The sequence below is a fragment of the Mobula birostris genome, chromosome 30 (assembly GCF_030028105.1).
Source record: "Mobula birostris isolate sMobBir1 chromosome 30, sMobBir1.hap1, whole genome shotgun sequence".
Classification (NCBI taxonomy): domain Eukaryota; kingdom Metazoa; phylum Chordata; class Chondrichthyes; order Myliobatiformes; family Myliobatidae; genus Mobula; species Mobula birostris.
In genome coordinates, this window is record NC_092399.1 from 6,588,592 (window position 1) to 6,876,949 (window position 288,358).

Consider the following 288,358-nt stretch of genomic DNA (forward strand, 5'->3'; position numbering starts at 1 on the left):
TGGAAAGAGACAATTCAAGGAAATATAGATAGCCTAACTATATATCCATAAAGAAATTGACACATAATATAATGTAGAAAATTGTGAAATCATACATTTCTATAGAAAAAAAAATAGTAATTGTTTTTTAAACAGTGAGAGATTGAGAATTGTTCTGTGGGATCTCAATGTCCTTGCACACAAATTACTAAAAATTAACATGCAGGTTCAGAAAGCAATTAGGAAGGCAAATGATATAATGGCCTTTATTACTAGGGAATCTGTCTGCGATTTTATACTCAAAGCCCACACTGCCACCAGGCATTTTATTATCAGCAGACTATAAATACAATTGTCCATTCCACATCATTAAAAATGCAAATACTGCAGAAACTGGAAATCAGAAATAAAATCATAAAGTTCTTATAATCTACATCATATCAGGCAGCATCTGGAAAAAAAAACGTAGTGTTTTGGATATCCTCATTTGAAAGCCTGTGGGAAGACCAATCTCAGGGTTGTATACGCATATTTACTTTGATAATAAATGTACTTTGAAACTTTGAAATACCTGGTCTACGCATTGGTGAACGGCATTAACCATCAATATGTAGACGGATATGTGCTTATCCTTCTCATTCAATTTTGTGCTTCATATTTTTTACTCGTTTTTCTGCCATTTGTGAGACTTAAATTTTTTTGTGCGTTGGTGGTGGGGGTTGATATTTTTCTTAGAACGGGATCCGCAGTTTTCTTTGTTTCGTGGCTGTCTGTGGGGAAGACAAATCTCAGGGTTGTATACCGCATGCAAACTTTGATAATAAGTGTACTTTTGAGTCTTTGAAACACCTGGTCTACACATCGGTGAACTGATTGAATTCGATCACACGACTGCTGTTTATGCAACAAAGACAGGAGATACCCATTCTTGCAAGGCTGCACCTGATAAATGTTGGTGGTTTTAAAAAGACATTCCTGGTATTCTGTGTATTTATCATTATACATCCCAATGGTCTGTTGACTGACAACAGTGTTGTGGGTGACACAGAGCTGCATCTTATTAACCTGCTGCCTGACAGCTCCAGTGATTCTGTTGTCCTGTTTATTCTGCTTGTGACTGCACCGTTATCCCTGCCTGTCTGTAGTTCCTCCGGCATCCCAAACACGTGGGTTAGCAGATTCTTTGGCTGCTGTAAGTTACCCCCCCAGTCTATACATGACTGAGGTGTGTGCGTTGCCCAGGGAGGGGTAGCAGCTCTGGTAAAGGGGCTTGTCCTGTCCGTTCTGGGGCAGCTCACTCACCGTTGGTCCCCACCGGACACCCGGCTCTCACCGGTGGCTGCAAGTAGCTGTTTGCATGTGACAGCGGCCACACCCCACAACACCGCCTCAACAGGACGGCTAAAGCGGGTGAGGGTAGCCGGTGGGATAGGGACATGCCTGTCCTAGTGTGCAAATTCAGCTCCAGTGGACTGCGCGGATGAGAACTGCAGTAAGATCCAACTGCCAGGAAGATGGTACGGCAACGCTCCGTGGAGAACGAAGGCACAGAAGATGTCGTGGTCATCCACTGCAAACAAGGAAGACCCCAGTTTGTGATGCTTGTTTGTACCTCTGGACTCGGACTTTTGAGGTCAAAAGTGGAGCTCCCCCAGTGCAATGGTTTTCCACTTTAAAAACTCTCCTGCACAGATTTCCTGTCATCATCAGACATGATGGACAACCACCATACCAGACTGAAGGAAACACACACAGAACGCTGGAGGTACTCAGCAGGCCAGGCAGCATCCATGGAAAAGAGTAAACAGTCGACATTTCAGGACGAGACCCTTCATCAGGGCTGGTGTAGGGACTTGGCCCGAAACGTCGTCTGTTCACTCCTTTCCCTAAGTGCTGCCTGGCCTGCTGAGTTCCTCCAGTGCGTTGCTTGGATCTCCAGCATCTGCAGATTTTCTCTTGTTTGTGACTAAAGGAATCTGAGTGGAATTGATAGGAATGTGGGCAGAATCGTTTACAAGGAAATGGGAAATTGGGATCGCTCTGTGAACCAGCTCATAGTGAGTCACAGTAGCCTGCTGATTGTTTTGGCCACCCATCCATTAAAATCCCTTGATTATTCTCCTCTGCACTCCAGGTTAGCACACATCACTTCCTGCTGTCAAATCTTATCATGACTTTAATCTTACTCAGCCATTTCCTGTCATTGATTAACTTCATTTAACTCATTTCCATTCAGAGTAGCACAGTGGCCTCACAGTTCCAAGTCTCAATTCAAGAATGTTTCATCAGCACACAAGTGTAAAGGCAAATGAAATGAGGGTTACTATCAGGGGTAGCAGGGCTGCAAAATGCAAATTAAAATAAAATGGCAGGTGCTGAAAATCTGAAGTAAAAAGAGAAACTGGTGGAAACACTCATTAGGTTGGGCAGCATCTGTGGAGAGACAAGTCCAACTAGTGAATGAAGGCAGGCTCTGGTCCTGGTGCTGGATGACGGGGTGGAGATACGTCTCTACCAAAGGAGGTGTACTTCCCTCTGCCAGCCTGCAGCTCACCCTTGGGCAAGGTGTAGCACCTGCTTAGCCCCGGATCAGGGTCATGACAAGCCATGGGAGCAGGTGGTGGATGGTCCTATCAGCAGCTGGTGCACATCACAAATCCTGTTTATGCGATGAGTGACACTACACAGACAATCTTTGAAGAAATACTGGCTAAGGTAATCCGTTCTGTAAAGACACTGCCCAGAAAAAAAGCCACGGCAAACCACTTCTATAGAAAAATTTGCCAAGAACCATCATGGTCAAACACCATGATCGCCCACGCCATACAACACGGCGCACAACGAACGAACTTGTCCGCAGCCTCGCTCTTTCCGTCTCTCAGTTAGATGTTGACTTTCCCCTTCGGCTGAGGGATCAGCTATGGATTCTTCCCGCTTCCAATGGAACCCCAAATAAACTTTCAGCTGAGCATTAAAGCAGAACGAACTACGCGCTAAATCGACGAAGGACGTGCCTTCCGCTTAACCACTGAAGGTCAACGCTCTCTGCTCTCTCTCCATTCCCCTCTCTGACCGTTCCTTTCACTTGCCGTGCTCAATGTTTTCTCGATGTCTACTTTCGCCCTTCTTCCACCTTTCTTGGTGGTTGTCACAAACAACCCTCTCTTCCTTCTTCCTCCTCCCCCTCCCCCCTCTCTCCTCCCCCCTCCCCCCTCTCTCCTCCCCCTCCCCCCTCCCTCCTCCCCCCTCCCCCCTCCCTCCTCCCCCCTCTCTCCTCCCCCCTCTCTCCTCCCCCCTCCCCTCTCTCTCCGGATCTCGAGGGCACACCTTAACTCCAAGATTGACAGCGCAACCCGTCAATGAGAGAGGCGCTGCCGCCTACCTGTGGGTGACGACGCAGGCGGAAGCGGCTGAAGTTTGGTGAAAGTTGCCGTGAGTTTGGGCGCGCCGGAGGTTGTCGTTCCTGTACCAGCTCCAGATTCGGGAGATGGAGCCTGTCAACACCTGGAGTCCGCGCAGAGTTGCGCTATGGCTACAAGGTGAGATCGGGGTCTGCAGAGAGGGAGTGAGGAACAAATGGTAAAGTGGGCGAGTTTTCTTTCACCAAATAGTCCCCACCCCCAAAGGAACCCGACCTGTAGCATTTCTTTATCCGTCCCGATCCGCTTCGGGTGTCGGTGCCTCCTCAGAAAGAACGGTAAAGTAGCTCACAGTGGTTAGCTTGTAATCCCCTTCTCGCAGGTCTGTAACCTGAGTTTTTTATTTTGCAAACCTGCAAGGTTAGAGTATCCGTGTTGTTTATTGCTACATTTGCACATGTTTATGATAATAGAACATTCAAGGCAACAACCTCAATGTCAACAAAACGAAGGGGCTGGTTCTGGGCGGAGTACGTGCCTCTCTCTGTATCAGCGGTGTGATGCTGATGGTGGAGAGCTTCAGACTCCTGATATAAATGTCACCAATCATTTGCCCTGAAGAAGAGCCACGACCCGAAACTGATCTGACAGTCCTGAAGAAGGGTCTCGGCCCGAAACGTGGACTGTTTATTCATTTCTATAGACGCCGCCTAGCCTGCTGAGTTCCTCCGGCATTTTGTGTGTGTTGCTCTGTTTTTCCAGTATCTGCAGAACCTCATGTTAATAATTTGACCTTCTGCATAAGGCTAAGGGATGGCCTTGATGATTGGTTGCAATTTTTAACAGATGCTCCAAAGAAAATCATCCTGTCTGGATGCATCACTGCATGCAGCAACTGCTGTGCCCAAGAACAGCGAGGAACTCTGGAGAGTTGTGAACCTGGCCCAGCCCAACTTCATCTCCACTGACTCTGGCTATACCTCCTGTTGTCTTGGGAAATTAGGCAACATTAATCAAGGATCTCCTCCAATCCTGTCAGAAAATTCAAAAGCACATACCACCAGACTCAACCTACTTACCGACTGCCTATTACGCAGAGGGTGTTTAGGGCAGCAACGAAGGTCCTCCATCTCTCCTTGGCCATCTTCTCTATTGTGCCCTGGGTGTGGTTCAGGGTCCTCACTTCTGTCTGCATGGTACGGCACCAAGTTGTCCTTGGTCTCCCACATTTCCACCAGACTCAGGGAGAGCTTCTAGCCTGCTTTTGTCGCATTTCTGAATGCGCCTCTCAGAAGTTAGAGATGAACTCTTGATCCAGTGCACTTTATTTGTTCCCCTGCACTGCTCTTTCTCTGTAGCCGCAGCACCTTGTCCTGTGTTGGGTAATTTTGTACTACCTCAGTGTATTTCAGTTCGGCTTGTTCCGCCTGGATGACACACAACATAAGATTTTTGCTCTGCCTTCATTCATTTGACAGTGAACATCATTCCATCCAGGGGAAAAAAAAAGTTGTTCACCTTGGCCAGGACTGAAATTTCCATCTTCTAGTGACATTTCAGCCAGCACCTTGGGTTTCACTGGTGCAATCAAACCAGTGTTAAAAAGCAAGGCACTTGCGGGCCTTCGACCCTCACCATTAATGAGGGGGTCTGTGGACCCCAGATTGGGAATCCCTGCCTTAGACCATATGAGATGTTTAAAGTTGTGCTCACCATCGGAGTTGGATTAAAATTAAAATTTGAAGAAGAGCTGAACGTTTACAATGCCAATATTCCAACCATACTCATTGACAAACCTTTGTCTCCATTCGTGGACCCGTCATTAATGGTAAGGGTCCATGGCATAAAACAAAAGGCATGGTTCCTTTGTAACCAGGTAGCCACAAATATATTTTGGAAGTTGATGGGTAGGCTTCGTCTTTTTGGAGGTGATCTTTGCCTGGAACCTACTGAATCTTAGTTCGTGCCTGAATGTTGTATGTTTGGATAACGTACCCTGGTCTATTGTACTTCCTTCACCCAACACTACACAAGCTTCATCATCAGAAAGCCCGGATCAGAATTCTGTAGGACCCTGCCCCCCCCCCAGTGCTGTATGCAGAGCCAAGACCTCAAATGAGCCAAATGTTGCTCTCTCTTCCCGGCTTGACTTGAGTATTGTTAATGGCACTCTCTCCACAGTTAAACTTAGTTCCACACTTCGAAATCTGGAGTTAGCTTTGTTGAATAAAGAAGTGAAAGTTTTAGGGGACACGAACAAAGAAGCATGTAAAAAATGTGAATTGCATATCAGCGTGGTTTATTGTATTTATTTATTTAGAGCTACAGTGTGGAAGAGGCCCCGCAGGCCCTTCTGGTGATGCTGCCCAGCAGCCCCTGACAGCCTCAATTTAACCCCAAACCAATCACGGGACACTTTACTGTGACCGGATAACCTTTGGACTGTGGCTGGAAACCAGAGCACCCGGGGAAAACCCACACATTCCATGGGAAGGACGCAGAGAGACTCCTTACAGAATGCTGCCAGGGTTGAACAACAAACTCTGGAACCCCTCAAACTGTAGCAGCTGCTCTAAAGGCTGTGCTACGGTGGTGATGGTGGTAATGGCTTTGAACCTAAGGTGGTGTGTGTTTCTATAACTCTGGTGCTCAGAACCTGAAGTCGGTGACCCTAGGTAACGTAGGTTTGAAGGATGATTTAGCTGGGCAACTGCATTGAAAGTCTAAAAGTGAATGATGTAATGGAGGAAGAAACCAATTTAACCAATCACAACCATCTAATCGATCGTGAGCATAGAGGCTGCAGCCACATACAGTAATAAACTTCTCATTTTTGATTTGCTGGAGATCCTATTGATTGGCTTCATCCAAATATCCTCAACAGACCTGAGTTCCGGAAGTGAGGGGAAAGTGGTTGATAGACAACAATGTTAAGTCAGAATTTGGCCTTGTGATATCAAGGAGCTTTAATAGAATTTAAGTCGAGGGAAATAAAAGTGTAACTCCACTGACAACATAGCGTGGCTGAAGGTAGGTGTGGCTGGAGGCCAATCACTTTATCTGCTGGATTAACCACTTCTAGCAGTTACAAAACATAGGCTTTTCTTCATCATGAGAAACCTAAAGAGTGGATATTTATTAACTCCCCATCTGATTGCACTCTGTGGGTATCTTCGACAGAGTATTGAGTACAGGAAATGGGGTGTTATGTTAAAGTGGGATAAGACATCGGTGAGGCCTAATTTGGAGTACTGTGTGCAGTTTTGGTCACCTACCTACAGGAAAAATGTAAATAACTTTGAAAGAGTACAGAAAAAGCTTACAAGGATGTTGCTGGGTTTGGAGGATCTGAGTTACATGGAAAGATTGAATAGGTTAGAACTTTAGTCCTTGGAACGTAGAAGATTGAGGGAATTTCCAGTCTTGTGGAAGAGTTTTGGCCTGAAATGTTGACTGTACTCTCTTCCATAGATGCTGCCTGGCCTGCTGAGTTCCTCCAGCATTTTGTGTGTGTTGTTCAGAATTATGAGGGGCATCGACAGGGTAAATGCAAGCAGGCTTTTTCCACTGAAGCTGGGTGGGACTACAACTAGAGGTCATGGGTTAAGGGTGAAAGGTGAAAAGTTTAAGGGAAACACAAGGGAAATTTTTTCACTCAGAGGGTCATAAGAGTGTGGAATGAGCTGCCAGCTTAATTTCAATATTTAAGAGAAGTTTGGATAAATACATGTATGGTAGGGGTATGGAGGGTATGGTCCCAGTGCAGGTCAGTGGAAGCAGACCATTTAATTGGTTTGGCACTGGCTAGATGGGCTGAAGGGCCTGTTTCTGTGCTGTACTTTTCTATGACTCTATGTCAGTATATTATGCCATATACCAATAGTTTGATGCAAGGTTTACTAAACTCATTACCTCAACTACATGGAGTAATCAAATCCACCTACTTTAAATATATATCTAACCTCACAGAAAGAACTTCAGGGCAGGGCAGCCATATGATTGATGTCTAATCTGTCTGAACGTTCATACTTTCCACCAACTATGTCTATAAAATGCATTGTGGCAACAAGTCAAGGCTGCCTCTAGTACTTCACAAACCTCCTGCCCTCTGAACGGCAAAGGCAGCCGTCTGCTCCTGTGTGTTCTTCAAGTCTCACCCCAGCTGGACTTGGACATGTTCTTGTCTTTTTATTACTTGAGTCAAAATTCTTGAGCTCCATCCAATAGCATCATGGAAGTATCTTCTTCGCAATGGCCGTAACGTTCCTTTGTTATTACCTGCTCCGAGTGTTAGCTTGCCTGCCTATCCTTGGTGTGTGAATGTACAATAAATGAAGAAGGGCTTGTGGACTGAAAACAGGATAGAATTTGTATGTAAAAAAAGCAAGATAGAATTTACATGTAGTGGTTTGGAAAGCTTTCATTATGTAGAGTTTTGAAGCCTGAGTGCGTTCACTGGAATTTAAGATCCTAAAAGAGGAATTGGCATAGACGAACGTAATTTAACTACTGGGAAAGCATTTATTTGATTGTGCATAAGAGATTTGTCGGCAATTCTGTGCAAGAAGCTTTCCATAATCTCTGAGTGAAATGTGGCCTTGTAAATTCATTACATTGTCCAAGACAGTTATTCATCAGAGCCAAAAGAATAATCTTTTGGAGCGGATGCATGTCAGGAGTCTGTCAGTTCATCGCAACATTCTTTTATAAATCTCTACTTTCTCAAATCCTAAGTGCTGACCTTCTGATCCTTTGAGATAATTAAATATCTTTTCTTTCCAGTCTCATGTTTGCTTGATTTTCTTTGGAACAGCATTGTCAAACAGTTGCGTAGCTACAAACACCAGAGATTCTGCAGATGCTGGAAATCTAAAGCAATATGGGTAGCACGGTAGCGTAGTAGTTAGCACAACGCCTTACAGTACAGACGCCCCGGGTTCAATTCCCGCCGCAGCCTGTAAGGCGTTTGTTCATTCGTTGGTTAATTGGTCATTGTAAATCAGCGGTCCCCAACCACCAGGCCGCGGACCGGTACCAGGCCACAAAGCATGTGCTACTGGGCCACAAGGAAACGATATGAGTCAGCTGCACCTTTCCTCATTCCCTGTCACGCACTGTTGAACTTAGGGTTGCCAACTGTCCTGTATTGCCAGGACGTCCTGTATATCGGGCTAAATTGGCTTGTCCCATACGGGACCGCCCTTGTCCCGTATTTTCCCCGCTAAGGTAGAGCGTTCCTATGAAACCTTTCGTGCTGAAATGGCGTGTAGCGAAGAAGCAATTACCATTAATTTATACGGGAAAAATTTTTGAGCGTTCCCAGACCCAAAAAATAACCTAACAAATCATACCAAATGACACATAAAACCTAAAATAACACTAACATATAGTAAAAGCAGGAATGATATGATAAATACACAGCCTATATAAAGTAGAAATTATGTATGTACAGTATAGTCGGAAAGATTAAGTCAAAACCGATTTGTGGAAAAAAATTGGCACATACGCGTATGCGCACGCAGGTGCCCGCGCAAGGCTTCATGGTCATGGTAGTCTTTCCTGGGGTAAAATGTCCCGGGCTTTGACTGCTACTTCTGTCCCTCATTTGGGAGTGAGAAAGTTGGCAACCCTAACTGTAAAAGACATGTTGTGGTGAGTTTAACCCTACTTGAACACCCCCCGCCCCCCACCACCGGTCGGCCAGTCCACAAGAATATTGACAATGTTAAACTGGTCCACAGTGCAAAAAAGGTTGGGAACCCCTGTTGTAAATGGTCCCATGATTAGGCTTGGAGTAAATCGGGATTGCAGGTCAAAGTTCAAAATGTGCAGCTCGAAGGGCTGGATGGTCCTATTCTGCATTGTATCTGAATAAATAAACACACACAAAATGCTGGAGGAACTCAGCAGTTGTGAAGTTAGCAAGATGAGATGTTAGCTGAGGAAGGATGTTGCTGCTTCATGGTAAAACCCTCCTGACTTAGAATTCCCTAACGAGAAGCAGCAGTCGATCTGAGGAACTTATCAGAGCTACAGTATGCAAGCCAAATCCTTGAGGTAATCTGTCATGTTAACATTGTTTCTTATGTGGTTCAGAGAAAAAATGTTCCATTGTGAACGCTAGAAATTCTGCCGATGCTGGAAATCCAAAGCAATGCACACAAACTGCTGGAGGAATGCAGCATCTGTGGGAATGAACAAACAGCCAATGTTTCAGGCCAAGACTCTTCTTTGGGACTAGAAAGGAAAGGGGAAGAAGACAGAATAAAAAGGTGGGGTACGGGGAAGGAGGCTAGCTACAAGGTGATAGGTGAAGCCAGGTGGGTGGGAAAGGTAAGAGAAGGAATTTGATAGGAGAGGAGAGAGGACCAAAGGAGAAAGGGAAGGGGGGGGGGGACCTTGGGGAGGTGATAGGCAGGTGAGAAGAGGTAAGGGACCAGAGTGGGGAATAGAGGAAGACAGGAGGGGGTGGGAATTTTTTTATTGGGAGAAAGCAATATCATGCCAACAGGCTGCCCAGACGGAATATAAAGTGTTGCTCCTCCACCCTGAGAGTGGCCTCATCATGACACAAGAGGTGGCCGTGGACTGACACCTCAACCTACAATATAATGAGGATTATGGCTGTTCAGTCAGGAGCACCACCTATAATCTAAATGACTCATTCTACCGAATAATCATTATGGCCCATGGCTGTTGCAGGCAAGTGCAATGTTTTACTATCTATTCCTGAATGTCTTTGAGAAGGTAATAGTCCCTTTGTTGAAACAATATTGCCTTTATGAACAAAAGAATGCAGATTGCTGGAAATCAAAGCAATCCACACAAAAATGCTGGAGAACTCAGCAGGCCAGGCAGCGTCTATGGAAAAGAGTGAACAGCCAACGTTTCAGGCCGAGAACTTCATCAGGACTGGATAAAAGAGATTAGGAGTCAGATTAAGAAGGTGGGGGAAGGAGACGAAGAGGTACGAGGTAGTAGGAGATAGGTCAAATCGGGAGAGGGTGGGGGCTGAAGTAAAGAGCTGGGAAGTCGAATGGTGAAAGAGTTAAAGGCTGGAGAAGGGGAAATCTGATAGGAGAGAACAGAAGGCCATGAGAGAAAGGGATGGTAGGGGAGCACCAAGGGGAGGTGATGGACAAGTAAGGAGATAAGGTGAGAGAGGGAAATGGGAATGGTGAAGGAAAAGAGCAGGTAGAAGGGAGTGCAATTACCGGAAGTTTGAGAAATCAATGTTGATGCTATCAGGTTAGAGGCTGCCCAGATGGAATATAAGGTATTGCTACTCCAACCTGAGTGTGGACTAATCCTGGCAATGGATGACATGTCAGAATGGGAATGGGAAGTAGAATTGAAATGGGTGCCACTGGGAGATCCCGTTTTTTCTGGCGAGTGGAACGTAGGTGCTTGACGGAGCAGTCTCCCAATCTACCTCAGGTCTCACCAATGTACTGGAGACCATACTGGGAGCACTGAATACAGTAGATGGCCCCGACAGGCTCACAGATAAAGTGTCGCTTCACCTGGAAGGACCGTTTGGGGCCCTGAGTGGTAGTGAGGGAGGAGGTGTAGGGGCAGGTATGGTACTTGTTTTGCTTGCAAGGATAACTGCTGGGGGGAGATCAGTGGGGAGGGACGAATGGACAAGGGAGTTGGGTAGGGAGTGATACCTGCAGAAAGTGGAGTGTGGGAGAGAGGGAAGGATATGCTTGGTGGTGGAATCCCGTTGGAGATGGCAGAGTACCTTTATGATACCGATGCTTCCACAGGTCTGAGTGTTTTAGTACTATGACGATGTGATTCCCGTTAGGGTGGTGTTTAAATTGAAACTTGCAAGGTTACAGAAGTTTTGAGTTTAGAAGGTTCAAAGGCACCTGTTGAGTGGATGATATCCACTGGTACTACAGTGCAGTTTTGTGAAGGGTCCTTGACCTGCAGCATTAGATGGTATCCCTTTCCACAGAAAGAGGGCGGCACGGTTACGCAGCACGATTACAACACCAGCGACCCAGGTTCAGTTCCTGCAGCTGTCTGCGAGGAGTCTGTACGTTCTCCCCGTCACTGCGTGGGTTTCCTTCGGGTATTCCAGCTGCCCCTCGCCTTCCAAAGGCGTAGGGGTTAGTAGGTTAATTGGGCTCATGGGCCAGAAGGGCCTCTTACTGTGATGTATCTCTGAGTAGATAATGCTTGACTGGCTGAGATCTTCCAGCAGTTCAGTCTTTGTTTCAGGTTCCAGTACTTGCAGTTTCATTGGTGGTCCTCAGTGCAATAGTGATGGAGTGAGATGACCTTGAGAGTGATGTGCAAGGTTTCTTCGTCTCCTGGGCTCCATCCAAGAAGTGAGCAATATTCTAGTATCTTAGTGTGTCTTTAGATAATAGAATAACATAGGGAAGTCAACCCATGAACACCGCCTCACTATTTCTTTTCTCTTTTTGCACTTGATACAATTAAATTTTATATATACTGTTACATACCTCATGGATATCTTGTGACCGTTTTATGACCATGATGTAATTGAGTAGCTAATAAGGATTATGTAATGGTCTTTTGGAGGTCACCTGATGTAATTTTCCCACTGATGTGAGGTCACGTGATGACATGTTCACATCGGGTATAAAAGGAGGCCCCTGGGGTGATGCAGTTAGTTTTCCAGTTAGAACGTCAGCCAGAAACTCCGCTCCGCTGCGTATTTGCTTTATGACGCAGTTTTGATCTAAACCGGAGTTTTACGTTCTGTTGTAAGGTACAAAAGTGCTGGACTGGCAGTTTAATCAATCGCTGCCAGGTTTGTTGATGTATCTTTTCAGTAATATTGTAGAGTGAAAACAGAAACCTGAAGGAATTGTTCGACAGTTGAAAAGGATCAACTATTATTGAATTCGTTCAAGAAAGAGTGATCTGCATGAGATAGCCTCTGCTAAAAGTGGCAGAAAAGGCTGTGCAGGATCTAGAATCCAGACAGGGAAGGTCAGTGTCTTTAAACCGTTTTATTTCCGTCGTCGTGAATCCTGCGGACAAGTCAGAATCCGGCTGGGACTGGCGTGACGTCGTGTCTTCGAGGAATTCTTTACTTCAGGAAAGTCTCTCCTAATTGACTGTATAAATCTCTTGGACTTTTGAATTTACCATTTTAAGAACTGTGTTTGAATTTACCGCTTTAAGAACTACTACTGAGTGGCGGTTTGTTAAATGACCGCATAGCAGTTTACTTCCGGTTAAGATTTTCGTTTGTTTATTTTTTATATTGAGCAGAGTTTAATAAATGTTTGATTGTTTTATAAAACCTGACTCAATTTAATTCTATATTCATTGTTGCCGGTCATGTGACAATACAGTGGATTCCACTTAATTTGGCCATTGGTTAATCGGGGCAGCCGCTTATTTGGGGCAACTCTTAAAAAACAAAAACTAATCAGGAAAATAGCCAGCATTCCCTTCGTTTATTTGGGATACCATGCTGCTTAACTGGGGTAGGGACCTTTGCTGAACTGTTTCTATCTAGCGTCAGCCGAGTGCACTTGTGTGGCCGTTATCTGCAGTAGGAGTCTGTGCCGATTCTGAGTTGCATCTATACTGTTTCAAGCATCCAGGCTTGGAGATGCCAGATACAGCAGGGAATGAAATTGAAATGATTTCACAACGTAAGCAAGTCAGGAACTATGAAGAATTTGGAGGTATTGACAGTCATCTTGAATGTTACAATGAAAATGAAGATTTGGAGGATGCAACCATCAAAAGGATTGTATGAAGGCAGTCCAGTATCTACACTAGGTGTCTGTGCTGATTTTTGTTCATTTACAGTCAATCAAAAGAACACGGCAGCGTACACTGGATGAATTTCTCTGTCAATAACTATTAGGAACAAAAACACAGTTTTATAGTACTGTAGTAGTATTGTAGCATTCTAATTTGTTCTTATTTTATTTAAATACATAATTTGTTACTCAGTTAAATGGTAGTTTTTTTATATACCTTTTTAACTATTTCAGTGAAACTTCAGCTAATTGGGGCAGCTGTTTAAGTGGGTCAAAATGTACCAGTGCTGCTTTTTGAACACAGACGTGCAAGTGGCACTACTTAAAAACTGTTCACACTGAGTACAGTGTAGAGTCTAAAGGCCACACAATGTGCATGAGACTGATGCTACTTAGAAAGTGTTTGGCAACAGTCTCCTGCCCCAGTTAAGCAGCATACTGTCCCAAATAAACAAAGGGAATCCCAGTTATTTTCTCAATTAGTCTTTGTTCTTTAGGAGTTGCCCCAATTAACCGGAATCCACTGTATGTCCGAGTCCTGATGATGCTGAACTTGGACTGGAAGTAGCACACGGCCACAGTTAGAAGTCTCATCCTTCTGGGTGGCAAAGGTTGCAGGTTTGGAGAGCCTCGATAAGTTGCTGTACTGCACTTTGCAGATGATACACTGATCAATTACACTACATTGATTAGTTTTTGTTCCTTAGGAGATGGCTCAAATTAAGTGGCTGCCCCAATTAACCAATGGCCCAATTAACTGGAATCCACTGTAATAGAATATAGTCATAGCCATACTTTATTGATCCCGAGGGAAATTGGTTTTCGTTACAGTTGCACCATAAATAAATAGTAATAAAACCATTACTATTAATATGTCATTAAGTGCATAATACAATAGCTGTAGTAGCAACAGTATAATTGAATGCAACACTTGAGTGTAATGCTATTTCTCTTAAAGTTTCCTAATGGTTGCCAAAACATATATTGCATCATTAGCAAGTTAGGGAGAAACAGGAAGTTTGTTAGAAACTGTTGGAAGGCAATGAGAGATCCTTTCTCATAGTTTTGTGCAGGTATTTCTGGTAGCCCTTGAGGTAGTTTAGTCAATGTACCATTGAAGGTGATTTCACACATGGTCATTCCCCATCCTAACTCGCACCCCACTCCATTTCTTCAGAAGACACTGATTTATCAACTTGGCTGATGCAAACAAAACATTAAGGTGTAAATGTTCATGCTGTCTGTTGTGTTTTCAACTTTCAAAACTTTTAAATCAATTCAAAAGACACGCGAGTTCAAAAAGTGAGTGTAACCTCCTCTTTAAGCGAGGTGCCCGCATATTACATGGTAGTATAATGTCGTATGCAGCTAATGCATTAATATGACTTGTAATGAATTGTTTGAAGGACAAGAATGCTTAACCAACCAATATGTAGTCAAGATTACTCAAATATAACTGAAATATTAAATGCGCAAGTGTTAATCGGAAAAACTTTTACATTTCAAAGTCAATTTATTATCAAAATTCATTTGTTACCATATGTTGTGTTTTTATATTTTAGTAATATTTGAGTAATCGTGTGTGTGTGTATATATGTGTGTGTGTGTGTGTGTGTATATATATATATATATATATATATATATTTGATTATGCATTCATGTACAAACGTTTGTATGTTTAAATAATTCACTACAGGTTATATGTATAAATATATGAATGGTATATGTCATCGCACTACCACATGATACGTGCGTGCCTCAGTTAAAATAAACTCGAAGTTACACCCACATTTCTGACTCCCATATCATCCTTTAAATTAGTTTACTGTTTTGAAGTTACAAAACATAACACCATGTGTTGGCTTGAGGTTCATTCTCTTGTTCACATTTAGAAGGAAAAGAGAAATACAATAGATTTTTTTTAAAAAAAACTACATAAACAGACAAAGATTTGGCGAGGATTCCGGCATGGAATGCTTATTTACTGAATCCGAATCACATTTATTTTCACTGACTGATGAGACATGAAATGTGTTGCTCTGTGATATCAGTATAGTGAAAAAACATGAAATTACAGAAACAAATTGAGCAAACAAAAGGATCAACGAGATGGTGTTTGTGAACCAGTGAATGTGACGGCAGAAGGGAAAAAGCGTTTCCTAAATTGCTGAGTGTGAGTCTTCTCCTCCCTGATGGTTGTGACGAGAAGGGGACATGGACATATCCTGGATGTTGAGGGTCCTTACCGAAAGATGGGACCTTCTTGAGGCACTGCCTGTTGAAGATGTCCGCAGTGGTACTGAAGGTTGTTCACTGATGGAGTTGGCTGAGTGTTATCATCTGTGAATTTATAGATGGTGCTTGTGCTGTCCTTGGCCACGCAGTCAGGAGTATAGAGAGAGTAGAGCAAAGGGCTAAACACACATCCTTGAGGTGTTCCTGCATGGTCGTGGTGAGAAGGAAGTTTTATTACTGTTCTACACTAACTCTGATCTCCTGATAAGGAAAGTGAGAATCCCGTCTTGGGGGGAGGGAGTATAGAGGCCTAGGTTTTGAAGTTTGGTGATTAATATTGAGGAGATGATGGTGTCGAACTCCGAGATGTAATCAGTAATCGGCACCCTGACGTATGTCTTGCAGTTGTCTAATTGCTCCAACGCAGAGCAGAGTGTATTACAAAGCTGCTACTAATAACAAAGCATGCTTCCAATCACAGCCTAATATCGTTACTGAACAATACAAACCAACTTTCTGTTATTCAGTATAATAACTTCCTGGAATTTAGAAGAGCGAGGGGTGACCTCGTTGAAACTTATCGAATGTTGAAAGACCTCGATAGAGTGGATGTGGAGAGGATGTTTTCTATGGTGGTGGAATCTAAAACCGGAGGACATAGCCTCAAAATAGAGGGATATTCATTTAGAATGGAGGTGAGGAGGAATTTCTTTAACTGGAGAGTGGTGAATCTGTGCAATTTGTTGCCATAGGCAGCTGTGGAAGCCAAGTCATTAAGACAGAGGTTGATAGATTCTTGATTTGTCAGAGCATGAAGGGATACGGGGAGAAGGCAGGAGATTGTGCTGAGAGGGAGAATAGATCAGCCTCGATGAAATGGCGGAGCAGACTCGATGGGCCAAATGGCCTAATTCTGCTCCTATATCTTATGATCTTATGGTTGTGAGTTGGGATTTTTTTTTGTGTTGGTGATCAGTTTTTGTGGACTGTCACTACAACTTGAAACAGGGTTTCATAGCTAAGACAGTGAGAACTATGAGATAAATTACAACAGCAGGCAACTGAATGTTAAAGTTCAGGTGCAGAGAGCTGGCATGTGGAAAATATTCACTGCTGGGCAGGTTTGTACAAGTTAGACCGCAAATCTTATACAATGTATTCATCATTTGGAATGATTCAGAAACAGCAGTCACTAAGCCAAGATGCTTTAAAGGTGAACTTTAAATGAGTCCAGTTGTTTGAATGTATCCCAGTGTGTCTTTAAAATGACATTGACCTTGGTGTTCTATAGGGATTACTTTGATACTTGTTGAATCTCTGAGCTTTAAGTGACTTGCTTTAGCTATTTTTTGGAATTCCTTCTGCTGAAGTCATACAGTCATCCTAAGCTGGAGTTTATGTTATTGCTTTTTTCTCTGCATGATTGTGGATTCATTCTCACTGAGATCTAGGCCCCCCTATTCTGAAGGAAGCAGAATTAATAGCTCGCGAACGCTTGTTCCACAGAATGTCAAGTCCAGATTAGTGAAACTGCCATCTATTCCCATTGGCTTCAGAATAGCAGTTCTACACCAGATCCCACAATTCAGAAACCTTTCCAGTCCTGAAGAAGGGTCTCGTCCCGAAACGTCGACTGTTTATCCATTTCCATTGATGCTGCCTGACCTGCTGAGTTGCTCCAGCACTTTGTGTGTCTTGCTCTGGATTTCCAGCGTCTGCAGTCTTTCTCGTGTTTATGTTTTTCCAAATCATTATGTCATTTTCAGTTAGTCTATAATTTACTTACTTCCTGTAATACCCATCAGGGTGCCACGGTAGAGTAACGGTTAGTGCCATACTATTACAGCTCGGGGCGTTTCGGAGTTCAATCCTGGCGCCGCTCTGTCGGGAGTCTCTGTAGGCCCTCCCTGTGGAATGCGTGAGTTTCCTCCGGGTGCTCAGGTTTCCTCCCACTGTCCAAAGGCGTACTGGGTAGGTTAATTGGTCATCATAAACTGTCCCGTGATTGGGTCGGGGTTAAATCACGGCTGTCAGGGGTTGCTGGGCAACAGCTCAAAGGGCCGGATGGGCCTATTTCGCATTGTATCGCTGAATAAATAAATAAGATCTGCAAACTCATCTCTGAAGGGTTACCAATAAAAGTAATACATCAGCCACTTACAGGGGTGTTAACTGTTTGAATGTTAATCTCTAAAGTTTATAGCAAATAAGACATGCAGCATTTTATTGATATAATGTAAATTTTCTAGAATTGTATAACGTACAATGGGGAATCTGAATGTCCGGCCTCAAATGCCTCCCCAAAGTAAGGTGGCTGACTGCCGAAATGACGAAGCTGCTAGGCTGCACGTCAGTGCGTGGTGAAAGAGCCAACACAAGAATATCGACGTGACCTCATTCTCACTGATCTGGAGCCTAGAGAGACTGCAGATGCTGGAATCCGGAGCCACAAAATACCTGCTGGAAAAACTCAGCACGTTGAACGATATCTGTGGGCGGAAAGGGTCATCACTTCCTTCATCACCCTCCCTGCCCCACAGATGCCGCTTGACTGACTGAAAACTTGTTGAAGTTTTTCTCACCAATCTGACTGTGCCTGCTCCTGACGGTATTGTAAGATGCGACTGACGTATAGTTCTCAAGATCAAATCCTTTCTTCTCTTTGAAGGCAATCTTCTTTCACCACTACCTAAGATCAAACAGATCTAGTGCTTTAAACTGGCATCAGAAACTACCATCAGAATTATATTCCGTATGCAGTCATAGGTATGTATTCCTGTGGACCAGCATTTCCCTCTCTTTGCCATCACCATCAAGCTGGAGAACCAGTTTAAACAAAGAGCTGATTATATGTGAATTCTAACTAGCAGCATTACCACATTGTAAATAGAGCAAAGCAATCTGATGACTAATAATCAAATTGAAGCTCTGTTGTTTTGGCTTTTGACACTGTAATTCATAGTGGACAATTAAGTAGATAAGTGAAGGGAGGAATATTCTACGGACGTCACATCCCTAACAATCACAGAATTCCATCTGAATGCAGAATAAAGCTTAGGGTTGGCATGTTCAGCCAGAAGCTGAAATTCAGTAATTCACCCCAGAATCTTCTTGAGATCCCCACGATCCACAAAAGCCGGTTTTTCAAACCATGTGATGGGGACAGAATGGCAGCTGAGCGTACTGGTTATAACATTATGTAACTGGATAGAGCGTTGATGATATGCGCGATCACTAGCTGCTGTGCTAGCCATGTTGTTCCAGCACAGCTAAACCCTTAATTTTATTTGATTATGTTGAAGATTGTCCAGATGTGTCTTGTCAACAAGAGCAGAGCAAATACAGTCTGGCAAATTGCTGCCTCCCTAGCATATTCCAAATTGCAAACAAAGCAGTGATAACATGTTCAATAATTCTTGGTGGAAAAGAAAATTCGACATTAATAATCTATGCGGTGACGGCTGGTTCTTCGCTTGCGAAGATCAGATGGGAAGAAGACTCCTCAGGAGCAGCGGCACGATCGCTGGTCACTGTAGACGCCAATTCAACCTACAGACTCTGGAGCTGTGGGGACACAGGAACAGCTGGGACGTGAGCACCAGGGTAGTGGGACCCTTCCTGCATCTCCTCTTCTCTTCAGCAGTCGCTGTTCTGGATTCCTCAAGATCCTTGGCTACTCTGTAGGTCAGCGTTCTCCAGCAGCCCCTGTCTCAAGCCAGCTGCTGCCATTTGCTGACCTCAATATTTTCCTGAGAGAGCTGCTCCTTAAGTTGGTCTTTGTACCTCTTTCGCGGGGCACCGTGATCCCTCTTGCCCTGAGGGAGTTCTCTGTACAGGACTGTTTTCAGTAACCTGGAGTTACCCGTGCAAGGCATGTGGCCTGGCCAGTAGAGATGCCTGAACAGCAAAGTGGCTTCAATGCTTGGAAGTTGAGCACCTCCAGGACCTCGCTGTTGGAGACACGGTCCTGCCAGCTGATACCCACGGTGGAGCGGGGGCAGCGCTGATGGAGGTGCTTGAGCAGTTGGATTTGCTTGTGGTACAAGGCCCAGGCTTCGAAGCCGTATAGCAGTGTTGTGACAATGGCAGCCCTGTGGACAGATGCAGTTGGTGGTTCTTCCGCACACGTACCTGGAGGTGCCCGAGGGCACTGCTGGCTCTGGCAAGTCAGTTGTCAACGTCCCTTACTACCGTAGTGTCATTGGAGATGACGCTGCCCAGGTAGGTGAACTGCTCACGGTGGTCATCAGTGGTGATCTGAGATGGGTTGTAAACTCCATGAGAGGGCTTCTGACTGAGGATCGTTTTTTTCTTCAGGCTGACTGTTACCCCAAAAGCCCTTACAGCCTTGGCGAACTGAGTGACTGCAGCCTGCAGTGCATCCTCTGTGTGCGTGAGAAGAGCACAGTTGTCCATATACAGAAGCTCGAGAACGGGCTCTTGCATGGTCTTTGTTTGGGCGAGAAGGTGGTAGAGGCTGAAGGTATTTCCGTCGGTGTGGAACTGAATCTATGCGCTCTCCGAGGTGGGCTCCTTCGCTAGCATGCAGAAAAAGATGGCAAAGAGCATTGGTGCCAAAACACAGCCTTGTTTCACGCTGCTACTGATGGGGAATGGGTCAAACAGGTCACTGTTGAGCTTAACCTGACCGTTTTGGCCTTCATGGAGCTGATGCAGGATGGTGAGGAATTTCGGGGACAGCTGAGCTTCGACAGAATCTTCCAGAGACCATCGCGGCTGACTGTTTCAAAGGCCCTGATGGGGTCGATGAACGCCACGTATTGTCCAATGTTCTGTTCACAACACCTCTCCTGTATCTGGCGCAGGGCAAAGGTCATTAATAATCTAAGTAACAGGATATAAAAAGCATTGTCCTCTCAGGGCTTGTCCATTTTATAAAAGACCTGTCAAAAATAAGATCAGAATAGTGAATTGTCTGGAGGTAATTGTGCAATATTCCATTCGTAACTCCTTGGATAATGGTCTAGTCCATGGCTTCTTCATGCAGCAAGATTCACCATGGGGTAGAAAGTAACGAATAACATTCTAGTTCAAGTTCAAATTTATTGTCATCTGACTGTACAAACAAACAAAACAATGTTCCTCCGGACCATGGTACACCCTCACTACATAAGTCACACACGACACAAACCAAAGTATTATACTGTAAGTTAATGAAACGTAATTCAAAAATGAATGTAGTAAAGCACAGCACAGTCAAACAGTACAGTAAGCTGCTCGCCATCCTAGTGATGAGACCTCGGTGGTGGCAGGGTCTCACAGTCTGAGGGAAGAAGCTGAGATCCAGCCTGGCAGTCCTCGTCCGGATGCTCCTGTGCCTCCTTCCTGACGGTAGTGGGTCAAAAGGATTGTGGGATGGGTGGTAGGGATCCTGTACAATGCTCCGGGCTGTTCGTCTGCAACGCACCCAGGGACTCCCAGTCATTTTTATGCTCTGGACTTGGACCACAAACTGAGAGGTCTGTGGGCCCCAGGCTGGGAACCCCTGGCTTTTAGGCGGTTTTTACTGTTAAAGCAATAAAAAACCAGATTGTGCTCTTCCTCAGTAGGAGAGAGAGGATCTGACCTCACATTAACATTTAATGGTAGGCTCATTGCTGAATTCAATGCCATCGCTGACCTGATCAAAAAAAATAGGACTGGATCAGTCTCATAAAAGCAGTGCCAGGAAGACCAAGTCAAAAGCTGGTGTTCTGCAAAGTATAATATGCCCCCTGAATCTCTAGAACTTTTAGATCTATATCTCTAATTGGGGAAAAAACATAAAATCATTCATTTAGGGCAAAACCCTCCCGGGAAGGGAGAGAAGATGGCAGCGCGACGACAGCACGCGCGGCCACTTCGGTGATGATTATCTGTCAAGTAGGGGACTGTGCACAATTCTGATTTGATGGAGACAGATGTGAGAGCACAGCGGAACATCTGGAAAGCTTCTGAAATGCCTGCTTTGCTGCCGCTGCTGCTGTGTGGTAACCGGAATCTCCGGAGCAGAAAGCCCTGAATCCTCGGCTTTGCTTGTTTCAGCGGCCGGGGAGAGGTCGAAGGCGTTTGGCAGAAGATGGCGCTTGGGAGGCTGTATCAGAGAGGCTGGTTGGAAGCTCGGAGTTTTCGGACGGATGGACTCAGTGTCGGCTGTGGTCGGCTGCTTCCAAGGTATCGGCAAGTTGTCAGTGCCTGGAGGTTTATGGCAGGGAGTTTCTCCCTTTTGCCGCCTGCTATCGGGGACTTGGGAGCCAATTGACTTAGAACTTTGAGACTTTTTTTTTACTGTGCCCATGGTCTGTTCTTTATCAAATTGTGGTATTGCTTTGCACTGCTGTAACTATATGTTATAATTATGTGGTTCTGTCAGTGTTAGTCTTTGGTCTGTCTTGTTTTCTGTGATATCACTCTGGAGGAACATTGTATCATTTCTTAATGCATGTCTGCATTTCTAAATGACAATAAAAGAGGACTGAGTGTTCTCATAATCTATCTAAAAAAAAATCAGAGTACTGTGGAATGCCTTGTACTTGCCTGGGTGCTTTGAGCTTCAGTAATATTACGGAACCCTCCTGATTGGCACCCTGTGCACTGCACTAAAAATTCATTTACACCTCTTTAACCCCCCCCCCCCCACCACAATGTGGTGTACTTGATCAGTGTACCATCTGCAAAGTGCAGTAGAGCAACTTATTAAGGCTGCCCAAACCTGCAACCTTTGCCACCCAGAAGGACAAGACTGCTAACTGCTGCCACGTGCTACTTCCGACCCAAGCTCAGCATCATCCAACCTTGGGCATGCAGTGGATTCTGGTTAATTGGGCCGTCAGTTAACCCAGGCAGCTGCTTATATGGGGCAACTCTCAAGGAACAAAAACTGATCGAGGAAAATGGCCGGGATTCTCTTCGTTTGTTTGGGACATGATACCGCTCGATTGGGGCAGGAGACTTGCTGAACAGTTTCTAACTAGCACCAGTCACATGAGGGTCATGTGGCCGTTAGACAGACCACTGTCTGCACTGATTCTCTTTAGTTAAGTTCAGAGTAAATTTTATTACTGAAGTACGTGTATGTCACCATATACAACCCTGAGGTCCATTTTCCTGCAGGCAATCAAAAGAACATGTACTGCATGAAGTCTTCTGTCAATAACTATTAAGAACTGATACATGGTCTTATTGGTAGTGTCCTAATTTGTTCTGTGTTTCATTAGTTACTGAGTTAAATGGTTCTAAATCTCGTCAGTTGTGGACGCTTGCATAGCCGTTAGGCCATGCTTACAGCGAGCATTTTTTAAATAGTGTTAGTTACGTATGCTTTTTTTTGTCTAAAGAGCAATGTTTTTTTTTGTCACTGATAAGTAGGTGAGAAGTAAGCAGTAAGACAATTCAGAACTGATTTGCTCACTGCGGTTTCAAGCACTTAGGCTTCGATATGCCAGAAACAGCAGGGAGTGGAAGTGAAATGATTTCACTACTTCAACAGGGTGGGAGCTGCGAGGAATTTAAAGATGTAGACAATCACTTTGAATGTTACAATAAAAATGAAGACCTGGAAGATGCAATTATCAATAGTATTGTACAAACGCAGTCCATTATCCGCTCCAGGTGTCTGCTGATTTTGTTCATTGTGTACGCTGGATAAATTACTCCTGTCGATAACTATTAGGAACTAATACACAAGTTTCATAGTACTGTAGTAGTATTGGTAGTGTTCAAATTTGTTCTGTACTTCATTTACATGTATAATTTGCTTGTCTTCTTTTTATGCCTTTTTAACTATTTCCATGAAACTTTGCCTAATTGGGGCAGCAGCTTAATTGGGCTAAAATGTACTGGTCCCCACGTGTCCCAATTAACCAAAATCCACTATATTTTGTCGTCCCGCCAACACTGCAACAGATCATGAACACTTACCAGCATTGTGAGGATACTACCTCCAGAAGGCTACATTAATTGAAGTTAGGAATACATATTCATTGCTGCCCTTGCTGGTGGCTTCCACATCCAATGACTGATCAAAACATATATCTACTCCCAGCACCACCTGAACACTAAGCTGGTTGAGCGTCATTTAGATGAACACCTTTTTGTACTCCCAGTTTAAAAGTAATTAAACAACATGTTTTAGCCTTTCTGCATGCACGGGGCACGTGATTCAGATACATAAAGGTGTGTCTTCTGCATGCCAGTTCCTTACCATTACCGAATATTCATGGGGTTTTGGAAAATTGCCCTGATAATGTCGAAGCATATGTTTCATTTTACAGCTTTGTTATCATTTTTAAAGGCACATATGAAAATCAACTGCACAGTCAATCAAATCAGCTCCACTTTGTCAGTTTTGTTTTAACACTGCCAGAGCTCACACGGACAAATAATGATAATAATAAAGCCGCCGTTTATCTGAAACAGAAGGCTGGCTCCAGAGGGTGGGGGAAAAATTGCTCAATCTCTTCGATAGAATTTAAGAACAGGAGCCATTGCTACTTGAAACAAAAACTAATTTAGCACCATACACTATGCAGGACTCTAGAGAGATAAATCATTGAACACAAAAAAGTAACAAGTGAAAAATTGAACATAACTTGCACGAAGCTGAGAGCAAATACCTTTTCTGACCCAGCGTAGTGACTCATTGCTGGGAAACGATCCTCCTTTCTTGCATGATTTCATGCTGGTGAGAATAGAGTTTCCCTGCTTAACTCAATTTTTGTTCTAACCTCTGTTGTTTTTTCTCCCCTGTGCCAACAATATTACATTTCTGAATGTAAATCACCTGACTTTGTACCAAATTGTTAAGTTCACTCCTGGTATAAGAAACACAGGGAATCAGTTCAATCCATGAGTAATTTTGCCAGACTAGGAAAATTGCTTGCTCCGGAGTCTTGTGTATAAGTATTTATATGTCAGCTTGGCTCAGATGGTATTTATTCAAAGATTCAAAGTACATTTATTATCAAAATATGTCTGCAGTATACAACCCTGCCATTTGTCTTCACACAGGCAGCTACGAAACAAAGCGCCATGGAACCCGTTCACAGAAAATATCAAACACCTAACGCACACGAGAAAAAACACGTTTTGTGCAAATGGCAAAAAACGGGTGAATTACACACAGGATATTGAACGTCAAACCACAGAGTCCTTGAAACTGTCTAGGAGTGTTCGGTTCAGTTCCAGTGAGCCAACAATCAACACAGTCCAGTGCAATGGGATTGCTAAGGACCCACCAGTGAAGATAAGGAATTGCAAGTTATTTCCAGTAAAGAATTACCTAGGGCTTGGAACAGAATGTGAAAGTGGTGGTGCATCAGTGCTCGATGTCTTTTGTGGTAAAGGCTTGACCCAAACACAGAGCGGCACAGACTATTTAGCGATGAGTGAAAACTACAAAAACTAACTCCAAAATACCAAGCCACGAGGGAGCCACAAAACAAGAGAGAGCAGATACTTAACACGGAAAGCCAACAAGATAACTGAAGGTTAGGGGCAACAGGTTGAGGCTATCTGGTTTGCATGAGTGAACAAGGACTGTGGATGAGAGATGGGTTTAAATAGGCTGCAGGGGATGAGTTGGAAGCAGGCGGCAGGTCAGGCTGCCTCCTGTTAGCTGGGTGGAGCCTGCATGTGCATTGGACAACCTTACCGCAATAAAGGATCTTACTGTTATTGTAATTACACTCATCCAGGCTAGTGGAGAATATTGTTCTCCTGATACACTTTACAACTGGAGCAAGGTCTTTGCGGTGTTGTGAAGTTATTCACCTGATGTACTGTAGATATCCAACAGCTGACTTTCTCTGGTACCCACAGTATTCGTGGAACTGGCCTAGTTGATGGTGAGGTTCTTGTCGATCAAGGGGTCCCAACCTTTTTTATCCCATGGACTCCTCGCCATTAAGAGGTTGGGAGCCCCTGTGGCAGATGGTCAGGACATTAAACAAAGCCATATGGGTAGGCCTGCTCTTTTTGGTGGTGGTCACTGCCTGGAGCCAAATGAATGTTACTTGGACCTTAGTTCATGCCTGAACGTTGTACGTATGGATAATGTGCTCTGGTCTATTGTATTTCCTTCACCCAACACTACACAAGTTTCATCATCAGAAAGCCCAGATTAGAATTCTGCAGGACCGCCCAGCGCTGAATGCGGTCAAGATCACAGGTGAACCAAATGTTGCCCTCCATTCCTGGCTTGACTTGAGTATTACGTTAATGGCACTTTCTTAAGAGTTTAAGTTTAATTCCATTCCATACTTCTAACTCTAAATCTGGAGTGAGCTTCCTCAAATAAAAAGTGAAAGTTTTGGGGACGTGTAAAAGCGGTGAATTGCATATCAGTACAGTCTGTACCAAAGGGGATTTTAAACGTAACCTCATCACGGGACACTTACCAATGACCAGTTGACCTAGCCGGTTTGTCTTTACACAGTGGGAGGAAACTGGAGCGCCCGGAGAAAACCCTCGCATTCCACAGCGAGCACTGCAGGGACTCCTTGCAGAGGACTCTGGAATTGAACTCCAGCCTCCGACGCCCTGAGCTGTAATAGTGTTGCACTAACCACTACGCTAGCGGAAACCAAAAGGGGAATCTGGAAAGGCCTATCCATGGTTTCCCCTCTACCGTACTTGGCAGAACGTTCAGCTGCATCTCATCCATATTCTGCACATCTGTCTTCACAACATTTTCACCCCACCCACAGCGAGGATAGAGTTCCACTCATCGTAATATTATACACCTGCAATATTATCTCAGCATTTCTCTCTCCACAAACACTCCCTGATGAGCTGGGATTGTTGGCGATTTGTTCTTTTCAAATCTTTTTATTATTATTATCCAAAATTAACACGAGTACATCGAAGTAAGCAACACTTACAATGTCTCAAGAAAAAAATGTTATTTTAAAGATTGAAAAATTTTGGTGATTTTTTTTAAAAAAAGAGAGATTAAAACCCCTACTAAGCAAGAAAAAGTGAGAAAAGAAACCCATTAGGTGTTGGCGATTTGTTTTCACATTTCAGTTCCCTTTAACAGCTCTGACCTGCATTCTCCAGTTTCTACCTATCCCTTTTGTTTCTCTCCGTAGCTGTTTTCGTTAATTATTAACCAGGAGGCTCCGTAAAAAGTGAAATCCTGGCCTCGCCCTGTCAAAAATGTTCCTCCTGAAAGTCAAAGAGTCAAAGTGCATTTATTATCAAAAGTTGGTATACAACCTTGAGATTCATCTTGCAGGCAGCCACAAAAGGAACACAATAGAATCCACAAAAAAAAACCACCATAAAGATTGACAAATATCCAATGTGCGAAAAAAGAAATCGTACAAACAATAAAAGTTTTTATATTTTTAATTTTTGAGATACAACATGGAATTGGCCCTATTGGACCTTCGAGCCACACCGCCCAGAAATCCCCTGATTCAACCCTAGTGAGATCACGGGACACTTTACAATGACCAATTAACCTACCAACCAGTATGTCTTTGGATGGTGGGAGGAAACCGGAGCACCCGGAGGAAACCAACACGGGCACTGGGAGAACGTTCGAACACCTTGCAGGCAGCAGCGGGAATGGAACCCGGGTCGTTGGTACTGTAAAGCGTTGCGCTAACCACTCCGATAACACCCACAGTACGTGAACCGCAGAGTCATTGGGAGTGAGGCCACAGCCTCAGAGATGAGGCGAGTGAAGTGTCACAGAATAGTGAGACTTCGTCCTTCACCCTTAGCCTTAATCTGTCCTAAAAATTGGGAAATATCCAGTTGAGCCCTTGATTGGCCAAGGCGAGGAAGGCTCCCAAGCAAGTGTTGGTAAATGAAATGGGTAGAGATAGATACTCGATGTTCGACATGAGCACAGTGGACCAGAGAGTGCAGTATGACCACACGGTGGATTCCGTGCAGACAAACTGGGGTTAAGGCCAGGCCCTTTTACAAGTTCTGCTGGATGTTTTATTGCTTTGCGTTAATATGGCTGCCTCCAGTGGATGGCCTGCAGGTGATGTTCCGCCTGGTCTGCTACGGTAACACTGTGCCATCAGCCTTGGTGACCTGCAGAGCAGCTCATGATGCACGGGGTAAATCAGATCACACTGACTGCCATTAAAGGAGCAATGCTGGCAAGTTTCAGCTGCTAATTATAAACAGAACAGATTCTGCAAACGCGAGAAACCTGCAGCAACACACACTGAAGAACAGCAGGGGAAGGGGGGGGGGATCTCATTGAAGCCTATTGAATATAGAAAGGCCTAGATAGAGTGGATGTAGAGAGGATGTTTTGTTTTGTGTGGGCAAGTCTAAGCCCAGCCTCAAAATAGAGAGATGTTCCTTGAGAACAGAGATGAGGAGGAACAACTTTGGCCAGAGAGTGGTTGATCTGTGCAATATGTTGCCATAGACACCTGTGGAGGCCAAGCCATTGAGTATGTTTAAAGCAGAGGTTGATAGGTTCTTGATTGTTCAGGGATCAAAGGTTACGGGAAGAAGGCAGGAGAATGGAGTTGAAAAGGAGTGTGGGAGGAGAAGATGGCGGCGTGATGCAGCTCTCCGGTGAAATGATATCGTGGATAGTGGACAATTCTGATTTGATGGAGACAGACATGAAAGCACAGAGGAACATCTGGAGTAATTTCTGAAATGCCCGGTTCGCTGCCACTGCTACTGTGCGATCGAGAATCTTCCGGAGGGAAGGCCCCAAAATCCCTGGCTTTGCCTGCTGCTGGCGACCGAGGCTGGGGTCGAAGCGTTCGGCAGAGATGGTGCTTGGTGCTCGGTGTCGGAGGGCTGGTCGGAGGCTCGAAGTTTTTGGACGACTCAGAGTCGGACTGTGGTCGGGTATGGCAGGGAGAGTTTTCTTCCTTCTCCTGTCTGCGTGAGATATGGGACTTTCGAGAGACTTTGAACTTTTTTACCGTGCTCATGGCCTGTTCTTCATCAAGTTACGGTATTGCTTGCACTGTTGTAACTATATTTTATAATTATGTGGTTTTTGTCAGTTTTTTCAGTCTTGGTCTGTCCTGTGTTTCTGTGATATCACACCGGAGGAATATTGTATCATTTCTTAATGCATGCATTACTAAATGACAATAAAAGAGGACTGTGTGTCCTCATAATCAAATCTAATATAAAATCAACCATGATGGAATGGCAGACTCAATGGGCCAAATGGCCTAATTCTGCTCCTACATTTTATGGTCTAAAATACTGGAGGAACTCAGCAAGTCAGACAGCATTTATGAAGGGGAATACACAGTCAACTGTTTAGTTTCTCCAGTTTTTCATGTTTGTTGCTTGAGTAACAACTGCGGCTTGCTTATTGCTGTGTTTGCGAATGCTTATTTCTAGAGTAAATAACGGAGGAAGAACACAGCAGTATAGAGACGGTGGAGTACGTAAGCAACCTGGAGTGCATTCAGCATGAGCTCCTGTGCACTGGGTGCTCGTTGTGGGGATGTGCTTTGCTCTGTACTCTGAGGAGCAGCTCCCATGGACAACGTGGTCGGCAACCACGTGTGAAAGGCAAAATGACACAGATGCTGAAATAAAATCAGAAAGTGTGGCAGTAGACACTTGAAGGTCTTCTGTTCTCAATCTCCTGTCAATTTTTATCTTGACAACTGGAGATTGGCTTGAAATTAAACTGCCAAGTTCTGCACTAAACTGGCTTCACTCTCCTCAGTGATGAACCGGTTCCCATGGCTGTGGCCTGTAGCACTGGACTCCCAGACCAGCTGCAACGCTGAGCTGAAGCCGGGGCTGTGGACTCATTTTCAGGGACTCTACAGTTCCTGTTCTGCGTGTTATTTGTTTACATTTCTGTTGTTTGCTCAATTTTTTTTCTTTTTGTACATTGTGTGTTTGATGATCTTTGTTGTGCGGGTATTTTTAATGGGTTCTGTTGTGTTTCTTTATCTTATGGCTGCCTGCAAGATGAATATCAAAGTTATACATCATCATTATCATTATGTGTTGTGTTGTATGACATCATCAATATGTGCTGTGTTGTATGACATCATCATTATGTGCTGTATCATATGACATGGGTGATCATGGTCTTGACAATGATATTGTTCTTGGCAAATTTTTCTATAGAAATGATTTGCTATTGCCTTCTGGGCAGTGTCTTTACAAGATGGGTAACCCCAGCCATTGTCAATACTCTTCAGAGATCATCTGCATGGTGTCAGTGATCACATAACCAGGACTTGTGATCTGCACCAGCAGCTCATACAACCATCCACCACCTGCTCCCATGGCTTCATGTGACCCTGATCAGGGGTTAAGTTGGTGCTACTCCTTGCCCAAGGGTGACCTGCAGGCTAGCGGAGGGAAGGAACACCTTACACCTCCTTTGGCGGAAACGTATCTCCACCCTGCCACCCTATGATAATAAATCTACTTTGAAGTTCAGTCCTTTCCCTTGTGTATTTGGGGAAGCAGATTGCCTGTTATTGATATCACTGATTCTTGGGAATTTGGATAAAACAGGTTTTAATTTTGAAAAGAAAAAATGTTAAATGTTAAGAAATCTAAACTTATATGTTTATAGAACAAGGTCTCAGCAATCAAGCAATATTTCAGTACAACCTCCTGATTCTGTAATTTTTTCATAAAATATGTGTTTTTCCTGTCATTACTTAGTTTTTGTCAACAGAGTCAGACACAATAAAAAGCTAATTATTCCTATTTATTTCTTCTTATATATATTTAGAGCTTTTAAATCATTGTGTCTACACCACAGGTACACATATATGCTGTTAAATGTTGAATATTCACTTTTGTTCGTTTTTTGTACTATTTCACGTGTACGCCTTTAAAAACTCTTACATCATGCAACTTTTATCATTAGCATTAAATATACAAAATAAAAATTTTGGACATAAAAAAACACATTTTTAATTTTAAAGAGACAATTTAATAGATCAACTGTTTTGGAGGAACAGATTGTAAGCACATTAATTAAAAACAAAGAAAGCTCCATCTGACGGTGGTGACTGAGACCTGACGGTGGTGACAGTGGCCTAATTACAACAAACAATTCCAACCTTTTCACCACTCCAGTCAATGCTTCCTTGCTTAACAACTTTATTTAACAACTTGGTATGACAAATAATAATTTGTCATGTACATTTTATCCTTCTGTAAATATTAACAACGGTAAACAGCAACATAAAAACTTAGTACAACTGCAATGTTTAAGCATAAACACCAGAAAACACACCAGGAACTAAAAAAAAATTCCATCCATCTCTGGGCTTGAAAGTCTTTGAAAACGTTCGGTCAGCTTTATCAGGAAGTAGATGATTTGATGTGCTCCTCCTCTATGAAATCCATGACTTCAGCAGACAGGTGGTAGATCTCCCTCGTCCTGCTTACATGACCCGGTGATGATGGCTCCATCAGTTTGACCAGAATATCTTCAACTGGTACAAAGCACATATCCTTTCCACCTGGTTTTGGATAGAAGTGTGTGTTGGGCCCATGAGGGTGGAAAAACTCCACTTGAACATCTTGATAATGAGCATCCACAGTGACAGCCTTTGCTAACCACCAACTTCGGTCATATCTGTCGTAGTCCCGTCAGAACCACTCTGGGGTTCCTGCTCCATTTCCTCCATCAGCATTGTCAAAGGCCCTCTGTTCTTTCCCACTGTGGTAGGGCCATCATTCTCCTCAGCCTGTACCCTAGCATGTGTATTTTCAGTCAACTGAAATGTTGTTGGGCTGAAACACTGGCACATCTGTGACTCACTGCAGAAACATGACAATGATCTGCAATGGATGCTGTTTCTGTAAGGTATGACCTGATGGATTTTCCTCGTTGCTGGTACAGGTTTTAGTGGTTGAGAAAGGAGTGCATCATATGTCTGCACGTCACCTTCAGCAATATGATAGAGCTTAGTACTGCAAAGGCTTCTCCCAACCATCTCATGGCAGATCTTGCCATCCACAATGTCATTCCCCCATAGTACAAGGCTGTCTGCAGTCCTTTTCACAGTTCTCCCAATGCCATTTGGAGCTCCCTTCCCATGTGAAGTGGCGAAGAAGTTCCAGGTTGTTCTCTGGAAAGCTAGTGTTGGAGGGACATTGCAGAGGAGAGAGAAGTTCTTCTTGTTTTTGTACTGCCTGCTGAGGCCATCTGACCAAAATTGAATGGTATCAACTTTTTGAAATTTTAAATGAATATCTCTGAGGACTGGTTCCATGTGAGTCCAAATGGCAGAAGCATCCTGTCGCTTGGATTCTGATATTGTACAAAATCTTGCTTTCTCTTCTTTTGTGTAGTACATGCCAGTGTGCAGATTGAGCTGTGGGAGGTTCTGACCAAAAATGGCATGACTGTACCTCAGAACTATATTTGCATTCCCATGCCTCAGAGAAGTCCACATGCACAATTACGGTGCTTTCATTGCAGTTCTGTATCGTGCTTCTGTATTCCCTGGACTGGTTCTGAACCAAGCACACACGTGTTGTTGTTTCACTCTTTAGTTTGCCTTCATACAGTTTGATGAGCTCTGCCAGTGTGCCATTGCGCTTCACAAGTCTTGTGTTGCAGTGAATTTCATCTGCTGTTTGGTCCTGAACTCGTTCCCATTGCTGCCACTCAACATTGGTCAACTCTTGCTGTGGGGTGGGAAGTGTGTGCTTGTGGAGACACCAGGTGCAGGAGCACAGGAGACAGGCCTCGCTTGTCTGAGAACAACACACAAGTTCAAAACTATCCTCCAATTTGCTAGACTTGATAATACTGTGTGCTCTTGGGACCTGAAACATCAGCTTTGCATTTTCATGGTATTGGCAGTGGCATGTCTTTCGATCTGATGGTTTTGGTGCTGTGACATAGAATGGACATAAAGCACAGAAGGATGAATAACTGAGTTTTACAGTTGGCTCCTTTTTGATGAATTCCCTGTGGAGGTTGAATGTTGTGTCAGTCAGAATCATTCTCTGATGCTTTATTTTCTTCCATGTTATCGTGTCCTGTTTGTCAGTTGTCATTCATGCAACATTATGGTAGAAATCCTGAGCCATCTGGGTTATTGTTTGAATGTAAGTGGGTGTTTTGTCAGTAGTCCTTCTCTTTCGCAATGTGTTGTATGTCAGCCCGAAGTCCTTTGTCTGGTGTATTAGGCAATATTTCTTTAGAACCCTGCCTGACAGAGTCAAGTTCTTTGATTTATGAACAGACTGTAAATTATTTTTGTTTTGATTAAATTCTTGAATGAGACAGTTGTGGAAGAGCAAGGTTTTCTTGATGGAGGGGTTTTTGAGTTTGCTTCCCTGTAGCATCGGCTCTGTTTTTTTTCTTGGTGATTCTTGTGTTTTTTTTATTTCTAGTTTGCTCTCGTGGCCAACACTTTTTCAGTTTGTTCCTATCTTTTATTAGCTCTTGAAGTTTATTTTTCAAAGCTTTCAACTCTCTCAAGTATCTTGCTCTTATTTTCTTTCTTTCCCGTTCCCCTGCTATAGACTGCCTACTGCGAGCTGGCTCCTGTATACTCTGATCCAATGGACTATCTGGGGGAGTTTCTGGGTGTTCTGGGCCCTTTCTCTTACGCTTTCTTGACTCTTGCTGTCTACATTTCCATGCCTTTCTCTTGCTCCTCTTTTCCCTTTCATTCAAATCACTGATAGTTTTTAACTTCCCATCCTCTATGTTTTCCTTTCTCAGGCATTCCTCCTTTAACTCTGGCTCACTATATATTTTCTCTCTCCGCTTTTTTTGGTATTCCCTGTTTCTTCTCCTTCGCTCCTCCACTGATAGCTGCTGCCTAGCCATAACTTCCTAAAATACATAAAAGGAAGGTCAGAATTTAATGGAATTACTATGAAATTGTGCAAAATTACTATGAATTTAATTATGTTTAATTTGGTGAAATTTTACAAAATGGTTATGAAATGATGCAACTAAATTCATTCAACACACATCAAAGTTGCTGGTGAATACAGCAGGCCAGGCAGCATCTGTAGGAAGAGGTGCAGTCGACGTTTCAGGCCGAGACCCTTCGTCAGGACTAACTGAAGGAAGAGTGAGTAAGGGATTTGAAAGTTGGAGAGAGAGGGGGAGATCCAAAATGATAGGAGAAGACAGGAGGGGGAGGGATGGAGCCAAGAGCTGGACAGGTGATAGGCAAAAGGGATACGAGAGGATCATGGGACAGGAGGCCTAGGGAGAAAGACAAGGAGGGTGGGGGGGGGGACCCAGAGGATGGGCAAGGGGTATATTCAGAGGGACAGAGGGAGAAAAAGGAGAGTGAAAGAAAGAATGTGTGTATAAAAATAAGTAACAGATGGAGTACGAGGGGGAGGTGGGGCATTAGTGGAAGTTAGAGAAGTCAATGTTCATGCCATCAGGTTGGAGGCTACCCAGACGGAATATAAGGTGTTGTTCCTCCAACCTGAGTGTGGCTTCATCTTTACAGTAGAGGAGGCCGTGGATAGACATGTCAGAATGGGAATGGGATGTGGAATTAAAATGTGTGGCCACTGGGAGATCCTGCTTTCTCTGGCGGACAGAGCGTAGGTGTTCAGCAAAGCGGTCTCCCAGTCTGCGTCGGGTCTCACCAATATATAAAAGGCCACATCGGGAGCACCGGACGCAGTATATCACCCCCGTCGACTCACAGGTGAAGTGTTGCCTCACCTGGAAGGACTGTTTGGGGCCCTGAATGGTGGTAAGGGAGGAAGTATAAGGGCATGTGTAGCACTTGTTCCGCTTACACGGATAAGTGCCAGGAGGGAGATCAGTGGGGAGGGATGGGGGAGACGAATGGACAAGGGAGTCGCGTAGGGAGCGATCCCTGCGGAATACAGAGAGAGGGGGGGAGGGAAAGATGTGCTTAATGGTGGGATCCCGTTGGAGGTGGCGGAAGTTACGGAGAATAATATGTTGGACCCGGAGGCTGGTGGGTCGGTAGGTGAGGACCAGGAGAACCCTATTCCTAGTGGGGTGGCGGGAGGATGGAGTGAGAGCAGATGTATGTGAAATGGGGGAGATGCGTTTAAGAGCAGAGTTGATAGTGGAGGAAGGGAAGCCCCTTTCTTTAAAAAAGGAAGACATCTCCCTCGTCCTAGAATGAAAACTAAATTCATTTATGGTTTAGACATTGGGGATACATATAGTAAGGAAATATTGTAGGCCTGTGTGTGGAAGAAATAAAGAGGAAATTATGTATATTATAAATAAAGAGGTTAATGAAACATTACAAGCCATATTACTATTTAGTGCGATCATAAATTATATTCAAGCCTCCACTGAGGATGATTTGGATGTTTTGTCAACACTGTCAAACTATGTGTCTCCGTCGTCGTGGCTATCCCTTGAGGTCGAGGATGATGGTCTTTGTTCTGTTGATCTATTTATGGGCTCTCAAGTGGTTTATGAGTCCAATCTTGGCTTTGAAAGTTCTTCCGCATTCAGGACAGGTAGTTCCAGATGGCAGATCGGGCTTTGGTTGTTGCTGCCTCTCTTTCCATTTTCTTCTCCTTTCTTCTAACTCTGCACATCTATTGGCTTCGAAAGTTGCTGTTCTTTCTCGGATGATGGCTTGCCAGAGTTTCCTGTCCTTGGCATTGGTTTCCCAATGGTTGATGTCGATGTTACATTTCTTCATGTTGGCTTTTAAGATGTCTTTGAATCTCTTCTGTTGTTCGCCTCTTTTACGTTTGCCTTCTTTAAGCTGGGAGTAGAAGATTTGTTTCAGCAGACATTCGTCTTTCATCTGAACAACATGACCGCTCCATCTTAGTTGGTTCTTGATGACTTAGGCTTCAATGCTTGTTGTTTTTGCTTCATTTAGCACGCTGACATTGGATCTTCTATCTTCCCAGCTGATATTTAAGATGTTTCGAAGACAGCATTGATGGAACTTTTCAAGTGCCTTTAGATATCGTCAGACAGAAAACCTGATGGTGTTGACGTCTGACGGTGGTGACAAAAACACAACTTTTTTACATGACATGCATGAGTTGTATACAGGGGCCATCTTGTTTCCCCTCTGTTGCTAGCTGCCTCTGGCCTCTACTTAAAATGCATAAATTTATGTCTTAATTTAAAATAATTCTTTTTATACAAAAGAGACAGTGTTGACAGAAGGTTGAGGGGGGACGATAGAGGTATTTAAAATTATGAGGGGGATAGAGTTGACGTGGATAGGCTTTTTCCATTGAGAGTGGGGGAGATTCAAACAAGAGGACATGAGTTGAGAGTTAAAAGGCAAAAGTTTAGGGGTAACATGAGGGGGAACTTCTTTACTCAGAGAGTGGTAGCTGTGTGGAACGAGCGTCCAGTAGAAGTGGTTGAGGCAGGTTCGATGTTGTCATTTAAAGTTAAACTGGATAGATATATGGACAGTAAGGGAATGGAGGGTTACGGGCTGAGTGCAGGTCGGTGGGACTAGGTGAGAGTAAGAGTTCGGCATGGACTAGAAGGGCCGAGATGGCCTGTTTCCATGCTGTAATTGTTATATGGTTATATGGACATGTCATGGTTGTGACAGAAGCAACATCAATAAATATGTAAAAATTATTGAAAAAATAGCAAACTTACAGGAGCTTATTTGACCTTGTTGCATTTGGTAGATGTGGAGGATGCAAAGGGGGTCCTCAGGAATATAGTTGACCATGTGGTTGTCTGATTTTATTGCTTTTTTTTTAATAGAAATATCTGACGGTGTTGACAAAAACTTGGGGTACGTTTTGAGCAACCACAAAATAAGAGTAAATACCTGTATTGTTGAAAATTCACTGCTTTTAGTTTAAAAGTGGTTTTTCACTCTACTCTTTCATCTGGCATGTATATTATACATCTTAAATGATTTTTTCACATTTTTTTATCAAATTGAAATGATAATCTCTTGTCTGAGGACAACTGATTTTGTGGGTACTGGATTATCACATAATCATATAATTTATAAAATTAAAAACAAACATATAAAAAAATGTTGCATTTGTGTAAAAGACCCTCAGATGATCAACCCTGATTATTTTAAATAAGAAAACGTTATTCATTTTCAACGGAATTAGCACTTTTCTTAGTGGGACATGTTTTCGCTGAAGTCTCAAGAACCAGTGAAACGTGAAATGAGGGCTTGTGGGCTGCCCTGTTTTAAACTCCGCCTGTTGTTGTGTTCCCTAGGCCTTGACAGTAATGTGCAGAAATATCCATTTGACCAGTGGCAAGTGAACGGCCAGCAGCTTCTGCGATTATCGCCGCAGAGCCTGGAGGAGCTGGGCGTAAAGCAAATTGGACACCAGGAGCTGATTCTGGAAGCAGTGGAGCTGCTCTGTGCGCTGGTGAGTAAAGCTCGTTACTCTGTGTGCCGTGTGGAAACTCTCTGAACCTTTTCTCAAACATAAGATCCTGCCAAAGCTGAAAAGCTCGAGCAGCACAGTACCGCAACACTGTTGTGCTAACTACTGCCGTAAATTGTTGACCGGCGCGGTAGTGTAGTGGTTAGCACAACGCTTTACAGTGCCAGTGACCCGGGTTCAGTTCCTGCTGCTGCCTGTAAGGTGTTCGTCCTTTCTCCCCGTGACCGAGTGGGCTTCCTTCGGGTCCTCCGGTTTTCTCGCTCATTCCAGAGACGTGCCGGATTGTAGGTTGGCGGGATGTTGTAAATTGTTCTGTGATTAGGCTCAGATTAAATCAGGGGAATTGCTGGGTGGCGTGACGCGAAGGGGTAAGGGCCTATTCCGTGCTGTATCTCAGCAAATGAATAAACTCTGATGGTACGTGTAAAGAGTTTGTACGTTGTCCCTTGTTGTTGTTGTTCGTCCTTCGTAGTCGAAGATGACCATGGCTTCAAAGTCAAATGGGAGATTGGTGGCTGTGGGTCCGGAGGTGACTGATGAGGCCAATCCGGGCCCTGAAGGCTCGCCCACATGTGGGACACAAGTGGGTGGGTGCTGTCGTGGCAGTGGATGCTGCTCGGGCCTTGCGCACAGCACGCTTTCGTTGAGCCTCGATGATGCGCCTGATTTCAGCTGCACGGGCTCCTGTGGTGATCTTGCTGCGCCAAGCTGGACGGTCGAGGGCAAGCGTCTCCCACGTGTTGATGTCGACACCCAGGCCTTTGAGGGACTCTTTGAGGCAGTCTTTGTAACGTTTCTTCTGCCCCCCCGAATGAGCGCTTGCCCTGACACAGTTCTCCGTACAGCAGCTGCTTAGGCAATCGGCTGTCTGGCATTCTGACCACATGTCCAGCCCACCTGGCTTGGGCTTTCAGCAGGAGGGTGTAGACACTGCAGAGCCCAGCTCATTCCAGGATTTCCATGTCGGGGACTTTGTCCTGCCACCTGATGTGGAGGAGTCTGCGGAAACAGCTCAGGTGAAAGTGGTTGAGCTGTTTGGCGTGTCTGCTGTAGACAGTCCAGGTCTCGCTGGCATAAAGGAGGGTGGTAAGGACCACTGCACAGTAGACCTTCAGCTTGTTGGTAAGGCTGAGTCCTCTCCGCTCCCAGACGTTCTCACAGAGTCTCCCAAAGGCGGCGCTGGCTTTGGCAATCCTGTTGTTGACTTCAGCGTCTATGTTCACTGTGCGAGAGAGTATGCTGCCCAGGTAGGTGAAGTTGTCAACTGCCTGGAGGTTCTGGCCCTTCACCGTGATGCGCGGCTCCTGGTATGGCTTTCCTGGGGCAGGCTGGTACATAACTTCGGTCTTTTTGGTGCTGATAGTGAGACTGAAGTTGTCACAGGCTTGTGAGAAGCAGTCCATTTCACGCTGCATCTCCTGCTCTGTGCTGGCGTTGAGTGCGCAGTCATCAGCAAACAACAAGTCTCTGATGACAGTCTCTCGCACCTTTGTAACTGCCTGCAGGCGCCTAAGGTTGAACAACCTGCCATCAGTCCTGTATCTGATGTGGATTCCTTCTTCGTAGTTATGGAAGGCATCTGTCAGCATGGCAGAGAATACCATACTGAACAGAGTCGGGGCAAGAACGCAGCCTTGTTTGATGCCATTTGTCACTGGGAAGGCCTCCGACTCGTCGCCGTCATCCAGAACTTTCACCATCATACCGTCGTGGAACTGCGGGACGATTGTGATGAACTTGCTGGGGCAGCCAAACTTCTCCATGATCTTCCACAAGCCTTCTCTGCTGACCGTATCAAAAGCCTTGGTTAGATTGACAAAGGTCACGAAGAGGTCGCTGCGTTGCTCCTGGCATTTTTCCTGGAGTTGTCCCTAGGAGAACGCAAACCACCGGGTGCTCTGGGTTCCTCCCTCATTCCAGAGACGTACGGGTTGGTAGGTTAATTGGTCACAGGGGTGTGATTGGGTGGTGCGGACAAGTTCAGCCAGGAGGACCTGTTACTATGCTGTATCTCTAAATGAATAAACACACACAAATGCTGCGGGAACACAACAAGTCAGGCAATTTAAATTGTCCTGTGATTAGCCTAGTGCAGGGGTTCAAACCTTTTTTATGCCATAGACCAACAACATTAAGCAAGGGGTCTGTGGGTCCCAGGTTGGGAACCTCTGGCCTCATGTTAAATAGATGGCTTACTGTGCGATGTTGAGGCATATTCTGGAGTCATTTTCAGATCTGAATGTGGATTGTGGATTGAATTTAAAATGTAGCTCGGAACAATGGTGTTCCTGGAGCTGCAGACTGGGGTCGACTGCAAAGCAGGAAACACCCTGCTGAGCTCAGAGACAACAGTGATCAGCAACACACATCAAAGTTGCTGGTGAACGCAGCAGGCCAGGCAGCATCTCTAGGAAGAGGTACAGTCGACGTTTCGGGCCGAGACCCTTCGTCAGGACTAACTGAAGGAAGAGTTAGTAAGAGATTTGAGAGGGGGAGGGGGAGATCCAAAATGATAGGAGAAGACAGGAGAGGGAGGGATGGAGCCAAGAGCTGGACAGGTGATAGGCAAAAGGGATATGAGAGGATATATGGCTATGATAGCAAGTCTGAGTCAAAATATATGGCTGCCATATATCCTCTCATATCCCTTTTGCCTATCACCTGTCCAGCTCTTGGCTCCATCCCTCCCTCTCCTGTCTTCTATCATTTTGGATCTCCCCCTCCCCCTCCCACTTTCAAATCTCTTACTAGCTCTTCCTTCAGTTAGTCCTGACGAAGGGTCTCGGCCCGAAATGTCGACTGTAACTCTTCCTAGAGATGCTGCCTGGCCTGCTGCGTTCACCAGCAACTTTGATGTGTGTTGCTTGAATTTCCAGCATCTGCAGATTTCCTTGTGTTTGCAACAGTGATTAGCATTCATTTTGGGGTGCCTTGAGTGTTGGTGTGGAGATCTAGGTGTTTGAGTCAAAGGAAGCAGTACGAATGCATTGTAGCTACAGAATTGTCCTATTGTTACATTTGATCTCTGATAAACATGTGATGTAAAGTTGGATCAGGAGCCCCCTCCGAAAGCATCTCCCACGTGGATCCAGCTTCTTGTGCTGAATGAAGACTTCGACATCACCAGCTTCAGAGTGTCTCTGGTGACTTCGATCACAGTCACGACAGGCGGCGCGATTCATTGGGCCGCCACCGCCTGCTTCGTGCTACATCTCCAAATAAATAAACAGTTAGTTGTTTTGGGCCGAGATCTTTCATCAGGACGGTCTGCTTCCCTCCACTGATGGATCCTGACATCCTGAGTTCCTGTGGCATTTTGTGTGCGTGTGGCTCTAAGCCTGTTAATTTCCTTGCCTGGGATTCTGACTTGAATTAGGAATGTTACATACTCATTTATTAAATCCTTCAAACTGCTAGTGGCTGATTGACAAATCTCCCTGAATATTCTGGCATATATGGTGTGATGATGTGAACAGTAAATAGGCTGATCCTTTAATAATAAGGTTTACCGCATTGTATAGAGGAACTATTTAGTGTAAAGAATTCTTTTGTTGTAGGATTTAGTCTGCACCCACCACTTTTTCTGACGTTGATAGCACTGTAAAGCTGGGTCTGTCTGCGAGGCTGAGAATCCGGGAGCAGGGATCGGAGGCTGCGAAGCGGCCTGCCCGGGGTTGAAGGCCTGAGTGAGTGGGTAGCTTTTGCTGATGCTGCCCGTGTCGCTCCGTGGGCCACTACGGGCATGTTGCATTGGCGTTGAAATGTGAGGCGATACTCGTGGGTTGCCCCCCCCCCCCAGCACAGCCTTTGGGTGGGCTGGTCGTTAGAGCAAGCGACCCATTTCACTGCACCTTTCAATGTCCACGGGGTAGGTAAATCGGGATCTGGAGTGGACAGGAGTTTTGGTCTGGAAGAGTCGAGGTGAGGGAGCCTTCATAGAGAGAAGGGGGAAGGGGTCGGGGGACCACCAATAGGTGAATCCAAGGAAGGAGAGAATTGACTGGCAGATGAACTCAGGTAGGAGAGCGAAGGGTGGGGCATCCAAATGCTGCAGGTGATGGAAGCTGATGAGATAGGAAGCTGAAGAGTGGAACTAAGTAGGGGAGCTATCATGGGCAGATGGGAACAGTGAAGAAGGCGGACCCAATGCGAGGAGTATAAAGCTGATGAACAGATGGAGTAAATGGGGACAAGACAGAAACTTGATAGGGGATGAGGGTGTATGGGGAGAGGGGAGAGAGAGGAGGAGGAGGAGGATGATGATGATGATGGTGGAAAATGTGTGCATGTAGGAGGACCGGGGGAGAGGGGATAAGAGTTATGGGAAGATTTGGAAACAGGTGTGAGCGGGAGCACCTGGGTGGATGGTGAGAGGGGATGAGGGTGCATGGGGGGAGGAGGAGGAGGAGGGTTGGAAAATGCATGCATATAGGAGGACCTAGTGGATGGGTGAGAGGGACTGAGGGTGAATGTGGGGTGGAGGAGGAGGAGGAGGAGGAGGGTTGGAAACCAGGTGCGTAGATCAGAAGAGGAGAGAGGGGACAGATAAGGAGCAGGTTGCCTGAAACTGGAGGATTCAATGCACATGCTGTCAGGGTGTAGTCCACCCAGCTCGAATATGAGATATCCTTCCTCTAGTTTGCTTTTGACCTCACCCTGGCAGGAAGGTCAGTGTGAGACTGTCTCTCTTTGTGTAGCTCTTCATTGATTCTATTGCATATCTTTGTTCTACTCCAAATGCCCACATGTAAAGGGTAGTATAAGATGCCATATCCATGTAAATTTACTTTGAATTTTGAACTTGTGTACGGGGTTTCACTCGTGCAAAGGAGGCCACATCAAGAACATCGAATGCAAAAGAGAAGGTTGGAGAATTTGGATGTGAATCATTACCTCACCCAGAAGAGATGGTGGTGATGGAGGAGGTATAGTGACAGTTCTCGCGACTCCGTTTCACAGCACCAGACATGATTTGACTCCTCTGACCTATCCAGTTAATGTTCTGTCCCGGTTTCATATCATCAGCAGACTTGGGAAACTTTATAATTATTGAGGAAAACATGCAGAATCCTGAAGGAACTCAACATGTCGTATAGCATCTATGGAGGGAAATGAACAGCCAAGGTTTTATCGAGACCCTTCTTCACTCCTCCGTTGATGCTGCCTGACCTGCTGAGTTCATCTTGCATTTTATGCGTGTTCCTCAAGATTGCCAGCATTTGCAGAATATGTTTATTAATATTACTGATTTTTCCCCTCATTTAAAATTAATTATTAATATACATCAAACAGTCCCCAAATTAATAGCTCATAGTAACAATTAATCACTTCTTTCATGGTGTAACAGTTTGTTCATTCATTGTGTGTCACACAGCATGACATGGGTGATATTGGTCTATCCATGATCTTGATTGCTCATGGCAAATTTTTCTACAGAAGTGGTCTGCCGTTGCCTTCTTCTGGGCGATGTCTTTACAAGACGGGTGACCCCAGTCATTATCAATACTCTTCAGAGATTGTTTGCCTGGTGTCAGTGGTCACATAACCAGGACTTGTGATATTCACCGGCTGCTCATACGGACATCCACCACCTGCTCCCATGGCTTCACGTGACCTTGATCAAGGGGCTAAGCAGGTACTACACCTTGCCCAAGGGTGACCTGCAGGCTAGCGGAGGGAAGGAGTGCTTTACACCCCCTTCGGTAGAGAATTATCTACACCCGCCACCCAAGGTATAACAGTAACTACCAGGAATTCTGCATCCACTGATGTATCTCCATAACTAACCACCTCCTGCATCGAGAATACCTTGACATGTACGTACATTTTAAAACACTAATTGTATTTGTTGATAGTAACTGCTTCAATCATTCATTAAAATCACATCCTAATTGTTTGTGGCTCCAGTGTTATCCCTGCCACTCCATCCTTACCTTGGTGTTGAAGGAATCAGAGGTTAGATAAGCGCATGCCCTCGCTGTGGTAATTTACAAGCACTGTTTTGTTTTCAAAACAAGTTCCCTCACTCAGCCAGTTCATTGTTCACCTCAAATATCCTCCTACTGTTAAGGGCTTTTCAAGTGTTTCGCTGTAATCTTCTGCCTACAACTATTAGTGCTCTTGTTGAGATCCAGCTTGTAAAATCTTTATCAGCTAAATCATGATACTTTACAGCTGTTCAAAGATCAAAGTTCTAGCTAACTTGCAAAATAAAGTCATAAACAGGCGAAAATCTGCACTTGCTGGAAATCCAGAGCAACACACACACAAAACGCTGGAGGACCTCAGCAGGTCAGACAGCATCCATGGGAAGGGATAAACAGTCGACTTTGTGGACTGAGATCCTTCTTCAGGATCAGGAAGGAAGGGGGACGATGCCAGAATAATATACTCAACCCCTTGTACTACATTGCTGATTTTAAATTATGTTTTTCCTACTACTTCACTCTTGCAAGATATTTCCAAAGTTACTTTGTGCTTAAAATGTTGATTCCATTTTGCCTGGGTTTTACTCTACTAGAGATGAAAGGGATCCTCCCCACGCAAACTTGTAACCAGCATAAAGAACGCAAACTAATTGCGTAGACGGCACTGAAATTGAAAGGGCTGGTTGAAACACTAACAGTAACTCAAAGCCAGCCTGGAGAAACCAGACATAGTTTGCTTCACAAACAGGAGAAAATCTGCAGATGCTGGAAATCCGAGCAACACACACAAAATGCTGGAGGAACTCAGCAGGCCGGGCAGCATCTATGGGGAAAAAAGTACCATCGACGTTTCGGGCCGAGACCCTTCGGCAGGACAATTTGCTTCAGTTCGGTAGCTTGGGAGTTAAACTGCCATCAGATTAGTAACCTTGCTGATTTGATACTTCAGTGTCCAATAGTGGGTGTGTCCTAATGAGATGTTAATCCTTGCCTACCCAAAGAGAAAAGTTATTATTTGTCCTAAGGTTAAGCAAACCATTACCATTTCGACTTGATTACCTGAATCTGCACCAACTAATAAAGTATTGGAATTAAACACCAACACTGATACTATTGTCAGTGGTTTAGAAAACCATTATCAAATAAGGGCTGAATGTAGATTTGTTGATTTCTTTTGAATGGACATTTTTCTCCACCAGAGGCAGAGGGAATATATATTGCATCATCCCAAACTCCAATGAACTTCCAAAGTTCAAAGTAAATTTATTATCAAAGTGTGTGTGTGTGTGTGTGTGTGTGTGTGTGTGTGTGTATATCTCACCACATCCAACTCTGTGTTTCATTTTCTTGCGGGCATACTCAGTAAATCTCTAGACTAGTAACTATAACAGGATCAATGAAAGACCACCCAACCGGGGTGTTCAACCTGAGGAACAGGAGGAAACAAACTGTGCAAGTAGAAGAAGAGAAAATACTAATAATAAATAAGCAATAAATATCAAGAACTTGAGATGAAGAGTTAGCATATTATCCAGATTTATGTTCCCAGTTTACCTGCTAACCAGGTTAACTGTACCGAAGCAGTATATTGTTAATGGCAAACCCTTAACAGTATTGATGTGTAGAGAGATCTTGGGCTCCAAGCCCATAGTTTCCTGAAAGTGGCTACATTGGTCACTAGAATTGTAAAGAAGCTATTTGGCCTGCTTGCCTCCATTAGTCAAGCTACTGACTTCAAGAGTCAGAAAATTATGTTGCAGTTTTACAAATGCCCGACGCAGGCCTCTTATGGTCTGAGTTGATGTTCCCTCCCCTTTATAAAACTCTAGTTAGATCGCATCTGGTGTATTGCATTTAGTTCTGGTTGCCCTATCATAGGAAGGATGTTGAGGCTTTGGAGAGTGTGCAGAAGATGTTCGTCAGGATGCTGCTGGGATTGGAGGGCATTAGATTAGATTATGAGAACACTCAGTCCTCTTTTATTGTCGTTTAGAAATGCATATGTGCATTAAGAAATGATACAATGTTTCTCTGGAGTGATATCACAGAAAACAGGACAGACTAAAGACTAACACTGACAGAACTACATAATTATAACATATAGTTACAGCAGTGCAAAGCAATACCATAATTTGATAAAGAACAGACCATGGGCACAGTAAAAAAAAGTCTCAAAGTCCCCGAGTTGATCGACTCCCGAGTCCCCGATAGCGGTGGCAAAAGGGAGAAACTCCCTGCCATAAACCTCCAGGCACCGTCAACTTGCCGATGCCTTGGAAGCAGCCGACCACAGCTGACACTGAGTCCATCCATCCGAAAACTTCGAGCTTCTGACCAGCCTCTCCAATACAGCCTCCTGAGAACCATCCTCTGCCGAGCGCCTTCGACCTCTACCCAGCCGCTGAAACACGCAAAGCCGAGGATTTCGAGGCCTTCAGCTCCGGAGATTCCGGTTACCACACAGCAGCAGCGGCAGCAAAGCAGGCATTTCAGAAGTTTTCCAGATGTTCCGCTGTACTCTCACATCTGTTTCCATCAAATCAGAATTGTGCACGGTCCCCTACTTGACAGATAACAGATATTCATCAGTGAAGTGGCTGCGCACGCTGTCGTTGCGCCGCCATCTTCTCCCCCCTTAATGTGCTTTAAGTCGAGGTTGGACAGACGTGGTTTGTTTTCTCTGGAGTGGCCGAGGATGAGGGGAGATTTAGATGATGAGAGGCGTATATAGAATAGACGGACAGTGCCGTTGCCGGCAAGGAGTTTGCATGTACGTCCTCCCCGTGACTGCGCAAGTTTCCTCCCACAAAGGCGAACTGGTTGGCAGGTTAGTTGGTGATTGTAAATTGTCCCGCGATTAGGCTAGGGTTAAATGGGTGGGTTGCTGGGTGGGGTGGCTCGAAGGGACACGAGGGCCTGCTCAATAAATATAGTTTTCCCAAGGTTGAAATGTCTAATGGCAAAGGACATACATCTAAGTTCAAAGAGGCACATGTAGGGCAAGTTATTTTACACGGAAAGTGGTGGACGCCGGGAGTGTGGTGTCTGTGGTGGTGTGGATACAAATATGATAGAGGCATTCAAGAGGATCTTCGGTAGACCATGACTTTGCAGGAGGTGAAGGGATGTGGACATTGCGTAGGCAGAAAGGACTAATTCAGATGGGGATTTGATTACTAATGTAAATAGTTCAGCACAGTATTGTGGGCCGATGGGCAGTTCCTGTGCTAAAGTACATATATGTTACATTATACCACTTTGAGATTAGTTTACTTGCAGGCATTTACAGGAAAATTTAAAAAATACAGTAAAATTTATGAAAATCTATACATAAACCAAGTCTGACACACAGCTAGTGTGCGAAAGACGATAAACTGTGCAAATATAGAAATACAGAGAACGTAAGTTGTAAGGGCTTCGAATGTCGGTCTGTAGGTGGGGATTCAGTTCGGTGTTGTGGTGATTGAAGTTATCCAAGCCAGTTCAAGAACCTGATAGTTGTCGGGCAATAACTGATCCTGAACCTGGAGGTGTTGACCTAAAGCTTCTGTACCTCCTTCCCGATGACAGCAGCGAGGAGCGTATGGCCTGGTTGGTGGGTGCCCTTGACGGTGGACATAGCTTTCTTGTGGCAGTGACAGATATAAACATGCTCAATAGGCAGTATCCACTGCTTTCTGGAGACTTTTCTGTTTTGACCATTGGGTTTTCCAGACCAGGCTGTGATACAACCAGTTGCAATGCTCTTCACCGCACATCTGTAAAGATTTGTCAGTTTTTGGTGACGTGTCGAATCTACACAAACTTCTAAGGAAGTAGAATTGCTGTTTTGCCGCCTTTGTGATGGTATTTATCCTCTGATATAATAACAGCAAGGAATTTAAAGTCGTTGACCCTCTCCACCTCTGATCTCCCGAAGAGGACCGGCTCGTGGACCGGTTTCTTCCTCCTGAAGTCAGTAATCAGCTCTTAGGTTTTGCTGATGCTGAGTGAGAGGCGGCTGTTCTGACACCATTCAATCTCCCTTCTTCCGTATGTCAATTCGTCATGACTTTTGATTCGGCCAACAACAGCAGTGTTGTCAACAAACTTAAATATGGCATTGGTGCTATACTGAGTATCAGAGTCATGGGTAGAAAGCAAGTAGAGTTAGGGGGCTATGCACACAGTCCTGTGGTGCACCTGTGCTGGTGGCGAGTGTGGAGGAGATGCTGTTGCCAATCCGAACTGACTGGTGTCTGCAAGTGAGGAAAGTGAGGATCCATTTGCACTGACAGATAGTGAGGCTTGGGTCTTGGTGCTTAGTGGTGAGGTCTGAAGGGATGATGGTGTTGAATGCTGAGCGTGAACGAAGAGGTGACGTTTACATCCTCACTGGCCAGCTACTCCAGAGCTGAGTGAAGGGCTAATGAAATTGCATCTGTTGTTGTGATGGTAGGAAAATTGTTGCAGAAATAGGTAACTCCTCAGACAGGAGTTGATGTGCTTCATGACCAACATCTCAAAGCACTTCATCAAAGTGGATGTAAGTGCTACATTGAGGCAGGTCACCACGTTCTTCTTGGGCACTGGTATGATTGAAGCCTGCTTAAAGCAGGTGGGTATCTCAGACTGCCGAAGCAAAATGTTGAAAATATCCATGAACAATCCAGCGAGTTGATTAGCACAGCTGTTCGGTACCTGACCAGGTACGCTGTCTGGGCCAGAAGCTTGCCGTGGGCTCCCCCTTTGCAAGATGCTCTCCCACCAGCCTCAGAAATTGAGATCGCAGGGTTGCTGGTGCTTCTGTGTTCTGACGGGCAAAGCGAGCTAGAAGGCATTGAGCTCATCTGGGAGTGAAACCTTGCGGTCATTCACATTACTTGGTTTTGCTTCATAGGAGGTGATGGCATTGAAGCCCTGCCACAGCTGTCGAGCATCCCTCTGTGTTTCGAGTTTAGTGCAGGATTGCTGCTTTGCATGGGAGATGGCTTTCTGGAGGTTGTACCTGGACCTCTTGTACTTCCCAGGTTGCCAGTCTTGAATGCCACTGATCTCGCCCATGGCAGATTGTGAATCTCTGGGTTCATCCAGGGATTCTGGTTGGGGAAGAATCTAATGATTTGCTGGGGCCACACTCGCCCATGAGTGTCTTTACAAAGTCTATGACAACTATCATGTATTCATTTAGGTCTTCTGATAATTTCTTCCACATGGCCCAGTCCACTGAGCTGAAGCAGTCCGGTAGCTGCACCTCTACCTCCCGACCCCACTTCTTTGTTGTCCCTGCCTCTGGAGCCTTGCTCTTTAATCTCTGCCTGTGTGCAGGTAGGAGGAGGGCAGTCAGATAGTCAGACTTCCTGAAGTATGGATGAGGGATGGAACAGCAGGCATTCTCAATGGTAGTGTAGCAGTTGGTGAATGTATTGGGTCAATAGACAATAGGTGCAGGAGTAGGCCATTTGGCCCTTTGAGCCAGCACCACCATTCACTGTGATCATGGCTGATCATCCACGATCAGTACCCCGTTCCTGCCTTCTCCCCAGGACCTCTGGTGCTGCAAAAGATATGCTGATTGTAGTTGGGCAGAGATTTCTTCAAGCTAGCCTGAATGAAGTCCCCATCAAGGATGTGAAAGGCATCAGGGTGGGCTGTTTCTTGTTTGTTAATCATCGCACTCAATGCACCAAATACTTGTTGGGCATCTACCTTTTGGTGGTATGTAAATTGCAGTCAGATGGAGAACTCTCTCAGTAAGTATAATGATTGGCACTTAATGATGAGATGTTCCAGATTAAATGTTCCATCTTTGGTCTAACCACTTATGCAGCATTAATGAGCAGGAGCCACGATCCTGACTTTTTGTTCATCACCTCAGTGAATTATGATCCAACAATTTGTAAGGGAACAAGGTTATTGTGTGGTTAGTAGTTTCTGAAGTGAATTGGGGTTTGTAAATGGCTGTCTTCCCAGTGAGTTTCTTTTTGAATAATTTTGCCTTCACTTACAGACCTATGACCTCGAGACAGAGAACCTGAAGGTTCTAATGGAGAAGCTGAGAGCCGTCTCTGGAACCCTTCAATCCTTTATTATCAGTCGGAGGAAAGTCACCCCCGGTCCACAGAGAACGTCTGGAGACCTCCTCAGTTCCGTTATTGACCTTCTTCAAATCACCAAAGCTATTTTTTCCTGGCTGAACAGGTATTCAAAATCAGAATCATATTTAATACCAGTGACATATACTCTGAAATTTGTCCTTTTGAGGCAGCGTTACAGTGCAATACATCAAAAGCATGACTATAAGAAATATGTATAAAAATAAATTCAATAATTAGTGCAAAAGAAAGCAAAATTAGTGAAGTAGTGCTCATGGGCTGGTTTGCTGTCCACTCAGAAATCTGATGGTAGATGGGAAGAAGCTATTCCTAAAGCATTGAGTGTGTGTCTTCAGGCTCCCGTACCTCTTCTCTGATGATAGTAATGAGAAGAGGCCATGCCCTGGGTGATGGGGGTCCTCAATGATGGATGCCAGCTTTTTGAGGCATCATCTTTTTGACGAAGCTGACTAGTTTTCAACTTTCTGCAGCATTGTCCGATCGTGTGCAGTGGCCCCTCCATACCAGACGATGATGCAACCAGTTAGAATGTTCTCCATGGTACATCTGTAGAAATTTGTTGAAATCTTTGATATACCAAATCTCTTCGAGCTCCCAATGAAGTTTAGCCACTGCTCTGCTTTCCTTGAAAATGCGTCAATATGTTGGGCCCAGAATAGATCATCAGAGATGTTGACACCCAGGAACTTGAAATTTCTCATGTTAATTAATACTTTTGATTATTTCTTTAGCCAACAAAATGAAGTACTTGTCTTTCATCTCATTTTTTTCCTTCTATTGTGTGGTAACTGTCAAACATTAAATGCTTTATTGGTATAAAGGAGGAAATAATTATTTGCACCAGTTTAGATTTCTTGCAGTAAATGAAAATCAAAACAACTACGGATGCTGGAAATAGTCATAGAAAAGTACAGCACAGAAACAGGTCTTTCAACCCATATAGTAGTACCAAACCATTTAAACTGCCTACTCCCATCGACCCGCACTGGGACCATAGCCCTCCACACACCTACCATCCGTGTACCTATCCAAACTTACCCTGAGCGTTGAAATGGAGCTCGCATGTACCATTCGCGCTGGCAGCTCGTTCCACACTCTCACCACCCTCTGAGTGAAGAAGTTTCCTCTCATGTTCCCCTTAAGCTTTTCTCCTTTCACCTTTAATCCATGACCTCAGTGAAAAAAGCCTGCTTGCATTTACCTCATCTATGTCCCTCGTAATTTTGTAAACCTCTGTCAAATCTCCCCTGTTTTCTACGTTCCAAGGAATAATGTCCTAGACTATTCAATCTTTCCTTATAACTCAGGTCCTTCAACATAACATCCCATCTCCTGTACTCAGTGCTTTGGTTTATGAAGGCCAATGCGCCAAAAGCTTCCTTTGTAACCCTACCTACCTGTGAAGCCACTTTTAATAAATTATGGACCTGTATTCCCAGATCCCGTTGTCCACCGCTCTCCTCAGTGCCCCACTGTTCACTGTGAAAGACCTATACTGGTTGGTCCGACTGACGTGCAACACCTCACACACGTCCGCTTAAATTCCATCAACCATTTTTCTGCCCATTTTCAAAATAAAAACAGTAAATGCTGCTGCCACAAAAAAAAATTGTATCGCGTAAGACAGTAACAACCAATCTGATTCAGTCAGAAGGTTCGGCTACATCTGTAAGAAGAGCAACAGATCTCGTGTTTTGGAATAAAGACTCAATTTGTTTCTCTTTGCATAGATGTAGCCTTACCTGCTGATTATTTCTAGCAGTTAATGTTTTTATATAAATTAATCTGGGAAGCAGAGAAGGTTGGGGCTTGCAGTGCAGCTGCAAAAACTCAATTTGTTATTACATTGGCAATACAGATTGAAATACACTCTTATTGAAATAATGGGCAGCTGAGGAAAGATTAAGGTCCTTGTCGATGTAACTGGGTGCCAGAGTGGACATGTGTCCCTACCACAGGAGGTGTAAGGCACTCCTTCCCTCCGCAAGCCCTGCAGGTCACCCTCGGGCAGCTGCTGAGCCGCCCGATCAGGGTCACGTGAATCCATGGGAGCAGGTGGTGGATGGTCGTATGAGCAACTGGTGCATAGCACAAGTCCTGGTTATAAAACCACAGACATAAGGTAGACAATCTCTGAAGAGTATTGATAATGGCTGGGGTCACCCGTATTGTAAAGACACTGCCCAGAAGAAGGCGATGGCAAACCGCTTCCGTAGAAAAATTTTCCAAGGACAATCATGATCGAAGACCGTGATCACCCATGTCACAGTTACGGCATGTAATGGTCATACAACACGGCGCATAATGATGATGGCATCTATGCAAAGTATTGTTAAATTTGCATAATCTATGTAATGACAAGCTGAAAGTTTTTCCAGCTTTTATTGTTTTTATTTTGGATTTGTTTGTTTTTTTTTCACTCAGGCACATCACTGTGTAGTTAACAGGACACTGAACAAACATTCAACACATAAATTGCACTTACATCAGGTGTTTTAATGGGAAAAGATTTTCTGAAGGAAAGCATAAAGCAATTGCTGAGCCAATGACAGAAGTAGAAGGTTTACATAGAAGGATTACATGCAGAGAAGGAAATGTAAAACTGAAGAGGTTTGCATTAACAAGGAAGAGCAACCCCATCGTGTGAGTTTTGGTTGACATAGAAGATATTAAAGTCTCCTTCTGGTAAAAATATTTCCCCCCCCTTCCCTTTTTCCCCTAATCCCCACTCTGACCTTTTACCTCTACTCACCTGCCTATCACCTCCCCTGGGTCTCCCCTCCTTCCCTTTCTCCTGTGGTCCACTCTCCTCTCCTATCAAATTCCTTCCTCTCCAGTCCTTTACCTTTCCCACCCACCTGGCTTCACCTATCACCTTACTATCCTCCTTCCCCTCTCCCCGCACCTTTTTATTCTGGTGTCTTACCCCCACTTCCTTCTCAGTTTTGCAGAAGGGACTCGGCCTGAGATGTGGACTGTTTATTCATTTCCATAGGTGCAGCCTAACCTCCTGAGTTCCTCCAGCACTTTGTGTGTGTGTGCGTGTTATCAGAAAACCATGATGTGAGTGTAGTTTGAAACTGGTTGGGTGCAAGTGTGGAATAGTTGATGCACGTGGAGGTATGGAGCAGAATCAAAGGGCATTGGTGGTGGTGGGAGTTCGCCAGTTGTGGAGAATTTCTAACCATACTTCTGCTCTGCCCAAATAGGTACCCATTTATATGCATCATAAATTACACTGAAATGAAGAAGGAGATCATCAGGCTATGTGTGGAGCTGACAAAAACTATCCATAAGGTTTGTCCATCTCACCACCGTCTGTAAACAGTTTGTACTTTTTCCCCGTGACTGCACGGGTTTCCTCCGGGTGCTCTGGTTTCCTCCCACAGTCTAAAGTCGTACTAGTCGATAGGTTAATTGGTCATTTTAAATTGTCCCACCATTTCAGCAACTTCCATGGTCTTTCTGTATTTCATGGCTATCTGGAAAAGACGAATATCAGAGTTCTGTTGTACAGGCATACTTTGACAATAAAATGAACCTTTTGAATCTTTGATTGGGCTAAATGGGAGATTGCTCGGCAGCATGGCTGGAAGGGAATATTCCCACACCATATCTCAATAAATATTACGCAGTGTCATAGAACTGCAGATAAGCTTACATCTCGGAAACAGGCCATACAGCTCTAACAGGTTTACTTTAGTTTCCGAAAGGCCTGTGTTAATACACTGTTTCTAGCTTCATCTCACCCTGTCAGCATGGTTTTCTGTTCCTTCCCCATATACTTAGCAAGCCTCCCCTTAAATGTACCCGTGTGAGACGTTGACAAACAAGTGCTATGAAATCTGAAGATTTCTTTTTAGCACTTGTGTGGTTTTTCACCTTTTCTCATTTGAACACACCAGCCCTTCAGGAGAGAATTGCATATTGATAATGTAAGCAGAGTGTGATTTATTTATATATGGTTCAGTGAAAATCAGACACCGCCCTAGAGTGTGACGTTATGAAGCTGATGAATTCCCAAGACAGGGTTTGCAGTAACTTTAATGCTTTGTTTATTTATACTCCTTCTCATCCAGAAATGGCTCACAATTTTATATGGACAAAAATCCTCGTAAATCTTGATGTTGTCTCCATGTGGTATTGTCAAAACTTGTTGAAATCCAAATAGACTACATCAAACCTTCATCAACCCTCCTTGTAATCACCTCAACAGAAGTGCACGTGTCTTAATAATTTGATGCAGACCGTCCTGATGAAACTGTAGCTTTCTAATTCTGGGGTTCCCAAACTTTTTACTGTTAACCGAGGGGGCCGTGGACGCAGGTTGGAAACCCCTGTTCTAAATTAATATCTATGTGGTTTAATGAAATTATCCCTAATAACCTGTATACAACTGAAATTAAAGCAATTAGCTTGTAAATTATTGGTTTATCTCTTCCTCCCTTTTTAAATAAAGGTAAATTTGCATTCCTCCAAACCTCTGGTACACTCCTTTAGTCAAGGAAGATTGCAAGATTATCGACAAACCATTGCAATTTCCTCCTTTTATTTCTTTTTATAATCTGCTTATGGTACATCCAGGCCTGATAATTCATTTATCTGCTTTTAAAGACACTCAAACCCTTGATAGTTCCTAATTTACTATGGTTATTCGAGCTAATATTTCATATACCTCCTCCTTAACTACAAGTGTCAATCCTTTCCCTCATAAGCTCGTCTGCAAAGTATTAAAATAGGATTTGTATTTGTATCCCCTGCCACTGCGCAGTTTATCTTCAATTGGCTTTACAATTTCTTTAGTTATCTTCCTGCTCTTTATAAAACATCTTTGAGATTTTCTTCGAAGATGGCGGAAGTTGGAGAGAATGATGTGCTGGATGTGGAGGCTCGTGGGTGGTAGGTGAGGACAGGAAGAACTCTATCACTGTTAAGACAGTGGGAATATGGGGTGAAGTCAGGTGTCCGGGAAATCGAGGAGATGTGGGTGAGGCAGCATCAGTGATGGAGGAGGGGAAACCCTGTCCTTTGAAAAAGGAGGACATCTCTGATGTCCTGGAAGGGAAAGCCTCGTCCAGGAGGTAGATGCAGTGGAGACAAAGAGACTGGAAAAAATGCATTTTCACAAGAAACGGGGTGGGTAGAGGTATAGTCAGGATAGCCGCAGGAATCGGTCGGTTTATAAAAGATGTCAGTAGACAGTTTGTCTCCAGAGATGGAGACAGAGAGATCCAGAAAGGGGAGAGAGGCGTCAGAAATGGACCAAGTGAATTTAAGGGCAGGGTGGAAGTCAGAAGAATGTTGTTGAGATTGATGAGCTCAACATGGGTGCGTGAAACAGCACCGATGCAGTCTTCAGCGTGTCACAGAGAGCATTGGGGATTTGATGATCATTCTCGATGAACTTGTTATCTTTTGTTATTATTTCATCCCCTCTTTCTCATGTGAAAAACCTCTTAGGAGCATTAAACTGGCATTCCTGTCCCCTTTTTTAAAGTCACAATTCCATAATAGTTATAAAAATACTTCCACAAGTCAGACAGAACCTTCAGACCACCTGCCCTGTATGCCCTTTGTGTTTTCATTATTTATTCCCCTGCTTCCTACCCCATCACAAACTATTGCTCAGCCATTACTTCACAGTTCTTGGACGCTTTCTCGTCTTTACCTGAGTGGCTATCCTTCATGCATGTGTGAGTGTTCCATTGTGGAAAGCACCACACCTGAACTACGAGCTGCCCAAAGTCCGGAAAGCTACACGTGCCAGGAGAATCCACTGAGGATCAGTAGCAATCCCCCTCCCTAATCCTAGAGACAGTGGCAATATTTCTAATGCTGTGTTCTCTCCACAGCTTAAATCATACCCTTATCACACACTGACATGCAACATATTAATACCCTCTGAGGAATCTATTATATTTTATAAGTCCCAGATGTATGCTTCGCTTAACAGATTGACACTTTGCCAAGTTAATATCTTAGTTATAGCATGATTACCAAGCCCCTATTAGCTGAATTATTATATAAATGTCATTAAAATCCTTAAACTTGATATCTATTGTTTAGGAATACTGCCAGACAGAGAAAGAAAACTGGATACTTAGCATTGTAAGTATGAACCAATTATCTCTTTCTTACCACTCTATCATGAAACCGAGTACCATCTGAATGCCCTTGAGTCAGAGGGTTGCAGGAGCTATGCACTTGTTCTCTATCTGCATTGTGTTCTGTGTTGCGTGTTTATTTGGGTAGTTAGTCGGGTGGGTGGGTGGCGTGGTAAAAGTGAAGGGAATAAGTTGCGTATTCGTGCTTTGTTCTGGGCAGTTTCGTTCTGGGGACCGCCGGGCGATATATATCTTCTGTTGACCGCATAATTGCGCTTAATTGCATCACTTCACGATTGTTTGTTTTGCTAGTTGCTGATAAAGGATTGAATACAGTTCTTCAGTTTTGTGGAACACCATTATTGGATTGATCAGAGGGCACATCAAACAAAGATAACAAGCCGTGCTAGGTTGCCAGCAGCGGCATTAGCTTGTAAGAGTTTGAAGGTTTAGATTGATATCTCAGATGATTTGGTGAACCCATGTCCCATTTGTGCCTTGGGATGGTAAAAGAACAAGAGCATTATTTGAAAAAGGCTACAGCACGTCAAAACTGCTTAATTAATATTGCAGGTCTAGCTCCCATTCTAGAAACTACCTCAGACCAATAGCAAGCACAAGAACAGTTTCTACGTTGAGAATACTAAATACCAACATTAACGTACTGTTATTATTATCTAATTGTTTATTCTAAATATTTAATCTAAATAAACATTTAGATAATAATAATTACATCTGACTCTCATAACTACCTCGACTATACCTCTTCCCACCCCACCACATGCAAAAATGCCATTCCCTATTCCCAGTTCCTGCGTCTCCGCCGCATCTGCTCCCAGGATGAGGCTTTCCATTCCAGGACATCTCGAATGTCCTCTTTCTTTAAGGATCATGGTTTCCCTTCTACCGTCATCAATGATGCCCTCACCTGCATCTCCTCCATTTCCCGCACTTCGGCCCTCACCCCATCCTTCCACCACCACAACAGGGACAGAGTTCCCCTTGTCCTCACCTACCACCCCACCAGCCTCCGGATCCAGCACATTGTCCTCCGCAACTTCCGCCACCTTCAACAGGACCCCACCACTAAGCACATCTTTCCCTCTCCACCCCTCTCCGCTTTCCGCAGGGATTGGTCCCTCTGCGACTTCCTTATCTGCACGTCCATCCCCACTGATCTCCCACCGGGCACTTATCCCTGTAAGTGTGAGTGCTACACCTGTCTCTACACCTCATCTCTTGCAACCATTCAGGGCCCCAAACAGTCCTTCCAGGTGAGACAACATTTCACTTGTGAGTCTGTTGGGGTCATCTATTGCATCCGGTGCTCCCGTTGCAGCCTCCTCTACATCGGTGAAACCCGACGCAGATTGGGGGAACCGCTTCGTCGAGCCCCTCCGCTCCGTCCGCCACAACAGACAGGATCTCCCAGTAGCCACCCACTTCAACTCTGCTTCCCACTCCCATTCAGATATGTCCATACATGGCCTCCTCTACTGCCATGACAAGGCTAAACTCAGGTTGGAGGAGCAACACCTCATATACCGTCTAGGTAGTCTTCAGCCCCTCGGTATGAACAGAATTTTCCAACTTCTGGTAATTCCCTCCCCCTCCCTTCCTCTATCCCTATTTCACTCTACCCCCTCCCCCAGCTCCCTCATGGTTCTGCCTCCTTCTTCTACTACCCATTGTTTTCAGGGCTATGACGTCAATGCTTCCCCTCCCCCACCCCTTTGTCTTTCAAATTACTGGTCTTTCAACTGAAGCTACAAGCATTCTTCAAATCCTTCCCCATCTTTCATTCTTCAGTCCTGACGAAGGGTTCCGGCCCGAAACGTCAACTCATCGTTTCTAACTGATGCTGCCCGACCTGCTGAGTTCATCCAGCGTACTGAAAGTGTTGCTTTGATCACAGCATCTACAGATTATTTTGTGTTTAACATTAACATACAGTGTTCTGTGGCTGATAATTGAGTCCCACTCAGGAGCAATTTGAAATATGCCTTGAGGAGATTTGGCTGTAGAAAACACTTCCATTCTGTTTGTCCCCTGCCCACTAGTATCAGGATGCTGGAAGATGTTCTCACCCTCCATGCTAATTGTCGTTTGTAGAGCTTGTTCAAGAAGTACACAACTACAGCATTGTACCTTTTCAGGAGTTGTTTGCGGTAGTTGGCAGGACAAGATGTGCAGTAAGGAGTTCAGTGGAACTGCAGTTGTGAGTCAGAGTACCAATGCCCTCGAACAGAAAAGCACAGAAAATAGTGGATACGGCCCAGTCCGTCACAGGTAAAGTCCTCCCCACCACTGAGCACACCTACACAGAAGCAGCATCCATCGTCACGGACCCCCACCATCCAGGCCGTGTTCTCTTCTCACTGCTGCTACCAGGGAGGAGGTACAGGAGCCTCAAGACTCACACCCCCAGGTTCAGGAACAATTATTACCCCTCAACAACCAGGACAAAAGGGGATAACCTCACTCACCCCAACACTGAACTGTTCACATAACCTATGGACTCAGTTGCAAGGACTCTTCATCTCACGTTCTTGATATTTATTGCTTATCTATTTAATATTATTATTTGGGTTTTCAAAATCTTTGTATTTGCAGTCTGATATCTTTCTCACATTGTTTGTTTGGCCTTACTGTAGTGTGAGGTGTTCCATTGATTCTATTGCGTTTCTTTGTATTGACTGTGAATGCCCTCAAGAAAAGGAATCTCAGGGGAGTAAGTGGTGACATGAATGTACTCTGATAGTAATTTTCCTGCTGTAGCTGACTAAGGGTCAGTTCTAGGCGATGCTGTTGCAGGGAGGGTAATGTTGCTGTGTAATTGGCTCTGTTTGGTCCTATATCATCCAAACTCCTTTCTGATTTAGTGCAGAGAGCTTTCAAGTTTCTGTGAACGGATGGTCATGGAAAGTCCTGAGGAGCTGGTGAACCAGCGGGCCTGCTTGGAGACTATTCACTTGCTTACCACTTCGCCAGGACAGAGTTTGGTGAGTTTGCATCCTCTCCTGAGGATACTGGAGATCGAGGATGCAATACAAATCATGGACATTATTTCTAGATGAAATTGGGCTGTAGAGAGTCTAGAAAATCTCCAGTTTTGTTTTTTCTTAATGTTTTTTCAAAGGCACATTTACAGTACTGTGCAAAAGTCTTAGTCACATATATAGCTGGAGTGCCTAAGTGTTTTGCAGAGTACTAAAGTGCTAAAGGGTTACAGCTGCAGTAAAGATTGAGTATGTGCTTTGGGCTGACATTATAGGGCAGTAATTTGGGGAGCTCCATAATTAGAGACACCCTTCAACTGAAATTTGTCAACGTGGAGCGGAAAGCAAGGTTGTAAATCTGGTGGGAGCAAAGGATGTTGGCAATGGTAAGGGTGGAGTGCTGTGGGAGGGGTGTGGAACAAGGGGCAGAGAGGGAGTGTCGGGGGCGGTGTGTGGTGTGGGTGCAGACACACCCAGCCCTGAGACACCAGTCAAGGCCATTTGATTCCAAACAATTGGTTTATTGATCATTACAGAATGTCTCTCTGGTGCTTCCCACTCCCTTCCCCATCTCCCAACCATGATTCCCCTCTCCCCTTCCCTTTCCCACTCTCAGTTCAAAATTCAGACCAATATCCAAACCAAGTTTATCATCACTCACATATATAAAATTACAGTATTTCTGCACAGTACTGTATTTATATCTCACGGACCAAGGGTGTTTATCACTTCTCTTGAATGACGGTATGTTTTATACACCCCGTAATATCTTAATGTGCGGTGACACTAAATAGTTAGGCTGTGCTGGCAAGGTATCACCCTTGCTTATAGTGCTAAAGGGTTACAGCTCCACTGAGGATTAAGTATGTGCTTTAGGCTGACATTATAGGCCAGTAATATGGGGAGCTCCATAATTAGAGACATCCTTCAACTGAAATATTACGTTGATGACCTGCCTTTCTCTTTGGTTCAAGTAATTGCTTAATTATATTCTCCTATTAATTCAGCCACTTTTTTTTTTGCTCCACAAGTACATTTCACCCTTTGTTTTATTGGTCTAGAAAGCCCATTAAATCGGTAAAATGAATTATCCAAGCTGTCTTATCAACCCTCTTTTCATCTATCATTCTGCAAGTCAAACTGACAAGCCACTGTCTTGTTTATGATCTGTAGCTGCTCAGCAGTGGTCCCCAGGGCTTCAGCAGTCAAAGGCGACCGCCTGTGAACGTTTTTATGTACTAGTGGGGGCACAGAGCACCTATAACACCCTTCACTGGAGTTTTATTGTGCATGCACGTCGAGTCTGTGTATAATGCAACATGATTGTCTCAATTGTGAAGCGAGGTTCTTGTGTTTATGGTTGGGGGATATTTTCTCTCCTTCCTGCCTCAGGGGACCATTGCCTCTGATCTGAGCCACACTTCATAATGGCTCAATACACCGAGTTTTTTTAAAATTGAGATACAGTGTGGAATCGGCCCTTCCAGCCCTTCGAGCCACGCCACCCAGCAGTCCCCCGATTTAACCCCAGCCTAATCATGGGACACTCTACAATGACAATTAACCTACCAACCGGTAGGGCTTTGGACTGTGGGAGGAAACCAGAGCACCCGGAGGAAACCCATGCGGTCACGGGGAGAGTGTACAAACTCCTTACAGGCAGAGGCAGGAATCGAACCCTGGGCGCTGGTACTGTAAAGGTTCGTGCTAATCACTACACTACCATGCCACCCTGGTTGACCTTCAAAACTACTCGTCCATGTCCATTGTTAGGCGTACCCACATACACTGTCACTGTCACTTCATGTTTCTACCAGACTGCCTACGTCCTCCTGCTACCAACACACTTCTACACACTGTATAACGTTCTTCCACATTCTCCAACAGCCACTTCCTGCTTCAAAACATATGTCATGTCACCTCATTTTTTCCTACCTATTGCTACGAGTCTACATGTGAGCTCACCAGCTTTGAGAAATCAGACTGAAGGACAACACTCCAGCTTTGTGCTCGGACCTTGAAATGCGGGACCTTCTGGCCTTCCTCAGTCCGTAATCTCTAGATTTCCTCAAGTTGTTTAATCCGCTCTTCACTGTGCTGAGGCCGTGCCTGTGAGCCTGCTCCTGCTCCTGCTCCTGCTGCTCTGGGCTCCGTGACCGGGGGCTCCACAACACTTACCCCGCCTCTGGATGGAAATATAGATGGGACAGTGAGTAAGTTTGCCTGTGATACCAAGATTGGCAGAGTTGTGCACAGTGTAGAAGACTGGCAACGAATACAATGCCATAGAGAGCAGTTCTAGATATGGGCAGATGGAGTTTGACCCAGATCAATGTGAGGGGTTGCACCTTGGTGGGGCAAATGCAAAGAGACAGTAGGCTGCAAACACGAGAAGATCTGCAAGGCAAAGTACACAAAGTGCCGGAGGAACCCGGCAGGTCGGGCAGTATCTGTGGAAATGAATAGACAGTCGACGTTTTGGGCCTTCGGCAAAATGCGAAGTCAGAGCAAGAAGGGAGGGGGAGGCGAGGTAGAGAGACAGTACACTGTTAAAGGCAAGGTCCTCAAGAGTGTAGCTGAGCAGAGAGAGACCTCGGGACAGCTCTTTGGAAGTGGTTACACAGGTCAGTAAGGTAGTTCAGAAGGCTTATGGAATGCTTGTGTTTATCAGTCAACGTATTGAGTTAAAAAGTCAAGAGGATATGTTGCAACTTTATGAAACTCTTGTCAGGCCACATCTGGACTATTTTGTACAGTTCTGGTCACCCCACTATAGCAAGGATGATGAGGCTTTGGAGAAGGTGCAGAAGAGGTTTAGCAGGATGTTAACACGAGGAAATCTGCAGATGCTGGAATTTCAAGCAACACACTTAAAAGTCACTGGTGAACACAACAGGCCAGGCATCATCTCTAGAAAGAGGTACAGTCGACGTTTCGGGCCCAGACCCTTCGTCCTGACGAAGGGTCTGGGCCCGAAACGTCGACTGTACCTCTTCCTAGAGATGCTGCCTGGCCTTAGCAGGATACTGCCTGGTTTAGAGGACATGTGCTATCACGAGAGGCTGGACAAACTTGGGTTGTTTTCTCTGGAGTGATGGAGTCTGAGGGGAGATCTGACAGAGGTTTGTAAAATTATGAGAGGCATTGATAGAGTGGACCGAAAGCATCTGTTTCCCAGGGTAGAAATGTCTAATACCAGAGGGCATGCATTGAAGATGCGAGGGGGTAGGTTCGAGGGGTAAATTTTTTACTCAGAGAGTCATGGCTGCCTGGTATGGTGGTAGAGGCAAATGCATTAGAGGCTTTTAAGAGACATTTGGATAGGCACAGAGATGGAGGGATATGGACATTGTATAGGCAGGAGGGATTGGTGTCAGGAATTTTTTGATTTGCTTTTTAGTTGTTGGGGCACAACAGTGTGGGCCGAATGGCCTGCTCCTGTACTGTACTGGTCCGTGTTCTGTGTTCTCTGTACCATGTTCTCTGTGCCATGTTCCCTGTGCTATACTGTTCTAAGGTCTATGTTCTCTATGCTGAACTGAGGCTGTGGAGATGCTCTGGGATTCGTGACTGAGGACTCACTTTCGTTCTCAGTGCTCTTGTATCGTTTGCTGATTTGTTTTTTCTCTCTCTCTGCTCATTGGGTGTTTGTCAGTTTTGTTAATGGGTTCTTTTGGGGTTTCTTGTTTTGTGGCTCCCTGTAAGGAAACAAATCTCATGGTGTATACTGCATACATACTTCGATAATAAATATACTTTGAACTTCTGAGGAAAGAAATGACCTGCACTTGTAAAGGACTTCTCATGGCTTCAGGATCTCAAAGTATTTTATAACCAATGAATTATATTTTGGAGTGTAACTATTCTGTACATGGAAATACAGTACACAATTTGTTGATTCAAGCTGCAGAAGTGTGGAGACGGAGTGGGAGAGGGGAAACAGTTGAAGGGACTCAGTAATTTGATTGTTTATATCTGAGAGGTTATCTGTGAAGATAGGACGGTAGGTATTGTCTATATGGACTTCAGTAGACATTTAACAAGATCTTGCATGGTCAGCTGGCCCAGAAGATTAAGCCATATCAGACCCAAGTTAAGCTGACCAACTGGACCCAAAATTGGCCAGGGGACAAGGGGCAATGCTAGCCGTGTGCAAGGATGTTCTTCTGATGGAGGTCTGTGACCACTTGTGAACGCCAAGGATTTGTACTGAAACCCAGTTGTTTGCTTTATGGATATTAATGACTTGGGGATGTTAATGTAGGAGATGTGATTAGTCTGCAAATACCACTTGTGATGTTGTGAGGAAGGTTGTCCAAGGCTGCTCCAGGACGTAGATCACATGGAAAGCTGGGTGGAGGGTTGGCAGATGGAATTTAACTCTGACAAGAGTGAGGTAATGTATTTTGGGAAGTCAAGAGGGATAGGACATAAGCAATAAATGGTAGAATGCAAAAGATAGTTGAACTGAGGGATCTTCGGCTTCAGTATATTAGATTAGATTAGATTAGATTCAACTTCATTGTCATTGTGCCGAGTACAGATACAAAGCCGATGAAATGCATTTGGCATCCGACCAGAAATGCAAAGAATAGTGTTATTTACAAAATAACTGTGAATAAAAGAAGTGCTACAGCAATTTTTTCCTGAAAGCAGCAGCACTGGTGAAGAGGGTGGTGAAAAGGCTTTGGGCATGCTTGTCTTTGATAGGCTGGAGCATAGAATATAAAGTTGGTGTTATGTTTTGTAACTCCAAAACATGAAACTATTTCAAAGGAAAACGAAAGAGCTGAGAGACGTGAGTCTTAGCACGTGTTTTACTTTAAGCGAGGCGCAGACATATCCTGTGGTTGTGTCTCGGTGTATGCAATTCATGTGTTTTTACATTTAACCTGGAGTGAATTATTTAAACAAGAATGCTTAATCAAGCAATATATTTACAATATTACTCAAACATTAGCAGGAGTGGTTGTCTGTCGTGTCCGACGATGACAGGAGAGCAGTGCGGGAGAGTTCTTAAAGTGGAGAAACCATTGTACTGGGCAGTTCCACTCTCTCGACCTCGTAAGTCTGGGTCCAGTGGTGCAAACACGCATCACAAACTGGGGTCTTCCCCGGTTGCAATGGATGACCATGACTTCTGTGCCCTGTCATGCCCTCTGCTCTCCACAGAGCGTTGCAGAACCACCTTCCTGGCCGTTGGATCTCACTGGAGATCTCATCCACCCAGTCTTCTCATGCTAGGACAGGCATGTCCCTGTCTCCCTGGGGTACCTGGCCCACTGGCTACCCTCACCTGGTTTAGCCCTCCAGTAGAAGCGGTGTACCAGGGTTCAAAGGTCCAAACGTACAACTTAATGTCAGAGAAATGTATACAATATACATCCTGAAATGCCTTTTCTTCGCAACCATCCACGCAAACAGAGGAGTACCCCAAAGCATGAACGGCAGTTAAATGTTAGAACCACAAAGTTACCCCCCCCCAGCTCCCCCCCCGGCGCATAAGCAGCAGAAAGTAATAATCCCCCCTCCCCCCACCGACAAGCATTGGCACGCCGCCGAGCACGCAAGCGGGAGCAAGGCAATAGCAAAGACACAGACTTGCAGTTACCCAAAGACTTCGCCTTTCACCTGATATTCGACATATCACAGGTTTTCTCTCTCCCTAATAAGAGGTGTCCCAATTTTCCCAGCGAGCGGGGAGACATAACAAACAACTCGCTGGCTTACGGTGTTAAAAGTCCGTTATGTTGCTTTTTTGAGCTCTGTGCCCGAAGATCGCAAAGGTCCCGGGTCTCCAGGCACACAGCAGCTATCCCAACTTCCCCGACGACACGCGGGCCTCCTGTCATGACACCGACCCTATATCCGCCCGTCTCCAGCGCCCCAAGACCCAAGGCTTCCGAATTCGAGCTGGTCTCTTAGGCCGAGCCTTTGACGTGCCGAACAACGGCCAGTTATGGAACCCCGAGGGTGGGTCCCATTCCCGCAAAGAACCGTAGTCAGTGTGTAACTCCAGGTCAGGGTCTTCAAAAGAACCCTGAAAGGGAAAAATAGAGATATTTAGATGTGCGGCTGTTGTCACATGCAGACAGTTATTTGGAGCCACAGGTAAAGCAGAGTGTCTAGTGGGGACCAACGGTGAGTGAGCTGACCCACAATGGACATGATAAACCCCCTTCACCAGAGGTCCTACCCCTCCCTGGGCACCCATACCCACCACTCAAATATTACTGAGATATTGAATACACAATGTTGGAATGTTAGGTTACAACTTTCTAAAATACACCACACTTGTATATCGTTCTGGTTTCCACATTAAAGAAAGGATGTGGTCCTTCCTGCGGAGAATGCAGAGATTCATCAGGATGTTGTAGGTGGGAGGATTGGAGGATTTAATAATGGGTAACAATTAGGTGGATTTGTATTCCCTTCCAATCCCTTTAAAATGTTTATTTCCTGTAATTTGGGCCATAATTTATCAGTTGAATTTCTCAATTATATATTAACATTTTTAGTTGGTGTAATCTAATTTCATTCCAATTTCTTGTTTTTAGAGAAGTGGGTTTACTTTTTACATCATCATCATCATCATCATCATCAGGTGCTGTGCCCAGTTTGAGCTTTGACTGTCATGGCCCACACACTCCTGTTTCGGGTCAAGAGGATCAATTCATTGGTATTCGTTTCCAATTCTCTGGCTGCTGTCTCCATCATCATTTGTCTTTGTCTTCCTCTTGCTTTCTTCCTTTCAATCTTTCCCAGAATTACCGTACATTCTAACTCCTCTTTCCTAATCACATGTCCAATGAAGTTACGTTGCCTTTTCATGATCTCATACATTATTTCTCTTTTTGTGTTTGCTCTGTTCATGACATCCTCGTTAGATATTCGTTTCATCCATGATATTCTTTGCATCCTCCTCAAAAACCACATCTCTGCTGCTTCAATTCATTTCCTCATGTTACTAGATATTGTCCAACATTCTGAGCCATATAACATAACTGGATAAATATAACATTTCAGTACTCTGAGGTGGGTTGTCATGCCTAGTTTAGTATTGGTCAGTATACTCTTCATTCTCGTAAAGGTGTCTTTTGCCATCCCTATTCTTCTTTTGATGTCCAAATCGCACCTGCCATCTGATGTCACCCAGCTTCCTAAGTAGCAAAAGTTCTGTACTTGTTTTATGTCTTTCCCGTTTATTTTCAGCCGGCAGATAGGATTCTCCTTCTTTTTGGATATCACCATACATTCTGTCTTTTTGCAACTGATTGATAGACCCATTTCTGCACTTTTTTCAACAACTATATCAATTAAGTTTTGTAGTTCTTCCTCCGTACTTGCAATTAACACTGTGTCATCTGCATATCTGAAATTTTTGATGTTTTCACCGCCAACTTTGATTCCCAAGATGTCTCTTTTTTTTTTGTAATATTGTTTCACAGTACACGTTAACTAAATCAGGGGAGAAAACACACCTTTGTCTAACGCCTCTCTTGATTTTCGTAAACGGACTCACTTCTCCATCTATTCTTACAGCGGCAGTTTGTTCCCAGTACAGATTTCTGATTAGGCGGAGGTCTTTCGAATCTAGATCTAGAGTTTCCTGTAATACTTCAAATAACTTATTGTGCTTCACTTTATCAAGTGCAGTCAAAAGTAGTCAATAAAACAAACAAATCTTTTTGCACATGAATAGCTTGTTCTGATAGTATCCTTAACATCAATATCGCGTTTCTTGTACCTTTGTCTTTCACAAAACCACATTGTTCTTTGCCTATTTGAGCTTGGATCTTACTTTTAGCTCTTGTCATCAAAATTCTTAGAAGTACCTTGGTGACATAACTCATTAAACTTATGGTCCTATGTAATTCACATTATATTGCTCCAGGTTTCTTAGGAAGAGTGATAAATACTGATTTTTTCATCTCTTCTGGTATTAATCCAGTCTCATAAATGTCGTTGATTTAAATCGGTAAGTTTTTCAATTCCATAATCTTCAAGGGTGATAATTTGTTCTATTACTAATTCATCAGGACCTGCTGCCTTTCCTTTCTTCATCTTATTTATTGCATTACGAACTTCAGATTTTAAAATACTTGGACCTTCAACGTTCTTCTTAATTTTTGTTTTTTTGCCTCGATCGTCTTCAAACAATTCCTGAATATACTCAGTCCATCTGTTCATAATCTCATCTTTTTCCGTGATAATGGTACCATCCTTTGCTTTCAAACATCCACCTGAAGAACAGAGGAGCTTTTTACCAGCGATATTCTTGATTTGTTGATGTAACCTTTTTGGATCAGTAATAGGGATTCTTTCTATTTGCCCACATTCCTGGTTTAACCATCCTTCTTTTTACAGAGTTTAAAAGGCTCTTAATCAACCACTTGAGATGCGTTCATTTTTTCTTCCTAGAAGTTTGAGACTCTAAATGCAATTATCACTCGTGATTTAATTTCAGGACTTTTTGAACCTCATCCGGTTTTATTTAGCTAAGTGTTTAAAACAGTTTGTTGTTGATTAACAACTCTCTGCATGCTTCCTTTATGTGAAGCGTTTACCATTTCAGAGGTGAATTTTGATTCAAATCATTGGCATCACCAAAGACACTTTTCCTGTCCTGTCCTGTCCTGTCCTGTCTTGCTGCCACTGTTCCAGAGGCTTGATGGTCCTTTGGAACTACATCCATCGTTTACCCTGTGTACCCCAGAGGATGAGAGTAGATAGGCTCTTCAACATTGGAGGTGCTCAGTTCTATGATCACCTGACAACCACACGTAACCACACGTAACCACGTTCCTTTTATAATAAATAAAGGCATCCGTTAGTCTTGCGAGACCATGGATCTGTGCCTGGAAAGTCTTCACTCTCCAGGGCGCAGGCCTGGGCAAGGTTGTACGGAAGACCAGCAGTTGCCCATGCTGCAAGTCTCCCCTCTCCACGCCACCGATGTTGTCCAAGGGAAGGGCATTAGGACCCATACAGCTTGGCACCAGTGTCATCGCAGAGCAATGTGTGATTAAGTGCCTTGCTCAAGGACACAACACGTTCCCTCGGCTGGGGCTTGAACTCACGACCTTCAGGTAGCTAGTCCAATGCCTTAACCACTTGGCCACGTGCCCTTTTATGCCATTATTAAACTTAGAAATGTTCACACTACTCTTCTGGTTGCCACGTCATTCACCATCGCTCCGTTGGTTGGGGTCTCCCATGGATTTTGTGTCCTACATGATATACAAGCCAGGACAGTATGATATGGAGAGCAGGTTGTTGCCCATGTGGGGTCAAGTGTGCTCTTACTTTCCGATCTATATATATCTCCTGCTTTTTATTTAACGTTCATTTCAAGAGGACAAGAATATAAAAGCAAGACAGCGAAGGTTTGAGATCAGAGATTTCCTTCTCCATGCACTTTCCCCTCCTGCTTTGCCGCTCTGCCATTTCCATTTCTCCCTCTTCTCTCAACTCAGAACTGGAATAGAAGTGTCAACCCCCTGAGAGATATTGATAGTCCAGGGGAAGCACAAAGGCAGCAGAGCAGTTCAAATGTTCAATAAACAACATCAAGGTCAAATTCAAGTTCATTGCCATTCAGCCCTATACAAGTATACCGGCAAATGAAAAATCCAGTGCACATCACTCACACGCGTAGCACGTAAAGTGATATTACCACAAATAGCAAGCTGCATTTATGACACAAGTTAAAAAGTAAACAGTATAACGCGATGAGACCTGGGTGGCGACGGAGTTCAGCAGTCTCACAGCCTGGGGGAAGAAGCTGTTCCCCATCCTAACAGTTCTTGTCCTAATGCTGAGGTACCTCCTGTCTGTTGGTGGTGGGAGGAGGGGTTCAGATAGATTGTTGGATGAATGGGGGAGGTCATTGACAGTGCTAAGGGCCCTGCATATGTTTTAAGTTAAATATTTTAAGTTGTTCAAATTTAATGGGTGGAGTGGATAATTTTTCAATTTTGTACATTACCTGTTGAGAAGTGGCCACTTGCTGATCTTGAAACCTTTGCAGAAACATACAGCAGATTTTAAGCAAGTTCCTGAACCTCCATCCACTGTGATTAAGTGGAACCACTCTCTCGCTAAAGAAATCCCTCCTCATCTCCATTCTAAAAGGACATCCCTCTATTCTGAAGCTGTGTCCTCTGATCTTAGACTGTCCCACCACAGGAAACATCCTCTCTACGTACACTCTTGTCAAGACCTTTCAACATTTAATAGGTTTCAATAAGGTCACCCCCTCATTCTTCTGAATTCCAGTGATTAGAAGCCCAGAGCCATCAAACACTCCTCATATGACAAGCCTTTCAATCTCGTAATCATTTTTGTAAACCTCCTTTTAGCCCTCTCCAATGTCAGCACATCCTTTCTTAGATAAGATGGCCTAAGCTGCTCACAATTCCCCAAGCGAGGCCTCACCGCTGCTTTATAAAGCCTCAACATAACATCCTTGCTTTTATATCCAAGTCCTCTCAAAATGAATGCGAACATTGCATTTGCCTCCCTCACCACCAACTCAACCTGCAAAGCAACCTTTAAGGAATCCCGCACAAGGACTCCCAAGTCCCTCTGCCCCTCAGACTTCTGAACATTCACTCTGTGTAGAGCGGTAATTTGGTTCTAAAGTAAAATCTCATGTCAAACTGTTTTTACAAAAGTGATCTGTGATTCACTGTGAGCCTGGCTGACAGCTGTGGCTATCGCTCACATGGGCAATGGAGACTGATAATGTTTCAGGTGGTTGAGATGTTAAACCTCAGAAGCGTTTTAATAAATGGCACGAACTGCTCCAGATTCATCACATCAAAGTTGACAAACTCCATATCCCTAAGCAAATGGTCACACCTTTATCTACTATGGCTGTATTTTGGATTAAAAGCTATTTCCTTATGTTTGTCAGGGAATTGAAATCAAGTCGAATAATGGGCTGCATTTTATCACGGGGACTGCACTAAATGTAAGTGTCAATTATTCACCTCTGTCTAACTGCCTGTCTTGGAATGTGCATGCAAATGGTTACCCTACTGCATCTGTGTGTCTTACTCAGTCTGCTGTGCTTGTTTTTATTTTTCTTTCATCCCTTCACCATTTTCTTTTTTTATCCTCTCTCTGTCTCTCTCGCTCTGTAAATTCCAGATTCCAACAACCTTCTAGCTGATTTGGTTCTTCCTGATGAAGAGTTTCAGTCCAAAACGTTGTGGTTTACTCCTCTCCATAGACCATGCCAGACCTGCTGAGTTCCTCCAGCATTTTGAGTGGATTGCTCAGGATTTCCAGCACCGGCAGAACCTATTGTGTTTAAAGTTCTTACCCCTCACCCTAAAGCTTTAACCTATGCCCTTTAGTTTGTGACATGTCAAAAGTTGTTCTTGAGCTGCCTTCTCCCTTGTGCACCTTTCTCTCGATTGTTATATTTCTGTGGAGCGTGTGTGCGTGGGCGCGCAAATGAGTGTATTATCTGTTTCTAAGCTATTCTGTGTCTTGCTCTATACCTGCTTCCTGTTCTGACTCCTTCCTGCACTGAATGGCCTTTTGACTTCCCATGGGCTGGAGTGTGTCAGAGTTGTTGAACATTCTTTCCTATAAGCATTGTCGTTTGAAAAATTGTATCACCTCAAAGAGACTTTCACCATGAGTGCAAGTGATCTTAGAACAAACAATAAGGGTCCCCATTTGCCGATATCTCCCATGGGATATATAAGTAAATAAATAAATATTTAGAGTTACAAAATACACGTGGACTAAGATGTTAACTGTCCTGTGCTATCACCAGTGGGATCATCAGTTGATCTGCCACCTGTCTTCAGGAGTTTCGGCCCGCTTATGATCAAGGCTCCCTCGAGGTGGTGGGCCAGCAGTGCTAAAGCACCACCTCTCACTGGTGAGCTTAAAAACTTGGCATCTGCCTCCATCAGAGTTGTTGGTCGCTTCCATCCAACAGATAGTCTGCTCTTCAGGTGTCTATGCAACTACTGAAGGGTTTGCAAGATATGTATACACTGTCTGACTATCTGCCCCTCTGGACAGACTTGATCCACTCCCGTTTTATTTATCTAGGTATCTGTTTGTTTGTTGATACAGCACAGTTATGGGCCCTTTTGGCCCAACGAGCCGGTGCCTGATTACACCCATGTGATCAATTAACGGACTAAGCCATACACCTTTGGACTGTGGAGCACCCGGAGGAAACCTACGCGGTCACGGAGAGAATTTACAAACTCCTGACAGGCAGCAGTGCAAATTGAACCCAGGTTGTTGGCACTGTAATTGTGTTATGCTTACCACTACACCACCAAGCCAACTGCTCTTTGTACTAAGTGCTTACTAAGAGTTTGTAGGTTTGTCTTTCACTGACCCACATCTTCCCTGCTTGCCCAACATGATATCATTTTGCAGTGCTGTGCTGGTGGAAATGTACATAGCTGCTGTGAGCCCAGTCGTTCTGGAAATCAGACATGCAAGCCATTGAGAGCTTTTCAGCGTGGAATCTGAATTTTCTGTCCCTATTTTTCTGCCAACCACCAAATATCTATTCGTACTAATCCCATTGACTGGCCCTTGGTCTAACGCCTACGTTGCTGGGAGGACCCGTGTCATAAGGAAAGATTGAATAGGTTTCTTGGAATGTAGAAGATAGAGAGGAGATTTGATAGAGGTATACAAAATTGTGAGGGATATAGATCGGGTAAACACAAGCAGGTTTTTTCCACTGAAGTTGGATGGGACTACAACCAGAGGTCATGGGTTAGGGTGAAAAGGGAACATGAGGGGAAACTTCTTCACTCAGAGGGTGGTGAGAGTGCGGAACGAGCTGCCAGCACAAGGGGTGCATGCAAGCTTGATTTCAATGTTTAAGAGGAGTTTGAATAGGTAGGGGTATGGAGGGCTATGGTGCCTGTGCAGGTCGATGAGAGTAGGCAGTTTAAATGGTTTTGGCATGGACTAGATGGGCTGAAGGGCCTTTTATGCACTGTACTTCTCTGTGACTCTTCCCTGTGGCAATTCCAATGCTTGTCCAGATGCTCTGGGAGCTGCCGCCTCCATCTCATCCACAGCAGCTTGTTCCAGATTTCAAGCAGCACTCAAGGTGAATACGTTCTTCCTCAAAGGATCCTTATCAGGCTGACAGACTGTGAGTAGCGGGATGCCACAAGGATCAATGCTTGGATTCCAGATCTTCATAACCTATCTCATTGATTTAACTGAAGCCACCAATGATGAATTCTCTAGTTTGCTGACGTTCCAAAATGAAGTGGGATTGTGAGTAGGGATGAGGATGAAAAGAAGATTTAGGAGAATGTAGTGAATGGGGAAGCGTAATAAACTGAAAAGCAGCATATTTTTGTAAATGATGAGATATTTGGTAAAGTTGATGCCCAAAAGGACCAAAATGGCATGAAAACCAACGTGTAGGCGCACCATAATTGGAAAGGCAACAATATGTTGGCAGTATGTATTACAAGAAGATTTCATTTGAGAAATAAAGATATCTTATCTGCAATTATCTAGGGCCTTGGTAAGACTGCAGCTGAAGATTTGTGGACAGCTTTAGCCTCCTTACCTATAAAGGGTGGGAGGGTGGAGATACGTCTCTACCAAAGGAGGTGTGAGGCTCTCCTTCCCTCTGCTAGACTGCAGGCCACACTTGGGCACCTGCTTAGCCCCCCGATTAGGGTCACAGGAAGCCATGGGAGCAGGTGGTGGATGGTCATATGAGCAGCCGGTGCAGATCACAAGTCCTGGTTATGTGACCGCTGATGCCAGGCAGACAATCTATAAAGAGTATTAATAATGACTGGGGCCACCCATTTTGTAAGGACACTGCCCAGAAGAAGGCAATGGCAAACCACTTCCATAGAAAAATTTGCCAAGAACATGGAAAGACTATGATTGTCCTCGTCATACGACACATAACGATCGGACAACCCTGTAAAAGCACCATCTCTGCTGAGTGCTTCGACCCCAGCCCCGGCAACAGGCAATAGGCAAGGTCAAGGACTTGTAGCCTTCCCCTCCGGAGATTCTCGATCGCACAGTAGCAGCGGCAGCGAAACAGGCATTTCAGAACTTTCTCCAGACGTTCCCCTGTGCTTCTTCACGTCAGTCTCCATCAAATCAGGATTGTGCACGGTGTCCTACTTCACAGATACGATATCATTCGGAACGGCCGCGCACGCTGTGTCGCGCTGCCATCTTCTCCTTAATCTCTTTTCGGATTGAAGGGTCTGTTTCTATGCTGGTCAGCTCTTTGATTCCATGTGGACAGAGGGAGAATGTTTCACTAAGATCAGGAGCTGGGAACCAAGGGTCACAGTATCCAAATAAAGGGTAATTAGTTCTGAGCTGATGAGCAGGTTTTCCATACAGAGGATAATGAAACTTTGAAATTTCCCTCTCTACCACCCCCTCTCTACCATCCCCTGTCTTCTACCCCCTCTCTACCCACTCTCTACCCCCCACCCCCCATCTCTACCCCCCTACCCCCTACACCCTCTACCCCCCTCTCCCCCTCCCTCCCCTTCTCTCCCTCCCCCTCTCTCCCGCCCCCCCCCCCGTAATTAAGAACAGATCAATATCAAGGGTGATACTAGAACTAGGGGACATTGCCTCAAGATTCAGGGGAGAAAATTTAGGACGGAGATGAGGAGAGTGGTGAATCTGCGGAATTCTCTGCCCAGGGAAGCAGTTGAGGCTTCGTCACTAAATATATTTAAGATACAGTTAGATAGATATTTACATAGTAAGGGAATTAAGGGTTATTGGGAAAAGGCAGGTAGATGGAGCTGAGTTTACAGACAGATCAGCCATGATCTTATTGAATGGTGGGGCAGGCTCGATGGGCCGGATGGCCTACTCCTGCTCCTACTTCTTATGTTTTTATGAACTGAGCAATATTTAGGAAAATTTTAGGGAAGTGCAGAAAAATATCATTAAAGTAGACAGAACAGGTGCGGGGGATCATGTGGTCTGCTCCAGCTTCTGTTATGTTCTTGCACTCAGTCATGTCTACCCAAGTGGCAAATGGAAATGCTGACCCACTGAATGCAGGTACGTCAAATACGAGGTAATCTGCACTTGCTGGAAATCCAGAGCCACTCACACGAAACGTGTGAGGAACTCGGCAGCATCTATGGAAATGAATAAGCAGTCAACGTTTTGGGCCAAAACCCTAGTCTCAGTCCAAAACGTCAACTGTTTACTCTTTCCCATAGGTGCTGCCTAGCCTGCTGAGTTCCTCCAGCAGTTTGTGTGTGTTGAACACACACACTTCCTTATTTTGAAAAGAGAAGTGATTTCTAACTTAAAATTCTATGTAAGTGGAGATGTGGTTCTGGTTTAGCTAAGGTATGATTCACTCTGAGGACTCAATATTTTTTATATTTTAATATATTTTAATATTTTCTTTTAGTGACTTGAAACGGCTGTAAAAGAAATCAGAGAGAGAACTGCTCAAGCCCAAACTATAACTTGTGCTCATTTATGAGAATTTGTGTTGCTCAATTATTCTGATTTATAATTTGAGATCGCTGCTCAGCTTCCCCAGTGCCAGTAGTGCATATTCGTCGGGCGAATGATCCATACTTGAAGCTGTTACGAGCTTACTGTTATCTGCTCCTCTTCAGTCACCAGCTCAACGTTCGCAGAAGATTCGGCCAGGAGATGAGGTGGTCCAGGTGAATGACATGGTCGTGGTAAGTACAGGCTGAAAGAGGCTTTCGTTAAGGCACGGTCCCGTTGTTGGTATTTGTCAGGGTGAGTGAACAGATAAATGCTATGGTGGGAGTTTTCTAACGCAAACTGAGAGATACAGATGAGAAATTGTGGAAAGTACAAAAGCTGTCAGAAACAGATGATTTTTCAGTAATTTCATCTAATTATTTTTCTGGAAGTGTTACATAGAAACGTAGAAATCTACAGCACATTACCAGCCCTTTGGCTCACAGTGTTGTGCTGACCATGTAACCTATTCTAGAAACTGCTTAGAATTTCCCTACTGCACAGCCCTCTATTTTTCTAAGCTCCATGTACCTATCTAAGAGTCTCTTAAAAAACCCTATTGTATCCGCCTCTACCACCTTCGCTAGCAGTGCATTGCACACACTCACCAATCTCTGTGTGGAAAACTTGCCTCTGACATCCCCCTTGTACCTACTTGCAAGCACCATAAAGCTATGCCCCCTCGTGTTAGCCATTTCATCCCTGGGAAAAAGCCTCTGACTATCCACACGATCAATGCCTCTCATCATCTTCTACACCTCTATCAGGTCACCTCTCATCCTCTGTCGCTCCAAGGAGAAAAGGCCAAGTTCACTCATCCTATTCTCAGAAGGCATACACTCCAATCTATGCAACATCCTTGTTAATCTCCTCTACACTCTCTCGATTGTATCTTTTAATTACATACAGTACCATGCAAAAGTCTTAAGCACATATATATAACTAGGGTGCCTAAGATTTTTGCACAATACTGTATTTGTCAACGTGGAGTGGAGTGTGAGTTTGTAAATCTGGCGAGAGCAAAGGATGTTGGGAATGGCGAGGGTGGAGCCCCGCAGGAGGGGTATGGGACAGGTGGCAGAGGAGTAGTGTGAGTAACAGGGGGTTGGCGCAGGTGCAGACACACCCAGCTCTGAGACACCAGGCAATTCCATTTGATTCCAAACAATTGGTTTATTGATCATTACAGAATGTCTCGCTGGTGCTTCCCTCTCCCTTCCCCTTTTCCCAACCATGATTCCTCTTTCCCTGCCCCCTTCCCACCCTCAGTCCACAATAGAGACCTATATCAGAAACAGGTTTATCATCACTCACGTATGCCATAATTTTTTTTTTTGCAGAAGTACAGTGAAATACAGTAGTACATAAAATTACTACAGCACTGACAAAAGTCTTAGGCACCTATCTATATCTCGGGTGCCTAAGCCTTTTGGACAGTACTATATCTTTTAAAACCATTGGTAGCTTTGAAAGGTATAGAAGAACCCCAGTCACAGAATCACCAATTTTTTTGTTCAAGATCTGCAAACATCTAGTGAGAGTCTCACAATAATTGATTTTCATGAACCTTAATATTCAACTGGGAATCTTTCCAAACACATTCCTGTTATCTTACTCAGGATTTTCTCAGAACATTCAATTATTGCCTTATGCAGCTCCAAGCTGACTAGCTCAGATTATTTAAAAATGATAAGTTTACTTTTTGAATTTAGCGGAGGTAAGATTACCCACCAATGATTTCGTGACTCAGTTCTTTCCCCTTTTTTGATTCTGTGTGGCCGTTTCCAGAGTCATAGAGAGGAACAGCACAGAAACAGGCCCTTTGGCCCATCTAGTCCGTGCTGAACCACTTAAACTGCCTACTCCCATCGACTCGTACCGGAACCATAGCCCTCCATACCCCTACCATCCATGTATCTATTCAAGCTTCTCTCAAGCGTTGAAATCGAGTTCGCGTGCACCACTTGTGCTGGCCGCTCGTTCCACACTCTGGTCTTTTGCCACAATGTGCATTCCTCAGAATTTCTGGGTAACTCTGCTCCATTTTTTCCCCTCCTTTCCTGACTTCCTTCACCGAGGCCCTGATTCCCTGGGGTAATGCCAGAAGGAACTTTCTACTTGTATCCTAAACTTCTTATTGGAATTCTCAGGAACAGGGGAATGTGGTTCCTTAGAGTCTGATCTAAAGTTCAATGAGATTATGTCAGAATCAGGTTTAATACCACCGGCATATGTTGTGAAATGTGTTAACTTTGCAGCATCAGTACAATGCAATACATGATAAATATAGAAATAAAATTGAAATACAGTAAACATATACAGTGTATATATATTAAATAGTTGGGTTAAAATAAGTGGTGCAAAAACAGAAAGAAATAAAATGAGTAGTGAGGTAGTGTTCATGGGTTCAATGTTCATTCAGAAACCGGATGAGAGAGGGGAAGAAGCTGTTCCTGCATTGTTGAGTGTGTGGCTTCAGGCTCCTGTACCTCCTTCCTGTTGGTAACAATGAGAAGAGGGCACGTTCTGTGAGGTGGGGATCCTTTATAATGAAAGCTGCCTTTCTGAGGTATTGCTCCTTGAAGAAGTCCAGATCGGAGACTGAACTCGATCTCTATTATCATTTACAGTGGAGACAGAGTTAGGCCACAGATCTGCCATCAAGCAACAACCAATATCTTACTTAAGATAAACATCGATCTAGCAGCAATGAATATCCATAACTTCTGCCATGCATTTCACTTAGAAAAGTCCTGATTTTTGGATACTGGGTCCCTTCTTTGATTACTCAATTTTATTAGTTGAAAGGAAAATACTATCATCTTTTTTCCAAAGTGGTAATGGAGTCAACATTAATTTCTGAATGGAGTTTCCTTGACAGGTCAATTTCAATGGTTCAATGGTTCCATTTAATTTCAGAGAATATATACTACCTGAAATTCTCACTCTCTGCAGACATTCACAAAACAGAAGAAAAACCCCAAAGACTGGATGACAGGAAAATGTTAGAACTCCAAAGCCCCCTCCCCCACTTGTTCCAGCAGGAAGCATCAGCCACCCCCACCAACCCACCGTGCAGGCGATAGTAAAGCCCCCAAAGAGCCCATGATCTAGGTCCATCAAAAAGTGCAGTCCATAGCCTAGCACTTCGAGTGCCAGAGGCTGTCTCTCTCACTAACCAGGGAGAGTGAGGGATCCTTCCTTCCATAGCAAGAGGGGAGACAAACAGCTCGCAGTTTCGATGTTACAGTCTGCAGCGTCCCTTTATTTCTCTGAGTTGAGAATCGGCAGCAAACTTATGGTTGTACTGAGCAGAAAAGAGATGGAATGTTAATATATATCCAACATTTAAGAATGATTTTATATTTGCTTGTACTGTTAACGATGTTGTTAACGATGCTGTTCTCATACTTCCGTTTAAGGCTATTAGTTTTGCCCTTCCATCTTTTTTTTTCAGCAATTATGAATTTTCATTATCTATAATTGTCCAGATACATTTTCCATGCCCTGAAATACTTTGCTAAATTTCTCATCCAAAGTAACGGGTGGGAAACAATAGGCATTGGCTAATCCTATTTCTGAATCAGTGTATCCTTGCTACTATCGGATGTCTCAGGAGAAGGGGCAAAGGCAGGTTACTGGCAACTTAAAACCGATTGCTCGAGGCAGATGGGTCTCATCAGCTGTAGTTGACTTCTCAGCTAGGAGAAGGAAAACTCTGATCTCAAACCTCTGCTGCTTTGCAGCTGTACCCATTCATGGAGAAGGTTTTGGGAGTAAACCCCAGGGAAATATCCGGGGCTGGAGTCCCTAAAGCAGTCCTACGTTAAGCTCAATGCTGACTGGCAACTCCAGCGACACTGCTGGTGCCAAAAATGATGATGCTCATATGACAAGCCACTCAGTCCTGGAATCATTTTCATGAACCTCCTTTGAACCCTCTCCAATGTCAGCCTGTTCTTTCTTAGATAAGGGGTCCAAAACTACTCACAATACTCCAAGTGGGGCCTCACCAGTGCTTCATAAGGCCTCAGCATCACATCCTTCCTTTGAAATCATTAGTTTATTTTTATCAGCATACAGTGAGAAGTTTGCCTTGCACACTGTTCAACGTGTTTCCTCTGCTGCTAGGTTGGATGGACTTTGAAGAACCTGGTTGCCAAACTGCGAGAGAATCCGAGCCAAGTGGTTCTTGTCATGAAAAAGCTGCCCCTTGAAATCTTACCATCTGTTTGTGCTTCCGAGATTATGTCTCCACACACACCCCAGCAATCACAGGTGAGAACAATTATATTCAATAAAATGAACAGCTGTATATTCACTTACTTAGCAATGCAGCATGGAATATGCCCTTCCAGCCCAGTGTCCCGCAACAACCCTGATTTAACCCTAACTTAATCAAAATATCCTCTGGTGTTGACCTTTCACCCTTAAACCATGACCTCTGGTTGTAGTCCCACCCGAACTCAGTGGAAAAAGTCTGTTTGCATTTACCCTATCTATACCCCTCGTAATTTTGTGCACCTCTATCAAATCTCTCCTCAATCTTCTACATGCTAAGGAATACAATCCTAACCTAGTCACTCTTTCCTTATGACTTAGGTCCTCCAGATCAAGCAACATCCTTGTAAATATTCTCTGTACTCTTTACATCTTCCCTGTAGGTAGGAGACGAAAACTGCACTCAGTACTCCAGATGAGACCTCACCAATGTCTTATACAACTTCAACATAACATGTCATCTCCTGTACTCAATACTTTGATTTATGAAGGCCAATGTGCCAAAAACTTGCTTTACAACGCTATCCACCTGCGACGCCACTTTCAATGAATTATGGACCTGTATTCCCAGATCTTTTTGTTCTACCACACTCCTCAGTGCCCTACCACTCACTGTGTAAGACCTACCCTGGTTGGACCTACCAAAGTGCAACACCTCGCACCTGTCTGCATTAAATTCCACCTGTCAATCTTCATTCCATTTTTCCAGCTGGTCCAGATCCCACTGCAAACCATGATGGTCTTCCTCTCTGTCCGCTGCACCCCCAATCTTGATGTCATCTGAAAATTTGCTGATCCAGTTAGCCACATTATCATCCAGATCATTGATATCAAAGACAAACAACAACAGACCCAGTATCGATCACTGCGACACACCACTAGTCACAGACCTCCAGTCACGCTGGCAATGTTTATATTTGTGGCAATGGCTGAGTTGGCAAAAGTAGGATCTGATTTTAAAAAATGAAGGCCTTGGGTTTGGATTATCCCTGTATCAGGATGTGTTTTAATTTTTATACCTGAGCAGGTACCTGGGCAGGATGAGCAGGGCCTGTGCTCAGGTCACGGTGGGTTGGGTAGCAAGCTGGTGTGTTAGGGATGCGTCGTTGCGGCTGAGGATTTGGGCAGCAGAGTGTGCTTGAGTTTAGAGGGTTGGGAGGATTGGATTAGAGTGAAAGACAAACATTCAAGGACATCAGGGTCATCTACTTAAGGGTTGGGTCCAAAAGTACGTAAGGGATTTAGCAGATGTTTGTCTATTTGTTCGTTGTATGCTGTGTCATATGACGTGGGTGATCATGGTCTTTCCGTGACCGTGATTGTTCTTGGCAAATATTTCTACAGAAATGGTTTGCCATTGCCTTCTTCTGGGCAGTGTCTTTACAAGATGGGTGACCCCAGCTATTATCAGTATTCTTCAGAGATTGTCTACCTGGTGTTACATAACCAGGACTTGTGATATGCACCAGCTGCTCATATGACCATCCACCACCTGCTCCCATGACTTCACATGATGCTGATCGGGGGGCTAAGCAGGTGCTACTCCTTGCCCAAGGGTGACCTGCAGGCTAGCAGAGGGAAGGAGCACTTTACCCAGGTATCTCTACCCAAGATAGACAGGTTCCAGTTCAGCATTGTGTCGTGAAGACCAGGTTGACCTGGGAATGACCAGCGATGGTCATTATTAGAACAACTCAGAATAAATTCACCGATAGTTCTCCAGAAGATGCTTTAGTGAGGGGTTAATATAATTCAGACCACACAAGTGCAAAGAGGATTCATGGCAGGAAGTGCCCAGTTATTTTTGGAGCTATGACAAATGATCTCAAACTGCTATCAGGTTTCACTTCAGAAACAAATGGGTTTTGATTACATAAAAGGAATGTTAGGTGATTGGATTTCAAAATCAGGATCTTTTTGCTCCTGGGCTAAATCGGCCAAAACAAGACAGAGTAGCAGTGGTAATGGAGCCAATGTTTCATGTCATAGGATCTCACATATCACATATTGGTTGCCCAGAGGTGGAGTTGGAATAACTATAAATTCAAGATGTTCTTTCATAATGGAAAAGTGCTATTGCAAGTCAGCACAAGAATAGATCTTGGAGGTACAGTGAAATCTTCAATCTCAGTATCTGATGGTAGTCTAAAGGTAGTGTTCTACTGAGTTGGTGCTAGGGTCTTTACAATGCACAGGTTGGTCCTATCTGAAGCAGAGCCTACAAATTCTTCTATATCTTGCAGTCGGATAATATCATTGGTGATGACCTTTGCTTTCCCCGCACCCCTGTAATGTCACGCAGTAAGGATGTGGCAGCATTGGAAGGGTTTATAGGAGATAAACAATAGATTCCAAATTTATAAAACTTTTATTAAAAAGAACAATCAGTGCAATCCAGAATGAAAATGGTAAATAAAGAAGAACTTTAGATCAGACACCTGAAGGAACATCTTCCCATACAGGCTGAGAGATGTTTTTCTAATCCAGCAGACAGCAAGCAGGAAACTAGGGCCATGAATTCCAAAAAAAAATTGTCTTCCTACCATCCTTGGCGGGTGTGAACATGAAAGTGGGGCAGGCGCCTCTTGTTTCTTTGATTTATTGCGTAAATTAAGTTTGCATGTTGTCTCCAGATGCTCCGGTTTCCTCCCTCAGTCCAAAGACGCACCACTTGATGGGTTAATTGGTCATCCCAGTTGGTTATGGTAGGTTAATTAGGCTCGGGTTAAATCGGGGGATTACTGGGTGGCACGGCTCGGGGTGCTAGAAGGGCCTATTCTGTGCTGCATCTCGATTTAGAAACCCATTAAAGACCTCTCTGATGCTTGCTTCCACTACTTTTTGGTTATTACCTTTCACAATGACTGGAGAAGAAGGTTGTCCAAGACGTCAAAAGAATCCAGATGAATTGAGAAGTAAGCAATGGGATGGAAGACGGAATTTAACTCAGACAAGTGTAAAGTGATGCATTTAGGAACTAAAATCAGAGCAGGATATACACAGTTAATAACCTTTAAGCAGAGAGATCCAGGGGTAAAGGTACAGTCCTGTGTAAAAGCCTTAGGCAAATATATATGGCTAGGATACCTAACACTTGTGCACAGTACTGTAGTAATTTTATATATGGCACTGTACTGCTGCAAAAAAAAAAATCATGGCATGTGTGAGTGATGATAAATCTGATTCTGATATGGGTCTCTATTATGGACGGAGAGTGGGAAGGGGGCAGGGAGCGGGAAATCATGGTTGGAAAAAGGGAAAGGGAGAGGAGAGGGAGCAGGAAGCACTAAAGAGACATTTTGTAATGACCAATAAGCTAATTGTTAGTGACCACGTGACCTTGTCTGGCATCTCTGGGCTGGGTGTGTCTGCACCCATGCCACACTCTGCCACCTGTCCCACACCCCTCCCGTGGCACTCCACCCTCACCATTCCCAACCTCCTTTGCTCCCGCCAGATTTATAAGTTTACTCTGCACTCCACACGTTGACAAATACAGTCCTGTGCAAAAGTCTTGGACACCCTGGCTATATATATGTACCTAAGACCTTTGCACAGTACTGTACATTGTTCCATGAAGTGGCTGTGTACTGACAGGGATGTGAAGAAGGCTTCTTCAGCCAACACACTGAGTGCAAGAATCAGAACGGTATGTTACACTTGTACAAATTACTATTTAGGTCACACTTGGAATATTGTGTGCAGTCAGTGTTGGTCACCAGATATGAAATTGAGCTAAAGAGAGTGCAGAAAAGATTCATCAAACGTTGCCTGGGTTGGTGGGCTTGAGTTTTAAATAATGAGAGATTGGATAGGCTGGGCCTGTATTCCCTGGTACAAAGGGAGGGTCCAAGGTTCCGTGATGGATTATGAGAGGCATGAGTAGGGCCGATAGCCAGATTCTCTTTCCCATGCGAGGAATGTCCCTTCGTAGGGTCCAATGTGAAAAGGCAGAGGTTTAAAATGGATCTGAGGGGTAAATTTTTCATACAAAGATCTGATAATATCTGGAATGAGCTGGTAGTGGTGGAGGCAGGAACAGGAGTAACATTTAAGAGGCATCTGTTCGAGTATTTGAATGAGCAAGGCATTGAGAGAGATGGAATTAAGTTCAGCAATTGGGATTATCATAGATGTGATGGGCTGAAGGGTCTGCTTCTTAACTGTACCACACTGTCAATATTGTAAAAGGAGTTACATCCAAAGTCAACATCACAACTACCCCTTTGGCTTTTTTAATAACTTTCATTTCTAAATCATATGTGTACGTAGAGTTGATGTGGAAGGAAGTGAAGTAAAATTCATTTGGTTTGCCTATATCTGTTCTTCCTTCTAGTTACCAGAAAGTCTATTAGAGGAAGAAGCACCATGTCCAGATCCCAGTGTACTCCCTGATAAATGTGTGCAGTGAGTATCATTTACTTTTCTTTGGGATTGAGATGTGATGGGTAAGGTTTACCGCACTGGTTTCCTGCAAAAGTGAACTTTGTTCAGATTTCAAATTCCAGGCTGCTAAGATTGATTAGGACTGACTGTAGTTGTCGGGTTCAATACTAAGGCGACTGACAAATTTACAACTGGCCAGTCTAAGTAGTATTGAGTATCATTCAATACAAAGGACGTTTAGAGCTGACTAGATGGGCCATTGTGGTCTTTTACAATCCTGTGTGATGCTTAGTTGGTTGCCTTTGAATGAGTTACATTAGATCTTGTCTCTGCTCTGAAGCACCTTAATGTCAATAACCAGCTCTCCATCTATTACTCTGGACAACAAAGATTTTGCTTCCTGAATACTTCTGGGTGTACCCTATGGACCTTGGGCTGCTGATCACGAAAATCTCTGTGAAATTTCTCTAACACGCACCATTATTTGAAATTGCCTGTATTTGTTATTTCAATTCATAATTCAAGTCAGAATAACTGATGCCAAGATGAGGGAAGGCATTTTTGTTGGTCCACAAATCAAACAGTTCATCAGTGACAGGTAATTCGAAGAACTTCTAGTGGGACCAGAGAAAATCACATGGAAGGCATTCAGGGATGTTGTTGAAAATTTTCTTGGTAACTCCAGAGACCAAACCATGTACAGCTGGTGGACAACATGCTTCGAGCACACAAATCCATGTAGTGCAACATGTCACTAAGGATTCATTCCCATTTAGACTTCTTCCCTGCACGTCTTGGCTCTGTCAGTGACGAGCATGGTGAAAGGTTTCACCAGGACATTGCCGTCATTGGAGAAGCAGTGTCAGGGCAAGTGGAATCTATCAATGCTGGCTGATTATTGTTGGACACTTAAAGCGAGAAGCCTCAGACACTGATTACAACTAAAATCATCAATAAAACACTTTTAGCTTAGTTGAACTATTGCAAAGCATCAACACCATTACGTGATTAAACGTATCATATTCAATAAAACTTAATTTGTCTCTCCAAATTCCTGCATGACACTAGCAATCTGAAATTATATTTGTATTTAGCTTCAAGCAGTCTATCATAAACAAAAAAAATTCTGTGGAAGCAACACTTTCGAAAAAATTTGTTGTCCAGTGTAATAGGAAAATAAAATATTCTTAACAAGTGTAGTTTTGTGGGGGGGAGGGGTGGCCCAAGACTGCAATTGATCTTTCACTTAGTTGTTTGAAGTGGGATTTTACATGATCAATATGAATATATAGAAATGCAGAATCAGACACAGACAATGTTTATGGTGCAGCATCTTTGATTGACCCGCAAGCAAGACACCAACTGGTATCGCGTCCATCCACCACATGTAGCTGTTGACTACTATCTACCAAATGTTGAAAGGCCTTGATAGAGCGTATCTGGAGAAGATGTTTCCTATGGTGAGAGAGTCTAAAACCAGACTCAGAATAGAGTGACACAGATTTAGAATGGAGATGAGGAAGAATGTCTTTAGTCAGTGGTTGGTGACTCTGTGGAATTTGTTGCCACAGGCAGCCGTGGAGGCCAAGTCATTGAGTGTAAGACAGAGGTTGATTGATTCTTGATTGGTCAGGGAATGAAGGGATACGGGGAGAAAACAGGAGACGGGCTGAGGGGGAAAATGGATCAGCCATGATGAAATGATGGAGCAGACTAGATGGGCCAAATGGCCTAATTCTGCTTGTGTATCTAATGGTCTTATTGTGTTCTGGCGGGCCATTTCAATCCTAGTCCTGGGTGCATTAATATCCAAGTGAAGGCTCTCATCCAAGCTCAAGCTTATGTTCAAACCTAATTATCATTCAACCATACATGAATACCGCCAAACGAAACAGCATTCCTCCGAGGCCAAGGTGCAAAACACAATACCAACAGTCATACACGGCACAAAGCACACGTAGCACATATAAGACGGCAGTCAACATACAGTCATGCAAAATATAACCCAAGTCCATGGATCTGTGGCTGTTGTCAGCAAGGAAAGGCCTGCAGCAGTCTGCAGTCGAACGCAATCTGTCCCGCCTTCCACCGAGCGAACATTGGAAGGCAGCACTGAATGGGAGAGGCCAGCCCCAGCGCGGTATGGACGCTGCGCCACACTTCCCCCAGCGTTCCTTCTCTGAACCAGCTGCGACAGGCAACACCACCTAGTCTGCGCTACAATGGAGGCTGCACGGCTCCCCCGCCATCAGTCTCACCAAAAAACCAGTGAACCGGACTTGCAGTATTCTGCATTACCAACTCCAGTTTATCTTAAAACACAGTGAAAGGCCCAATGAGCACCTCGGAGCTTCCTTGCTGTTGATTGCATGATCTCATATTCAGTGTCGGCAGTCTTCCAACTAAATGTTTTCTCCCAGTGAGATCAAAAAGCCCAAGTTGCTTCATGTTCCTTAAAATAACTGCGGAGAGCATGGCCATACAGAAGGTAACTATCCAAAATTACAGCAGAGGCAGCAAAAACAATTTTCTTTTTTTTTTCAATTCCAGTTATTCTCAGAGAGAGGATAAGATGAGGGTCCAGCAGGTTGCACAGGATGACTTCAGTGCTTCTGAAACCAACACACTCCACATGAATGAGTTTCAGTCTGTGCAGACTGACTCTGGCCCCAAAACTGAGTCTGTGATTGAAGCTGGAGAAGGAGATTGCTTGCAGCCAGAAATGACCCACAACGAGGGTAAGGATGAGTTCTTGTACAGTACTGGGCAAAAGTCCTAGGCACATACAGTATGTATAGCTGGTGTCTAAGACTTTTGCACAGCACTGTAGTAATTTTATGTATTGCACTGTACTGCTGCAAAAAAAAAAACAGATTTCATGACACATGTGCGTGATGATAAATCTGATTCTGATATGGGTCTCTATTGTGGACTGAGGGTGGGAAGGGGGCAGGGAGGGGAGAATCATGATTGGGAAAAGGGGAAGGGAGCAGGAAGCACCAGGGAGACATTCTGTAATGATCAATAAACCAGTTGTTTGGAATCAAATCACCTTGCCTGGTGTCTTAGGGCTGGGTGTGTCTGCACCCATGTCACCCCCACCCCGCCCTGGCACTCCTCTGCCTTCTGTCCCACACCCGTCCCCCAATGCTCCACCCTCAACATTCCCAAGATCCCTTTCTCCTACTGGATTTATAAATTTGTTTTCTGCTCCGTGTTGACAAATACAGTACTGTGCCAAAGTCTTAGATACCCTAGGTGTATGTGTGTATATATATAAAATACCCAAGACTTCTGCGCAATACTTTATATAATTGAGAGGCATTAATAAGGTGGAGAGCCAGACTCTCTTTTGCATGGTAGGGATGTCCCATGGTAGGGAAGGAAGAGGTTTAAAATGGATCTGAAGGGTAAGACTCTTGCACAGTACCATACATCTACACACAGATGCATACACACAATGAGAGGAGACGTCCAGCCTTTAGAGTGACCTGCGGGCGTGTTTGCAGCATGCTGTAAAATTAGATTCTGAACTGCAAAGCATGCGAGGCCTACAGCCAGCTGACTACACTGGCAATGAGTGCAAAAGTGGCAGAGACAAACTTCTGCACAGTCTGAGCAACTGAAATTTTGTTAGCTGAAAAAATTGTGGTTTGGGTCGCTTAGAAACGGTGAGTCATACAGTTAATGCATTCTTTAAAAGAAACTTCTGTATATCGATATCATAATTTGAATACATAAACTCCATTCTTGTTACCATGGTAATTAATGGAAAGCAATGGAATAAACGTTACTTTTTGTTCATTCATGAGATATGGCATCAATGGCAAGGGCAGCATTAATTATCCGTCTCCAATTACCCTTGAGAAGTTGTTGGTGAAGTAGTTGCTGATAAAATTATTGATATAACTGAGTGCCTTGCTTGACCTTCTCCGGTGACAGTCCTGAATGGTCCAAGCTACTGAGACAACAACTTTCCTACAGGCAGTGGTAAACCAGATTAGTTTTGTTGCGACAACCTGGTAGTACATGAAAACATTTTTTTTTCTAGATTTATCTCTGGATCATGAATCCAGGAAATTACATTCTATTTTGTTGCCTCGTTACACTGCTTATAAAGATTTTATAATTACGGTTGCTACATGGTAATTAATTTAATGCGATACTTCCAGTATAATCTGGCCATTGACTTTTTCAGAGAATTTAGACACAATGTCTGCAATGTTCATTTGACCTCAGTGTTACTTATACTTTATACTTTATTGTCGCCAGACAGTTGGTACTAGAACGTACAATCGTCACAGCGATATTTGATTCTGCGCTTCACACTCCCTGGATTACAAATATTAAATATTAAAAATTTAAATTATAAATCATAAATAGAAAATAGAAAAATGGAAAGTAAGGTAGTGCAAAAAAACCGAGAGGCAGGTCCGGATATTTGGAGGGTACGGCCCAGATCCGGGTCAGGATCCGTTCAGCAGTCCTATCACAGTTGGAAAAAAGCTGTTCCCAAATCTGGCCGTACGAGTCTTCAAACTCCTGAACCTTCTCCCAGAGGGAAGAAGGACGAAAAGTGTGTTGGCTGGGTGGGTCGTGTCCTTGATGATCGTGGCAGCACTGCTCCGACAGCGTGCAGTGTAAAGTGAGCCCACGGATGGAAGATTGGTTTGTGTGATGTGCTTTTGAGATACAGAACGTAAGAACAGGCCGTTTGGCACACAATATTGTGCCAAACTTACTCACCAGTAATTAAACACCTAACTAAACTAACCTCTTCTGCCTGCTCAATGTCCATACCCCTCCATTCTGTGCACTTTCAAGAGCCTACATAAGAGAATTTTAAATACCTCTATCGTATTTGCCTCCACTACCACCCTTGGCCGTCCATTCAAGGCAGACACCACTCTCTGTGTTAGAAAGCACAGACATCTCCTTTGAGCTTAGCCCCCTCTTGGCTTAATGCATGCTCTCTAGTACTGGACATTTCAACCCTGGAAAAATATACCAACTGTCCACTCTATAATCTTATGAACTTCTGTAGGGACTCCATTCATCCTCTTCCACTCCAAAGGAAACCATCAAATTCTGTCCAATCTCTCCTTGTAGCACATGCCCTCTAATCCATGTGGCATCTTGGTAAACCTCTAATGAACCTTCTTGCTATATAAATAAATAACTTGGATACAAATGTGGGTAGTAATTTCGCAGACAATATGAGAGTTGGTGGTGCTGTTGATAGTCTAGACCAGGGGTTCCTAACCTTTTTTATGCCATGGACTCCTACTGTTAACTGAAGGGTCCATTGATGCCAAATTGAGAACTCCGGTCTAGAAAATTGCCAAGGAATATAGCAGGATATAGATCAGATCTCATTAAATTCCCTCCAAAGCCTCCACATCTTTACTATAACGGGTCGACCAGAATCAAATGCAATATTCCAGGTGTGGCCTAACCAGTGTTTTCTAATGCTGCATCATAATTATTGTGGATACTTGGGTAGCTCTTTTGATAGATGGAGTCTTGTATTTCAGATCTTGTAGCATGGTTTTTCTCATAGCAAAGTGTTGATTTTGCTCTTGACCACATATCTTGTAAGGCAGTACTCTGCATCAGAGAGAGTTTTAAAAGATCTCAGAACAACAGAGATCTGAGGAAAGTTTTAAACACAGTGATCACTATTTGGAACTGATGGAGTTCGATACAGATTTGAGCAGAATAGGTGGATTTGAGCAGAATAGGTTTGAACAGAATAGATTTGAGCAGAATAGGTGGATTTGAGCAGAATAGGTTCATTGAAAGATAAGAGATCGATTATAAGAGTCAAATGTGGTCTAGAACAAAGGTTTGTTCCCTAAGGACTGGGGTGAGGAAAAATTCCTTCCTTCAGAGGGTTGGGAACCTGTGGAACTCTCGGCCATAAAAGACACTGAATATATTTTAGTAAAGATTTCAAGGTACAAATGACATCATTGGGTATGAGGAAAGAGTGTAGACATGGTATTGCAATACTCCAGATGCAGCTAAACCAGATTTTTATAAAGCTCCAACATATACTCATTGGCCACTTTATTAGGTACACCTGCCTGTTAATGTAAATATCTAATCAGCCAATCGTCAGGCAGTAATTCAATGTATAAAAGCATGCAGACATGGTCGAGCGGTTCAGTTGTTCAGACCGAGCATCAGAATGGAGAAGAAATGTGATCTAAGGGATTTTGACTGTGGAGTGATTATTGGTGCCAGATGGGGTGGTTTGAGTATCTCAGAACATGCATAACAATCTCTAGAGTTTAGGCAGAATGGTTCAAGAAACAAAACACATCCGGTAAGTGACAGTTCGATGGGCGAAAATGTCTTGTTAGTGAGAGGGGTTAGAGGAGAATGGCCAGACTGGTTCAAGCTGACAGGAAGGTGACAGTAACTCAAATAAATAGTGTGGGAGCTAAGGCTCCTGTACCTCCTTCCCGATGCAGCAGCATGTCCTAAGTGGTGGATGCTGTTTCTTTGTGACAGCGTTCCTTGTAGATGTGTTCAGCGGAGGGGAAGGCTTTTTCTGTGATGGGTTGGGCTATATCTACTACTTTTTGTAGGCAGTTTCACTCTTGGCGTTTCCATACCACTGCTGTGATCTCTTTGAAATGGCACCTATGTGCTGGTCCTCGGACAGGTCCTCTGATAGGATAACGCAAAGGAATTTAAAGTTTCTTACTCTCTCCAGCTCTGATCCACTAATGAGGACTAGCTTATGGACCTCCCGATTTCATCCCTCTGTAGTCAGTAACCAGCTCCTTAGTTCTTTATTCTCATAGCTATTTTAATACTTAAGGAGTTGTGAGAATGGTACTTGTGGACTCTGACAGGTATCTGTTGCTCGTTAGGCTGAGTAGAATATTATCTAGCTTTTGCGGCGAGCTTGAGGAGGCTGCTTTCCGGTTGTCAATGGGAGTGTTGAACTGTGTGCAGGTAGCACATCAGTCCTGGCCTTGTGATGAAAGGGAAAGCCCTCAAAAGGCAGATGAAGTTAGGTGGGCCAAAGACTCTGACAGTCAATGATTCATAAAAGGGTTTTGTACGGAGGTAATTTAATCTATCATGCCTTTGATGGTTCTTTACAATTACTCCCACTCCTCTGCCCTTTCTCGTAGCCCTGCACATTTCAGCTTTTCAAGTATATAATGGAATTACTTTTTGCAGAATTGTACTAAATCTGTGTCTACTGCTCTTTCAGGGTATGTATACTCAGTCATCTGTTACAAGTCGCCTTAAATCCAGCCTGTCTTTATTGACGATTGAAAATCTGCAGATGCTGGAGATCAAAGTAACACACACAAAATGCTGGAGGAGCTCAGCAGGCCAGGCAGCCTCTATGAAAAGAGTAAGCACTCGACATTCCGGGCCAAGACCTATCATTAGGATTAAGAGATGAGAAGTCAGAGTAAGAAGGTGGGGGAGGGGAGGAAAAAGTACAAGGTAGTAGGTGATAGGTGAAACCGGGAGAGGGATGAAGTAAAGAACTTCACTTTCTCCCTCACTGTTCCCCCTCTCCCCCTCTCCCCCTTCCCCTCTCCCCCTTCCCCTCTCCCCCTTCCTCTCTCCCCCTTCCCCTCTCCCCCTCCCCCTCTCCCCCTCCCCCTCTCCCCCTCCCCTCTCCCCCCTCTCCCCCCCTTTCCCCCTCCACTCCCTCCTCCCTCTCCCCCCCTCCCTCACCTTATCACCTTATCATCTTACCTGCCCATCACCTCCTTCTGGCGCTCTTCCCTCTTCCCTTTTCTCCATGGCCCTCTATCCTCTCCTATCAGATTCCCCCTCCTCCAACTCTTTATCTCTTGCACCAATCGACTTCCCAGCTCTTCAGTTCACCCCTCCTGCTCTCCCAACTTCACCTTTCACCCACTACCTCGTACTTCTTCCTCCCCTCCTGCTGCCTCCTTACTCTCACAACAGAGAAAACTATTTCCATTTGGTCCAGGAGTCAAGGACTTGTGGCTGTAACTTAAAAATTAGAGCGATATTTTTTCAGGGGTCCTGTTATTACAAAGCCTCCAAATACAAACACTGGCTTCTCCGAAAGACAACTGAGGCTAGGCTGATTATGAATATTCAGTCCTTCCTGAGGAAAGGTCTCAGCCTGAAACGTCGACTGTTTGTTCATTTCCATAGTTGGTGCTTGATCTGCTGAGTTCCTCCTGCATTTTGTGTGTGTTGTTTTGGATTTCTAGCATTTGCAGAATTTCTCGTGTTTTCAATCAAACTATGTTAGTTTTTGTTAACCAAAATTATTAAAAAGCACACAACATAAAGCATAGGGCTTTTCAATGTTAGTTTTAAGCCCAATCCTTTGACTGTCATGTTTGGTATTGTTGAGGATAGTGCTACGAAACTGAAGCCATCTAATTTGCAGATATTGGCCTTTATGCCTCTTATGGCCAGGAGGGCGATCTTGCTGAAGTGAAAGGAGGCCGTCCCGACCACTCATGTTCAATGGCTATCTGATGTTATGTTGTGCCTTGATCTAGAGAAGATTCATTGTTCGATTTCTGATTCTAAACATGATTTTCTAATGTTATGGGGACCCTTTCTGAGTTATTTTCATAATCATTGAACTGTTATTAAAGTATGGATCTGAGCCATTATTATTATAATATTATATGGTCAGGTATTTTTTTTCTCCTTTTATTTTTAGCAACCAGCTCATTTTGGTAGTGGAGGTATATTTTCTTTAAATAAATTACTATTATTTTATTTTATTTTATTTCATAATTTAATTTTTTTTCTACATGATTGATTTGGAATATGGGATACTGTGATCATATTACTGTGATTTAAATGTAATGTAATTCATATTACTTGTATCCTTATGAATTTTGTATTTGTATTTATGCAATTTATACAATATTAATAAAAATATTGAAAGAGAAAAGCATAGGGCAAGGAGAAATTTGTTCATAGACCATCTATGATCACATTGAATGGCAGACCAGTTTCACGCATTAAATCACTGTCTCCATGTTTTTACATGAAAGCCACCTTTTTTTTAATCTCCTTTGTTTATTTGTTCCTTAAAAGTATTATTTCACTCTGTTCTTTTGTGCATGTCACTCTTACAAAAGGCCTCACATGCCGAAGCAACCTTCGCTAAGGAGCTGAGGCCTGCTTCAACAATTGTTTTATTCATTTATTTATTCATTTTATTTAGAGATAACAGCACAGACAAGGGCCGTCCAGTCCAACGAGCCCAGGAGCCCAGCAGCCCACCTACTTAACCCTAGCCCAATTTACAATGACCAATTAACCTACTAACTGGTACATGGTTGGGCTGTGGGAAGAAACTGGTGCTCTCAGAGAGAACCCACATATTCCACAGGGTGGAGGTACACCCTCCTCTCAGAGGACAGTGGAATTGAACCGTGAACTCTGGGATGTCGCGAGCTGTAATAGCATCGCGCTAACCACTATGCTACCATGAAGCCCGCTAAAGATGCTTGATCTCACCTGGTTTGTTGTCAGGAAGTCAAAGACGCTGACTGTTTATCAAGTATTTGTCTTTGTGTTTCCCTCCGCCAAGTCCTTAGCCACCCCGCCAAGTCCTTAGCCACCTCACCAAGCCCCTTCCCCAATCCTTTCTCTGAAGGGAAGAACTAACAGATGAAAGGCATTTTTGGGCAATGATTAGGCACCATTCACTAATTTGGCGCGAGTCCACCAAATAGCACTTCTCAAAAGCACCTTTATCAGGCAGAGTACAGTTTCTAATCCTTTCTCCCTTGACATGCTGGGGCTTGCTGAGATATAAAGGTCCTGTGTTTAAAGTGTATTAACTATATGCACAATGTCAAAGTGCACTGTAAAATATATCATATCATTGACAATCTTGGATCTGATGTGCATGCACAGTTTTTCTTTAATTGCTCATATTTCCAAAGTGTTTGTCACGCTTGATTGATTCACTTTATTTGCTAACCTTGTAGATTTGCTGAAGTGCAGGAATATATAACAAAAACCCTGCAAAGCCACACAAGACTAATTAAACCCTTTCAAAGCTACCTTTCAAGAGACAACAGTTGTAGGAAATGAGCATAATTCGGTGAAACAACTTCCTCTTTATATTTGTTGTTTTTGTTCACATCTGAACAAATTGAATAATACTTTCCGGACGTCAATAAGCGCTGAAGTGACCTGTAGATATAGGATATTAAAATGTAGTGTTAGGTAAATAAATATTGCTAGCTGAGGTCTTTCATATGGACCTGTTATCTTTTCCGGAAGATTACTTGACTGTTTTTGTTTGCTTCATTCACCCTTCCGTGTACAATGCATCAATACAGGCGATCATCTTTCTCGGAGCACCCACTCTGTACGTGGTCTCTGTGACCACTGTGTGTGAGTAGACTTTCACCTTCCCCTAATTGCCAAAAGTGAAAATATTACCACACGTAGATATATTTCAATTAATGTACAATCTTTACAATTCTGATATTAATGTGCCAAAGTTGTAAAAGGAAAACACAAACACGAGGAATCTGCAGATGCTGGAATTTCAAGCAACACACATCAAAGTTGCTGGTGAACGCAGCAGGCCAGGCAGCATCTGTAGGAAGAGGTACAGTCGATGTTTCAGGCCGAGGCCCTTCGTCAGGACTAACTGAAGGAAGAGCTAATAAGAGATTTGAAAGTGGGAGGGGGAGATCCGAAATGATAGGGGAAGACAGGAGGGGGAGGGATGGAGCCAAGAGCTGGAAAGTTGATTGATAAAAGGGATATGAGAGGATCATGGGACAGGAGGCCCAGGGAGAAAGACAAGGGGGAGGGGGGAAGCCCAGAGGATGGGCAAGGGGTATAGTGAGAGGGACAGAGGGAGAAAAAGGAGAGAGAAAAAAAATTAATAATAAAAAATAAATAAATAACAGATGGGAATGAATCAACTTTTGCCAATCAACTGTCCAGCTCTTGGCTCCGTCCCTTCCCCTCTTGTCTTCTCCTATCATTTTGGATCTCCCCCTCCCCCTCCCACTTTCAAATCTCTTACTAGCTCTTCTTTCAGTTAGTCCTGACGAAGGGTCTCGGCCTGAAACGTCGACTGTACCTCTTCCTAGAGATGCTGCCTGGCCTGCTGCGTTCACCAGCAACTTTTGTGTGTTGCTTGTAAAAGGAAAAGCTTATTTTATTCTCTGACCTTGAGACTGTCCTGCATATGTACCTGAAATATTGAAGCTACTCCTTCAACTATAATTACTATCAAATGAATCCTTGTTTCCCAGTAAAGGCAGCATTAGACAGGTTTTAAAAATGGTACCCTTCGCTCATAATTTGCTGTGCCGTATGACGTGGGCAATCATGGTCTTTAACCATGATTGTTCTTGGCAAATTTTTCTACAGAAGTGGTTTGCCATTGCCACCTTTTGGGCAGTGTCTCAAGAGGGGTGACCTCAGCCATTATCAATACCCTTCAGCGATTGTCTGCCTGGCGTCAGTGGTCGCATAACCAGGACTTGTGTTGTGCACCAGCTGCTCATACAACTGGCTCTCTTGGCTTCACGTGGCCCTGATCAGTGGGGATGGGGTGAGGCGGGGGGCTAAGCAAGTGCCGCACCTTGCTCAAAAGGTGACCTGCAGGCCAGTGGAGGGAAGGAGATTCTCACACCTCCTTTGGTAGAGACGTGTCTCCAATCCACCTCCCAGACGAAGACATAGCAATGTTGTACACATCATGCAGGGATGTCATTGCCATCAGTATTATGTACAAGAGGTGCTGCCTCAGGAAGGCAACATCCATCATCAAAAGTCATCCATTCAGGTAGCTCCCATCAGGCAGGACGTACAGAAGCCTGAAGTCCCACACCACCAGGTTCAATAACTGCTCCTTCCCTTCAGCCTTTCCGTTTATGAACCAATTACCACAATCCTAATCACTAGAGCTTAGCAAAACTATAACAGCTTTGCAATAAAATATATTTTTTGTTCTAATTGTGTACTTTGTCATAAAAAATGTGCATAATATATATTTCTTGTGCTGCTGTGAGTATCTTATTGCACCTCCCTGTACGTGAACTTCTTCATTTGATAATAAATTTAACTTTGGCTCTTTAACGACTTGGCCCTAATAAGTATTGCAGAATGGCATTGCAGAGCATATCTCTCCCGTTCCATACAACCTCTTCCGTGAGAACTTCAGTAATTTATGTAATGGAGTATGTATTTGCTCATGTAGTGCAGCAGGTCTGAGCGTGCTTTCTCTGTTATTTACACTGTGTTTTGGTTTTGCAGATGAGCACATGGAGGTAGCAAGTCAAATATCTGATGAAAAAGAGCAGTTTGTTTCTGATGATCCACCAGCTTCCCCATCTCCAGGGATGACAGATCCTCATAAAGTTGAGGATAGAATGAAATACGATCGCAAGCAAGAAGCAACGGCAACATCACCATTAGCAGATGATGCAAGATCAGTGAGTACCAGCTTCTCTTGAGGCATCAGGGCCATGAAGGGATACGGGGAGAAGGCAGGAGATTAGGGCTGACGGGGAAAATGGATCGGCCATGGTGAAATGGTGGAGCAGACTCGATGGGCCGACTGGTTCTATATCTTATGGTCTTATTATTTAGAGAGCACAGGCCCTTCAGCCCACAATCTCCATGCCAACCATCTTATCCACCAGCTAGTCCCAGTTTCTTACATTTATCCTGTGTCCCTCTAGTCCCCTCCCCTCCAAGTACCTACCCAAATGTTTCTCAAATGTTACTATCGTATCTGCTTTGTCAGATCGTTCCAAATTCTCACCATCCTCTGCGTGAAAAAGTTGCTTTCTCAGGTTCCTTTCAAATTTTTCTTCTCTCACCCTAAATCTATGCCTGTTAGTTCTGGACTCCTCTACCCTGGAGAAAAGACTGTTACTGTCCATCTTATCTTGGCCTCTTGTGATTTTAAACACTTGTGTGTGGTTGTCCCTCATTCCAAGGAATAAATATCTATCCTGGCCAATCTCTCCCTATAATTCAAGTCATCTAGTCCTGGTAACATCCTCATAAATCATTTCTGCACTCTTTCCAAGTTAACCATGCCTTTCCTACAATAGTGTGACCAAGTCTGTACCTCTAGTGCAGTGTGCTATAACCAGTAACGTGTACATCAGCATTTAAATGCTCCAACTCCAATACTTGGTCGAAAGGTTCAATTATTATCAAAGTATATATGCAGTATACAACGCTGGGATTCTCCTTCTCCAGATAACTACGAAACCAAGAAAAAACGTGGAAGTCAGTCCAGAGAGAAACAGCAAACTAATCCCCCCCACCGCACCAAAAGTAACAGTAACGCGATCATCAGCCCCCAAACCCCACCTCCCCCGCATGAAACACAAAAACATCACCCTCTAACTCCTCCTTCTCGCACGAAAAAATCATGAAAGAATGAGCGAAAACATAGAATTTTTTTTATAAACTATAAGACTGAAAAACAGACAATTTCCATAGTCCATATCCATATCTATCAATGCAGAAAACCTTGGTAACATCCTGTGGGCACAGTCACAGGCCACACAGACTCCCCTCTCCGGCAGCAGAGCGATCCTGCCCTGACTAATGAAGACCAATCTTCTAAGCACCTTTTCCACTACCCTGTCTACCTGCGATGTTGTCTTCAATGATTTTTGCACTTGTGCTCCTAAGTCTCGCTGTTCCATTGCACTCCCTATTGCCCTACGATTCAAGAAATAAATCCTGCTCTGGTTTGACTTGCCCAGTACTGTGAGATTTTGGGTAGAAACTTGGGTAGGTCAACCAAAATGGAACTTGCCTTATGGAAAATTATGAAAAAGCTCAACATTGGGGTATTACCCAATGCCAACATCAAGAATTCCTAGAAATGGCGATGTTTTACGATTGTTCCACTTGCAGTTCATTGCAAAAAGCGGTTCATGTCTAAATGCAGCAGGACCTGGAAAAGATCCAGGACTGAACTGAAATGTAATGCAGCACCAATAACACAAAAGCTGAATTATTCCGGTGTAATTGTAGCCACAGTATCTTGTTGTTTGATGAAGTGAACTTTTAAGGGGATGAATGCAATGTCAAACAAATAGACCATTTTGTTTTGGATAATACAAATCATTCTGAATGAGAATGGAGATGTGCTCACCCACTCTTCTAAAGTACAGTTCATCGTACTTTTATCTAGAGGAAAAACTTTATGGAGTTTGAGATTTGAATCACTCTTTCCTGAATACTTCTGATTTATATAGTACTGTAACCCCCTCAAATTTGTAGGTAGTCCAGCCACTTACCTCCCACCTTCCTTTCTATTAATGACTTCCACAGGTTTACGAGAGTGATTCCAGAAAAGAAAGGTTTACACACGAGGAGCTTTTGGCGGCTCTGGGCCTCCATTGCTGGAGTTTAGAAGAATGAGGGGGTGTGGGGAGGTGGAATCCTCTCATTGGTGCATATCAAATATTGAAAGGCCTGGATAGAGTGGACGTGGAGAGGATGTTTCCAGCAGGGGAGACTGTAGAATAGAAGGGCGTCTCTGCAGAACAGAGATGAGGGGAAATTTCTTAAGTCAGAGGCTGATGGATCTGTGGAAATGATTGTCACAGACTGCTGTGGAGGCTGGGTATATTTTTTTTAGATTATGAGGACATGCAGTCCTCTTTTATTGTCATTTAGTAATGCATGCATTAAGAAATGATACAATATTCCTCTGGTGTGATATCACAGAAACACAGGACAGACCAAGACTGAAAAACTAACAAAACCACATAATTATAACATATAGTTACAACAGTGCAACAATACCATAACTTGATGAAGAACAGGCCATGGGCACAGTAAAAAAAGTTCAAAGTCTCTCGAAAGTCCCACATCTCACGCAGACGGGAGAAGGAAGAAAACTCTCCATGCCATGCCCAACCCAGTCCGACTCTGAGTCATCCGAAAACTTCGAGCTCTGATCAGCCCTCCGACACCGAGTACCGAGCACCATCTCTGCCAAACGCTTCAACCTCAGCCTCGGTCGCCAGCAGCAGGCAAAGCCGGGGATGTTGGGGCCTTTCCTCCGTAGATTCTCGATCGCACAGTAGCAGCAGCAGTGAACCGGGCATTTCAGAAATTTCTCCAGATGTTCCTCTGCTTCTCACGTCTGTCTCCATCAAATCAGGATTGTGCATGGCGTCCTACTTACAAATATGATATCATTTCATCGGAGAGGCTACGTGCGCTGTGTTGCGCCGCCATCTTCTCCTCTGCTTATAAAGCAGAGCTTGATAAGTTCTTGATTTGTAAGGGCGTTGAAGTTACGGGGAGACAGCAGGAGAATGGGTTTGAGAGGGAAAATAAATGGGTCCTGATCGAACAGTGGAGCAGGCTCAAGGGGCTGAATGAACTAAATGCTGCTCCTATGAGCCCACTAGGGGAAAGGCAGTTCTGGACTGGGTGCTGTGTGTGTAATGAACCGGTTTTGATTAGGCAGCTGAAGGTAAGTGATCTTAACTTAAGAACAAGTACAGGTTTTCCCCGCCACTTGAAGGTAGAGCGTTCCACTGAAATGGTTCGTAAGCCGAAATGTCGTAAAGTGAAGAAGCAATTACCATTTATTAATATGGGAAAAATTTTTGAGCGTTCGCAGACCCAAAAAATAACCTACCAAATCATGCCAAATAACACATAAAACCTAAAATAACAGTAACATATAGTAAAAGCAGGAATGATATGATAAATACACAGCCTATATAAAGTAGAAATACTTTTTGCAATCATTGAAGTACTGTCCAGCGCGGCAAAAGTCTCACGCATGCACTCTTGGCAGAAGCACTTTCTCCAACAACCTTTAAGCAATGAGGCTGCCAAATCGTACCAAATAACAAATCATACTAAATAACACAAAAATACACAGCCCATATAAAGTAACAATTTTTTTTGCAATCATTGAAGCACAGTCTAGCGCAGCGAAGATCTCACGCATGCGCACTCGGCGGAAGGCACTGTCAATGCAGGCGCTGTCAGCAGAAGTGCTCTCTCCAGTAACCTTTAAGCTATGAGGCTGCCAAATCAAACCAAATAACAAATCATACTAAACACAAAAATACACAACCTATATAAAGTAGAAATAATGTATGTACACTGAGGTTTCACTTACGGGAATCGGGATGGTGTGTTAGGCTGAGTCGTGGGAAATTGGGATAGTGGGAGGTAGAGGAGACTGGGGTGTCATCTCATTGTAGTCTATTTCCAATAGGGCAGCCAAGTCATCTTCTTCTATGTCTGCCTGCCTCGATGTCGAAGTTCGAGGTTCGTCATCTGCTATGGCTGATGTGCAAGGCTTGAAAAACGACAGTATACTTGACTGCTGAGCCTCGCGCATTTTTAGATCATACAGTTCTTTGTAAGCACTCAAAACATACTGCAACCTGCCCTAAACCTACTTGCCCTTTCAAAATTAAAGTCATACTTTTCTGCAATCATTGCAGCGCTGTCAATCACAGCGAAAATCTCACGCAACTGCTTCACGTTCAGTCCCTGGATGACTTCATTTTCGCTACTGCGTTCGGTTTCGATTGTTATCCTTTCCTCTTGCAATTGCATCAGCTCTTCATCTGTCAATTCTTGGTCATGGGATGCCAAAACCTCTTCAACATCATCTTCGTCAACTTCCACAAACCCAGCCTCCTTAGCCAAATTCACTATTGTCGTATTTATTGTTGATGGTTCGAAGCCTTTAAAGTCGTTCACTGCTTCGGGACATACTTTCCTCCAAACGCCATTTCTCAGCGAGACTGTTAGCCTATCGAGAGCATCTCCAATGTTGGCGATTGCCAGTTTAATATTGTAATCTTTCCAGATCTCTCGCAAAGATGCTTCGGAGTTGCCCTCTCTGTCAATAGCACTTACAATAAAACGCATCACATTTTGTGTATAGTAAGCCTTAATTGTGGCTTTTAGGCCTTGGTCACACGGTTGCAGCAACGATGTCGTATTCGGCGGTAAGAACGCAAGGCAAATGTTACCGCCATACTCAGTAATGCCAGGTGGATGAGCAGCACAATTATCGACAATCACAAGACACCTATTATCGAGGTTATTTTCTCTACAGTATTTTTCAACAAAAGGACTAAAGTATCTGCTCATGTACTCAGAAAAAAGCACTTGGGTGTTCCAACTGCTTGGATGTGAACAGAACACAACGGGAAGTGTTTTCTTATCAACACCTTTAAGTGTCCTCGGATTTTCTGAATGGTACACTAGTAGAGACTTAGTGGCGTTAATAATAGGCATTAGGGTAAACCTGTCCTTCGATGCCTTGTGTCCCTTAGCCTGCTTTTCTTCCTTCAAAATAAATGTCTTACTCAGCATTTTTTCCAATAAATTGCAGTTTCGTCACAGTTAAACACTTGCTTATGCGAATAACCACCTGCTGTAAATATTTTCTTTAGTTCTGCTGGGAAACCTTCAGCATCAGCCGAAGCACTCTCTCCAGTAAACGTTAAACTATGAAGCTGCCCTTGCCTCAGAAACCAATCAAACCACCCGTGACTACCTTTAAATTCCACTTTCGGCCAGTGCTTTCTGTTTCAGATTAAAAAAAACTGACTGATTTCTCCTTAAGTGTAAGATAACTTAAAGGAACACCACGTTTTGTACACCCATCAATCCACTCAAGCAGTAGACTTTCCATTTTATCCATTACTGGATGCCGACGAAGAGAGACCACTTTGCTACGAGCAGAACCAACAGTATCATCGGCAGCTTGCAAGATTTTTTCTCTCTGCGTATAAATAGTGCGAATGGTGGACACAGGCAAGTTCAACGCGCGGACAATGTCCTTACTTCGTTCACCACGATCAAAATGTTAATTATGTCTAGTTTTATGCTAAGTGTAACACCCTTACGAGCTCTTTTATGCTTTTCCGATACCTTCAAACTCATCTTGCTAATGGATGCACAAAATAAATCGAGATAAAGCACATGTTTAAGCAATGGCGGCTAGAATGCAGTTCTGGGGGAGGAGCTTGGCTGTTCAGGGTGCGCGCTACTTTTTCCCCGCACGTCGCCATTTTTCACGCGCTTTTTTCGTAACAGTGAAAAAACCTTCTGTTAGCGAAAACGGTACTAATGTAGGTCTTTCATGACAGTGAGGTTTTGTAAAGCGAACGTTCGAAAAGCGGGGGACACCTGTAATCATAATAGAATTCACACTGCAGTTTGAGAGGGGGAAGCTAAAATCTGATATTACAGTGGAATAACATAGAAAACATAGAAACATAGAAAATAGGCGCAGGAGTAGGCCATTCGGCCCTTCGAGCCTGCACCGCCATTTATTATGATCATGGCTGATCATCCAACTCAACCCTGCACCAGCCTTCCCTCCATACCCCCTGATCCCCGTAGCCACAAGGGCCATATCTAACTCCCTCTTAAATATAGCCAATGAACTGGCCTCAACTGTTTCCTGTGGCAGAGAATTCCACAGATTCACCACTCTCTGTGTGAAGAAGTTTTTTCTAATCTCAGTCCTAAAAGGCTTCCCCTTTATACTAAAACTGTGACCCCTCGTTCTGGACTTCCCCAACATCGGGAACAATCTTCCTGCATCTAGCCTGTCCAATCCCTTTAGAATTTAGAATTTAGGGGAACTACAGAGGCATGAGAGAGGAGCTGGCCAAAGTTGATTGGAAGGGGACACTAGTAGGGATGATGGCAGAACAGCAATGACTGGAGTTCCTGGGTGCAATCCAAAAGATGCAGGATAGATGCATCCCAAAGATGAAGAAGTATTCTAAAGGAAGGATAAAACAACCGTGGCTGACAAGGGAAGTCAAAGACGGCATAAAAGCAAAAGAGAGGACATATAATAGAGCAAAAAATAATGGGAAGTTAGTGGATTAGGAAGCTTTTAAAAACCAGCAGATGGCAACTAAAAAAGCCAGAAGGGGAGAAAAGATTAAATATGAAGGTAAGTTAGCCAGTAATATCAAAGGGGGTACCAAAAGTTTTTTTTTCAGATATACAAAGAGTAAAAGAGAGGCAAAAATAGATATCAAACTGCTGGGAAATGACACTGGAGAGGTAGCAATGGGAGACAAAGAAATGGCAGAAGAATTTAAAGAGTATTTTGCATCAGTCTTCACTATGGAAGACACTAGCAGTATGCTAGAAATGCAAGAGTGTCAGGGGACTGAAGTTGAGTGTCGTTGCTATTACTAAGGAGAAGGTGTTTCGGAAGCTGAAAGGTCTGAAAGTTGATAAGTCACCTGGGCCAGATGGAATGCACCCCCGGGTTCTGAAAGAGGTGGCTGAAAAGATTGTGGAGGCTTTAGTAATGATTTTTCAGGAATGGCTAGTTCTGGGATGGCTCCAGAGGACTGGAAAATTGCAAATGTCACCACACTCTTTCAAAATGGAGGGAGGCAGAAGGAAGGAAATTATAGGCCAGTTAGCATGACTTCAGTGGTTGGAAAGATGTTAGAGTCTATTACTAAGGATGAGGTCTCAGGGTACTTGGAGGCACATGATAAGATGGGGCAAAGTCTGCATGGTTTCCTTAAGGGGAAATCTTGCCTTTCAAATCTGTTGGAATTGTTTGAAGAAATAACCAGCAGAATAGACCAAGGAGTCAGTGGATGTTGTTTCCTTGGATTTTCAGAAGGCCTTTGACTAGGTGCTGCACATGAGGCTGCTTAACAAAATAGGAGCCCACTGTATTACAGGAAAGATGGGATAGAAGATTGGTTGACTGGTAGGAGGCAAACAGTGGGACTAAAGGGGGCCTATTCTGGTTGGCTGCCGGTGACTAGCGGTGAGCTGCAGCGGCCAGTATTGGGATCACTTCTTCTCAAATGTCAATAACTTGTGTGGCAGAATTAATGTCTTCCTGGCCAAGTTTGCAGATGATATGAGATAGGTGGAGGGGCAGGTAGTGCTGAGGAAGTAGAGAGTCTGCAGAAGGACTTGGACAGATTAGGAGAATGGGCAATGAAGTGGCAGAAGGAATATAGTGTAGGGAAGTGTGTGGTCATGCACTTTGGGAGAAGGAATAAAGGCGTAGCCTACTTTTCAATCAGGGAGAAAATTCAAACATCAGAGGTGCAAGGGACTTGGGAGTCCTCATGTAGGATTCCTTAAAGGTTAACTTGCAGGTTGACTCAGTGGTAAGGAAGGCCAATGGAATGTTATCATTCATTTCGAGAGGACTAGGATGCAAAATAAGCATGTAATACTGAGGTTTTATAAAGCATTGGTCGGAGCACACCTGAAGTATTGTGAGCAGATTTATCTAAGAAAAGATTTGCTGACCTTGAAGAGGATCGAAGGAGGTTCTCAAGAATGATTCCAGGAATGAAAGGGATAATGTATGGGGGGGGGGGGCCTGTACTCGTTGGAATTTAAAAGAATGAGCCTATTGAAAATGGAAAGGCCTAGATAGAGTGGAAGTGGAGAGGATGTTTCATATAGTGAGTGAGTCTAGACCAGAGGACACAGCCTCAGAGTAGAAGGTCATCCCTTTAGAATGGAGATGAGGTGGAATTTCTTTAGCCAGAGGGTGGTGAATCTGGGGAGTTCATCGCCACGGACTGCTGTGGAGCCTAAGTATTTGGTTATATTTAAAGCAGAGGTTGATTAGGTTCTTGATGTATAAGGGTGTTAAAGGTTATGGGGAGAAGACAGGAGAGTGAAATTGAGAAAGGAAAATAGATCAGCCATCATCAAGTGGCGGAGCAGACTCGATGGACTGGGTGACTTGAATTCTTCTCCCATGTCTTGTGATCTTATTATGGGTCATGCTGTTAATGTCCTGTCTGACTGAGCCCTCTGCAGATCTGCTCAGTGCTGCCCTCCCTGGGATTGACTGGCTATTGTAGCTTCTGCACCACATTACTGTATACACCTGAAACTGAGGCAAGGGGTAAAAAAATCCATCAGCTGTACAACTGGGAATGCTAGTGACCCGGTGCAGGACTTTCGAGTTGATATATCACAATCAAGGCTGTTGCAACCGTTTTCATAAATTTAATTTGTTTCAGGTCCAATTACGCAACAGAAGGAAGAAAAAGGGTGAGTAAAAGTTATTTTTTTCCTTCTGAAGCTCTTAACTCCTAGAACTTTAACCCATGTCACTAATTCAGGAAAAAGAGCCCATGAGCCCAGCCACCCTTGACAACACTGTACTTAATTGTAAGGAAACCCAAAATGGTGGATGATGGACTCCCTCTTGTGGTGTTGGCTGTACTGCCTAACCATGCTACAGGCCGTCTCCAGGTAACTACTAGTTCCATTTCTACAGACATCCATAAATCAAAAAATACCCAAAAATTTCTCAATATGGTAACCTCACCTGCACAGTATTGCAACGAATGGCGTCAATAGCACATAAAAATGATAAGAAAGAACAATTACCTGAGACGGAAGGAGAGAGAGGAAAATAGATCCTCCATTGTAGGAATAAATGTTAAATGTGCAAAAGCCTGCAGATACTGGAAATCTGGAGCAACACACACAAAATGCTGGAGGAACTCAGCAGGTCACACAGCGTCTAGGGAAAAGAGTAAGCAGTCAATGTTTCAGGCTGAGACCCTCCAACAGGACTGAGAGGATAGGGGGTCGGGGGAAGATGCCTGAATTAAATGGTGTGGCGAAGGGAAGGAGGACAGGCTGGAAGGTGAGAGGTGAAGCCAGGTGGGTGGGAAAGGTCAAGGGCTGGAGAAGAAAGAGTCTGATAGAAGAGGAGAGTGGACCATAGGAGAAAAGGAGGGAAAAGGGGACTCGGGGAGGTGATAGGCAGGTGAGAAGACGTAAAAGGCCAGAGTGGGGAATAGAGCAAGATTCTTTCTTGTCCACCCCTTGACCTTTCCCACACACCTGGCTTCACCTATCAGCTTCCAGGTAGCCTCCTTCCCCTCCCCCCCACGGTTTAATTCAGGCATCTTCCCCCTTCCTTTCTAGTCCTGATGGAGGGTCTTGGCCCGACACATCGACTGTTCACTCTTTCCCATTGATGCTGCCTGACCTGCTGAGCTCCTCCAGCATTTGATGTGTGTTGCTCGGGAAGAAGCGTATAATTGGGACTTTTGACTTTATTAATACCATGGGAGCTGATTCATTTCTAAAGGTGTCCATGAGTTGGATATTGTTAACCAGGAACAGACAGTACAGCACCGCACACGTCATTGAGAAGACGCAAATTGTGCAGGTTGAGTCAGTGGTAAAGAAAGCAAGTGCAATGTTAGCATTCATTTAGTATATACCTTGGAGAGCATTCAGACAGGCGGGGTGAGAGGCTACTGCACTGGACCAAAAGAAGCTGCAGAGGGTTGTAAATCTAGTCAGCTCCATCTTGGCCACTAGCCTACAAAGTACCCAGGACATCTTCAGGGAGCAGTGTCTCAGAAAGGCAGCTTCCATTGTTAAGGACCCCCAGCACCCAGAACATGCCCTTTTCTCACTGTTACCATCAGGTAGGAGGTACAGAAGCCTGAAGGCACACACTCAGCGATTCAGGAACAGCTTCTTCCCCTCTGCCATCCGATTCCTAAATGGACATTGAACCCGTGAACACTACCTCACTTTATATTAAAAAAGTCTGTTCTTGCACGATTTTTAATCTATTCAATATACATGTATTGTAATTGATTTATTTATCTCTCTTCTATATTATATATCGCATGAACTGCTGCTGCTGGGTTAACAAATTTCACGGCACATGCCGCTGATGATAAACCTGATTCCGACTCTGATCGTGGTACTGATTGAGTAGACTGACATTTCCCATTGTGAACTTGGATGCTGAGGGAAGGAAGATTAGAGAGAGAGCATGGGGGTAGGTTCTGGAGACAGTTATTACGAGAAGCCGACTCTGACTTCAGAAGCATGTAAGACTCTCAGGTGAAATGTAAGAAGGAGACTTCCTGATAATCACTTGCTGATTAATCTCTTTCAACTGATGGATCATTATCGTCCATGCTAAATACAGTTGTAAGGTATATTGAAGGTTGTCAGGGCAAAGATAAGTACATGGATGGCAGAGATGTGGATAGCTGTGGTCCAGGTCGATGGGAGTAGGCAGTTTAAATGGTTCGGCATTGAGTAGATGTTTCTGTGCTGTACTTTTCTATGACTCTAAAAGTGTCCTGGGTGCGAACCCTCAATATCATTGATGAATGGAACCTCAAAAGCATCCTTACAAATGGACTAGTGGAATTCTGGGATGTTGGTGCTAGACCAGGTTTGCAATTGATGGAAAAGGAACACAGAGACAAACCCCTGTTCTTGTCCTCACCAGTTTATCTTCCACGGATTCACCCGTCCTTTATTGTGCCAATAGGAGTGGCTGTCATTCCAGTTCTGGCGGGGTCAGAATTCAGTATGTTGTGTCAGTCTTCTAACAGGAACGTCTCTGATTTTTTTTCTCTCTCTCTATGATCACAGGGGTAGCAACTGCACTGAGCCGTAGACGGATCTCTTGCAGGGACCTTGGTCTGGGCGAATGCTATGGCTGGCTTTGGAAAAAGAAGGAGTACACGAGGTTCATGAGCCAGAAGTGGAAGCGCTGCTGGTTTATCCTGAAGGGCCACACCCTGTACTGGTACAACAGTGAAAACGTGAGTGCCTGAGAGATCAGTTGCTTCTGCAGAACAGACTCCAGTGCTGATTTATGGGTGGCCAAATTTTCTATCTTAAACCAGAACAAACAGTGCCTGATTACAACAGCCAGACATCTGCCTTGCCACATATATGGCCCTTTTACCCAAAGGAAAAAGAACCCTTTATTTAGAAGACACTTCATGGACCTCAGGATATCGCAGAATGTTTAACAGTCAACTGAATCCTTTTGGAAAGTATTTTCAATTTAGATTTTAGATTTAGACATATAGCACTTCTGCTAGATGAGCCAGTGACGCTCAGTTACACCCATGTGACTAATTAGCCTACTAACCCATACATCCTCGGAATGTGGGAGGAAACCAGAGCACCCAGAGGAAACCCACACGGTCTCGGGGAGAGCGTACAAACCCCTTACAGACAGTGGCGGGAATTGAACCCGGGTGGTTAGCACTGTAAAGTGTTGTGCTAACCACGATGCTGTCATTCTGCAGTTGTAAGCAATGAGGCAACCAACTTGCATAAAGTAATATCCTTAAACAGTAACGTAACAATGTCTCAATAAGTTATTCTCATAACAGTGATTGAGTAATAAATACTGGCCCTATTTTTCTTTGAAGCGTTTCTCTTGCCAAACAAAATGCTTCAAAAATAACATCAAAATCAGCCTGAAGAAATTCAGCAGTACATCTTAAAAATCGGAATCTGCTACCTGAGAACGAACTTCGCCATGCCGCAGAGAACAAGCGACAGCTGCAGAAGTTCAAAATTCAAAACATAAATTTATTATGAAAGTACATATATGTCACCATATACAAACCTGAAATTCATTTTCTTGTGGGCATACTCAATAAATCCATAATAGAGTAATAAAATCAATGAAAGTCTGACAACCAGCACGTAAAAGACAACAGGTTGTGCAAGTATAAAAGAAAGAAAAAAAAATAATAAATAAACAATAAATATCAAGAATGTGAGATGAGTCTTTTAAAGTAAGTCCCTAGGCTGTGGGAACAATTCGGTGATGGGGCAAGTGAAGTTGAGTTTGGTTCAAGAGCCTGATGTTTGAAGGGTGGTAACTGTTCCTAAATGGGTGGAGTGAGTGCTGATGCTCCTGCGCTTTCTTCCTGATGGCCGCAGAGAGAAGAGAGCATGTCCTGGCTGGTGGAGTCCCTGATTATTGAGGCCACTTTCCTGCGAGAACACTCCTTGTAGATGTGCTCAATGGTGGGAAGGGCTTTACCTGTGATGGACTGGGCCGTATCCACTACTTTTTGTAGGATTTTCTATTCAAGGGCATCGGTATTTCCATACCAGGCTGTGATGCTGCCAGTCAATATACTCCCCACTACACATTTATAGAAGTTTGTCAAGGTTTTAGATGTCGTGCCGAATCTTCGCAAACTCCCAGGGAAGTAGAGGCGCTGCTTCGTAATTGCACTGACATTCTTGGCCCCGGGCGGATCCTCTATAATGATGACACCAAGGAGTTCAAAGGTGCTGACCTTCTTCACCCAAAGTGTGAAGAAAAGGAGAGACTGAAGAACCAAAGGCCCCAACCACCAACCACACTCTCCACTTACTCGCCCACGCTGCAGCGGAGTATGTGGAACCTGGACCAGCCTCTACAGCCACCTGAGGACCTGCCAATAGACAACTCCTTACCTATTTGTTACCGACATTTTTATGCCATGGACCAAGGGGTCCATGCATCCCAGGCTGGGAACCCTTGCCTTAGGAGGACATCATGCTCAACTCAAGTGATCGTGCTACTGCCACTACTACTGAGGATAATTTTCCTGTTCCTCTTCTTGGGAAATAATGCTGTGGAATCTTTTACATGAACCCGAGGCCCTCTAGTTAATGCTTAATCCAGAAGATATCACTTCAAACAAAAATAACCTTTTTGTAAAGCCTGGCCTAGATGATTTGTGTTTAGATCTCAAAGTCAGCCAACAGTTAAAATCAATTTTCAGTTGCCAGTTCAAGTATAGCATGTGACTCATTCAGGAACTACAATCTGTGCAGAACTTGGACTTCCAACCTCCCACGCATTAATTTCTGCCGAACTTTAAGTGGTTTATTTCTAAGAAAAAAACAGATTGAGTCTGTGCTGCCTAAGTTCAGTATTTATTTCCATATAATTTGACTTGTTATTAAATCCGCATTGCCACAGGGACTCTCTGAGTTGGGGTTTTCAAGTCTAAAGATGTGAATGAAGCTGAATCTTTGAGCCAAGGAGGGCCCTGGGTGAAACTGTATTTACATACAGGGAAGACGATCATCTTTCAGATTATCTCTTGAGCACTGCTTTATAAGTAAGCAAACCTTGTGTAAGAATAAGAAACTGAATCAACAAACTTCAATGAGAAAGCGCAGCAGGCAGAGGCTAAAGGGCAAAGCTCCGGAGATTAGGGCAACAAAGAGCTGGTCACAGGAGGCGGAGGAGCGGCCAGGGGATTGCTCTGAGTCCGTGGACTGGGCCATGTTGAAGGACTCCCCTGGACAGCTGAATGAATGCACCGTGGTCATAGTGGGCTTTATTAAAACAGCTGTACATGAGTGTGTCCACCACAATATCATTCACAGTCTTCTCCAGCCAGAACCCCTGGATGAACCATGAGATCCGCAGACCGCTGAGGGCCAGATCAGGGGCATTCACGTCCAATGACCAAGAAAGTTATAAGAGGTCCAGGTACGATCTCCAGAAAGCCATCTCAGGGATAAAGTGGCAATTCTGGACTAAACTTGAATCAACAAAAAATGCTTGACAGTCCTGTCAAGGCTCGAATACTATCACCTCTTATAAAGTTTAGTCAGGCGACATAGGCTTCACTTCCAGATGAGCTCAATACCTTCTATGCTTGGTTTGACCATCAAAACATGGAGAGACATTGCTCATTTTGCCCCCACAGAACCGTTGGCTCTTTTATACATGTTGAATGGGAATATCCAGGGGTTTTTGTTTTGTGGGGGAAGGTTATCAGTACTCTTACAGAACTAACAGGGGTACAATTACCAATGGTCCCCGCTGTACATCTTCTAAATGATGACTCCCACCTTTCCCTTACGGAAAAAACACGCAAAGTCTGGCTGGCAGGCCTGACTGCAGCTAAGAAGATTGTAGTGCAGCGTTGGAAACCTCCCCATGATATTCCAAATACTCAGTGGCTTCGGAGCTTTCTGGGCATTTCTTACCTGGAACTACCATCAGCAAGAGTAAATGATGCACGACCAAACACAATCATAATGTGGACAAATTTGATACCTAACTTAAAAGATCTTCTGTTAAAATAGGAATTCTCTGTCTGTGTATGCACTACTATTCAGTTGGTTGGCGGAGGGGAGATGGGTGGGGGGAGAGAGGGGTGGAGGAGGGAGGGGTGGGGATGAGGAAGAGGATGAGGGGTGGAGGGGGTATGGTGATGAAGGTTGAGGGGTGGCTGAGTTAAACAGTCAAAATGTAATCGGCAACTGGTTGTATTGAATGTAATTTGTTGGTGTTGCAATAAAAAATTAGTGATTTAAAAAAAAACACATGGAGAGACCATCACAAGGTCCCACAGCCCCCGATGATCCTGTGATTTCAGTCTCTGAGGCCAATGTGTGAGCAACCTTCCGCTGGGTGAACCCACGAAAAGCATCTGGCCCAGTCTGGGTCCCTGGGCAAGGCTTAAGGACCTATGCTGACCACCTGGCTGGCGTGTTCACTGAGATCTTTAACCTCTCACCTCGGCAGTCTGAGGTAGCCACCTGATTCAAGCAGGCTTCAATTATACCGGTGCCTAAGAAGAACGTGGAAACCTGCCTTAGTAGCACTTACATCCACAGTGATGAAGTGCTTTGAGAGGTTGGTGATGAAACACATCAACTTCTGCCTGAGATGCAACTTGGATCCGCTCCAATTTCCCTACCGGAGCGACAGGTCCACAGCAGATGCCATCTCACTGGCTCTTCATACAACCCTGGTACATCTGGACAGCAAGGATGCATACATCAGGATGCTCTTCATTGACTACTGCTCAGCATTCAATACCAACATTTCCTTAAAACTGATCAATAACCTCCAAGACCTGGGCCTCAATACCTCCTTGTGCAATTGGATCCTCACATTCCTCACTTGCAGACCCCGGTCAGTTCAGATTGGCAACAACGTCTCCTCCACAATCTCCATCAGCACAGGCGCACCACAAGGCTGTGTGCTTAGCCCCCTGCTCTGCTGGCGTTACACTTGTGACTGTGAGGCTAAGCGCAGTTCCAATGTCATATTCAAGTTTGTTGAATACACCACTATCGTAGGCCAAATCAAATGTGGTGGTGAATCAGCGTATAGGAGGGAGATTGAAAGTTTGGTTGAGTGGTGCCACAACAACAACCTCTCACTCAGTGTCAGCAAGACCAGGGAGCTGATTATTGACTTCAGGAGGAGGAAACCAGAGGTCTATGAGCTAGTCCTCACTGGAGAATCAGTGGTGGGGAGAATCAGCAACTTTAAATTCCTCGATGTTATTATTTCAGAGGAACTGTTCTGGCCCAGCACGTAAGTGCAATTATGAAGAAAGCACGGCAGCGCCTCCACTTCTTCACAAGTGTGCAAAGATTTGGTATGACATCTAAAACATTGACAAACTTCTATAGATATGTGGTGGAGAGTATATTGACTGGCTGCATCAAAGCCTGGTATGGAAACACTAATGCCCTTGAACAGAAAATCTTACAAAAGGTTGTGGTTGTGGATATGGCCCAGTCCGTCACAAGTAAAGCCCTCCCCACCATTCCACTCATCTACATGAAACACTGTTGTGGGAAAGGAATATCCACCATCAGGGACGCCCCACCACCTGGGACATGCTCTCTTCTCACTGCTGCCATCAGGAAGAAGGTACAGGAGTTTCACGAACAGTTACTACCCCTCAACCATCAGGCTCTTCAACCAAATTCACTCAATTTCACTTGCCTCATCATTGAAATGTTCCCAAAACTAATGGATTTACTTTCATGATCTCCTCACCTCAAATTCTTGATATTTATTGCTTATATATTTATTATTATTTCTTTCTTTTTGTATTTGCACAGTGTATTGTCTTTTGCACGCTGGTTGAACACCCAAGCTGGTGTGGTCTTTCATTGATTCTATTATGGTTATTATTCTATTATGGATTTATTGAGTATGCCCACAAGAAAATGAATTTCAGGGTTGTATATGGTGTCATATATGTACTCTGATAATACATTCATTTCAACTTTGAACTTTTGGACTTTGAATAACTTGACAAATGCAGCTCCCTTATAAATCTGATAATGATCATTGTATTCCTAGAGCCAGGAAAATGGATGGGTAGGAGTGTATGGGCTTGCATGCCCCAAAATTCAAAGTTCAAAAAAATACATATGTCACCATATACCACCCTGAGATTCATTTTCTTGTGGGCATTCGCAGTAAATATCAATGAAAAACTGCACACAGCTAAGATGGACAAACATCTCCATTGTGCAAAAGACAACAAATTGTGCAAATACAAAAAGAAAAAAAAAACAAATGAACAAATAAAATAAATAATATCAAGAACTTAAGTTGTAGAGTCCCATGAAAGTGAGTCCATAGGGTGTGGGATCATTTCAGTGTGGTGGTGAGTGAAGTTATCCATACTGGTTCAGGAGCCTGATGGTTGAGGGTTAATAACTGTTCCTGAACCTGATGGTGCGGGTCCTGAGGCTCCTGTACCTTTCTCCTGATGGCTGCAGGGAGAAGAGAGCATGGCCTGGGTGGTCAGGGTCTTTGATGATGGATGCTGCTTTTCCATGATAGCGCTCCATGTAGATGTGCTCAGTGGTGGAGAGGGCTTTACTGGTGATGGACTGGGCCATGTTCACTGCTTTTCCTTTCAAGGGTACTGGTGTTTCCATACCAGGCCATAATACTCCCAGACCAGTCAGTATACTCTCCACCCCACATCAATAGATGTTTGTCAAAGTTTTAGATGACATGCCAAATCCTTGCAAAGTTCTCAGAAAGTAAGAGTTTTCTGTGCTTTCTTCATAATGGAACTTGCATGCTGGGCCCAGGAAAGAGCCTCTGAAATTATAACACGCAGTAATTTAAAGTTACTGACATTCTCCACCTCTGATTCCCAATGACAACTGGCTAATGGACCTCCAATTTCCTCCTCCTGAAGTCAATAATCACCTCCTTGGTCTAGCTGACATTGAGTGAGAGGTTGTTGTGGCACCACTCAGCCAGATTTTTTGATCTCCCTCCTATATGCTGATTCATCACCACCTTTGATTCAGCCAGTGACAGTGTCAGCAAATTTAAATATGACATTGAAGCTGTACTTGGCCTCCCAGTCATGAGTATAAAGCGATTTAGAGCGGAGAACAAAGCATACAGCCTTATGGTGCACCTGTGCTGATGGCGATTGGGGAGGAGATGTTGTCAATCTGAACTGACAGGGCTCAGCAAGTGAGGAAATCGAGGATCCTGTTGCACAAGGAGGTATTGAAGCCAAGATGTTGTGGCCTATTGATTAATTTTGAGGGGATGATTGTATTGAACCTGGTCCTTTTCCTGCTTTTCAGCTAAGCTGTGTTTTTCACAACATCATTAGATTAATGAGGTCACTTCAGACACTGGCCACACCTAAAGCGAGAACTGCCTCGTACCCTGCTGCTGTTAGTGGCTTGGTGTGTAGTGCCACAGACCTTATTATTACCATATGAGGTTATGTTACTGTTTAAATTTTCCCCTTTATTCATTAACACTTGGTGCATTTGGCTTGGCAGGGGTAAGTGATCAGTCTGACTGTGTCTGTCTTGCAACAAGGTTGAAAAAGTATTCTATGTGGATTAGGAAATGCTTTTTGTTTTGGGAATATGGGAAATGAAAATTTGTGGAGATGTATGTTAAAAGGGAAAGGGGGGGGCTGCTGCCTCAACCTTGGGACTGAAAATGAAGATGATAAACAGAGGTCCCTAAATTTGTGCCTGTATGAATCACTTTATGAATTACTTACTGTTTGTAGGATGAGAAAGCTGAAGGATTGATCAAATTGTCGTCATACTCTGTGGAGGCAGCTGGAGAACACAAGAGGAAATTGTGAGTGTGAACCCCTTTTCCCACAAAATAATTGTTACTCCAAATCCTATTCAGCACAACAAAACACAGATAAAGAACACAACAATAATAATTAAACACAATAAATATAAATATGCAAGTATATGCAAGTACAGTGAGTTGTGGTTTGATGTGCATATTATAAAAATATATTTAAAGTGCTGTGCAGTTTTCAGATCATGTGTGTAAAAAAAAATTCCTGCTCAGAGCAATGGTTGATCTGCATAGCTGTTTAAAGAAAAACAAAATAGGGAACATTGATTGTAAGCTATGGGAAGTCATGCCCAATGGATGAAAACGACACAACTGCAGGGATACTACTTCCCCAGAACGGTTGCAAGCTTGGATCAGCTCTGGGAGGATATTGTTAGTTTGTATTAGTCAGAGCTTATGGAGGACAGGAGAAAGGCAACAAAATCCCCACCAGACATCTCTGAAAAAGACCAAAGGAACAAAACAAAGTCTTCTTCTAAAGTACTAAATTATTCACAATAGTTTGTGCTGAAGTAATCCATTCCCGCTGAGGGATAAGCCCCAGGAAGCTTAGGTGCTGGGCATTCTTCCTTGTTGTTAGCCTGGGATCAATCTAGAGAAGAATTCACCAAATCTGGATAACATCATTAGCACAGACATAGGATGTCTGAATTTTCCTGAAATTGTATGGATTGTAGGATTTGGGTGGAGTTTCTTCCTTGTCTGACTCGTCAAATACTTTGCCCCTGCACACTATAGAAAATAATTTTCAAACTGATAAACAAGTTCTAAGTGTGACATTGAACTGTAAGTCACAGCCAGGTTCAGAGCTCAACATCTGGCTTGTGTTGACTTGGCTGAGCTCAGCTGGCAAGGCAGCTTGGTGTCCAGCTGTGCCTGTTTGCTTTCCAGTTACTCCCTCTTCAACTCCTCTTCATTGTCCTACAAATTAATCCATGAATATAATATAATCAATTTCCTTTTTAATGTCACTATTCACTGCATAAAGAATTTTTCATTACCTCCACTACAATTATATCAAATGTGTCATTAGATCACCTGGGAAGTTTTCCCCATTCTCTCAAGCAAACCCTCATTATTTCAACTCCACTATTAAATCCTACTACTCTACTTGCCTGCAATCCCACCCCAATCCTTGCTGAAGGGTCTCAGCAAGTCGGGCAGCATCTACAGAGGGGAATAAGCAATCGATGTTTCGGCTGAGACTGTGTACCCTTCCAAAGATGCTGCCTGACTTGCTGAGTTCCTCCAGCGTTTTGTGTGTGTTGCTCAAGACTTCCCGCATCTGTAAGATCTCTTGTGTTTATGGTTTGCCACCCCATTCCTCAGCCTTTTCTGCTCTGGGAAGAAATATCCGAGATGAGAAAATTTGCAGATGCTGTAAGTCCAAAGCAACTCGCACAAAATGCTGGTGGAACTCAGCAGGCCAGGCAGCACCTATGGGAAAAAGTAAACAGTCGTCATTTCGAGCTGAGGCTCTTCAAAATCTTGGAAAACTTTTTCTAGTGTGATTTATTTTTGTGTTGAAGTACATTTATTATCAAAGTATGTATACTATATACAACCTTGAGATTCAACTCCTTACAGGCATCCACAAAACAAACCCAAAAGAACCCATTTAAAAACTGTCAAACACCCAATGTGCAGAAAAGAAAACAAATCATGCAAAAATATAAGAAAGCAAATAACATTCTGAAGTGAAATTTATAAGAGTATATAGTATAATCTCTCAGCCTCTCTCAGGTCCGTTATATCTGGATAGGGCATGCTGATAATTATTCAGATATTCTGTGACTACTAAACACAGAAAGCTGCGTCATTTTGCTGAAATGCGCACGAATATCTGGTACCTGTGATAATAAAAGAAGAAATGGACAGTCTGATTTTTCTCGCTAACCATGCCGAATTCTCCTGACCCTCTTTAGCGTGTTCCAGCTTTATCACAGGAAGTTCAAGTCCTTCGTGTTTTCAGCGGAGAACGTAGTTGAAATGAGCAAGTAAGTTATTGCTTGGATATACATCTCACTACAGGCTGTATATGGGTTATTTTACTAAGGTTCTCATGCAATTAGAGTGGTATTACTGTAAGTATTTATGTGCAAAGTTCAAAGTAAATTTTATTATCAAAGTACATATACGTCACCATATACAACCCCAAGATTCATTTTCTTGTAGGCATACTGGGCAAATCTATAGAATGGCAACTATTATAGGATCAATAAAAGATTTTTAAAAATGCTTTCAACACATCGAAAAATAAACCTTCTTCAGTTCTGTCCCAAAAAGTGGTTGAAGCTGTTAGTTACATCCGTTGTGTGTGCAGACTGCCTGGGGGAGCTTTTGTCCCATGATGGGAAGCTGGAGTTATCTCCTCTCAGTCTCTGTATTCCGGGACTTAATGCTGCTGTTATTGCTAATAGACCATAATTTGCGCATGACACATCCACCACTGCCCTTTGTGGTTGAGTGCCAGGCTCCGAAGTTGTTTTTGTTTCTGTAGGTGGATTAACAGCCTCATCGGCGCAATACAAAAATACAAAACCGAGAAGAATCTTGAAAACAAAGAGGAAGGTAAGAGAGCTTCAACTCTACGTAAACACAAAAGTTTACAGGAAGCAAGAGTAAGCCTTTCTTGCACACCCCTCAGGGAAGCATTAGGTACTCCTTCATCTGGAGACACATAAAGATGACAGCCATTGTTCAAAGGACTCATATACATGGATTATTACGTGTCAAGTACTGAAAATATTTTTAAAAGGCTACCGTCTACCGTTGTTTTAAAAATATTTAGAGGTCTAAAATCAGAATTGGATTTATTATCACTGATTTATGATGCAGTACAGAGCAAAGACATAAATTATAATCTATAAATTATATAAAACATTCCATAGCAAGATACTGTTCATGGGTTCATGGACTATTCAGAAATCTGATGGCAGGGTGGAAAAAGCTGTTTGTAAATTGTTGAGTGGGTCTTCAGGCTCCCTGATGGTTGTAACAAGGAGAGAGTATGTCCCGGATGCTGAAGGCCCTTCACGATGGAGGCAGCACCTCTCGAAGGTGGCCTCGGCAGTGGAGAGGGGTGTGCCTGTGACAGACTTGAATTAAGTTGAATTGAATTGACTTTATTTCTTAAATCCTTCACATACATGAGGAGAAAAAATCTTTACGTCTCTATCTAAATGAGCAATGTGCAATCATAGTAACTTATAATAGACATTCAGTGTAATATAGAGTACATTCAAGTCAGCGTGAGTTCATCAGTCTGATGGCCTGGTGGAAGAAGCTGTCCTGGAGCCTGTTGTTCCTGGCTTTTATGCTGTGGTACTGCTTCCCGGATGGAATAGATTGTGGTTGGGATGACTTGGACCCCCAATGATCCTACAGGCCCTTTCTACACAGCTGTCCTTGTAAACGTCCTGAATCCTGGGAAGTTCACAACTACAGATGCGCTGGGCTGTCCGCACCACTCTCTGTAGAGTCCTGTGATTAAGGGAGGTACAGTTCCCATGCCAGGCAGTGATGCAGCCAGTCAGGATGCTCTCAATTGTGCCCCTGTAAAAAGTTCTTAGGATTTGGGGGCCCATAACAAACTTCCTCAACCGTCTGAGGTGAAAGAGGCGCTGATGTGCCTTTTTCACCACACAGCTGGTGTGTACAGACCACGTGAGGTCCTCAGTGATGTGGATGCCGAGGAACTTGAAGCTGTTTACCCTCTCAACCCCAGAACCATTGATGTCAATAGGGGTTAGCCTGTCTCCGTTCCTCCTGTAGTCCAGAACCAGTTCCTTTGTTTTTGCAACATTGAGGGAGGGGTTGTTTTCTTGACACCACTGTGTCAGAGAGATGACTTCTCCCCTGTAGGCCACCTTGTTATTGTTTGAGATTAGGCCAATCAATGTAGTGTCGTCGGCAAATTTAATTAGCAGATTAGAGCTGTGGGTGGCAATACAGTCATGGGTATACAGGGAGTATAGGAGGGGACACAGTACGCAGCTCTGAGGTGCTCCTGTATTGAGAGTCAGAGGGGTGGAGGTGAGGGAGCCCACTCTTACAACCTGCTGGTGATCTGACAGGGAGTCCAGGATCCAGCTGGACTGAGTCTATAATCCTCTACAGTCTATTGCAATCCTGTACATTAGAGGCGCTGTACCAGGCTGTAATGTAATCATCCTGAATCCTCTGCACTATACTTATTGAAATTTAAAAGGGTTTTTGGTGACAAACCAAATCTCCTCAAACTCCTAATGAAGTAGAGCCACTAGCTTACCTTCTTCATGATTGCATGAGTATGTTGGACCCAGGATTGATCCTCTGAGATGTAGCTGCCCAGGAACCTGAAGCTGCTCGCCATTTCCACCACGGACATCCTCAACAAGGACGCGAGTGTGTTCCCCTGAAGCCCACAGTCAGCTCCTTGGTCTTGCTGACTTTGCCGTGACACCAGTCACCCAGCTGATCTCTCTCATTTCTGTCAGCTTCCTCATTGCCGTCTGAGATTCTATCGACAACAATGGTATCATTGGCAAACTTTTGGTTGGTGTTTGAACCCTACTTAACCACATGGTCATGAGTGGTGCTAGAGTGGAGCAGTTGGCTAAGCATGCATCCTTGAGGTGCCTATGCTGATCGTCAGAAAGGAGGAGATGATATTCCTGATCCTCAATAAAGAAACTGAGGAAAGTACAAAGGCCCAAGTATTGAAGCTTGGTTTTTACTACTAAGGGAATTACAGTGTTAAACATTGAGCTGTAATTGCTGAACTGTATGCTAGCCTATGTCTTGTGGTTGTCCAGTCGCCAGTGAGATTTTGTCTGCTATAGACTTGTCGTAGCAGCAGGTTCAGGTCCTTGCTTAAACAGGAGTTAATCCTAGCCATAACTAATCTCTCAAAGCACTGGTATGTGCTACTGGGCAATGGTCATTGAGGCAGCTCACCCTCCTGTTGTTGGGCACCGGAATGATTCCTACCCTGTTGAAGCAGTTGGGAACCTCAGACTGCAAAATTGAGATGTCCTTGAACACTCCAGTCAGTTGGTCAGCACAGGTTTTCGGCACCAAGCACACCTGATACCTTGCGAGGGTCACCTCTTAAAGGATGTTCTGACATTGGCCTCTGAGACAAAGTTCACCTGGTTGTCAGATGCTGTAGGGATTCATACAAGAGTAGTGTTGTTCTCCCTACAAAGCATTCATGAAATGCATTGAGCTCGTTGGGGTGTGAAGCATCACGGCTATTGATGCTATCAGGTTTCGCCTCATCAGAAGCAATGACAAGCAAACCCTGCCACAGCTGTTGGGCATCCAATTCTATCTCAAACTTCCCTCAGAGTTATCTTTCATTCTCACAATGGCCTTCCATAGCTTATACCTGGGTGACTTGTAGGATTGTGGATCATTGGCTGTGAATGCCACAGGTCTAGCCCGCAGCAGACTACAAATCTAGTTCATCCAGGGCTTCTATTTTGGGAATCTTCTTGAAGGTACTCACTCACCCACACATATTAGTGATGGTCAAAGGGTCAAGGCACTGCTGCCGCTATATGAAGACTGGGTTGGACGTTACCTACTCTGGGCACCTTTGGCCTCCAAACCTTAGTAAGGCTGTATCAGTCGTAGAAGGTGTGATCATTCGTTTGTTATGTGCCGTGTCGTATTGTGTGGACGATCATGGTCTTTCTGTGTTCTCGTATGAACTTTTACGTTCATATACACTAGCTGAATCAAAATAAAGTTCGTGTCATCGTCATAATCATCTGTGTCATGTCGTATGACATCATTGTGTGTAGTGCCGTATGATGTGGCCGATTGTGATCTTGACCGTGATTGTTTTTGGCAAATTTTTCTACCAAAGTGTTTTGTTATTACCTTCTGCTGGTCAGTGTCTTCACAAGAAGGGTGAACCCAGCCATTATCGACACTCTTCAGAGATTGTCTGCCTGGTGTCAGTGGTCGCATAACCAGGACCTGTGATACGCACCGGCTGCTCGTACGGCCATCCACCACCGGCTCCCGTGGCTTCACCTGACCCTGACCTGTTGGGGGGGTGGAGGGTGCTAAATAGGTGCTACAAGGGTGACCTGCAGGGTTAGCATAGCGAAGAAGCGCCCTACACCTCCTTTGCTAGAGACATATCTCCACCCGACCACGCTGAATGTGAATATGTTACCTGAACTCCCAAGACTTAAATTTAAGATCAAGATTACTTAAACTTGGTGAAGCATCTCAGCCTGAAGAGTCAACTGTTCACTCTTTTCCATTGATGCTGCCTGGCCTGCTGGGTTCCTCCAGCATTTTGTGTGTGTTGCCTTCCTTAAACTTGTGTTATAGTCCCTGGAATATATCAGGTTTACTGGGTGATTTGATTGAAGTTTTCAAACTATTAAGGAAGAAATGCATACTGGCCAAAAACTGGTTGGGGACCTAAAAGAAAAGCACCAACCCTTTCAAGAATGAAGTTAGCAAACTGTTCTGCATACAAGTGCAAGTAGAAATTTGGAACTCTGTGCCAAAAATAACATGATACAAGGTCATTCATTGATTTTAGATTTGAGGTGAATAAGGTTAAAGATATGAGAGGTTATGGGACGAAGGAGTTCTTGTGAGAAGAATGAAGAGCTGAATGGCATAATCATTTTTCTATGTTCCCATGAATTTATATAGCACCTGTAATACAACAAGTCATAAAGTACAATTGCTTTGTGTTGATGATAGCAGGTCAGTAGAAATATAACCAGCACACAAACAGTGGTGTATATTTTAGAGTGCTTCTCAAAGGGTAGCCAAGGTCTCAATTTATTTTATCATCTAAGGGATTATACCTTTGTCAGTGTGATACTCCTTTAGCTTTATTTGTATGTATTATTTATTTATTTAGTGGTACAATGCAGAGTTCGGCTCTTCGAGCTGTGCTGCCCCTGCGACCATCAACAACCCTGATTTAACCCGAGCCTAACCACACGACAAGTTACAATGACCAGTTATCCTGCCCGGTATGTCTTTGGACTGTGGGAGGAAACCAGACCACCCAGGGGAAACCCACACATTCCACAGGAAGGGCGTACGGTGACTCCGGATTTGAACTCCGAACTCCGATGTCCCGAGCTGTAATTGTGTTGCGCTATCCGCGACGCCCCCATGGCGCCCCAACTGGAGAGGCAGCCTAACCGAATTGCACTTCGAGTTTAACCTCATGATTTTCTATTCTGAAAGTGAGATTTCTTCCACTCTACACCATCTTTGATTGCTGCACTTAAGCAGTGTTATTTATTTATTGGGATACTGTGCAGAATAGGCTCTTCCACCCAGCAACCCCCAATTTAATCCTATCCTAATCATAGGACAATTTAGAATGACCTAATAACCTACCAACTAGTATGTCTTTGGACTGTGGGAGGAAACCAGAGCACCCGGAGGAAACCTGTATGGTTGTGGGTGAACGTACAAACTCCTAATAGGCAGCAGCGGGAATATCTAATGCCATCCACATACACGGATTATTTCCTCATGAAAAATCATTAAATTATCATTTAATTATGAGCGCAAACTCAAGGAAATCTGCAGATGCTGGAAATTCAAGCAACACACACAAAAATGCTGGTGAACGCAGCGGGCCAGGCAGTATCTGTAGAAGAGGTACAGTCAACGTTTTGGGCCAAGACCCTTCATCAGAATCTCAGCCCGAAACGTCGACTGTACCTCTTCCTATAGATGCTGCCTGGCCTGCTGCGTTCACCAGCATTTTTTGTGTGTGTTGATTTAATTATGAGCCTCTCTTTCTGCAATTAGAATGGTTTCCCTTTTCTTGCTGCTATACATGTAGCTGCCACTGGAGAGAGATGTAATACCATTGATACTACGTGCATAGATACTTTGCACCCCATTTTTAATTTTAAAACAATGACGTGCTGCTGTTTAATTTTTGTCTGTTTCTGTTGAACCAAATGCTGTTCCACAATAGACTGCTGGAGTGAGACAGAGACCGAAGAAAGTGATGACTCTCCAGAAGTGCCTTCTGCTTCCAGATTGAAACCCTACGCTGTGAGTATTAACAGAGCTGAATGAAAAGGCTAACACCAAAGGGAAAAGTCAATAAGATTTTCATCTCAAAAATAAAATGAAGAGATTGTATAAGTAGATGTGGTAATACGGCAGTAATTGGTCTGGATGTTGTTCCTCTTCACGACTCGTGGCACATCGGGCAGCAATCTTGCCGTTTCTTTAGCATTTTGTCTGTTTTTTTACGATGTCAGGTTGCTAGCTCGACACTCAATCCAGCGCGGGTGGAAAGCATGTAAGAAACTGGCCAGATTTGAACTCTGGACCACTTGCTTTGACGTCCAGTACTGATACCACCACACCACTAGCCGGCTTTAATTGATGTAGGATGAATGTAAAAGGTGTTGGAAAAAGAGAGCCAGAGAGCTGCAGGTCAGAATATCTGGAGAACTACTAACTTAAGACAATATCAAAGATTCGAGGTACATTTATTATCTGCTGAGGCAGCAGAGAAAGGATCAGCATGGGTGTGGACCAAGTACATCCAGAGGGGCAGATAGTCAGACAGTGTATACATATCTTGCAAACCCTTCAGTAGTTGCATAGACACCTGAAGAGCAGACTATCTGTTGGATGGAAGTGACCAACAACTCTGATAGAGGCAGATGCCGAGTTTTTAAGCTCACCAGTGGGAGGTGGTGCTTTAGCACAGCTGGCCCACCACCTCGAGGGAGTCTTGATCATAAGCGGGCCGAAACTCCTGAAGACAGGTGGCAGATCAACTGATGATCCCACTGGACAGTTGAAATCTTAGTCCACGTGTATTTTTAACTCAAAGTATGTACATATGCAGTTACAACCCTGAGATTCATCTTTCCCACAGACAGCCACGAAACAAAGAAAACCATGGAGCCTGTTCAAAGAAAATCATCAACCCCGCCCCATGCGCAAAAAACAACAAATCACATAAACAGCAACAAAAAAATGAGCAAACGTCACATAATATAAAACACAAAGTCGAAAGAGTCCAGGTGTCACACACAAAATGCTGGAGGAACTCTGCAGGGCCAGGCAGCATCTATGGAAAAAAGTACAGTTGATATTTTGGGCCGAGACCCTTCGGCAGTGTCCTGCTGAAGGGTCTCGGCCCGAAACATCAACTGGACTTTCTTTCCACAGATGCTGCCTGGCCCTGCAGAGTTCCTCCAGCATTTTGTGTGTGTTGCTTGGATTTCCAGCATCTGCAGACTTTCCCTTGTTTGTGATTAGAGTCGAGGCATATTCAGTTCAGCTCAGCGTTTGTTATCTGCAGGCCGCCCCGATTCAAAAGTACAGAGAATTTACTCCTAAATTTCCTTTTCCCATTTAACTTCATCCCTCCTCTCCCGTATTGAGCTTATACGTTTTAGGGGTACTACTCTCAGATACCGACACGCCTTCAAGAGCTCACTGATGTAGCTATGTGACTCTAGATATGCTCAGCCACAGTCTGAACAACCTGACCTTGCCTAATTTCTCCCTCGAGGAATAATTTCATCCTTAGTCACTGGGTGCTAATCTGGAACAGGATCACAACCAAACTGCCCCCCCCCCCTTTGCTTCGGAGATATTTGTTGAAAGATTCAGTAATAAGTTTCTTCAGTCATCTACACCTCATTCACAATAGTAGATCTAAATGACAATTGAGCTTTACTGCACAAGGGTTTGTAGAAATGATGCTCCAATTTTAAGCAAGGATTTCACAGCCAGGGAAGGGGAGAGCCCAAAACTCACCTTGGCTGGGGTTTGCACTGAAACTCCATTACATCGATAAGATGCCTCAGCACCCTGGTAATCATAAAACCGTAAGACACAAAACTGTTGCGAAAGTCTTAGGCACATACTATATATGCTGTATATAGGTAAGGTGTCTGAGACTTTTATGCAGTACTGTACGTGTCAATGTGGAGCAGAGAGCAAGTTTTTAAATCTGGCAGGACCAAAAGATGCTGGGAATGGTGAGGGTGGAACGCCCCAAGAGGGGTGGGGGGATAAGTGGCAGAGAAGGAGTGACAGGACGGGGGAAAGGGTGGTGCGGGTGCCGACACACCCAGCTCTGAGACACCGGGCAAGGCCGTTTGATTCCAAACAATTGGTTTATTGATCACTACAGAATATCTCTCTGGTGTTTCCCTCTCCCCGCCCCTTCCCATTCTCGGTCCACAATAGAGACCCATATCAGAATCAGGTTTATCATCACTCACATATGTCTTGAAATTTGTTTTTTTTTTTGCAGCAGCATTCTGGTGCAATATATAAAATTACTACAGTACTGTGCAAATGTTTTAGGCACCCTAGCTATATATACGTACCTAAGACTTTTGCACAGGACTGTAGGAGCAAAACTAGGTTATTTGGCCTACTAAGTCTGCTCCACCATTCTAACACAGAGTTTTTGAATGTGCTGGGACTTCCTCGAAGCAAGAACTGCTCACTTTGCCCACTCATTTGTAAAGCAAATAGTTTTTGGACAGAGATGAGGAAGGTAGGGTGGTGAGGGAATCCAGGAAGAAAAGGGGGAGGGTGAAAGGAAGGATTTTGTTAAAAATGTTTGACTTGTCAGCAGTAGCATCCACTGCAGACCTGTTCTGCCACAGAAGTACATGATCAGATTGTGATTATGTCCAGTGTGAACCTGACTCCCTGTCCTTTCCAGCAGGCTCAGAGGACCAGAGACATCTCTCCTACACCGCGACGGTCAGCGGGTAACAATGGGCAAAGTGGACGTGGCGGAGATCCTGGCAGTGGGCCATCCAGCCCCAGCAAGGAGAGAGTACGGATTTCAGGTGGGAGCTGTCGTAAAATCTTAACATGATGCTGGCCCTTCAGAAAAATCTTGTCTTCTTAAGATAATCAGCGTAAAATTGTATTAACACTTTCCCCTGCACCTGAGAGATAAGGCTGCTCCTCTCCTGGGTCAGTCTTTGTGCTCTCCTTTCCAAACTGCTGTTGCTAGAAACAAATTTATTTCTATTTCCCATCAATCAGTTCCTTACTGCACACCTTTGTGAAGCTGCTCACGGCAGAAGTCCTGGCCTCTGATTTCCTTTTGTAACAACTTGTTCCAATGTCTGATCAGCAGTGATCCTAAAATATTGGTTGCAGACATTCAATAATGCAATGCGATTGCATTTGAAAGGTAGGTGACCCCCTTGCGCTCTCCCCCACCTCGTGTGCTCCCTTCCCTCGCTCCCCTGCAACCGTAAATGGCCACGTTATCCGAGCAGATACAAATGGAAGTGAACACTGCAATCGTACACAAAAATCCACACATTAAATGAACTCGGTGGTGGGTGGAAGGTTATTGATGAAGTCGCTGAAGCTAGTTTAACTCCTGGCTTTGTTCTGATGTTCTTGGGTGGAGGTAACTAACCTGATACCACACCGATGTACTCTACCAATGGAAAGTGGACGCATCGAGGTCATCATTTATTGCAAAGCCCCCGATTTGTATCAGTAAAATGAAAATAGTTAGTACTTTAGAATCAGAAGCATGAGCACACCACAGGGTTCCTCGAGCCAGGATTACTGTTCAATAACATTGACGAAACTCCACCTCATCCACCACTTGATCTTAGACACTATATTCAAGGCTGAGTATCCAGAGTCCTCTGAACAGAATAACAAAGTTTCATAATGCTTTGTGATTAACTTCCTCATTCATAAATTGCTCTCGGCTGCCACCATTTTCTGCTTTTGATCTGCACGTAGATCTGCTGTTCTCTCCATGCCACTTTATCTGGTCACAATCCATTCACACAGGACTCACTGCCTCCTGCTGTCAGCTCGAACTGACTCCCACTGTTCTCTTCTCACTGTCTACCAGTCTGTAAAGGCACTTTAATGTTCTACTGCAATTTAACCTATTAGTCCACTGTTACTTTTCGCTGTATCCATTACTGCACTTCCACAGCTGCTCTCACACAGGTAAAACTCTGCAGCTCCACACTATTCTCACAGCTTCCCATCCCTCACTGCTTCATTGTTAGTTTCCACGGATGCTGCCCGACCTGCTGAGTTCCTCCAGCGTGTTGTGAGTGTTGCTTTCTCCTCTGCTTTATCCCTGTGTCTACACTTACTCTTCTGCTTTCCCACCATATTCTTTTGTTTTTTTTTTCTCGGCTTAAGCTGGTAAAACCTAAAATACAGACATAGCCAAGCACATTCATTTCACAATTGCTAGGAACTTTCGGACTACTCTGGTGGCGTTTAGTATTGTGGCTTTCTGGAGATTTACATAAATATTGCTGTGTAGGTCTAATTGTTTAAAGCTATTGTGCAGTGACTTTGAGATGATACCAGTTGTCGATATTACAATTGGGATAATGTATACCCAGTTAATGTTCCATAGCCGATATTACAATTGCGACAATGAATACCCAGTTATTGTTCCATAGTCTTTCAATTTGCTCTTTTAATTCAGCATATTTCTGATGCTTTTCACTTATTGATTTCTGTATGTTATGTGCGTTTGGAATGGCGATACCTATTAAATAAGTTTGTTCTTGCGGTTATTATAGATTGACCTATCTGTAATAACGGATTGGAAATGATACAATTTGTAGGACCCTGACTCTAAAACTGGATCGGGCTTGTATTTATAGAAAGGTATAGAGCCTTTTAAGAATTTGTATTTTAAAGCAAGATTTTGGTGAATGATGTTTGCCACTTGATTGTGCCTGCATAAGTAATCAGATTGAGTTAATCTGCTGCAGGATCCTGTAATGTGTTGGATAGTTTCTGGTTTCCCCTGGCATTTTCTGCATGTATTCTCTTGAATTTGTTAGTCTTTTATTATGTATTTTGATAATAATAATTATTACTATTATTTTAGAGATACAGTGTGGAGTAGGTCTTTCGAGTCACGCCACCCAGCAACCCCCGATTTCACCCTAGCCTAATCGCAGGACAACTTACAATGACCAATTAATCTACCAACTGGTACACCTTTGGACTGTGGGAGTACCCAGAAGAAACCTATCCTGTCACAGGGAGAACGTACAAACCCCTCATTGACAGTGGCAGGAATTGAACCTGAGTTGCCTGTACGGCAAAACGTTGTGCTAATCACTGTTACCGTGACGCTGTATCCACAACTCTCCAATCTCTGTTCTTGCTGCCTTTGCTGTTTTAATCTGTTAACCACCTGCAGTTCATTCAACATCATTGCTCAGTTTACTCGCTCTCGCTGTCTCTTTCCTAGCACTGTATTTGTCTGCCCTGTTCTTGATCCTTGCCACTGCTTCCCTTTTTGCTCCGCACTCTCTCCTGATCTGCATACTTTCCCCTCTATTTCCCTCCCATTGACTGTTTATTTTTTTTTCTCTCTGCATCTCCATTTCTGCTTTTCATATGAACTTTTTTGTCCCTATACTCTTGCTGAATCAAAACAAAAGTTCATATCATCATCAACATCATCGGCCGTGCCGTATGACGTGGGTGATCATAGTCTTTCCATGTCCATGATTGTTCTTGACAAATTTTTCTACAGAATTGGTTTGCCGTTGCCTTCTTCTGGGCAGTGTCTTTACAAGACGAGTGACCCCAGTCATTATCAATACTCTTCAGAGATTGTCTGCCTGGTGTCAGTGGTCGCATAATCAGGACTTGTGATGTGCACTGGCTGCTCATACGACCATCCACCACCTGCTTCACGTGACCCTAATCTTGTGGGGGTGGGGGGAAGTAGGTGCTACACCTTGCCCAAGGGTAGCAGCAGGCTAGCAGAGGGAAGGAAGCTCCTTACACCTCCTTTGGTATCTCCAGCCCGCCTCTCAGGGTGATGATGATACTCTTGCTGAATCTCTGCTACTTTGTACCCGGGTCTCCAGTTTCTCCTGTTTCCTCCAGCATTCCAAAGATGCAGGCTAGGGTTACTAAGTTGTGGGCATGCTTTGTTGGTGCCAGGAGCACGATGACACTTCCGGGCTGCCCCAGCGTATCCTCGGACTGTGTTGGTTGCTGACGCCGACACAGTCTGACGTGTTTCAATGTACATGTGATAAGTAAAGGTAATCTAATCCTGTGGGTTTTCATATGGCAAGTGAGGCCAGTTTGTGCTCCAGATTCTATCACAGATGGGAAAAGAAGTACTTGACAGGGTAGGTGAGTAAAGAAAAGGTGAAGTGCTCTCTCTGCTGTTTATGCTACACTCATGAAGCACCAGTCGTGTTATATCGTTTACTTTTTAACTTGTGTTGCAAATGTACCTTAGCATTTGTTAATTTACTAGTGGTGATATTACTTTGTATTAGTTGTGTGAGTTACATGTACTGTGTTGTGCACCTTGGACCAGGGAACATTGTCTCATTTGGCAGTGTACGTGTGTATGGTTGAATGACAATACACTTGAGTTTGAACTTCTGTACGCTCCCAATTAAGAGACTTGACTCAGGCCCTCAATGAAATCCCAAGCACTTCCTTTTGAGCAATACCCAGTTAAAGCTAGGTGGCAGTATGGGCTGTGAGAAGGATGCATGGAAGCTTGGAAGATGTAGATAAACTCAATGGATTGGTACATTTGTGTAGATAAAATATAATGTTCTTTGTTTGTTCATTTGATATGTACCATGTTGTATAAAGTAGGCGATCATGCTCTTTCCATGACCTTTGCTCTTGGCAAATTTTTCTACAGAAGAAGTTTGCCATTGCCACCTTCTGGGCCGTGTCTTTACAAGACGGGTGACTCCAGCCATTATCAATACTCTTCAAAGGTTGTCTGCCTGGCATCAGTGGTCGCATAACCAGGACGTGATATGCACTAGCTGGTCATATGACCATCCACCATCTGCTCCCATGGCTCTGCATGTCCCTGATCGGGGGGGGGCAAAGCGGGTGCTACACCTTGCCCAAAGATGACCTGCAGGCTAGCAGAAGGAAGGAGTGCCTTACACCTCCTTTGGTAGAGACGTATCTCCACTCTGCCACCCAATGTAATTATTTCTAAAATAGTGAAAGATTGACAGAGGTTAGTGTTTATAGGGTTCTGGTATCATTGCCTACAAACCGTTAATGATTAAAGTGCAGTGGGGAGGAAGAACAACTTGCGGCCTCCTCTACATTGGTGAGATCCGTCATAAATTGGGGGACTGCCTCGTCGAGCACCTCTGCTCCATCTGCCAAAAGCAGAACTTCCCGGTGGCCAAACATTTTAATTCCCATTCCCGTTCCAACACGTCAGTCCGTGGCATTTTCTTGGGCCAGGCTGAAGCCACCCTTGGGGAAGAGGAGCAACATCTTATATTCCGTTTGGGTCACCTCCAACCTGATGGCATGAATATCGATTTCTCTCCACCTCTTCTATTTCCCACTCTGGTCTTTTACCTCTTCTCACATGCCTATCACTTCCCCCTGGGTCCCCTTCTCCTTCCCTTTCTCCTCTGGTCCACTTCCCTCTCCTATCAGATTCTTTTCTTTCCAGCCCTTTATGCTTCCCAGTTACTTGGGCTCACCTAGCACTTTCTAGCTATCCTCCTTCCCCTCCCATCATCTTTTTATTCTGGCGTCTTCCTCCTTCCTTCATCCTGAAGAAGGATCTTGGCCCAAAACGTTGAACGTTTATTCATTTCCATAGATGCTGCCTGACCTGCTGAGTTCCTCCAACATTTTGTGTGTGTGTGTTGCTTTGGACTTCCAGCATCTTCGTAATTTCCTGTGCTTAAAAGAAGAATATGATTGTGATGGAGGGAGTGCAGCAAAAGGCTCACCAGATTTATTACTGGAATGATGAGCTTGGCATATGAGATAAGTAGGTTGGGCCTATGCTCACTAGCGATAAGAATAAGTAATGATCTAATTGAAATGAGTGATCAGAACCAGGGGTTGTATGCTGAGTGAACGAGTTGATTAATAAGCTTGGCTTCCATCTTTGTGCATATGCAAGCATTGTCCATGTTCTGAAACTTGATAACTAAAGTTGGAAGTGATCTTGCTTCTGCAGTGAAGGCAATGCAGGTTAAACAGATGATGTGCAGCTTTACTTTCACTCACCTCCAGTGTTTTGTGGACTAGTTGTGGTTGCAGTTTGCATGCCATCATGTAGCAGATGGAGACTAATTTCTCTGATCAATCAAAGTTCAGAAAGATACTCCATTCTTCCTTTGGATTTGAGCTATCAACACTGGTTCATGCTGCCTGCATATCTCTTGGAGTCAACAATGGTGATCAGGTGTTTGTGGAAAGGGATAGCCCTTGTGCCCTAGGGAGAAGGCAATGATTTCCCCTGTGACAGACAGCAGGAAGTTACTTCTAATTAATTGTATACTCTTTAGAAGAGGATTACAGTTACAGAAACTCTGAAGCCTCCTAGCATGTCCTGCTCTTCCAGAGTTGGGAAATGAGGTTGTAGCTTCATCCCTGAAACTCCTCTCCACTGAACTTTAGAACTTCAGTATGCTCCTTATTTGTTTAACCATCTAGCTCTGTGATCTCCTACACCTCCTCCGTGTTTACCCTTACATTCTCACTCCTGCATTACCTCCATTTTGAATTGCTGCTACCCCACGCTCTATGACTGCAGAATCACACAGCTCCACACCCCCCCCCCATTTCACTGTTGTATACCAGCATTTGTGGTTAACCACTCTCTCATAATGTATCTGTAAAGTGGCCACTGTTTTCCATTCCCTCTCAGCGCTCTTTTTTCATGGTAGCCAAATGTTAGCTCTCATCATCTGTCAATCTCCAGCTCACCGCCACTACTGTACTCTTACCTCCCATTTTACACCTGTTGACTTGCTCTCAATTCTTAAAACCAAAGTTGAATTGCAACTATAATTTGTATTTTGAATGGAAACCAATTCCGGACAAAATTAAAAAGAGAAGTCTCCCACCGTATTTGTATCATTCAGTCTATAACTTTAGAAAGACATAGGGTCAGAAAAAAACTACAGTACAGACACAGGCCCTTCAAACCATCTAGTCCATGCCGAACCATTTAAACTACCGAGTCCCATCGACCTGCACCCAGACCACAGCTGTCCAAACTTCTCTTTAACATTGAAATGAAAATTGCATGCACCACTTTCACTGGCAGCTCATTCCACACTTTCACCACCCTCTGAGTGAAAAAGTTTCCCCTCATGTTACCCTTAAACATTTCACCTTTCACCCATGACCTTTAGTCCCACCCACCCTCAGTGGGAAAAGCCCGCTTGCATTTACCCTAACTATACCTCTCTTAATTTTGTATACTTGTATCAAATCTCCTCTCAATACTCTACATTTTAGAGAATAAATTAAGTCTGTTCAATCTTTCCTTATAACTCAGATCCTCCAGCCCCAACAACATCCTTGTAAATTTTCTCTTTACTCTTTCAACCTTATTTACATCTTTCCTGTAGGTTGGTGACCAAAACTGCACATTATACTCCAAATTAGGACCCGCCAACATCTTCTACAACTTCAACATAACATCCCAACTCCTATACTCAGTACTTTAATCTATGAAAACTAAAGTGCCAAGAACTTTCTTTATGACCCTATCTACCTGTGACACCACTTTCAACGAATTATGGACCTGTATTCCCAGATCCCATTGTTCTACCACACTCCTCAGTGCCCTACCACTCACTTTGTAAGACCTACCCAGAGCTATTTTGATCCAAGTTATCCTATATAAAACAAAGGTTTAATTTTACTGAGAATCTCTGATCAACATTAGTATAAAATTAATTTGAGTGAGCAGTAGTGTGAAATAACTATGTAAAATAAACTGGTTACTGACATAAGACCATAAGACAAAGGAGCAGAAGTAGGCCATTCGGCCCATCGAGTCTGCTCCGCCATTTTATCATGAGCTGATCCATTTTATCCTATTTAGTCCCACTGCCCCGCCTTCTCACCATAACCTTTGATGCCCTGGCTACTCAGATACCTATCAATCTCTGCCTTAAATACACCCAATGACTTGGCCTCCACTGCTGCCCGTGGCAACAAATTCCATAGATTAACCACCCTCTGACCAAAAAAAATTTTTTCCCATTTCTGTTCTGAAAGGGCGCCCTTCAATCCTTAAGTCATGCCCTCTCGTACTAGACTCCCCCATCATGGGAAACAACTTTGCCACATCCACTCTGTCCATGCCTTTTAACATTCGAAATGTTTCTATGAGGTCTCCCCTCATTCTTCTAAACTCCAAGGAATACAGTCCAAGAGCGGACAAACGTGTAAGGGACAGCACAAAATAAGACTATGTCAGCTAAACTCATCATCAGTTTATATTTGACATTAAAAAACATCTCCCCTTCCTGGTGCACTACGCTTGAGGGATAGGATATGTTCAAAATTTATTATACACAACTCACTTATATTTCTGTCCATTTATTCAGAACCTGTACAAAGTTCTAGTGATGAACTGGAAGTGTTAATGAAAGTCTTGGAGCAGGGTGGAGTCTCATTACTTGGTAAAGAACAATCTTTTCGAAAAGATTATCATCAGTCATTCGTCAGACGAAACAAAAATCCAGTGATCAACGAGAAAGTGCACAATCTGCGAGCACTCAAGAGCACGCTAAAGGCAAGTAATTAAGTCAATCTCATTGCATGAATCACCTGTTTTTTTTTTGTTTGAGTTTTGCTGTGGTGGTTACTAACTATTATGTGAACAATTTTAGGCCAAAATTGTAGATTTGCAATCCATCAACAAGATCTTGGATGATCCTAATTTGACAGCAGCAAAATTCCGACACTGGAAAGAAGAAAACCAGGAGCTGCTTGCAGACATCCAGAAGGTTCCACGCCTTGCCAAGAAAGGACCAAAAGCAAAAAGTGAAGATCTTTCAACTCCTGAAACAGACCTACAACTGGGACCCACAGAGAACCCTTTATCTTGGTTTGATACAGGTCAGATATTAGCAGAAACTTCAGCTTCCATTTCACAAGAAGAACTGGAAAACAAAAGAGACATCTGTTCAGATAGAACTGTGCAATTAGGATCTGGAGATGCCTGCGAGAAAGAATTAGATTCCCCGCAGGACTTGGACATTGACAGGATCCAAAGATGTCTGTAATCATTCTGAAACTCTGCATTCAAGCCACTGATTGAATCTTCACCTTGAGTTGGGAACTGTTGATCCAGAAGACATTGTCTCCAAATAGTAAATCTGTTAAACTCAAGATTCTACCCGTGACCGTGGACAAGAAATATAAACTGTTTTTAATAATAATTCCTGCAACACAATTAATCAAACTGGTTAAACAGTAATACTACCAAGTGTTTCTGTCACATAATTGTTGCAAAGAATCGAGACATTTTAGGGACTTACGATAGTATGACATCAGACATGTGGACAATTATTCTTTTAATCCTTGCACGTAAACCAAGATTCATCACTCTGTCATTGTTTTTTTTTCAAACATCTTTTCCTACTTAGTGATTTTATATGTGCTGAATAGTTGTGTCCTGAACAGACTAGAAGAATACTGCCCTTGTGTACACATGACTGCTCCAGAGTATCAAGTGTAATTGTTGACCTGCATTCAAATGGTGTCACATCCCTCATGAACTTTTCTCTCTGCCTTTTACCCCATTCTATAGGTGTTCTGTACTGAATCAGAAATCAAAATTCAACCTTCCCATGTGCTTCAGTTCTGGAATGTCTCAACCCCATCACCATTCTCTTTCTCTGACAATACGAGATGAGCTTAGGTGGTAAACAGTTCAGTCACTGTGTGCCAGTAGTGGGGCAGCAAGTGCTGGGGTGGTGCATGAGATGCTTATGTAGCCAGCTGCTTTGTCCTTGATGGAATCGAGCTGAAGCTGAACTCATTCAAGCAAATGGAGAACATTCCACTCACTCCTTCCTTGCACCTTGTAGATGGTGGAAAGACCTTAACTGAGTCACTTGCCTCAGGATACTTAGCCTCTGACCTACTCATTTGGCATCTATATTCATCCAGCTGGACCAGATGAGTTCCTGGTCATTGACAATTAGGACGTTAATGGTGAAGAACTTGGCAATGGTTATGCCACAGCATGTCAAGACTAGATGTTTAATCTTTCTCTGTTGGAGATGATCATTGGCTGATTCTTCTGTGACATGATTTTTGCATGCGTGTGCTTGAATATCGTTCAGGTCTTGCTGCCTGTGGGCATGGGCTGCTTCATTGGTTGAGATGTGAAGGGAAATGAAACATTGTGCACTCACTCATGAACATCACAATTTCAGACCTTACAGTGCAAGGAAGGCCATTGATGAAGCAGGTCCAGGGTACTGCCCTGAGGAACGATGTTGATGCCTGACTCCAACCTGATCTGTCCATCCCTGTTCCAATAATGTGTGCTTGACAAACAAAGACATTATAAGTTATTGTTTAAGCCTTGCCGTTACTTAGACCCTTAAGCAGAATGCCAGAGGAGACAATATCTTGGAAACATGGAATGGAATTACAATCAAGTTCAGAGGGAGGAAATTTTCTTACTCCTTCCCTTAAAATTATGAATTTATGTTATCAACAGAGTAGCCATTTTGAGAGGAGATGTGCAACCCCTGGGGAAGGTCCAGAAGAGTTTCACAGGAATAATCCTATGAGGAATGTTTGCTGTCTTTGTGTTGATAGGATTCAGAAGGATGAGAGGGGGAACCAAGCAGATACTGAAAGGCTGGATTGAGTGGACATGGAAGGGATATTTCCATCAGTTGGAGAGTCTAGCATCTGAGGGCACAACTTTAGAATAAGGGGGCATCCCTTAAAACTGAGATAAGCAGGAAATTCCTCAGCCAGAGGGAAAAAATCTGTAGAATTCATTGCCATAGAGGGCTGTGGAGACCAAGTCATTGGATGTATTTAAGGCAGAGATCAATAAGTTCTTGATTGGTGAGGGCATTAAAGGTTACAGGGAGAGGGCAGGAGAATGAGGTAAAAAAAAAAGTCAGTCAGGATTGAATGGTGGAGCCCACTCAATGGGCTGAATAGCCTAACTCTTATTGCCTTGAGATCTTCTGGCATTTTCCTTATCTCCTTAGCAGTTGTCTTCACAGAGCTTTATTTTTCATCTAGATTTTAAAATAATATGATTGATATTGACTGAGTTTGGGGCATTCCTTTTATACCTATTGGCAACTAAATATTTGCTCATGCAGCTTACCTGTGTAGTATATCCAAATTAAATGTTTATAGGTTTTACAGTAATCAAATGCCATTTTCCTAACACATACTGCTGAAGAGTCTAAGATGGGCAACAGCTCAAAACTTTAAAAACTTTTGTTCACCAATCTCAGAAAAAATATTGCTAACTTTTTTCCTCTTTTGTTAAGACTGCTGAAGCTTCAGATCAGACATAAGCAATTCTATTATAAGATAAATTAGATCAGCTGTAAAACCCCCAATTGATTTGTGTTTTGGAAAAATTGATTTGTATTTCAGAATTGGTATTTGATGTTTTTATCTCTGGATGCCTCAGAGTTTAAGAGAAATTGTTTCTGAATGTTCCTATAAGTGTCAAGCTTTCAAACACTGAGGTTTCTTCCCTCCTTGATGCAAGGTTATGACTATGTAACTAAGCCATTACCTTTGAATATTCACTACAATGACCAGCCTGCACATGTCATTTGAATACAACAGAGACAACAGAGAAAATAGTAACCAAACCTGTTCCTATATTTACTGGGACTTCCGGGACAGATTTGAATTGTAATTACAGGCAGAACTGCACTGTTTTCCTCCCTCAATCCAAGGTTGCCAAAACCAACAAAAACATTGGAATTGTGTAAGTGGGGGAGAGTTGCACAGCGTCAGCCTCACTCTCTCTTCCCAATTCCCATCTGGATCCAGTGGCAAGTCAGAGTCAAGATGGCTGGAGATGGGACTAGGCACAGTGGATGACCAGGACGTCTTCTGTGTCTTGTCGTGCTCTACACGTTCCACAACGTTTGCAGAGACCGCCTTCTTGACTGTTGGACCTTCCAATGGTCTCGTCTGCTCAATCTGCTGGAATCTGTCTTCACATGCTGGGAGAGACAACTCCCTATCTCACTGAGGGTCTGAGACCCGTCGGCTACCCTGACCTGGTTTAGTCGGCTTGTCGAATCCATTGCCCAGGGTGTGGCCACTGTCGCATGCAAACATTGGAATACTGCAGTAGCTGAGACTAACAGCTCAGTTTGGAGATCAAACCCAGATTGTTCTTCATCTACATGACTCTGAGATGGAGATCACTTCTCAGCTGCTCCTGATTTCTTTAGCCTTAGTAATAGCTGTACTTGATTTCCAGATCTTAAAACATGGAAAAAAGAAATTTTTTAGTATAACATCCTTATAACAACCATAAGGGGAAAAGTTTGCTTAATTTGTTACTCAGGTAACTGCTATCAGGTTGCAAAAGAATCGAATTGAAGGCAAAGTAAAAGAAGTTTAAGGAATTTATAATTTGATCACTTGTCTCGCACCAAGTAGGAAAATATCAAACAGTAGAAGGCCATCACAGTTTTGATGGAGAAATAAAGAGCTGTGTGGTGGGAGCAGAAGTTCTAAAACAGGGTAAGGCATAGAATTTGTATTTGAAAATGATAATATGAAAAGGCTGAATTGATATCGTATAGTGATTTGAAGAGGAGAGAATGATTTCTCGTGTACATCACAGAGAGGATTAAGGTGCAAGGGACACAGAGTTTGCAGTTAGCTGAGACTTGAGAAAAGTAGTGGAGAGAATATATGTAGGGAGTTAAATATTGAAGATGAATTGTTACTTCCAAGTGACATGGTGTTAAATGGGTATGTGTAGGAGTCAGAAAATGACTTGTAATGTACTGGAAGTACAGATTTCAGCTCAGGATCAGACAGGACAATAAAATTCTGAGTCATACACGAGGCAGGCAGGAAAACAGATGGAGTTAAAGAATGTAGGATCTATCAATGAACCCAAAGCTTATTTGTAAGAAATAAGTACACAGTATTGTTTGAAAAAAATGATGGGGAGATTCATTTGGCTCTGACTCAGACAGCTGTCAGTAAATATTAGACACTATTATTCTGGATCCACTTAATAGCGTTCATATTCTCATAGAGGTTTACTCTGAACATATCCACTATCCTTAAGGAAACATGAAGTGCTGATATACCTGTACATCTTGCTCTTGCTGCCACTGTACAATTTAAAGTTGGTGTGATTTGTAAGCTTTTTGTGTGGTAAGTGGGAGGGTTGGGGTTTGATGTTCTCACAGTTCACCAGTTTGTTTTTCTGCATGCAGAGTTTGGGGGTGGAGTTGATGCTCTTGTTGTCATTGCAATTTAAATTTGGGGCGATTTGTAAGTTTTTTTTGGTGCAGGGGAGGGGTTTGAATGACTTCCATGTTTCTTGGTTTTGTGACTATCTAGAGAAGGCGAATCCGAGTTGTATACTGCATACATACTTTGATAATAAATGAACCTTGGAACCTTTTTTTTTGAACTTTGATCTTTACTGGTTCATTACTACCTCATGAGAGTCTGGTTTGTGTACCTAAATGGAGTATTCATAATGAGATGGGAGAATCTAAGCAAGTTTGCTTCTCATCTGATAGATTCAAAGTTCCAAGTACATTTATTATCAAAGCACGAATGCAGTATACAACCCTGAAATTCGTCTTCCCCACAGACACTTATGAAACAAGGAAGCATGCAAACTACCCGATCAAATATCAAATCCTCCCAATCCCCCACACACAAAAAAATCACGCAAACGGCAACAAAATAAAAGTTTGAAAACAGAATATAAAACACAAAAGGCATACCTCAGTGCAGTTCAGTTCAATTCAGCTCAGCTCAGTGTTCATTATCTGCAGGCTGCCCAATTCAAAATTTGCTCAAAAGTAGTAACAAAAAAAAGAGCAACCAGAACCCAATGATAAAACCCTGAGAACACCAGACATAATGGTACAAGCTATTTCTGGATATTCTCTAGTTGTAACAGGATAGACAAAAATGCAGTATTACCCAACTAGACGGTGGAGGAGCATTGGAGGAGGACATTGCAGCCATTAGCTTTAGATAATCAAAGGACAAGTAAGGAGATATTTTACCATTTTCAATATCACACAATAATGTTTGCTAAGATCCCTTTCCAACAGTAGAAATAAGATTGGACGGTCTGCTTCAACAAGAAAGGACTATAGCTTGTAAGAAAGGTCAGATCATATTTTATTAACTCAATAAAGGAGATAAAAACAAAAAATATCAGATAACATGAAAAATGGGAAAGGAAGTTGCATCCTCAGCATTTCAGTGGGAATATTGTTTAGGAAATGAGTTTCTGAGGGTATGAAGGTAGAAGGAAAAACTAAAGGAAGATGTGTTTGGGGAAGAGCTCAAGGAACCTTTGAATTTTGATTGAATGGTCTAGGAGAGCAAGGGGAAGGGAACACCGGTTGATTTGAATCTTAAGTGTTTATGATGCTCCTGAGAGTGAAGGATATATGGGAGAGGATGTTATGAAGACTGTTTGCAGTGGAATAAAGAAGATGGGGTTTTTCAGTCTCTTGGTCTGCTGGTCAGTTCTGGCAGATGAGAGCAGGGCATATAAAGATGACACGGTAGGCACTTTTTAGCTGATTCTAATAGAGCTATTTATGTGAAACATAATTGTTTTGATTTGAATGGTGCTACAAGTTAATGATAAAATTGTCATTTGCAAACATTGCATCCTCTTCAGAAACTGACACCCCTGCTGATTCAATATAATGCTGCTGGGCCAGGAGCTGTGACTTCTTCAGCTAATTGTTCCATGTGAACTCAATCAATACTGGTGTTTGGATGAGAGGTGTGACCACTCGGTATTAAGATGTTGGGTTCAAGACTGCAGTCTGGCTGCAACTATTGATGAGCCATTGTTGGGTAGTGGCAACAACCGGCCCATTTATTCACAGATTTCTTGAAATCTATGATCTCCCTCAAAACCTCCAGTTAAATGTGACAGAATTTACTGTCTCCTCCTTTTTTAGTCCTTGGCAGCATGGTCCTTCCCAACTGGGAAATTTCTCTATGGTAACAAGCAAATGGAGAGAGAGAGAAGGACAGGTAACTCAAAACAACAGCAAGTATGTTGAATTGAAATAATTTAAAATACCAAGAATGAAAAAAATTGCTTAATGAAGAGGCTGGGAAAAATATTTATGGTATATGTTTGGCCAAAAGAGAAAAGTAATAATTTCTTTGGTATTTATTCTCTAGGTGTTGTTCTTGTTTAATTTTAGAGTATTAAAAAAGAAATAACGCTGAAGATTGACATCTTGGAGTTGGAGAATGTTACTTGACTCAGCGTGTAAAATTCAACCATGGAATCAGACTATGGCTTGAAATGAAGAACCAATTATTTATTTCCATCCACAGCTGACTATCAAGACTATATGATTCCTTTCCTGCTTCTGCACTTTAGACCTGTTCAGTTATAAAATAACCTTCCCCTGAGACAACTGCGGATCATGATGAAGATTATTAAAGGAACTGATCTAAAGTGCAGAAGCAGGAAAGGAATCACATGGTCTTGATAGTCAGAGGAATCCAGGAATTAAAATCTAACTCAGAAAAGATCACCTCATCAAATAGAACATAGAACAGTACAGCACAGAAACAGGCCCTTTGGTCGACAGTGTTGCTGAACCAAATAAATTAGTAATCAAATGACTAACTAATCTCTTCTGCCAACACAATGTCCATATCCTTCCCTTCCTGGTTTAAGATGGCACTACCGAAGATTTGTGACAGGTTACTGGTAAATCATAAGGCAAGAGATTCGACCAAAGACGTTAGTTGTAGCATCTTTCGTGATGCAAATTATGGTGAACTATCGCTGCAGACAGTGAGGAGGCAGGCAGAGGCGAGGCTGGTTCAGGGGATGAGCTGTGCTGGGGCATTGTGAAGCGCAACGTGTTCCGAGCCGCAGACAGAGGTGGAGTTTGTATCGCTGCCGGAGATGGAGTGAGCGATTTAGAGAAGAGTTGATGCGGAAGAGTTTCGATGCCCATCCATCTAACCCAGGTGCAAGGTTGGATCGCTCCAAACACTGAGCCGATTTGATGAGATTGAGAACGACTTCAGGTGGGGCGGCCCAGGTGTATCAGGGCACCTGGGCCTGGGCCCTGGAACATGGCATAAGTTAAACACCAGCACAGATAGACTGGAAGCTCGAGTGCTGGGTACGGAGGTGAGGGTCGGGCTGATTTCGCTCACTCTCCCACAAATGTTCATTCCTTTCTCCGCAGCGCTGAGCTGTGAACTGATCGGTTGCTGTAAGGTGCTGCCCCGCTGTTGTGAAAACTCGCGACCGGGGTTTGGCTTGGGCCTACTCCAGCTGCTTCAGGAACAGATCTGGGACTCAGTCTGGTTCAGGATACTGTTGCTTTGCTTCTATCGTTTGCACAACGTGTGATTCCCCCCCCCCCCCCCCTTTCTCTGCTCAGTGGTTTCTAGTTATGCGAGTTTCTAGTTTTGGGGCTGCCCATAAGCAGACAAATTTCAAGGTGTATATACATTCTTTGATAATAAATGTGCTTTGAATCTTTTCCTCACATCTATGTGCCTATCTAAATGTCTCTGAAAAGTCTGTCATGTATCTGCCCTACAACAACCCCAGGCAGTGCATTCCAGGCACCTACCACTCTCTGTGTGATTAAAAAAAACTTCCTCCTCACATGTCCTTTGAAATTACCCCCTCTCACCTCAAATCCATGCCCTCTGGTATTAGATATTTCAACCCTTGAGAAAAGATATTGTCCATCTACTCTATCTATGCCTCTCATAACCTTATAGATCTCTATCAGGTCTCCCTTCTGCCTCTGCCACTCCAGAGAAAACAACCCAAGTTTGCCTAACCTCCTGTTATAGCACATACCCCCTGTATCCAGGCAACATCCTGGTAAACTTCTTCTGCACCCTCTCCAAAGCCTTCACATCCTTCCTATAATAGGGTGACCAAAATTGTATGCAATACTCCAGATGTGGCCTAACTATTTTATAAAGCGGCCACATATGACCTGACTTGGTCCAACCAAGCAGACTCCGCTGCCAAGAAGGCCTACCAGCACCTTTACTTCCTGAGAAAACTAAAGAAATTTGGCCTGTCCACTAAAACCCTCACTAATTTTTATAGATGCACCGTAGAAAGCATTCTTCTAGGGTGCATCACAACCTGGTGTGGAAGTTGTCCTGTCCAAGACCAGAAGAAGCTGCAGAAGATCGTGAACACGGCGCAGCACATCACACAAACCAATCTTCCGTCCTTGGATTCACTTTACACCACACGCTGTCGGAGCAGTGCTGCCAGGATAATCAAGGACACGATCCACCCAGCCAACACACTTTTCGTCCCTCTTCCCTCCGGGAGAAGGCTCAGGAGCTTGAAGACTCGTACGGCCAGATTTGGGAACAGCTTCTTTCCAACTGTGATAAGAGTGCTGAACGAATCCTGACCCGGATCTGGGCCATACCCTCCAAATATCCGGACCCGCATCTCGGTTTTTTTGCACTACCTTACTTTCCATTTTTCTATTTTCTATTTATGATTTACAATTTAAATTTTTAATACTTGCTATCGATTTGTAATCAAGGGAGCAGGAAGCGCAGAATCAAATATCGCTGTGATGATTGTTCATTCTAGTATCAATTGTTTGGCGACAATAAAGTATAAAGTATATCTTGCTAACTTCCTGATCACTTAAAACTTTCAGCAGTGAGGAGTTTTGAAGTACAGAGTGCAAATAAAAATAGAAAATTCCCAGTATGCCTGTGGGGAGAGAAATAGTCGTGTCAGCATCAGATCTTTAGAACGGAATTTATTTATTTCGTATTTTCTCATGGCTTAGGAGGCTATTTGGCCCATCAAGTCTATATTGACTTTCAGAATAATCCCATCTCCCTCCCACTTATTTCCCTGTAACTTCTCAACTTATTTCTCACTCTGTGCCCATCAACTCCCCACTAATTTTCCTGCCATCATCCTCTGATAGGTGTTAATGATATAGGTGGAAACTGGAGGACACAGGAGAAACCTATATGTTTTAAAGACATGCATCAGCGGTCACAGTATCAAAGCCATAAGGCAGTTCCGCCAAATGCATCCTGATGTCAGAGGAATGTTGTGTTAAGAAACCCATTTTGAACAGTGTTGCTATTTTTGAAAAGAGCAGGATGTAAAGCAAAGAACAATTAAGATGACAAGCTGGACAAGGGGAATGATGAAGATGAATAGGTGGTTGTCCCCGTGAAAGAATCAAATTTCTGCTCCAAACTAATCATTGCCTCAGCTGAGAAACTGCAAAAGAAGGACAATTTTAGCAGTAAGCTCATGAGCTAAAGGGCTCAGTTGACTGTAAAATCAAAATTGAAGATATCAGAGATATCAGCAAGCAGAAGTGCTAGTGGAGTAAAAACCCAAGTTATAAGGAAAGATAGAGTAGGTTAGAAATTTATTCTCTAGAATGTAGAAGATTGAGGAAGATTTGACGTATACAAAATTATGAGGGGTATAGATCGGGTAAATGGAAGCAGGCTTTTCCCACAGAAGTTGGGTGGGGCTAGAGGTCATGGGTTAAGGGTGAAAGGTTTAAGGGGAACATGAGAGGAAACTTCTTCACTCAGAGGGTGGTGAGAGTGTGGAATGAGCTACCAATGTAAATGGTAATGCAATTTTGATTTCAACATTCAAGAGAAATTTGGACAGGTACATGGATGGAGGGCTATGATCCCAGTGCAGGTCATTGGGACAAGGCAGTTTAAGTGATTTGGCATAGATTGGATGGGCCAAAGGGTTTGTTTCTGTGCCATAGTTTTCTATAACTCTATGAGTCTAAATATGCTTACATAGCTTCAGAAGAACCGAAAGCCTTCGAGAAGTTTTGGATTTGAAGGCAACCCAAAAATGGGAAAAGAATCACAGCAGTAAGCAATAACTTCAAATGTTCTATTAAGATTGAATTCTGCTCATGCATATACTTCATCAAATAAGTCAGTTTTCCCCAAAGCAAATGAGATAGCAGAACATGGGTGGTAGGTTTTGCACAAGTATCTATAAAAATACAGCCTTTTTTTTTAAGCCAGCAGATCTTAAGACCAGAAAGAAAGGAAGTTGAAGTAGAAAGGCCTAAAGTTATTTACAGGACACGCCTCAGTAAGAAATGCTTCTGCCAAAGATCCATCATCTCCAAGTCACACATGATTCGACCTGAGCTACTAGCTATTCCTTCATCATCAGAGGGCCAAGATCCTGGAAATGGCTAATTAACAACATTAAGTTCTGTACGGGGAAAAAAGCTATAGGTCAAAAATCCAACCTACCCATCATCTCAAGGAACACTCGACAGAGGGCACCAGCAGCATTGGTTTAATGAAATACAATGCTAACTATTTATTTCTAAGTTACTGGCAACTGGCCAATATTTAAAACCTTAACTGTGTAAAAATTTGTGCCACTTTTTCCAATTATACTGTTTTTAAATAGAACAATAATTGTTACCTCTACTCCCAAGAACCATTATATGGTGCAGTACTAGACTGATAAACTAATGAAACTGCATGAGCCTTTACAGATGCAAAACAAGTTGGTTCCACTCATAGACTGCTTCTACCTTTATCACTGGGTGCCAGACTGCAGTAATTTTGATGGAGATAGTAAAAAACCTTTTGAAAGTGGGTGAAATAACTTCTTTTGTGCTGATGGTGGCTCGCAACTATCAGGAGGGTGCATTACTGTCACCTACTGCAATGGAGTATGACGGAAGCCACAATGGGGATCAGATACTGCCTCCCAAACCTTTTTTAATCAAAAAGTTCACCAAGGCCCTATATGACTTAACTGTCCTTGCCGCAGGCACCAGAATATCCTGCAAACTACGTACCCCAGGTCTATCCAAAAATTGCCTAAACAGCTTAATACATTTACAACGAATATCTGTGGCATTTGTTGTAAATCACACCCCAGTTCTCATGTTTACCAACAGTGGAGTGCAAACCTGTATATCCAAACCTCAATCTCGCCAACCACGCCTCCTCCCTCCTCTTCCTTCCCAAAAGGCAGCTCTCCTGAACTGCTGGAAACAAATTGTAATACCACCTCATTATCCCACAATTCCTGCCATTTTCAAATACCAGCCAACCTAATACAAGAATTGTCTTCGTGCTTTCCCATATTGACTATAATGTTTACCCCACTCTCTAGAATATATAAAGGATGAAATAACAAGGGACACGGTCCCCTTTATCCCCAGCTTCCCACCAAAAAGGCCCCGGTTTAACAGTCGCGAAAAAGCACGGCTTGTGTGGAGCATGCGACTGCTGGCGTCACAGGCGAGCGGTGTGACGTCACAAGCGAGCGGGACCGATCGCGCAAGCGCATGGCGAGCGTGGAGCGTGCGATGCTGGCGTCACAGGCGGGCTGTGTGACGTCACAAGGAGGGAAAGGGAACGATCGCGGGGTCCCGGCGGCGGGAGCAAGGGATGTCAGGGCTCGGGCCGTGAACAACCACTCGGCGGGACAATGAACCTGGCCGGGCTGAGGGACGTTAAGAAATACTCTGCTATTGTGAGTGTGGCAGCCTTTGATTTTTGTGCTTTATAATCACACCCTGCCATCCCAGGTGGTGTTGAAGGAGTGATCGGCGTCCCTGCTGGTTAGAAACCGGGTGCTGTCCCGGTGCTAACTCCACTTTAAATTAGGCTAGACATAATTGTTCGCCTCATACATTAGGAGCTGTGCGCGTATTAGTCACGGTATTTAAATATTTATAATCCTTCCTGATTCAATATCCAAAAGTTGTAGTCATTCACTTTCTGTAGCTGTTTCAAAAGTGCCGTAAGAACTTGCTCATGAGGTAGTTGACACTCTTATAGATTCAAATGAAAGTGCAACTTCTCCCTGAAAAAATGCTCCTAAAATTGCTTAATATTTCTCCAGATCCCAAATGAGTTGATCAACATTAGTTTACCAACTGTTTCAAATGGTGTAAAAGTATCATATTCAATAAGATGGTTTTATTTTAAAATATATGTAACTGATCAATTGCTTTTTCTAGTAGACTAAATAAATCAGATCAAATATATCTATATGTTCACGTGACTTTTAATTAGCCGAATGTTACAGTTGCCCTATCTTTTGACAAGTTTCAAAAATTCCTGATTGGTATAGCACACAAATCCACAGTATGCTGGTGATACTCGACAGGTCAGGCAGTATCTATGGAAAGAGACACAGGATTAACAATTCAGGTCAAAGACCCTTCATCAAAACTCATTCATCATCATCATCATCATCATCATCGGGTGCCGTGCCCAGTTTGAGCTTTGACTGTCATGACCCTCACTCTCCTGTTTTGGGTCAAATGGATCAATTCATTGGTATTCATTTCCAGTTCTCTGGCTGCTGTCTCCATCATCATTTGTCTTTGTCTTCCTCTTGCTTTCTTCCCTTCAATCTTTCCCATAATTACCGTGCATTCTAACGCCTCTTTCCTAATCACATGTCCAATGAAGTTGCGTTGCCTTTTCATGATCTCATACATTATTTCTCCTTTTGTGTTTGCGCTGTTCGTGACATCTTCGTTAGATATTCATTTCATCCATGATATTCCTTGCATCCTCCTCAAAAACCACATCTCTGCTGCTTCAATTCGTTTCCTCATGTTACTAGATATTGTCCAACATTCTGAGCCATATAACATAACTGGATAAACATAACATTTCAGTACTCTGAGGCGGGTTGTCATGCCTAGTTTAGTATTGGTCAGTATACTCTTCATTCTCGTAAAGGTGTCTTTCGCCATCCCTATTCTTCTTTTGATGTCCATGGCACATCTGCCCAGCTTCCTAAGTAGCAAAAGTACAGTAATTGTTTTATGTCTTCCCTGTTTATTCTCAGCCTGCAGATAGGATTCTCCTTCTTTTTGGATATCACCATACATTCTGTCTTTTTGCAATTGATTGATAGACCCATTTTTGCACTTTCTTCAACAACTATATCAATTAAGTTTTGTAGTTCTTCCTCCATACTTGCAATTACCCAGTGTAATCTGCATATCTAAAATTATTGATGTTTTCACCGCCAACTTTGATTCCCAAGACGTCTCTTATTTTTTGTAATATTGTTTACTGTACGCATTAAATAAATAAGGGGAGAAAACACACACTTGTCTAATGCCTCATTAACTTAGTTAATATGCTGAGTACCTATGGTGACATTGCAAAGAATATCTTGATACCAAACAATATGATACATGCAGTATAGAAAAGGTCTTCATTAGGAAATTTAAGATGTAAAATCAGAATGGATGGAGCTATGAAATAAGATAATGTTAGGAATAATTTACTGCACCTTTTCATAGTATCTATACTATCAGTCATTTTAAATAATGAAGTTAGAAGTCCCTTCCCCCTCCTTGTTTACTTAAAACAGATCCCATGTGGACTTCCCCTACCCCAAGCCCTTAAATCTGGTCATAGTTCCCTCTGCCATTCACCTCTCATCAATGGTGGCCATTATCACATCCATTACTTACCAGATTACAGCACCTCTACCCTGTAGTGTCCCTTCTTTCGTCCTCCAGCAGCTGTCCCCAACCTTCATTCTCCCTTCATCCCTCTGTGCACTGCCTGACACTCATTTTCCCCCTCTCTTTGTTCAAAGTTAATTTTATTGTCAAAATACATATATGTCACCATATACAACCCTGAGATTCACTTGCTTGTGGGCATACTCAGTAAATCTATTGGGTAGGAATCAGGATCAATGAAAGATCAATCAAAGTGCAGAAGACAATAAACTGCAAATGCAAATATAAATAAATAGCAATAAGTAACAAGAACATGGCGTAAAGAGGCCTTGAAAGTGAAATCTTTGGTTGTGGTAACATTGCAATGATGGGGCAAGTGAGTGTTATCTCCTTTTATTCAAGAGTCTGATGGTTGAGGGGTAAGAACTGTTCTTGAACCTGGCGGTGCGAGTCCTAAGACTCTTGTACCTTCTACCTGATGGCAGCAGCGAAAAGAGGGCATAACCTGGATGGTGGCAATCTTTGATGATAGATGCTGTTTTCCTGCAACAGTGTTTCATGTAGGTGTGCTCAGTGGTTGGGAGGGCTTGACCTGTGATTTACTGGGCTGAATACTTTTTCTATCACCCACCTGCCACTGTTTTCCAATTCCAACTGCACTTCCACTGCTTGGCATAACCGGCCTGTCATCTCTCACCCCCTCCTCAGTCATCAAGGGCTCCTGTTTCACCACTCCCCCTCTTCCCTATATACTAGACATCTCACCTCTCCACTGTCAGTCCTGCTGCAGGGTTTCAACTTAAAACGTGGACGATATCTTTCCCACTCACAGATGCTGCTAGACACCGATTTCTTCCAGCAGAACATTTTTGTTTATTTCTCCAAGCTTTAGCATCTGCAGTCTCTTGTGTTTGAAAATTGCTGGGAGTTGTCAAAGAATGTAGCAGGACGTGGATCAGTTGGAAATTTGGGCAGAGAAACTGCAGGTGGAGTTTAATCCACACGTGTATGAGGTGCTATATTTTGGGAGGTCAAATGCAAGAAAAAAGGATGAAGAAAATACCGGCATTCTCAGGAATATCGATGTACAGAGGGATGTTGGGGTGATGAAAGTGCCAGTGCATCTTGCTTGCTTTCACTACCAAGGCACTGAGCCTAAAACTCATTTATACGCTCAGCTGGGAAGTTGTATAAAACTTTGGCTTGGCCACTTTTGGAGACCTGTAAACTGTAGAATTGTGAAGGAGAGTTAATTTCATTCAGACAAAGGGCAGGAATTGGCTGAATGCTCGTTCGAGCAATTCTGGCTGCAACATTATTAGAAAAATGTGGAGGCTTTGAGGAGGGTATAGAAGAGATTTACTAGAATGTTGCTTGGATTGGAGTGTATTAGCTATGAAGAGAGGCTGGGCTAGCTTGGATTGTTTTCTTTGGAACATAGGAGACTGGGGGCTGACCTGATAGAAGTATATAAAATTATGGGAGACAGGTAGGATAGATAATTATTTTCCTAGAGTTGGTGTCAACCATATGGAGGACATAGGTTTAAAGTGAGGAGGGGGTAAATTTAAGGGAGATTTGTAAAGTTTTTTTTTAACATGGAGAGTATTAGTTGCCTTGAATGCATTGCCAGGGGAGTGGTGGAATCAGATATAATAGCAGCATTTAACAGGGGTTTAGACACTTAAACAGGCAGGGTCAAGAGGAATACAGACCATGTGCAGACAAATGGAATTAGTTTAACTTGGCTTCATGGTTTGTGATTGGTGAGCTAAAGAGCCAGTCCCTGTGCTATACTTTTCTATAAATCTTAGAAAATTAGTGACTAGACTAGGAAGCAATTAGGAAATGGAAGCAAATGGTGTGCAGGAGATTAGAGTAAGGAAGCCGTTCCATAATTGTCCAGGACTTTGATCTAAAAGCAGCTGGAGCTAACTACAAGCTGCATGTTGGTCTCTGTACCCAAGGAAGGAAACACAAGAAAATCCGCAGATGCTGGAAATCCAAACAACACACACTAAATGCTGGAGGAACTCAACAGTCCTTCGGAAGGGCCTCGGCCTGAAATGTCGACTGTACTTTTTTCCATCGATGCTGCCTGGCCTGCTGAGTTCCTCCAGCATTTTGTGTGACCGTACACTTCCCTGCACTGCTTTCCATCTGCCACTTCTTTGCCAATTTCTTCTAATCTGCAGACTACCTGCTCCCACAACACTGCCTGCCTCTCCACCAATCTCTAATCGCTTCAGTCTATTAAATTGCAATTTTTAAAAGTATTTGATGAGCTTATAGGCTTTGAATATAATATTAGGATCTTTTAAATTGTTTCATTGATTTTTACATTTTTTTAATATGTTAGGAACATTCACAAATTTAATACTCATATCTTCAATGGATTTAATACCATGCCTGCGGTATGGGCAGTTAGATGCCAGAGTGCTGACAAGGTTTGTTCTGAGCTGGTCACAAGATGGCATGAGATGCAAGGAAGGTCCTGAAGTTACTTTGAATAGGTATGACTTTAGGCAACAGGGCAGCACCAGTGGTTCTAGTAACGGCCAGTGTGTACTTACTGCATTGCTCAGTGGCAAGTGTACCTGACTCAATGCTGGCTGCAACATCTGACACATAGAGACCTTGGGAATATTAAGGTTTAGATTAGGGGATCTGCCATTCTGAGATAACAGAAAGCTTCTTCACTCAGACGGTTGCAAATGTTTTCTAGGTGATCAGTGTTCAATTTCATCATTATGCATCAGCACACTTCACTAATTTCTGCATGTTACTCAGTAATTAAATCTATTACTAATCTTTTCATGCACTCCGGAGATGTGAGTCAGACGCAGAGTTTGAAATTATCCAAAATACCCATATCCTAGTCATGAATATCCATCAAAAAAGGGCAGCAACATGAAGGTGCTGAAACAGGGTTTCAACTTGACACGTCAACATTTCCTTTCCTCCACAGATGCTGCTCAATTCTCTAGCAGATTGTTTGTTCAATGGAAAGGGGTATTGTTTCTGAAGCATAATCTCTGAAATTGAATACTGAAGATATATTATGGGAGGAAGTATAGTGAGAGGAAATAAGAAATATTACAGTTTTACAGTGGGTTCAGAAGCAGCAGTCTAAGAATGTTGGTACACAATTCTTTGTAAGTTTCTCTGCAAATCGATAACTCCACAAATACTATTTATTAAGAATATTTGGTTTACAAAACGGAGTTCATTTGGCACAAAATTTGTACCCCTTATGTACTTCTGGACAGATTATGTGACATTAATCATCGTAACGTCATGGCAGTGATCAGACAGGTCAGACTGAAGGTCTATATGGGTGGAATTGAGGAATTAGAAAGGGATGACCATGTTAATCAATTATATTATAGACTTAACAGTAGTCAGCAGGATTTAGAGGGGCATATTTGTAGAGAGATAGCGGACAGTTAAATAAGAAAAATAGGGCGTGATAGGAGGTGATTTTAATTTTGCACATATTAAATGCAATTCCCATGCCGTGAAAAGGCTGCAAGGGATAGAATTTGTCAAATGTATTCAGGAAAATTTCATTAGATCTTTTATTAAAAATAAATAGAGGTCCCATCTAGAGAGAACACTATAACTGGATCTCCTATTAGGGAATGAAACAGGGCAGGTGATGGAAACTGTAGGGGACACTTTGGATCTAGCGATCATAATTCCATGAGTTTCACGGTAAGTATGAAAGATGATAGGGTGGATCATTGGTTTGAGATTCTAAATGGGAAGAAGGTAATTTTGATGGCATCAAAGAAGGTGTGGATTAGGAAAAGTTAGGTTTCTGGCAAAGGGATGTTTGGTAGGTGGGAGGTTTTCAAAAATGAAATATTGAAGGTACACAGTTTATATGTTCTTGTTAGAATAAAAGGCAATGCTAACACCAAGGATTATTGAGGCCCTTATTAAGAAGAAGAAGGAAGTGTGTGGAAGGTATAGGCAGCAAGGTACAAGTGAGTTGCTTGAAGATTTTAAGAAATGCAAGAAGGAAATCAGGAGGGGTAAAAGAAAGCATGAATCAGAATCAGGTTTATTAGCACCAGCATGGGACGTGAAATTTGTTAACTTAGCAGCAGCAGTTCAATGCAATACATAATCTAGCAGAGAAAATAATAATAATAAGTAAACAAGTAAATCACTTACAGCATACATATATTGAATAGATTTTTAAAAACATCCAAAAACAGAAATACTGTATATTTTTTAAAAAGTGAGGTAGTGTCCAAAGATTCAATGTCCATTTAGGAATCGGATGGCAGAGGGGAAGAAGCTGTTCCTGAATCACTGAGTTTGTGCCTTTAGGCTTCTGTACCTCCTACCTGATGGTAACAGTGAGAAAAGGGCATGCCCTGGGTGCTGGAAGTCCTTAATAATGGACACTGCCTTTCTGAGACACTGCTCCCTGAAGATGTCCTGGGTACATTGTAGGCTAGTACCCAAGATGGAGCTGACTAGATTTACAACCTTCTGCAGCTTCTTTCGGTCCTGTGCAGTAGCCCCTCCATACCAGACAGTGATGCAGCCTGTCAGAATGCTCTCCACGGTACAACTACGGAAGTTTTTGAGTGTATTTGTTGACATGCCAAATCCCTTCAAACTCTTAATAAAGTATAGCTGCTGTCTTGCCTTCTTTATAGCTGCATCAATATATTGGGGCCAGGTTAGATCCTCAGGATCTTGACACCCAGAAACTTGAAACTGCTCACTGTCTCCACTTCTGATTCCTCTATAAGAGTTTGTATGTGTTCTTTCGTCTTATCCTTCCTGAAGTCCACAATTAGCTCTTTCGTCTTACTGGCAATGAGTGCCAGGTTGTTGCTGTGGCACCACTCCACTGGTTGGCATATCTCACTTCTGTACGCCCTCTCGTCACCATCTGAGATTCTACCAACAATGGTTGTATTGTCAGCAAATTTATATTTGAGCTATGCCTAGCCACACAGTCATGTGTATATAGAGAGTAGAGCAGTGGGCTAAGCACACATCCCTGAGGTGCGCCAGTGTTGATTGTCAGCGAGGAGGATATGTACTGGAGGATATGTATCTGCACAGATTGTGGTCTTCTGGTTAGGAAGTCAAGGATCCAATTGCAGAGGGAGGTACAGAGGCCCAGGTTCTGCAACTTCTCAATCAGGATTGTGGGAATGATGATATTAAATGCTGAGCTATAGTTGATGAACAGCATCCTGACGTAGGTGTTTGTGTTCTCCAGGTGGTCTAAAGCTGTGTGGAGAGCCATTGAGATTGCATCTGCCATTGACCTATTGTGGTGATAGGCAAATTGCAATGGGTCTAGGTTTTTGCTGAGGCAGGAGTTCAGTCTAGCCATGACCAACCTCTCAAAGCATTTCATCACTGTCGATGTGAGTGCTACCAGGTGATAGTCATTAAGGCAGCCCACATTATTCCTCTTAGGAACTGGTAGGATTGTTGCCTTTTTGAAGCAAATGGGAATTTCCGCCCGTAGCACTGAGGAGTTGAAAACGTCCTTGAATACTCCCACTAGTTGGTTAGCACAGGTTTTCAGAGCCTTTCCAGGTACTTCATTGGGACCTTCCGCCTTGCAAGGGTTCACTCTCTTGAAAGACAGCCTAATATCAGCCTCTGAGACAGAGATCAGGTGCAGCAGGGATCTTCACAGCTGTAGTTGTGTTCTCCCTTTCAAAGCGCAAGACTGCTCTGGGTGACAAGGTGAAAGGGAATCCTAAGGGCTTTAGTTTCAGATTTATTTATCAAATGTGCATCAAAACATACAGTGAAACATGCCATTTACGTTAACATCCAACACACCCAAGGATGTGGTGAGTGCAGCCCACAAGTATTGCCACACATTCTAGCGCCAGTATAACATGATTGGCAAAACAACACAGAACACACCAAAAGGGAACACAAGTGACAAAGCAACAACAACAAAACAAGCCCCATTCCTCCCATGATTCTCAAAACCATTCGTTTTGATCATTTCTAATGACAGAAGATTTGGTAGCCATGGGAACATTTTAAGGTAATTGACAAAAGAATCTGAAATGACACGAAGAAACATTTTTGCACACGGTTGCAATGATCTCGAATGCACTCTGAAAGAATAGTGTAAACAGATTCAATAATGGCATTTATAACACAACGAATGAACAGTTGAAAGGGAAAATAATTGCAGAAATGAAGGTCCAGAGATTGAAATATAATTGAATTGTGTAATAATGTACTAACACAGACGTGAATGTACCAACACGAATTCATCTGCCTGCAGTCCTATTTGTCTTTTGAAATAGGATGTGTTATAGTGCACTGAATGTTTCAGTGCAGATATTTTACTTTTAGACTGTTTAGATGTGGGAGTGTTTTGGCGACATAATGCAGCTGGAATACTGAACTTCAGTAATCTGAAACTTGTCACCAGAGGTTTAACAGCTTTCCATTAGTTCTGAAGACTAGTTGTACTCCCACTGGAAGTTTGAACATGAGATGTAGCAAAAGAGATTTGGAAAAGCAGCAGGGCAATGGAACAGGCCTGTTTGCTAATAACCTTTAGAGAGAATGGTTCTTTTGTGGACCTATTGGCTAATATTACATCTTCCAGCCAAGGTAAAATTGGAACAATTTCTGTGCAAGTTCATTTTTCAAGGGAGCTACACAGACCTTCCTGGTTAATCAAGTTAAAGAGTTTGGTGAGGTCAAAATAGACCTTGTGTAGTGATAGTTGCAGCTTAGTTTTCTGGAATGAAAATCATGTCTGGAAAAAAATCCACTGTAATTTGAGAAGTTATTTGGCCATAGGAAGAGGCAGTTGAATGGGACCATTTTATGACTTTCCCCATGGAGAAGAGCAGGGAGCCCCCTCTGTTGTTGCCAATGTTGGACTTTTCTGCTTTCTTGAGTATGGTCATGACTGCTATAAAGATAAACATAAGCTTTATTTGTCACATATACATCGAAACATTCTGTACAGTGAAATGTGTTGTTTGCATCAAATCAAATCAGCAAGGGTTGTGCGGGGCATCCCGCAAGTGTCGCCAAGCTTCCAGTGCCAACATAGCACGTCCACAACTCATTAACCCTCATCAAAATATTGTAACCCTAACATTGTAGGTATATCGTCCTCATCCCAGATGTGGTTGATGAAACTTCGGAATTGCTATTGAAGCACTTTGTGGTCTTGTTCCTTTTTTTAATTGGGTTAATGAATTCTTGACTTTTTGGTCAGGGGTGCTGGCAAAAATGGTATGGAAAAGCACCTGTGGGATGGATCTAGCTGGTTCTTGTCAAGGATAGATTTGAGGAAGTCTCCAAAATGTTCCTGTCAGTGGATGTTCAGTCAGTTGGCAGTATCTACTCAAAGAAACCTCTTTCATGGCTTTCAGTCAGTGGGACATTGAAAATTGGGATGTAGATGACCTTTATAGCACTTTGAAACCCACACGTCACTGCTGTTAGTCCACTCTCTATTCAATATCTGTTGTTTACTTCCCGAGTTTTCTGCTAGGGCTCTGATTTTATGTGTCTATAAAATTAAGGTGAACCTTTCAAGCCAGGAATAAATATCTGGATTTCTAAGACAAATCTTGATAAACAAAGAGTGAAATATTGCTGGACATGTCAGTGGGCCAGTGGTATATCAGAATCAGAATCAGGTTTAATATCACCAGCATATGTCAAGAAATTTGTTAACTTTACAGTAACAGTACAATGCGGTACAGTACATGATAAATATAGGAAAAAACTAAATTACAGTAACTACATATGTATATTGAATAGTTAAATTAAAATGTGTTGGCACGTGGCCAAGTGCTTATGGCGTCGGTCTAGTGATCTGAAGGTCACTAGTTTGAGCCTCAGCTGAGGCAGCACATTGTGTCCTTGAGCAAGGCACTTAACCACACATTGCTCTGCGATGACACCGGTTGCAAATGGTATCGGCCCTAGTGCCCTTCCCTTGGACAACATCGGGGGCGTGGAGAGGGAAGATCATGGGCAGCTGCCGGTCTTCCATACAACCTTGCCCAGACCTGCGCCCTGGAAACCTTCACGAGACTAATGGATGCCTATTTAAAAAATTAAAATAACTAGTGCCAAAACAGAAATTTTTTAAAAAGTTGTGAGGTAGTGTTCATGGGTTCATTTTCCATTCAGAAATCTGATGGCAGAGCTGTTCCTGAATCACTGAATGTGTGCCTTCCAGCTTCTGTACTACCTCCCTGATGATAACAATGAGAAGAGGGCATGTCCTGGGTGGTGGGAGTCCTTAATGATGGATGTCTCCTTTGTGAGGCACTGCTCCTTAAAGATGTCTTGGATAATACAGCAGCTAGTACCCATAATGGAGCTGATTAAGTTTAGAATTCTCTTCAGCCTACTTCAATCCCATGCAGTAGACTCCGCCCCCCCCCCATACCAGACAGTGATGCAACCAGTCAGAATGCTCTCCACAGTACATCTGTAGAAGTTTATGAGTATTTTGGATGACAAATCAAATCTCCTCAAGTTCCTAATGAAATATGGCTGCTCAGTTCATTATGTCCGTAGCTCCTGTGTTTTATTTTGTGATGTAAGAATATGAAAAGACCATTTATAGCCCCAGAGCCTATATCGGTATTCTTCAGTTATATGATATTCCTTTGATCTGCTCAGTGTGGTGAATATCAATGTTCTCTCCAACTTTTGCTGTCTTATATCCTTTACATCAAAAGGAGCCTTCTGATGTAAAAAAAAATTAGTTTGTACCATTTTCCTGCATTAGAAGTGTCAGCAATGTATCTAACAATGTTTCAAAGAGATTTTTAAAACAAAAAAAAACAAACTTTGTTGGCATCCATTCCAAAGCCCTGTTAATTAGCTCCCTTATGTAACTGTACAGTTTTGAGAATGGTGCACATCGGGAATTGAATCTCTTTAGTAGCCCTTTTCCTTTTAGCTATTCAGGAATTAGCCCTTGGCGGATCATGCCACTATCCAATCAGCACTTTCAAATTTGAAGAATATTGAAGAATCAATCTATGGTATTGTTATGAGAGGAGATGTGGACTCTTAAGGGTCGAAGAAGCCTTTACAGAATTTCAATGTGCATAGAAAGCAACCACCCTGTGCCAAAAAAATTCACATTTATCTAACATGGAAGTTTTCCAATTTGCTATTGAGCTTTTCTTTTAACTACATGGAGCACAAGAATGCCATGTGTGACACCTCTTAGCAGATACAGCCCGTGAGACAAGGTTTATTAGGGAGAGAGGTTCATTCTGGTTTAGAGAGTGGTGCAGACACTGATTTTGCTCCGTTTGGTTTACCTAGTAGCAAATCCATACCGCTGCACCAACAAGTATTAAATTACGCAGAAACAAGTGCAAAACTGATTAATTCACATTTATATGAATTTTGACTGTATGGTGTCAGTTTTGGATATTGTGCAAAATGATTTCTGGCCCTGTGGGTTTAAAAAGATTGCCCTTTGGAAACTGAGATAACGTAATTACACCTAACTTTCATTTTACAAACATTAATATTTTCAAATGTGGGCTATTGAGCTCAGAAATGAATCACCACATTTGAAACAACCTACAACAGTGATGTCATCAGAGTTATCATTTTTTTCAGGGGAAGAATTGTAACAGGTAGCTTTTATCTTGGAAAAGCAAATATAGACATAACTTGATTGTCAGCATGGGCTGATTTTAAAACAATGGAGTAGCCAATCCATTTCACAGCAATATCTTTTTTTCTACCTCCAGTTTGTAAATTAGCTTGGCAAGTGGGCAGAGGAGTGCTGCCTTTTTGGACCCTAATTTTACCCCATGGTAAATTGTGAAATTGACTTTAGTAACCTGATAATACTTACACTGATATCAATGAAATATAACCATGAAAGGTTTTCTATTGTCTTGCTGTACTCCAAGTTCAAATTTAATTGTCATTCAACCATACATGAATATCTATGGATATAGCCAAAATGAAGCAGCTTTTCTCTGGGGCCAAGATGCAACACTCAATACCAACAGTCATGCTTAGCACCAGGCACACATAAAACAGCATTAAGCATACAGTCAGCCAAAGAATAAAATATATAGCCCAAATCCTGAGTGTCACATCCTATAGATTGATGGTGTATGGATGTTGTTGACACTAATCAGTAAACTCCAAGACCTGGCCTCAATACCCCCTTGTGTAATTGGATCCTGGATCTCTTCACTTGTAGACCCCTGTCAGTTCAGATGGGCAAAAAACATCTCCTCCACAGTCTCTATCAGCACAGGAGCACTTTTTGGTTCCTAATTTTACCCCATAGTAAATTGTGGAATTGACTTTCGTATTCTGATAATATTTACACTGACGTCAATGTAAATCATCAATCAGGGGATTGAGGTTAGGAGCTGAGAGGTAATGTTGCAGCTATATAGGACCCTGGTCAGACCCCACTTGGAGTACTGTGCTCAGTTCTGGTCACCTCACTACAGGAAGCATGTGGAAACCATAGAAAGGGTACAGAGGAGATTTACAAGGATGTTGCCTGGATTGAGGAGCATGCCTTATTGGTTGAGTGAACTCGGCCTTTTTTCCTCGGAGTGACGGAGGATGAGAGATGACCTGATAGAGGTGTATAAGCCGATGAGAGGCATTGATCGTGTGGATAGTCAGAGGCTTTTTCCCAGGGCTGAAATGGCTAGCACGAGAGGCCACGGTTTTAAGGTACTTGGAAGTAGGTACAGAGGAGATGTCAGGGGTAAGTTTTTTTACACAGAGAGTGGTGAGTGTATGGAATGGGCAGCCGGCAGTGGTAGTGGAGCCAGATACGATAGGATCTTTTAAGAGACTCCTGGACAAGTACATGGAGCTCAGAAAAATAGAGGACTATGGGTAGTTTAACTCTAGGTAATTTCTAAGGTAAGGACATGTTCGGCACAGCTTTGTGGGCCAAATGGCCTATATTGTGCTGTAGGTTTTCTATGTTTCTATCAATGAAATATAACCATGAAAGGTTATATACAGTCACATAGACTCTGACACCTATGACTGTGTGGCCAAGTACAGCTCCAACACCATATACGAGTTTGCTGATGACACCGTTGTCGTGGGCTGTATCTAAGATGGTGATGAATCAGCATACAGGAGGGAGATTGAAAATTTGTAATAACAACAACCTCTCACTCAAGACCAGGGAACCGATTGTAGACTTCAGAAGAGGGAAATCAAAAGTCCAAGACCCAGTAATCAGCAGAGGATCAGAGCTGGAGAGGCTCAGTAACTTTAAATTCCTGGACGTCACAATCTCAGAGGGCCTGTCCTGGACATCATATAATTATAATCGCGAAGAAAGCACGACAGTGCCTCTACTTCCTCAGGAGTCTGTGGAGATTCGCATGTCATCAAAAACCATGGCAAACTTCTTTAGATATCTGATGGAAAGTGTTATATTACAGCCTGGTCTGGGAACACCAATGCCTTTGAGTAGAAGAAGAAAAAGAATAGCCCTTAACTCGGCAGTGGAGTTATCGGGGCACCGTCTTTTGACGGTGTTTCCGTAGCAAGCTATTCTTGTTTTTACGAGGCCGAGTTGCTAGGTGGACGCTCAACCCGACTTGGATTCGAACTCAGGAACCTTCGCTCGGAGTCCGGCGCTGATATTATTGTGCCACCAAGCAGGACACCTTTGAGTAGAAAATCCTACGAAAGGTAGTACATCACCTGCCCATCATTTGCTGTGAGTTTTCAAAAACTGAACATGCAGAGACCATTTATAAACTAAGTGCAGTTTTGCTAAATAATAAATGGATTTTGTTAGGCTTATTTTAATTTTTAAGCAATAGGGTAAATCCTGTTTGACTGGTGTGATGGGTTGTCAATAATATGTCTTTCCAGTTTATTTAGTGAGATTCTGTGAGTTAGCCTGTATCCCTGCAGGACCAAATGCAGTAACCTAAACACATCCATCTCTTTCTCCATTGTTTACAGAATGCAGAACTTTACACAATAAATTTTCTGCTTTCTTGGACTTGGTGACAACTGAACTTTTTCACACCCTGTCAAGATCATAGGTCGTGCAGTTCAATGATATGAAACACGTTTTTGTGCACTGTGTTTGAATTGAGATATAAACTTGTTTGTAAAATGTGATCAGGCTTAGCATAGCCATTTCATATCACAATTTTTAATCATATGCATCCAGGAATCATGTTCTCGCCTACAGCTGGCCAGAGAGCATTGCATCTGAATGCTAATATTTTCTAATTTAGTACTTAAAGATGTCTGTTAAGCTATACATCTACCATATGGCCTGATTACTCTGTTGTAGGGATAAAGATTATGGTCATCCTGAACTTGTGATACTCTGAATCATCTTGTACAGCCAAACCTGATAGATTGCCATAATTCCCAGTTAGTGGCTCCATATTTCTAAGTTGCTCCAATGACACTGAACATGGGCCTCTGCTCAAATATGCTGAAAACAAAGGAATATGCTGCATTGCCGTCCCTTGAACAATCCTGATCTAATGCCTGGAGTGTGTGTCATTTCCCACTGTATGGTGGTAGCTTGCAAGAGCTTCCCATCATAAGGGAGCATTGATCTCTTATAAATAGAAGGACCTTGGTATTTAGCATAGGCAGGGTTGCTTCCAAGTTTCTCAGTTCTTCTTGCGGAATTGTATTTTTCCCTTTTCTAAGAGTTTATTCATTCATATGATTGGAGCTACTTTCAGTAGTACCACCGTTTTCTTGCCAGAAGTCCTGCTGCAGATTGGGCAAGGCCACCCTGATGACCCATCTTCGGGCTGCACCACAGATAGCCATGAGGAAAATATTAAAATGGCAGTTTAAAAAATCCCAAAACTGCTAAAAAACAACTCAGCGGATCAAGTGGCATCCATGGAGTCAAAGAGATAGTTGGCAGTTCGGCTCAAGGCCTTGCATCAGTACAGTCCAATACACCATTAGTATTATATATATTAATTAGCAGATGTAACAAATTTAAAAGTAATAAATGTTTCTAATATATTGTCTTTTAATAGTTAGCCAAATTCCTTTATTTTCCTGTTCCAGGGATCGAAAATCAACATCAAAGAATTGAAGGTAGACTACAATGATATCATAGAGGAAAAGGTATGTTAGCAAGCTAATGTGCACTGAACTTAATAACACACGGTCTAACACGGTCTACTGTATCATGGTACCAACTATGGAGATGAATTCTATTTCAAAATGGCACTGTGATGATCAGTAAAAGATTCATGAAACCATTTAATTTGCCATTAAGTAGAAACATTAACCTGTTTCTTACAGAGTTAAAATTTAGTATACTGATTATTGCACTGTGTAATTCCAATCCCAAGAAGTGTTATTTTCCGAAGATCAAAAGCACAGAAGGAGGACACAAAGCTAAGTGGATCAGTTGTACTTTTTCTAATAACAATCTATAGATAATTTTATTTCCTACTGAAAATCTGTAGCACTGGGTGTTCCTGAGCTTCAATTATTTATCCAGCATTTCATTAAAAGCTGAATTCTCTAGAATTCAGACGTTCTTTTTATCTAACAAAGGTCTACATAAAGAAATCTCTCTTAATCTCTTCCTCAGTTATTAAGGTTCAAAGGTTCATTTATTATCAAAATATACAACTCTGAAGTTATTCTTCTCTGAGCAGCCATGAAACCAAGAAAGAAAGGCAGCATGGTCATCGACCACCAAAATGCCGCCTCCCCACACAGTAAAAATAAAAATGGAACTGGCACATCAACCTCCAAATCCCTCCTCCCACACAAAAAATGAACAAAACAGAGCAGGCACATTGACTACCCCCCTCCCCCCGCACAAAAAAAATGAGAAAGATCGGGTGAAAAACATAGAATATAAAAAAATTAAATACTGGAAAAAGTCTATAGTCCAAATCCACGTCCAAAATGCAGAAAACCTGAACAGTACAGTGGCAGGCCCTCCACTCTCCAGTTGTGTAGCAAAGTGATCCTCAGCAATCAAAAGACAGGCAACCAGATTGTACCCTCAGCACTGACCTCGATTATTATTAAATTAGTGATTATCTTAACTGTCATAGACAGTTCAGTGCGAGGGAATGTCTTTTCCATATTCAATTTTTCCATACTTTGTACTATAAAACAAACACTATTAAACTTCAACTTGGCCTCTCTTTTCAGCTGAAAATAGTCTTGAGATCCTGAGTGCCCTCATCACTTAACCTATTTTTAACCTATCCTGCATTCTATTGGCTTGATGTCCCTTCAAAATCAGATCATGTAAAGCTACATTAATTATCTCTATGACTTAATTAACTTTAACTTGTCACGGCCAGTATTGTGAATGTATTCATTTGTGTTCCTTTTTTTTTGCTGTATTTCTTTATGAAAAGAACAAATCCTTTGCTACTTGTCAATACTTTATTTATCTGCACCTTAGCTTCAGATTTTTTATATTTAAGTAATAACATTTGGTGCTGTGAAGCACTCCAAAATCCTTTGCAAGAGCATAGTCAGGCAAAAACTGGCGCAACATCACAGGGGATAACAGAACAGGTGACGAAAAGCTGTAGGCTGTAAAGAGCCCTTCTCCTGAGCTCTTTATGGGTACTTCACCAATCTGCCTAAGGCTGCAACTTCAGCCACTCGGTAGAGACAGTCAGGATAACAGTGGCAGTGAATTTCTGCACCAGTAGGTTTATGCAGTCTGCAGCTGAAGGCATCATTGATATTTTGCAGTACACCACTACAAATAAGGGAATTGCTGAAGACTATCTATTCAAATGAAGACAGCTCCATCGTCATTTTCTTGTGAAAAGAGCTGTTGGTAGCACATGAACTTGGATTTTCATAGTCAATTGAAACATGATTTGACTTACTGTATTGCCCCGTGAATACAAAAGTGCACTGTTTTGTGCACTTTTTGCAGTCCTGGATAGGTCTGTACTCTAGTGTAGTTTTTGTGTTTTTTCTTACATAGTTCAGTGTGGTTTTTGTATTGTTTCATGTAGCACCATGGTCCTAGAAAACGTTGTCTCATTTTTACTATGTTCTGTACCAGCAGTTATGGTTGAAATGACAATAAAAAGTGATCTGACTTGACTTGAAAAGAGATTATGCCTACTTTGAGCCTTGCCCCTTTCCAGGCTTGAATGCTCATATCTTCTAATTCCTTTTGTGCACAAAACTATAGCCTTTGAATGTAACAACTGAGCAACCACAGCTCTCAACTCTTAAGGCTTTTCAACTTAACTCTCAGCTGCCCAGTGGCCAAAGTAGCCAGTGACTAGAGGCACGACAGGGTGATGTGGCCATATATAAGAATTACAAGTATTACAAGTAATTTCACATTGATTGAATGGCTGATGCCATGGACCGCCCGTAACTCATTTATTCTGTGACTGTACTATCAGTTTTCTTTTTGAGTTGTGGCCACAGATCAAAGAGCTGTTTGGGGCATCAAAGCAAAACTCCCTGCATAAGATGAAAATAACCTTCTACAAAATCTGTCTTGCTACCCAGAACATCACATTTTTAAGGTCACACAATACGTCAGTCTCTTTGATGCTGGACTGATCCTTTTGATTTTGATTTAAGAATATAGAACTCAGCACAATTCAGGCCCTTCGGCCCATGATGTTGCACTGACCTTCTAACATACTCATTCTAACCCTTCCTTCTTAGGTAACCCTCCTGTCTCTTCCTTTTGTCTTATCCATCTCTCACCTTCTCTGCAACTTAAAGCTAATTATTTTTCTCCATCCCAATTCTGATGAACGGTCTTTGATCTGAAGTGTTAGTTCTGCTGCTCTTTTTACAATCACTGCCCATCCTGCTGAGTGTTTCTAGTATTTTCTGTTTTTATTTCTAATTTCAAGCATTGGCTGCTTTTTTTAAAATTCTGGTTATGTGTTGAAGCTGCCCTGTTCTTTACACCAGTGTTGTGATGAAGAATGTTCTAATTGGACCCCTGATGATCAAATAAACTGAAACTCAATCGGTACTGATGGAGGGGAGAACTTGCATGCAATAATTTGAAGAGTGAAATTGTTGTCCTGCTGAGTTGTTTTCTCTGAAGCAATTTCTCTGAGTCAATTTAAATTTCATTTATTCATTTGGTTTTTGGGGATATTCCTGTTCCTAAATTGGCTTCTTGTTACCTACATAGCTGCTTGAGATGTCCTGTTACATAAAAGGGGCTATATCGAAGGAACTGCTGTCATAACATTTTACATTTTCCAAATCTACAGTCAATGGCCTGTTTATTAGGTACACCTGTACACCTGCTTGTTAATGCAAATATCTAATCGCCAAATGTGGCAGCAAAGCATGCAGATGTGGTCAAGAGGTTCAGTTGTTGTTCAGACAAAACATCAGAACGGGGAAGAAATGTGATCTAGGTGATTTTTGACTGTGGAATGATAGTTGGTGCCAGAGGGGTGGTTTGAGTATCTCAGAAACTGCCGATCTCCTAGGATTTTCACGCACAATAGTCTCTAGAGTTAGAGAATGATGTGAGAAACAAACAGAAACATATAATGAACAGCAGTTCTGTGGGCAAAAATGCCATGTTAATGAGGGAGATCGGAGGTGAATGGCCAAACTGATTCAAGCTGACAGGAAGGCGACAATAACTCATAGCCATGCATTACAACAGTGGTGGGCAGAAGAGCATTTCTAAAAACACTTCGAACCTTGAAGTGGTTGGGCTGCAGCACCAGAAGACACGAACATACATTCAGTGCCCACTTTATTAGGTACTGGAGGTACTTACTAAAGTGGCCACTGAGTGTACATTTTTCAAAATGTTGTCAGGGCTGCTCAATTTGATTGCATTTCACTAGTAGCTCATCTGCAGTCGATATTCAAAGCTTGAATCACAAAATATATCAAAGCTTGTAGTGTGGGTATTTGAAGCAATCCCTACCTAAGGGTGTAAAAGTTGCTGATAATTAATTTCCTTTTCTTTCACTTCTAGGATCAATGGAGTGTGGAAGACGTAATATCTCAATGTATTTTACGCAATTTACTAGACCATATCCTGCTGAGGTCTTTTATTGTTGCATTGCTTGTTGGAAGCTTCATTTCAATCAGTTGTCAGACTGAGCCTACCATTTCAGAGGTAAGGAACTGACATTGTATTAGTACAGTGATAGCAATGAAAACCATGGGGCAAATAATTCAAATGCAAGGATGTAATGTTGAGATTTTATAAAGCACTGGTGAGGCCTCATGGAGTATTGTGAGCAGGTTTGGGCCCCTTACCTTACAAAGGATATGCTGAAACTGGAGAGGGTTCAAAGGAGATTTACAAAAATGATTCCAGGATTGAATGGCTTGTCGTATGAAGAGTGTTTGATGACTCTGGGCCTATATGACACTAGAATTCAGAAGAATGAGGGGTAACCTCATTGAAACCTTTCGAATGGTGAAAGGCCTTGGAGAGGATGTTTCCTATGGTGGGAGAGTCTTAAACCAGAGGACACAGCCTCAGAACAGAGATGTGTCTTTGTAGAATGGAGATGAGGAGGAATTTCTTTAGCCAGAGAGTGGTGAATCTGTGAAATCCTTTGCCACGTGCAGCTGTGAGGCTAAGTATTTATGTATATTTAAGGCAGAGGTTGATAGATTCTTGATTGGTCAGTGCATGAAGGGATATGGCAATATTCTCAAAATATCTCTTCTTCCCTTCCATTATGATAATTGTATGAGTTTGTAGATCAAAGCCATTGTAATGTGAGGTCTGGCAAACGTACATGAATAACCAAGAGAGAGAAATATTGAGCTTAAAAATCAGTACACTTGATGGGAGGGATGTTGCTGGGCAGTTAAATTGTTAAGCCCTTGGGAACATGAGCAAGGTTGGAAGATTCAATATAATGCAGGGAGCTCTCCTTCTTCATTGTCCATTCACTTTCGTAATGGGTGGGAGGCTGCTGCCAACAGTAGTAGTGTTGTTGGAGACAACAAGAAACTGCAGGTGCTGGAACCTGGAGCAAAAATTAAACTGCTGGAGTAACTCATCGGGTCAAGCATCATCTGTGGAAGCAAAAGGGATATGTCAGTGTTTTGGGTTGAGACCCTGCATCAGGACTGGGAGGGAATGAAGGGAGTGAAAGATTGATATGGAAGTGGGGGAGAGCAGTGGGATAGGAGTTGGTAGATGAGACTAGATGAGGAGGGTGATAATGGGCAGATGGAGCCAGGTGAGGTAAGGTGGGTGGAAAAGAAAATGTGAACCAAGTGAGGGAGAACCTGGATGGACTGATGGAAGATGGGAAAAAGACACGGGGGTATGGGTTACCTGAAAATGGAAAGTTCATTGTTTATCCCATTGGGTTGTAAGCTATTCAAACAGAATATGAGGTTTTTTCTAAAATGGTGAGTCCTGTCATAAATTGGGGAACCACTTCCTTGGGCACCTCTGCTCCATCTGTCAAAAGCAGAACTTCCCAATGGCCAAACATTTTAATTCCGATTCCCATTCTTGTTCCAACATTGTCGGGCCATGGTCACCTCTTTTGCCAAGATGAGGCCACCCTCAGGGTGGAGGAGCAACACCTTATATTCCCTCTGTGTAACCTCCAACCTGACGGTATGAATATCAATTTCTCCTTCCAGTAAAAAAAATTCCCTCCCCCTCCCCACTACTTCTGTTCCTCTCTCTGGTATTTAACTCTGTCCACCCACCTATCACCTCCGCCTGGGTCCCCTCCTCCTTCCCTTTCTCCTATGGTCCACTCTCCTCTCCTATCAGATTCCTTTCTCTCTGGCCCTTTATCTTTCCTACCTACATGGCCTCACCTATCACCTTCTAACTAGTTCTCTTTCCCCTCCCCCCCCCAACTTTTTATTCTGCCATCTTCCCCCTTCCATTCCAGAGCCGAAGAAGGGTCTTGGCCTGAAACGTCAACCGTTTATTCATTTCCATGGATGCTGAGTTCCTGCAGCATTTTGTGTGTGTTGCTTTGTTCTTCTAGTTTGCTTTTGGTTGCACTGTGGCAAGTGGAGATAGCAGAAGTCATACAGGTTGGTTTGGGAATGGGAAGGCAGAGAAGGGATGAAATGATAAGCATCCAAAAGCTCGAGAGTGGGAAAGTTGTCACTGGTAGAAAGATTCTGTTTGAGCTGGAGGAAATCGCTTTTAATGAAGAGGCTTGTCAGATGCAAGGTGAGGACTAAGATTACTCTTATTTCAGTTCTGTCTGGGGATGGTGGACAGGGGGAAGCACAGGGGACAGCAGATATTTGGAAAATAAAGCAAGTCCTTTCATAAACATAGCTTCCCCACAGATATAGTTGATGGAGCCCTTATATGTTTTTCCTCTATTTCCTGACATCTTTTCTCACTCTTCCCTAACAGAACAGAGATACAGTTTCCTTTGGTACTTGCCTCCCCCTTCCCCCATCCTTCATCCATCTCCTCATCCAGTATGTCAACCTTCACCATTTCTACCAGTCATATTTCCTTTCTTTCACCACAACAACCCCTCCCCCCGCCAATTAACCATTTTTTAATGTTTCCCACAGCAACAAATCTCTTCATTAGCTCAACCTTTCCCACTGCCCTGTTCTTTGGCATTTTCTCCTATATCCTTAGGAAATGCAACATCTGCCCCGACACCACCTCTCTCACAACTAAACAGTAACCTAAGTATTCCTGGTGAGGAGGAGATTTAGGTGCAACCCCTTCTACTTGGTTTTTTGCATTCAGTACTTACGATGTGGCCTCCTTTATATCAGCAAACTCAATCATAGATTAAGTAAGACCATAAGGCATAGAAGCAGATTTATGCTTTTGGCCCCTTGGGTCTGTTCCACCATTCCATTATGGCTGATCTATTATCCCTCTGGGGATAATAGGGGTTATCCCAATGGGGTTCCATTGTCCTGTTCTGCGCCCCCCCGTAACCTTTGATCCCCAATAATCAAGAACCTATTGACCTCTACTTTGAATATACCCAACGACTTGCCCTCCACTGCCGTCTGTGGCAATGAATTCCACTGATTCACCACCCTCTGGCTGAAGAAATTCCTTTTCATCTCTGTTCTAAAGGGAAATTCTTTTATTCTGAGGCTATGCCCTGTGGTCGTGGGCTCACCCACTGTAGGAGACATCCTCTCCACATCCACTCTGTCTAGATCTTTCAATATTCAATAGGCTTCAGTGAGATTCCCCCCTTATTCTTTTAAGTTCCAGCAAGTACAGGCCCAGAGCCATCAAATGCTCCTCATACATTAACCCTTTCATTCCAGGGATCATCCTGGTGAGCCTCCTCTCGATCCCCTCAAACGCCAGCACATTCTTTTTGAGATAATAGGCCCAAAACTGCTCACAGTACTCCCAGTGTGGTTTGAACAATGCCTTATAAAGCCGTAGCATTACATCCTTGCTTTTATATTCTAGTCCTCTCAAAATGAATGCCTTCCTTACCACCAACTCAACCTGTAGGCCATCTTTTTAGGGAATCCTGCATGAGGACTCTCAAGTCCCTTTGCACCTCGGGTCTCTGAGTTTTCTTCTCATTTAGAAAATAGTCTATGCTTTTGTTCTTTGTACCAAAGTTCATGACCGGCATACACTTCCCTACATTATATACACATGCACTTCTTTGCCCATTTTCCTAATCTTCTGTGTCCCTCTGCAGGCTCAGTGTTTCTTCAACACAATATGCCCCTCCACCTATCTTTGTATCGTTTGCAAACTTGGTCACGAAGCCATCAGTTCCATCATCCAAATCATTGACATATAACATGAAAACAAGAGTTCCCAACATCAACCCCCTACAGAACACTAGTCACCCACAGCCAATCAGAATAGGGCCCCTTCAGTCCCACTCTTTGCTTCCTGTCAGGTGACTTGTTTACCTTCAAACTTTCAGCTTCCCAAACACCTCCTTCTTAGTAATAGCAGCTACACTCGCTTCTACCACCTAACAATTGAATTTCTGGCATACCTGAAGTGGTGGCAGAAGCAGATGCAATAGCAATGTTTAAGTGGTTTAGACAGATAGATAAAATCCATGGAGACCGGCATTTGTTAATTTGTTATCATGGTCGGTTTAGGCATTGTTGGCCAAAGACTTTATTCCTGTGAAGTACTGTTCTGTGTTATAGATTATGTACTGTATTCTTGTTTGTGTAATTGCTGACACTTCAGAATCATGTAGTGTATCAAAGAGCATTGTGTCATTGGGGAGAAAATGTTGCAAGATTTTCTGACTCTGCAATAGATTTCTCATTGAAGGAATTAAGGAAATCCATATTTTAATGACTTAACTCTGATCTAAGTTACTGCTGGTCTTAACTGATGTATACCTGAGGTGGAATTGCATATATAAAGCATCAAAGGGTATTGTTAGTTGGTGTGTCTTGTATCACTGGTGCTCCTTTGGGCTCATTCCTCTTTAATATTTTCCCTACACAGAAGTACTCCACGATCTTTGTGACATTTGAACAGGTAGTGGTGACGATTTTTCTCTGGGAGATGTTGCTGAAATGGTATTATGGCTTCTGGATATACTGGAAGGTAAGTGTTGCTTGTGCTGATGTAAAGTTAGGTACTTACAAAAGCAACAAACAAACTAGATCTGAATGTGATCGTTGGTTAGTTAGCATGACGCTGTCATGACACCAAAACTATTCAATTAAATGTGTCAGTTAAATTGCTGTTTACTTGTGTGAGTTACTGAAAATGTCAAGGTTGCAAATATTGTCTTCAATTCTTTTATATGGGTAAATTAATTTTGTAAATTAAGCATACTCCTAAATTCAAATTAAGGTTTTGGAGAAGGGAGATTCTTGGAACTGAACATATTTCCATTTGACTGAGTAGATTCCTTTGCAGAATAGAAGAATGCAGGAGTATGTCTCATAAATATTCTAGAACTCCCCATAAGTATCTTTTCATTGCCAGGTGCTATTTTGCAGAAATCTTTCAACAAAGATAGTTCAGATCTTTTCTTTTTGTAAAGATATAGCACGGAATAGGCCCTTCAAGCCGTGCTGCCCAGCAATCCCCAGATTTAATCCTGGCTTAATCACAGGACATTTTACAATGACTAATTAACTTACCAACCAGTATGTCTTTGGACTGTGCGAGGAAACCAGAACACGCCGGGGAGGCCCACATGGTCACGGGGAGAATGTACAGACTCCTTACAGGCAGTGGTGGGAAATGAATAAGCAATCAAAGCGTTGTGATAACCACTGCGCTACCTTGCTGGGATGAATCTCTGGAAGAAAAGAGTTTTCACTGGCAGAGTAACTGCCACTAAACTATCATCTGGAGCTGCTGCCTCACTGCTGCAGGTAACTGGATTCAAGTCTGACCACTGGTGTTGTGTGTGTAGGGAGTTTGCACATTTTGTCATCACATGAGTGTTCTTTGGGTGCTCCGTTTTCCTACCTCATCTCAAAACCTGGATTTGCACATGAATTGGCCACTGTAAACTGCTCCTAGTATGAAAGAAATAAGTAGAATCTGGAAACCATTGACTCATAACATGAGGTAAAGTGGTCTTAACAACAACCCCTGCAGCACACCACTTGTCACCGGCAGCCAACCAGAAAAAACCCTCTTTATTCCCACTCTTTGCCTCCTGCCAATCAGTCAATCCTCTATCCAAGCTAGTTTCCTTTCTGTAATATCATGGCTTTTGTTAAGCACCTCATGTGCAGCACCTTGTCAAAGGCTTTCTGAAAATCCAAGTATATAACATCCACCAATTCTCCTTTGTCTGTTCTGCTTGTTATTTCCTCAAAGAATTCCAACAGATTTGTTAGGCAAGATTTTCCCTTAAGGAAACCATGCTGACTGCGGCCTATCTTATCTTGTGCCTCCAAGTACCCTGAAACTTCAGCCTTAACAATCGATTTTGACATCTTCCCAACCACTGAGATCAGGCTAACTGGCCTATAACTTCCTCTCTTCAGCTTCTTGCCCTTCTTGAAGAGTGGAGTGATATTTCCAATTCTCCAGTCCTCCAGAATTATGCCAGAACCTAGTGATTCTTAAACGATCATTACTAAAGCCTCCACAATCTCTCCAGCTACCTCTTTCAGAACCCTGTGGTGTAGTTCAGCTGGTCCAGGTGGCTTAATACCTTAAGATCCTTCAGCTTCCCAAGTACCTTCTCCCTTGTAATAGCAACTGCACTCACTTCTACTCCCTAATATTCTCAAACTTCCAGCATACTGCTAATGTCTTCCATAGTGAAGACTGATGCAAAATATTTATCCAGTTCCTTGTCCCAAATTACTACCTCTCCAGCATCCTTTTTCAGCAGTCTGATATCCACTCTCAACTCTCTTTTACATTTTATGTATCTGAAGAAACTTTCGGTATCCTCTTTAATGTTACTGGCTAGCTTACTTATATATTCCATCTTTACCTTCTTAATGACTTTTTTATTTGCCTTCTGTTGGTTTTTAAAAGCTTTCCAATCTTCTAACTTCCCACTAATTTTTGCTCTATTATATGCCTTCCTTTTTTGCATTTATATTGTCTTTGACTTCCCTTGTCAGCCACAGTTGTGTTATCCTGTTTGTAGGATTTCTTCTTTGAGGTGTGTATATCTTGTGGCCTTCTGAATTGCTCTCAGAAACTATAACCATTGCTGTTCTGCTGTCTTTCCTGCTAGTGTCCCCTTCCAATCAACTTTTGCCTGCTCCTGACTCATGCATCTATAATTCCCTTTACCCACTGTAAAGCTGATACTCCTGACTTTAGTTTCTCCATTTCAAATTGCAGGGTGAAGTCTATCATATTATGATCACTGCCTCCTAAGGGTTCCCTTACCTTAAGATCCGTAATCAAAGCCGGTTCATTTCACAACACCCAATCCAAAATAGCTGATCCCCTAGTGGGCTCAACCATAAGCTGTTCTAAAAAGCAATCTCATATGCATTATACAAATTCTCTTGGGATCCAGCACCAATCTGATTTTCCAAATTGGCCTGCAAATTGAAATCCCTCATGACTATTGTAGCATTGCCCTTTTGACCTGCCTTTTCTCTTTCTTTCTTTTTCAATCTTTTTATTAATTTCATAGAATGAAAACATAACATAACAATAATACAAATAGTAGGAGATACATTGTTACACTCAAAATAAGTAATTGTAAGAGCAAATAGTATAAATTGACAAAGCTCCCAATCATGTAGGATAACAATGAATAATACAAAGCAAAAAAAAACTGAAGAAAAATCATGAAAAAGAAAAAAATAGAAAAAAAAACAAACCCCATCCCAAAAAAAAACTAAACTAAACAGAATTAGTCAACTAAACTAAAAGACTTGGGCAATTCTAACAACTTAAAAATGGGAAAGAAGAAAGCCTTAGTGTCGACAACTCCATTCCTCTCAACCAACATTACAGAGAAATAAAATAAGTTTGGAAATGGTCAAATTACATCAAATGAAAATGCTGAATGAATAGCCTCCAAGTTTTTTCAAATTTAATGGAAGGGTCATAGACCGCACTTCTAATTTTTTCCAAATTCAAACACACCATAGTTTGTGAAAACCAGTGAAATACAGTAGGAGGGTTAATCTCTTTGCAATTCAGCAAAATGGATCTTCTAGCCATTAAAGGTAGTTTCTAGCCAGAAACTAGCTTGGAAAAAATTTTAGATTTAAATCTTTCTCAGAAAAGTGTTGTAGCAATTATATATAATATAATTATGAATTTATGTCCTGATGTCTCTAATAAAATTAAAGCTGATTGGGAAAGAGAATTTAAGATTATTATACCGATTGAAAAATGGGAAAAAAATTCTTCAGTTGGTTAATTTATCCTCTATATGTGCTAAACATGTGTTGATACAGTTTAAAGTAGTGCACAGGGCTCATATGTCCAAAGATAAACTATCTCGTTATTATTCTTATATTAATCCAATATGTGATAGATGTCATTTTGAGATAGCTTCTTTAACTCACATGTTTTGGTCATGTCCTTTGTTGGAAAAATGTTGGAAAGATATTTTTGACATTATTTCAATGGTTTTGAATATAGATCTTCAACCTCATCCCATTACTGCTATCTTTGGATTACCAATGATAGATTCAAATTATTTAACCTCTTCAGCATGTAGGATGACCTGCCTTTTCTATTTCCTGTTATAATTTGTAGCCCACATTGGAGACCTGTGTATATATCTCCCATCAGTCTTTCTACCCTTGCAGATTCTTAACTCTACCCACAAGTATTCTGCATCTTCCAATCCTGTGTCTCCTCTTTCTAATAATTTGATTTCATCTTCTACCAACAGAGCCACCCCAACCCCTCTGCCTACATGCCTGTCCTTTCTATACAATGTGTATCCTTGGATGTTAAGCTCCCAACTATAATCTTCTTTCAGCCACGACTCAGTGATGCCCATAGTGTCATACTTGCCAATCTCTTAACTGCGCTGCCTTATTGCGTATACACTGTGCAGTCCCATATCGTCACCCTTTACAAATTAGTCCCCATGTTATACTGCAACTCATCCCACTGTCTACAGTTTTGCCCTATAATCTGCCTGTCCTTCCTGAAGGTCCCGCTACACAGCATCTATTTATATACCAGCTGCTCCATCCTCAGCCCTATCACTCTGGTTTCCATCCCCTTGCCAAATTAGTTTAAGCCCTCCCCAACAGCTCTAGCAAATCTGCCCACAAGGATATTGGTCACCCTCAGGTTCAGGTGTAGCCCGTCCCTTTTGTACAGGTAACACACATCAAAGTTGCTGGTGAACACAGCAGGCCAGGCAGCATCTCTAGGAAGAGGAACAGTCGATGTTTCGGGCCGAGACCCTTCGTCAGGACTAACTGAAAGAAGAGCTAGTAAGAGATTTTACTTACTCTTACTCGCTCTTCTTTCAGTTAGTCCTGACAAAGGGTCTCGGCCTGAAACGTCGACTGTACCTCTTCCTAGAGATGCTGCCTGGCCTGCTGCGTTCACCAGCAACTTTGATGTGTGTTGCTTGAATTTCCAGCATCTGCAGAATTCCTCGTGTTTGCCTTTTGTACAGGTCATACCTTCCCCAGAGGAGATCTCAATAATCCAGAAATCTGAAGCCATGCCCTCTGCACCAGTTCCTCAGCTACACAATTCTTACCCTCACTAGCATGTGGCACAGGCAACAATCCAGACATTACTACCCTGAAATTAAATTGTCAAGTCTCTGATTGTAATTTGTGTGAATTTGGTGTGCTCCAACTGGCAATGCATTTCCCACTATACAATGTACACTGTAAATTAAAAATACATTTGTGGTTATGAAGGTTATTTTGAGGTTGTGAAAACTGCTTGCTATATTTTTGTGTTTTATTCTGTCAATTTTCTAGGATGTCTGGAATATTGCTGATTTCATCATCACATTCACCTTATTTGTGGGCTCCACATTGTCGAACAACAGTGGGTTTTTCTATGTGTTGAGGTAGGATGATACTGTTCGGGGAATAGTCGAGGATCATTTAAAATGTAATTAATACTAAGTTATTAGGTTCATACACAGGTTCCCAATACCTTAAAAGTAGAATGAAGAGGAGTTAAAGTTTAGTGACCAGCTGGATGTAACTTTCCAGTATCACAAGATCATAAGACAAAGGAGCAGAAGTAGGCCATTCGGCCCATCGAGTCTTCTCCGCTACTCCACCATGACCTAAACTATTCTCCATCTAGTTCCAATTTCCAGCTTTTTCCCCATATCCCTTGATACCCTGACTAATTAGATACCTATCAATCTCCTCCTTAAACACCCTCGATGATCGGGCCTCCACAGCTGTATGTGGCAACGAATTCCATAAATCCACAACCCTCTGGCTAAAAAAATTTCTCCTCATCTCTGTTTTAAATGGGTACCCTCTAATTCTAAGACTGTGGCCTCTTGTCCTGGACTCACCCACCAAGGGAAATAGCCTTTCCACATCTACTCTGTCCAACCCTTTCAACATTCGAAATTCAGCCTCGTCCTTGAGGATCGACTCCAATAACTTTCCTATGAGATCCCTTCTCATTCTTCTATACTCTAATGAATACAGTCCAAGAGCCAACAAACGCTCCTCATATGTTAGCCCCTGCATTCCAGGAATCATCCTCATAAATCTTCTCTGAACTCTCTGCAACATCAGTACATCACTTCTAAGATAGGGGGCCCAAAACTGCACACAGTATTCCAAATGAGGTCTCATCAGTGCCCCGTAGAGCCTCATCAACTCCTCTTTATTTTACACTATTCCTCTTGAAATGAATGCCAACATAACATTCGCTTTCCTTACTGCTGATCCAGCCTGGTGGTTAACCTTTAGGGTATCCTGCATGAGGACACCAAGTCCCTTTCACCTCCGATTTTTGAATTTTCTCCCCATCTAAATAATAATCTGCCCGATTATTTCTTCTTCCAAAACGTACAACCATACATTTCTCAACATTGTATCTTATCGGCCATTTCTTTGCCCACTCTCCTAAACTGACCAAGTCTCTCTGCAACCTTTCTGTTTCTTCAACACTTCCTGCTCCTCCACCTATCTTGGTGTCATCTGTAAACTTAGCCACAAAACCATTTAATCCATAATCTAAATCATGGATGTACATTGTAAAAAGAAGCGGCCCCAATACCGACCCCTGCGGAACACCACTAGTAACCACCAATCAGAATAGGATCCCTTTATTCCCACCCTTTGCTTTCTGCCTATCAGCCAATGCTCCACCCATTCCAATATCTTTCCTGTAATTCCATGGGTTCTCATCTTATTAAGCAGCCTCATATGCGGCACCTTATCGAAGGCCTTTTGAAAATCCAAATACACAACATCCACAGCCTCTCCCTTGTCAATCTTATTTGAGATTACCTCAAAAAAATTCCAATAGGTTGGTGAGGCAGGATCTTCCCTTCATGAAACCATGCTGGCTTGGGCCTATCTTGTCATGCACCTGGAGGTATTTCATAACCTCGTCCTTGAGGTTCGCCTCCAATAACTTTCCAACTACCGATGTCAGACTAATAGGTCTGTAATTTTCTTTTTGCTGCCTCCCTCCTTCCTTAAACAGCGGAACTACATTTGCGACCTTCCAGTCCTCCGGAACCATGCCAGAGTCTATTGATTCATGGAAGATCATTTCCAATGCCTCCACAATCTCCAAAGCCACCTCCTTCAGAACCCGTGGGTGCACCTCATCCAGTCCGGGAGACTTATCTATTCTTAGTCCATTTAGCTTCCAAAGTTTTTGACTGTACCTAATTCTATTCTCTGAGACCTCCGGCTATCAGGTATGTTGCTAATGTTTTCCACTGTGAAGACTGATGCAAAATACTCATTTAGTTCCTCTGCCATCTCTTTGTTACCCATTATAATTTCTCCAGCATCATTTTCAATCGGTCCTATATCTACCCATGTCACTCTTTTACTCTTCATAGATTTAAAAAAACTCTTTAAAAGTCGTCCGGTCCTCAGTTTTCTCACTTATTTTTGCTTCCTTGTACGCCTTCTCTTTTGCTTTTATTTTAGCCTTAACCTCTCTCGTTAGCCACATTTGTGCCATTTTTCCATTCATGATTTTCTTTTTTCTTGGAATATATTTTTCCTGCACTTTCCTTATTTCTTGTAGGAATTTCATCCAATTCTGCTCTACTGTCCCTCCATCTAGCTTACTTTTCCAATCGACTTGGGCCAGTATGTTTTATTTTTATTTTTAGGATTTGTAGTATTTTTTCCTTTCCACCTTTTTCTGTCTTCTAATTGCTCTATTTTATCTACTCATGTTTATTTCAAAGTTCTAGGCAAATTTATTATCAAAGTATGTATATCTTACCATATCATAACCTTGGAGACATTTACAGGAAAAAAAAGGAAATACAATATAATTTACAAAAAACTATTCCCAAACAGACTAACAAGCAACCAATGTGTAAAAGACAACAAATGGTGCAAATAAAAAATAATATTGAGAACTTGAGTTGTAAAGTGTCCTTGAGGGTGAGTCCGTAGGTCATAGAATCGGTTCAGAGTAGTGGTGATTGAAGTTATCCACACCGGTTCAGGAACCTGATGGTTGTAGGGCAAGGGTTCCCAACCATTTTTTATACCATGGACCCCCTACCATTAACCAAGGGCTCCATGGACCCCAGGTTGGGAACTCCTGTTGTATAGTAATATCTGTTCCTGAACCTGCTGGTGTGGGACCCAAGGTTTCTCTACCTCCTGCAGGATGATAATAGCTTGAAGAAGGCATGGCCTAGATGGTAGGGGTCTTTGATGATGGATGTTGCTTGCTTGTGTCAGTATTTGATCCATGTAAATGTATTCAGTGGAGGGGACTGTGTTGCCTGTGATGGTCTGTGTGGTGTCCATCACCTTCTGTAGCCTTTCCGTTCTTGGGCCTTTCCTTTCTCTTATGACACCATGCCATAATGCAACCAGTTAGAATACTCTCCACTGTGCACCTTTAGAAGTTTGTCGTAGTTTTTGGTGACATGCTGAACCTACACAAAATTCTAAGAAAGTAGATGCACTGTTGTGCCTTCTTTCTGATGACACTTCAGTGTTGGTCCCAGGACAGATCCTCCGATAATGTTAACATCAAAGAATTTAAAGATGCTGACCTTCTGCACCTCCAGTCACCTCAGGGGGACTGACTCATGAACCGCTGGCTTCTTTCTCCTGTAGTCAATAATCAACTCTTTGGTTTTGCTGACATTGAGTGAGAGGTGGTTGTTGTGCCACCCACTCAAGCAAATTTTCACTCTCCCTCCTATATGCTAATAGCATTGGCACTGTACGTAGCCATACAATCATAATATAGTGAGCAGACCAGAGAGCTAAACACACAGCCTTGTGTGGTGCACTTGTGAGTGTGGAGGAGATATGGCTAATCCTCACCAACTAGGGTCTGCCAGTGAGGAACTAGAGGATCCAGTTGCACAGGAAGATACCCAGGCCCAGGTCTTGATGCTTACTGATGAGTTTTGTGGGAATGATGGTGATGAATGATGTCAATGAAGTTTCTTAAGGTTGTAATAGCTGGGGTGGTAATGGGGATAAGCTTCCACTACCTATTAAATGCTCCCAATGCTGTGCGCCTCATATGGCATCTTCCAACCAAGTCCAGCTCCTGGCCTTCACGTGTGGTTTGGCTACTAAGCCTGGTGGAACTGACAGGAGAAGGAGTAAAGGCAAGTTACTGGTGCCTTAAAACCAGTTGCTTTGGGTAGATGGGGCTCATCGGCTGTGGTAGGAAGCTCATCTAGCAGAAGGAAAACTGATCTCAGACCGCCGCTGCCTTGCAGCCTCACCCACTCAAGGGGAAGGCTTTTGGAATAAACCCCAAGGGAAAAGTCTGGAGCTGGAGTCCCTAAGGCAATCCAATGTTGAGTTCAATGCCGACTGGCAACTCTTGCAATGTTGCTGGTGTCAGACTATATCAGTCTGTGCTGTCCCTTTGGGTTCATCAGATGTGTGGAGAGGGGCAACTTGCTGCATGGGCAACAGCCTGTTCTCTATATTATACTGCCCTAGACAATTAGGACACAATATCCCTGGTCGACCTAAATGACAGAGGCCTCTGAGCCAATGAAGTGCATCCTGACATACAGTATGTATCTTCATTGTCATTGACTTGATGTGCATTATTAGTAAATGACATATTTATGCAAAATATAGTCTGAAACATAAATATTTGGTAAATATTTATTATAACATGATGCTTGCAACCGCATTGGAGATATAGTAGGTACAATTTGCTCATTAACTCCTGATTTGCTAATTAAGTTTTCCTTTTGAATAAGTGAAGTTTCAAAATGGTCTGAACAGGTGACTTAATTGTTTATTATACACCCTCCATCTCTACAATAAGACAGGCTGACACTCTTGCATTCACTTGTACTTCCTTTTGTTTCTAATTAAAGCAATGTCTTCTCAGTCCCTCTGTGCAGAACCTGTTGTTTGAAGCTCTATGAGGTATTGAAAAAGGATCTAGTGCTTTCCAAGCATCTATGACAAATAAACTCCACCCAGGCTTCCAACCAGGTACAGGTAATAATTATAACGGATGTTTCGATGACAACTCTGCCAATTTCATCATGAAGATGTCGAATTTTGTCATCGAAACGTCCGTTATAATTAATACCTGTACCCAGCTGGAAGCCCGAGAAGAGTCTATTCACCTGTGAGAAATTGTTAGATTCCTAATTGCCACTTAGCAGTTGCAAAATGTTTGCAATAAGAAATCTGAGAATATCTCACAGTGCTTCAAGTTCATTTGATTTTTCCCCAAATCACAGATACCTGTCTGATGCACAGAGTGAAATTTGTGTCATTTCACTTAAAACCATTGTTCACCATTTAGGTAATTTTAAAGAAAATACTTGGAGACACAAGGGACTGTAGATAGTGGTATCAGAAGCAAAAAATGAGCTGCTGGTGAAACTCAGTGAATCAGGCAGATAAACAGTCTCAATCCTTTTATCTGCCTGACTCACTCAATATCAGCTGCCCATTTACCTGTACAGACGCTTGACCTACTGAATTCCTCCAGCTCCCCATCAAGAAGGCCCCAGGGCATTCCATTTCTTTCTGGATAGCAGACCCAACTAATTCCTTTCAATCACCTGCTGTTTCTCCATCTAGCAGAACCTGTGCCAACATCAACTATTTCAGCTTCTCCCAAACCAAAGATGTAGCAATGGCCACATAAGCTCCAATTTTCATTGGCTTTGTGAAGCAGTCTGTGTTCCAAACCTAGATTAGCAACACTCCCCAACTTCTTCCCCACTACGCTGGTGATTGATTGCATTGGTGACGTTTCCTGCATCTGTGTGCAGCTTGTCAATCTCATCAACTTCATAAGCAACATCCCACCCCAAAATTCAATTGATGGTCCATCTTCAATACCTCCTTCCCCTTTCTTGATCTCTCTGTCTCCATTTCAGGAGACAGGTTACTGGCTGACATCTTCTACAAACCCAGATTCACACAATTATCTCCACGACACCTCTTCCCACACTGCCACTTGCAAGAATGCCATTCAGTTCTCTCAGTTCCTCCGCCACATCTATTCTCATGAGCCCTTGTACTCCTGAACATCCAAGATTTCCTTCGTTTTCACGAAATGGATTCCTGCCCCCAACCCCACTGCTGTCAGTGGAGCCCTAGTTCCACTCCTCAACCACCCCCCCCAAGACAGGATCCCACCAACAAGTATGTCTTTTCCTCTCCAATTTCCGCAGGGATTGCTTTCTCCATAACTCCATTAAATTCTCATTCCTCCCCACCATTGCTGTTCCAGGCACTTATCCTTGCAATCGTGCTAAGTGTTGCACCTGCTCCTGCACCACCTCTCTCACCACCATCAGGACCCTGATGAGGCAATCGCTCAGATGTGAATCTATCTTCGTCACTTGTTGCATCTGGTGTTACCAGTGCGGCGGCCTGTTCATTGACGAGATTCGATGCAGATTGGGGGATTGCTTAGTTGAGCAATTTCACTTCCCATTCCTACACTGATATATCTGTCCACAGCCTTCTCCGCTGCCAGATCGAGGCTAGACGTAGATTAGAGAAGTAGTGACTTATATTTTGCTTTGGTTGTTTTCAGCATGACGGCATGAACTTTAAATTTTGGTAATTGCTCCCTTCTCCCCCTTTTTACCCCCTTCACCCCTGATAAGACTGACCCCCATTACCCTATCTCTTTTCCCTCTCCCACCCTCTCCATCTGCCCATCACCCACAAATTCATCCCACTGATTCTGCTTCCTCCTCTTTACTCCACGTTCCACTGTCCTAACAGATTTCATCTTCTTTAGCCCTTTCATCTCTGACCTCCCAGCTTCTTCCATTATACCCACTCTCCTGCCTTCTCATTAGCCCAACGTTGCTCTCAGCTGGATCCAGCATGCACCTGCTAGTTCTTGCACCGCACCTCGACCCCAACCCATCTTCTTGTTGGCTCTGTACCTCCAATGCAGACAGAGTGCCTCAATCAAAAATGTCCCAGATCGGAGAGTGAGGAACAAGCCAACGTTTGGCCGATGGAAGCACCAGGCCAATTTGAAAAGGTCGGGGTGTCAGGGTCAGTGTTCAGTTCACTGTTTGACGTGGTTTACTGGTCTCTGTACCGACCTGAGGCTGTGGCCTGCAACTAACAGGCTTCTGGACCGGCTGCAGTGATGATTGGCTTTGTGGCCGTGAGCTCACCTTCGTGAACTTTACTCTTTATTGTTTGCACAATTTGTTCTTCTGTTGCTGCACATTGGGTGTTCAGCAGTATTTTTAATGGGTTCTATTAGGTTTCTTTGTTTGTGACAGTGTAAGGAGACGGATCTCAGGATTGAATATTATTCTAAGATGGTGCCAGTGAACCACAACAACAATAGGCAAGAAAGACCACCAGGTTCAGGAACAATTATTACCCCTCAGCCATTAAGCTCTTGAACCAAAGGGGATAACTTCTCTTGTCCCATCACTGAACTATTTCCACAATATATGGACTCCCTTTTAAGGATTCTTTATCTCATGTCCTCTATATTTATCACCTATTTATTTATTATTATTATTTTTTCTTTTGGTATTTGCACAGTTTGTTGTCTTCTGCTTTCTGGCTGAACGCCCTAATTGGATGGTCTTTCATTGATTATATTATGGTTATTATTCTGTTGTGGATTTATTGAATATGCCTGCAAGATAACAAATCTCGGAGTTGTATATGGTGACATATTTGTACTTTGATTATAAATTTACTTTGAACTTTGAGTATACATACTTTGATAATAAATATACTTTGAACTTTGGTTGTCCTATATAGATGCTAACTTCCTCCACCTCCTTTGTGTGTTTTTCTTGAGTTCCTGCAGCTATTTGTTTTTAGCTTAACAAAATATTTGTCACTTACACAAGTTTAATTGTTAGTTAAAATGTATGAAGACAGGATTGTCACACATTAATCATTGTCAGCTATTTTGATTAAAGTACTGTATTCATTAATTAAATTAATTTGCACCATCCAGAATTAAATTACTATTTTCTTTGATGGGAATAAAGTTTTGAAAAAATACTGGACTACCTTTTAAGGAAGAAAATGCTGCTTTTTTATTGGTTATTTTCTCCACATGAACAGAAGGACGTTAATTATTTTCAGCATATCCAATGTATATATTATGCTGAACTGAAAGTGAAATATTGGTAGCTTTATTGCTATTTGCTTTAGAAAATCGTAGTTGTCAAATGACCAGGAAGGTAGTTCACTAGCAAGACTATTTTATTTTTGAATTTGTGTTGGCTGCCGTGGAGACTTATGACTGTGGCTGAAAACAGCTCCAGTGCCATATTCAAGTTTGATGATGACACACCACTGTCACAGGCCGAGTCAAAGGTGCTGATGAAAGTAGGGAAGTTGAAAATCTGGTTAGTAGTGCCATCACAACAACCTCTCACTCAATGCCAACAAGATCAAGGAGCTGGAAACCAGGGGTCCGTGAGCAAGTTCTTATTGGGGGATCAGAGGCAGAGAACATTAGTAACTTCAAATTCCTAGGTGTTATCATTTGGGAGTTGCTGTCCCGGGCCCAGCATGTAAGGGTAATTATGAAGAAAGCACGGCAGCACATTGGGAGTTTGCAGAAAAGTTTGAAAAGAATCTCAGGGTTGTATGTGGTGACATATATTTACTCTGATAATAAATGTTTATTTTGTACTTTGAGATTTGGCATGACATCTAAAACTTTGGCAAGCTCCCATAGATGTCCAGTGGAGAGTATATTGACTGGCTGCTTCACAGCCTGGTATAGAAACACCAATGCCATCATCTTGTTCTCTTCTCACTGCTGCCATCAAGAAGAAGGTACAAGATCCTCAGGACTCACACAGCAGGCTCGGGAACAGTTATTACCCCCTCAACCATCAGGCTCGTGAACCAAAGGGGATAACTTCACTCAACTTCACTTCATCATTGAAATGTTCCCACAGCCAATGGACTCACCTTCGAGGACTCTTCATCTTGTGTTCTTGATATTTATTGTTTTGTTTTTCTTTTTTTCTTTTTGTATTTGTGAAGTTTGCTGTCTTCTGCACTCTGGTTGAATGCCCTAATTGGGTGGGGCTTTCATTGATTCTGTTATGGTTATAATTCTGTAGATTTATTGAGTATGCCCACAATAAAATGAATTTCAGGATTGTACATGATGACATATATGTATTTTGATAATAAAATGTGCTTTGAACTTTGAACTTCAGAGTGCTGAGGGCACTGAGAATCGTAAGGAATCTGGCTGCTATCCAGGGCCTGGCCATTATAGTGCAGGTGATTTTCCGGTCAATTTCCGACATGGCCAACGTTATGTTCCTGCTCATCCTGATCATATTGGTGAGTACAAGTAAGTAATGATTGTTTCTGTACTGATGCTACTCGAATCATAAATTGCCCATGGTTTCTCCTGGTGTTCATTAGATGTATGAGAATTGAACAATGTTGGAGGTGGTCAGCAGGGCAGGAAACATCTCAGGCTGAGTTAACATCTCAGGTCCCTGAACTTCCATTCAAAACTAGGAAGATTAAGGATAAGGGATATTTTAAGATGGAATGGAAAATGAGTGGCAGGTGGGGCGAGGAGCAAATCACGAGGGACCAATTTTCAAGTCATGGTTGACTATGAAGAAAAACTTTCCAGGTACTTTGGAAATTGCATGACTCCTCCAGTTCAGCTTGCCTGCCACATTTCAGGATGCCGCTACTCCAACAGATTAATAATGAGACATAAGTACCTTTGCCTCCTCACTTGCCTTTTAATCATGCACACTTAAGTCTTTGCGATTTACCACAATTTAAGGAACAGGAGAGCACAACTCATACCCGAGGAACTCAGAACATCAGTAGGAATCAAGGGAGGAAAAGAAACAAGGATGATGATGTTCCAACAAAGCTGCAGGAACAGCAGCATCAGGCATAACAGGTGCCATCAAAAGCAGGTGGTATCAGGTGCTGTTGAAAAGCTGACCTCTGACTATTCTTTACAGTATATCAAATGGTCCATAAATTTTCATTATAGCACTCCTGGTTTCCACAGCAGCCATGTGCATCTGTCAGTACGAGACAAAGTCATAACTTTAATAATCACTCCTAAACATTCTGATCTCTGAAGTGTCCATGGCAGATCAGTTCCTCTTTAACTCATTTGTACCACACAATCAGAAGCTGCTAAAACCCAGCATTAACACAACCACAGTTGTCTACAAGCTGGAGCAGAAGTATTCATGTGCACTGAACCATTGTTCAACATACATAAGAGATATAAGTGCATACTCAGATCTTTCATTTCAAGATCAGAATTGTTCAGTGATTCAAAGTGTCTTTCTAAACTACCTTCTACAAATGTACAATAAATCATGTCAGTTTGATGCATGAAACCTGCACCTAAGCAGTGGATGTTTTACTATAAGTTAACGAAGATTCCAATAAAATATGAAAGCATTTAAGGCAGGAGGGCTCAAAAAATCTGTTTGATCTATTAGTGTCCTGAGGCAAGTGATGAAAAACAGGATGCATCATGAATTTATGAAATCTTTATCAGACTTGGTACTCATTTCTAACCATTACAGCACATGGTCTGTGATTGACTTGCTAATTGAACAATATCGATATTGATTTATTCTGCGTGGGTTAATTCACCAGGATTCTAAAAAAATATTCCTTCCATCTGAAAGCTGTTTTTTGGACAGCTGCAGGTAGAATGCTGACAAGGCTACAAAGTGGAATAATGTGGGAGGAAGAATATCGTAACTTTATTTTCACAGTGACAAAATTGAATACACGCTATTTCAGTAGCTGGCAGATCTGGAGTGCATGGATGAGTTAAATGGCAAATTTCAGATATCCAAGGACTTTAAAACTGGATGAAGATATAAGAAAAAGTCATCAGCCAACCAATCAATATTAGTATCATTCTCTCTCCATTAAATGTTTTCTGCTATGTAGTGACTTGGGCAGATGGATACCTGACGATCATGCTAGTGCCACACAAGGACGACAGAAGGACGACTGATGCAACTTCAGTACATTCCTTAATCTACACACATGCAGTCAAGGCAACTCAATTAGCTATCAATATCCATCAAGGTTCCTGAGTTGAGGTTTGTTTTATTTATTTATTTACTTACTTACTTACTTACTTATTTAGATACTGTCCGGCCCTGTAACCATCGATTAAACTCCAGCCTAATCATATCACAATTTACAACAACCAATTAACCTACCAACTGGTACATCCTTAGACTGTGAGAGGAAACCGAAGCACCCGGAGGAACCCACACAGCCACGGGGAGATTGTACAAGCTCCTCACAGACAGCGGTGGGAATTGAACCCGGGTCGCTGGTACTGTAAAGTGTTGTGCTAACCACTGCTCTACCGTGCCACCCTATCATGAGTTCTAAGAATTATATTAATTCCCTTACAAGTGATCACTCAATATACAGAGTGCATATTACTCCCTTCAAAAAGCTGGAATATACCTTTGATTATTACATTGGGAACTATTATTGGATCCTTATCACTTAAGTAGTTAAACAGAAAGATTTCAGCACACACGTACTGTATGTATATTTTGAACCAAGAAAATATATTACAATACATGGCTGTTTTGGGGTACATGCTGATGCTTCTGCATATTGCATGCCTCGTAATCCAAATATATCCCACTCTACCAATCCCTTTTGTTGTACTTGCTGCCATTGCCAAGCTAATGGAAAGCTACTCCCTTTTCCTGAGTATAGACAATGGACGCCCACTATTAACTTTTGCCTTGGAGGGACTGACATCTGACTACTTGGTGAGTGGATGCTGGTAGTCAGATGTGGATGCCTGAGTGGATACAGTTCAGGTGACTAATGAGGATCTTGCTTGTGTATCAGAGATAAAGATGAAAAGATCCCCTGAAGGTAAAACATTTCCACACACACACACTACATTGATACTGGGATTCTCACAAGACCAGGCATACATCTATTCTTTGGGCAGCATCTTTCTGATCTCTTGATAGCAGTATTCCTGGACAGTGGCAAGCTGAGTTTGATTAAATCAGCTTGTTTCCACAGGGAGTCAGACTTTGAATGAGCTTTTCCTTTGCCCTTGAGAAAGATGGAGCCTGATCCAATAATCCCCACAATGTAGAAGTGTCAGCAGTTGCTGATACAGATGTGCATATTATCTTCAGAATGGATGTATTGGTCTGTTAGCTCTGTGTGACTTTCTGTGCAAGGTTGGAAACTCACTGCATATAATCATTCTGGGTATCCTTTCTGACTGACTGGACAACATGCCAATGTTTTCACTGCACATCTGTACTGTCATTCTCCCTAAAGTTTGCCCTAAGTAGACTGGAATAGAGGGTTGAGGTTATAATTAGATCAGTAATGATCTTTTTGAATGATGGAGTCAGTTTGAGGGGGATGAACGGCCGACTTCTGTTCTGAATTTGTGTGGAGTTTCCTTGTCCTGGTCCTATTTGAATTCTCCAGAAAAATACTAATGTATTGATTCTTCCTCATGCAACACATGCCTGCCCCCCACCCAGATTCTCCCTCACAGTGCCAGTGTCAGAGCTGGTGTTTGCAGGATAGTGATACAGGATGATTTTTCTCCATGTTCTCTGCTTTGCTGTCTCCGCCTTTATTTTTGGTGGTTGAAGTCTTTCTGTTAAGCAACAACAGGTGGACACAAAAGCATGGAAATGATAATACTGTTTGCATTGACCTTTTAATGGAATATAACCAACATACACTGCAGGTGTTTAAAGACCAAATGATCATTTCAATATGGGAAGAAGAGGTGAGATAATATATGATACTTATCATAATTTCTCTGGTAATTTTTTAAAATTGCGTCATCTTTTGTCAGCAACACTGGAGGAACTCAGCAGATCAGACAGCATCTGTGCAGTTCCTCCAGCATTTTGTGTGTGTTGCTTCAGATTTCCCGCATCTCCAGCAAAGTTCCCTCTAATTTTTTTTTATAGTTGCGTGGACCAACCATTGCTCTGAGCATCAAGTTTTTACACAGCTCTTTAATAAAACATATATAAAAGAAAATTCCAGCTGCAAGGCGACAAAGGCTGTGTGTGAGGGAGCATTTCAGTTACTGCGCGGCTGCACACCAGTACAGCTTAGAGGGGACAGTGAGTCTTTCTGTTGTATCCTCTTTGTCAACTATTTTTGTCACAGATGAGCCAAAAACACTAAGAAGTTCCATGTCTTCAGTGTAACCAATTGTAAGGTGTCTACTAAGTTATAAAGAGAATTGGTGTTGGAGAGGACTGAAGAGAGGATCAAAGTTGACATAGAATGATACCAGTTTCGGAAATTGGAGGACCAGTAACTGAGAATCTGCGCTGGAGAATGGAAGTTGGAGATCTGATGTCTATGAGTTTAAGAGTCCAGGGCCAAGGCCTGGGGTTGGAAGCCTATATGTGTGAGAGGGTGGGAGAGTGGGAAAGGAGCTTGTTTTGCTGTTGTCATGTTTTGTTGTATTGTTGTTGCTGCTGCTGCTTGTGCTGTCCTGTCCTGTATTATGTGTTGTGTTGAACATTGTGGGCATGCCGTGTTGGCAACAAAATTGTTCAACAACAACTGCAGGCTGCCCCCAGTATATCCATGTTGATTGTTAATACAAATGACTCATTTCACTGAACAGCAATGTGCAAAAGTCTTAGGAATCTGTATATAGCTCGGGTGCTTAAGACTTTTGCACAGTGCTGCATATTTTGATGTACGTGTGATAAATAAATCTGAGTTTGATGCACCTTTATAGCTTTTAAGACTTAAATTTGAATTCATTAACTTAAATTAATTAGTATCTTACGTTTCCAGTATTTTTTTCTCTCACTTTGTCTCCTGGTATCTTGGTGATATTTGCCAGTACTGTTTAGAGCAACTCCAGTTGAGCCTTACTATCCTCGTGTGTATCATTCAATCTTTCCTGGTCTGCACCCTATCGTAGCCCTTTTCTTCTGTTCTTTCTGCAGTTTCATTCATAACGACTTCCAGATCTGCTGTCTGGCTATCAGCATTAAATCTACAAATCTATTAGGAGATTGTTAAATGCTGAGAAAGTGATTCTACTCATGGAAGAGTTCAGAAACTGAGGGCATAGTCGAGCCTGTACACCTATGACAGAGATGAGGAAGAATTTCTCTTCTGAAGGACATAAACCTTTAGATTCCTTGCCACAGAGAGCTGTGAGGACACTGCCGCTTGAACTGTCATTCAAGGCTAGGATAAATAGATGCCTGATCAGTAAGAGAATCAGGGATAATGGGGAAATGTCAGAAAAAAAGGATCTGAAGAATGTTGGATCAGACCTGATTCTACTGAATGGTAGAGCAAGATCAAGGGGCTGAATGGCCTATTCCTGTTCTGTTTATTTATGGTTATAACACCATAGACCGTGAGACATAGGAGCAGAATTAGGCCATTTGACCTATCAAGTCTGCTCCACCATTCCTCATGGCTGATTTATTATCCCTATCAACCCCATTCTCCTGCTTTGTCCCCATAACCTTTGATGCCCTGACTAATCAAGAACCTATCAACCTCCACTTTAAATGTACTCAGTGATTTGGCCTCCACAGCTGCCAATAGCAATAATTCCAAAGATTTACCACCCTTTAGCGAAAGGAATTCCTCCTCATCTGTTTCAAATGGATGTTCTTCAATTCTGAGGCTGTGACCTCTGGGTTCTAGACTCGCCCACTATAGGACATAGCCTCTCCACATCCATTCTATCTAGGCCTTTCAATATTAGAAAGGTTTTAATGAGATCCACACCTCACCTTGGTCTTTTAAACTACAGGGACTACATGTCCAGGGCCATCAAATGCTCCTCATATGTTAATTCTTTTATTTCTGGAATCGTTCTTGTGAACCTCCTCTAGACCCTCTCCAATGCCAGAACATCCTTTCTGAAATAAAAAAGGCCAAAAACTGCTCATAATACTCAAAGTGCAGTCTGACCAATGCCTTATAAAGCCTCAGCATTACGTTCTTGCTTTTATATTCTAGTACTCGCAAAATGAATGCTAACATTGCATTTGCTTTCCTTACCACCAACTCCACCTGCAGTTAATCTTTAGGGAATCCTGCACAAGGTCTCCCAAGTCCCTTTGTACCTCTGATTTCTGAATTTTCTCCCTGTTTAAAACATAGTCTACACCTTTATATCTTCTGGCAAAGTGCATGACCATACACTTTCCTACACTATATTCCATCGGCCAGCTCTTCGCCCATTCTCCCAATCTAAGTCCTTCTGCAGACTCTCTGCTTCCTCAACACTACTTGCCCCTCCACCTGTCTTCCTATCATCTTCAAACTTGACCACAAAACCATCAATTCTGACATCCAAATTGTTGACATGTAATGTGAAAATACCAACTCCTGTGGAGCAGCACTAATCACCAGCAGCCAACTAGAATAGGTCCCTTTTATTCCCATTCTTCTGCTTTCTACAGATACTGTCTGGTGTTAGGAACTAATACACAGTTTTATAGTACTGCAGCAGTATTGGTTCTGTATTTCATTTAAATACATAATTTGTTACTCAATTAAATGGTTGTATTTTTATACCTTTTTAACTATTTCCATGAAACTTCAGCAAATCGGGGAAGCTGCTTAATTGGGCTAAAATGTACTGGTCCCAATGTGCTATTTAACTGGACTCCTCTGTATTTAAAGAAAAATGCATCAGTGGACAATTAATCCAACCACAGCTGATTTACACACCCGTTCAATGTGCTTGTATTGCAGTGTAAAGTTTGCGGTTATTTCTTTTTTCACTTAGCTTTCTCAATCTAAAGGATGGGTACTTATCCTTCAGTTATCTCATTCAAGCTGCAGAAAATTATGTTTCTTTTTGCAGGTTTTTGCTGTGTTTGGGGTGATCATCTTCGGTGCTCATGTTCCAGATGCATTTGGAAGTTTGGAAAAAGCTATGTATTCATTGTTTGTCTGCGTCACGCTAGATGGATGGGTGCAAATTTATTCAGAGTTCAAGTAAGTCCCATGTTATATCTGACATATTTCTGTACATGTGTTTAATTGTGTGTATAACCTAACTTTAAAAAATTGTTGGCATTCCAGTATAAGGGAATAAAAGAATTGAAAGACTAAAGTTGAGTCTATTGCCATAAGCATAAGTACTTGTATACACAGGTGCACTGAAAAACCTATAGACAGCATTCAGAAAAAATGTATACATTATAGACAATTTTTACAAGAAAACACAATTAGAACAAAAGAAGTTGGTTTTAGTGCCAAATTCTCCAAATGGTAAGAGTGTTGCTAAACTACAGTGGTTAAGGTTTAGCCATTTGGTTCAAGAACTGAGTGTTGAAAGAAAATAGTTAGTCTTGAACCTGGTAGTGTGGGACTTCAGGCTTCTGCACCTCCCCCCGCCCCCCACCCCGGCTTGGTGGTAGCTGTGAAGTATAAATGGATTTTTAAAGAATTATAGAAGCTAGAAATGGGAAATGGAATGAAATAATAACAGAATGCTGGTAACATTCAGCAGGTCTGTGGGAAAAGAAACAGTGAACATCTTGTGTCAGAACTGAGAAAGGGAGAAAAACAAGTTAAAGCTGCAGAGAAGCTGAGAAGTGTGTAGAAAGGACAAAGAGAATAACTGTGAGCCGGTGGTTACGTACTGCTAAGTGGTGATTAGTGGGTTAATAACAGCAGTTGGTGTTAATATTGACAAAGGAGTGAGAGTATTGGGAAATGCAGGGCTATTGGGCATGCACTAAAGGAAAGAGCAAAATTGAAAGAGTATCACAGGTGAATGACTTGCAGTTGCAGTTCAAGCTACCTGAGGTTGTAGAATTCAGTATTGATTTTGGAAGCCTGTAAACATCCTCAGACAAAAGATGAGGTACCATTCCTTAAGCTTGCTTAAGGCCTCTCTGTAACAGTACAGGAGGCTGCATTCAGGACAGCAAAGGAATAGGATAGAGAATTCAAATGTAGATAGGAAGCTCGGGGTCATTTTTGTGGACTGAATGTAACTATTCACTCAGGCTTTGGTTTCTGTGTTGTGGAGGAGAGCACATTATGAACACTAAATACAGAACACTAGATTGGAAGAAGTGCAAGTGAATCACTGCCCTACCTGGGGCTGTTTGGGTCAAAAAATCAAACTTGATGGAGGAGCTCTGGACCGACATACACAAAATGCTAAAGGAACTCAACAGGTCAGTCAACATCTATGGAGGGAAATGGACAGTTAACATTTCAGGTCTTCATCAGGACAGGAAAGAAAGAGGGCTGAGGCCAGTATAAAAGGGTGTAAGCTGGTGCGTGATAGGTGAATCCAGTTAAGGGGAGGGAAGGTAGGTAGGTAGGTGGGAAAGAGTTGGAGAGTTGCGGGAAGAGAATGATGTGAGAAGCTAAGAGGTGCAAGATGGAAGAGGCAAGGGGATGAAGATGGAATATGATAGGAGATGACAGTGGATTATGGAGTAAAGAGAAGAAGATGGGGAACCAGAGGGATGAAGGTGTGGGCGATGGGCAGGTCGTGTGGGGGGGGTGGGAGGATGAAGATATAGGTTAAGGGCCAGAGGGATAAGGGAAAACAAGAGGGGGGGTGTGACAGAGCAGAATGGTTACCAGAAGTTAGAAAAAATTATGTTGATGTCTTCAGGTTGGAAAATAACCAGGATGGAATATGAGGTGTTTTCCTAATCTGTGTGTAGCTTCAGCTTGATAGTAGAGGAGGCCTTTGACAAATATGTCATTGTGGGAATGGAAAGTGGAATTGAAATGGTTGGCCACCAGGAAAGCAGAGAGGGGAGGGGAAGATGTGCCTGGTGCTAGGATGACGTGGAGATGGTAGAAATTGCAAAGAATAGTACGTTAGATGAAGAGCTTGTCAACATCAACAACTTTGCAAACAACATCCACCCCGCTCTCAAATTCATTGGTCCATCTGCAACAGCTTGCTCCATTTTCTTTATCTATCTGTCTCCCTCTCCAGTGTTTAATCTAAGCCTCCTCACACTTGTCAGAATATCCTGCAAGACTAAAGGAAAACTGAATATTAGTGTATTGTCAGAAGGTAGCAATCAGAGCTGAAGAACATAAGAAGTAGGTGTAAGTTTAGGCTTTGTCATTCAATGTGTTAATGGCTGACCTTGTCCTTGGCTGTACTCCAATTTCCTGCCCGTAAGCATTTATATTTTGTACGTGTATTTAAGCATATTAGGTGAACTTTTCTGAGAAGAAGTCAGAATCAGGTTTAATATTACCAGCATATGTCATGAAATTTCAAGACTCAAGATTTAAAGTACAGTTATTATTGAAGTATGTATGCAGTACGTAGCTATGAAACGAAGAAAACCATGGAAGCCATTCAACACCCCCCATGCGCAAAAAAAAACAAATCGTGCAAACAGCAACAAGAACATCAAACCCCTTCCCCCCGCCCACTCACACACAAAAGAACAAATTGTGGAAATGGCAACAAGAATATCAAACCACGTACCTCAACCACTCACACAAAAGAACAAATCGCACAAACAGCAAGAAAGAAATTTGTTAAAATTCCTGCTAATCTCAGTATTAATTTGTTTACTGCTGTTCCTAAGATCCTGCCCCTTAATTCTAGACTTCCATAGTAGGGGAAAATACCAAGAATATGATCTTCAAGAGGCATTTACTTTCTGCTCAAGGTGACTTCCTGGCATTCTTGACAATAATCAAATGAGGATATTGTGGTCAGCATCTGAACATCTAGTGACCTGCTCTCTCCTTACCTGAAAATTACTAACAGTCACAAGACTGCAAAACTCCAGAAGAACTTCCAGCTATAATGTGTTTTAATAGATGGTTCTTTTAAGAACTTGATCTTTTGCATAGTTTCATATTGGGTCAGTCCCATAGATACAAAGTATTGTTTTACTAGTAAGTGCTTACATTGCAGTCATTGAAAAACAATATATTGAAATCATAAGCATCCTACTGCAGAGAGTGTGATTGAGATATCAGAGTATAAACAGGCATGTGTTATATGAACAACACACACAAAATGCTGGAGGAACTCAGCAGGCCAGGCAGCATCTATCAAAAAAAGAAAAAGTTCTCTTTCCCCTCCCCCCACCTTTTAAATCTACCCCTCAGCTTTTTTTCCTCAGCCCTGCCAAAGGGTCTCGGCCCAAAACATCAACTGTACTCTTTTCCATAGATGCTGTCTGGCCTACTCAGTTCCTCCAGCATTTTGTGTGTATTGCCCGGATTTCCAGCATCTGCAGATTTTCTCTTGTTTGTGATTATATGAGCAATGCAGTATACCACAAATGAAGGACAAATAAAATTATAGCCCTGTATCTTTTAACCTGCATTATGACAATCGGATAGCATCAGCATTTTCATGACTGGCAAAGCAGCTGTCTTTTCCAGTTTGAGAGGCAGTTTTCTACCAGTGATGCTGTCAAATGTGAGCTGTCCCAACTAAATGGAATACTTTGAGGAAACAACAGCATAGACAAAGGAGAGTCAGTGTATGTTGTTTACTTGGATTTTTAGAAGGCCTTTGACAATGGGCCACACATGAAGCTACTAAACAAGGTAAGAGCTCATAGTATTACAGGAAAGCATTGATAGAAAATTGGCTGACTGACAAGAGGCAAAAAGTGGGAATATGGGGGGTGGTGTCTTTTCTGGTTGGCTGCCAGTGACTAGCGGTAGTGTTCCACAGGGGTCGGCATTGATGCTGCTTCTTTTCAGATTATATGTCAATGATTTGGATGATGGAATTGATGGCTTTGTGGCCAAGTTTGCAGACAATACAAATGTAGTTGGAGGGGCAGGCGGACTTAAAGAAGTAGGGAGTCTGCAGAACATTGACAGATTGGGAGAATGGGCAGAGAAATGACAGATGGAATACACTGTCGAGAAGTATATAGTCATGTATTTTGGCAGAAGAAATAAAGGTGTAGATTGTCTTCTAAATGGGGGAGAAAATTCAAAAATTGGAAGTGCAAAGCACTTGAGAGTCCTGGTGCAAGGTTCCCTAAAGGTTAGCTTGCAGATTGAGTCGGTAGTAAGGAAGTCAAATGCAATGTTAGGATTCATTTCCAGAGGGCTAGGATATAAAAACAAGGATATGATGCTGAAGATTTATAAGGCATTGGTCAGGCCACACTTGGAGTATTGTGAGCAGTTTTGTGCCCGTTAGCTAAGAAGGATGTGCTGGCATTGGACAAAATCCAAAAGAGATTCACAAGAATGATCCTGGATATGAGGAGCATTTGATGGCTTTGGGCAGATAGTCCCTGGAATTTAGAGGGTTGGGAGGGGTGGGTGCTCATTGAAACTTACTGAAAATTGAACGGGCTAGATAGAGTGGACTTTGAGGGGATGCTTCCAGTGGCGGTGGAGTCTAGGACAAGAGGGCACAGTATCAGAATAAAGGGCGTCCCTAAAGAATGGACTTGAGTTGGGATTTCTTTAGCCAGAGGATGGTGAATCTCTGGAATTGATTATCACAGATAAATGTGGAGGCTAAGTCATTGGGTATATTTAGCAGAGGTTAATCGGTTATTAATTCGTGAGGAGTCAAAGATTACAGGGAGAAGGAGGAGAATGGGGTTGAGAAGGATAATAAAGATTTCATAATTGAATGGCAAAGCAGACTCAATGGACCAAATAGTGTAATTTGCTCCTGTGTCTTATTGTGTTAAACAGGACATAAATATACTATAGGGTACATCTTCTCTTATTATATAGCATGTTTTAAAATTGTTAGAAGTCACTGCAGGGTCTTTCCATAGGATTTGCTGATAGAATTGTCAAATCCTGGATGTTTGGCCCTTTCACTTAAAATTATTTTCCAAACCTTAGACATTCACTAAACTCTCTTTCTTCTAGGAAAACTAATGGAGTGATGATGTATTGGGGTGGAGCGTACCTCTTCCTGTTCCTCATTGGAGGATCTTTTATCCTTGCAAACATAATGGTTGCTGCAGTAACTTCAAATCTGGAGCAAGCCATGTTGAAGGAAGAGAAGAAGAGGCACACACTGACTGGTGCGTCCCATCTGACGACCAAGGTATGATGTGAGCAAAATAACAACTTAAGTAACTGTGAAGTAGAATATTCCTTACACCTCCTCCCTCAGTACCATTCAGCACCCCGAACAGCCCTTCCAAGTGAGGTGACACTTCACCTGTGAGTCTGTTGGGATCATCTGTTGTATCTGGTACTCTCGCTGTGGCCTCCTGTATACCAGTGAGACCCGACATAGACTGAAAGACTGGTCACCGAGCACCTTTGCTCCATCCAACACTAAAAGCAGGATCTCCCTATGGCCACCTATTTTAATTCTACTTCCCATTCCCATTCCGACATGTCAGTCTATGGCCTCCTCTACTGTCAGGATGTGGCCACACCCAGGATGGAGGCGCAACACCTTATATTCCATCCAAGTAGCCTCCAACCTGATGGCATGAACATCGATTTCTTGAGCTTCCAGCAATGGCCCACTCTCTCCTCCTCTCCTTCACTATTCCCCATTCTTGTTTCCCTCTCTCACCTATCTCCTTACCTGTCCATCCCCTCCCTCTGGTGTTCCTCCCCTTTCCATGGTTTGCTGTCCTCTGCTATCAGATTCCCCCTTCATCAGCCCTTTATCTCTTTCACTGATCAACTTCCCAGCTCTTTACTTCACCCCTCCCCCTCCCAGTTTCATCTATCATCTGCCACCTTGTACTTCTTACTCCCCTCCATTCACCTTCTTTCTCTGGCTTCCCCACTTCCTTTCCAGTCCTGAAGAAGGTTCTCGGCTTGACACGTCAACTGTTACTCTTTTCCACAGATGCTGCCTGACCTCCTGAGTTCCTCCAGCATTTTGTGTGTGTTGCTGTGGAATTCCAGTATCTGCAGATTTTCTCGTGTTTGTGATCCTTTTAGAGTGCATCACTGGCCCATGTTTAGAGGATAGAAATCTTGTTCCATGAAATTTCTGTGTTAAATGAATCTATTTTGAAGGAACAAGTGAGTAAAAAATGCTCCCTAATTTGGCACTAGGCTGACCAAATTGCTGATGTAAGCAATAGGTTGGCAAGTTTAGGAAGTGCAGAAATGTCTCATTTGCAGTGTACAAGATACTTCAAGACACTTATATATTTGGGAGCCAATAAGTGTTCTTTGCTTTGGTGATCTTAAGGGTTTATTGCAGACATTAAATATATTACAATTCCCCGATGGAATGAGCTGATTTGTTGATACATTGTATTGATAGATACAGATTTATACCACATAACAATAAGAAAGTATTACTTATGAATCCTCTCTTGACCTGGCTACTGGGAGGGAAGTTGGTCTTGACAAAGGCAATACACACAAAATGCTGGAGGAACTCCACAAGTCGGGCAGCATCTGTGGAAAAGAGTTACAGTTGCCATTTCAGGCCGAGAAAAGAAAGGGGGATTGCAGGTGATGGGTGAAACCGAGAGAGGGGAAGGGTTGAAGTAAAGAGCTGGGAGGTTGATTCGTGAAAGGAATAAAGGGCTGGAGAAGGGGGAAGCTGATAGGAGAGGACAGAAGACCATGGGAGAAAGGGAAGGGGAAGGAGCACCAGAGAGAGGACATGGGCAGCTAAGGAGATCAGGTGAAAGAGGGAAACAGGAATGGGGAATGGTGAAGGAGAGAAGGGGAGGCATTATCAGAAGTTCAAGAAATTGATGCTCATGCCATCAGGGTGGAGGCTACTCAGACAGAAGATAAGGCATTGCCCCTCTAACCTGAGTGTTATCTCATCCTGGCAGTAGAGGAGTCTATGAACTAACATATAGAAATGGGAAGTAGAATTAAACTGGGCGACCAGGAGATCCTGCTTTTTGTGTCGGATGGAATGAATGTGCTCGGCAAAGTGATTTACCAATCAATGTTGGGTCTCACCGATGTACAGGAGGCCACAGTAGGAGCATCAGATACAGTAGATGATCCCAACAGGAATCATTGCCTCGCTTGGAAGGACTGTTTGGGGCCCTAAATGGTAATGAGGGAGGGGCGTAGGGGCAGGTGTGATGTGTTTTACTCTGGAAAAGATTGTATTGATTGTAATCCCAAAATTTTAGTTCTAGGTCTCCAGTTTGAAACTTTACAAGCATTATCTTGCTGATGAACACTTCCCAAACAAATAATTTTGGGGGCAGGGTGGTGAAATAAGTGCCAAATAGAATTGAGGTAGGTGTATTTTATAAACAATCACAAGACCATAATTATCATATTAGTGTAAAATGCATCTGAAATCACGCTCCCCTGAATCTTTCTGGCATCCAGTTATGTGATCTTCTCAGGCATGTCCTTATAAAGATGACATATGTCTTTTTTTGCAACAGCTTTCTAAAACCACCGTGATGTGATTTAAGCAGGTTTGTTTTTTGTGTGTTGGAAGAGAGGCTGTGATCATTAGCTTGGCTGCATTCAGAGTTGATTAAGTGGTTCCAATGACCTAATTACTCTAAGTGTTCTGAAAGATCGGGTGTTAACTGCAAAACAGGAAACTGTACACTGTCAGCAACATGCTGCCTCTGATTGGGAACCTGTTATAGAAACTGAAAACATTAGTTAGCAACAAACAGAAAGAAAAAAACTAACTATGAAGGTAAGCTAGCCCATAATATCAAAAAGGATATCAATAGCTTTTTCAGATATATAAAGAGTAAATGAGAAATGGGAGTAAATATTATTACTATTACTACTATGTCGACTCAGGTCTAGGGGGCCAGCATCGAGCACGATGACGGACTCTCCATTTCTCCCTCTCCCTCATCAGTGTGTTCAGTTCATCTACATTAGCCGCGCCTCTCCATTTCTTCCTCTCCCTTATCAGTGTGTTCAGTTCATCTACATTAGTCTTCTAGGAGCATGTTGATCATAGTCTTGGGAGGGCACCCAGGGTTCATCCTCCCATACTTGGGCTGCCATACGATGACTAGGCTGGCAGGTAGCTTGGAGTGGCGTAGACAGTGCCCCGCTACTTGCAGTCTTCTTGCTTCGATTTTAGTGGTGAGCATCGGTAGGTCGTCATAGAGTAAATATTGGCCACTGGAAAATGCCTTTGGATAGGTAGTAACAGAGGACAAAGAAAATGGCGGACTAACACAACAAGCATTTTGCATCAGTCTTCATGGTGGAAGACACAAGCAGTATGCTAGAAATTTGAGTGACAAAGGGCAGAAGTGAGTGTAGTTGCTATTACTAAGAAGAAGGGTCTGGGAAGCTGAAAGGTCCAAAGGTAGATAAGTCACCTAGACCAGATGATCTACAGCCCAGGGTTCTGAAAGAGGTGGTTGAAGAAATTGTTGAGACATCAGTAATGATCTTTCAAGAATCACTAGATTCTAAAATGGTTCCAGAGGACTGGAAAATTGCAAATGTCACTCCACTCTTTAAGAAGGGAGGAAGGCAGGAAAGAGGAAATTATAGACCAGTTAGCCTAACTTCAGTGGTTGGGAAGATGTTGGAGTCATATAATGAATTGGGCCAAAGTTAACATGGTTTCCTTCAGGGGAAATCTTGCCTGACAAAACTATTGGAATTTTTTTGAGGAAATAACAGGTTGGATAGACGAAGGAACATCAGTGGATGTTCTGTACCTTGACAAGGTGCCACCCATGAGGCTGCTTAACAAGGTAATAGCCCTTGCTATTCCAGGATAGATTCTAGCATGGATAGACAATTGGCTGACTGGCAGCAGGCAAAGAGTGGGACTAAAAGGCGCCTTTCCTGGTTGGCTGCCATGTTCCGCAGGGGTCAGTATTGGAACTGTTTCATTTCAAATTATATGTCATTGATTTGGATGATGGAGTTCATGGATTTGTGACCAGGTTTGCAGATGATATGAAGATAGGTGGAAGGGCGGGTAGTATTGAGGAAGCAGAATCGGAGATGCAAGGGAACTGGGGGCCCTTGTGCAGGATTCCCTAAAGGTTAATTTGTAGGTTGAGTCGGTGGTAAAGAAGGCAAATCCAATGTTAACATTCATTTCAAGAGAACTAGAATTTAAGAACAAGGATGTGATGCTGAGGCTTTATAAGACATTGGTCAGACCACATGAAGTATTGTGAGCTCCTTATCAAAGAAAGCTGTGCTGGCATTGAGCAGGGTCCAGAGGAGGTTTACAAGAATGATCCCAGGAATGAAAAGGTTAACAAATAAGGAGCATTTGATGTCTCTAGACCTGTATTCACTTGAATTTAGAAGAACAAAGGGGAATCTCACTGAAACCTATCGAATATTGAAAGGCCTAGATAGAGTGTATATGGAGAGAATGTTTCCTACAGTGGGTAAGTCTAGGACCAGAGGGCACAGCCTCAGTATAGAGGGACATACATTTAGAACAGAGATGAGGAGGAATATCTTTGACCAGAGGGTAGGAAATCGGTAGAGTTCATTGACATAGACGGCTTTGGAGGCCAAGTCATTGGGTATGTATAAAGCTGTTTGATTAGTCAGGGTGTCAAAGGTTTCAAGTAGAAAGCAGGGGAATTGGGGAGAGGGTTAAAAAAATCAGCCATAAAGGAATGGCAAAGCAGAATCGATGGACAAATGGGAGCAGAATTAGGCCATATCTTATGGTCTTGAAGTTTTCTATTTTCTATTTCTCAGCTATCAAATGTGCTTGTCTCATTTTCTTGACTACCAATTATATACAGACACTGGGGGAGAAATACTATGCATCTGTTGCTTAGTAAAGAGGTTCCCAGCTGATCGCAACTTGCTAGTGTATCTGGTGGAAGTAGTGATCAAGATACTGTTGATAGAGAGAATCAGGAAAGTGTTACTTTTATTGGTTTGTAGCAAGAACTTTTGAGTTTAATGAACCAATATTTTTTCTACTGCTTTATTTGTCATTGATGATTTATATTATGTGATATGAAGATATCTCTATTCTCCAATAATTAAAGACTCGACTGGTGTCATTTCCAGTGAGTACGTTTCATTACAAGATCTTTAAGGGTCGACTCTGGTTCACAGGGAACAATGGGTCAGTAAAGGGAATATTTATTTGATGTATACAACAAGAAGTCTACCATCAGGGTTGAAGTAGCTCCCCACCAAAGCCACATGTTCCTCAGAACACTCCAGACCACTGATCTGCTCCCTGCAAACCTCCACATCTTCCACACCATTCTGCTGCTTCCATGCCTTCACCACATGTGCATGCTGCAGGACCACCCTCCTACAGCATGTCTCCCTGATCTCACCTTTACCTTCCCCAACCCAAATATTATTTCTCTCCACTACACCTTACTATATCCAGGCTGATCTTCCACTCCAGCTCTTCGTAAGATTTTCTGATCATACTGGCGAGCCCCTTGTCATTAGAAGAAATCTATACTGCAGTGATCCCAATGTTAATTACCTTAAATCTGTGGTCTCCAGTTACTGATCTGCCTTCTGCTATTATCCTGGTAATATCCAGCATACCTCCCTCTGGGGAAACAGCCATGCACCAGAACTCTCTGCTTTTTATCACTTACTATATTCACACCAAAACTGCCCCTTTCAGCCTGCACGTTGGTAATATAGAATTATATAATTGTATATTGCCAATGGGCACCACAGTAGCTTAGCAGTTAGCATGACACTATTACCGCTCGGGGTGTCGGCGTTCAGATTTCAGTCCCAGCGTCCTCTCTAAAGAGTTTGTACATTCTCCCTGTGGAATGTGTGGGTTTTCCCCAGGTGCTCTTGTTTCCTTACACAGTCCAAATATGTACCAATTAGAAGTTTAATTCGTCATCGTAAAGTGTCCAGTGATTAAGTTAGGGTTAAGTCAGGGGATACTATCTCTAGATAAATAATTATCGGCTGTTGTTATTGTCTATTACTGGTGCAGCAGTGAATGGTTCAGTTGTCAATGTTTAGTGTAAATTTTGTTTCTTAGTTTACTGTTTTATGTCTCTTGATCTATTCCTCTAATTAACCTTCCCCTTAATTCCTTTTTGTCAGTTAAAAGATGACACCATGACTAGCCCAGAGATGGACCTGGTACATATGAAAGATTGTATCAAGCAAATAATCCTAGCTCAAAAACAGCAACCGTTGAAATATAGCTCCCTGGAGAATCTCAGCATCTCCACTTACGAGGAATTTTGCCTGGTGCTGGAAGCCATCCAGAGGAACATTGAGGAATATAAGCGGATTCGTGCCGAACTCAATAGGTGGGGGTCATTGCTGATATTCCCTAATATGCAATAGGAGATATTGTCATTTTGATATTGTTACTCACATCCACACTGTGAATTTTGTCTTTCTTATACCTATTAGCACTCCCCATATCCAAATATGAGTTACTGTTACTCTAAACCATTTACAGTATCACCCCAACCCCTTTACAGACACTGTTAGTTCTCACCACCATTACCTCTTCTTCTCAAACATTCCTTTAAGGTTGAGAATAATTAACATCCACTCCAGTTGTAAGATTCTGATGCAGATAAAGAATCCTAGATGTGATCTGCAGACTCTGCCACAGGTGGGACAGGTTGTTGGTTGGGTCAACATGTGCTGTTCCAATGGTTGTGGCCTCTGCATGTCTACACCATAGCGATTTGGGATATTTTATGCCTGTCCAAATGTTCCCCTTCCAGCTTGAGCAGCCACAGGTAAGGGATTCCCATGAGCTAGCAGGAATAGTTGCACTCTTTCGACAAGACTTTAGAAACAGTCATGAAATTGGTTTTCTATCATCCTGGAAATGCTTTGCTGGTGGAACATGGAGTAGAGTGCTTGTTTAGGAAACATAGTTGCAGGTATTCAGGTAATGCTTCTTGCCTTCTGGAGCTGGTTTGATTATGATTAGAGCTAGATGCTGGATTGGGATCGTTTATGTGTAATAGTTTGCCATCATGCCAGTGGTTTGAATGATTTTGCTGAGTACTTTCATGCTTTGAGGTGTCTGCTGTAGGTTGTCCATATCTCAGGAGCATAAAGGAGGCAGGTTTCCCTACTGTTTTGGTTCTAGGAATAGTGGATTTGTGGTCTTGATAATTCCGCATTATTTTCCTCGCTTAACTGGCAAACTGGAGTTGGTGCAAAGTTAGCCACTAATGCTGGCCTTTACTGAGAGGTGACATCTGTGAATATGGTTATGGATCCACCATAGGTCCTGATTGTTGGGACTGCTTTTGTGTGATGGAGACAGATTGGTGGAGGATTTTTGTCTTTTGAACGTCTAATATAAGGCCCATATGCTTATGTTTCTACAGTAACTTGAATTTAATTTCAAAATTTGTAAAAATTGACTGCATTCAATGATTTATCCACTGAGGTTAAAGTGATCTTGGTTCTGGAATGTAGGTGAAGCAGGCTGAACAGGTTCCCCTCCATACGAGTCATATAGAGCAGAAATGGGCCTTTTGCCCCATCAGGTCCAACAACCACTTTTTTACACTAATCTTGTATTCATTCCATTTTTTATTATCCCCACAATCTCTTCAGCATCTCCCAGATTCTAATACACACCCACACACTAGGAACAATTTATGATGACCATTTAAAACGTCAAATGCACATATCTTTGGGATGTGGGAGGAAACCAGAGCACCTAGAGTAGGGGTTCCCAACTTGAGGTCCACAGACCCCTCAGTCCATGGCATTAAGTAAAGGTTGGAACCACCTTGACTTAGAGGATCAGGCAACACACATCAAAGTTGCTGGTGAACGCAGCAGGCCAGGCAGCATCTCTAGGAAGAGGTACAGTCGACGTTTCAGGCCGAGACCCTTCGTCAGGACTAACTGAAGGAAGAGCTAGTAAGAGATTTGAAAGTGGGAAGGGGAGGGGGAGATCCAAAATGATAGGAGAAGACAGGAGGGGGAGGGATGGAGCCAAGAGCTGGACAGATGATTGGCAAAGGGGATATGAGAGGATCATGGGACAGGAGGCCCAGGGAGAAGGAAAAGGGGAGGGGGTGGGGGGGGATACTTAGTGGTGACTTAGAGGATACCCACATAGTCAGAAGAAAAATGTGGAAACTCCATGTAGAAAGCACCCTGAAGTTTGAAGTTGTCGATTTTGGAAAAGTACTTCCTAAATTATAAAAGCCTAGAGGCAGTAGGTGTCTATGTTGACTTGGAAGTTCATGTAGAGCAGGGGTTCCCAACCTGGGGTCCACAAACCCTTTGATTAATGGTAGGGTTCCAAAGAATAAAATAGGTTGGGAACCCCTGACATGTAGGGACTGTTAACATGGTACAGACACGTAGAGAAGGGGCTGATGTCTTTATGTAGAGATCTGGGGTTTCAGTACGTGAATGTAAAGACTTGTTAAGCCACATTTGGGATGCTGTGTTTAGTTCTGGGTACCACTTCTGAGAAGGAATGTGATGGTCTTGCATGGTGAGCCTTGTGGATGTGTAACACTAATATCATTAAACAAAATATAGTTATTTTCCCAGGAATAAATTAAGATATAGCAGCAGACCAAAAGATATAGCAGCAGAATGAGGCCATTTAGCCCGTCGAGTCTGTTCTGCCATTTCATCATGGTTGATGCAGTTTTGTTCTCAGCCCCAGTCTCCTGCCTTCTACCTGTATCCCTTCAAGACCTGACCAATCAATAACCTATCAACCCCTGGCCTCCTGAGCTGCCTGTGGCAAAGAATTACACAGATTCACCACTCTCTGACTAAAGGATTCATACTCATCTCCATTCTAAAAGGACACCCCTCTATTCTGAGGCTGTGTCTTCTTGTCTTAGACTCCCACCATAGGAAATATTCTCTCCACATCCATTTTATCAAGGCCTTTCACCATCCGATAGGTTTCAATGAGTTCACCACCATTCTTCTGAATTCTTGTGAATACAGACCCAAAGCCATCAAATGCACTTCAATATGACAAGCCATTCAATCCTGAAATCATTTTTGTGAACCTCCTTTGAATCCTTGTCAATTTCAGCACATCCTTTCTAAAGTTGTCTTAGGAAGTGAATTTGAGTGAAGTTGTCTTGATATTAAGGGGGGGGGTTGATAGTTTAATGATGATTATAATGTTAGTGTAAATTATTTACCCCTGCATGTGAGTTAATGTCACTTTCTCCCATCCGTAGTATGAGCTGCCATTGTTGCCGCTCCCCCTTCCAGATTGTGATTGACGTGCTAAACCGGTCAAGCACTGCATTACTTCTGCTGTATTTAATGGGCTATTTTGCTTTGCCTTCTCAGCATTGTGAAAGAGATGCGAGGTATGTTTTCTAATCGTGAGCAGTCGAAGCAATTTTTGCATAACGAGAAGAAGATAATGGAGTTCGTCCAGTTTCTGCTCACCAGTGATATCCCAACATTAAGAAAGAAAGAAATGCTCAGCAACATTCTGGTATTGGGAAAGGTGAAAATCTTAGTCATTATATATCCCCTTTTGGTAGCCTGGCTGACCAAGTGCCTCCGAATCATTATGCTGGAATTGGTATTTAAATATTGGTTCAAGTTCATTTTAGTTATCATTCAGCCATGCATGAATAAAGCCGAATGAAACAATGTTCCTCTAGTTGGTTACTAGAGTAGACCATAAACTAAGTATTCTCTGTTTAATAACCCAAACCCAGCACTGCCAAACCTTGCTGTCACCTGCAAGTTCAAGTCAGGAAATTAACACAATCATCCGCCTCTTGCCAAGATTAATACGGATGTTGTCAAAGTTTTGCGATTTATGGATTAGACTGTGGAACAGGTCACCTTTGGTCTATGATTTTTTTGGATTGTTTTGTTTTCACCCATGCTTTCATGGGAGCAATCTGTTAGGTTTTTTTGTGCAAGGGAGGGAGATTGGGATTTGGGGTTTGATGTTCTTGTTGCTGTTTTTTGTGTGGAGCGATCTGTTAGTTTTTTTGTGCAAGGGAGGGCTTAGGGTTTGGAATTTCTTTTTTTTGGTTTGGAAGGGGGTTGTTTATCTTTGAATGACTTCCATGTTTTTTGTTTCGTGGTCATCTGGAGAAGATGAATCTCAGAGTTGTATACTGCATACATACTTTGAACATAAATTAACCATTGTGTAAAACAGAGCAGTCTTCTTGATTAGCCTAAACTTCACAGGAGTTCTGAAGCTCTAACGTGTAGGATCTTAAGCAATTCACTGCAGCAACTCATTAAGATTTCTTTGGCAGTACCTCCTTCCACCTCTCAAATTCACGTCCAAGCAACTTATCACTCCTGATCTGGATTCATATTGCCATTGCTTCATTATAGTGTGAGAAAATCCTGAAATTCCATACCTAACAGAACCCTGATTGCCCTCCGCTCTCCCATCCCCCCACTCATCTGTGCAGGTCGCTGAGTTCTGAAGTCACAATCTTTTGAGGGAGCTGGTGATAGGAAATAAATTAAGATTTTGCTAGTGTGGAAAAAAATTAAAAAGTGCAATTAAACACTAACAGGCACACCGAGAAGAAAGTTTCTAAGATACTTCCGATAGATTTTTTTTTGCTGGTTATGGCTATTTATATGGCTAAATACAAAGCTATTCAATTGCAGGAGTCTAATAGATTGTTTCTATCACAGACAGAAATTCAGAGTAAATTTTGTTCTGACATTATTAAGGATCCTGAGGCTATTTATGAGTGTCACAAGTTTCCTAATATTCTGGCCATTATCTTTTTGCTGATCAGTCCCAGCGAAATGTGCATCACTGACCATTTAGCTCACTTGTTTGTGAGATCATATTGTGTACTAAATCACTACCCTATTATGCTGCAGATAGGTGAACACAAGTGATTGATTTGGGATGGGATATGAGCTTCAAAGTTTTGGATGAGCTCAGATTTGTAGAAGGTGGCAATAGGGGTGTGAGGCTTTCAGCAATAGATGAACTGAACTCATGTCTGATCTGTAGTGATGTTACTGAAAATGTGTTTACCATCCAAGGACTTGAATAACTTGACCTTCTCCTACCTAGAGTGTTCTCATTTGTACTGTGTGAACTTCAACCTATTATCATAAGGTGTCCAGAATTAATATTCTCCACTCTTCTGATAATCTTCATTAGCCATTAAGCCTCTTCTATCCTAGATATGTAAAATAAGGAGAATCCTTGATATGAGGTTTGGGATAAGATTCCTCTGGTACTAAATGTTATTAAATGGCTTCATGGTTTTCTCTCCTTTGGATGTTCTCCTGGGAGCTAATCAATAGCAACTTCTTCTTAAGTATATCCTTATTCGTTTTTCAAAGGCATTTAGAAATAGAGGAGTAACTTGTATTTATATGGAACCATTCCCATTCTCAGAAATTCTCTGATTGTTTTCAGTAAAAATTAACTATCTTTGGAAGTGGTCCCATCCATACACAGCATGGCCTCATAAAACATAAACTGAGATTTACTGTATGACCATCTTTAGTTCTGGTCTCTGCAGCAGTTTGAACCCAAGATAATCTAACCACTCAGACAGAAGGCTACCATTGTGCTCAGACTGATATCCTAAAATTATGTGTGAACAGCAGGATTGAAATAGTATAATCTCATTAGTAAATGTGTTTCTAATTTAGGTAATCATTATTTCTTTCCTTGTAATCAGACATTCAGAAGGAAGCAAAGCCCCTCGCAAAGCAATTTATACCAAAGAACACAGGAGCTATCTTCCTCAAGGTTGATGAGACATGTACCTGATAACTAGTTGCTTAAAGTCAGACTCATCACACCATCTGCTTCGCAGACACTGCAGCCTCTGGAAGACTTGTCCCTTCAGCGCTGAGGAACTGTTCAATGTCATTCTGAAGTGGTTGCTTCCTGGACAGCCATGAATGTGATCAGTGAAATTGGAGCTGTTCATTAAGCTGGTACTTAGGGGGGCCCTACTTTACCAGAAAGTAGCCATGGACAGTGAGGTGGATCGGAATGCTGCAGCAAGAGTTTTGGAGCCATTTTGTTTCTGACATCTAATTTTAACTCATCGTTATTCCATGCTCCTCTATCAGATTCACCATAAAGATGGCTTCTGACATCAGATTGAAATGGATCCTTGCCAGGAAGCACTGTAATCAGTAGAAAGGGAACTTTCAGGTTAAATGCCACTGATACCGGCATTCAGGCAACTTGACCCATGGTGTGTTTAGTAACCCTCCACCATCATCGCTGTACTATGGCATGACAGCACCAAGCAGCTAATTGTGCCTCTGCTATCAACTGCTGTGACCCTCGTGTAAAGAAATGCACACAATTCATTTAGTGGAAGATGAAAGATAATTTTCAGCTCTGATCATGTGATTGTGCAATTGTACTGCAAGGTAAATCAATTAGATATGAAAGATAAAAGGAGTTTAGAGAAAATACATATTTTCAGTTAAAGGATATATAAAATGTTCATTTTACTACAATGATGGTACACTTAATATGAATAAAATGTTATTAAATATTTGCATATTGCATTGTTTTTAGTGTAGCCCCATTGCCAAATTCAGTTTAACTTGTCCATTAAAAAAACACAATGATATTTGAAAGCAACAATTGCTTATGCTTTGCCGGTCATTGTAAAGCAAACTGTTTAACAATGGATTCTGCTTACTTGGTATAGATCAGGGGTTCCTAGCCTGTGGTCCACAGACCCCTTGCTTAACGGTATTGGTCCATGGCATAAAAAAAGTTGGGAATAAGGAACCTGCTTTGTGGGGACTGTCACTGTTATGTGTTCCATTGCAGTGTGGAGAATTCACAGCACTTTGCCCTTTTACTTACTGCCCTGTTCTACCAGGGAATAAGATTCACACCTGCAGAGTTTCTCCTGTCATGTCACTGATCAGTTCTAACATATTGTCTCTCCAGCCCCAACACTGAGATTCCTGTCCCATCACTCATGTATGCTGTTTCCTAACTATCACTGAGCAGCCTTTTGTCCTGTCATTGATTCACAGAATCCTATATCTAGCAAATACTGACAATCATTGAATTACCATTACCTAACTGAATAAAAATATTTATTTGATTGTTAGTCCTAAACTGAGGTGTTATAGGGTGTCCAGGGAGGGGAAGCACCTCTGGTGAAGGGGCTTGTCATGTCCATTCTGGAGCAGTTCATGCACCTTTGGTGCCGACTGGACACGGCTCTCACCTGTGGCTCCAGGTAGCTATTTACATGTGACAGTGGTCAAACCACTTTGACAGCCGGGCTAAACCAGGTGAGGGTAGCCCATGGCCTCATACCGCAGTGAGATAGGGTCATACCTGTCCTAGCATGTGGCAGACTGGGTGGATGAGGTCAACAGTGAGATCCAATTGCTAGGAAGGCCATACTGCACTACTCCTTGGAAAGCAAAGGGCATGACAAGGCATAGAAGGTGTCATGGTCATCCACAGCAACCAAGGAAGACCCCAGTTTGAAGACCTGAGTTTCCAAGATTGAGAGAATGGAACTGCCCCAGTGCAGCAGCTTTTCCACTTTAAAAACTCTCCCGCACAGGTTTCCTGACATCGTAGAACATGATGGACAACCACCAGTTGTGGATATTTGCTGTACTTCCAATTTAACATATAGTTTCAATGCAGGACTTTCAGTATCTGAAGATACCCAGAGTTGGAACTTTTTCCTCTGTAATGCAGGCTAACAAGTTAGTTGTATATGTATGGCACTTGAGTAATTTGGGGAGGTATTAGTACTAGTTATGATTTTTAAAGTTCATTATTTTGTTGATTTTTTTTAGTAACCAGTACCTTTTAAATTTTAGTTTTCAGTTAATTTTTAAATCAAAAATTTGCAGTTGGTGGAAATCTGAAATTAAAAGAAAATGTGTGGTCTGAACACTAAGCGGGTCATGTGGCATTAATGGAAAGAGAAGCTTGATGTTTCAGGTCCAAGGAATGGGAAGGTATATAAGCTAGTTCATTTTCAGTGGAAAAGGAGATTGAGGAGGAATGAGTAAAACAAGAGGATTATCTCTGATACAGTGAGACCAAATGACCTTCAATGACAAGCAGAAGCACCTCCAGTTTATTTATGTTATAAGTTGCTAATAGCCAGGTTGTGGGATATACCTAGAAAAACAGATCTGAAATAATAACAAGAATAAATATCAGCTTCTGACACAGACAGAAAGAAAGAGCAAGTTAACTAAGCTTGCAAAATTTAAGCCAGAACACTGGAAAAAGAGGTGTTATTCCTCAAGTTTGCCCTGAGTGTTGTAGCAATTCAGGAAGCCACAGACAAAAAGGACAGGTTAGAGACTGGGACGGGAATTTAGCAACAGACAACCAGAAGCTCGGGGTCACTCCTGTCAACCAGACACGGTGCTAAACGATCTCTAGTATTTGGTTTCTATAATGTAAAGGAGGCCATATCGTGAACATCAAGCGAAGTATACTAGATAGGAAGGACTCCAATTAAATTTCTGCTTCACCTGGGAAATATGGTTTGGTCCTTATCTCCATTGTGTTTCTTCGCCCCCCCCCCCCGGGCCTCCCATTTTTGGCCCCTTTCCGGTACACCCTCAATGACCCTTCACCCATTTTTATTCCCCTTCCCATCCTGGATCTATCCACATACAACTCAACACATTTCACCCTCTGGCTCCCCAATTACCTCATCTGGGTCAAGATCCATCGGCCTGTCTCCTCTCCTTAATGGTTCCCATTATCACCTTTCTGACATCAGATTCCAGCACTAATAGCTTTTGTGTACATACTTATCACCATCCTGGGTGACTTCACCTTCCTCTCACTCAACCTGCCTCTTTATTGACAACCTCCATCTGTCATCCAGCTGTCTCTCTCGCCCCGACTCCGTGCTTCTCCTCCACCTGGCTCTGTCTGCCCATCATCCTTCCCTCTTCTGACTCCGCCAGTCTTCTACTAGCCACTGTCTCAACACTCATACTTTATATTGATTGTTTGCCCTCTTTATACAGGCTGTCTCCATTCTCTATTCTTCATCCCAATGCAGGGTTTTGATCCAAAATATGAATAATCCTCCCATCCCCATAGAGGCTTGACCAACTGGGTTCCTGCAGCATTTTGTTTTATTGCTCCAGATTCCAACATAAGGCATAGAAGCAGAATTTACATCATTTGGCCCTCACATCTGCCCTGCCATTTCATCATGGCTGATCCATTTTCTCTCTCAACTACATTCTCCTGCTTTCTCCTCATAAATTTTCACACCCTGAGTAATCAAGAACCTATCAACCTCTGCCTTAAGTACATCCAATGACCTGGCCTCCACAGCCACCTATGGCAACAAATTCCACCAAATCACCACACTCTGGCTAAAGAAATTACTCCTCATCTCCATTCTAAATGGTCATCCCTCTGAGGCTGTGCCTTCTGGTCCTAGACCTCCCCACCATAGGAAACATCTTCACATCCACCGTATCTAGGCGTTTCAAATATTACTCACCAGTGCTTTATAAAGCCTCAGCATTACATCCTTGCTTTTATATTCTAGTCCTCTTGAAATGAATGCTAACATTGCATTTGCCTTCCTCATCACCAACTCAACCTGCAAGTTAACCACTTAGGGAATCCTGCACAAGGACCTCCAGGTCCCTTTGCACCTCCAATTTTTGAATTCTCTCCCCACTTAGAAAATAGTCTACCCTTTTATTCCTTCTACCAAAATGCATGACCATACACTTCCCAACACTGTATTCCATCTGCCACTTATTTACCCATTTTCACAATCTGTCTTTCTGCAAACTACCTGCCCATCTACCTGTCTTCATATTGTCCACAAATGTGGCCACAAAGCTATCAACTCTATCATCCAAATCATTGATGCATAATGTAAAAAGAGCAGTCCCAACACTAACCCCTGCGGATCACCTTGAGTTACCAGCAGCCAACCGGAAAAGGCTCCCTTTATTCCCAGTCTGCTTCCTGCCAATCAGCCAATCTTCTATCCATGCTAATATCTTTCCTGTAATACTATGGGCTCTTGTTAAGCAGCCTCTTGTGCAGCACCTTTACAAAGGACTTCTGAAAATCCAGGTAAACAACATCCACCAATTCTCCCTTGACATAACTGGTTTGTTAATACCCTCAAAGAATTCCAACAGATTTGTCAGGCTAGACTTTCCCTTCAGAAAACCATGCTCAATGGGGCCTATTTTATCATGTGCCTCCAAGCATCATCAGCAGACTCTTGTCTCATGAGCACACAGGTGTCTCAAAAGAGAAGCTGTTCCTGTTACCACGGGACACAAATTTAAAGTGAAAACTAGATATAGGATGAAGTTTAAAATGAAACTTTTTTTTCTGCAAAGGATGATGATGATCTCAAACTTTGCCTGTCGGAATGGTGAAAACAGTGGTCAGTCACGTCTTCAGGTGCAAAGTACTTGAGTGAAGGTATAATTTCCTTGGCTATGGAAAAGATCTGGGCGGAAATGGGTTGGAATAGACTGCTCTGCAGGGAGGAAGTTTTCACCTGATGGTCCATTATTCTAGTGTAATGCCCTGGTTCATATCTTTACTGCTATGCTGTATGTATTTCATTTTGGCAGTTCTGTACGAGCAGTCTGTTCTGCTTTCATGCTTGTTTGGGTTACTGTTGAAGATAAGAGATGAGAAGGATTGTGTGCCATCCAACTACGATAGACTGATTAAGGAGAGGTTTCTCTGGTGAGGGACACTAAGGTTGGCCTTGGGAGCTTTTGTTCGAGAGGAGATGAAGAGAGAAGACACTGGGGAGAACCGGTCATAGCATACAATCTGGTGGGAGACCCGTTTGTTCGAGATGGACTGCGAGCGACGTTTGGAAGGTGGTGTGTGCTTTCACGTTGACCAAGGGCCCAGCGCGTGAGTGACAGAGAAGTTCAAGATGAGCTCCAACTTGTGCATATTTGACTGTTTAATTAGAATGGGCCCTTTTCTTGCTGTTATTCTTTACTAACCCTTTTAGTTAAGATTCATAAATATAATTCTTTTAATCGTATGCAGTGTACTGTCTGTTATTCTGTGGCATTAATTTGTAAGAGGGTAGCAAATGACACAGCATTGGCACAAACCAGGGTTTGGGGTGGGATTGAATGCACCTCAATCTCACGAGTTTGATGGGGCCAGAAGTTGTCTTCCCTAGATTTATGCAGCCAAGGAAACTGAGGTTTTTCGCTAGTATTCCAGCGAACTCAATATTAGACTGAAAAAGACAATTGTGTCTTTGTTGTCAAGAAGCATAATCACAGTATGTACCTCTTTGATTGAAATTCTACATGTCCTCAAGAAATATATCCTGGAGGGTAAATGAATTTGAGCAGAGTATCTGTAATAATTCGTGGATGCAATTGGCAGCAGAGCCATTTAATATCTCCTTAATTTTTATGATTCCATGATGCATCAAACAGCAGAACTGGGCATCAGTTGATATACAGTAGAAAGAGATAAGAAAGGATAAGAACAGCATAATTGTCCCTTAACTTCCAAGGGGGCCACAACCTTATCATGGTTTGGAGGGTTGTGTCTTAATGACCCAGAGAGCTATGTTGGCTGGAGTCAGGGCTTTATGTTTTGACTCTTGGCAGTGTCACCCATGCCAAACAGGTCAACAGGGAGAGGCTAGACTTGGAGTGGTCCACGGGTTCTCCAGATTTAGGAGTTCAGGTCAGGGCTAACAACCCTGACTGGTAAAACAAAATTGTTATGGAAACAGCAATGAAGAATCCTACATCTGTGTGCAACTGTATTCCTGAGTCTCCACCTGGGCCTTGCATGACTGACGGTGGTGAAAGCTGGGAGGAAGCCACTGACATGAAGGAAGTTCTGAACACTGCCAGAGGTGAAGGATCTTCATTGCTTCCCTAAACGCCAACGGCACAACAGACAATAAGTAAGTGGATAGATACCTATAAGCAAAGTTCTTTCTGAAAGATGAGGTATCAGCTGTCTTCCACAGAAGCAAGGAAGGAAAACAGCAACTCATTCTCCTGTGGGTAACTCACCAATCAGTAAATGCAGATGTGGAAAAAGAAATCATCTTCTATCATGATGGACTTCTGCTTGTTACTGTGTGTTTTAATTCACACTCACATTTTTCCATATGTACACTATATGCAGAGTTTTTCAATCACAAACGAGAGAAAATCTGCAGATGCTGGAAATTTGACAGGACTGCCAAAGGGTTTTGGCCTGCAATGTCGACTGTACTCTTCCTAGATGCCTGGCCTGCTGGGTTCCTCCAGCATGTTGTGTGTGGTGCAAAGTTTTTGTTTCTTTTTAATTCAAATAGATTGTTTTTGGAATTATTTTTTTTTTCTGGAATGAAAACTGGTTAATGACCATTTCTGGGTAGCTTCATGTTATTGAGGTAACTCAGTCAGATGCTATTTGGTGTCAATCCTTTTCTGACCTCAAATGAGATTTCTGCATAAAGCAATGTATTGATGCCATTGCTGGTTTCACACGCTTTTTGGAGCATTGTAGTGGTACCTGGACTATGTTATCCCCATGGAGGGTATCATTGGGCATTCTTGGGAAAACATGGTCTTGTCAGCATATTGGTGGACTGAGCAAGCAACAAAGTTGAGTCCAGGTAAAGCATCTCAACTTGAAACAGTAACTGTCCACTTTCCTCCATAGATGTTGCCTGATCTATTGAGCTCCTCCAATGCTTGTGTGTTGTTTCAGATTCCTGCATCTGCTGTCCCCTCTGTCTCAGTAATATTGACTCAAGTATTTTCAATTTTTTCTTCAACCTGCCTTGCCGTGTACTTCCTGCGGCTCAATATTTTACAGAATTTGCATATTTATTTGTTCTCTTTCTGTAACTCCCCCATTAACCTATCAACCAGGTTGTTAAAAAACGAGAGTTGATCACCACAGTGATCTATCAGAGATAGACCACCTTTGATCCCCACCTGGCACTCAGCTCTCACCTGTGGCTCCCCGTAGCTGTTTGCATGCGACAGCGGCCACACCCTGGGCAACGGCTTCGACAAGCCGGCTAAACCAGGTGAGGGTAGCCGACAGGTCTCAAACCCTCAGTGAGATAGGGAGTTGTCTATCCCAGCATGTGAAGACAGACTCCAGCGGATTGAGCAGACGAGACCAATGGAAGGTCCAACAGTCAAGAAGGCGGTCTCTGCAAGCGTTGTGGAATGTGTAGAGCAGGACAAGACACAGAAGACGTCCTGGTCATCCACTGCACCTAGTCCCATCTCCAGCCGTCTAGACTCTGTCTTGCCACTGGATCCAGATGGGAATTGGGAAGAGAGAGTGAGGCTGATGCTGCGCAACTCTCCCTCACTTAAATCCAAATCATGCGCTAGTCTCAACACCATCATCATCATAATGGTGTCAAGGTCTTCATCAACGATGACAATGGACAAACAACAAAAAAAAACAATCAGAGATAAATCATTTGTTTAATCGATTCCTTCCCCACTTCCTCTCCAACTTAAAGCTAACTTGTTTTCTCTCTTTCCCCATTCTGATAAAGGGTCTTTGACCTGAAATATTAACCCCCTTTTTCACTTTCCATTGAAACAGCCTGACCAGCCAAGTGTTTTGGATTTTTATTATGCCCGATTATGTTTTTTTGCTCGCTATTTTGATTCATGTGCTGCGTATATTTTGCACCATGGCCCAGAGGAATGCTGTTTCATTCAGCTGTATTTATATTTGGTTGAATTGTAATTAAACTTGAATTTGATTTGATTTGTTTCCCTTTTTCTATTTCCACTCTCCAGGCAGACTGGGTATAATTTATTAGCATTAATTTCCTCTCAGAAATTATCAACAAAAACAATTCCATTACCTGAACAACCCTAGTCTCCAAACCATCATACACTATTGCTCTGTTGGCTATGAAGAATTAAAACTAACTGGAATGAATCAAGGACAGTGGAAATAGACAAATCCAAAGTCTTTGTTGTTGTCATGTGGTGGAAGGAACAGAGGTTCACCATTTTGTGAGATTCTTCTTGCGGCCGCCATTTTGTGAACGTTTTAGTGAACTGGTTCTTGCTCAGAGATTGGCTGGATCAGGGTTAATTGGAAGTGGACACTACGAGGCCCTTATCGATTATCTGCTAATCCAAAGATCATGTCCACATAAAGATTTGTTTTTAAACATAGAAACATAGAAAATAGGTGCAGGAGTAGGCCATTCGGCCCTTCGAGCCTGCACCACCATTTATTATGATCATGGCTGATCATCCAACTCAGAACCCTGCACCAGCCTTCCCTCCATACCCCCTGATCCCCGTAGCCACAAGGGCCATACCTAACTCCCTCTTAAATATAGCCAATGAACTGGCCTCAACTGTTTCCTGTGGCAGAGAATTCCACAGATTCACCACTCTCTGTGTGAAGAAGTTTTTCCTAATCTCAGTCCTAAAAGGCTTCCCCCTTATCCTCAAACTGTGACCCCTCGTTCTGGACTTCCCCAACATCGGGAACAATCTCCCTGCATCTAGCCTGTCCAATCCCTTTAGGATTTTATACGTTTCAATCAGATCCCCCCTCAATCTTCTAAATTCCAACAAGTACAAGCCTAGTTCATCCAGTCTTTCTTCATATGAAAGTCCTGCCATCCTAGTTTTTGAACTGTTCTTTCAGATACTAACTGGTGTGTATTTAACATTTGTGTAACCTTGTAAATGTGTTGTTAATTAAGCATTTTTTGTTTATTAAAATAATTCAATATGGGTCATATGTAAGAATAAGTTAATTGTATATTTCATGACGCTACCTCGTGATATGTGCATGGCTCGCTTAAAGTAAAACACAAAGTTAGACTCACATCTCTCGGCTCTCTTATTTTCCTTTGAATTAATTTAATGCCTTGAAGTTACAAAACACAACAGTAACAACTGTAGACACATGGGAGGGCAGTTTGTATCTGAACTAAAGTATCCTGAACCCAGTGATTGACTGTAATTGGTTTCAATTGGACTGAATCAGGGAGAAGCAAGGGAGTGATATAAAAGACAAGTGTTAATTTGGGAGAAGAGCAATGGGGTAATGCTACCTATAGCCTTGGGCTAAAGCCAGTGAAAGGTTGGCACAGACTAGCCAGATAAATCAAAACCAATGGAGTTGAACAGTTCCAAGCCAATTAGAAATTAAGGATGAAGGATGTAAAAGTCCAGAGACATATTATCACAGGAAGGACCACCATGCCCAGGGTAGGAAGAAGAGGGATCAACTGCCTGGGCAATGGGAGAACCATTTTTTCAGTGTTATACAGTAAGTTTAATTGGTAGTTTGGATCAATACTGGTAGCATTCAGCAATCTATTTACATGGATATAGTACAGTGAGGATCTTGAATGAATTAGAATTCATGTGCTTTACCTAAATTGTTGGCCAGAGACCAACAGCTCTTTCCAGTCTTCCCACTCTCTGCAAATTAAAATGTACTTGATTATACATGCTACCTCATTAAACACATGGATTATTCTCAGTCGCATGTCAGTCTAATTTTTATTTTGTTAAGCCAAGATGTTTATAATTAATTAAAGGATTGAAAGATGTTTTTCTTTTATGCTCCAGTGAACTTTTTATTCTTAGTGTTGGTTGAAAATTGACCTGGTGCATAATCTTCAATTCATGGTGAATGCAGTGTGGTCATGGAAGGGTGACAGCCCTATTGGTCATTAATGAATTATTACTGGGCTTCAGTAGCTAAATGAGGACAACACACACACAGTCACACTGCTTTTGATATTAACACTTCCTTAGTGTGAAGTAGCCTGTTAGAAACCAATTAACACGGGGTAGTCCTAGCTAAATCATCTAGTAATCAACATCATAGGTTCTTTTGGCATTCTGTCCTGATTCTCTGCACCGCTTGCATTTTGGACAAGTGAAACTCAGTGCAAGGGCCAATCCTCCAACGATCTCAAAGCAGCTTCCAGCCCAGCCAAAATACAGGGAGCTTCCACTCTGGTACTGGGTATCAGTATCAGGGTTGATTCTGTGCATCAAGGTCATATAGAGAGTGAGTGGTGTGATGCACAGAGATCCGGCCAGGATAATAACAACCCCACTGGCCCCGGCCACATTCCGCAGCGGAAAGTCCATCCAGCAGCGTATCCCTACACTAGCCACAATGATTCCCATCCCACACACCAGGAGAGAACTCAACATGAGAGCCCTGGACCACTGCACAACTTCATCCCTCTGGTACACAGTAGTCACCGGCCAACACTGTTTGGTGTCCTGCAGTTCCAGACACGATTCCCACAGTCCATCAGACTTCACAGCTATGTTCTTCCCCAGGTTAATGGGTCCTTGTCGCCATTGTGGAGTCAAAACTGCCACAAATACCAAGACTAGCCCTACAGGTGCACTGACAATGCCAATGATCATAGGTGGTGGTGTTCGCATGGTGCAGAAGCTCAGGGTCCAATGGGAACCTGCAAGGTGAAAAGACAAGACAATGAGATAAGAATGAGTGAAGAGCATTTGATAACACAAAGCCTGGTTCTACATTGGAAAGAACGAGAGTCAATCTGAAGTGACACACCGAGTATCATTCGGAGGAACTCTGTGCAAGTAGTCAGGTGTGTGAGCGCAGTAAGAAAAACCGGTTTTAGCTTGATCTAACTGATTAAAACCAGTTTCAGCCAGTTCAAACCAGAGCTTAAGGTAAAGAAACCCTTTGCAGACAGTGATCATAATCTGATAGAATTCACCCTGAGTCTGAGACGGAAGCTAAAATCAGATATTTCAATATTACAGTGGAATAAAGGGAACTACAGAGGCATGAGAAAGGAGCTGACCAAAGTTGATCAGAAGGTAACACTAACAGGGGTGATGGCAAAAGAGCAATAGCTGGATAGAAGATTGTCTGACTGGGAGGAGACAAATAATCAGAATAAATGGGACCTTTTCTGGTTGGCTGCCAGTGACTGGTGGTGTTCTGTGGGGGTCTATTTTGGGACCACTTCTTTACACTCTATATGTCAATGATTTGGATGACTAGATTGATGGCTTTGTGGCCAAGTTTGCAGATGATACAAAGATAGATGGAGGGACAAGAATTGTTGAGGAAGCAGGGAGTCTGAGGAAGGACTTAGACAGATTAGGCAAAGAAGTAGCTGATGGAATATAGTGTAGGGAAGAGTAAGATCATGCACTTTGGTAGAAGTACTAAAGGTGTAGACTATTTTCTAAATGGGGAGCAAATGCAGAAATCAGTGGTGCAAAAGTATTGGGGAGGGTCTTCTTGCAGGATTCCTTAAAGGTTAACTGACACTTTGAGCTGGTGGTAAGGAAGGCAAATGCAATGTTAGCATTCATTTCAAGAGGGCCAGGATATAAAAGCAAGGATTTAAAGGCATTGGTCAGTATTGTTGGAGTCTTTACGCACACAGTGAACCTTTCTACTTCTTCAACACAAAGCTACCAATAAATGATTAACTACAGTTTCAGTTGTAGTAATGACCTACTTTAACATTGTGAATACAATGAGGTAAATTTACAGAATTACATATTTACAGTGGTAACACATGCAGTACTTGAGTCTCTACCCAAAATGTACTCCTTTAGTTCTGGTGTTGGGGGACGACTCCATGAAGCAGTGGAGGCTATCTCAGTAAATATATTTAAGGCGAGGTTGGATAGATTTTTGCATAGTAGAGGAATTAAGGGTGATGTGGAAAAGGCAGATAGGTGAGGAGTCCATGGCCAGGTCACTGATGATCTTATTGAATGTTGCAGCAAGCTCACCAGGCCAGGTGGCCTACTCCTGCTCCTGTTTCTTATACATAATGTAACAAAAAAAGGTGGAGAACTAGAATATTGTGGTGCACACCTGTGAAAGCATTATTGTTGAGAGAAAACTTAGCGGTAGGAAAACATCAATACTTATAACATGATGTTCAATGGAAACTGAAAAGTGTTTCTATTACAGAAGCTTGCAATACAAGGAACACAACTCCTCCCTAGCACAGAGTATTCAAAACTGAGACTGATCAGTTGCTGAATTTTAGAGAAGTTATAGGTTATGGAAATAGGACACAGAAATCTGCCGTGGTCTTTTCAAGTGGCAGAGCTTGTTGAGATTATATGGCCTTCTCCTTCTCTATCTCATTCTCAAAAGTTCCTTCAAGGTGAAGGCCTGAAACAATTAACTCTGTTGCTCTCTCTGCAGATGCAGCCTAACTTGCAGGGTATTTGCAAAAATTTTCTGTCTTATTTCATAATTTCAGGAACTGCAACAACTTGCTTTGTAGTTAGGTCTTTGGAAATAATTCTAATTAGATGAAACCAAGTAGGGCATAAAATAATTATGGACTTCCCATGTACTTCTGTGGTATGTCCTTTCTCCTGTTTCTCAGATCGATTTCCCAAGACTCTGCACCCATTTCTGTCAGTCTCTGGTCTGCGTCCTACAGACGTGTTTCAGCTCTGGACCTTCAACTAGAACCGGGTTGTCCTTTACACACGCTGAGCTGAAGAATGGGAACTCAGAACCCGCCTCGGCCTTACAATCCTGCCTCAACTGTAGTGCAGTGATCAATCCATCTGGGAAAGCGGGAGTGTGTTTACCTGTGAGACTGTGCCACCAGAAGGATGAGGAATAATAAAAGAGTTTATGCAAGTATTAAAGGAGCAGCTGTGAGCAGAGAAATCACTGGGAAGTATAATGCATGCTGCTTCTTTAATGTGGTCCCAAATGTAAAAGTAAAAGCTTCATTTAAAATAATAAACTTCCTGTATGATTATGTAAGTAATAATCATGTTTACTCTGTTCTGCAGCTCATGCAGATTTTACAATGGATTCTGGTTGATTGGGCCATCGGATAATCGGGGCAGCAGTTTATTTGGGCCAACTCCTAAAGAACAAAGCTAATTGAGAAAATAGCCGGGATCCCCTTTGTTTCTTTGGAGACACTATGCTGCTTAATTGGGGCAAGAGACTGTTGCCGAAGTTTCTAACTAGCATCAGTCGCATGCACTTGTGTGGGCGTCAGACACTGCACTGTACCTAGAGCAAACAGTTTTTAAATAACTTCAGTTGCGTGTGGTTGAGTTCAAAAAGCAGTGACTTTATTATTGATAGTTGCCGAGAATTAAACAGTGAGACAACTCAGAACTGTTTTGCTCACTGCGTTTTCAAGCAGTCAGTCTTGGAGATGCCAGAAATGGCCGGGGGTGAAAATAAAGCTCTTTCACTACTTCAACAAGTTAGGAACTATGAAGATTGTGAGGGTCTCGACAATCATCTTGAATGTTACAACAAAAATGAAGATTTGGAGGATGCAATTGTCAAAAGAATTATATGAAGGCAGTCCATTATCTACACTAGGTGTCTGTGCTGATTTTGTTCATTTACAGTCAATCAAAAGAACACAGCAGCGTACACTGGATGAATTCCTCTGTCAGTAACTATTAGGAACTACTACAGTCTTAAAATACTGTAGTAGCATTGATAATGTTGTAATTTGTTCTGCATTTCATTTAAATACATAATTTGTTACTCAGTTAAATGGTAGTTTGTCTTTTTTATACCTTTTTAACTATTTCCATGAAGCTTCAGCTAACTGGAGCAGTCGCTTAATTGGGCTAAATGTTCTGGCCCTGATTGTGTCCCAGTTAACCAGAATCCACTGTATAGCCTTTAAAGGCAGTCTCTCACGCCTTCCTCTCACATCAGTTCTGTGCATTCTTGGGTGACTGATGAGAACAATGACCAGAACTGACGGAAGGAATGGGTGTATAGTTTTGTGACCTGGTGCAGTCCTTACCACCAACCACACCACACCGAGCTTGTGTGTTCCTGCTTGTCAGACCAACTCACAAGTGCCTCTTCTTTTTGGACCTGATTCCCAAGGAAGCAATGGGGTGCTGCATTTTGCTTTTCAAAGGGGTTTGGGGCACTTTCTGCCCATCTGTTAACTTCTTCACAGGACCGAATTCAGAACAGACTGTATCTGTGATATGGAAGTTTTAGCCACAGGCAACTCTGCAGCTACCCAGGAGCAGGTTAGTACTTTTTCATGTCACCAAAGTGTCCCTGGCAGTAAATAGGAGGAATTAGCATAATTATTTGAGCATGGAGATCCACTGAATAACCTGCACAAATATCTATTAAACAAAATTCCGAAGTATTCATATTCAGGGAAACCACATGGAAGTCTATGGGATTGCACCAATGCTTCAGGTAGGTGAAGGCCAGGAGCTGGACTTGGTTGTCAGAGGCTATTTGAGATGTACACCATTGGAAGCATTTAGTAGATAGTGGGAGCCTGTCCCCACCACCTCCATCCCAGCTATGACCACCTTAAGGAACCGTGAGATGTTTAAGAATAATTAATTCCATTCTAATTCTATCATGCATCCCAATATAGGACCCATGAAGCAGGGAAAAGGATACCAGTAATGCCCCAGTGCACAGGATAATAATTTCCATTTGCTTCCCTGGCCTGTGACTATTTGTATCACAGAATGATATTCCTTCTGCAATTCTTTCTCATTCTCTGCTTGAATTCCTGCTTTGCAATTTCCTTCTCCCTGTCAGCTTGGTGTCCCTTCCATTATTGGTGTTTTCTGTCCCTTTCATTTCAAATTAATAACGGCGACAGTAATTTCAGAAAATGAATTAATTTGCCGTGCATAATTCTGATTTGATGGAGACAGATGTGAGAAGCACAGAGGAACATCTGGAGAAATTTCTGAAATGCCCGGTTCACTGCCACTGCTACTGTGCGATCGAGAATCTCTGGAGGGAAGGCCCCAAATTCCCCGGCTTTGCCTGCTGCTGGCGACCGAGGCTGGGGTCGAAGCGTTTGACAGAGATGGTGCTCGGTACTCGGTGTCGGAGGGCTGATCGGAGCTCAAGGTTTTCAATGACTCAGAGTCGGACTGGGTCGGGCATGGCAGGGAGAGTTTTCTTCCTTCTCCCGTCTGCGTGAGATGTGGGACTTTTGAGAGACTTTGAACTTTTTTACTGTGCCCATGGCCTGTTCTTCATCAAGTTATGGTATTGTTGCACTGTTGTAACTATATGTTATAATTATGTGGTTTTTGTTAGTTTTTCAGTCTTGGTCTGTCCTGTGTTTTGTGATATCACACCGGAGGAATAATGTATCATTTCTTAATGTATGCATTACTAAATGACAATAAAAGAGGACTGCATGTCCTCATAATCTAATCTAATCTAATTTCAAAAATCAGTTTCATTCTTTATCTCCCACGTGATTTTTCGTACCCTGGTTTGCTTTTCAGGTTAGTCTCCATTTAGGATATACAGAAAAAAATTTCCTGAAGAGGGCTGACAACTCTGGAAGCACATGCCCACTGACCCATGGTCAGCAGTCCACCATCTGTGTGCTCTCCCCAGGGAGCACAAAACCGAATTATAGGAACTGTATTCCTAATATTATAAAATGTCAGTACAATCATAACCAGAGCTCCCTCGGTGCCCCTCAGTATTTATCAGTTATTTCTAGGATGTATTTAAGAAACAAAGATTAAAGTTTAATAGATTAGAGTCAATTTTTTAAAAAACAATATCACCCCCACAAGCCTTTGATGAAAACAGTTATTCACAAGTTCAGCAGCATCTGTGGAGAAAGAAATGAAAATATTGTTTCAGTGGTTTTTTTTTACAGCATATTCCACGGCATGTCCCTGATATGTCTCATTCTGTTAGGAGGAATTTACAGTAAGCAAGAGGAGAATTAGATGCAGGCATTGCCTTGTCCCAGCAGTGACAATATGTCAACTTGTCATGTTTCAGGGGACCGGATAATGCCTTTAACAAGAAGGTGAGAAAGAAGGATCCGAAAACACTTTTATGCTCCATCTAAATCTGTCCCTAAAATGAGTTGCCCCTCTTCTTCCACATTTTATTTGTTTATGTGTTTGTTTGATTGTTATTTATTGACTGATTGATACAGCATAGAACCACCAATCAGCAACCCACCTAATTACAGGGCAATTTACAATGATCAATGAACTTACTAACTGACACATCTTTGGATCATGGGTGGGAACTGGAGCACCACATGGTCACAGGTAGAACATACAAATCCCTTACGTACGGTGCCTGAATTGAAATCTAAACTCCAGTGCCCCGAGCTGTAATAGCATCGCACTAACCGTTAATCTACTGTCTATCCCTTTTTATGAGGTCACTTTGAGGCTATGTTGAACCTTTAAATATTTGCCTAAATCTGGCTTCTGTTTTCTCACACACCTGGTCTGGTTGTCTCTCTGTGTACAGAAATGAAAGGAGCCAGTTAATGGAGTTGAAAGCACCATCGTTGCACCAACGTTTCATAAGGTTGCAAGGCCAGACACTGAAAGCGCAGCAAGGAGCAATGTGAGAATTTCCAAACTGAGATAGTGATGCTGGAAGTAGTGACTGTTTGATCCTCAGCTCTGCTTTATAACCATATAACAATTACAGCACAGAAACAAGCCATCTCGGTCCTTCTAGTCCATGCCGAGCTCTTACTCTCACCTAGTCCCACCAACCTGCACTCAACCCGTAACCCTCCATTCCTTTCCTGTCCATGTAGCTATCCAATTTAACTTTAAATGACAACATCGAACCTGCCTCAACCACTTCCGCTGGAAGCTCGTTCCACACAGCTACCACTCTCTGAGTAAAGAAGTTCCCCCTCATGTTACCCCTAAACTTTTGCCCTTTAACTCTCAACTCATGTCCTCTTGTTTGAATCTCCCCCACTCTCAATGGAAAAAGCCTATCCACGTCAAGTCTATCTATCGCCCTCATAATTTTAAATACCTCTCTCAAGTTCCCCCTCAACCTTCTACGCTCCAAAGAATAAAGACCCAACTTGTTCAACCTTTCTCTGTAACTTAGGTGCTGAAATCCAGGTAACACTCTAGTAAATCTTCTCTGTACTCTCTCTATTTTGTTGACATCTGTCCTATAATTCGATGACCAGAACTGTACACAATACTCCAAATTTGGCCTTACCAATGCCCTATACAATTTTAACATTATATCCCAACTCCTATACTCAATGATCTGATTAATAAAGGCCAGCATACCAAAAGCTTTCTTCACCACCCTATCCACATGAGATTCCACCTTCAGATTCCACCATTATTCCTAGATCCCTCTGTTCTACTGCATTCTTCAATGCCCTACCATTTACCATGTATGTCCTATTTTGATTAGTCCTACCAAAATGTAGCACCTCACATTTATCAGCATTAAACTCCATCTGCCATCTTTCAGCCCACTCCTCTAACTGGCCTAAATCCCTCTGCAAGTTAGAAAACTTACTTCATTATCCACAACGCCACCTATCTTAGTATAATCTGCATACTTACTAATCTAATTAACAACCCCATCATCCAGATCATTAATGTATATGACAAACAACATTGGACCCAGTACAGATCCCTGAGGCACACCACTAGTCACCGGCCTCCAGTCTGACAAACAGTTATCCACCACCACTCTCTGGTGTCTCCCATCCAGCCACTGCTGAATCCATTTTACTACCTCAATATTAATACCTAACGATTGAATCTTCCTAACTAACGTTCTGTGTGGAACCTTGTCAAAGGCCTTACTGAAGTCCATATAGACAACATCCACCGCTTTACCCTCGTCAACTTTCCCAGTAACCCCTTCAAAAAATTCAATAAGATTTGTCAAACATGACTTCCACGCACAAATCCATGTTGACTGTTCCTAATCAGACCCTGTCTATCCAGATGATTATATATACTATCTCTAAGAATACTTTCTATCAATTTACCCACCACTGACATCAAACTCACAGGCCGATAATTGCTAGGTTTACTCTTAGAACCCTTTTTAAACAATGGAACAACATGAGCAATACACCAATCCTCTGGCACCATCCCCGTTTCTAATGACATTTGAAATATTTCTGTCAGAGCCCCTGCTATTTCTACACTAATTTCCCTTAAGGTCCTAGGGAATATCCTGTCAGGACCCGGAGACTTATCCACTTTTATATTCCTTAAAAGCACCAGTACTTCCTCTTCTTTAATCATCATAGTTTCCATAACTTCCCTATATGTTTCCCTTACCTCACACAATTCAATATCCTTCTCCTTAGTGAATACCGAAGAAAAGAAATTGTTCAAAATCTCCCCCATCTCTTTTGGTTCCACACATAGCTGTCCACTCTGATCCTCTAAGGGACCAATTTTATCCCTCACTATCCTTTTGCTATTTATATAACGGTAGAAACCTTTTGGATTTATTTTCACCTTACTTGCCAAAGCAACCTCGTATCTTTTAGCTTTTCTAATTTCTTTCTTAAGATTCTTTTTACCTTCTTTATATTCCTCGAGCACCTCATTTACTCCATGCTGCCTATATTTATTGTAGATATCTCTCTTTTTCCAAACCAAGTTTCCAATATCCCTTGAAAACCATGGCTCTCTCAAACTTTTAACCTTTCCTTCCAACCTAACAGGAACATAAAGACTCTGTACCCTCAAAATTTCACCTTTAAATCACCTCCATTTCTCTATTACATCCTTCCCATAAAACAATTTGTCCCAATCCACTCCTTCTAAATCCTTTCGCATCTCCTCAAAGTTAGCCTTTCTCCAATCAAAAATCTCAACCATGGGTCCAGACCTATCCTTCTCCATAATTATATTGAAACTAATGATATTGTGATCACTGGACCCTAAGTGCTCCCCAACACATACCTCTGTCACCTGACCTATCTCATTCCCTAACAGGAGATCCAACACTGCCCCTTCTCTAGTTGGTACCTCTATGTATTGCTGCAAAAAACTATCCTGCACACATTTTACAAACTCCAAACCATCCAGCCCTTTTACAGAATGGGCTTCCCAGTCTATGTGTGGAAAATTAAAATCTCCCACAATCACAACCTTGTGCTTACTACAAATATCTGCTATCTCCTTTCAAATTTGCTCCTCCACTTCTCGCTCCCCATTAGGTGGTCTATAATACACCCTATGTGTTACTACACCTTTCCTATTCCTCAATTCCACCCAAATAGCCTCCCTAAATGAGCCCTCTAATCTATCCTGCCAGAGCACCACTGTAATATTTTCTCTGACAAACAATGCAACACTTGTCCCTCTTGTCCCTCTGATTCTATCACAACTGAAACAACAAAATCCAGGAATATTTAGTTGCCAATCACACCCCTCCTGCAACCATGTTTCTCTAATAGCTACAACATCATACTTCCAGGTATCAATCCATGCTCTAAGCTCATCCATCTTTCTTACAATGCTCCTTGCATTAAAATAAATGCATTTAAGAAATTTTCCACCTCTTACTCTCTGTTTATCACTAACGGTGCAAATAACTTTACTATTTTCTTTTTCTTCCTTCTCCCCTACATCTGTTCCAACATTCTGGTTCCCCTCCCCCCTTGTATCTAATTTAAATCCACTGGATCCTCTCTAGCAAACCTACCTGCAACAATATTTGTCCCCCTGCCCCTCCTTTCTGCAGGGACTTCGTGTGTTCTCACCATAACTTGTCGGATGTGGAATGGGATGTCTCCTACAGTGGGGGAGACTATGACTAGAGGGCACAGCCTCGGAATATAGGGACATCCATTTAGGATGGGGACGAGGAGGAATTTCTTTAGCCAGAGGGTGGTGAATCTGTGGAATTTGTTGCCACAGGTAACTGTGGAGGCCAGTTCATTGGATATATTTAAAGCAGAGGTTGATAGGTTTTTGATTAGTCAGGACGTGAAAGGTTACATGGAGAAGGCAGGAGAATGGGGTTGAGAGGGAAATGGTCAGCCATGATGAATGGTGGAGCAGACTCGATTGGCTAAATGGCTGAATTCTGCTCCTCTGTCTTATGGTCTTATGGATTCCTCTGGGGGCTCTAGTTTCCTTCTACAGTGAATTACCATCTTTGACTTTCCATCGTCAGCAGGAACACTCAGATACATAAAAACAAGAACTGTCAGGATGGGGAACAGTTTCTTCCCTCAGGCCATTAGGCTTCTGAACTCCCCGTCACATCACATTCAAAGTGTCACTGGTAATCATACCATAGTTAATTTATGCACTTCAGTTTATTTAGGTGTGGATTGCATGTAGGTCGTTATGTGTTACACAGTGTTTTACACCCTAGTTTGAATAAAAACCTCGTCCTGTTTGACGGTATACATGGAAATAGTTAAATGACAATAAACTTGACTTGTTCACGTTAATAGGAAAGTAATCGAGTGGGGAAATGGTGGGCATATGTGTAAGGGATACATGGAAAGTAAGGGGTAGCGGGCCTCACGGGAGCTGGTGTGCATCTCGTGGGGTAAGGTATGTCATTATAAAACCGTATCACTGTCTCGCTGCGCCTAAGCTCTGTATCCCGCTTGAGTACCTGGACTGTGATGTACCTGACAAGCATACATCTTGTTGTAATACTCTCCTTGTGAAACATTGCACATTATTTATTCACAAACCGCGGCTGCAGCAAAAACCAGCAGAAATCATTGACAGAAGAAGAATGTAATAATCCGCTGCCGTTTTTTTATGTCTATTCAGCATTTCCCTTTTGCCTGTGAAGTTGTTGCAGTCGAGCATGAAACAACAAGAGACTTCTCGGGCTTGATCGGAACTGACAAAAGCTAATTAAAAAGCAGAAGGCGGGAAATGGGACACAGTGTGTACTTTACACCCGTCAAAGCTTTGTTTTATCTTCAAACGTTTTAGAATAGTGTTAGAAGATGCAAATAAAACATGCCTTTGATAGCAGCCACTGCAGGTTTTGACCTAATTTCGCGGAGGAAGCAGTACTACCTGCTTTGTTACTGAGAAGTTTCCGATCCCGCAGGGATAACCATTAGAGACTGAGAAGCAAATCTGAAGCGAACCATTAAATCAGAATAATTCTGAGATCTTCATTAGAATTTCAAAGTTCAGTTCAATTCAACTCAAGATTAAATACCATTCAACCATACATGAACACTTATGAATACAGCCAAATGAGAGAGCATTCCTCTGGGGGCCAAGGTGCAAAGCACAGTGCCAACAGTCTCACACAGCGCACATAGTGCGAATACAAGATAGAAAGCACGTGTAAGATATCAGTAAAATACAGCCACGCAAAAAAAAATAGTTCAGACCGACTCCATGAATGCAGCGGGGAATCTGCAGTTGACCACAGTACAGCTTCTCTTCTGCTGAGCGATTACAAGTGGGGGGGGGGAACAGAATCCAGACTGGACACCACCCCCGGTGGTGTGCATTTTCATTTCACTTTGATTCTTATTACTTTAAACTGGGGCCACGAACCCCTCGGTTAATGGTAGGAGGCTATGGCGTAAAAGTCGTTGGGAAGCCCAGGCTTTAAAACCTTTTCTAGGAAACACGGGCTGTACCATGCCAACCTTCACCTCAGCCTAACCCTCATACGTAGGGGCACTGCTAGCCAGCCACATTCACTGCCCAGTCTTAATTTCCTTTGAGAAGATGTCAGTAGATTGGTTTACTTGGCCATGTAGACCATAAGACCTTAATACATAGGAGCAAAATTAGGCCATTTGGCCCATCAAGTCTGTTCTGTGATTCCATCATGGCTGATCTATTGGAAGAGGTACAGTCGACATTTCAGGCCGAGACCCTTCGTCAGGACTAACTGAAGGAAGAGCTAGTAAGAGATTTGAAAGTGGGAGGGGGAGGGGGAGATCCAAAATGATAGGAGAAGACAGGAGGGGGAGGGATGGAGCCAAGAGCTGGGCAGGTGATTGGCAAAAGGGATATGAGAGGATCATGGGACAGGAGGCCCAGGGAGAAAGAAAAGGGGGAGGGGAAACCAGAGGATGGGCAAGGGGTATAGTCAGAGGGACAGAGGGAGAAAAAGGAGAGAGAGAGAAAGAATGTGTGTATATAAATAAATAACGGATGGGGTACGAGGGGGAGGTGGGGCATTGGCGGAAGTTAGAGAAGTCAATGTTCATGCCATCAGGTTGGAGGCTGCCCAGACGGAATATAAGGTGTTGTTCCTCCAACCTGAGTGTGGCTTCATCTTTACAGTAGAGGAGACCATGGATAGACATATCAAAATGGGAATGGGATGTGGAATTAAAATGTGTGGCCACTGGGAGATCCTGCTTTCTCTGGCGGACAGAGCGTAGATGTTCAGCAAAGCGGTCTCCCAGTCTGCGTCGGGTCTCGCCAATATATAGAAGGCCACATCAGGAGAACCGGACGCAGTATATCACCCCAGCTGACTCACAGGTGAAGTGTCGCCTCACCTGGAAGGACTGCCTGGGGCCCTGAATGTGGTAAGGGAGGAAGTGTAAGGGCATGTGTAGCACTTGTTCCGCTTACAAGGATAAGTGCCAGGAGGGAGATCGGTGGGAAGGGATGGGGTCAGGAGGGAGATCAGTGGGGAGGGATGGGTCAGGAGGGAGATCAGTGGGGGGGGATGGGTCAGGAGGGAGATCAGTGGGGAGGGATGGGTCAGGAGGGAGATCAGTGGGGAGGGATGGGGTCAGGAGGGAGATCAGTGGGGAGGGATGGGGTCAGGAGGGAGATCAGTGGGGAGGGATGGGTCAGGAGGGAGATCAGTGGGGAGGGTTGGGTCAGGAGGGAGATCAGTGGGGAGGGTTGGGTCAGGAGGGAGATCAGTGGGGAGGGATGGGGTCAGGAGGGAGATCAGTGGGGGGGGAGGGTTGGGGTCAGGAGGGAGATCAGTGGGGAGGGATGGGTCAGGAGGGAGATCAGTGGGGAGGGATGGGTCAGGAGGGAGATCAGTGGGAAGGGTTGTGTCAGGAGGGAGATCAGTGGGGAGGGATGGGTCAGGAGGGAGATCAGTGGGGAGGGATGGGGCCAGGAGGGAGATCAGTGGGCTCCATCCCTCCCCCTCATGTCTTCTCCTATCATTTTGGATCTCCCTCTCCCCCTCCCACTTTCAAATCTCTTACTAGCTCTTCCTTCAGTTAGTCCTGACGAAGAGTCTCGGCCTGAAACGTTGACTGTACCTCTTCCTGGAGATGCTGCCTGGCCTGCTGCGTTCACCAGCAACTTTGATGTGTGTTGCTTGAATTTCCGGCATCTGCAGAATTCCTCGTGATGGCTGATTTATTATCCATTCTCCTGCTTTCTCCATGTAACCCTTGACATCCTGACTAATCGAGAACTTATCAACCTCAGCTTGAATTACACCCAAGGTCTTGACAACCACAGCTTCAAGGCACTGAGGAGTGCGAGGGAACAAAGAGATCTGGGAATACAGGTCCAGAATACATTGTGGCATCTCAGGTAGGTAGGGTCATAAAGAAAGCTTTTGGCATATTTGCCTTCATAAATCAATGTGCTGAGTACAGGAGATGGGATGTTATGGTGAAGTTGTATAAGACGTTGGTGAGGCCTAATTTGGAGTATTGTGTACAGTTTTGGTCACCTACCTGCAGGAAAGATGTAAATAAGGTTAAAAGAGTACAGAGAAGATTTACAGTGATGTTTGCTGGGTCTGGAGAACCTGAGTTACAAGCAAAGATTGAATAGGTTAGGACTTTAATCTCTGGAACATAGAAGACTGAAGGGAAATTTGATGTAGGTATACAAAATTAGGAGGGGAATAGAAAGGGTAAAAGCAAGCAGGCTTTTCCCACTGAGATTGTTGGGACTACAACTAGAGGTTGATAGACTTAGGCAGTTTAAATGGTTTGCAACAGACTAGATGGGCCAAACGGCCTGTTTCTATCCTGCACTTTCCTACAACTCTATGACACTGTCTGTCTAAATGAAGGATGCTGACTCAAAACATCAAATGTCCATTTTCCTCCACAGGTACTGCCCGAGTTCCACCGGTGTTTCACTTGTTGCTGCAGACTCCAGCATCTGCAAGCTCCTGTGTCCCCTTTCACCGACAGCGCTGTGGCTGTGCTGCTGCACGGGGGCCAGGCGGGCTGAGGGTGGTAGATTTCCTTCAATACATGGTGAACCAGAGAGGGTTTTATGATAATCCAGTGAGTTCACAGTCACCATTCCCGACACCAGTATTTCAAAATCCCGATCACTAAGTGAATCTAAATTTCCTATCGTTGGCAAGTCCAGCCCCTACATTAATATTTCAAACAACTTTACTACTCATCTCTCTTGACGGTCAATTCTGATCCTCCACTAATTCGGATTTCAGGATTTTACAGGTTGCTTTAAGAATGCACAGTTTGATGGGAGGAATAGTCTAATTAAGCACCTTCTGCACACCTTCCATAATTTTTGTTGGTATGTCTATTGCTCTATTAGAGTCTCATGCTCTATTCTTGGTTGGTGCGGCTGTAACGAAACCCAATTTCCCTCGGGATCAATAAAGAATATCTATCTATCTATCTATCTATCTATGTCTGAGGAGAGAGAAAACGCATTGGCCATCACTGCATATTCTAGCTGTCCTTTGACCAGTTGACATCATTAATGCTGTATGACATCATCATTATGCACCATTTCATGTGACATCATCATTAAGTGCCATGTTGTATGATGTGGGCGATCACGGACTTTCTATGACCATGATTGTTTTGCAGACTTTTCTTCGGAAGTACTTTGCCATTGCCTTCTTTCTGGGCAGTGTCTTTACAAGATGGGCGACCCCTGCCATTATCAATTCTCTTCAGAGATTGTCTGCCTGGCGTCAGTGATCTCATAACCAGGACTGGTAACATGCAGCAACTGCTCATACGACCATCCACCACCTGCTCCCATGGCTTCCCGTGACCCCGATCAGGGGCTAAGCAGGTGCTACACCTTGCCCAAGGGTGACCCGCAGGCTAGCAGAGGGAAGGAGCTCCAAACACCTCCTTTGGTAGAGACATATCTCAAACCCACCACCTTGTTGACATCATAGCATTGTGAGAACATTCTCATCTGTAAAAACAATTTGTTAATTTAAGTTTACTTAAATTGTAACTTGAGAAATATGTTTATTCGTCACTCTCTGGCTAAAGAAATTCCTCCTCATCTCAGGTCTAAATGGATGTCCCTCTAACCTGAGGCTGTGCCCTCTGGCCGTAGACTCCCCCATCGTAGGAAACATCCTCAAGGCAATCGCGGCAAACGGCGTAGATTCATAAACCTGGACAAGGAGCTGATGAGAGAATGGTGAGAAGAGGATATGAACACTGATGGGGTTAAATAAGAGAATGGGAAGAGCAAGCATCAATGTTGCCTTGTTGGTTGCATTATTCCTGTAAATACTAGCCCGTCGTTGCACAGAACTGGAATTGGCTCAATTGATCGAGTGGCCTTCCGTGCTGTAAGAGTTTAACGATTATTTTGTAATGGGCCAGCAGAGATCACTCAGTTATCCAGCTGGCCAGGACCCAACGGCAACCAGCAGACAGCCAACCAATCAGAACAGCGGGTCGGACCAAAATATACGTGAGCACTCGGCAGAAACGACACTCCATTGCGTTCTGATGGTGTCACCTCGACTGGTGATGAAACGTTTGCGACCTAACCTCCAGGCCCAGTGAACAACCCTGCAAACAAGTATCTTTCCTTTCTGTTCCGTCCCAGATATCTGCTTAGCTGCAGTGATTCAGGAAACAAATCAGTAGGTTTCCCTTTCTTGCAGCTCTCATCACCCAAATACCTTGTTTACTTCTGCAGTTCATTTTTTAATTTAACCATTGCTGTATTTCTTGGCCTGTTATCAACAGAAGATCCTTTAACTAGTCTCTCAGATGTAGACACTGGAGGTAGGGGCTTCCCTTCAGTTCCAATTATCACCACTGATATGTTTGTTCTTTATAAAAGGCAGACTTAGCGTGGGCAAAACTAACACATACTTATTTACAGTTAATTGCTTCCAGCTCGACACGAGCACACACAACCCGTTCACTAATGTCATTTCCTGTTCCGGGTGAACCGCCTGCATTGCACGCTGGGAACTGAAGTTCTTTATTATGTGCACACATAGTAACACAACCACCACCAAATGGATGTTCTCTCCTCTAACATCTCTGTTTTACCAAAGCAAAACACACAAAGAAATTGCTGGGGGAACTCAGTAGGTCGGGGAGTATCTATGGAAATGAATAGACAGTCGACGTTTCGGGCCAATACCCTTCTTCAAGACTGGAAAGGAAGAAACCGCGGTAGTGTAGTGGGTAGCACGACGCTCTTCAGCACCAGCGAGAAAGCCAGAAGGAGAAGAAGAGGAGAATAAGCTAGAAAGTGATGGGTGAAGCCAGCTGGGCAGGCGAGAGGATGAAGTCAGAAGCTGGGAGCTGATAAGTGGAAAAGACAAAGGAAGCTCCTTCCTCCTTCCTTTCCAGCCCTGACGAAAGGTCTCGACCCAAAGCTTTATCTCTATTCGTGCTGCCTCACCTGCTGAGTTCTGCCTGCGTTTTGTGTACGTTGCTCTGGATTTCCAGCACCAGCAGGATCTCTTACGATAATGATTCTGTTTTACCAGACAAATTCAACATAGCCTCAATGTGACCTCACAAAAAGGGTTGCCCTGGGCTTTGCATGGGACTGAAGTCCGCTTGACCAGGTGGATGTTACAAGTCCTGCTGCTCTGTTCAAAATTCAGGGAGTGCTCTGGCCATTTTAATGAGTTGGAAATCTGTGTGAAGTGAGTGACAGGAAGGCTGAGATAAAGAACAACCAGAAAAATAGTGGTAGAGCCCGCGGGTCCCTTTAGCTGAGGGACAGTCATTCTGAAACACAGAAAGGCAGCTAACTCCCTAAACACAAATCTAATTTTGCAATTGAAAAGAAGTTTTGAAAATGAAATCAATACCACAGACACCAAGTAAAAGCATTAAAAAAGCAACAAGAAGAAAGGTGACTGTCCGGGAAGACATTCATTAATTCTGAGAGCTGGGCCTTCCCATCATTAATTGGTTCATGTTGGGTACTTACAGCCTCGGGCCGTAATGAAGCAGAGACCCAAATAAAGCGTTGTGCTGATCGGCTATGGGGGTATTGGGCTATACCCCAGAGGAACATGGAAGCTGCCTGGTTTCTGTGGAAAAGAGTGAACAGTTGACGTTTCGGGCCAAGACCCTTCATCAGGACAGATCATTGGAGGTGCTGCATTTGGGATCAAAAAGCCAGACGGCTGGGCGAGATCAGCAAACAGCATCAGTGGAGAAAAAAAGGTGTAAGTGACAAACACAGGAGATTCTGCAGATGCTGGAAATCCAAGGCAACACCCACAAAATGCTGGAGGAACTCAGCAGGTCAGGCAGCATGTATGGAAATGGATAAACAGTGGCCATTTTGGGCTGAGACACTCTTTCAGGACTGGAAAAGAAGATCATAAGATATAGAAGCAGAATTAGCCCCCTCCACCATCCTATCATAGCTGATTTATTATCCTTCTCAAACCCATTCTTCAGGGAGAGGGAGCAGGCCAGAATAAAAAGGTGGTGGGAGGGGAAGAAGGATAGGTTGGAATGTGATAGGTGAAGCCAGATGGGTGGAAAGGGACAGGATCTGGAGAAGAAGGAACCTGATAGGAGAGGAGAGTGGACCAAAGGGAAGGGGAAGGAAGAGGGGCACTGGCAAGAGGTGACAAGGAGGTGAGAAGAGGGCCTCCACCAAGTAGCAGTTCTTCATCAGAGACCCCCACCACCCAGGACATGCTCTCTTCTCTCTGGTCCCATCAGGAAGGGGGTACAGGAGCCCCAGGATCCACACTGCCAGGTTCAGAAACAGTTATTACCCCTCAATCATCCGATTCTTGAACTAAATGGGATAATCTCACTCAACTTCACTCGCCCCAACACTGAACTGTTCCCATAACTACGGATTTACTTTCAAGGACTCTTCATCTCATGTTGTCAATATTTATCGCTTCTTTATTTACAATTATTATTTCCTTTTTTATCGTTTCTATTTGCACAGTTTGTTGTCCTGTGCACACTGAGTATTTGCCTCTCCTGTTGCGTGCAGTCTTTCATGGACTCTATTGCATCTCTAGTATTTGCTGAGTATGCCCGCAAGAAAACAAATCTCAGGGCCATGTATGTATGTTGATAATAAATCTACTTTGAACGTCTGAACTTTGAAGTAAGCGGTGTAAAAGGTGTACGTGAAGATTTCCTGCGAGAGAGGAGGAAAGGTTGCCTACATGTAGTGAGATGAGGGAAGTGGGACGGTAGGGGGAGCCACATGGGGGTGGGTGGGGGGATGATGAGCAGACAGATTCAGGTGGAGGGAGGGGGGTTGGGAGAAGTGTACAAGGGGAGATGGAAAGGAATGGAAAAGTAAATGTGTTTGGAAGGACCACAGGCCCAGAGAGCTAAATATCTTATTCTCACGAGGGCTCTGCAGCCATCTCTGCATATACTGATGGCTTGTTCTAGATCCAGTGATTTGCAACCATTTTCGTTGCTCCCAAACCTTTCTTTGGCTTAATCTGCAGGTTGCTTGGTTGTTTGTAACTCCTGATCTGTAAGGGGTCACTGACACAATGAGTCAGAACATTTTTAATAAGACCCTGAGATATAGGAGCAGAGTTGGGCCATTCAGCCCATCAAGTCCGCTCTGCTATTCCATCATGGTTGACTTAATATCCCTCTCAACCCCATTCTCCTGCCTCGTCCCTGTGACCTTTGACACTCTTACTAATCAGGAACCTATCAACTTCCACCTTAAATATACCCAGAGACTCGGCTTGCACAACCATTTCTGGCAATGAATTCCACAGATTGACCATCTTCTGGCAAAAGAAATTTTTCAATATCTCTATTGTAAATGGGCATCCCTCTACTCTGAGGCTGTGCCATCTGGTCCTAGACTTCCCCACTATAGGAAGCATCTTCTCCTCACCCACTCTACCTGGGCCTTTCAATTTTCAATAGGTTTTAATTAGATCCCCCTCATTCTTCTGAGCTCCATTGAGTACAGGCCCAGAGCCATCAAACACTCCCCATATGTTAACCCTTTCATTCTTGGCATCATTCTCATGAACCTCCTCTAGACTCTCTCCAATGCTAGCACATCTTTTCTTAGATAGGAGGCCCAAAGCTGCTCACAATATCCTGCGTGGTGTCTCACCAATGCTTTATAAAGCCTCAGCATTATATTCTTTCTTTTATATTCTAGTCCTCTGAAAATGACTTCTAAGTCCCTTAGCACCTCTGATTTTTGTATTTACTCCCCATTTAGAAAAAAATCCATGCCTTTATTCCTTCTACCAAATTGCATGACCATGCACTTCTCTACACTATATTCCACCTGCCACTTCATTGCCCGTTTTCCTAATCTGTCTAAGTCCTTCTGCAAGCCCCCTGCTTCCTCAATACTACCTGCCCCTCCAGTATCTTTCCTGTAACACCATGGACTCTTATCTTGTTAAGCAACCCCATGTGTGCCACCTTGACAAAGGCCTTCTGAAAATCCAAATGAACAACATCCACTGGCTCTCCTTTGTCTATCCTGCCTGTTATTTCCTCAACGATTTCCAACAGATTTGTCAGGCAAGATTTCCCCTGAAAGAAACCATGTTGTCTTTGGTCTATTTTATCATGTGCCTCCAAGCAGCCCGAAATCTCATCCTTAGTAACAGACTCCAACATCCTCCTAACCACTGAAGTCAAGCTCAATGTTGTATAATTTCCTTTCTCCTGCCTCCCTCCCTTCCTGAAGAGTGGAGTGATATTTGCAATTTTCCAGTCCTCTAGTGATTCTTGAAAGATCATTACTAATGCCTTCACAATCTCTTCAGTCACCTCTTTCAGAATCCTGGGGTGTTGTCCATCTGGTCCAGGTGACATATCTACCTTCATACTTTTCAGTTTCCCCAAGCACCTTCTCAGTAATAGCAATGACAATCACTTCTGCCCCCGACACTCTCGCATTTCTAGCATTCTGCTAGTGTCTTCCACCATGAAGACTGATGAAAAATACTTATTCAGTTCATTCGCCATTTCTTTGTCCCCAATTACTATCTCTCCAGCATCATTTTCCAATATCCAATATCCACGCTCGTCTTTCTTTTACTCTTTATACTGTATATCTGAAAAAAACTTTTTGTATCCTCTTTTATATTATTAGCTAGCTTAGCTTCATATTTCATCTTTTCTCTCCTTATGGCCTCTTTAGTTAGTTTTTAAAAGCTTCCCAATCCTCTACCTGCCCACTAATTTTTGTTCTATTATATGCTCTCTCCTTTACTTTTTGCTGTGTTTGACTTCCCTTGTCACCCCAATTTAGAATACTACTTCATCTTCGGGATGTGTCTTTACTGCGCCTTCCGAATTTTTCCCAGTTACTCTAGCCACTGCTGCTCTGACGTCTTCCCTGCTAGCAGCCCCTTCCAATCAACTTTGACCAGCTCCTCTCTCAAGCCTCTGTAATTCTCTTTACTCCACTGTAATATTGATACATCCAATATTGGTGTCTCCTTCTCAAACTGCAAGGTGAATTCTATCATATTTTGACCACAACCTCCTAAGGGTTCCTTTGCCTTAAGCTCCCTAATCAAATCTAGGTCATTATATAACATTTAATCCAGAATTATTGTTCCCCTAGTTGGCTCAGTCACAGGCTGCTCTAAAAAAACAATCTCATTTGGCATTCTACAAATTCTCTCTCTTGGGATCCAGCACCAAGCTGATTTTCCCAGTCTACCTGCATATTGAAATCCCCCATGACTAACACAATATTTCCCTTTTTACAAGCCTTAATTTGTAGCCTACAGTCAGACAATATGGATGTTGCCGGCAAAATCAGCTTCGATCGCCCATCCTTAATTACCCCCTAAACTGTGGCTGGCTCAGATTTTTAAGAGGGCAGTTAAGAGCTCAGCACAGTGGAGGGTCTGGAGCCACATGATGGCTAAGCATGGTGCTTATTTTGATTTTCCAATAATCTGCTAGTTACATGCTTACTGTCACTAATTCTTGCTTTTTGTTCCAGAGCACTGAAAATCGTGATTGCACTGAGTTAAGTGTCCACTAATCAATGTTTATAATAATCATCATATTTCATATATTGAATTACAAGCAGGCACTGGTCCCCATGGCAACCAGTAGCGAGTTCTCAAAGGAAACCGTAGCTCCAATCCGACATTCAGCTCTATAAATTGTTCCTTAGTTACACCTTGCCTGGGAGAACATCCTATTGTATTGGAATAAAATACAGTTATTTATTCCCTTTCATATGCTCTCTGATTTTCTGCTTTCAATGCTAAAGTACTCAATGCAATTTACTGTGTTAAAATAAGTTTGGATTGGAATATGATATTGCTAGGAGATAACCCTTCACCTCTGGTCAATGTCACAACCAGACTGATTGATGCAGGTCCCCAGCTCCTTGGTGCCAGAAGTTTACATGCAGCAAGCTTTTGCATGTCCGTATTTTCTGTGTGGCTGCAAAGGCGGCTCTGAAATAACGAGAGTGGAAATTTCATGAAGAGAGCCCCTGAGATGACCGAAGCGAATACAGCAAACGCCGGATATATTCAGCGGGTCAGGCCACGTCTATGGGAAGAGAAACATAGTTTGCTTTTCGGATCCTCCAACCTGAATTGTTAACCCTGCTCAGAATCAGAATCAGGTTTATTATCACTGGCATGGAACGTGAAATTTGTTAACTTAGCAGCAGCAGTTCAACGCAATACATAATCTAGCAGGGAAAAAAATTAATAACATTTAAAAAAATAATAATCCATAAATAAATAAATAAACAAGTAAATTAATTACATATGTTGAATAGCTTTTTTAAAATGTGCAAAAACAGCAATACTGTATATTAAAAAAAAAGTGAGGTGGTGTCCAAAGATTCAATGTCCATTTAGAAATCAGATGGCGGAGGGGAAGAAGCTGTTCTTGAATCGCTGAGTGTGTGCCTTTAGGCTTCTGTACCTCCTACCTGATGGTAACAGTGAGGAAAGGACATGCTCTGGGTGCTGCAGGTCTTTAATAATGGACACTGCCTTTCTGAGACACCGTTCCCTAAAGATGTCCTGGGTACTTTGTAGGTTAGTGCCAAAGATGGAGCTGACTAGATTTACGACCTTCTGCAGCTTCTTTCAGTCCAGTGCAGTAGACCCTCCATACCAGACAGTGATGCAGCCTGTCAGAATGCTCTCCACAGTACAACTATAGAAGATTTTGAGCGTATCTGTTGACATGCCAAATCTCTGTTTCGAGCATCTGCGGCTTTTTCTTCGATTTTTCGCTTATTTGAGCTGACTGGCGTGGCAGTGGAACATCTTGCGAGGCAGCGTTCAGAATTCGAGCTGAGCCACATTGTGTTAGTGGGCTGCTGGCAGGAGGAGCTTTGCACACCATCTGATCTCTCTGGGTATGACTCCACCTGAACCCGGTCTTGATGGCATGACCTTTTGGCACAGACCTGAGAAGCTAATTGGTAATCTTCTGTGCCACAACACTCTGTGATTCTAGTTTAACTCCCACGGAATAGCTACATGGTGCAGGTTCCACAATTTACATGTATTTTGTGGTCTTTGTATAAATATGTGTATTATCTGTGTATAGATGTTCAAAGTTCAAAGTAATTTTATTATCAAAGTACATATAGGCATCTGTTAGTCTCGTGAGACCATGGATTTGTGCCTTGGAAGGATTCCAGGGCGCAGGCCTGGGCAAGGTTGTATGGAAGACCAGCAGTTGCCCATGCTGCAAGACTCCCCTCTCCATGACACCAATGTTGTCCGAGGGAAGGGCACTAGGACCCATACAGCTTGGCACCGGTGTCGTCGCAGAGCAATGTGTGGTTAAGTGCCTTGCACAAGGACACAACACGCTGCCTCAGCCAAGGCTCGAACTAGTGACCTTCAAGTCACTAGACGAAGGCCTTAATCAAAGTACATATACAACCCTGAGAGTTTTTTGTTGGGGTACTCAGTAGATCTATGGAGTAACAACCAGAACAGAATCAATGAAAGACCACCCGACTAGGGGTCCAACCAGAGTTCAGAAGACAACAAAAAGAGCAAATACAATAATAATGATAAATAAATAAGCAATTAATATTGAGAACATGAGATAAAGAGTCCTTAAAAGTGAGTCCATTGGTTGTGGGAACATTTCAATGATGGGGCAAGTGAAGTTGAGTGAAGTTATCCCCTTTGGTTCAAGAGCCTGATGGTTGTGGGGTAGTAACTGTTCCTGAATCTGGTGGTATGAGTCCTGAGGCTCCTGTACCTTCACACCAGTGGCAGCAGTGAGAAGAGAACATGGCTTGTACATTTGAAAGCCTGTGGATTTATGTTAAATGTGTGTTCCTGTGTACACATGTCAATGCCATACATTGATCCAACCAGAAACTAGGACAGGATCTTACACAACCCTACCAAAACATTGCCCCCTTCACCAGCACACTTCTCCTATCCCTCTTCCTTCCCCTTTTCCCAACCATGATTACCCTCTCGTTGTCCTCTTCCCATTCTCAGTCCACAATAGAGACCCATATCAGAATCAGGTTTATCATCACTCATATATGTCATGAAATCTGTTTTCTTTTTGCAGCAGCAGTGCAATACATAAAATTACTACAGTAATGTGCAATTCTGATTCAGAATTCTGATTCTCATTCTAAAAAATCTGTACCTAACGCTCCTGCACAGTTTTGTATGCAAGCTGTCAGACCATTCCGTCAAAGCAACACCACAAAATGCTGCAGGATCTCAGCAGGTCATGTAACACCTATGGAAATGAATAGACATGGATGGGGAAGGGTCTCAGTTTGAAACGTCGACTGTTTATTCTTTTCCGTAGATGCTGCCTGACCTGCTGATTTCCTCCAGCATTTTGTGTGTGTGTGTTGCTTTGGATTTCCAACATCTGCAGACTTTCTTGTGTTTAGAGCATACCTCCACTTATTTTCCTGAAATCTTATTCTCTCTCACCTGCCCGTCAAAACCTCCCAGTTCTCTTGCCAACCACTTAGCTATTAGACTACCAGTGAGCACATCTCTGGTGTTTGGGACGGTTACTGTATACCTTACCCTGTAACTTTGCCAACACATCAGTAAGCTGCAAATACACAAACTCTCATCCAGGCACAGAGGCTACAAGTGTCATGGTTTCATTCTTTCAAAATGGTAGACATGCCTATTCTCAAAGTTCAGAGTACATTTATTATTAAAGGATATGCTGTATGTGTCACCAGATTTTACCCTGAGATGTGTTTACTTGTAAACATTCACAGTAAATACACGAAACATGATAGAATCTCACCCTACAGGATGGGCAAACAACCAAAGTACAAAAGGTCACTGTGCAAATACAAAAGAAAATAATAATTATTATGATAATAACCACTAGAATAGTCCTTAAGTTCCTAGCAATTAAGAAATGAGTGTGATTGGCTATGCCCGTACTTCAGGTTTTACAAGCTTGAGCTGAGAAAAATAAAATAACAATAATAGTAATATTAATAATAAATAAGCAATAACATGAGATGAAGAGTCCTTGAAAGTGAGTCCATAGTTGGTGGGAACAGTTCAGTGATGTTGAGTGAAGTTATCCCGTGACTTTCACAGTAATGCTGAAATGCGGTTGTTCATTAGGCAGGTGAATGACCCTTGAGCAAATCTGGACCCAGTAACTCACACTGTGAACCACTGAATGAATTTACATGGATTATCATGTAAACCTGTCTGATCGTGATCTGGCCCTTGATCTAGCGAATTACCCTCTGTGATCCATAGGGTGACTTTCATTGAATGACTGTGTGTGATTTGCGTTCTATCTGAGCTTCATCTAGCAGGTAACTGGACTTAAAAATTACCAAGCATCTAACATGCCAGCTCAAGCATGAACTCCCTCCCACCCTACCAGCCCACCGCCCCCAACTACAGTTAAAAGCTCCTTTCGCTCTTAAGACTGATAGCATCTTTTAAACACAGATTGTACATTCTGCTTGTACATAAAGAACCAAATACATCAATTGCGTAGCCCGAGTCAAGCGTGTCAACATTACAGAGCAGAATAAAAACTGTTTTCATGCAAAAATGTAATTGACAGGTGCACCGGTACAATGGGTGGCTGACTAACCCAGATCGAAGCCTTGACACGCTCGTTATGTCTTCTTCTTCGCCAAACAAAGGGAGAAAGAAAATGTACACTTACAGTGTGAGCGTTTGTACAGAGCTCCCTGCAGTCAGAGCCTTGCTGAGTAACTATCCCTCGGAAGGCAGCTTGCATTCATACAAACAGCAATGTGTGGCTGCGATGACCCACTAATCGTCTTCCTCTACCCGACGCAGTGTGTCTTACCTCCCCTTGTGGCTGGGGGGATTATCAGCTTCACTGACCACAGCCAACCACGAACGGGGAGCTGGTTCCCCTTCTATGAATACATACATTGGAGTGAAGGTTAAAGAGAATTTCAACCAGGTTGTATTTTCAATAGGATGGCAACTTCATCTCTTATGATTGTAGTTTAAACAAGTATGATAGTGCATGAATGCCTTGGTACTGATCATATTGCATTATAGACGTATGAACATTAATTGTTGGCTGAGAGTTGCCAGAGCATTAATCCTGCTGGAGAAAGGAGTGGGCATTAATTCAGTTGAGTGACTGATGCCAAAGATTTAACCTCTCTGATGAAGTGACTGAGCATTGCCTCTGTCCGAGCATTAATTGTACACGGTGAATCATGACCGAACTCTAACCCGTCTGAGTGGGACATGCCTATTTATTAATTCTGCTTCCCAGGGGAGAATCGTGAAACTAAAAGTGCCACTGAATGCCATTGTGCCTTAAATGCAAGAAAACACTTGTTCTTTAAGGGGTTGACAAGCTCCCTCATTTTCTGAAAGGACCATAACCTACCTCACGCCAAAGCCACAAAAAACAGTGTTATGGACGCAGTTTCAAGGATTCTTCATCTCATGTTCTCAATATTTATTGTTTATTTATTTATTATTATTACTTCTTCTTTTGTACTTGCACAGTTTGCTGTCTGCACTCCAGCTGAACACCCAACACACAATACTCTGCAGTTGCTGGGGTCAAAGCAGCACGCACAACACGCTGGAGGAACTCAGCAGGTCGGGCAGCATCCGCGGAAAAGATCGGTCGACGTTTCGGGCCGGAACCCTTCGTCAGGACTGAAGAGGGAAGGGGCGGAGGCCCTATAAAGAAGGTGGGGGGAGGGTGGGAAGGAGAAGGCTGGTAGGTTCCAGGTGAAAAACCAGTAAGGGGAAAGATAAAGGGGTGGGGGGGGGAGGCAGGGAGAGGATAGGCAGGAAACGTGAAGAAGGAATAGGGGAAAACACAATGGGTGGTAGAAGGAGGTGGAACCATGAGGGAGGTGATAGGCAGCTGGAGGAGGGGGCAGAGTGAAACTGGGATGGGGGAGGGAATTACCCAAGTTGGTGCGATCTTCCATTGATTCTGTTATGATTGTTATTCTATAAATTTATTGTGTATGCCCACAAGAAAATGAATCTCAGGGTTGTATATGATGACACACATGTACTTTGATAAGTTTACTTTGGACTTCGAACATAAAATTAGCTATATAAATGAAACAATGAAATTATTCTCTGCACAGAACTCTAGGCACACAGCATCAACATTCTGAGCATCAGATCAGTCACTCTGCTCATTATTTTCTGTCAGCTGTTTGCCTCTTCCTTTTGATTCTATTCCCTTCAACTCCTTGTGTCCTGGTTTTCACCTTCAGACTCTGGACTGGCACGTTCCGTCATGTGAGAGAACTTCTCTTCTGTGGTTATTCCAGCAGGTCTACCTGAAACGCCACCGTAGGAAAACAGTGACCGTCATCACCTTCCAGGACAAGCTCTCTTCTCGCTGCTGCCATCGGGTAGGAGTTGTAAGCGTTACGTAATTCCTATTGTGATGGATTGATGGATGCCTACAACAGCGCGAAGAAGAAAAACCAGTTGCCCTTTTACTGTGTGTTGCCATGGAGAGAGTAGCTGCTGTTACTTGCATTTAAGTGCAAATTCTCCATCTTCTGTTGGTTCCCACGGCAATGCTGTTGCCATAAGATACTCAATGGCCTCTCAGTTGCTCGCTGCTGAAACCCAAGGCTGAGTTGCGGTTGTGTCACACTTCCGTTCAGTTGACTCCTGTATCAGTTGATTCTCGTCCTGTCTTGCTGGTGCCAATGACCAACAGCAACGTCCCGCAGACAGCTCACGAAACGACTAGGTACTCTTCTTCCAAATACAGGGGGCTGCAGTGACCGACTCTCTAGCTCTGTGGTTCAGAGTGGAGGGGTCAGAGGAGGAACGCAGTGGTGATGGGAGATTCCATAGTTAGAGGAGTAGATAGGAGCGTCTATGGACACGATAGAGGTGATGTGTTACCTACCAGGTGTCAGGGTCAGGGACGTCTCCAATCATGTCGATGACATTCAATAGACAATAGACAATAGGTGCAGGAGTAGGCCATTCAGCCCTTCGAGCCTGCACTGCCATTCACTGTGATCATGGCTGATCATCCACAATCAGTATCCAGTTCCTGCCTTATCCCCATAACCTTTGATTCCGCTATCTTTAAGAGCTCTATCCATCTCTTTTTGAAAGCATCCAGAGACTTGGCCTCCACAGCCTTCTGGGGCACAGCATTCCATATATCCACCACTGTCTGGGTGAAAAAGTTTTTCCTAAAGGGACAGGATAAGCGGCTAGTCATCTCGAGGGGTGGGGGGGCCGTTGCTTTGCTGCTGCTTATGAGTGGGAGGGGGAGCTGGGGGTGCTTTGGGGTTCTAACTTTTAACTGTCATTCATTCTTTGGGGCACTCCTCTGTTTTTGTGGACGTTTGTGAAGAAAAAGAATTTCCGGATGTTCAGTGTGTACATTTCCCTGACATGAAATGTACCTTTGAAACCTATTGAAACATATTCGTACCAATGACACAGGAAGGAAAAGAGAGGAGATCTTAAAGAGAGAATTTAGAGACCTAAGTAAAAAGCTGAAAAACGGAGCCTCCAAAGTAACAGCCTCTGGATTGCTGCCTGTGCCACGCACCAGTGAGGGCGAGAAAAGGATGATTTGGCAGGTGAATGCGTGGCTGAGGAACTGGTGCGGGGGGCTGGGTTTCAGATTTATGGATCATTGGGATCTCTCCTGGGGATGAGCTACCCCTGAATCCAAGGGGGGGGAACCAATAACCTTGCAGGCAGGTTTGCTAGAGCTGCTGGGGAGGGTTTAAATTAATTTGGTGGGATCCGGAGTGATTGGGCTGAGGACGGGGACGTCGGTTTACAAGCAGAGGTAGTGTACAGTGAGACTGTCAAGAAAGGACAGGCCGACGATGGGGCAAAATTGGAGATGGTGAGATGGGTTGCAGTGTAACAGGAGGACAACATTACAAGTACAGGACCGAAGGTGTTATATTTGAATGCAGGCAGTATACAAAATAAGGTAGATGATCTTGTAGTGCAGTTAGAGTTTGGCAGGTATGATGTTGTGGGTATCACGGAGTCATGGATGAAAGATGACTGTAGCTGGGAGCTGAATATCCCAGGACACGCAATCTATCAAAAGAACACACTGGTAGGCAGAGGAGGAGGAATAGCTTTGCTCGTAACAAATGAAATCAAATCTTTAGAAAGAAGTGACATAGGATTGGAAAATATAGAATCCTTGTGGGTAGAGTTAAGAGTTAACTGCAAGGGTAAAAAAGGACCCTGATGAGAGTTATTTACAGTCCTCTAAACAGTAGCCAGGATGTGGTCTACAAATACAGTGGGAGATACATAGAAAAAGGCATGCCAAAAAATGCAGATTGATTTGGAAAATCAAGTTGATGCTGGAAAGAACTTGTGGAATGCCTCCAAATGGCTTTTTGGAGCAGCTTGTAGTTGAGCCTGCTTGAGGATCAGCAATTTTTGATTGGGTGTTCTGTAATGAACTGGATATTATTAGGGAGCCTAAGGTAATAGAACCCTTAGGTAACAATAATCATAATATGATAGAATTCACCCTGCAATTTGAAAGGGAAAAGCTGAACTCAGATGTATCAATATTACAGAGAAGTAAAGAGAATTAGAGAGCCACGAGTGAGGCGTTGGGACAAAGTTGATTGGAAGGGGACACTAGCAGAGCAGTGATGACGGAAGCTTCTGGAAGCAATTCGGAAGGTGCAGGATAGATACATTCCAAAGAAGAGGAAGTATTCTAAAGGCACGATAACACAACTGTGGCTGACAAGGGAAGTCAAAACTAACGTAAAATCAAAAGAGAAGGCATATAATAGAGCAAAAAATTAGTAGGAAGTTAGAAGATTGGGAATTTTTTTAAAAAAAACCAACAGAAACCAATTGAAAAAATAAAGGGGGTGGAAAATGAAATAAGAATAGTATCAAAAATGATACCTAAAGTTTTATTCAGATATATAAAGACTTAAAAAGAGATGAGAGTAGATATCAGACCACTAGAAACTGACGCTGGAGAGGTAGTAATGGGGGACAAGGAAATTGTAGACGAACTAAATACGTATTTTACATCAGTCTTCACTGTGGAAGACACTAGCAGTATGCTGGAAGTTCAAGAGTGTCATGGGGGAGAAGTCAGTGCAGTTGTTACTACTAGGGAGATGGTCCTTGGGAAACTGTAAGGTCTGAAGGTAGATAAGTCACCTGGATCTGATGGACTACACCCCAGGGTTATAAAGGAGGTTCCTGTTCTGACATGTCGGTCCATAGCCTCCTCTTGTGCCCCGATGAGGCCACACTCAGGGTGGAGGAGCAACACCTTATATTCCATCTGGGTAGCCTCCAACCTGATGACATAAACATCAATTTCTCCTTCTGGTAAAAAACTATTTTTTTCTCTCCCTCCCCTCTTCTTCTATTCTGCACTCTGGCCTCTTACCCCTTCTCACCTGCCTATCACCTCCTCCTGGGTCCCCTCTTCTGTCCCTTTCTCCTATAGTCCTCTCCTATCAGATTGCTTTCTCTCCATCCCTTTTCCTTTCCTGCCCACCTGGCTTCTCCTACCATCTTCCAGACAGGCTCCGTCCCCTCCTTTTTATTCTAGCATCTTCTCTTTTCCTTTTCAGTCCTGAAGAAGGGTATCGGCATGAAACATCAACTAACTGTTTAGTCATTTCCAGAGATGCTGCCAGACCTGCTGAGTTCCTCCAGCATTTTGTACGTGTTGCTCTAAAAGAGTTAGCAGAAAAGATTGTGGAGACATTCGTAATGATCTTTCAAGAATCAATAGATTCTGGCATGATTCTAGGAGACTGGAAAATTGAAAATGTCACTCCGTTCTTCAAGAAGGGAGGGAGGTAGAAGAAAGGAAATTACAGGCTAGTTAGCCTGGCCTCAGTGGTTAGGAAGGTGTTGGAGTTGATTGTTAAGGATGTGGTTCCAGGGTAGTTGGAGGCACATGACAAAATAGGCCACCGAAAAGTGATCAGCATGGTTTCCTTAAGGGAAAATCTTGCCTGAAAAATCTGCTAGAATTCTTTGAAGAAATAGCAAGCAGGATAGACAAAGGAGAATCGGTAGTTGTTGTGTACTTGGAGTTTCAGAAGGCCTTTGAGAAGCTGCCGCACATGAGGCTGCCAAACAACATAACAGCCCAGGCTGTCACAGGAAAGATACTAGCATGGATAGAGCATTGGCTGACTTTCAGGAGGAAAAGAGTGAGAATAAAGGGATTGGCTGCCGGTGACTAGTGGTGTTCCACAGGAGTTTATGTTGGGATCGATTCTTTTTATGTTGTACTGTATGTCAACGATTTGGATGATAAAGTTGATGGCTTTGTGGCTACGTTTGCAGATGATATGAAGGTAGGTGGAGGGCAGGTAGTGTTGAGGTAGCACAGAGGCTGCAGAAGGACTTAGACAGATTAGGAGAATGGGCAAAGAGGTGGCAGATGGAATGCACTGTCGGGAAGTGTGTGGTCATGCACTTTGGTAGAAGGAATAAAAGCAGAGACTATTTTCTATACGGAAGAAAATTCAAAACTCTGAGTTGCAAAGGGATTTGGGAGTCCTCGTGCAGGATTTCCTAAAGGTTAATTTGCAGGTTGAGGCAGTGGTGAGGAAGGCGAATGTAATGTTAGCATTCATTTTGAGCGGACTAGAATATAAAAGCAAAGATGTAATGTTGAGACTTTATAAAGCACTGGTGAGGCCTCACTTGAAGTATTGTGAGCAGTTTTGGGCCCCTTATCTAAGAAAAGATGTGCTGACACTGGAGAGGGGTCAGAGCAGGTTCATGAAAATTATTCCAGGAATGAAAGGGTTATCATATGAGCAGCATTGAAGGCTCTGGGCCTGTACTCACTGGAATTTAAAAGAATGAAGAATCTCATTAAAACCTATCGGCCTAGATAGAGTGGGTGTGAAGAAACGTACCCTTTGGTGAGGGAATCTTGGACACGTGAGCACCACCTCAATAGAAGGAGGATGTCCTTTTAGAGTGGAGATGAGGAGGAATTTCTTTAGCCAGAGGGTGGTGAATCTGTAGAATTCATTGCCACAGGCAGCTGTGGAGACCAGGTCACTGTGTGTGTGTTTAAGGTGGGGGTTGATAGGTTCTTGATTAGTCAGGGTGTGTAAGATTAAGGGGAGGAGGCAGGAGAATGGGGTTTAGAGGGAAATGGATCAGCCATGATGAAGCAGTGAAATGGCCTGATCCTGCTCTTACGTTTTATGGTCTTATATACTTCTGAAGTGCAATTGATTGCAGCCAGTAATTTCCCTTTCGGGATGTATCTTTGAGCTGACTAAACGATCTGGTGCTTCTGCAATCTCCTGGGTGATTCAGCGTGGACGGAAGCAGAGAGTGCAGCCACGGCCATCGCCGGTGGGGGGTGTGGGTTAACGCTACGACGATTCCTAATGGCAAAACAGAAAGCCACGGTCGGCTCCACTCCCCTGCGCTGAGCAAGATTAAACTCACCGCGGACGAGAGCGCAAAACGAGTGGGTTGTTCAGCGCCGCCCACCTGCGTTTGACCGGTCACTCTCTCGCGACTGCCAGAGCGTGGAAGGTGCAGGCATCACGGGTCTCACCTGGCTGGGATCAGGAACAACTGCTTCCTGCAGACATCGGGCTACTGGAGGGGCTTCACTCACCTCAGCGCCGAACACAGCCTGCAGCTGTGGACTCTGAGGTTCATGTTCCTTGTATTTTTGTCTTTTTTATTAACCACGTACACAATTTGATCAAGCTGACTCTGCAGCAGAATTCTGAACTGATTCTGCAGCTGTGGCCTGCAGCCATCGAGCTCCTGGACTAGCTTCACTCACCTCAGCAGCTCAGCGGCTGTGTACTCACTTCCGGGGACTCTGTGGTTAACATTATTTGTATAGTTTTTATTGTTTGCACTTTGCTTTTGTTCTTTTCCCACACATTGGGTGTTTGACGTCTTTGTTGTGGGGGGTTTTAAACGAGTTCCATTGTGTTTCTTTGTTTTGTGGCTGCCTGCAAGAAGGCAATCCTCAAGGTATAAACCGTATGCATACTTTGATTATAAATGCACTTTGAACTTTGAACTTTGAACCTCTGGCTTTTTCCATTTCTTCTCATAGTAATATAGGTAGTATTTATCTGGCTGTGGAAAGCTTTTACCTCATATTTATAGTATTAACAACAAGTAACAGTGAGAATAGCCAGAGATGTACACTAAAGTTGGGGTGGATGGGGTGTCCAGGGAGGGGTAACACGCTGGTGAAGGGGCTTGTCGTGTCCATTCCGGGACAGCTCACTCACCGTTGGTCCCCGTCGGACACTCAGCTCTCATCTGTGGCTCCAAGTAGCCGATTGCATGCGAACGTCCACACCCAGCAGGTCCACTGCTCCAGCAGGTGGGCTAAACCAGGTGAGGGTAGTCGGTGGCCTCAAACCCCAGTGAGATAGGGACATGCCTGTCCCAGCTTGCGAAGCCAGCTCCGGCGGACTGGGAGGATGAGATTGACAGTGAGGTCCAGTGGTCAGGAAGATGGTTGTGCAGCAGTCCATGGAGACCAAAGACCATGACAATCCACAGAAGTCACTGCAGCCAAGACAGACTATTCATACTGCTGGACCAGGATATCCAAGACAGACTACTCACACTGCTGGACCAGGATATCCAAAACAGACTACTCACACTGCTGGACCAGGATATCCAAAACAGACTACTCACACTGCTGGACCAGGATATCCAAAACAGACTACTCACACTGCTGGACCAGGATATCCAAAACAGACTACTCACACTGCTGGACCAGAATATCCAAAACAGACTACTCACACTGCTGGACCAGGATATCCAAAACAGACTACTCACACTGCTGGACCAGGATATCCAAAACAGACTACTCACACCGCTGGACCAGGATATCCAAAACAGACTACTCACGCTGCTGGACCAGGATATCCAAAACAGACTACTCACACCGCTGGACCAGGATATCCAAAACAGACTACTCACACCGCTGGACCAGGATATCCAAAACAGACTACTCACGCTGCTGGACCAGGATATCCAAAACAGACTACTCACACTGCTGGACCAGGATATCCAAAACAGACTACTCACACTGCTGGACCAGGATATCCAAAACAGACTACTCACACTGCTGGACCAGGATATCCAAAACAGACTACTCACACTGCTGGACCAGGATATCCAAGGTCAAGAGAGTGAACTGTCCCAGTGCAACAGCCTTTCCACCTTAAAATTCTTCAACACAGGTTTCCTGTCATCATCAGATATGATGGCCCATAAGACCATAGCACATAGAAGCAGAATTAGGCCATTCAGCCCATCGAGTCTGGTCTGCCATTCCATCAGGTCTGATCCTGGATCCCACTCAACCCCATACACCTGCCTTCTCGCCATATCCTTTGATGCCCTGACCAATCAGGAAACCATCAACTTTCAACTTAAATATACCCACGGACTTGGCCTCCACAGCTGTCTGTGCCGGAGCATTCCACATATTCACTACCCTCTGGCTAAAACTATTCTGCCTTACCTGTTCTAGAGGGCCACCCCTCAATTTTGAGGCTATGCCCTTTAGTTCTGGATATCCCCACCATAGGAAACATCCTCTCCACATCCACCCTACCCAGTCCTTTCAACATTTGGTACGTTTCAATGAGATCCTCCCCGCATTCTTCTAAATTCCAATGAATACAGGCCCAAAGCTGCCAAATGCTCCTCATGTGTTAACCCCTTCATTCCCGGAATCATCCTTATGAACCACCTCTAGACTCTCACCAATGACAACACATCCTTTCTGAGATATTGGACAACCAACAACACACTTTAATTATTTGGGAAGATCTGACAGATACTGACAATAGTAACTGATACTGAAAGGCATGAACAGTTTGCAAAAATGAAGCAAAAAAACTGCTTTTTATAATTACTAAACCTTCACACCATAGCTATTGGTATTGGTTTATTATTGTCATATGTACCATGAAAATTTTGCCTTGTCTGGTGTTTATACACATCAACTCACCAATCAGATCTAAACACTATCTATAAATTTGCCAGTGACACAGCTATTGTTGGCGGAATTTCAGATGGTGACGAGAAGGCGTACAGGAGTGAGATAGATCAGCTGATTGAGTGATGTTGCAGCAATAACCTTGCTCTCAATGTCAGTATAACCAGGATTTCAGGTAGAGGGAGTCAAGGGAACACCCACCAGTCCTCATCGAGGGATCCGTAGTGGAAAAGGTGAGCAGTTTCAAGTTCCTAGATGTCAACATCTCTGAGGATCTATCCTGGGCCCAGCGTATTGTTGCAAATGCAAAGAAGGTACGACAGTGGCTATATTTCATTTGGAGTTTGAGGAGATTTGGTATGTCACCAACGACACTCATAAATTTCTACAGAAGTACCATGGAGAGTATTCTAACTGGTTGCATCACTGTCTGGTACAGAGGGGCCACTGCACAGGATCAGAAAAAGTTGCAAGAAGTTGTAAACTCTGCCAGCTCTATCAAGGACACTAGCCTCCCTAGCACTGAGACACCTTCTAAAGGTTGTTACGTTTTGTGACTTCAAAACATTAAACTAATTCAAAGGAAAACAATGAGAGCCTTAGTTTGTGTAGTACAAGCAAGGCATGCACGTATCACATGGTTGTGTCACGACATATGGAATTCACTTGTTTTTACATATAACCTGTAATGAATTATTTAAACAAACAATGCTTAATCAACCACATATTTACAAGGTTACTCAAATATTACTGAAATACACAACAAAGGCAATGCCTCAAAAAGATGGCATCCATCATTAAGAACCGCCATTGCCCAGGACATTGCTACCATCAGGGAGGAGGTACAGAAGCCTGAAGATACACACTCAATGATTCAGGAACAGCTTCTTCCCCTCTGCCATCCAATTTCTGAATGGACATTGAACCCATAAACACTACCTCACTCTCTTTTAGCACCACTTATTTAATTTATTTCTTACATTTACTTCTTGTAATTTATAGTTTTTATCACGTATTGCACTGTACTGCTGCCGCAAAACAACAAATTTCACGACGTGTGTCGGTGATATTAAACCCGATTCAGATTCTGCTCTCCCATCTATATTTTACACATTTCTATTCTCCCACTTTGTGCCTCTCTGTCTTGAGTATCTGAAACTGTGCAATCATAATCGCCTATCCTTGAAATCCAAATGAGCCCTTTAACAGTCATCAGCAACATCCTTCATGAGCGACCACGGTAAACTATCCCTCCTGGTCTTTCTCAGCCTCTCTGCCACCTTTGAAACGTGTTCTTTTTCTTTATCGCCCCATTGCTGCAATCTAAACTGGATAACTCTCTCTGGTCTGTTCAGTCGGAGGCAGAAACATTTCTGCAAAAGCCTCTCTTGCCGTTCCCGAGACACTGCATCAAATCTACAAAGAGTACACCTTTTGCCCTCTCCCATTTCTCGCCTGCATACTTCCCCTGGGAGATACCTTTGAAAAGCACAACATCAGGTCCGGTCTGAATGCTGCTCTATCTCTATCTCACCACTGACTTTGGAGATCAATAGATTTTATTTATAAATATAATGAGAATCAGGAGATACGGTATATGTTATTGCAGAAAGGTATTGTTGGTGATGACGCTGCTGAGCATGCAGCAGACTTGAAGGGCCAAATGGCCTAATGCTACACACACAATGTGCTGGAGGAGCTCAGCAGGTCAGGCAGCACCTACGGATGGGAATAGACAGTTGATGTTTTGGGCCGAGACCCTTCGTCAGGGCTGGAAAGGAAGGGGGAAGATGTCAGAGTAAGAAGGTGGGGGGAGGGGAAGAGGAAGTACAAGGGGGCAGGTGCTAGGTGAAACCAGGAAAGGGCGAAGGGCCAAACAGCCGACTTCTGTTTCTATTCCTTAGGTACGTTCTCCACTAACTCCGGCACATCTTTCTGATTGCTAGCCTTTAAAATAGCCTGCAATTTTCTTCAATTATACTTTGCAAAGACTAAAGGTTTCATTTGTGGCGGCTATCATTAAATTAGCTCTAGTTCTATCCACTCTCTTACGTTAGACCTAGATGGTCTGCAGCTTCAGCAGCCCCTGAGACTCCGGCATCATCCCCTCCAAAATTAAAAATCCCTTACTTACTGCCCATGATGCTGCTGGTGTCTAAGGCATCAGTGAAGGTTCATCATCTCTGTCCGTCCTTGGCCACTCACATGTGGAAAGATTCTTCATTGATCTTTCCGTAACAGTTTTGTTTCACCAGTCAGGGTCGCTAACCCTGAGTTGAATTCCCAGACCACTCCTAGTCTGACCTCTCCCCTTTGACCTGTTTGGCATGGGTGACCCTGACAAGAACCAAAGCCTGAAGCCCTGGCTCCAGCCAACATAGCTCTCCAGGTCACTGAGGTACAAAAGCCTCCAAACCACGATAAGTTCGTGGTCCTCTTCGAGGAAAGACCCTTTAACCCGCTCTGAAATTCGCTCTCCACTTCAGGATGGTTCTCATTGTTGAAAAGACCCATTTCTTTGACCAAGCCTCTCTAATAAACATGAGGCGGGGTCCTCGGAAATGTATGCGGAGTTAAGTTCTATTACATCACAGTGGCCTGGGCTGCCCTTGGGTTCAGTCACATACACCAACAAGTTCAAAGTAAATTTATGACCAAAGTACATATATATCATCGTATGCAACCCTTAGACTCATCTTCCTGTGGGCATATTCAATAAATCTATAGAATAATAACCATAACAGAATCATGAAAGACCACGTCACTTGGGTGTTCAATCAGAGTGCAGAAGACAACGACCTGTGAAAATACAAAAAGAAAGAAAGAATAATAATAAATAACAAGCAATATCGAGAACCTCAGATGAAGAGTCCTTGAAAGTCCATTGGTTGTAGGAACATTTTAATGATGGGACAAGTTAGGTTATCATCCTTTGGTTCAAGGGCCTGATGGTTGAAGGGTAATAACTGCTCCTGAACCCGGTGGCGTGAGTCCTGAGGCTCCTGTACCTCCTTCCTGATGTCTGCAGTGAGAAGAGAGCGTGGTCTGGGTGGTGGGGCGTCCCTGATGATGGGTACTGCTTCCCTACAACAGCGTTTCATGTAGATGAGCTCAACAGTGGGGAGGGCTCTACAATCACAACTAAACCTGTGTTCACATCACAATGAGGCATGGGCTCTTGTTGCTTGGCTATCGCGTGAGCTCACTGCTCCTTGGTTTTGTGTCAGGCACTTTCCCCCCAGAGGTGCACAGATCCCTGGTGATCCAATGCCAAATGAAATCCCTGCCTCTCAAGACTATATGAACCCTTTGTCAGTGGGTTGGGTGAACCTCTGCACGGACACTTCTCCACCCTAATATCCAGCCTTCCAAGTCTTGGGCCTCTCCTGTACTTCAGACTCCTGAGGTGAGTTATTGCCAACAGAAACTTCTCAAATGAGTCACCAACAATCCTAAGGCCTAAGAATCTGGCTCTTAGGAAATGTACATATACATAGGTAGGTTTACTGTCATTGTTAGATACAAGAAGTAATCTGGAGAACAGGTAACCTAAAATGGAATCCATACTTGCTACCTGTTACATCGCTGACGTTTAGAGTAGCAGTGAAGATCCTCCATCTCTGGCGGTGTTCAAGGCTTCCTTCATTGTGTCAGTAGCTCACTTCTCACCAGTTTTCATACAAGTCCCAGGTGGAGACTCAGGAATACCGTCACACTCAGATGGAGAAGGATCCTTCATTGCTGTTGCAGTAACGGTTTTGTTTGACCAGTCAGGGTTGTTAGCCCTGAGCTGAACCCCCGAGCCTGGACCACCCTTAGTCTGGCTTCTACCCTTTGACCTGATTGGCATGGGTGGCCTTACCAAGCGCAAAACCATAACACCCTGACTCCAAGCAATGGACACAAAATGCTGGAGGAACTCAGCAGGCCAGACAAGATCAATGGAAAAGAGTAAACAGTCAGTGCTTTGGGCCGGGACCCTTCACCGGGATTCTTTTCCATAGATGCTGCCTGACCTGCTGAGTTCCTCCAGCATGTTGTGTGTGTTGCTTGGATTTCCACCATCTGCAGATCTTCTCTCATTTGTGAAGCCCTGATTCCAGCCAACGTAGCTCTCCGGGTCATTGAGGCATGCAGACCTCCAAACCCTACAGCAAGTTGGTGGTCCTCTCGGAGAAGAAGTGGAATCCACCTGGGGTTTACTTAATTGAAGCCTGCCAATATCTGCGCCCCCTCCCCCCCCCCCTGTTACTGTGAATTGATGGTGGAAGGCATTGGCAAATTACCATTCAATTCGCCTCAGATAGTTGTTCAATATTTCAGCAGATGATTAGCCTGGAAATATGGGGCCACAGTTGCTAGGTGACAGCTGTGCATGACTGCACAGAGTATGGACGGCTACAAGATTAATTAGAAGCAGCCTGACCCTTTTGGATAGTTACATCTCTACTTCTCCCACTCTGCTGACGGGATGTCAATGCCCTTCCCCAGGAAAACATGCTCTACTCGGGAGCCTTTCAAAACAAAAAGTATTTGGTGATTTTCCTCGTTGGAGCAGAGTCGATTAAAGGAACATCTGATGGAGGTATTCATAATCTACAAGGTTATTGGCATAATAGGTAGGAGTAAAGTTTCCTGCTTTGAAAAGTCAGCATTAGACCGATAGCTACAGTATAACATGGACCATACCAAAGTGCTTTGAGAGACTGGTAATGGTCTACATCAGTGACAGCCTCCTGGACAACCTGTCCTCTCTGTAACCTGTGCACATGGAGGACACCATCGTCCATTCAACTTTGGATCATCTCAACGATAAGAACTCTTAGATCATGATGCTATTTGTCAATTACTACTTATCCTTCAATACTATAGTAGTTACTGTTATAAGATCATCTTTCAATTTATTTATTTACTGATACGGCACCAAGTAGGCCCTTCCGGCCCTTTGAGCCACGCCACCTCAGCAACCGTGCAACCCCGATTAACCCTCACCTAATCACGGGACAATTTACAATGACCAGTTAACCCACCTGCTACGTCTTTGGACTGTGGCTGGAAGCTGAAGCATTGAGCTAAACTTGGGGAGGACGTACAGAGACTCCTTACAGACGGCGTAGGAACTGAACTCCGATCTCTGGCACGCCCGGAGCTGTAGTAACCGCTGTGCTACCGTGGTCCCCAAAAAAAACTCCTTTAAGCTCCTGAACCCTGGACTTGGGGCTCCCTTCTTCAACTGGCTGTACAATCCCCATCAGCGCAGGTGCATGGCGAGGCTGTGTGTTTAGCCCCCTGCACTTCCGCTTCTCTCCTAAAACTCTGGCAAATGTCTGTAGATGTGTGGGGAGGACATTGACTGGCTGTATCACAGCCTGGTGTGAAAGCACCAAGGCCCTTGAACAGAAAGTCTTACAAAAGGAAGTAGATATGGCCCAGACCATCGCAGGTATTATTTCTTTTTTTTTCTTCTTTCTTTTTGTATTTGCGCAGTTTGTTGTCTCATGCACACTGGCTGTCACCCCGTTGATGCAGCCTTTCACCGATTCTGTTCTAGTTATTGGATTTATTGACTATGCCTGCAAGAAAATGAATCTCAGAGCTGTATATGGTGACATATACGTACCTCGATAATAAATTTACTTTGAACTTTGAATTTAAGTAGAAGACTGAATCAATGGCTTGCCTGTGTACATCTGTTATAAATAACACCTTGGGAAAATGAGTCAGCTATTTTCTGCAGGGTCCATTCACAGGTTCCATATTAAGTCTTTTATCTGCATTAGGCAGCTGTTCTTCAGCGTGGTTAACACTCATCAGAACAAGATGGCTGTAATCTGGGGATTGAGGCCGGCAGCCAACTGAGATGTGCACGAACAAAGTCACACGCAGCCTCTCGAGCACCATAAACACTCAAATAATAACTCACAAATTTCACATTGGCAGTACCCAGCTGAGAGCATTGTTCAAAGAGAACTTGGGTTGGCCTCCAGTTTTCACAGCTTTCCCTGGGGAGCACTAGATTTGCATAGAGTACAAACAGGTCACACACAGGATGATCTCACAGTGGAAGGACAATGGATAAGTGAGGCACTTCGAAAGCTGAAGGGGGCGGATCTGGCTGATTAATACCAGTGGCCCCAATGCAATCACCTGCACTGAGCTAGGTATGAATAGTAAACATCTCTACAGATTCTGCCATGTGAAATAATTCTTTACCTACTGGTGTATTTGGAAAGTTGAATCTCTTAGTTCACTCTTATGCTGGACCGCAAGAGGTCAAGTGGTTAAGGCGTTCGTCTAGTGATCTGAAGGTCGCTAGTTCGAGCCTCAGCTGTGACAGCATGTTTGTGCCCTTGAGCAAGGCACTTAATCACACATTGCTCTAGTGTCTGTGCGAGGAGTGGCGCCCCACACAGACTTCCAATCCGTGCCTTGTAAGGCATGAAAATGCCCGACGCAGGCCTCTCATGGTCTGAGTCGACATTCCCCCCCCTCAAAGGTGAAGTCGAGGAACTACCTCCAGCATCCTGCACCAGGCTGGACAATGTGGGATTGGAGACACCAATGGTTTCAATTGAAATTGTAGAGCTGCAGACTATGACACAAGGGGAAGGTGATGTTTAATGTTTAAAATGATTCATAAATATTACACGTTTTAATTAACTTTAGTTTTTTATATCTTTTTATAATTAATTCAATTTTCTTATTACTTACTTCAGTTTAAACATTTAAGATCTATTAAAACTCTCCCAGAACCTTAACAGTTGGCAAGACTGGGCAGAGGATGGGAAGTGGCTTGTTGGGGATATTTCCACTGGAGTCTGTGCTGTTGTGGGCCATCAGGATGAGGGTCACTGCATTGATCTTTAGGGTGACTTAAAACATAGAACCGAGACAGAACAGCAAAGCACAGAAAGAGGCCCTTCGGTCTACAATGTTGTGCTGACCCAGCTAAAAAGTAAATCAAAAAAACTCCAAAAACTAATCCCTCCTACCTACACAATGTCCATATCCCTCCATCTTCCTCATATTCATGGCCCTATCTAAGCATCTGGTAAAGGCCTGTAATGCATTTTCCTCTACCAGCAACACATTTCAGGCATCCACCACTCTCTGAGTTCATAGAAGAGTACAGCACAGAAACAGGCCATTCAGCCCACACTGTTGTGCTGAACCAGCTAAAAAGCAAATCAAAAACACCCAAACACTAACCCCTCCTACCTACACCATGTCCATATTCCTCCATCTTCCTTACATCCATGTGCCTACCCAAACGTCTCTTTAAAGTCTCTAATGTATTTGCCTCCCCCCACCATACCAGGCAGCGCATTCCAGACATCCACCTCTCCCTGAGTAAAAAGTCTTACTGTTCACAGCCCCTTCAAACCTACCCTCACTCACCTTCAATGCATGCCCTTCAGTATCAGACATTTCAACCCTGGGAAACAGATGCTCTCTATTCACTCTATCTCTGCTTCTCATAATCTTGTGAACCTCTATCAGATCTCCCCTCAGTCTCAGGTGCTCCAGAGAAAACAGCCCAAGTTTTATCCAGCCTCTCATGATAGCACACGCCCTCTAAACCAGGCAGCATCCTGCTAAATCTCTTCTTCACCCTCTCCAAAGCCTCGACATCCTTCCTACAGTGGGGTGACCAGAACTTTATGCAATAAGTTCCTTGTGCAGAAGCCAGGTTAGCATGATCTGGCCCAAGATATGCTGAGACCACACTGTCCTGACAATATGCCATAGATCAATATAGCTCCTAATAGGAGAATATATGTCCATTTCCCTTAATTTTATTTTCAAATACACAGAAAGAAGTTTTCCATTTCATTAAAGGAAAGAAAGGAAAAATTGGATTTATTATGTAACACACATCAAAGTTGCTGGTGAACGCAGCAGGCCAGGCAGCATCTCTAGGAAGAGGTGCAGTCGACGTTTCAGGCCGAGACCCGTCCTGACGAAGGGTCTCGGCCTGAAACGTCGACTGCACCTCTTCCTAGAGATGCTGCCTGGCCTGCTGCGTTCACCAGCAACTTTGATGTGTGTTGCTTGAATTTCCAGCATCTGCAGAATTCCTGTTGTTTGGATTTATTATGTATATGTGGTTCAATGAATAGCATTCTCACTTGAATCAGAAAGTTCAAAATTCAAAGTAAATGTTATATCAGAGTACATATATGTCACCATATACAACCCTGAGATTCATTTTCTTGTGGGCATACTCAGCAAACCTATAGAATAGTAACAGTAACAGGATCGGTGAAAGATTATCCAGAGTGCAGAAGACAACAAACTGTGCAACTTCAAATAGAAATGAATAGCAATAAATAGCAACATGAGATAATGAGATAAAGAATCAAAGAGAGATCATTGATTGTGGGAACATCTCAATGGATGGGCAAGTGAGTGTTGTCATTATCAAAGTATACAACGTTGAGATTTGTCTCCTTACAAGCAGCCACAAAACAAAGAAACCTAAAAGAACCCATTTTAAAAAAGACCATCGAACACCCAATGTGCAGAGAGGAAAAGAACAATAAAATAGCATTCCGAACAAAAGTAATGTATTAAAATACAGCAATTAAACACCATCAGTCTCATAACTCTACCTCGCTCAGCTATTCTGTTATTGTCACGTTAGCTTTGCTTTCTCAGTGCTTCGGACTGCAGCACTATCCTCCTACCTTTCTGTTGCTTTGTTCTCGCTTCTCGATGAATTCCTGAATTTATTACTTCCACGTACGCTGTTAGCTCTGTGAGCTCCATACAAGCAAGGACAATAGGCTGTTTTCCCAGTGCATTAGTGAATAGGCCATCGACTGTCAGAGATGTCAATATCAGAGGCAGAGGTAGAACATAAAACATTACAGCACAATTCAGGCCCTTTGTCCACAATGTTGTGCTGACCTTTTAATCTGACACTTCCCTTCTCTATTTTTCCATCATCCACGTACCCATCTAGGAGTTCTCAAGTGTCCCTAATGTATCTGCCTCTGCCACTACCCCAGGCAGCGGGTACACACCCACCGCTTTCTGTTAGAAAAAACTTACCTTCGACGTCCTTCCCTTTGTTATCATAGGGAGGAAAAGTTAAATCATAGTAAGTGCATTCACAGAGTTTCAAAATTGTTACAGAGAATTTGGCCCATCAGGTATTTGACCTCTGATCTGAGAAAGGATGCGCTGACATTGGAGAGGGTTAGGAGGAGGTTAGCAGAACGAATGGGTTACCATACGAGGGGCATTTGATGGTTCTGGGCCTCTACTCACCGGAATTCAGAAGAATGAGGGGTGACCTCATTGAAACCTATCAAACGTTGAAAGGCCTCATTAGAGTGGACGTGGAGAGGATGTTTTCTTTGGTGGGGGAGTCTAGGACCAGAGGACACAGCCTCAGAATAGAGAGACGTCCATTTAGAAGGGAGGTGGAGGATTTTCTTTAGCCAGAGAGTGGTGAGTCTGTGGAATTCATTGCAACAGGCGGCTGTGGAAGGTAAATCATTTGGTATTTTTAAAGCAGAGATTGGAAGATAGATTCTTGATTAGTCAGGGCACAAAGGATTACAGGGAGAAGACAGTAGATTGGAGATGAGAGGGAAGTGGATCAGCCATTATGAAATGGCAGAGCAGACTCGACAGGCCAAATGGCCTAATTCTTCTCCTATGTCTTATAGTCTAAGTATGAGCAACTCAGTTAATTCCTTCTCCACATTGTCCTGCAAGGTCTTTCCTTTCAGAAACTTATCCAGCTCCTTTTTGATTATTAGAATTGAACCTGACTCCGATTCTATCCCTCAAAGTGCATTCCAGAACCTAACTACTCTCGGTGTAAAAGGTTTCTCTCCTGTCACAGCTAGTTCTGTAGCCAATCGACTTCACTCAATACCTCCTTGGTGTCAATCCCTCTACCAACGAGAAAAGTTTCACTCTACATACTATCTCTAAATAAAACTCTGATAATCTGCTAATTGACTTCTGAAATCGCAGTGGTTTGGCCCTTGAACGGAAAGTCCTACAAAAGGTAGTGGAGGTGGCCCAGTCCATCACGGGTAGAGCCATTTCCACCACTGAGCACATCTACATGGTGCGATGTCGAAAAAGCAGCATCCATCATCGGAGATCGCCACCACCCAGGCCAGGCTCTCTTCTCGCTGCTGCCATCAGGAAGAAGATACAGGAGCCTCAGGACTCACACCACCAGGTTCAGGAACAGTTATTACCCCTCAACCATCAGGCTCTTGAACCAGAGGGGGTAACTTCACTTGCCCCAACACTGAACAGTCCCCACAACCTATGGACTCACTTTCAAGGACTCTTCATCTTATGTTCTGGATATTTATTGTTTGTTTGTTTATTTATTTATTTCTCTTTTCTATTTGCACAGTTTGTTGTCATTTGCACATTGGTTGTTTGTCCATCATGTTGGGTGCGGTCTTTCATCGATTCTATTGTTATAACAGCAGAAGATATAGGAACAGAATTAGGCTATTCAGCCCATTGAGCCTGCTCCACCATTTCATCATGGCTGATCAAACTTTCCTCTCATCCCCAATCTCCTGCCTTCTCCCCATATCCCTTCCTGCCCTTCAGGAACCTATCAACCCCTGCCTTAAATATACATAAAGACTTGGCCTCACAGCTGCCCATGGCAACAAAGGCCACAGATTCACCACTCTCTGGCTACAAAAATTCCTCCCCACCTCCATTCTACAAGGACACCCCTCTATTCCGAGGCTGTGTCTTCCGGTCTTTTATGTTTCTTGCATTTACTGTGAATGCCCACAAGAAAATGAACCTCAGGGCAGTGTATGGTGGCATGTATGTACTTTGATAATAAGTTTACTTTGAACTTTGATTTGATTATCTGGTGATGTTTACACTTCCACCTCACCCAGATCCCAATTTCACCTTCCCTACATGGAATGACTGTTGTCCTATCAAAGGAGGCTGGACAATTCTTACCACCAGAATATATCTTCATATTTCTCAGCATTAAGCTTCATCAGCCACCTATTCTAGCTTTCCTTTCTATATCTCCCCCAGGTCTATTACTATCTTCCTCACAGTACTTCCAGGATCGCTGAAATCTCTTCTTGGCTCCTTTGGCAAAAATGGGATGGATTCCACCTGTATCAGGTTCTCTGCTGTCTTTAAATCTACGTTGCATAACCTGGTCACCTATTTTTTATCCCCTGCAGAATCTTTTCTTCACTGAGATTCTAACAGCAATTCCCATTGCCTCCATCGATATGTTTTCTCTCTTTGGCACACGAGAGTTCTCATTCTGTGGTGAAGGACGTAAGGACATATTGTCCCTCTAAAGCACCAAAGACCAATTAACTAGTCATTGTTTCATCAAAGTTAAACATTGAAACACACAATCAAAGATTCTTCCATCTGACCCTCCCCAGGACATTTGGTTGCCATTCATACAGACGTAAGACAAGACCATAAAACAAAGGAGCAGAAGCCGGCCATTCAGCCCATCGAGTCTGCTCCACCATTTTATCATGAGCTGATCCATTCTCCCATTTAGTCCCACTCCTCTGCCTTCTCACCATAACCTTTGATGCCCTGGCTACTCAGATACCTATCAATCTCTGCCTTAATTACACCCAATGACTTGGCCTCCACTGCCGCCCATGGAAACAAATTCCATAGATTCACCACCCCCTGGCTAAAAAAATCTCTTTGCATCTCTGTTCTGAACGGGCGCCCTTCAATCCTTAAGTCATGCCCTCTCGTACTAGACTCCCCCATCATGGGAAACAACTTTGCCAGATCGTCTCTGTCCATGCCGTTCAACATTCAACATAATCTGGTTCTAAAATGGTGGTTCCCAACCTGGGACCCTTAATTAATGGTATTGGTCCATGGCATAAGAAAAGTTGGGAACCCCTGTCCTAAAACTTGAACACAACATATACAGTAAGTAGTTATCATTACTAAAGCTTGGGAAGAGTGATGAATGTTCTTTAGGTGCCTAGAAAACAACAATTCCTGGTTTAGAAGGTGGATTCAGGGTTGCAATCTGAAATGATTCTGAAGCACTCATGCAAAACCTTATTCTGTAACTTCTAACTCACTCACCTTTTTGTTCCAGTAGTTTTATCATATGTACTGGGGCTGCTGTGGAATTAGTAAACTCTACTCCCATCCTGCGAGTTTCTGCTCCTCCATCTTCTTCTGGGAAGCCTTTTACTTCTGAACAATTTCCTCTGGGCGAGTGCAGAAGGTGAGGGGGTCGGGGCCGTCTACCAGCCCCTTGCTCGCTGCCACTGGAGGACAGAGTCTGCATGGAATGACCGCTCTCTCTCTCTCTCTCTCTCTCTCTCATCCACTGCTCTGGGAGGAGGGTCCCTGCATTCGAACAGTCTTCCTCTCTCTCTCTAACTGGATGCTGCCAGAGTATTGTGATGTAGTCCTGGGTCTTGGGCAAGGATTAATTAACATGGTTTGTGGACTGGACTCTATAGTTCACGTTACGATGTGTTTCTGGCTTCATTCACTCCTTTTTTATTGCTATTTTGGGCAATTTGTGGATCAAGGTGGCCTGCAGTTAGCAGGCCCTGAGCTGAACAAAATACACCTGGACTCTTTCGATTTTGTGGTTTATGTTCTGATTTTCACTCTTTTTTGTTGCCTTTTGTGCAATTTTGTTGTTTTTGCACGTGGAGACTGGATGTTTTTCTTCAAACGGGTTCCATGGTTTTCTTTGCTTTGTGGCCATCTGTGAGGAAGAAAAATCTCAGAGTTGTATACTGCATACATACTTTAATAATAAATGTGCTTTAAATCTTCAACTCCTCTAGTTTTGGAACAATTTGCTTCTTTTACAGGAAGGATCCTTTGCGTGTGACAAGCAGAGCCAATGTTTCCTGAAAACGTTGGGCTGCTTCTTAGTTCCTGAGAATCCCGCCAAATCAGGGCATCCTGCCGGTGAGTGCTCAAGTACTCTTGTGACTGCTCTGACCGTCAAAGGCATGCACTTTCCTAGGACGATGCTGAAATCTAGAGGCACTGTGTCTCTTTGTTGTGCTACACTGGAGGAGTTACACACACAAAACGCTGGAGGAACTCGGCATGTCAGGCAGCATCTGTGGAGGGGTAAAAACAATTAACATTTCAGGACAAGGACGTTCATGGTAGGGTAGGGGGCTGGGTTCAGTTTAAGGCCTGGGTTTAAATGTGCACCGTTCCTTCTGCATATGCTGAAAAACACAGAGAGCCGTACCGAACTGTGTAGTCTGGATGTGGATTCTCTCATGATTGAGCAAATTTAGGTGAACAAGGCTCCTAAAATGCACTGACAGAGACTGATCAAACACACTGCCATATCCATCACCCACTCACATGTACTCCGGTCAGACAAAGCCACAATGTTAAAATTCTCATCCTTATTTTCAAATTCCTCACCTTCCCCTATCTCCAATTCCACAACACTCTGTAATTTCTACCTATTTCATTGCCCCTGAGGTTCATTTGGACTCTTTCAGTTTTATGGTTTTATATCCTGTGTTTTTGCCTCTTCTTTCTTGGATTTGTTTTTTTTCCACGTGGGGAGGGGTTGATGTTCTTGTTGCCATTTGCGCAATTTTTTGTGAGTGAGGGGGGCTTGACGTTCTTGTTGCCATTGGCATAATTTGTTTTTTTTGTGAGTGAGGGGGGCTTGACGTTCTTGTTGCCATTGGCATAATTTGTTTTTTTTGTGAGTGAGGGGGTTGATGTTCTTCTTGCCATTGGCACAATTTTTCTGCATGGGGGCGGGGTGTTGATGCTTTTCTTTGAATGGCCTCCATGATATTTTTTGTTTCACAACTCTCTCCGGGGAAGACTAATCTCAGGGTTGTATACTGCACGCATACTTTGATAATCTATGTACCTTGAACCTTGATAACCATTTCACCATTGGCATCTCTGTGTTCAGTTGACAAGGTCCTAGCTCAGGAATTCCTACAATCATTTCCTCCCTTTCCTCGTCCAGTTCATTTGTTAAAACCTACCTATGACCAAGCTTTGGTCATCTCCCCTTGCATATTGGTGTCAAGTTTTGATTGCCAAAGCTCCTGCAAAGAAACTTGGAAAACTTTAATGAAGTCACCAAGCGACTAAGCTCTTGTCGATGTTGTGTGCCAGCCATCTATGTGACATGTGTTAGAGTGTTTTTTTGGGGGGTTAGCTCATGTAGCAAATAATGACAGCAACTGACTTCAGCCACTAGCCTTCAGATTCAGATGTGAACTGTGAATTAAATCCAAAATGCAGCTCTGCACAATGGCTTCCTAAAATCCACGAATCTCAGTTAACTGGAAGACCAGACAATGCTGATTTAAATTCATTATTTGGGTGTCTGTAGTGAAGGTGTGAAGAGGGAGGTGTGAGGTTGTATGTATTTGAGTGTCACTTGGGTGCCTGTAGTCTGGATGCAAAATGGGAGGCGTAAGGGTGGTGTGTAGTTCAAAGAAGTATTGTGAGTATGAATCGTCCTTTGATTTTTAGCATGTAAAATGTCATGTAGTATTGGGTCAAGGAGACCTCTTGCTCCGAAAGGGGTCTCAATTATGATGCCTATTGTGTCTCATTCTGTCGAATAAAGAGACTACTTCATATCTACCAGCACTTCTCTCTGGTGACTTTCTTCACGCAATAACAGTGCGCACACCCAGATGCAAGCTGTTGTCCATGCAGCATGCTTCCTCTCTCGAAACAGCTGACGCATCCAAAGGAACGGCTGACAATGATACAGTTCGGCACCAGCAGCATCACACGAGTTGCCAGTCAATGTCGAACTCAGCATAGGACTGCCTTAGGGACTCATTTACTCCCGAAGCCTTCCCATGAGTGGGTATAGGTACTTGTCAGCGGAGGTTTGAGATCAGAGTTTTCCTTCTCCAAGACCAGCTGCCAAACACGGCAGACGAGCCCCGTCTACTCAGAGCAACTGGTTTTAAGGTGCCAGTAACCGGCCTTAGGCCTTTCTCCCGTCAGAATCAGAATCAGGTTTAATATCCCTGGCATATGCCATGAAATTTGTTGTAGAAAAGGTTCCACCGGGCTTAGTAGCTAAGCCACACTTGCAGACCAGGAGCCGGACTTGGTTGTCAGAGGCTATTTGAGGCTCACGTTATTGGGGGCATTTAGTAGGTAATGGGGGCTTACCCCCATTATCACCCCTGGCTATAACACCCTTAAGGAACCAATGTGATAATGCTTTTGATGAAAGTCACGATTCTGCATCTGACTGTATGCAAGGCTGGTGTGTATATGAATATGAAATTCAGACATCAACCACAATTTCCTGAAAAGTTAAGAACTTATTTTGTTTTCGGAATGTTTACTTTGTCATTCATCCTAGATCCTTGCCATCAGGAACTATGGGTCTGTTGACTTTGTGATGCATTGACTTGCATTTGCCTTGGGCTTCCTCTCGTTAATTGTCCTGTTCCAGCAGCAGTCTTATAAATCAAAGACCTTGGTGGACAGAACTGAATTGTTTGCAAAGATAATTGCTTTCAGCCACAGTGAGATTATCAACATCAGTTCTCGCTGCACAAACCTTGCACAATCTGCTCTGATACCAAAAAAAATATTAACTGCTGCAACAGCAAACTAAACAGCTCACCATAGAGACGTACTCTGCAGTTTGGGTACATAGCAAATATTAATTCCAACAGCAACCAGTCTTCAGATTTGAATGTGGATTGCAGATTGAATTTTAAATGCACCTCTGATCAATGGGCTTCCTGGAGCTGACCACCTGCAATGTCTGCATGTGCATGAATGCAGCTTGGTAGACATTCATTTTAGGTGTCTGGAGTGTTGGAGGTGTTTGAAAACTATATGTAATTCAAAGGAAGCATTGTAGATACATTGTAACTATAGAATTGTCCTGCCGTTACCTTCGATCCTTAACATATAAAATGTCATGTAATATTGGGTCAGGCAGGCCTCTTCTTCCAAGTGTGTCTCAAATATGATGCCTACTGCTCGCTTTGTTGAAGAAAGACTTCTACATCTACTGTTAGAGAATCAAACACAAAGTAGGCAAAGACCTTGAAACTAGTTACCGCCTTTATCTCATGATATCACGGGGAACTGTTCTTTCAAGGAACGATTCCCTCAATGCAAGGTTACAGTTCAAATTAATACAGCAAGTCTAATCACACAACTCTCAAGACACTATTTCTGCAATTTACACAAAATTAGCACCTACATAATGTGTTCCCCATTGATCAGAGTACAAAACAAGCCATTAATGACATTAATGACATGATCTATTGTTCGTACAAATAAGATAGACCCATTGTGCTTCTTTTCATGCTATCCCCAATATTCTGTTAACCCTTAGTTCTCAAGCCTAATTTTTCCTCCATATCTACACGCTTCAGAGTCTCTCTGGAGACTTTGTTCACAGTCACAACCATATCCACACTAATCATTCTCATGTGTTACACAGAATTAACATCAGTCACTCAACCACCACATTAATGTAACACACGCAAAATGTTGGAAGAACTTAGCAAGTCAAGCAGATCTACAGAGGCAATGTTTTGTGTTTATTGCTCAAGACTTCCTTCATCTGAAGAATCTATGAAGCGGCTTGGAGCAGCTGGATGAGGAAAATGAAACAAAAGGTGAAGAAATGCTGGAAGAGTTCAGCCAGTGGAAAGAGGACACGTCAATCCAGCGAAACGTCCTCAGTACAGATTCGACAAGGGGCGACAGGGTCAAGTTAAGAAAGGAAAAAGTTTGCTAGGGCAGGAGCAGGCTAGAACAATAGATACTTTATACTTTATTGTCACCAAACAATTGATACTAGAACGTACAATCATCACAGCGATATTTGATTCTGTGCTTCCTGCTCTGTGGATTACAAATATTAAATATTTAAAATATTAAAAATAGTAAAAATTAGTAAATATAAAAAAAATAAATTATAGATCATAAATAGAAAATAGAAAAATGGGAAGTAAGGTAGTGCAAAAAAACCAAGAGGTGGGTCTGGATACTTGGAGGGTATGGCCCAGATCCGGGTCAGGATCCGTTCAGCAGTCTTATCACAGTTGGAAAGAAGCTGTTCCCAAATCTGGCCATACGAGTCTTCAAGCTCCTGAGCCTTCTCCTGGAGGGAAGAGGGACGAAAAGTGTGTTGGCTGGGTGGGTCATGTCCTTGATTATCCTGACAGCACTGCTCCAACAGCGTGCGGTGTAAAGTGAGTCCAAGAACGGAAGATTGGTTTGTGTGATGTGCTGCGTCTTGTTCTACTAGGACAGCCCTGTTTATGGTTATTAAGTGGGAAGTAAAGATAGGTAATGTGATGTTGGGACACTAGTCTGGGAAGGTTGCATCAGAAGCAGTGCTCAGAAGCGAAAGTTCGTCTTAAATTAGCGAAATGGCGCAAAAGTTTGTCTTAAGTTATTTTCTTGTGATTGCAAAACCCTGTTGGACATTGGTGATATAAAATACTGTAAGTCCCATTCACTGGCTCATGATGAGACCACTGGCGGAGGAGCTCCATGGAGTGGTCATTGCGTAGACCAGCCTCTCCTGCTGTGGTGTCGCTTGCTACATCCACCCCAGGGATGATGTGCTGGAGGCGGTATGGGAGAGAACAGAGGTTCTGGGGGTCATGCTGGAATCTGTGCTGGCCCTTCCCATTGGTGCTGCTCCCCCTCGAGGACAAGCCGGATTGCCTTCACCTGCAGCTGCGGGAGATGAGAAACTGCTGCGTGCTTGTTCTTACAGAAACATGGCTCCAGGGCAACATCTCATGCACCATCACTCTCCAGGACGTGTCACTCAAGGACTTGTGCTAATATTATTTTGTTTGCATAACTATCATGTGCTGCATATGACTGTGCGTGCTGTGTTTTGCACCACAGCCCCAGAGGAGCACTGTTTCGTCTAGCGTTCGATGTGTACATGTGCTTATGTGTATACCAAGCTGTGGAGGGAAGACCTCCTGATGAAGTGTGGTTGGTGACAGTCTGACATATGATGTGCCGTTTGGATAGGTTCTTCCAGCGTGGGCGGTGAGAGTGTCCACCAGAAGTGGTGGATGAGGGTTTGATTTCAACATTTAAGATAAATTTGGGTAGGAACATGGATGGTAAGGGTATGGTGGGAGCTATTGTCTGAGTGGAGATCGATGGGAGTAGGCGTGGACTAGATGGGCTGAAGGGTCTGTTTCTGTACTGTAGTGTTCTACGATTCTATGACTCTATTTCCATCTTTGTTTTAGAATCTTGCATCTGATTTCATTTGTTCCCATTACTGAGGAAGAATGAAGTCTTGTATCCCTGCACTTACTTCGCATGAGTTGCCATAGCAACTAAAGGGTCGTCCAAGGTATAATAATATTCCTGTTAATTTACAGAAAAGTGGTACACAGGTCCAGCAGTCAAGCTCTGAGTGATAAATGTGAAAATCGATAACAGAGGCTGCTGAAAGGCCTCATCTGCACGATCCTCTAACCAGAGCTTTCAACAGCTGGATTTATTTCAACATCTGCACCATTCTCCAATCAGAGCCGTCAACAGCTGGATTTATTTCAACATCGCACCATCCTCCAACCAGAGCCGTCAACAGCTGGATTTCATTATTTATTTACTTCTATGATTGGTGAAAAATTACAAATAAATCAGAATCAGGTTTATTATAATTGAAAACATTAAAAATAACTAAATTGTAAAATAAATGAATGGTATGAAACAACAATAAATAACAAAGTCATGATTGTGGGTCCATGGAGCTTTGAGAAAAATGGCAGAGGCATTTTGAGTTTAAGGAAAACCACAACAAAATCCGTTATTGTCAACCCAACACAGAACATAAAGCACGGTAAAAAACTTCCCATCATTACACCATCACGTCAGACCAGCCTCTCGAAGTGAACCCCAACTCGATATGAGTGGTTGTGAATTATGCCTGTGTTTCCTCCCATTACATTACCCTATGCAACGCCCTGAGCTGTAATAGCATTGTGCTAACCACTATGCTACTCGCCTACACCGTTTAAGACATTTTCAATGATGGAGTGTTGTATTTTAGAAATAAAACTCAGCGCCTCTGTACCTTTGGTGGACAGGTTGGACTCAGGGTCAGCCAGAGGAAGACCGAGACCTTGACCTTCAATGTAGTCTCCTCCTCCCATCAAGGCATATGGCGTCAACTTAACGAGCATCGGCAGATTCACCTACCTACACAGCATCACTCGGCAGGATGGTGGGACCACGGACAGCAATTTTTTTTAGATTATGAGAACACTCAGTCCTCGTTTATTGTCATTTAGAAATGCATGCATGCATTAAGAAATGATACAATGTTCCTCCAGAGTGATATCACAGAAAAACAGGACAAACCAAAGACTAACACTGACAGAACCACATAATTATAACACATAGTTACAGCACTGCAAAACAATACCATAATTTGATAAAGAACAGACCATGGGCAAGGTAAAAAAAAAGTCTCGAAGTCCTGAGTCAATTGACTCCTGAGTCCCTGATAGCAGGTGGCAAAGGGAGAAACTCCCTGCCATAAACCTCCAGGCACGGACAACTGCCGATGCATTGGAAGCACCCGACCACAGCCGACACTGAGTCCGTCCATCCGAAAACTTCGAGCCTCCGGCCAGCCCCTCCGATACAGCCTCCCGAGCGCCATCCTCTGCCGAGCGCCTTCGACCTCGTCCTGGCCGCCAAAACAAGCAAAGCCGAGGATTCGGGCCCTTCTCCTCCAGAGATTCCAGACCACACAGTAACAGTGGCAGTGAAGCGGGCAGTTCAGAAGTTTCTCCAGATGTTCCTCCGTACTCTCTCATCTATCTCCATCAAATCAGAATTGTGCATGGTCCCCTACTTGACAGATAACAGACATCACCACTGAAGTGGCCACGCGCGCTGCGTCGCGCCGCCATCTTCTCCTCCTCTGCAAAGGTAGAAATGTCTTCAGATCAATGAGCAACATTTGGGATCAACCAAGTGCAGCATCCACACTCAGCTGAAGCTGCACCAGCTCTGGGTTCTGACTCTTGTTCGGGTCAGAATGCCGGCACATGCCAGAGAACGACCTTGCCTTGTTGTCATTCCACATCTTGAGCCTCTGGAAGATCCTCCGTATTTCCTGGCCAAGAAAGATCTCCAAACACGCCCTACTCCTTCTGTGTCACCAAAAGGATATGGCCACAATCGTCATGAGGAAATGTTGGAGGTGGACTGGGCACGTGATGAGAAGAGAGGCCAACACCGTCATCAATCAACATTTCATTGCACCCCTGAAGAGTGGAGGAGTCGAGGGACACCAAAGACAACCTGATGCCATACCATGGAGGCAGAAATGAGGACCCTGAACCACACCTGGGGCACAATGGAGAAGATGGCCAGGGACAGAGAGAGATGGAGACCTTCATTACTGCCCCAAACACCAGAGGCATAAGAGGCATTTGATGATAATGTTGATATTTTAATAATAAAAAGAAGGTGACAGATAACTTGGAAAGAAGTACAACTAGATGATATAGAGGAACAATGGGAACTTAGAATGCACATGTACAAATCGCTGAAATAGCAACATTTATAAATTAGGCCATGAATAAACTAGGTGTTAAGACTTGTATTTGGAGAGAAGTAGGTATAGTTTCGATAAATATATTGAATCCTGGTTGGACTCACTAGGAGTGCTGAGTCTAGTTCTAGTTCCAATTATACATAGGACATAGTGACATCGGAGAGATGCAAAAATATACTTTTAATTTTTTTTATATCTTAGAGGTAAAGCATGGGTCCTTCCAGCCCTTTGAATCATGCAGCCAGCAACCCCCAATTTGAGTGAGGCTTCCGTCAGTCAGGGTCGACCACGGATGTTGCGTTTTAGCCGTCTAGATACACAAGCCTGGGCCGTACGATATGGAGAGCAAGCTGTTGCCAAGGTAGCAAGCTCCCTCCCCCTATGTATCTGATGAACCCAAAGGAACTGCAGAGGCTGATATAGTTTGGTACTAGTAGCATTGCAAGAGTTGCTAGACAGCGTTGAACTCGACGTAGGACTGCCTTAGGGACTCCAGCTCCGGACTTTTCCCTCAGGGTTCACTCCCAAAGCCTCCCCCATGAGAGGGCATAGCCGCAAGGCAGCGGAATTTGAAATCGGAGTTTTCCTCCTCCTAGATGAGCTGCCAACCACGGCTAACAAGCCCCATCTGCCATGAAGCAATCCATCTTAAAGGCCCCTTCCCCTGTCAGTAAAAACAATTCTACCAAGCTTGGTAGCTAAGCCACACACGAACGCCAGGAGCTGGACTTGGTTCTCAGAGGCTGTTTGAAGCGCACACCATTGGGAGTATTTAATAAATAGTGGGAGTTTGTCCCATTACCACACCCAGCTATAACAATTTTAAGGAAGCAATGGCCAATTTAACCGAAGCCTAATCACAGGACAATTTACAATGAGCAATTAACCTACTAATGGTACACCTTTGGAATGTGGGAAGAAACCTGAGCATCCGGAGGAAATCCACACATTCCACTCCAAAAACAACAGACTTGATCTCTTTTTTTCTTAAAAAGACCTTTAAAATCACGTGTATTGCCTCATAAGAAAGAACAAGACTGGAGGACATCCATGCAGCTTGTCAATAAATAAAATAGGAACTGCTGAAGGAAGCAATCAAGCAGCAAATGATCCATGAAGAACAGATGTATGGTCTGGTGTGATTTTCTTACCAAGAGCATTCAGGAAGATTATACATCATACTGGTGAAGTATTCTTCATATCACACACTGGAAATGATTACTGCAGGGAATGGGCAGGGAATGGTTGAGGTGCTTAGTGTAAATGAATTTACAAGCTGCGTGAATGTGTAAGTTTTTTTTTATCATTTAAAGATACAGCGTGGAATTGGCCCTTCCGGCCCTTCGAGCTGCACCACTCAGCAATTCCCAACAGCCCCGATTTAGTCCTAACCTGATCACGGGACAATCACAATGACTAATTAACCTACCCGGTTAGTCTTTGGACTGTGGGAGGAAATGGAGCACCCAGGGGAAAAACCAGGCATTCCACAGGGAGGATGTGCAGAGGCTCCTTACAGAGGACGGCGGGTTTGAACTCTGAACTCCGACACCCGAGGTGTAATACTGTCACACTAACCGCTACGCTAACGTGACATAGAGAAAGAGCATGTCCACTCCATGAAGATCATAACCTGCACTATTGTGCAAATGTCTTAGGCACACACATATATATGGCTAAGTTGACTAAGACTTTTGCACAGTAGTAATTTTGTATATTGCACTGTACTGCTGGGGCAAAAAAAAAATTTCATGAGATATGTGAGTGATGATAAACTGAATTCTGATATGGGTCTCTATTGTGGTCTGAGAGTGGGAAAGGGGGCAGGGAGAGGGGATTCATGGTTGGGAAAAGGGGAAGGGAGAGAGGAGGGAGTGGGAAGCACCAGAGAGACATTCTGTAATGATCAATAAACCAATTGCTTTGAATCAAATAACTTCACCTGATGTCTCAGTGCTGGGTGTGTCTACACCCACGCACGCACCCGCCCCCCCCATACCTGGCACTCTTTCCCTACCACCTGTCCCACACCCCTCCCACGCCAATCCGCCATCGCCATTCTCAACATTGTTTGCTCCCGCCAGATTTACAAACTCACTTTCCGTTGGACAAATACAGTAAGAAAATTGATATAAAATAGATACAAAGAGATCAAACAGAGGGCTGAAATACTATTGAGCAGTGAGTGATTTAAGTGAATAGTATGGATACATTTAAAAGGGAGAGGGACAAACATATGAACACAGGGTAGACCAATAGATGTACTACAGATGGAGAAGGACCAGAGGAGATCTAAATGGTTCTAATATGTTCAAGGCTGGCCATTGTGATTAGATCTTGTTGTAAGTAACGATTCTGGGCGTGACACAATATGAGGGGAACGCTCAGACTGAGCAAGGGGAAGGGGACATGTCTTCTGCAGAGCAAACACTAGGGGGAAGCACCGACTCCAGTTTGGACACCACGTCAATGAGCAACTCACTGCTGGGGTACGCCTGCAGTACCTTAAGTTCTCAATGTCTTTTAAGAGGACTTCTAAGGTCCTTAAAAAGGATAATAACACCTTTGGTTGAGCCAGTAGAAACCGCTGCGATTGAACACACTGGAAGGATACTTGAAGAAACCAGATGAATGGCAGAGGGAAAATAAGTGAGACTGAAGTTAAGGAACAAAGAAATGGGATGTTGGGTGGAAGTTAGTAGAACCAAAACAGGAGCCCCTTCACAAGTTACACAGAAGAGCTGGTTCCAGACGCAAAAGAGTTAAGGATGAGTACATAAACTGCCAGTCTCAGACAGAAACTGAATTAGTCAAAGAGTAACTTGAAAAGCTGAACAAAACAGTTGCAGCCTCAAACTTCAAGGTGGCGGGGTGGAGATATGTCTCTACCAAAGGAGGTGTAAGGCGCTCCTTCCCTCCACTGGCCTGCAGGTCACCCTTGGGCAAGGTGTAGCACCTGCTTAGCCCCCTGATCAGGGTCACGTGAAACCACGGGAGCAGGTGGTGGATGGTCATGTGAGCAGCCGGTGCACATCACAAGTCCTGGTTGATGCCAGGCAGACAACCTCTGAAAAATATTGATAATGGCTGGGGTCACCCGTCTTGTAAAGGCACTCCCCAGAAGAAGGTGATGGCAAACCACTTCTGTAGAAGAATTTGCCAACAGCAATTACGGTCTTCGAAAGACCATAATTGCCCACGTCATACGACGTGGCACATAGTGATGATGATGTTGGTTTTATACACACTTCTTATAGCAATTTATAGTTTTTATTTTTATGTATTGCAATGTACTGCTGCGGCAAAACAATTAATTTCACAACATACGGCAGTGATATTAAATCTGATTCTGAACAAAAAAGGTACATAACTGTGATCTGAGTTTGTTTACAAACACTAATGATGCTGTAGATCTGGGGTTCCCAACCTTTTTTTATGCCATGAAGCCCTACCATTAACTGAGGGGCCCGTAGACCCCAGGTTGGGAACCCCTGATCTAGATGCTGGAAATCCAGAGTAACACACACAAAATACTGGAGGAACTCAGTAGGTCAGGCAGCATCTGTGGAAAGGAATAGAAAGTCTCCGGGGCTGATGAAGACGAGTCTCAGCCTGAAATGTCGGCTTTGCTCCTCTCCATAGATGCTGCTTGACCTGCTGAGTTCCTCCAGCATTTCATGTGTGTGGCTCTGAGCTTGTTTATTTTATTTTACTCATTGAGATACAGCACGGAATAGGCCCTTCTGCCCTTCGAGCTGTGCTGCCCAGTAATCACCAGTTTAGCCCTAGCCTCATCATAGGACAATTTACAATGACCAATTAACCTACCAACCTGTATGTCTTTGGACTGCGGGACAAAACCAGAGCACCCAGAGGAAACCCACGTGCTCATGGGGAAAACAGACAATCGCCTTACAGGCAGCAGCGGGAATTAAACCTGGGTCGCCTGTACTGGAGAGCAATGTGCTAACCACCTCACTACCATGTGTTGTGAACTCGAAACAACACTTGACACAGAGGAACCCGAGTCTGCAACTTAGAACAAGTTGCCAGATCGGACATCGTCAACTGATGCCAGTAATGGGCAGTACTGAGACAAACTCTAAGAGCTTATCTTAGAACAAACTCTAAGAGCTGCTGTTCTTTAAATAACTATTATTGACTGCATCATTTCTCCACTCCCCGGTATTGTTACTTAAGCACAGAAGCTTTGGTAACAAAAGTCACAAAAATAAGTGAGGCTGGGAAAGATTAGGAAGGTAAGTTAATCAAAAATAGGACAGGAGAGATGGTATCAGTCAATGACATACAGGAATATGATTCCCTTGGGTGGGGAACAGCAATCTATGCAAAGTAACACAACAGTGAACATGCTGCACAAAGTGTATCTTTTCAAGAGGCAGATCACATCAGAGACTCCATGCACATCTACATGGAGATTCGGTTCTCACTATTTACCCATGGATAATGATCACTATTTATGGAAGCTGTTCAGGAATCCACAGTTTTAATATTTATTGTGTACTCATGTAGATGCTGATGATATCCAATTACCATTTCCTTCTTCCACAAAAACACGCCACAGGAAGACATTTTATTCAATTATTAAAAACCTATTAATTACATTTTAATTAATTAAAAATGAATTGGCAAATCCCATGAATACCTCAGTAAGTATCATATCACAGAGTCGACAGTAGCATGGCAACTGTATCCATGGTTACAGCAGCAACCGGCTCTCCAGTGGCATGGCTGACATCAGGGAAATTATGGACTCCATCGGAATGAGAATGGCCAGTTGTTAAGTCACATCCAGGACTGAGAAAAAACAATCGATGTCCAGTAAAATATGGTGTGAGTAACTAAGATACAGTATCTTCACCACCTTTGGTATATTAACTTGTCCTCAGAAAACTTGCGTTTGAATTTCCTGAACTTGGATAAACCTGCTGACCCACACAGCCCACAGCCAATTTGCACAAGATCATCCTAAAGAGCATCCATAATTTGGAAAAGGAGCAAGTATTGGGGACTTTTGAAAAGGATGTATCACAGAAGTAATATTAATCAGATAGGAAAGTTCCCAATGCTTTCTGATGGTGTTAATGGCCCATCAGCATTGGGCGAAGAGAGACCAAGTTGACCTACCAAACTTTAGAAAAAAGACCTATTCAAGCACGGACACTGTTGCACCTACAGCCAACCACATTGTCCAGAAGTGCTTTCTATTCATCATTATTATGTGCCCTGTCGTGTGATGTGAGCAATCATGGTCTTTCCATGATCATGATTGTTCCTGGCAAATTTTGCTACAGGAGTAGCCTGCTATTGCCTTCTTCTGGGCAGTGTCTTTACAAGACAGGTGACCCCAGCCATTATCAGTACTCATCAGAGATTGGTTACCTGGTATCGGTTGTTGCCTTATCCGGACTTGTGATATGCACCAGCTGCTCACGCGACCATCCACCACCTGCTCCATGGCTTCACGTGACCCTGACCGTGGGGGGGGGAGGCTAAGCAGGGGCTACACCTCGCCCAAGGGTGACCCACAGGCTAGCAGAGGGAAGGAGGGTCTTACACCTCCTTTGGTAGAGACGTATCTCCACCCCGCCACCCATTTGTTATTACCCTTGCATGATTGAATGAGCAATGAGATGTGAGAGGGAAAGGCTATATTGGAAAATAATGTTATGTTTTGATAGTTTCCATTTGCTTTAGTTATGATTTGAATCTTTCATTTTAAGAGCAAGTGCTTTTGACTGCATTGATTTTGATTTTGAATGAGGCCATTTGCCAAACAAGTATTTGACTGGTGGAGTACTTTTCACCTCCCAGGCTTTCCCACAGTTTCAGCCAACATAATTATACCATTCCCTAAAGCCCGTTAGCCTTTGTGCCAATGGTCAAAATGTGGAACTATTCCAAGTACTTGGAATATCAGTGTTTCAATTCTGTTTTATTTCTTCTTAGACTTTGATGGTTGAGGGAAAGCTCTTAAACTAAAACTATCAACCCCCCAGAATTGTAATGAAGCCCGCATTTGATTTCTTTCAACTTTACATGCTTCACATTGTAATAGTATATGTTCAACTGTTTCATAATGATGACAAAACCTACACAACCCAGAGTGATGCTTTCCAACAAGTTAAAAGGAATAATTAAGCATAGTTGCCCAATTCTAAGTCTTGTTTTACCCCCTCCTCCCAGAAAACCAACAGTTGTATGTATTCTGTAAGGGTGTCCTTCCCTATGCCCATGATCTCACAAGTCTTGTCAACTCTTAACCCTACCAACCCCTTAGCTTCTGACTTGCTAAGTGGAAGGTCAATGTCCACTGTTGAACTTTTAACAGCTTTCTTAGCTAAACAATCACTCCCTTCAACACCTCTGTGTGCGGGGACCCGTAAGAAGAAAACATATGAACCAATACCTTGTATATGAAATAATGTTTGATGAGTTTCCTACAGTAAATCTGATCTACTGCTTGAATGACCTGTGTTAAGACTCATCAAAAGCTGGTGGTGGACCTGAGGAGAGCTAAGGTACCGGTCACCCCTGTTTCCATCCAGGGGGTCAGTGTGGACATGGTGGACGATTACAAATACCTGGGGATACGAATTGACAATAAACTGGACTGGTCAAAGAACATTGAAGCTGTCTACAAGAAGGGTCAGAGCCGTCTCTATTTCCTGAGGAGACTGAGGTCCTTTAACATCTGCCGGACGATGCTGAGGATGTTCTATGAGTCTGTGGTGGCCAGTGCGATTATGTTTGCTGTTGTGTGCTGGGGCAGCAGGCTGAGGGTAGCAGACACCAACAGAATCAACAAACTCATTCGTAAGGCCAGTGATGTTGTGGGGATGGAACTGGACTCTCTCACGGTGGTGCCTGAAAAGAGGATGCTGTCTAAGTTGCATGCCATCTTGGTCAATGTCTCCCATCCATTACATAATGTACTGGCGCAGGAGTACATTCAGCCAGAGACTCGTTCCACCGAGATGCAGCACGGAGCGTCATAGGAAGTCATTCCTGCCTGTGGCCATCAAACTTTACAACTCCTCCCTTGGAGGGTCAGACACCCTGAGCCAATAGGCTGGTCCTGGACTTATTTCATAATTTACTGACTTAATTTACGTATTACTATTTAACTATTTATGGTTCTATTACTATTTATTATTTATGGTGCAACTGTAATGAAAACCAATTTCCCCCGGGATCAATAAAGTATGACTATGACTATGACTAAAACTGAAAAGGAATCTGATCAATAGACAGCAGAGCTTGAATAAATTAGACTTTCTCAGACTAGAGAGACATAACTAATGGAGTATACTAAGGCTCACTCCTTGGCTCACAATTGTTTACTGTCTATATTAATGACTTGGAGGAAGGGACAGAATGTGAGGTGCTTAAGTTAAGTTTACTGATGACATGTGGGATGGCATGCTCAAATGTGGCTGTTTTTAACAGGGTATGGGGATGGTGAGTTTCTTGTGGAAAAGTGTGGGGTCTTGCACTGGGAAAGAGGTATAAAAGCAGACTATTATCTAAGTGGAGAGAGTTTGCAAGTGAGTGAAGTACAGAAGGATATCGGTGTTCGTGTGCGTTAAATGCAAAAAGCAGGTAATTAAAAAGGCAAATATAACTTTGTCTTTTATCGGTGAAGTATTGTTATAATTGTACAGGAAAGGAATGGAGAGTTATGGGCTGAGTGCATGTCAGTGGGACTAGGTGAGAGTAAGAGTTCGGCACGGACTAGAAGGGCCGAGATGGCCTGTTTCCGTGCTGTAATTGTTATATGGTTAAATTACAACTTTCACTCCAACCACTGTAAGCCTGAAGTGATGGCAACCTATTCTGCTGTGTATACTGATAAATGGTTATTAAGTTGTTTCTTTATCACCAAACCAATTTCATCAGGAGCTGTGGAAGAAAAATGACTTTAGAGACCAGACTTCAAGCAGTGACATCTTTATTTAGCATGCGATCATAGAGAGCTTGCAAAAACGTGCACGGCTCTGAGTTACAGATCAATTTTGGCTCATTTTATACTTCTAAACAGGCGAACCTACGTGACTATTGGCATGCAAGTGAACCTGTTACGCAAGCAGATAGACGTAACCAGGAGCAGATAGGTACATCCGTAGCACCAGGTATATTTAATCATAGAACAGACAGTGACTAAGTCATATAAATGCATGTTCCTCCTTTCTGCACTCAGTGCTGCATCCTGATTATGAAAGACTGTCCGCTATAAGTCTAAGTTTAGGACATTGAGTTACAAAAGTTCATTAGGTTGCAAAGTTCAGATAGAAAAATGCAAGTTAGCTGCTTAACTCATTGACCTTTTTGCTGACCCTTGACCCTTCTTCCAGAGAAGTGAAGCTGATAGAATATGAATGCCAACAGTGTGAGCGCTAACAAGAGCGCTCACATGTAAGAGGCAATGTTATCCAGTGAGCTTCAGTTGTTTAAATAATTAGTGATATTCCTGAGAGAGAAGGTAAGACATTACTGCAAACCTACCTCCAGAGGGCCAAACCTTGAAGCTCTTTGTTTAGTAACAGAAACCCCAACTAAGAGTGCGTGCATAATGAAAATTTAATTGCTTCTGGCAGCATAGGAACGAAGTTACTCATGGAGTTATTTAAAGCCACGTGTTTGATTCTCTGAATCCGTAATAGGATCCGCGTATGACTGCCAACTGAGCACATCGAAACCAGCTTATAGCCTTCGCTTTCAGCTGAATGTTGCCGGGCAAGTCCAACATCTGCAAGGGCCTCACAGCAAATAACTAAAAAGAAATCAGGATCCATTAATCACACTGGATAACAAACCTTTTTGAAAGTGTTGCTTTTTCAGAAGTTTTTGTTTGTGATACACCACTTGAAGCTGAACACAAATATAGCTTCAGACTACTTGTAGGAATTTTTGGAAACAAGAAATCAACTTTGAATAGAGTAACACACACAAAATGCTGGAGGAACTCTGCAGGTCAGGCAGCAGCTATGGAAAAGAGTAAACAGTCAACGTTTCGGGCCGAGATCCCTCATCTGGACTTAGCCCAAAATGTTGACTTTACTCTTTTCCATAGATGCTGCCCGACCTGCTGAGTTCCTCCAGCATTTTGTGTGTGTTGCTTGAATTTCCAACATCTGCAGATTTTCTCTTGTTTTATTGAATATAATACATTTAATCGCGTAATGGTGCTGATGCTTTGTAATAATTCAACAAAGCTAAAAGTATTTTGTTAATGATTTTTATTTGTACTCAGTGTCTGAGGCCTCGTTTAGTGTCCAACAATAATCAGCCAGCATTGATGGATTCCAGTTGCCCTGATACCGTTTCTCCATGACCATAATGTCCTGGTGAAACCTTTCACTATGCTCGTCACTGACAGCGCCAAGATTTGCAGGGAAAAGGTCTAAATGGGAATGCAGTAAATTAAATCTCTTGTGACATGTTGCACTTCATGATCTCGTATGCTTGAAGCATGTTGTCAACCAGCTGCACAAGGTTTGGTGCTTTGCAGTTGCCAAGAAAATTTTCAACAACATCCTTGAATGTCTTCCATGCGACTTTCTCTGATCTCCCTAGAACGGCCTGTAATTGATGACCTGTTTGATTTCAGGACCAACAACAATGCCTTCCTTAATCTTGGCATCAGTTATTCTGATTTGAATCATGAATTGAAATAACAAATATAGGCAATTTTTTAAAAATGGTACATGATAGGGAAATCTCGTGGTGATTTTCATGACTGGCAGCCCAAATCCATAAGATAGACCCAAACGTATTCAGGAAGCAAAATCTTTGTTAGCCTGTGTAATGAGAGTGTTATCTAACTAGGAATAAAGGCTAAAACCAGCCACAAAGCTGTGACGTACAGCTGTACACAAGAAATCTGCAGATGATAATGACACATATTATGCCAATAAGTATAATTTGTTCAACATACGCACAGTGACATGTACCTCTGAAAAGGAAGCTTCATTGAAGTATGATTATTCAAAGGGCTCTAATCATATAGTAATATTACTGATTAACGTAGAGTGGGCTCAAAATTGCTTTAAAAGTGAAGTGGGCCACAGTTTCAGAGACAGAAAAGGTTGTAGGCTTTTTATTCCTTTCAATTTCATCCTGTTTTGTTTGAAATATCTCTGTTCGGCATCTGGAGACCGAGAATTCCCTCCTATTGACTGACACCACTGATGCCTCTCTAAAAGAGAAATGGTTTAACAGAGACACGTGTGGGTTTGTTGTACTGCTCTCTCTGAGGTGCGCGGGAGCGCGACCGCGCAGTAACCGAATCGCTTGCGCGCGCATAGCCTCTGGTGCTGCACAGCTGGGCCTTTCTTAACATTTAAACATTTAAAGTGTCGCACAGTTTTCATGCCATGTAAAAATTCCCTGCTCAGAGCAATGGTTAGTCTGCACAGCAGTAAAAAAAATTAAAGGGAAAATTGGTTAGATGTTTTGCAAATCCCTTTGATACACCATTGCTGTGAAACAAGAAGATAGACCTCTGGGAAATTTCCTTCACAGCCTTTGAAATGACAGTTAGGCTTCTGGGAAATTTCCTTCACAGCTGGACTTCCAGGAAATTTCCTGCACAGCCTTTGAAATGACAGCTAGACTTCTGGGAAATTTCCTTCACAGTTGGACTTCCGGGAAATTTCCTTCACAGCCATTGAAATGACAGCTAGACTTCTGGGAAATTTCCTTCACAACTGGGCTTCCAGGAAATTTCCTTCACAGCCTTTGAAATGACAGCCAGGAAATTTCCTTTACAGCTATACTTCCAGGAAATTTCCTTCACAGCCATTGAAATGAAAGCTAGACTTCTGGGAAATTTCCTTCACAGCTGGACTTCCAGGAAATTTCCTTCACAGCCTTTGAAATGACAGCTGAGCATGCAGCCTTTAGCTTTAACCACCTTTACTTCTTTCGCTCAATGCTAACTGCTCTACACTTCTTCTGATTATTGAATAGTGCGTATGTTGACACCATCCAGGTGAAGGGAACTGTGGTCTATTGAAGAATAACAATTTCCCTGTTTGAGACACTCACTCTCTCCTTAAGGAATTCACGGCTCCATCATATTCACTATCCTCCCTGGCCTAAGATTGTAAGACCACAAGATATAGGAGCAGAATTAGGCCATTTGGCCCATCGAGTCTCCTCTGCCATTTCATCATGGCTGATCCATTTTCCCTCTCAGCCCCAATCTCCTGCCTTCTCTCTGTATCCCTTCATGCTCTGACTAACCAAGAATCTATCAACCTCTGCCTTAAATATACCCAATGACTTGGCCTCCACAGCTGCTGTGGCAATGAATTCCACAGATTCACCACTTTCTGGCTAAAGAAATTCCTCTTCATCTCCGCTCTAACTGGACGTCCCTCTATTTTGAGGCTGTGTCCTCCAGTCTTAATTCCTCCTCCATAGGAAACATCCTCTCCACATCCATTCTCTTGAGGCCTCTCAACATTTGATAGGTTTCAATGAGATCGCGTTCCCTCCCACCCCCCCCCCCCATTCTTCTGGATTCCAGGGAGTACAGGCTCAGAACCACCAAATGGTCCTCACGTTTTAAGCCTTTCAATCCTGGAATCAATGTCATCACATCCTTTCTTAGATAAGCGGCCCAAAACTGCTCACAATACTCTAAGTGAGGCCTTGCCTGTGCCATATAAAGCCGGAATATTACATCCTTGATTTTATATTCTAGTCCTCTTGAAATGAATGCTAACATTACCTTCGCCTTCCTCACCACTGATTTAACCTGCCAAGTAACGTTTAGGGGATCCTGCACAAGGACTCCCAAGTCCCTTTGCATCTCAGATTTTTGAGCACATTTGATTTGGTTTTTCTCAGCTTCGACGAAGGCTAACCTGCAGTCTTAGCTCTGTTTCTCTCTCTCTCCACAGATTTTATTCAGTGATACAACATGGTGACCGGCCCTTCTGACCCAACGAGGCCGCACTCCCATGTGACCAATTAACCCAACAACCCAGACGCCTTTAGGACGTAGAGGAAAATGGAGGACTCAGTGGAAGTCCATGCGGGAAGGGGGAGAACGTACAAACTCCTTCATGATAGTAGCAGAACTGAACCCAGGTCACCAGCACTTCAATAGCACTACGCTATCGTTCTGCCCCCCAGGATTCAGGATCACCAGTGTGGAGGACGCCAGGGAATGAACCCAGGACCTCATACAGGCAAATCATGAGCTGTTCCATTGAGCTAGTGTACACCCCTGGCTTTGAGATGCACCTCTGACCTGCTCAATACCAGACATCCCACCCTGCAAAAACTCATTTCAGGGAGGTAGCACCATCAATTTGCGGGAGACTTCCGGGAGAGGTGGGATGTCTGCAATAGAGTAGCTCCTTAGCAGCCAGCCAGCTAGTTTAAATAACGTTAGCTATGCTAATGAACGAATGACACCTGTTAAACTCACCTCAACATGTCTTTTACAGTCTTAACCCACCATGGGCAATAGAAAAGTCACTGTTGCAAACAGTGCAGTGAGCAACACTGTCATTATTTTTGACCCCTATTAGGCAGGGGTACACTTTAGTGTAGTCTGGGGTGACGTACGTTTTATATTTCTTTGGAACACTCTGCCATGGCGTGCTCTCTCTCTCTCGCGCTCTTGCTTGCTTTCTCCCTCTTGCTTTCTCTCGCTCACTCGCTCTCAAAAAAATTGATTTCCGTGATATTGTATATAATTTATGGGCATCAGGGAGCCACTATTCATATGCGGGAGACTCCCGGAACTTCCGGGAGAGATGGGATGTCTTCAATACCTCCGGCATTTCCTGCTTTCCTATCAGGTTCCCTTCAGGTACCTGTTTCATTCTGGCTCCTGCCCGAACAGACTTTGTTCAGGTCACCCTTCAGCAAGGTCGTCTCCACATCCTCCTGTCACCTCTCAAAGGCAAGCTCACTCAGGGCACTGCGCTGCTCTCAGCCTGAAAGGCTGGTCAGCCTCCGTCTCAGGAACAATGTTAGCCTCTGCTGGCACAGCTTGCTGTCTACCACGGCACTGAAGAACCCAGGAAGTGCTCTAGCAGCTGGCCTCCAAGTCTCAGTCAATGCAAACTTACATCTCCACGTGGAAATAGTATTTGACTGCACACAAGGTGCAAATGTTATAGATACTGGCCAAGCAATTTCCTGCCGTAGGTGTCCTGTGCACAAGGAATCTCCTGAAACATCGGCTGTCTATTTCTCTCCCTAAATGCTACCTGACTCACCTGAGATCCTCTTGCATTTTGTGTGTTGCGCAGGCAAACTCCAGCTGGTGAGGTGGAGATACATCTCTACCAAAGGAGGTGTAAAGCGTTCCTTCCCTCCGCTGGCCTGCAGGTCACCCTTGGGCAAGGCGTAGCACCTGCTTGGCCCCCCGATCAGGGTCACGTGAAGCCATGGAAGCAGATGGTGGATGGTCGTATGAGCAGCCGGTGCACATCACAAGTCCTGGTTATGCGACCACTGATACCAGGCAGAAAGTCTCTGTAGAGTACTGATAACTGCTGGGGTCACCCTTCTTGTACTGCCCAGAAGAAGGCGATGGCATACCACTTCCGTAGAAAAATTTGCCAAGAACAATCATGGTCATGGGACCATGATCACCTTCGTCATTCAACACGGCACATAATGATGATGTCATATGACACAGCACATAATGATGATGTCATACAACATGGCACACAATGGTGATAATGACAGGGAAGCTTTCCCCGCCACTCAGCTTTTCTGAAGCTGATGCAAGTTTCCCTGTCTCCCTGGAGGACTCTGCCACATCCCACTATTGTTATGACTTGCACTCGTTCCTTGTTTGCACTGTACTGTGGGCCTGTAAGGGTACTGCCTAAGATCAGAGCTCTGAGAAAAGGGACTACCAACACACTGAACTTAAGTTCAAGTTTGATTGCCATTCAACCATATACCTGTATACAGCTAAACAAGACAGTGTTCCCCCAGGGCCACGGTGCAAAACACAGCACATACAGTCACACGCAGTACATACAGTCACAAAATTCTATTAGCACAAGTCCCTGAGTGGCATGGGCTGAAGATTGACAGTCCATGTGACATTGTCCTGGAGCCATGTCTCTGCAAGAACAAGCGCGCAGCAGTTCCTCATCTTGTGCTGGGTCACCCGCAGACAAAAGCAATCTAGCTTGTCTTCCACAGAGCAAACACTGGAGAGCAGCACCAATGAGAGAGCTGACCTTCAGGGGCCAGCCCACAACCCACCACTGATCCCAGTGTGTCGGCCGTGCCTCGGTTAATCCTAATAGCCACTGTTCCTGAAACAGCTTCGCTTTGAAAGAGGAAGCCAACTAATGCAGTTTTGAACCTGGGAGCAATGAATTTTGCAATACATTTTGAACTTCCTAAAGGAGCAAATTCAAAGATTCAACGTCCACTTATTATCAAAGTATGTTTACAGAATACGAGTCTGAGGTTTGTCCTCCTGCAGGCAGCCACAACACAAAGAAACACCATGGAACCTGTTCAAAAAAACATCAAGCACCCAAAGTGTGAGAAAAGAACAAGTTACAGAAATGGCAAAAACCAAGTGAACAACACATAGAATATCAAACATCAAACCAAAGTTTGAAAGTTGTGTTAAATATGCGAATCAATATCATCATCAGTCCAACATTCTGCACTTTTCATTCTGACAACCTGTCTGTCTCTTTGAGACTAATACAATTAGATGCCTGCACTAGGAGATTAAGTTATCGAAGATTTGGATTGAATTGTGATTTGAATAATGATTTGGCTGTCAGGCTCACTGCAGTCCCTCAGCAGGAGAAGCAGTTGCTGTTGCATTTCATAAAGTCATTTTCTTTTTCTGTCTATGCCTGGTTAGCTGTGGCAACTCGACCAATGAAGCTTTCAGTCATGTTTTATATGACACAAGTCATCACGTTTCTGAAGAATTCACCTTTGATTATATCTAGTTGGGTCATGGAGACTGAAACAAATTTGCACATCTTTTCCCAAGCAGTAAGAGATTTGTTTGCATGGGGCTGCTATTCACCCCTTTGTAAAATTTGCAAGCTGGACAAAAGGCCGTTTGTTTGCTTGTAAACCCAACAGGATCTTCATGCGGTTCCTTTGCACTGATGCCCCACCAGAGGAAGGTCCACAGTAGCATAGTGGTTAGCACAACGCTTCACAAAACCAGCAACCTGGGTTCAATTCCTGCCACCGTCTGTAAGAAGTTTGTATGTTCTCCCTGAGACCACGTGCATTTCCTCTGGGTGCTCTGGTTTCCTCCCACAGTCCAAAGATGTACTGAATGGTAGGTTAATTGGTCATCATAAGTTAGGCTAGGATTAAGTTGGAGGATTTCTGGGCAGCACAGCTCAAAGGGCCGGAAGCCCTTTGTTGTTGAGATACCATGTTGTATCTCAATAAATAAAAACGTTTTCAAAAATTCCTTTTCAGTGAGTGGCCCATCCTCAGCTGGCTTAACTCACTCTCACAGCCATTATCAGAAGATTGAATCTGGCAAGTTCTGAGGCAGATAGAACTGTTCACTCTGGTCACGTTCCAAGCACCTACTGTGAGAGGAGTCACCTCTGCAGTTTTTTTTTCGCATTTTTGTGGGGAGATGTTCCACTGCCTCACCAGTTGTAAGTAACTCAACCTTTTCCTTGCCCTTTACACTTCACAGGTGAGTATTGTAATTATTATAAGGCAGTGCAGTTCAGATTTGCTCCGGTACAATACATTTCAACCAGATCGGCAATCATGTCTAACAGTGCATCTAGTCCTCTACATCCCCCATCACCTGGGACATCCCCTCTTCTCATTGCTACCAACAAGGAGGAGGTACAGGAGCCTGAAGGCACACACTCACAGTTACAGGAACAACTTCTTCCCCTCTGCCATCAGATTTCTGAATGGACATTAAACCCAGAAACACTGCCTCAGTTTTTTTCCCCTCTCTTTTTGCATTCATTGTTTAATGTAATTTTTAAATACCTTGTTGTGTATTTAATACCTAAGTAATATTTCAGTAATCTTGTGTGTGTGTATATATATATATATATAGTTTGATTAAGCATTCTCATTCATTTAAATAACTCATTACAGGTTATAAGTAAGATACTTTAATTGCATATGTCATCGCGTAACCATGTGGTACGTGCACATCTCGCATAAAGTAAACGCAAAGTCAGACCCCCATTTCGGAATCCCGTGTCTTCCTTTGAATTAGTTTAATGCTTTGAAGCTACGGAGCGTAACATTGCCAAGGATGGGACTGCCTCAGCATCTGTATGTTACAAACATAAGATACTTATTGTAATTTACGGTTTTCATTACTGCGTATCGCAATGTACTGCTGGTCACAAAACAACAAGTGTCATGGCCAATGCCCGTGGTGTTGCTGGTCACCCGTTAGGCACCGGACTGGTGTATGAGAAGTAGAGAGGACAAACAAAACCCTCCAGCCTACTGCCTCCAAAGCCGGGGAATATCTGTATCTGCCTGGCTGCCTTATCCAGTGGGATAACTTTCCAGGACTAAGGGGGCTTATGTGCCATTTCAAGGGTCTTTTTATTCTCAAAAGGCTGAAGATACCAGCAAACTGACTACAAAACAGACAGTTCTGATTCTGTACCAGAAACAGACCAAGCCTTTGATAAACCTGCATTGAAAACATGCAATAGAAGTGAATTTTCACCAGGTACATGTCTGGGAGATTGTGCAGTTTGAGGTACATTGGAAAGGTATGTGCTCTATCCCTTCAGCACTCTGAGAAATGGATAAAGCACAAAACTTTCCAAAATACCTCAAGCTAGCGCATGACAGAGCACGACTTTGCCACGCTGTCGTCATTCCACACCATGAGCCTCCTGGAAGATCCTCCGTGTTTTCTGTCCAAAATAGATCCCCAACCGCCCCCTGCTCCTTCAGTGTCACCAAGAGGACGTGGCCACAATCATCATGAGGCAACGCTGGAGATGGATTGTACACGTGATGAGAAGAGATGCCAACTCCATCATCAAGGCAGCCCTGAAGGGCGGAGGAAACGCAGGGGACCAAAGACAACTTAGCGCCGTACCGTGGAGGCAGAAATGAGGACCCTGAACCACACCTGGTGCACAATAGAGAAGATGGCCAAGGATAGAGAGAGATGGAGACCTTCATTGCTGCCCTAAACACCAGCGGCGTAGCAGGCAATGATGAACACTGAGAAAGGGAAGATCACAGCAGGTGTTCAAAGGATAGCGACGGGCACATTGCACCAAGACTCCATGCAGTGATAATTAAATGTGAATTCATCTCTTCCTCTCCAAACAGAGGTACGTGCAGTTGATTACGAAAGAACACCCAGAGGACATTGCATCTTTGGAATTCATTGCCAGAAGCGGCTGTGGAGGCCAAGTCATGGGGTATATTTAAAATGGAGGTTGATAGGTTTTTGATTAGTGTGACGTCAAAGTTTGTGAGGGAGAAAGCAAGAGAATGGGGTTAAGAGGGAAAACAAACCAACCACGATCAAATGGTGGAAGAGACCCAATGGGCCAAATAGCCTAATTCTGCTCCTACGTTTCATAGTCTGATGGTGGCAGTCGCAGCATTCCCGAACGTACACCTCACCGTGCTGGATGGCCAACAAGTGTCTTTCACCAAGCTGGTGACCTCCCAACAGTGCTTGGTGTCTGTCTCAGTCTATGCCCCCAAGTCCTCTGTCACGAAGCTGCTGGGATTGAACCCTCTTTCTTCGCTCTAAATAGGCGTGCCTCTGTTCTGAGGCTGTGTCCTCTGGTCCCACCATAGGAAACATCCTCTCCATGTCCACACTACGGAGGCCTTCCAACACTCCACAGGTTTTGATGGGCTACCGCCCTCATTCTCCTGAATCCCAGTGAGTACCAGCCCAGGGCCATCAATCAGTCGTCATTCGATATCCCTTTCATTCCCGGAATCATTCCAGTGAATCTTCTCTGGACCCTCTCCGATGTCAGCACATGCTTTCTTAGATAAAGGGCCCAAACCTGCTCAAGGTACTCCACGTGAGACGGCTCCCGTGCCTTATAAAGCCTCAGCATTACAGCCTTGCTTTTGTATTTTAATCATCTCGGATTGGAAGAAATATAATCCTGTGTTACCTACGATTTGACAAGCGATGGGGAGACAGTTTCAGGTCACATGGGCGTCTCCATCATACTGAAATTTTAATGTAACCTGCTGCGCTCAAACAGTTCAGTCTGTCTTGAAACAGCGCTCCAAGCAAGAGGCAGCTCAGGAGCATAACTGCCCCCGTCTTCACAGCTGTGCGTGCAATGCCTGAGGTGCTGAACATCTGGAATTAGGCACAGCTCCAGACTCACCCACCTGTCCACATTGATGGGCGCCTGACGGCATAGTTCAAGATTTCTCTTAGATACATATTGCAGCATCAAAATAATGAATCAGGGAATTTGGAAAATTTACAAGAGCAAGTTGCTGAAAGGTTTTATGGCTGAAGAAGAAGAAGAAGAAGAGGAAGAAGAAATCAAGGAGCAGGTATGTGCTGTGACTTCTGTAAACGCTTCAAGGTATTTACAACATTTCCTGTTAAGTTCCTGTGCTTTTTGCTCTTAATATATTATGTTTACAACATCATTTCCAGCTAGATTAACGTTTTACCGAATCTAGGAAATGTTGAATCGATGATCTGCAAACTGTGAGTCAGTAGAAACAGTATTTGTGAAAGTTGCAACAGATTTATGGAATGTTGCAACTAACTTCAATATCTAACTTGTCAGTCATTATCATATATTTCAGACCAATGACACAGCGATGGACATGACCACAGAGGAAAGTTCCAGTCCTGTTTCACTCTTGGCAAAAAAGGTACAAACGATTTATTTATAATCCATCATATGATCTGAATTCGTTCCACCTGGCCAGCAGACTCTTAGCATTTCATCAGGCTGAAGAGTACATTTAAGATGGATAGAGGAGATATTAAGACGGGAAACGAAAGACAGTGAGCGTATCAATATCTGGCCTCAGATACTAAATAGATCGCACATTGTGATATCAACACCTCAGACTACAAAGCAGAATATCTAGTATTATTGCTATTTATCTATCTGCACTTACTCCTGTTCCCCTGGTTGGCTGTAAACTCTCTGTACGCCTCTGGTGTTTAGGGCAGCAGTGAAGATCCTTCATCTCTGACGATGTTCAAAGATTCCTTCATGTCAGTAACCTCCTCCCAGTTTTCACCACTGTCGGTCATCCAGGTCCCGGGTGGAGACTCAGGAATACCGTCACACTCGGATGTAGGAGGATTCTTCATGGCTGCTTCCACAACAGTTTTGTTTAACCAGTCAGGGTCGTTAGACCTGAGCTGAACCCCCGAACCTGGAGGACAGAGGACCACTCTTAGTCTGGCCTCTCCCCTTTGACC

General features: G+C 43.2%; 4 protein-coding genes across 5 annotated transcripts in view; 3 read left to right on the plus strand and 1 right to left on the minus strand.

The window, feature by feature from the left end:
- The first annotated feature begins 3,308 nt into the window (after positions 1-3,308).
- cnksr1 (connector enhancer of kinase suppressor of Ras 1) lies at positions 3,309-140,588 on the plus strand. Of its 2 annotated transcripts, none has more exons than XM_072246994.1 (21): positions 3,309-3,518; positions 36,468-36,625; positions 48,560-48,750; positions 51,875-51,962; positions 54,732-54,773; positions 57,652-57,771; positions 68,687-68,743; positions 73,410-73,478; positions 77,416-77,562; positions 81,902-81,972; positions 84,502-84,689; positions 94,219-94,397; positions 102,963-102,993; positions 105,364-105,536; positions 112,560-112,633; positions 114,571-114,642; positions 115,146-115,216; positions 120,606-120,685; positions 123,339-123,468; positions 131,011-131,198; positions 131,296-140,588. In XM_072246994.1, the coding sequence occupies exons 1-21, from the start codon at positions 3,467-3,469 to the stop codon at positions 131,689-131,691; spliced, it is 2,577 nt and encodes an 858-aa protein (XP_072103095.1). In that variant the 5' UTR covers positions 3,309-3,466; the 3' UTR covers positions 131,692-140,588. The 2 variants fall into 2 exon arrangements, with proteins under 2 accessions (XP_072103095.1, XP_072103096.1); XM_072246995.1 differs by having other exon boundaries at positions 123,342-123,468.
- Positions 140,589-143,126: 2,538 nt separating this feature from the next.
- LOC140190464 (cation channel sperm-associated protein 4-like) lies at positions 143,127-204,424 on the plus strand. The gene is made up of 11 exons (XM_072247078.1): positions 143,127-143,171; positions 158,197-158,256; positions 162,104-162,247; positions 166,553-166,654; positions 171,457-171,548; positions 180,339-180,468; positions 187,007-187,140; positions 192,007-192,187; positions 198,100-198,311; positions 201,316-201,478; positions 203,661-204,424. The coding sequence occupies exons 1-11, from the start codon at positions 143,127-143,129 to the stop codon at positions 203,757-203,759; spliced, it is 1,362 nt and encodes a 453-aa protein (XP_072103179.1). The 3' UTR covers positions 203,760-204,424.
- Positions 204,425-212,895: 8,471 nt separating this feature from the next.
- cldn23l (claudin 23-like) lies at positions 212,896-239,160 on the minus strand. Its single transcript, XM_072247196.1, has 2 exons — positions 239,043-239,160; positions 212,896-214,424 (listed from the first exon to the last, which is right to left on the minus strand). The coding sequence occupies exon 2, from the start codon at positions 214,393-214,395 to the stop codon at positions 213,802-213,804; it is 594 nt and encodes a 197-aa protein (XP_072103297.1). The 5' UTR covers positions 214,396-214,424; positions 239,043-239,160; the 3' UTR covers positions 212,896-213,801.
- A 48,582-nt stretch (positions 239,161-287,742) lies between these two features.
- LOC140190465 (uncharacterized protein C1orf232) overlaps positions 287,743-288,358 on the plus strand; it is an 11,415-nt gene continuing 10,799 nt past the window's right edge. The window contains exon 1 of the mRNA XM_072247079.1: positions 287,743-287,796. Coding sequence (XP_072103180.1) covers positions 287,743-287,796 — 54 coding nt within the window. The remainder of the gene's footprint in view (positions 287,797-288,358) is intronic.

Excerpts from the sequence above, each read along its gene's own strand:
- cnksr1 (XM_072246994.1), top strand. The coding sequence starts at position 3,467 with ATGGAGCCTGTCAACACCTGGAGTCCGCGCAGAGTTGCGCTATGGCTA. Across the intron at positions 54,774-57,651 it reads AAAACTGGATACTTAGCATT|TGCAGAGAGCTTTCAAGTTT; the intron begins GTAAGTATGAAC and ends TTTCTGATTTAG. Across the intron at positions 112,634-114,570 it reads GGAGAACACAAGAGGAAATT|CGTGTTCCAGCTTTATCACA; the intron begins GTGAGTGTGAAC and ends GACCCTCTTTAG.
- cldn23l (XM_072247196.1), bottom strand. The coding sequence starts at position 214,395 with ATGCGAACACCACCACCTATGATCATTGGCATTGTCAGTGCACCTGTA.
- LOC140190464 (XM_072247078.1), top strand. The coding sequence starts at position 143,127 with ATGAACCTGGCCGGGCTGAGGGACGTTAAGAAATACTCTGCTATT. Across the intron at positions 192,188-198,099 it reads CGTCCCATCTGACGACCAAG|TTAAAAGATGACACCATGAC; the intron begins GTATGATGTGAG and ends CCTTTTTGTCAG. Across the intron at positions 198,312-201,315 it reads ATTCGTGCCGAACTCAATAG|CATTGTGAAAGAGATGCGAG; the intron begins GTGGGGGTCATT and ends TTGCCTTCTCAG.